Source organism: Scatophagus argus, chromosome 5, assembly GCF_020382885.2.
Source record: "Scatophagus argus isolate fScaArg1 chromosome 5, fScaArg1.pri, whole genome shotgun sequence".
NCBI lineage: Eukaryota > Metazoa > Chordata > Actinopteri > Scatophagidae > Scatophagus > Scatophagus argus.
Window position 1 is genome coordinate 22,944,857 of NC_058497.1, and position 288,358 is coordinate 23,233,214.

The 288,358-nt window shown below is 40.8% G+C and overlaps 1 protein-coding gene and 2 long non-coding RNA genes across 6 annotated transcripts in view; 1 reads left to right on the forward strand and 2 right to left on the reverse strand.

Annotated features, from left to right (window-relative positions):
• The first annotated feature begins 49,455 nt into the window (after positions 1 to 49,455).
• On the forward strand, positions 49,456 to 190,861 carry nectin1b (nectin cell adhesion molecule 1b). Of its 4 annotated transcripts, none has more exons than XM_046389754.1 (9): positions 49,456 to 50,702; positions 103,108 to 103,473; positions 105,023 to 105,322; positions 106,176 to 106,293; positions 111,290 to 111,441; positions 163,277 to 163,424; positions 170,738 to 170,831; positions 175,917 to 176,018; positions 189,999 to 190,861. In XM_046389754.1, exons 1-9 carry the CDS (start codon positions 50,651 to 50,653, stop codon positions 190,236 to 190,238), a joined length of 1,572 nt encoding a protein of 523 aa, XP_046245710.1. In that variant the 5' UTR covers positions 49,456 to 50,650; the 3' UTR covers positions 190,239 to 190,861. The 4 variants fall into 4 exon arrangements, with proteins under 4 accessions (XP_046245710.1, XP_046245712.1, XP_046245713.1 ...); XM_046389756.1 differs by lacking the exon at positions 189,999 to 190,861 and adding an exon at positions 179,977 to 180,283 and having other exon boundaries at positions 49,724 to 50,702; XM_046389757.1 differs by lacking the exons at positions 170,738 to 170,831; positions 175,917 to 176,018; positions 189,999 to 190,861 and adding an exon at positions 164,925 to 165,129 and having other exon boundaries at positions 49,733 to 50,702.
• Positions 190,862 to 223,187: 32,326 nt separating this feature from the next.
• LOC124059084 lies at positions 223,188 to 225,828 on the reverse strand. The gene is made up of 3 exons (XR_006843363.1): positions 225,738 to 225,828; positions 224,954 to 225,061; positions 223,188 to 224,542 (listed from the first exon to the last, which is right to left on the reverse strand). It is a non-coding gene; the product is annotated as an uncharacterized LOC124059084 (long non-coding RNA).
• Positions 225,829 to 282,231: 56,403 nt separating this feature from the next.
• LOC124059882 overlaps positions 282,232 to 288,358 on the reverse strand; it is an 18,024-nt gene continuing 11,897 nt past the window's right edge. The window contains exon 4 of the long non-coding RNA XR_006843462.1: positions 282,232 to 282,630. This is a non-coding gene — a long non-coding RNA (uncharacterized LOC124059882). The remainder of the gene's footprint in view (positions 282,631 to 288,358) is intronic.

Here is a 288,358-nt window from a genome sequence, read left to right on the forward strand (position 1 = left end):
TGAATATCCCTGGAGATCGTTTACCTGCATTGGATAGAAAATACGATTTTTATGGTGGAATAGACATTACATTGCAGCCACAAAGTAGAATGGATAGCCTTGGTCCAAAGCTTATTTAACACTTGATGTCATGCGGCTACATCATTTGTGCAGGCGGGATAACTCATTTGGAAAATGAAAAGTCCCTTGGAGTGATGTGTGAGATCTAATCGGCCACAATAGTGTATGGATCGTAGATTACTTCTCCTCAGCCACTTTGTCGGGTGCAACAGTGGTTGGTTAATGTACCAGGCTGGATTGTCTGAAGGACCGAGTATGGTTATATAAGAGTGTGAAATTTGTTTTGCATAAAGACACTTCTCATTACGAATACGTATTGTTCATTCTCCATCTGTGCAAGTGTCAGAAAGCTTACAGGAAATGTGATGTGCAGGAAAGAGAAGCGACCGCGATGACGATGATGTTATTCATTGCTAGTCGATACCACACAAAACACCAACAAGCATATTTTTTGTTGCAGTTTTGCATATTGACCAAAGGATGGAGCCCAAAGACAGAGCTTTCCAGGCCTGCTTCTGGTCACTTCAAGGCATTCAGGCTGTGAGGTTCATGCATGGAGACTGAATAAAACATGATGCTTCTCTTATGCCTACAGCAATATAACAACATCAAGACTTCATTTCATCGCTGTCTGCCCACAGTTGCATTTAATTATTTAACTTTTTTTTCTCTTTTAGTATTCGACTTTTTTCAAGGGCTTATCACTCAGAGCAAGGTCTTAGATTTTGTTATGAAAATGAATATGGATCAACAGTTTATTAATAGGATCAACAAGGGAGAAACCTTAATAGCATATTTGCTGGGGTCTTTCTTTGGGGACTCATCACATTTATATCCAGAGGCTGAAGTATTTTCTTCTGGCTCAGGTCTTTCTCGAGCTGTCCGCCCACTCAAAGCTCCCCATGTAAATACAGTTATTTGTTATGAGCTATAGTTCCAGCTGAAGGTTGGAGGCACTGACCTCAGTCCACTTACAATTAATCAACAGAGTGGTGTAACGTCCCACGCCATTAGCCTTACAGGAGTGGGAGGTTCATAAGTGACACAGTCCAGATCTACTAGATGAAGCCTGCTGATTTCATGAACTCAGTCTCTGCTGGTGTTTAACTGTTAGGTCAGACCAAATCTATGCAAATCACAAGAAAGAGCCAGCAATGCAGTCAGTCTTCAGCAGTCCACATCTCTGCACTGATTTTAAAATGTCAATAAGTATAAACTAGATCTTTGTTATGCTATTTGTTGATCTATGTACTGTGTTTCCAAATGTTTTCAGTGATGTTCAGACCCAGAGAAATACATGATTGTATTCAAGGTGTCACCTTTTCTTTGGCCGCCTGTTGTTATAACTTTTTTGAGAGAGGCAGGAAGTGATGGAGGGTTTGACAAACATGACTGCACATCACCTGAATAGAACTTTTTGAAACTGTGCCTTTTCCGTGAACTTTTCTGCCTGCATCACGCAGACAGAAATTCACCTGCTATGGCGGTTGTTTAACTCCATTAATCCATGTCACTTCACATCTTTTATTTTGTTTTGCTTCAATGATAATTGCCTTCGGATGATAATAATTCATGCCCGGAATCAAACGTCAGTCCAAGTCAATCTCCACTTTGACTCAAGTGTACTATAAGCCTATTTTCTGTTTACTGTGTATATCAGGAACATATATTTATCTATCTAGCTGTCTAAAAACAAATCATCCACAATAGATAAAAACAGCCAAGTGTCATCAGTTTTGAGATTAAGTCAACTGCACTTCCATAATTAAGTCAACATAAATATTCAGTGAAATCATTTTGTGCACATTTTCTTTCATTAAAAACGTCCGTCTTCCTAATTTTACAGTGTTAATAGCTGAACTTTCCTTCCAGGTTTTTCTTGTTTAATGGACTCCCTCTCAGTTCTTCTTCTCCTGTGCTGTTCATTTTATCAGCATGCTGCTCGGCCACACGCACCCCATGTCCTGACTGAACGCTGAGTTAATATGGACGTTCATGCAACCGATTGCATGTGATGACAGACTGAGATCAAACCATCAAGTTAAAAGCAAGCACTTTTGAGGAACTGTAGCTGCCCTGTGTTGATTTCTCTTTGATTTACTCATTTCATTTAGCATTTTTAACACTGGCCTGAGACTGCAGGCAAATCAGCTTGCCAGACCACTTGGAATTCTGCTGGTGCTCCTGGTCTGTAACCCGAGTAATTTGATATGTCTTTGTTTTACTGATTGAGGTGCCAGAGCCATTTTGGAACATCCAGATAAACTATTTTGTCAGACAACAAAAAATAATCAGCAAATATTTCAGTAGTTAGTTAATCATTTGAGTCATTTGACCCGCAAATATGAAGATTTTCTGCTTTAATTTGTTTGCTTTTTCAAGATATGACCTCGTACCTTTTACGTTTGATATATAAATGATTAATTAAGAAAATAATTGGCAGATGAATCTGTCGTGACAATAATCGTTAGCGGCTCACATTCAAACCTGTGAGCTGCCATTGAACAGCCAGCGCAGTTTGAAGGCTGTTGCCTTTTTCATCAGCACTTGGACAGCACGTATGGACAGTTTCTTATTCACTTTCCAATCTGCTTTTGAACTGATCAAATCATAGTCCTTCCGGTCACAAGTTTACTTTTCAAAGGTCAGAGAATCTCTGGGAGAAATAACCTTCTGTTTCTCAGTTGTCTTGTGTATTCTGTTTGGGAATGTAGAGAAAGAGAAAATGCAAGGTGCCAAGTGCCGAGCAGAGAAAGGTGTACTGTCAGTCTCAAAAAAACTGAGCTGAAAATCGATGTAGCATCAGCTCGTGCTCTTCTTCACTTTTTGATAGTGAGAAAACCCTTTTTTTCTCCCGTCTTTGGCAGTGCATGCTTATCTGTGGAGCATAGTCGTCACTGATTTAAATTTGCTTCATGGAAACACTGTTTATGTGTCAAAGAGTCGTATGCTGTATGCTGTTCATGAAAGTTTGTACAAGATGAGAAAACTCTGGGAGCAGATGGTTACTTTGACTGGAAATTCTCAGAAATAAATCTGGTGACAAATGTTAAACATAACGACTTTAAAGTGATGTAATGGGAACAGGGTAGCTTGATATTTTTGAATTTCAAGCCAGTGGTTTTTCTTCATTAACTTCCTGTCATTTAGGTTTTTATCCGTGATTGAAGTCAATGCTTGTGAGGCAGACCTGATTCAACTTTGATTTCCAACATTGAAAATCCATCATCTTACTCACAGTGTTTTATGGTGGTGTAAAGGAGCTTAAATCTACTCCACTCAACCACTCACCATGGCTGAACATAGAGAAAATTAGATTCTACCCCCAAGATTGGAAGAAGGTTCTGTGTGTGTCATGACGTGATCTGACTGACAGTTAAACAGAGTGATTTCACTGTTCAGGTTGTCATATAAGGTGATCAGGGCCTGTAGGTCACTATTCGTGTTGGAAAATATGTCAGTGAGGCTTAACTTTAGCCGGAAAGCTACCTGATTAAGTCCACCGCCCAAGAGAAGTAGCCCCTGGCAGGTTGATATGAGGCATTGAATTAGCATGCATTTTTCTCCCCATCTCATTTTGAAAATCGTGGGTCATGGTGCATCTTTATGAAGTCACATAATCTCGACATACTGACTGGTAATTAATGCCCTCAGGCTAATAGTACATTCCGACTGCATTGGACGTGATGTTGTCCCATTCTCACAGCTTGTCCCAGCGTCTTGGTGATGTTGAAGGAGAGATGAGATGGTCTCCTGTCCTGCTGAGTGGCAGGTTTCATCTGCAGGAGACGTCACATAATGTGACAGCAGCTAACACCCTGGAACTAATTTATTCTGTTCTTAAGGGGAAATTGCGTTTCTTGTCTGCCTGTTGCACACTCAATAGCACATATCATGTAGTTAACAAATTATAGAGACGTCTCATTGGCTGACCAGTGTGAGAAATGAAGAGTTGCTCCGTATTGAATCTGCCTCGGTAGTGTAGCAATTATTTAAGTGTAACAAAAAATCTTAAAGTGATAGCTTGAATGAAATATGAGTTTGTAAGCTCGTTCTCTTAGCGACTGCAAGGCGCTGATGGCAGAACAGGTGAGCACGTGAATAAATGAATGCCACTTTAATAAATGTATCAGACTGCGAAATCAATTATAATTGATCCCACATTTATGAAACTTGGCAGGGACATTTATTAAGCCTCTGACGGCTTGGAGTTTGATTAAATGGGCTGAGCGGCTGGGTCTGGTTGTTTTCATGTCAAAACAACACTTAGTTTTGTTGAGTGCTTTAATAGTGTGTCACAGAAACATTTATTTTCTGCTTGTGTCTTGTCAGTTTGTGGACAGGTGTTGTCTCCAGACAGGGTGGAAGGCAGTGTTGGCGTTCTCCGCCATTTGAGGTATGTTCCTGCTGTGCTAAAACATGGTTTTAGCTAATCGTGGAAAAAAAATGTGCAAGTGCAAATTGATGACTTATTAAATGTATGTCACATAAGCACTCACGTGATGCACATGTGCGATGTTTGAAGTAGCTGTAACCTCTCGTTGTTTGTTCAGACATCACTGTCTGAAGCTATTTTGCATCACTAGTTCTGTGTTTCTGCAGCTATGCCACTGTGGCGTGTTCCTGCCACGTTTGTGGCATTTTGGATATGCAAGTCAACAGCCTGTAGTCGGCTCAGCCAATCAGAAGTAACTTATTAACACAACAAACAAGGCAAGATGGTAGCAGCCAGACATGGGCAAGTAGGTTATTTTGTTGAAAGTGTTATTTATTGGAGACGAAAGTAAAGGATCAAATGTATTTTCCATATTTTAACTTAAAAAATTACAGTCAAGATAAGCAACAAATTGGCTTTTAGAGGCATTAGATTTGCATTAGTGTATTAGATTGCATTTGGGTCTCCCTTCCTTCCTCTCTCTCTCTCTCTCTCTCACACACACACACACACACAAACACACACACTGCCTACAATTCAATTTTGGTAATCAGATTTATTTTGACCATAGACAATGCTGTATCCGCCAGAAGCCAATGTTGGAACCTTATATCAACAACCTGACACAATCACAAGTCAGATGTCTAATTTACATTTGGCCACATGCCACTTAGCTAATTAAAGATTTAGATTCGTTTGGATGGCGACCACAAATCAATAGTTCTTCTCTTTGGACACTTTAGTGGAGTCATCAGTTGGAAAGTTTTGCGTGCACGTTACAAGGCCTGAAATCAACGGTAACTTTAGGTCTCTGCATTTGAATATCACTCCACCTTTCTCTGTGATTTGCCCGTTATGCACTCTAACTGCATGACGCAATAGAAATGATGAGAAGGGTAATTTATTTCCACTCTCTTTCACATTAATCGTCGGCGAATGTGCCGTAATGACAACATCTCTGTAATTATGGCATCACTGGCTGTGATATGAAAAATGTCAGATGCACACTCACAAATTAAAGTAATGAATTTAAGTGGCTGTGTTCTTTCATTAATTTATTCATCACTCATCCATTCACACTGCATCTTTCTGTTTCAACTCCAGTTTCAATTGATGACATTTTAATTGTTGGCAAAAAGTAAAAGTGATACCGATAAGAGAAGCTGGAAATATCCATAGGCAGAAATGTTGTGATCAGGATCGTTTGGAGGTTGTAGAGGTTTAGGACTTCACAAGCAAGCGCCTTGAGGAACATACAGGCGGTAAAATTCCATGCTTACACAGAGTAAAAATGTTAAAATATGGTTAAGGAATTTGTTTTTGGCCTTCAGTGCCTTAATGTAAAGTCCTCAATTCAGCACTGCAGATCTTTGTTTTGCCAGCGTTTCACGTCAACTGTGTGTTCGGCAGTTAGTACGAAAGCTAATGGATTTCATATTGTGGCTCTCTCACCTGGGAATCGTGTCTCTTCAGCTGGACTCTTTGATATTGCTTTAGTTTCAGCCGTTTGCCCTTTTAGACTCCCAGAGCAGACTGGCCTTTTTATTTGAGCTCTGCACTGCATGTTGAACAGTGACAATGCGAGTGGGATTGGTGCGATGGCAGCGGCAGCACTTATTGCATTGATTTGGATCATGTTATAGTTGTGCCTTGTACAACGTTGGAGTGGTGCAATATACTTCAACAGAGATAGTAGAAAATTGTAGTGCTTGAATACAAATGGAAGTAGGAAAGGTAGGCAAAACTTGAAGAAGCAAAGTGAACAGTGTTAGCTTATAAGATGTCAACATATTGTGTTGCTCAGTTTTCAGAATGGAAAGCGTGATAGTTTTGTTCATCCTGTTTACCTGCTCTGGATTTTATCCCAGTGGAAAACGTTCACGTATGAATACAAAGCTGCTCAATGCCGATTCATTCGCTGACGCCATCCGATGATGCTGGAAAGCTTGCGGACAAATGTGGTTTTAACTTTGGAGGAGAACAAAAAGCAAGACTGTTTTCACTTCACCATTTCTCACTTTGTGAGAGCACACATCTCGAAAAGTAAATTTCAGTCATTGTGAGACTCTGCAAACCAAAAAATGACAATAAAAAAACCCCATCTAACTTTGTGTTCATCGTGTACATGATCTCATAATATAGTTTCGGGGTTCTTTGTAGTTGATTTTCAGAGTTTTATTGTATCATATAAATACTCCCTTATCCCCCTGTTGTCCTCAGTATTCTCACTGTCACTTTAAATTTTCTCTCTAATGAGCAGCTCTGCTTTTTAAGTCCGCTGGCATCACAGGTTTGAGTCACACAGAAGTTCTCTGGTTTCCTGTTTTGGGAGACAGTTCTTCATGATTGCAATTAATCTCTGGACTGAATGACAGGAAGATTAAGAAACTGACTCGAGTTCCCCTCCACTGGCTGCAGAGACTTTATTCAAAATAAACTTTGTGAGATGACGGCACTGTGTAAATAACCATTGAATCAGTGCGGATGAAAAGAGCAACATATTTAAGCTGACTGTCAGGACTTTAACCTCTGCTTCACTTTATCAGTTGGAATCCAAAGAGATAAGAGAGCAGAGCAAAAAAAGTATATAAAATGTGTCATAGCTGAACTACTTTTTAAGTTCACATCAGTGGCTTTATGTCATTTGGACTTTACCCTCTAAAAGTTTTACAGACAAAATGGCAAAAGAGTAATTATAGAGCTCATGCCAACCACAGAACTATTACTTGTGATAAATGACATTCATATCCCTTACAGCCTGTAGCTCACCCAAGATAACACACACTGTTTAAAGCTTTGAAGAAAGTAGCTTATTAAAATATCTCTCACTGGCATTTCAGAGGTCCTCATACTTTTTTTTGTCCAAATACGTCCAAGTTAGATTAATTAGATTAATGTTCTTTCTCGTTGGAAGAACCAACCAAAGTCACGGCAAACACCTAAATGAACAAAGGTGAGCTTTTATCTGTTGATTTCAGTCATCTGGTTTCAGCAGGTCCACCTTCCCTACAAAATATGCCCCCCTTATTTGAGACACAGCACCACACTCAGGTTTTAGATGAGATAATCAAACTCGAATTCAAACTTGTCCACAGTGAGGCAAACCAATTGGCAGGTCTCAACTACCAATTACACTATTTGCCAATTTTCTGTCAGTCGACTTATCATTTAATTGTCTTGTCATTCCAGTAGGCCACTCGAGTCTTGTTAGGGAAATGTGACTCCAAAACTCACAAAAACGTCTCACAATACTTTACATTCTTTACAACATATTTGTCATGCCTGGTTTTTGATTATGCTTTGTCTTTTGATTTCAGTCCATGTGCCATGTTTCATGTTTGTCTTGTCATGTGTTATGTTCAAGGTTTTTGTCATGTCCTGTTTTATTTTTCCCTTCCCCTGTGTGTCCTGTTTTCTTGTAGCTTTGCTTTTAGTTTTCCTGATTGCTTTCTCCCTCCTGATGTGTGTCACCTGTGTCTCGTTGTCTTGTCTATTTAGTCCTTGTCTTCCCAGTCACCATTGTCAGAGCGTCTGCGTTTTACCCATGTCATGCCAGGACCTTTTGCTTAGATTTGACCTTGCCATGCCGTGCCTTGTTTTTGCCACAGTTATTCAAAGATCCTAGGACACAGTAAGTGTGTGTTTTTGAGTTGGTTTTTTGTTATCATTAAATAAAGACTATTGTTTTTTGGACCTCCACCTTGCCTACCAGCCTTTTTGACTCTGCATCGGGGTTCAGTATTTTCCTGCGTCAGCGACGCCGACCAATCTTGACAATATTAGACTCTCAATTCACAAAAAATATACTTAAGTATATTTGAAGGTCGGGTTACCTCTACATTGTTTCATCAAATACCAGACTCACTGAAACTTTAACCTGGATATTGCAAAATGATGGTAATCATGCACATGGGAAAATTAAAGGAGAAAAACTTTTGCAAATTGACTGTGCGAAGCTCCCTCAGCGCCATGGTGGACTGTCTCCTCCATCCAGGACTCCACAACAAACCTTCCATTGACATTGTTTGCCTTTTTCTACCTCATTATTGTAATTGGAGCATACAGAAATGCGCTCATCTCATTTTCACAACATTTGCATCTCTGAAAAGGACACCCTGACCCAGGCAGGGACATTGCAGGATCCTGCAGAAGATCAGGTGTGTTGTTATCTGAGACCCCTGTAACACTCACAACCAAACATGGTTATTTGAGCTGGAATAGAATAAAATCAGCTTTCATAATAATTTCAAAATATATTACTCTGGGTCAGAATATACCCAAACTTCCATTCATTCACAGTAAAACTGCCCAGTTTCTGAATACTCCTTGATGTTTCTGTATTTTTTTTATCCTTGGCAGCATATTATTGATTTAGCATCACAAACAAAGGGAAGCTGGGGCATGTGGAGTAAAATGTTACCTTGTAGTTCTGCTTAGAAACAATCAAATCCTTTTAGAGTCTAGACAAAAAAACACAGCTTTTATTTAATCACCAGGACTATGTGAGGCTCTTCATGGCACACTTACTAAATGTAGCATTTTATTAGGGCTCACATGTGACATTCTCATCTGTGGCTTCCTGCAGGGTTATATAACTCAAACATCCCTGCAGCCAGTGAGACAGAAAATGTCGTCTTCAGTTCAGTGAGGCATACCAGCCCCTGACAACCATTACTGTGGCCCCGTGCTTCCTCTACATTGTGAGCATGAATACATTTCAATGACTCCCACACGCTCAATCTTTCATGACAGGGATGTGTGTGAAATCTTAAGCCAGCCTCCCTACCTATAGTGTAGTGCCAGGTGCACAGCTAGCAGCGGTATCAGCATGCTAAGCTGACTGGCAGAGGAAGAGGCATTTCATTTTTACACACTGTCACAGTTTCCCTCTCTTACATCCTGCAAGACTGTTTAAAAGGAATAACTCGTCTTTTATGAGGAATTGTCATAAACAAGCACACGATAAAACTCTCGCAATGAGAAAATCGAGAGTGGGGGATAGACAAGATCTTTTCAATGATAATTGATTTTTCTTAGCATTGTAATAGATAAGAGAGAGAGAAGAGTGAAAATTCACTGTAGCACACCGAGCACTAATCATTGCACTGTGCAGAATCAGTTGTAATGCTGTCTGTTGCCACATGGATGGTGCTAGTGCTAAATATGCAAGAAAGAGCGGAGGCTAATGATGCTTGCCAATGGGGGCTTGAGTTGATATTATAACAGATTGCACTTCAGTCAGGGTGTAGCCAGTGGGAGAAAGGAGCAGCTTCTTTATTCATGTAGAAAATTGCGAGCACAAAGAGGAGAGGTAAACGTCATAGATGGGAGAGAGTTGTTTACACTCTAAGGGAAATTTTACACTTCAAAGGATTGGCTGTGTCTCGGTTTTGACAGTGAAAGATAAAGGTTATTTGAAATACATTTTTCCCTTTATAGTCTCCAATCCAAGAAGCCATTATTGGTCCCATCGTATCACTATATATACATATACATATACATATATATATATATATGTTATATATATATGTTATGAATTTGCAAATTTGAACAACAGGGTGACCACATATGTGAGCGTTAACTTTCACTTTCAGTCCGTCCATCCTGTATATACTGTGTGGTTGTGTGTCAAACAAACAACGTGGGTGTCTGATTCTTATTAAAAGGAATGACAAATGTGGAGGAAAGATTAAGTTCTGGAATATACAGTTGCTGACAAAAACAAATGAAAGGATCTAGATTTACTAGCAGATTGATACATAAATATCATAAATTTCTGTAAGAGGCAAAGTGTATGAAAAGATGCAGCACACAATTCCTGTGATGCAAGAGAGTGTCACCTGTAACTTTGGCCTGAGACGTCTCACCTCTCAGCCCATTTATTTCAAATGCAGGACTGGAAATTCATCAAAATATTGCACAAATCAAAAAAGTTTAAGGAGACCCTGCTATCACTTGTCACAGAGATGAATTTGCCTCAAACAGATGATATCTACCAGCTACAGCGCTCCAGTCACTCAGCCCACAGACAAAATGCACTCTTTGAATAATTATGTCTCGAGCCTGAAAGTGCGTGTGCTTTGTATGCGAGCCACTTTCTCTCAGAAACACGGGTGCAAGCTGTTACCTGGATGATTTGTCAAATAAGTTGCCGTTTCCCTTCTTTTGATGTGCAGTGTTTTGTCGTCTCACTGTGAGAGCCCTTCTCAGATCTCGCTTTCAAAAATTTCCATCTCAGCTAATAAGATGAAAAGTGGTTGGAGGCATAGCTAGCATAAACATCCTTTTTACTGAGATTAAAGCGGCATTTTTATGATGAAAGCGCACACTTAGATGTTTTGCTAATTTTCATCTATTTCATTCTCAGCACTGTCAGTTTCCATTGTGGGGATTGTGTCATTGTGGCAAATCTGAACGTCTGCACCAGTAAAGTGTGGTGAAAAATGCACAGCAGATAGCTCTGCATATATTGAAATGCTTTAAAAGTTAAATAACGGCAACACTGCATGATTTAGTGCATTGTGCTAATTAAGTTGTGTGGCTTACTGCTTCAGGTGTGTGTTGGTGAGTGCTGCTTTCATGTTCCAGAGGTGCTAATCTAGCATCACTCCTCATTTTCCTGATTAAAGCTTCATAAGAAAGCAATTGCTAAAGCACTCTCCTTCCCCACAGGCATCTGTCAAGTTCAGACCTCTTTGTGTGTTTGACCACTCACAGTGATTTCCAAAGTGTTCTGTGTACATGTCTAAATTACCCCCAGCGCCCCAAGTGCTTTTTTTTTCTTGTATCATTTTGTGCTTCTATATGGCATTAGCAAATTGAAGAAGAGGGCAATGAGCATGTTACGGCTTAATGTTTCGAGGGCGTCCACAAGATCTTTTATATATATATAAATATATATATATCTCTGGCACTGTTTTTATTCTGTCCTTGAGCAATATCAGTATGAGACAATAAAACATGGGTACACCTGAGAGAAGTGAAAAGAAGAACAGAAATTGCCTTGTGCTCAGCGGGCCTGAGACAGGGGAGGGAACAGAAGCACATCACTGCTGCCTCTTCGTACCTTTAATGTGTGTTCACACATATGCCCTCTCATCTCAACAACTCAAAAACACATAAATGACCTCTCACTGCACAGTCTTCTGCATGCTGTTATACCCTGCCATTCAATGCAACTACACATTAAATAGATTTCTTGACCTGGCAAACAAATCTTTAGATTCAGTGGCACGTCTCCATTTCTGTAGATTCATAGTTGAAAAAATGACAATAATGTGCTTTGTTTTTGTGATCATGAAACAATCTCAATTGTTATTCTTGCAATTATTAAAACATATGAAATCTTGGTTGCTTGCCACAGAGCTACAACTGGATGTAAAATCTGCAGTACTGCATTAAGGACTGCTAGTGTGTCTGTTGGAATGAATTTACAGTACAGAGACATGGTATTTGACATGTATGTATTATAAGGAAAGAAAGCTGACAATACTTACATCTATCATTCCCTTAAACAATACAGTTTTCATGTACACTGAAACATTACACTGACAGATACATGATGAAGATGGAGTTACTATCAGATGGAGTTACTTTCCAAGCAAGGTAAACAATATTCCCATAAATCTGTTTGTTCTCAGGAAACCAGTGTCACTAATGACTCATCTATTTCATTATCATCACATCTAATCAGTCAAGAGTGCATGAAATTAGATTGTAATTAGGTCACTATTTTTGTGGCCCCTAATATGTCAGTGATATCAGAGAACATGCCGAGGGTTTGTAAAGGTGATGTGAAAATAGAGTGAACATGCTGAGGTGTGCGTCACACAGAGATACCCAGGACACTTGCACTCGCCTGTAGACCAGCAATTATATACAGTAAGCTTGGAGCCGGAGCTGGAGTGGAGCTGCCCACGCTTGGTCAAACAAAGGGAGAAGAAAGAGAAAAAATGAAAAAAACAACATCCATGGAGCATATCTTTCAAAGTGACTTCAATATGGAGTGTGTAAAAAAAAACAAAAAAAAACAGCTGCAGTCTGGAATGTTTTGCCGAGCGCAAGAGAGGAAAGCTGGAAAGCACACAGAGAGGCCTCGACTCTGCCAGGGCACACAAACCTCCAGACTGGTTATTTTAATATTTGAAAATGTCTGGAATCTGCCCCTTTTTCTGCATCAAATACAAATAGTGTTAGTCATGCAGATTGCATGACTATGTGCCGCTTGACTTCACCACGTTGCTGGAGCGGCAACGAGAGGTGAAATGAGATTAAGTTTTGCAGAGTTGATCAGGTACATCAAAATCCGGTCAATGTGTTATGGCAGTCTGTGTCAAACTGTTTTTACTATCATGCAGAATTTGTAGGAGGAGAGAGGGAAGAAAAATAAAATGCACACAATTACCTGTAGGCCATTTTATCCATCTAGACTATTCTAGTGTGAGTTGCTGACTTTTGGAGATATCAGCTGCAGAGATCTCTGGCTTCTCTCAAATGTAATGGAACTAGATGCTCAAGATAATCTACAGACCTCCTTATGAGCAGTTTCATGAAGGAACTACTGTCTTTCTGTTGTATCACTGCACAGAAGGAAACATCTCGTCACCACACTTGCACGTCTCCAACTAACCAAAACAACATGCTTAACGACAAGCTTCTCCAGCACTGTTTCTAACTTAGGTTGATAAATCTTTATTGCTAATTGTTAGTGTCTGGGAGGCATACAGGTCCTGCAGGGAGGTCAGATTGCAGCCAATCACCCTCTCAACAGTGTGAACAACATGCTGCAGTCAGCTTTTGTACTTAGCAGTAGGTCCTTGTTTGTTAGAGGACTGGGATGAGAGTGGAGGTCTTGAAGCAGGCTGACACGTGGCATGTGTTAAAGATATCCGTGAACACTGGAGACAGCAGATACTCTACTTCAAGATGGATGGAGAGACGGAGTCCGGCCCAGGTGCTTTGCTGGGGTTCCGTCTCTTAAAAAGTCTGTTGACGTCTCTTTCCAGGATGCTGAGACTGTGTGGTGGAGAGGGAGGGTGTCTGTGGAGTGGGCAGCTGTGGCGAGTCACTGGTGGGGCAGGTGAAGGTGGTGGGCTGGAGCCGTTGTTGGAAGGTGTCATGGGGGATGTGTGCAGGACTGTCCCATTGTCTTTCAGATCTGCAGCAGAACTCAGGCTATTGGCAATGCGGAGGTTGCTGGAGGAGTGTGGGGCTTTGGGCTCCTGGTTTGTTTATCTGTCTGAGTCCTTTTCAGACAGACGCAGAGTCATTGGCTGAGAACTGTTGTTGGAGTATCTCAGAGTACAGATGTTTAGCTTCCCTCAACGCCTGGCCTAGTCTTCACTCATTGTGGTGTAAGGTGGAACATGGGCATAGACGGACGAATGAGCTCACTTTGCCTTTGTAGAATCCAATCGATTAACCGTTATTTGTTGACCCCTGAAGCTTATGTATGACAAGACAAGACAACTTTATTTGTATAGTTCATTTTTACAAGCGGTTTGTCTCGAAGGGCTTTACATAACATCATAGCATGAAGCATATGCTCCTCATTTGGCAATTGAAACATGTTCCACTCAGAGGGATAGCTAGCCAGGCAGTTGCCAGGCTACCAGAGTTCACTTGTAATGCCAAGCAGAAATGTAAAGCTAGCAACATTCCATTATGCAAGGGTTCAATGGCACATGGGTCATTGAAAGAGTTTAAACAGAATATAGTTGATGTTGCTGTTGTGTTGATATTGTTTTGACTTAACTTTGGTAAACAAGCTACGTTCTGCAGTCTGCATGTGTGTCTTCCACATTTATGTGCCCTCACGGTAGCAGCACCATTGAGAAGTGTGACATATTCTAGCTCCTCGCCCTTTTGTTGTCACTGAGCTTCTGTAAGGCCCAATGCTGCTCTTTTTTCAAATTCTGGGCTGTAACAGTAATTAACCTTGGTTCAAATAATACCATATTTTATCCTTGAATGTGAAACTGTGCAATATCACGATTTCCTGTATGCAATGATGTGAATTCAACCACTGTCTGTTTTACTTATTCATATTTTCTTTTCTTGCTTTTTTGCTGATGCGTCTCACTATTGTGTTACCCCCTTTTCTGTTTAACACTGCAAATTTCTCCACTGTGGGATTAGTAGGTTATCTTATCTTTTCTCTTATTATACTAATATTATTTACAAAGTTGATTAATTCAGTTCAGTTGAATGTATTTATGTAGCGCCAAATCACAACAAAAGTTGTCTCATGACACTTTCCAATTAGAGCAGGTCTCTCTCAGGTCTTAATTATTTAAAAGAAAATCGTTGGTGTGTGGACTACTTTGTGGAATTTTCTCCTATACATTATTGCACCATTCAAAGATGTGAACTTGTACAGTGTGCAGGGCTCTTGTGGAGATGACATTGAGAGGGTGATGTACATGTGTTGTTTACAACAGTATATCATGTATGTCATGTTAGTGTGTGTGTGTCAGAGTGCGAGAGTGAAGAATTAAAAATGTAATATTCCAGTGGAGTCATGTCAATAAGAAGAAGAAGAATCACTTCATTGACATATTTTTACATACACACACTGAATTTGTCTTGTGCATTTAACCCATCCTTAGTTGATCACACATGCAACACCCAATAGCTACATAATGATATACTTATATAATAACATACTAATTAACAACAACTACTAATGTTTTTTGACACCAGTATTCATTATTAATATGAAAAATAAACAACAGTTTATTTCAATGATCAGGACATGTTCTTTTAAATAAGGTGCATTAAAAAAGCATCAAAACAGAGTCTGTTTATCAACATACATAAATAAATTTCTGGGCTCCTCCCTACAGAGCTTCATTTCCACATATCTCTGTGTACATTTGTGAGTCATCTGGAACTCCATTCATTCCCATGGGAACCTCTGTCATCTCCAGCGTGTGGAATATGCCTCGAGTTGAAAATTTTAACTTTAACCCTTTGACAGCGATGCAAAACAACCCTGTGGAAATGAGGCATTCGCCCAGTGTCCTCAAATCCTAGAAATACCCCTGATGTTTTACACATGAGCTTACTGCTATGAATGAATGGAGCACAACAGGAAAAAGTCCCAGCCTGGTCAGCTGAAGGCTAGTATTGCCACAGTGGTCCGTTAGTTCTGTTAGCTTGTCTTTGATTCAAGGCTTAATTTTCATTTCACACATGTAAAAACATGAGGTGGAACAAAATTAGTTTCCCTGGTCCCGGTATAAGCCCAATAACCGACAAATACGTAAAATAACTATAAATATAAAAACAACAATATAAATATAAAAACAACCAGAATAAAAAATATAAACAGCGAACAGAGGTGACAACAATATGTTCAGCGGTAGTGTGCAAACGAAAAAGAGTAGTGTGCAAATGAGAGAGTAGTGCAAAGTTTCTGTGCGAGATGGCTGCATTGTGCAGTGGTCTGTGGGTGTTTGTCAGGGAAGGGAGAGGGAGGGTGATGTGTGTGTGTGTGTGTGTGTGTGTGTGTGTGTGTGTGTGGTGGGGTGGGGATGGGTTAGCAGCAGAGGCTGCAGTGGTCCTCCAGAGTTCAACAGTCTCACAGCTTCTGGGAAGAAGCTGTTCCTCAGTCTGGTGGTCCTGCTCTTAATGCTCCGCCGCTTCCTGCCTGAACTGAGAGGGGCAAACAGTTGGTATGAGGGGTGGGTGGGGTCCTTCATGATGCAGGAGGCCATTTTCCTGCATCTGAAGGTGCAAATGTCCGTGGTTGTGGATAGACTGCGCCCCACAGTTTTCTGTGCAGCTTTCACCACCCTCTGCAGAGTCTTCTTCTCTGCCGCAGAGCAGCTGCCGTGCCACACAGTGATGCAGGAGCACAGGACGCTCTCCACCACACATCTGTAAAAAGATGTCAGGGCTGAGCTCCCCAGCCTCCTGAGGAAGTAAAGGCGCTGGTGTGCCTTCCTGATCAGGCAGGAAGTGTTGTTGCTCCAGGTGAGGTCGTCCATTATGTGGATCTGAGACCACTTCCACCGCTGTCCCTCTGATGAGATATCATGTTAACCAATGAAATGCACCTCTGGGGTATTAATAATTTGGCTGAACATTTTGTAGGCCTGCCAGAAAGGCACAAATACGTTGTTCATTATTGCTACTGTCTGTTGTTATGAAAGGTTTATTTCATTTTTGAGATTCAGCATGCAGCGAATAGATTTTTGGGAGGGAATAATAATATCTAAGGTCATTTGTAACCAGAAAGCAAGAGCTGCCCATCAGCATTTTGGAAATTATATAAACTTCCACGAGAACATGAAGAGGAGCTGCTCACGGTCTGTATACCACTCTCTAAAGCTTGAGACATGTGAGGTGACGCTTTGATTCCTTCATCATTTTCCCTTCTTCTTTACCGAGCTGACCGCAGAACATTTCAAAGGTGCAGGGAAAACACTTTCACCATCCTTCCTGCAAGCTCCTCCAGACTAGTTTAAGTTGCTAGTTCAGTTTTGCTCTGCTCCATCATGTAAACGGAACACAACACTAATTTTCACACTGCATTTGCCATTGTGTGTGTAATTTCAGTAAATTGCCAAATTTGTTTTCAAATAGTGAAGAATTGTGGTTATGTTAAATAGAATCTGTGTTGAACAAAACCTCAAAAACTCGATGGACTGTATATACTTGCTATTATACATATATGTTTAATAGCAAACTGCAGTTATATAAGGACACTTCCTGCCCAGTTGTGGCTCTTGCCAGTTCCCACAGCGGTGCAGTCTTTGTATTGTGCCAAGGAACTAGTTTAACATTTGAATTGACATTGTGAACCAACAAAGTTGCTCATACAATCAACAAATTTAACATGCAGTGTTGCTCAGATGTCAGCATTTACCTGAGTTTACCGAATTCAATCAGAGTGCATTGTGTGGTTATTGAGTGGAGGAATAATTTATGTCTGCCTTCTCATTCTGTCGCCTTTGTTGAAGTTTTGCACCCCAGTACAAATGGCTTAAGTCTCAGCTTTATGGAGCTTTAAAAGTTTATGCATTCGATGTACATATCAGGTAGATTTAATTCTTAAAATATCACAATGAAGAAAGAAAGTTTTGCATACAGAGCACCTTGTTAATGAAAAACAACAGCATACTGTACAACGGCTGTAGGAAATTTAGACGTAATTTTTGAATTTCAACTTTTTTTTCTAATGTGCAGCACTTCAGGCTGCAGTCTCCTGCACCATACAGCTGTGCCATAATGGATGTTGCTTTCCATGCCATCCCCTGTACATTGCTTATCCACAGGAAGCCACTCGTAGTCTGAATAGCATTGACCCGTGATACCAGAACCTCTCATCATGAAATTTCTTTATGAATCTTTCTCTGGGATGAAAAGATATTTCAATGTCACACCATGAAGTTTGTTGGTGAGAAGAAAATGGAAATGTCTAAAAGAACAGTTATTATAAAACCTCAGCAACAAAAAAAAATCGATGTATTGTAGGGCGTACGCACCACAGGGGCGAAGTGTTTTCTTTTGACAAACTCTGCGTGGACTGGCACATGTCTATTTTCACCACATAAACACTGTTTTTTTCTTGCCACTATTATTGTTATTACTCAGATAGTCCTCTGTGAGTATCCAAGGGTATTTTACTCTGTTTCTAGGCTTCACTTCTTTGTCTTCATAGTGTTTGTAGTCATTTTTACAGGATTTGTCTGTAAGATTTACACTCTCCCAAAGTACAAAGGACATTTACAGTAGTTTAACCAGAAAACAGTATAACAAGAATGCTTGATGACCACATTTCTATATAAATAATCTATTAAGGCTTTTCAAGCATCTTTGCTTCATGGCCCCCATATGCACTCCAGCTGCATACTGAGACGTATAATATTTCTTGGAGGTTTAAACCATAGTAAAATCATTAAGCCTTAACTTATTTTTGCATTCCTGAAAGCTCCTTAAAGACTCACTGAACATAAGAAGCAGATTCATTTTGCTGCACTTCCTTGAAATTGTCCTCAGTATGTAATGCATGCAAACTATCTGCAAAGACAGCAGTGTGTGTCTGTAATAGGTATGACACTGAGAAAACATACATCACAAAATCTCAGTAACTACTGAGCCAACCTGCAAAAAGCAGCACAGAAGCGTAACTGATAGTAAACTTTTCCTACAGATCTAATTAGCTCAGTCAGCGCTCAGCTGGGTCTCTTGTGTTTTAGATACACATTTGCCTTGTACCTTAATCCCTCCTTCACATAGAACACTGAAATTGGACCACAGAACGTTTTTTTTAGGTATTTCTGCTACAGTATTATGTCTGAACACCTTCATTGCAGTTAAAACAGCACACAAGGAATTAAATTTCCAGTGTAAATGCCTCTGGCACATTAATTGGAAAACAGTATAATTGAATCTGCAGTACTTTAATGTGACATGATGTATGCTGCTCTGCAAGTTGGACTACACAAAATCACAAAAATAATCTTTTTATATCAGAAATATGAAAATCTGATTATTACAGAAAGTCAAAGCTACCGCAGAATGAAAATATGAAAGATATTTGTCCTTTATTGGTACAAAAACTTTTCTCTTATCCATTTATGTAGTTGTTTGTCCTGCACTGGAGAAGAACCAGAGGTCACATTAGGTGGAGAAGGTGCAGTCTGGCAATACCACTCTTTTCTTAATGATTAAAGACGTTTGCAGGGTGAATCTCGCTTGCTGAGTTGTGCGGAGACTCAAAATTGAACATTCATTCCAATTATTCAGAAACCAATTACACAATTGAATTCATTACTTTGATGTTTTTATGACTCAACAGTTTATAACCTAATATGATATCTTAGACGTTATTACTGTGTAGGTGTGAGAACAATGGAAGTGCTAGACACATAAATGACTTAAGTCAAGGTCAGACTCAGTGTATAGGCCATGATTTACATATATACAAATCAGTTTTCTAACTGTATACTTCCAGGGTTCAGAAAGTGCATCGTAGCTCATAAAACCTGACTGATGCAGCACAGTGCAGCACATAAAGCTGCACTCTGCAGCAGATATACTTTATATTTACACCTGCTGTGGGGGCCTAAATCACAAAATTGAGCTACAACGGTGAAAAATGTGCCACCTCTCTTAATTCAGACCCTTCCGATTTCCCCACATGAAATGCGTGGTATGCACTCTTCTCCACAAACAGGACAAAAAACTATTTAAACTAAAAAGTGAAATCCAAATATGCTGCCTAGAGCGATTACTCTGGGCTCTGTAATGTCAGTTCTCCTGCCTCTTGACTCTGTTTGGTATCTTTTGGCATAAAGTGATCACAGACCAGCCAGGTTGGTAAACAAGAGCCTGCTGCGTGCTGTTTACTGTTGGGGTTTTTGGATGTTCAAGTTCAGTTTATTCAAATATGCATTTCCTGTTGCCACTCAGAGCCTGAAAAGTTGTCTAGTGGATGTCAAATTCTAAATTGGCCCCTTAAGGAAAGAATGAAAGGGACTGTGCTCAAATAAGCTAGGCTATTAAACAAATGCACATGTGAAAATATGAAATGGCATTTTCAAATCCGTATGCCTCATTCTGAGTGGGGAACGCACTCTGCAAAGACCATTTGGCCCACGGGCACAGGTGGCAGAACCTCCATTACACCTTAATTTGTGTTTTTATTCAGCTTTCCAGATGCATCAAAAACCGGGAGATGTAAAACAAAACAAAGAGAGATGAGAAAAACCAGTGTATGCTGTCATTAGGTGATTTCATTTTCACATCATAAATACTCAAACCCATTAAATATTCAGACATATTAAAAGGGATGACTGTAGTTAACAGCCTATCAATGGCACATCTAGTCTGTTTCTGACAGTTCTCTGCTGAGGTTGTGCATCATGTCAAATTTGTACATGACTGACTGTCTTGAGGTAAAGGCCCAACAAGCTTAAATCACAGTTGCAAACTTCACTGGACAGTAATTGCAACAGCTTATCTAATTAGCGGGATGCAGAAAATATTTCCAGTTGGTTCTGCCTCATCACATTCATCTCTCTCATTGTTGTGGAGGCAAACTCGAGACACAACCCGATTACAGCGTTCTGTGATGAATGCAGAGGAGATACCACCTCACAGGTAACACTTTACACAGAATTACAAATATGGCAAGACAGCTTGCGACAGGGCAACAGTGTGGCTAGCGGTGTGCACCCAAGTGAGACAAAATACAGTGAGATAGTAAATCATTGGCTGTGGCTCCTGGGCTGAGAGCACCAGTGGCAGTCACACTGTTGAGCTGCATCGGGGATAAGGCACTGTACTGGCAGTGAGCTGAGGTTGTGTTTGAAGTGATGAATAGTGGAACCCAAACAGTCAACATATCTGGGCACATCCTGTCTCGCTTAGTATACAGCCAGGGTTTGCTTTGCTGGATAAAACAGATTCATCTTCTCAGCCCGGAAGCAAAGCACTTCTGTTTTCTTCACGTCTGGTGTTTCTGCTCAAATGCAGAAACTGTCTACACCTTTTCAGATTTCAAAATCTTGTGTGCCGTGAATCCTGTGTAAAAATACAGTGCTTCAGAATGTGACACTTAGAATGATTCTTGAGTGATGCACTGTGCCCACTTTGCAGTTTGGAATACGTCTGCAATTCTTGGCAGAATCCATTTTCGTAATTTGCATTTGGTATAACACAAAACAATCAAGAGGCAAAACAAGTCTTCCTCTGCCAAAGCATTCTCCTCATTCTGATTTACTGTCTCAGTGCAGAACAGTCATGTGCAGAACTGACTTTGGTGATTGGATCTTACTAAAAACCTAATGACGTTCACTTATCACCCTCACTGCTGGCACAGATTCTGGTGAGTTAAGCCATCAACTGTATGTTGTATCAGCCTTCAAGAGCATCGAATTATATGCAAGTACTGTGCATTGCTGTGGATATGTTAGTTTTGTACCTTTTGTCTGTATCACAGCAGCATTTATACAATACATACTATATCACGTTCTAAATACATATGAGTTGAATTTTTGAGTCATGAGCTGGAGGGGTTGGCCATGGAGTGACCCTCTGGCATGACAACTGGCCAGCAAGAGACTACTGTTTGAGACCACCTCAAACAACCATCAAACCGGCTCATTTTAGCGACTATTTTGAAAAGCATAGGAGAAAACACTAAAGCGGAGATTTTCAGCAATACACCAAAAGAGAGAGTTTCCAGTTGTTTTCTGGGTGACAGAACCAGGCATTTTAAGTTAAAACATGATCTTATTTTTGGTTCCTGAAATGAACCAAACCTTAAGCGCGGACTTGTCACAATATGAAAGTAAAAATTAAAATGCGAAATTTCAATGTAAGCTCTGCTTCGCAAAAACACATCCTGCCAACATTTGTTCTGACAATCGAGTTGGAAAGAGTGCTCAATCAGATTCTTCCTTACAGTTTATCATCCTTGCTGGTAAAGCAGTATCTTCATTCTTGCTTTGTGTAATGAATTAGACAGAACTCCCCTCTCTTTTGGCTCCACTCGCCATTTATTAGCAGGTATACAACACTGGAGAACCAATAAAGAATATCTCAAGCTAACAAGATGCTATGCATGAGCTCCACTGATGAACTACAACAAGTGAGTATAAAATAAAATTGCCACCAAAGTGACATTGAGAGATTATGCTATTTTCAGTACTTTTCAAAATGCCATAGGTAAATATTATACTTTCATGGACAAAAATCAAAACCATTTAATATACTTTAGCAGAGCTTATCAATATGTGACCTACTGTGGGGACAGCATGCAGCAGACTGTGATAAGGTTTTTCCACCATAGTTTGCACGGGCCCAGTAGAGGGCGCACCATCACACAGACCCCCATGCGAAGCCAAAACAATGGCAATTACTTTAATTGACAATTATTGCTCTGCTACACTGGCTCTTGCTAGCACTGTCTGGACAGCCCTGCTGTGGTCATCATTGCAGAGGGACATTTAAAACGGGCACACAGCCAAAGGAACGTGAACAACAACTGTGTCAGCCTTTGCGAAGGCCTGCCCGACAAAGCCCAAAAGACAAAAATTTTCTTGAAGGTCTAAATTGTGACATTAAAAAAAGAAAAACAAACTTCAAATTCAAGTTCGAGTCTTTCAGTCTCTTAGCTGCACTGCAGGAGAGGAATACTGTAGCTATGTAAGTAAAAGAAAAGGCCCACATCTAATGTCAGTACATGAGAGTGTGTGCTCCTTGCTCCAGCTGTGTGCTTCTTTGAAGAAATAAGAGGGAAAGTAAAAAAACACATTTTGCAGGCCTTGTCACAGGGGATTAAAGAGTATTGGAACACGATACACAAATATGACAAATTTGTGATAACAGTGACAGAATGGAATTGGAAATGTTGTACCCAGTTTAGGAAATTCCTTTTATATCGCACCAATACCCACCCTGCTGTCAATGTGATATTTTCAGTTCTTGGCTCAGTTAGGGAATATTAGAAAAGAGCTCTAATTGCTTTTAGAAAGTGAAGTATTGTTCTAATTTCTGTCTCCTGGCAGCCCAGTGTTATGACTCTTCACCTCATGTTGCCCTAAACGATCGATAATAATCTGCACCATTTTTCTACGGACATGCCCCTAAACTGTCATAAGAATACTATTTAAATGTCCATTCTCAAAACTTTTCTTTCATAAAATTTGTGACTTCGCTGGCTCAGTGTTTTCTTGACAAAAATATTCTAATTTTAATGACGTTAAAAGGTTAACATCAGCATAAGAAAACACAAAAACAAAGATGACCTAGCTCTTGACATGCTGAGTTGATTAACATAATTAAAAAAAAAATAAAAAATACAGAAAAAAACAGCTTTGTTTTGTCAGTCCTGAATTGCTCACTTTTAATGGGATGATGAATTGTAAACTGGGTTGTGTTTTTAACAGCCATATGGCTGTCACTCAGGAATTAATTAATTTCATTTATATCTTTGGAAAGGTTTGCTTACTCTAAATGACATTAAAATACAGCATACACAGAGCTTTTAGATTCCCCTGCTGTTCTCTTCCTGTGCTACTCCAGCTTCTATCTGTGTAAACACATTTACATATATTTTTTAAGGTTACACACAATCACTGTTCCAGCCTTGCTTATAGTGATACATGATTCCCTCCACTGCACTATATCCCTGGGGGGTTAGGAAGAGCACATTTTCTTATCCTTTTCACTCAGATATGTTGTTTATGTTTGGTGCAAGGTTATAAATTGGAATAATCCAAGCTACATTTCACGGATACCAGTGTTAGCAATCAGTGAATACAAATAGTAAACTCAATTTCTTTCTTCATTATTCCCAATTCAGAAAAAAGCTAACTCAAAAACTTAAAAAAAATAAAAACTTTAAAACAAAAACATAAAAAAAAGAAAAACAAAAGCCAAACACTCCCCACATGGGGCGTGTGTGAAGGATGTACATTATCTCACGACTCTGCAGTGTGCTCTCTTGGCTGCCTCATCAAACAATGCCATTATCCCAGATCAGCATGTGCTACATGGGTAGATAAGAACTAGTAAATTATACAGCAGTTCTATATTGCAAGAGGCAGACAGTAAATTCTCCCCAGCAGCTACATTAAATCAGCTCCTCTCAACAGAAAAGTGTCTCCTTTGGTTTGAACTCATGTATAAGTCTTTGCAGTGTGGTGCCTCATCTCCCTTTTAAAACACCTCTCACTCGTCCTCTGCGGAGGTTTCCGATGTCCTGCAGCACATATTGCGAAACACTGGAGTGCATGGATGGACTCTTTAGGAGATCCAAATTCTAATTATGTAAATGAGCAAGACTTTATTTTAAGATTGAATGCTGATGGTGAACTTCCTATTTTTTGGTAAAATTTGATTCTGCCCGCCTGGAAGGTCAGCCTCCTTTTTTTTCATTAAATGTCCGGCCTTCAGGTATTGCAGACAAGGTATAATCACTATTCTGCATTAATATGCTGATCAAATGCCGGGTTGCAGGCTAAGACGTGGCTTTTCATCCTAGCCATCATGGCCCCACGTTTCCCATCAAATATTTAACATCAAATTTTCACAAGCATCATCAGTGCAGTTTTGGGCACCCTGTACCTGCTACAGAGTTACTCCCCGACATCACATGAAGCATCGTGCATCCTGACTGCCCATTTAAGATTGAAGGGATGGTTCTCACAGCCACGCCTGGCTGCAGACATCATCATCTATCTGTTTGGCTCAGGGTTTTATGCCTTGTGAATGTGCGTGTGCAAAGACAAATTAGCTCCCGATGAAGAGTGCTTATTTATTTTTCCCTGCAACAACATGAAAATTCTATATAATGTCCTTCCACTTGAAACAAAGAAGGCATAGCTCTCTGCAGCAGGGAGCACCACACGGTCATTCAGCTATAGCTCAGGATATTATTGCAAAGGTCTGGTGGTAGGTTTCCCTTTGTACAGTTTCTTTTTTTTGTCTCACTTCATTTTACTGAAGTAGGACTGAAAAGGCATCTGCAAGCCACCAGAAAAATGATGTCTTTGTGGACATCCTGTAGTGATGCTGATACTGTCAGAACAGGTACATCGTACCTCGCAGCATCACCGTCATACCTGCAATCACAGTAAAGAATTTTTTCTCTGGAATTGTTTGGAGAAAAGCTTGCCAACCTGCTAAATGCGAAAACAGTTGTACATATAACCTCCACCGCAGCACAAAGAGCAGTTACTGTTCATCTGTGTTTGAAAAACATATGCTGATGCTGGAATAAAAATATAACAAAATCCCTATAGTATAGGTGGACAAGCTGAGAACCTTGGCTAGCAAAGAAAAAAAAGACCTGACAAAGACTTTAAGAATTACTGCCAGTGGTCATTTTCCTAATTCAGATTTTCAGCCAAACCACCAGGTTTGAGTCAACTGATATAATATTGAACACAAGCTACAAGTTACAAGCTTCAGTAAACCCCACAGTGTCGCAAGATTTGTACTTCACAAACTCACAGTACACACAAATCTCTGAGCAGTGATAACTGTCATCCTGAAGGTCAAGATTTTCAATAGTCTGTCTTCAGAATTTGAGATAGCCAAGGTATGAAGAGATGGAGATAGAATAAGAAAAAATGATTAGAGTGGAATCTGGCATTTTCTGGATGAATGCACTTTGGCGCCCAGAGACTGATTGTGAGTGACACTCTATGACCAGCCCAGCCTTTCTGAGCATCTGTGCTGTCAGAGACAGAGAGGGGTGGTGGTGGTGGTGGGGTGTATGTTGTGTTATCATGTGGCTGTTATTCTCTAGCTGAATAACTTACAGCTAAAAGATTATATTCGACAACAGCGTACAGTGAGAATAAAGCAATGTTGGCATTTCTTCCTTTTCCAGCAGAGGTCTGTCAGGTGATTTAACACACCCCTGGCAGCCATGTTGGAGGTCCTCAGCGCTCAGTCTCAATGGTTTGTAACAGCTGATTGAGTTTTCTAAACAAAGCCGCAACTTTGTTATCTCAGCTGAATTTATTAGGCGTGGGAAACTGATTTTGCTGAAATAAATTTGATTGATTTTGTTGTTGGGATGTCAGCTTGTTTGCTTGTAAACCACAGCATTGTCTGCTGACATTACTGGCTTAGTCCTAACATGTCTGATTTTCTCACCAGGTAATTAGGACTGCCAACAGCATGGGAACCTGACTCAGTGTCCCGGGAAGGAAAAAACACAATCCTTTCATGGTTGATATTTGGAAATGTAAAGCTTCATACTGATGAAACAGCTGTGGAGAATTTTTGGGGCTGAAAAACCTGTGGAAGTTGAATTCAGTGGCTGCAGTGATGAAAAGAATAGTGCAAATATACTCCTCATTATTCTGTGTGTTTCTCGCTGAAAAGCAAGACAGAAAAGGAAGTTTATTTCATTCATTTTGCCTCATTTATGATATGATAAAAGAAAAAATAAATAAATAAGAATCTGTATGGTAGGACTGTTATAAATATTTCAAGGTTTACCATAATAACACAAAGCTCACGTACTGAGCTGTGACACAACATGTTGGCCGCTTTTTATGTTTTGTCCACTGGCTGTAAATATTTATAGAAAAAAAAATAAGATAAAAAAAATAAGAATTAAGCTTCAGTTTCTGAGAAGGTAAGCAAATGCAGAAAACTGCGTTCTTTCTAATGGCCAGCAGGGGGCGACTCCACTGGTTTCAGAAAGTCAAATTATATGAGAGTTTACAAAACAGGACCCTACTTCTAACTTGATTTATTACCTCAGTAAAGAACTCCTTCAGCTGTAAAGCCCACAAACACTTGGTTGTGTCAAACATAACTTACATACAGCTACATTTTAATTTTTGAAAAGCTGACAAATGAAACTCTGCTGCACATGCAGATTCACTACAACTACAGCTCCCATGAGCCTTGTGCATAATAACGCAGTGTTGTTTACCTTCTCATGGCACTTGCTGTCTGTCATCTCTCAGGAGCGAATACAAGATATTCTACATGACAGCCCTGTTTTTCAGCTAGTTTTGTCTGATCTGGCTGTTTGGACAGTTTTTCAGCGCACTTCCATGACGCTGTCAGCCGAGGCTATCTGGAGACTGATGATGCAATTGCACAACCTCTACAAAAATGATGAGCTCCAAACACTGAAGACATAATTTAACTTAAATTTCTGCAACAGTTTTGTTCCAAAAAGAAAAAGCAATTGTGTATATATCACCAATTTATCTCATCAAAATATATCAGAGGCCTCTGCTGCTTTTCTGTGGTCAGGGGAGATAACATATTTGAAATCGTTATCTGATTGAAGTGCACATGAGCTGCAGTTGCATCCTGCTGTATGAAACAAAGGTTTTGTGTGGCTCAGGGAGGCAGTTAGGCTGCTTTTGTTCTCTCTGCAAAGCTCCTGTTGGCTTGACCTAAGTCAGGATGACATGTTCACCTCCCATCGTCAGTACCTATTTCTGGATGACTGTAACTTACTCTGACATTGCTAGGGGCAGCACTTCCTCTGTATTGCTCACAATATAAAATCTCACTAATGTATTTTGGCTTTTATTTATCTCAGAGGGGGGAAAAAAGCCATTTATGAAGAGCAAAAAGGAATAAAATGTGTTTTGGGCCATTGTAGCTGCTGTTATAATGTGCATAAAAATTTTGTCTGCATTTTTTTTTTTTGAAAGCTTTAAACAGGAATCAGGTTAGACATTAATTCATTTTGTTCACATTCAGCGCCAGTTGGACTGAATTAAAGCACATGAGCGCAGCAACGAAGCCAACACTCTTAAATATGTAACAAAATCAGCTGGATATTTCAGGTTAAGATTCAATACCTGGGGAAACAAAATCCATCACAGAAGAGTAAATGTTGTTTCATAGACACAAATGAACAATAAAAATAGATGAGATTTGCCTTCTAACCAACCACATGAAATACACCTCAGGCCACTAAAGCACTGAAGGGGAGCCAGGATTTGTTTGCAACATACATACAAGTCGTTTGCCCACACACAGGGGATCTTTGCTTTGTCTTCAAACGTGCAGATGATCTCTATCAAACATGGATGTGTTCACTTAAACAAAATGAATACTGCCGGTCTGTTGTTTTCACAGGATTACAAGCTTTTGCTCTCTCAGTCTACTTAAGCATTTCATATTTGTGATATTAAAAGACTGTATGGCAGCCAGCCCTAGAGAAAGCGCTGCTTCTGCAGTTCATGTCATGTATATGAGTGAATAATCTGGAAATATAAAGTGTGTCCTTGCTACTCCCCCAAGTCTAAGAAGGCCTTGGGGCCATATGTGGTCAGGAAAAGGAAGGTTAGAAAGAAGGAACCAGAGTCAACTCAAAACTCATTTTAATCGACCTTTTCTCACCACACATAATAGGCTACACTCTGATATCAAGTCCATCAGGATAATCACCTTTGGTTTCTCATGGTGCAATCTGTTTGACTCTGTATCAAAATTTAAATCGCAGAACGAGCCACAAAGAAGTCTTTCAGAGGTCTGATAGAGAAAGACGGTCCTGGCGACAAGGCCATTTTTAATAAAATGTGACTGAAGATTAAAACCAGCTTGTGCCATTTAAAGGGGAAACAGGAATGAATTTCGATAATCAAAGGTGCTCTTATGAATAGCAGCATGGTTTGCTTTGGATTTAATCTTTTGCCTTTTTCAGCAGAGGAAAATTAGAGAGATGCAGATAACTTGCATCAAAGGCAGTCACTTACACTCAAGGCTGTGATTTTGTAGTGCTGCCCGCGACAGGTTCCAAGTTGATTTTATTTTTTAATGCTCTCTATCTCGTCATTGTGAGCAACAGAACAACAGAAAATATTCCCAATTGAGGTGGCTAAAACTCTGCGTCTATAAATCTGCCTTTAAGTCTGAGCACACGTGATTTCAGCTTGTTGACTAATACTGACTCAGCTACGGGAATGTGGGGATGACAACCAAATTGTTAAATTGAGTGTAATTTCCCCTGCAATCGAGACTTAAAATGAACAAAACTCATCTCATCTCAGCTCTTTTTTGAAGCCATGTTTCTGTGCTCAGAGTGCTGCTGCATTTCAGAGCTCAAACCTGGAGCGACTGGCGAGATGCAGTCAGATCCCGAGTGCGGCCGAGAGCTCTGTTCTATTTATAATGCACAGTGCACTCGCCTGTCCTCATGAATAAACCTTACTGGGATGAACGCTTCCCACTGGGACTGCAATATGGGAGTGCACGGAAGGGTAATGTCCGTACTTCCATCACACCGAGACAGAATACATCAACAACTTCCGCAAGGAGGAAATTAATAGATCCAATCAAAAGCAGCTCCCGTCAGGTGTTGAACTATACTGTTGAGCTAAATCTCAAAACGATAATTTTTCCAAACCCTGCGGCACAAGTCTTATCTATACAAATCCATAACCATAACAGTACAGCAGCAGCATCAACACCAGCTATGCACTTAGTGTTGAATCATCTTGTGTGTCTGGCTTTTGGTCTTTGAGTTTGACTCTTTGTGATGATGTGAACTGAGAGAAGGTTATCTATTGTTTGCGATATGTAACAACCTTACTGGCATCTTGGCTGCGTTGTAACAGAAAAGTGATGACTCAAGCATGCAAGTAAGATTATTCAGGAGAATACTGTGACTGTGAGCCACTTTGTGATAAGTTGCAAAGTCACAGCTAGTGTCCTGCTTAAACTGGCAAATGTGAGTGAAAATACTCTTCAGTGGGTCACCACAAAGCCTACCGGAGAAAGTCTCCAGATTCTTTCAAAACAACAAAACGTCCAACGAAACTGATTGATAACAATTCAGTTCTGCTTGTTGTTCGGGCCAAGAAAATGCCAGTCAAATTTCACAGACCCGTCACCTCCTCTTCATATTTAATACCACGACAGAAGCCCCAATTTACTTTTTAATTCCCATCTCCAACAAAGCACATAACAGGCGGCTGAATTTGTAAACAACTGTCTCTGTTTTTTCCAACTCAGTGCTTTGATGTGACCCTAAGGTGATGCCAGTGGGATTGACAACACGCTCCTGCAGGGCTTTTGGATGTGGAATAAATCACCGTGATAGGCCCTACCCTCTCGGCGCTGTGCTCCTGGACACTAATATATCTCCCATATAGCTCAGTGCCCCAGTCACTCCGTTCAGATGAGAAAAACGACAAGGTGCCTTGGGGGAAATGAATTGCATGCCTGCAATTTACTAATACACCGGAGAAATAACACCTCATAAATGTCGATAGGTAAGGGGAAGACTGTGTAGATTTGACAGAGATTAATTTATTCCCAACAACTCTCAGCTTGTAACGCAGAATGAAGATGTGAAATATCTCGAGTTTAAATCAAAGTATATCATGTCATAAATGCAAGCACAACAAAAAAGGGAAAACGTCTTATACATGCATATAATGGAATTATACGAGCTCAAAAGACCATGTAAATACACATAATAAGGTCAATGAGAGGTGAAAATGAGGGCCAACTCATTTGTATACAATTAATATGCAACACTAAATACATGTAGAAATGAAACCTAATGCCAACCAGTGACATTTCCTCTTAACATCACGTATTTTATTTGTTTTCAGGAACATTTAACCGAAAACACAATCTTTCTCTTAACTTAACCAGACCTAAACCTAAAAGCGGAGTATGGACTCAGACCCTGGTTTCTAGGGTCACAGCCACCCCCCGTCCACCACAAACACCTCCTCAGGGCTCCAGCACTGCACATAAATGTAAAGTTTCACTCAGTCAAATAAACGCTACCTTTGGACATTATCCAGGCAGTGACGATTTCCCTTATGAACGGATTTGCTGTTGCAAATTGGATGTATATAAAGGTAATTTAGGGTTGAACTCTCATGTTTTATGTTATTTTAAATGTGACTCTACTGCTCTTTAAACAATGGCATAATTCAGCAGCTTGGAATTCAAACGGCAGCGCTTACAGTTCACATTTAGAGCTGTTCTTCAGCTAAGGTGTCTCTGAAGTCTGTTGTCGTTTCACTTGTCATGCATAAATAAATGAACTCTTAATATGTTTTTGTGTTACGTTTGATTAGGTTTTGCCAGAAACGGTCACAGCAGGGGATTGCATATTGCATTACAGCCAGATTAATGCAAAACCGGTTGGCAGATTATCCTATGGCTGCATCACATCTTATTTCACGGGTAAATAAAGGATCAAGAACACATTAGAGACTACTCTCGTATTTAATCAAGTTACAGCTGAACATTATTTGCAGACATGACATAATAAAATGTTTCATTTCAAGTGGTTGTTAAGTATTTATGCCACAAATCACATGACCTCTCAAAATATCTCTGCCTTTTTCATATTTTATGCCTCCTGCCTAATTTAAAGGAAAGAATTAGAGCATAAAATTACTTAGCTCTTACTTAGCTGGGGGAGGAGCAGCGGACACACACATGACATTAAACGCTATCCTCTTCCTCACCCCGAGCCGATGCCAACAAAAGAGATATTTCCCTTTATTGCAGAATATGAAAATGTTCAATTTAAAGCTGTCACAGAATTCCATTTTTTTTCCTCGGACAGATGTGGCAGCTCACTTTCATGTATTGGGCCATTCACAAGCCACAGATACAACGCAGCATGCCGAGCGGGAGGGTGGAGGATTGCGTGTTGCAGAGTTACAACAACCTGATTAATCATTCAGTTCATCATTCAGGTCATTTTAAATGCAGAAATGGAATTTTTAATTACACCACTTAGAATACAAATCACACTGTTCATGCTACACTTTGTAATAAATTGTCATAAGTCGTCCATCATATCTCAAATTAAACTGGCAACTAGTTGACCCGAAAGTGACAGAAATCAAATTATATGGCGACTTTGACTTGTCTGCTGCATTATGTATATCAATTTAAACAAGCTGCATTGCCTAAAACCAGATTAGCTGCATTTGTGAGTCATTTTTAATTTGGATTATGTTCAGTCTTACACACACACACACACACACACATACACACAGAGAGAAAGAGAGAGAGAGAAAACAATCGTCTGAGACCGGCCATCAAGAAATCTGCTTCCTTTAATATTTAATGTCACTGGTACAACTGCAACAATGGCTGTTTTGTGTTGAAATGCCGTGTGTACGTTACACTGCACCACAACAGCAGAAAGCAAGAGCAAAGCCTTCTGGTGACCACACGGACTGGAGATAACACAAACCACAGTGAGCGCGCACCAGGGATAAGTAGCTCGGGGGATCTTGAGAAGCATTAGTGAAGGCAGTCCTGACGTGGCATCTTTATAAAAACAAGTCTGTGGCACACAGCCTGCATTTGGTTCAGAACTGCAGCTAAAACAAGCTGCACTGTGCTGCATCATTACATTCACTACGGATATAAACACAATGCAACATGTTTTCCAGCGAGGCTTCACAATGTGCTCAGAATAAAGGTCACAGTAGGGGATGCCTTTCCATCAGCTGTTCCAGTGGTTCATTTCCTAAAGAGATGATCAAACTTTAATGCTGTGGTGTTTTTGTAACCTTTATTTAACCAGCCCAGTTAAATGAGGTCCCCTCCCTCTTCGGCACAATGGCCTGTCGGGACAGTAGCTGACGGGAGAAACATTTGCACAGAAAGACCCACTGACCTGCACACACAAGCACAACTCCAAAAGAGATGGGAAGCTGCGTAACACATAACTGAAATCATGACACTGTCACCTGTTACCCATGAAGCTGTTTGTATGTTCCAAACTGGTGTTTCTGAGCAGTATGCAACTTTCCTACTTTTTTGTTGTCTCTGTACCAACTCGTTCGAACTGCGTCACTGGCATCAAAGTCAGAATGAGCATATATTTACAGGAATGAATGAAGGTGTTAGGGTAAACACTAAATATGTTGTTTTTGTCCTGTTTGAAATTGAATATATGTTAAAAAAGAAAGTGGAAATTGGAAAGGAAACATTCAAATTATTACATTATGTTTTATTTATGTTTTACACAGCGTCCCATCTGTTTAGGAATCGGGGTTGTAAGCCACACACACACACACACACACATGCAGTGTGATCAGCACAGTACAATGACAGCATTACAATATATTCCAAATGACATATGATACGTTTGCTGCCTGATATGCTGCAGCGCTGTAATCCTAATCTTACTCTTTCAGGCTTCTTTCATGTCAAGACACGAGACAAGGCTGCAACACAGCGCAGAGCGCACAAGAAAAGAGGCCTTTGCTATGGATACAAGAAGAAAATGCTACCTCATTTCCAACCTCTTTTTTCCACCCTTTCTTTCAATGAAAACCAAAGATTCAGGATTTCGAAAACGATGAAGCTCCAGCGTTCAAAAGAGCTGAGTCGAGCGTATCTTTTTCTTTCTCTTGGTAAATTTTGAATGTAAAAGCTACTGACTCTACGTTCACACCCACTGACACACACTCACACACATACACACATCCAAAGGCAAATTATTTTCTACACTGTGCCATTTATGTTAAAATATGGAGCTAAGGCGTTGACGAGGAGTCACAGTCTCCAGAGGTTGTTTGGCCCGATCTCATAGTAGCATGACAGGATGTAAAACATGCATGAGTAGCTTGTAGCATCATGGGGAGTATTAGCTAAGCCAGCCTTGACATCTCTTATATAATGCTAATGGGAGTGCAGCATCGGGATCCAAGCAGTGATTCCTCTGCAGCTATTTCAACAAAGAATATTCCATTTCGGCTCCTTTGTAATTCTGCCTCGTCTGCACTCCTTTTATTATTCTTTTCTTTTTTTCTTTTCATAAATAAAATGAACGACCTGTGCACCTCAAATGGACTTAAATGCACCGCCTTGCTCACACCAGATGCACATAGTGCTCATTGCTCAGTCAGTCATTTCAAATGTAGGAAATTCATTACACATGCATCATTGATTTTAAGCTGCATTTGCATTGTGTGGAGCCTTAGGTGTTGACTGTGTTGGAAAAAAGAAGTGGCAAACAAAACTCCAGCTAAAGCAGACACTAAGCATTTTGTTTTCCAGCTTACTTTGAGGGTTTCATTACAATGTCTTTCATGAGTTAATAAAGGTAGGAGCTGATGAAAAAAGACATTTCCCACTATAGAGGCTTTGATTTTGTCAGACTAGCACACGGAGGATTATTTGCTTCACTTTCAGAGCTGGAACATTTCTGGCACAGTGATCACATTTTCTTTAATTTTCATGAAACAAAGCAAATTTTGTCAGTTTTTCAAATCCGGTCTTATACAGGCTGTTTCTGTTAAGCACTGCGGTTTGTGTGGGGTGCATGCACTGCTGGATCAACGCAGTGTCAGGTTGTGGGATGTAATGCATTCATTTTGAAGTCAAATGTTGCACAGCCTACAGCAGCACTTCTCAACTTGTCTGGCTTGAATCCACCAAAATCAAAGAGACAAGCAGCACTTTCCTGCTATGGAATGATTTAATTTTCTCCAGCCAAGCTACTTTATTTTGGAGAAACTCAGAAAAAAAATATTTGGCCTTAGTTTATTTGATAAAACATAACTTTGATCACAAAGAGGTGAGCTTTAAGTCTGTAACCTGTGGTGCTGCTGGCTTTGCGCAGTGTTTGTTGCTCAGTGTTGTTGTTGAGCTCTTATCAGGAGTCCCAGACTTCAGAACAGTGTTTGTGACATTACGTTACCTGGAAATTCATTTAAAAATCTAAAACTTGAAATCCCAAGCTTGTTAAAGCCTCTGCACTCTGATCAACATAAAACAAGAAAGAGGGAAATCTTGGCCGTCGTGTTATTATGTTGCTGATTGACCCTCGGTTGTGTTTCATTCTTCCATCAGGACGACTCTCATTTTCCTGATTGCATCCACATAAGATTTATTTGCATTTTGTTTACAGGCAGCCAGTGATGATGTGACTCCAGTGACCGTGGCATCGCCTCTCAGCAAACTGGCTTAGTTAGCAGTAAGTTGGGAGATGATTCCTGAAATAGGTTCAAGCCCCTGTGACAGCATGCAGGCAAGCTACTGAAGTGCCCTTGAACCAGACACTGCAGCAGCTCGCGGCATGCTGTCCCTGGAACAACACCGTGACCTCTGTGGAAAGACAATTTCCCGTGTAGGAAACTGCAGCCTTTCATGCATAAATAAAATTCAAACTGTCACATCTTTCCTCTGATTACAGAATAAAATACAAAATACACTGAGATGTTTGTGACAGAGCTCCGTTCACTGGAGATAATCTTTCTCAGATAAGAAAGGCTTCGGTAAAAATGTAGAAATTGCACTCATCTGTTGCAATAATTAGTATAAGTGCTAATCAATGTCAGCCACAATTACTGAACGCTGCAATGTCTGTTGCTCTGTGGCTTGATAAACTATTTTTCTATCTCTCCTCACACCCATCACATTTCATTTTGTCTGTGGCATAGAAGAATGTAGGAAAATAACAAAACAAAACAAAAAAAGGGGGGGGGGGGGGGCTGGTCCCAAGCAGAGGGAGAGGACGGTCTCCAGGGAACGTTGGCAACAGACGTGATTATCATCCATCTGTTCAATTAACTGTCAGCTTTCTCAGAAATGAATGAAAAGAGCGCAAAAATAAAGTACATTGATAAAGTCAGAAGGCAAATTGAAACAGTGGCCTCATGCATTTAAAACCATGAAATTCGAAAATGGACACAGAAATGCAAACTGACGGAAAAAAACTGAAGGATTTAGCTAATTTCCGACAAAATATGCATAATATCGATATCTTGCCTCTCTGACAAGTGATAAGGATAATGAGCTTTTCTTCTTCCTCTGCTGAATTTGAGGAAATCACATTCTCTATGTTACAGATGTAAGTCTCATTATCTGACCTGAGTTTCTTCACTTCAATTCCCACAGTCTTTGCTCACTAAGCGCATCAGCCTGATTAAAGAACTTTTCTAGGAGACTAAGCCTGTTTTATGCGTGGGTCCCGTGTTATCGCACCACAAGCACAGCCCTGTGCTCTGGCGGCCAAACAGATAGTCAGGCCTACACATCCCAAACCTGGCTTTAAGTCAGACAGTGGCTCATCACCTTCCTCAGGTTCAAACAGCATCACACACACACACACGACTGTTCACCCATCAAAGCGTCCATGCAGTGAGTGCTGCAAAGCTACACCATAAACAATCACTCAGAACTTTACATTCACATATTTAAGTATGTCAGAAGGGCTCCGGTAAGAAACACTGTGATTCATAAAAAAAGATTTTTACTGATTCAAGTTTCACAAATATGAGGATTTGCTGCTTTTAAGACTTTAATATTAGAGTAAATTGATTATTTCTTGTTTTTGGATATTTGGTCAAAAACTTTTTTTTTTGCGTAACTCAAAAATTTATTTACACAGGAAATAAAATTCAGTGTTAACAAGCATCTCTAATGTTTAACTTTGTATTCATATCTGGTAACGATTTTCATAGGATTTCATCTCATAATCCCGATTGCAAAAAAGTTGGGATGCTACTTTTTGACAAATGTTTTAAACATTTCTAAACAGGGGCAGCAAAAGACTGGGAAGGTTGTGGATTTCTCAGAAAACACCTGTTTGGACCAGTGCACAGGTTAACAGGTGAACTGGTAACAGGTGATACTGTCATGATTGGGTATGAAAGGTGCATCCTTGAATCAATCAATCATTTTCAAGCACAGACTGTACAAGGTTCACCACTTCGTGAAACATTTAATGGATGTTACTACACCCTTTGTAAAACTGTCATTAGTAAACACGGTCCATTTGCAAATGATTGCATTCTGTGTTTATCCATGTTTTACACAGCATCTCATCTGTTTTTGGAAGCAGGGTTGTATGGTGCTGAACTCTACGATGAGGTTAATGCACCTTACTGTAGTCCAAAAAGTCACCCAGGCCCACGTGTCCTGAAGTGGTCCCTCTGGCTGGAAAGGTCATCGCAGCTGGTTGTCGACCTTTCCAAACTGGGTAAAATAATGTTTGAGATCCAATTTGAGCGAGCCAAGGTGTGATGGCTTCTCCCTGCTTTACGGGGACAGCAAAAATATTCAGCTCATATCAGCTCATCCTCAAAACGTTTCCATCAGGCCGGCTATTGTTTAAAGTTTCATATAACATGACATGACATACATACATACCGCATGCTGCAACTCTAGCTGTCTGGGCTTTTGAGAAAGCAATGGAAGAGAGTCAAGGTAGAAAATACGCCCTTCTGCATAATGAGTTCTTTAACTTTTGGTACAGTAAGTACAGTTTGATACTAATGTATTTGTACTTTTAAGTAGGTAAAAAAATTCTAAATGTATAGTGTAGTACTTTTTACACTCTCTCATTGCCACTTTTACCTTGTACCTGATTAGAGTACTTCTTGCACCAGTGGCAGGAAGTAATTTTTAGGAAACACGTTGATATAAAGCTCATTAGCTCGGCCACTTTCAAGAGCTGAGAGTTGACTGCACTGAAATGACGCCTCCAAAAGTGAAATTCACTCTTTGGAAATCACTTTTGTCTGGTAAATCACATCACAACTATTCCCATACTTATCATTGTGTTTTAAAAGGATGACACAGTTTTTTCAGATTTCCAGGTTGACTTTAATTCCATCAGGGGATGCACTCATGCAACAAACAGACCCCAAGTCCTTTTGTCTTCCCAATACCAGCCGTTCAGTGCACATTTAGTTTTAACAAGTTGGAAAAACAGCATGATGCTTTGTACATTATTCAATCGATGATCGCTGCGGTGGTGGCAGGATGTCTGTATTGATCACACAGGCCCAGAAACATTGCTCAGCCCTACCAATAGAGTGCATACTGCCCTACTTTAAAAGGGTTGTCAGCCTCTCTGAGGACTTTAGCGGTTTTAGTCTGAATCTGTATTTACTGAAATTTGCTTATCAAGATAATTAAAACACCTGTATAGGCCTGTGCACATATAACAGACACTTCCTCAGTAGGAATAAGAGAATTGTTTGATAGAAACAAGTAGTTAAATTCAGAGTAAGACTGTTAAAAAGTAAAGTAGTTAAATTCATTCTTTTTTCTCCTTTATTAAAAATTAGCTATAATCATTCATATTCTCTAAAATGAAACATTTCATCATCTACACCTATCACTTTACTGGTTGGGAGGAAACCTAGTGAAAAGGTACCAGTCGTGCCTGAAACGATGAGACCGGTTGGGGTTGAGTCGCTCTCTCTGTGGAAGAAGAGTGGGCTGAAGTGCTAAACTAGCATACTTTTTAAAGAAAATATCTCAAAGGAAGTTAAAAAACAACATTTTGGGTTATTTCAACCTGTCATATTTTTCATGAGTGTGACTGTTGTGATGCTTGCCAGCTGAACCAACCACCCGCCATGTTGATCCACTTATGTTTCCACTGCATTTATACCATCTTCCAAGAAACTCCCATGGATTATCCCGTGGAATAAGGACGATCACAAGTCATTTTCAAGTCATCACACACCTATGCACACCTATGCACTACATGCACTTTAGCAACCATGCCTGTCTTCTCTGTCGTGTGCTTAGCTGCTGGATATATTGTGAATATCTGTGCATATTTTTTTTGTTATATATTTCGATTTTTATTCTTTATTTTTGTATTTTTTGTATTTTACTTCGGTGTTGTCTGGCACCAGGTAGTGTCCTGGAGGAACACTGTTTCATTGCTCTACGTTCTACACATACATAGCTATAATGACAAATAAAGCTCCTTCATTCCTTGAATCCTTGAATCACACTGATGACTGACTGTATTCCAAGGGTGGGCTGCTGTTATGTAGGCCTTGGGTCACCCTGTTCAGAGATGCAGGACTTAACCGGTGGAGGCTGCAGGCAGCATGTTTGGACTGGCTGCCAGATCTCGTCACCCTCCGGGAAGAACAGCGCCTGCATCCTGATCATCACCAACTTGTACACTCCTCCAAGAGGTTAGAAGCCGGGGGGATGCAGGGAGCAGCAGGGGGGACATATCTCACCCCTCTTCATACAAGTCAGACACAGGCAAGGAGAGAAATACAGTGCTGAGATAACACCCTCTGCCTTCCTCGTCCTGCTCCCGACCTGTAGAGCCCTTTAGTGGGCTCCTTTCGTGATCATGGAACTTGAGTTACAATGTGTAACTATCTTTGCAGCAAAGACATAAAAAAAGTGGCCCTTGAACTAAGCTATTTGGCTCTCACTAATACAGGATGTTATAAGTCAAAATCCATTCCCTTCTTTTGTATTATTTGGTAGATTTTGGTTAGATCAGCAAAATCCACATGCACAGGAAAACAGACTGCAATCAATTTTACCATCCTGAAGTCTTATCAACTGTGGTAGATCCTCTTTTTCTTTTCTATATTTATTTCTGCTATCTCCGTATTCTCAAGTGTGACTACCTCAGCTAAAATAAATAGATAAATAAATAAAAAAATGCTTTTTTGCAACAACTTTATAAGACAGGATGTTACCAGGAGGTGAGAGCTGATAACCCCCTGGCATGCTCAGAAGGTATTATTCAAACTCATGCAGGCAAAAAAAGGCATCAGAGAGATAGGCTGGCTGACTGTTGGGGTTTCAAACGGGAACACGAGACCAACATGACAGGATCACTTTTTTTCTCATTGAGGGTGTGGATTTATTAATCTGTGGCTTTTGACTGGGTTTTATTTTCTGTCAGACAACTGCTATTCCTGCAACATGCTTGATCTCTTCAAATCAGATTGCACCTTATCAGAAGAAACAGACTGCGCGGAGCTATCTTAAGATACTACAGCAGGCTGAGCTCTCGATCCACATGTCGTTCGATAGGCACATTAACCACATGATTATTGCAGGCCCAGCAACACTGCTGCTACTTTGAGCTAACCCCCTGTTGTAAATATCTAATTGAAAAGCAGTTGTTTTTCTCACATAAGCATTAAAGAGGATTGATCTTGAGCTGATTCTGTCCCTCCATCCCACTGTGATAATATGAAAATAAACAAGATGCTTAGGAGTACTCCAGCTTTCCATCTCTCTGTCAGACAGTGAGATGTGTTTTTCCTGATCTTTTACAAAACCAGAAATGTTACACCCAAATGTGTTGCGCCATTCAGTTTCTACAGGCTTTTCCCACAGATGAGCAATGATAATCTTATTCAGAGTCTGATTTTACTGATGTTTTAGTCATAATGGAGCATATGACGGAACTGGATGTTGCCCACAGCTAGAATTTATTCAGACAGACAGAGTAATTTTGTCCTGTGTGCACCTCCAGAATGGTCCCTGTGATGAGTCCTGTGTCACTGCCCACCCATTTGCTGATAGCCCACTGGTCACTCACCAACTCTCTCATTTTCCTTCTGCAGGCCTTTGAAGCCCAAGACTGAAATTAAAGATCTCCAGATATAATCCTTTCCTTGCAGCACTTGGGTCTTCTTTCTGCCTTTTGCTCAGCATTTTAACTCCCACAGACTTTGCTGCACACATAGCTCTTTGTACAGCGCTGTAACCTGTTCTTTATTTTGTGTTATGCATTTAGATACGTAATTCATCAGTCTACCACTACCCAAGATGATTCTTTTTGGGACATTTGATTTACCTTTTCTTGAACAGCTAAACAGCCTAACATTTCTCAGAGCTAATGATGTTACAGTAATTATGGACTTGCAATTTAAATTTTGTATATATGTATATAAATAATGAATTGTAAGCATGTTCCAAATGACCACATGGTATGCTGGCATGATGCATTTTTATCAAAAATATATATTGAAATATTTTGTCCAGCATAAGCTAATTCTTTATGTTTTTTGAGCTTAAAAGTCTTGGCCAGCTGAACAAAAAGCAACTCTTTGCTAAAACTCTTTTATGTGCTGAGTTTGTGACCAGCAGCTACAGATAATAATCTCACTCAAATGACAGAATAAAATATACCATCTGCCTGCAGTGCATTTCCTGAAAGCTTAACATAAGAGCTATTGATTGAATTTGGATGCACATCTGATGGCTTTCATAATTGTGAATATTGATGGCAGTGTAGAATATTACATTGAAATTTGCAAGAACACAAGCAGTGAAATTACTTTCTGTCTGCGGCCATGCTGTTAAAAGCATTAAAGTGTATTTATGGAGTGCAGGGATTGTCTGTCTTCCTTATTATGCGTATGAATCAGCAGACAGTCTCCTCCAAAAAGTCAAATCACGTCTCTTCCTTATATCCTACACTGACTGATTAAGGAGATTAAAGCGGCTACACCAGTCCTTTCCTTCTTTGATTATCTTGTTGAAAATAAGAAAAAATGAAGGAGATTTTACTTTCAGTAATGTCGTTCTGCTAGGATCTGAAAACATGTTTAAGTGCAACCACACACACTTAGAATGAAAATATGTAAATCAACCCAATAAACAAACTGTAATAAACGGTCTATATGGAAGTTCAGACTCCCATTTGTTTCTTATGGCACACATACACAGAACATATAAGTACAGTGTGTGGTCACGAACAAGCACAAAAGAAGAGTAGACAGTAAAACCATTCACAATAATTATATACTTTATAACACAACATGGTTTGTGTACAGATGGTCTCTTAAAGCTGTTCAGTCTTCAGCCAAATGAGTAAATGTGATGAGTGGTGCAGTCAAAAACAAGGACTGAAAATTACTACTCTTAGAGTAGTGGTGGTTAGGCCAAAAAACCACCGTTTTCCTCCAACTGTCAGAGGAGTAACAAATTTTCTCTCCTCCAAAGCTGTAGCGGTGAGTATATTGATGATACGCCTGTGGTTTCGGGAATATAAGATGATGTCGTTATATTCAGTGACAGTTATCATATCAAAGACAGAACATTTCAAATCCAGTTACAGCAAGTGCTGTTTTACAGGGTTTGCTGCAGGTACAGCTGGAGAAAACTGGAAAAAACATCTTGTGAGAAAATCAAAATGATGGTTTAAATACAACAAGTCCCATCCATTGTCCCACTGGCAACATCCTGTCCCTGACCAACCAGCATTTTGCTTTTGGCTGAAATAAAGAAGTTCCATGATACTGATGAAGACGATAACTCTTTATGAATGTATTATCACACTAACATGCAGTGACATCAAAACATTTTGATTTGATTGGTCTCGTCAGAACAGTTCCATAACAGTGAGTTTGTGTAGCTGCAGACAGACAGGAAGCACATTGTGATTGTGTCATTTTTATGTATATAGTATATAACTTCTGCCACCGGGGATGTCTCGATCAGAACAGATGTAGCTTGATGATGTAGTGAAACAGATGATGGGATTGCTGTGTTTACTGTTGGACAATCACGATTACTCAGACATTTCATTCATGAATGAGGCAGCAATTTTAAAGTTTGACGTTACGCTATGTTATGTTACGTTATGTTACGGCATGTAACTTTACGTACATGACAGTAAATGAAACACTGTTGAATAAAATGACATTGTCGGAAACATTTGTGATGATGTAGCAAAACAAACAGAAAACACTAAATCATTTTTAGCATTTTAATGCAGAAATGTTACATATTATTGAATTTCCCTCGGGATCAATAAAGTATCTATCTATCTATCTATTGTAATCTATCTTTAAAACTGTATTTTCATATTCCGCTCCTTTTTCAAATTCCCAGCTTATTTAAGTGTTTTCTGATCAGTGCGAAACCTGGAGTGGCCTTTTGTCTCACTCCTACCTGATAGATTTATGCAAATAAGTTGCTGGTAAATAAATCATGAAATATAAATAGAAGTTAATAGGCACCAACAGAAAGCATGTGTCTCTCTGCAAACATTTCTAATGATGTATTCCTTTGAAATAAAGAAATGAAATCACCCGCCTCAGGCAATAGTCTGGAATAGCCTCAGCACGACGCAGTCAGCATTTCAAAATGTCCAATCGGGTCTTGTACATTGACTTTGCTTTAGTTTACATAGTCCAAGGAAAACAACATTTCTTATAAGTCCTTTTCTTTTTCTGTCATTGCTCAATTTTTTTTTCTTTTTTGTCGGTTTATCACATCTGTTTGCATATACGTATATGTGAGCACTTCAATCTGTCGTGAATATGAGAGGAATTGAAATAACTGATATTTGTTGTTTACAAACACCACATCGGGTGTGCAGTCTTCTGGAAACTTAATGACCACATTGTAGATGACATAGTGGATGATAGACTATATAATTACATAAACAAGTAATTTGGTTAACATAATGCTGACTCATCAAGCATCTCTACGAGAGGATTGAGACTCTGATTGTAACAGAGTGTCAGAGCAGCTGCGTCACCTTCGGGTGTCCTCCTCTGAGTCTGACAGACAGAAAAAGGTTTGGGTTTTTTCCATTTTTACTTTGCAAAGTTGCTGATGTAGCCCCTATATTGATAACACTGTGGAAGTTTTTTTTTTTTTTACACATTACTTTTTGACCTTGGAGATATTTGCATCGCCTTTTTGTTCTCTAGATATTCAGCCTAGAGGTGTGGCTTGTGGGCGTAGCTGATTTTAAATTATCCTCAAATATTCCGGTGGTGTCCTGAGGCCAAGGTAATGGAGAGTCTTTATTTTCTACAAGGAGTCTTGCAGCAGCACTGGGCTTGTTTTCCTACATGGTAAATCCTTGTTGTATGGCACCAGGAAAGATGTCAATTACATAAGGCATTTCATCAGACAGGACATTTTCTGCAAATTTGTGGTGCACATGTGCTAAACCGTGGCTTTCAATGGTGGCACAAAAGCTCAACTGAGTTCATTCTCCATTCAGCAATCAATTCGGCAAAGTGATTATTTTTTCAATATTCAAAATATTGTAAAGCTTTTAGCATGAAAAGGTTGTCATAACGAACCAGAAAGTATCAGAATGAATTCCTGACTATTAGCAAATGTGGCAGCTTCTATTTATAATAACGATTATTACCGTATAAATATTTTCAAGTTGTTTGGACTGAAAGCAAATCAAGCCCTTCTGGCACACACTGACATCGGTGTCAGTAACCTGCCTTTCCCCTGCAGTGATACTATACCTCATCTATTTTTAGCACTAATGAGTGAAATAAATGTGGCTTATTGCCACCAGGAAGGTACTGAGATTAAGAAGCCATGAGTGATTTAGAGATGGCTGATAGCACCCTCAGAATGATAATTTATTTTTCATATGGGAGTAAGTCTGGTCGCGTCTGCATGAGAGCAGAAACATCTACATTCTAACAAGGCAGCCAGTCAGCGTGGAGACAGCCTGGCCAGGCTTTAGGAGGCTGAAGTGGCTTGAAAATGAGCCCGTTGATAGATAGTTAAAACCATGTAACTTAGCAAGTGCTGCCATGCATGTGATCCATCTCATTATCGTCAGAGCAGAGATTTCATCCTGCTGCCACTGCAAAAGTGCCTCCGTGCTGAGATGCGCCTATCGGATCCGCAGTTTGCAAAGATAATGTGACCGCAACACTTCTGCACAGTTTTAACCAGAGCTGAGAGCCACAAAAATCAAGGACGAATGGATTAGTACAGCTCTGAAGATGGTGTAACATAAACAATGGAAAATGTGAGGGAGTGAATTCGCACTTGAGAAACTGACGGGGCAGATTCTGATGGCTGGAACGTTTGACGAATTCACATTTTTAAGTGAGTAATAGTCAGGTTTTAGATACTGAAGAGGACGTTCTGAATTCAGAAACTCAATTAGAGAATAACCATTTTCGTTCCCACTTTATTTCCTGCATGTGATGCTATGTCAAGATGTTGAGCCAGTAAAACAGCACTTTTTGTCAGCTCAGCTTTCTGCCACAATGAGTTCTTTCTCAGTTTAACATTAACTAAAGCGAATGCTCGTGTATGACTTGCTTGTAGACAGAGGTCAATTGTATCCCTGCAGATATAAGCGTGTGCCAGTGCACTGCACTGTGGGTTGTTATTCACTCATTTGTCAGCTACCTAGTTTACTCATCTACCGTAGGAGGTGAGTAACAAGATGTGACTTTAGCTACTTTATTAGAGATCGATTTACAATTTCGGTTGGAAACGGTAGCATTTTCCTAAATGTTCCCCGAAGGAAAAAAATATCCAAAGTCTCTCTCTCACAATCACGTACACATATTAGCTACACACACACACACACACACACACATACATTATCTTTTCTCGTCTAGTAACTGGAATTCATCAGGATTCACAAATGAAAGAGTGAATACCTGCCCAGTGCTCCCAGTCTGAAGTGCTGTCGACTACAGTAAGTCATGTGTATTTCTTTGGTCAGAAATCTTTTTTTGTCTGTGTTTTGGCTTAGTTTTAAAATAAAAATAATAGTAATGATAAAAAAAACCCAACCTTGAACTATGAATGAACTATTGCATTCGGTTTGACAGAGAAAAATCACCATGTTTTCTCACAGTGGCAATGTATTTTGTTATGATTAGGAGTTATTTTGTTTTTATTACAAAATCAGTTTCCATTCTTATGATAAAGGATGTAGTGCTGTCAAGGGGTTTTTCCTCATTAATAAGCACCTACTTGGATCCTTGACTTGTCCTGTAAAACACATCTCATCTTTAATTGCATAAATCAATAATGATCAGATCAATGAAATGATCAGTTTTAAGTAAAAGTTTGCATTGCTTCATGGGTAATTGATCCCTGGTTTGCTTGTACAGACTGATACACATTTTGCCCTCCTTAAATTGATTTTAAACATTCACATTCCACTGTATTCACACAAAAACTGGACGGTTGTGCAGATATGTGATTTCGAACGTAATTGGTGTGATACAATCAGAAAATAAGTTTTACTTCTCTGATTCACTGCTTTGTTGAAGGTAACTGCTGCTCCTCTGTCTCCTCATCGTCGAGCCGTGGACGAGTGGCCACCACACAGCAGCCAAAATATTTCACAGAGTATGTATTTAAATTATGCTATAACGTCAAGAATCAACGTCGAGCACGACAGATGTCTTATACATGCATGCTGAGTCCAATCAGCTTCATTTAAATATTCATGTTTTCTGTCTCAAAGCAGGCACCAGAATGGAACTCCTAGCAAGCACACAGAGCCCTGTTAAAGGTTAAATTTACTTCACTTCATTTCACTTTATTACAGCATTATTTATCCTCTTTAGGATAGTTCAAGAGAGTCCATTTGCATATTTGTCCTATTGAAGTGCAGCATGCAGGCAGAAGTAGAGTGTCAACTGCATAAAGATGTATATTCAAAATTCCTTACGGTTGTCCATTATTAGAAACCTCATAAACCATCGTATTAAAATTCCCATCCTTGCCCAGTATGGTATTTGGTCCTCAGTTTGTCCATCACTGAGATACCAGAGGTGAGAGGACCATGAATGTACTTCATCTACTATATTGAGAGTCAGTATTTGAAGAGTAAGACCAAATAGTGTCAATAAAAACATTGTTGAAGTTTGATAAAACCTTTTGGATCACTGTGAAGGAGATTAGCTCTAATGGTTCAGTGTGTGTATGTTTGGAAATATGACTTTGTTCATTTGTTTCCTTTGTGGTCTAGCATGGTTGGGAACTGCTCGGTGCTCATTATTGGTCCTGTTACAGTGCATATGTCTACAAATGATCTATAATCTGTGTCCCAGTCAACATCTGAGAGAACGAACAAATTAGCATTCAGTAATTCAAGTGTTTGCTTTCACAGCCTTCTCTATAAGACTGAAGACATTACCAGAATAAGTCTGCTGGGTAAAATAATTACTATCCACTGTATCAAGTCATTACTTTAAAATGGTCAGTAATTTGTTCGCAGTAATATAATTGCACTGTATTAAATGTTGAGTGGAATCAGTTAACAGCAGCCTGGCAGGGGTGTTTGTTATTCCCAGATGCGCTGCATTCAGAAGTCCGCTCCCTGTCTGAGCGTCTTATTTTGTGAGATTTTCATATGTTAATAGATCAGTGGAAATATAATTGAACACCGTAGATCTGTCTTTGTTCAGAGCAAACGCAGAGAGACTGGAGACTGCAGAGAGCTGCTTTTATAGGACATAGATTTCTCTATCACATGTTTTCAGGCCAGGAAAACTAACAGTTTTGGATCAAAAGACATGTCTGCTCTCCAGGGAGGCAGGCTTGGGTCAGGCCCAATGCAGATTTCATGCTATTCTGGACAGCTGAAAACCTGGATTCTGTTTCGCTTCTCAGCACTTTGCCAAAGTTCTGCCGTAATTTTTGTGCTCACAATTGCAAGTTTGTGACAGCTTACATTAACTCACCAATGTGACCGATGTCATGTTTTATAAATCTGTGTTTGCATCACTGACTGAGGTGATGACAGAATTTGGGACTGAAGAAGATTAGACTCACACCTTATGTCACAGTTATTGATATATGACATAATGTAAGTGGATGAGGTTGTTTTTCTACATTAGTAAGCATTTGCCCATTTCGTTTTTGAAGGTTGCAATGAATTAGATTTTCTTCTTTTTCTTCAAAATAAGAGCAAATCAAAAGTAACAAAGTAAGGTCACAAAGTCACCAAATTAGATCAAATGATGATACGTGATATTTATGACGTCTGATTCAACATGATGAACTTTGTGTATTTGTTGTGGAATCTAAATTCCTACATTGCTGCTTGAACTCAATACCTCTGTGTTTTTAAACTCAGTGGTTCTGTCATCAGCAAAATATCAGTTACTACCTCTCTGCAGTGAAATGCATCATCACCGTTCATTTGACACTGACGTATTAATCATAAAACCCCCTCATCTGTTAAATTTATTGGGCCTACCCTGTAATTTAGCCATTGCTACTTTTTCTGATCCATCTCCTAACACTCATTACTGCAAAACAGCTCCTAAATCTCCACAGAAGCTCAGGCATCGCCTTGAGCTCGGGCTCAAGCTGCAGCTCACAATGAGTGTATTAAATTTCATCAGCTCACCTGTAAATCAATCATAATCTTGGCTTGATGAAGAGAGTGAGTAAATGCTCCAAAGGCAAGAGGCAAATCTTGTAGTTTTTCTTAGATATTATCTGTCACGGGAAGTTTGTTTGAGCATTTCTTTCTGAGATTTTGCTTCACGGCCTCACTGTGAGTGGAACCAATAAGCAACTGGAACACTTATTAGTTAATTGCTTCGCTCAAGGACACATTTAAGAAACTTGTCCTTGACGGGGAGGATTTTATTTCCCGCCCTGATGTCCAAATTTTCCAACTTTATCAAATTTAGACTACATCTCTCAAAACCCCCAGGCTGCTGCTGCGCTGACCTTTCAAGGTTTATGAAGTAAAGTGATTATCTTCTGAACGGTAAAACGTGGTGTAAAATTGACATTGTTAATTCATACTGTAGATTTTGTTCTGAGCTCTGGAAATACTCCATCTATCTGCTGTGTCGTGATATAACTGATAGACAGTCGATAAACAGCAACGCATTTTGGCTTCAAGCTTATTTGACATGATTACACTCTGGTTAGAGCATAACTCTGAAATTTCAAGCTGCAAGCCTTTCATTTTTCTTTGCAGCAGTTTGTTTCTCCCGTTTGTTAACCACACATCCTCCACTTGGAAAGGGTAGTGCGTGGTTTGCCACTTTACACAGTTTGATTCATGCCCCCAACACTACACTGATATAATAACCAAATTGGCTCGGTGATGTTTTGTCATACCAGGCGAATCCTCTTGCTGTTCAGCAGATAATCCTGTGGTGCCAACAGTAAATCATCACCAAAGATGGAGGGTTTGACCACATGCAAACCTGCGAACTCCAAACAGCAAAATCGACCCTGAAATGTAAAGTGCATTGGTCCTGGTTTATTGTAATTATCCGAGGAACTAGTGTCCACAAGAGGGAAGTGTTATCACATTCATCCTCCCATTCATTTACCGGCAGGGGCTACCTTCACCGGCTTCCTTCTGGAGAAAAGGATGACTTAGCTGAAGTGTGAGAAGGAAAGAAGGAAGGACGGAAGGAAGGAAGGAGGGAAGGAGGGAAGGAAGGAAGGAAGGAAGGAAGGGAAAGGTGGGCTGAGTTTGATCAGTCAGCTCTCACAGCTGAGTCATGAGGTAAGCTAGACTCCCTCCCCCCTTTATTTCTCCCCATGCACAAGCACACACTCATATGGTCAAAGATGTGAGGAAAATGAAAGTCATTTTTTCCCTCTAAGATCATCGTAAAAACATTTCCTCCTGTGTCACTTCCCTCTGCAGGAAGGATGACTGTGAGGATGACTGTTTTAATCATATTTTAGCTTCCACTGCCCCACCCTGACTTATTTATTAGACTCATGGTTCACTTTATGTCTGAGGTGCTGCATGGTGGCCTCAGTGCAGAAACTACTGCAAATTCTCACTTATTTTAACTTATTTGAAACTAATGGTGTGAGACGTGGTGCTCTTTTGGTCTGTAAACATAAATGAGACTAGTTTCATTTTATTATTACTGGATTTGAATGATCTCATCGTATTTTCAGTTTTTCTGTTTGGGAGAAATCTACCAAAACAAAAGCACACATTTTGTCCTTCATTTCGCTGACTGTCAAAGCAGGCATGTGACGGAGGTTTATATGGGCCAAACCATTTGTTGTATTCAGCTAAATGTCAGTTTTAGTTGTGATTCTCACTTCCTTTGAGTGTCGGTTTCGGTGGACCTGTGGGAGATTTCGACTTAGAAGAGTTTCATTTCGGCGTGACTGGACATGTTGTGTTCTTGTCCTTTTATCACCTCCCCCCCCGGTCGCTTCGATCTGTCTCGGTCATCCTGCAATAAAAATTAAAAATGTCTGTCACCAAATGAGTCATTTCAAAGTTTCAACGGCCCTGGACGCGCAAGGTAAAGTTTAAGTCACTTCCTAGGGGGGCTACGGGCTGCTGTGCTTCATCCAGGCGATGCGTTTGCGTTTTGGAGGACAATCCAGGCTCCTCCCTTGCACAACGTCACCCGATCCCGATCTCTCTCCCAAAGCGTCAGCGATAGTCAGAAACATTCTGTGGCGGTAGATCAGCGGGGCGGTGCGCATTGCTGGATAAAGCTTCACTGTATTTCATCCTAAACGACTGAGAAAAGGGGGGGCTCATCCCACCATTTCTACAGTTACAACTTCACCGGCCTGGTGTGCTGATCTCTCCGGCTGGCCGTGGCTGCAGGCGGGGAGAACCGGGAACTTAAGGAACTAAAACAGGGACGGTGCCAGCAGATTATCACTTAGGTGCTGTGTCAGTGTTGCAGACGGAAGAGCAAGGCGACGTTTCCCCGGAGGAACTCTCCAAGTGTTGGAAACTTCCCAGCACAGCATCGATCGAGGACCTCCCGCCCACTTTACTGCTCCACAATCCTGGAAAGGGGGGGGAGAGAGAGTCCTGCAGCCGCTGCGGTGGATGGAGCAACAAAGGCTGGATGGTTAAACTAGAAGAGCTGCTTTGATAAGAACTCCCCTTTGTCTCCTCGCCTGCTGTTTCCTAAAATACTCCATCACCTACAAGGCAAATCTGCAGCCGCCTGGATCGCATTTCGGGGAGCCGGCCAGGTTCTACTTAGTGCAAACTCTCCGCCAGCAAGGGAACCGCCGCAGACGTGAAATTGATGCTTTGCCACGGAGACGCGCGCCACCGATTCTCTAGTTTTGCGAAAGTCTCCAACTGCTCAGCGAGGGAGCTAGACTAGTTCGGGACGAAGTGGGATTTGCAGAAGTTACATGCTTGGTCTTTGTCATCTCGATTGAGCCCCGTTCACCCACTCTCAGGTTATCAGAGAAGATCCGGATAGTTGCGGAGCCATGGCGATGTGTGTGGGGATATGGATACTCCTGTTAGCGCTGCACGTCCAAGGTAAGCCACAGCAATCCGACTTGAGCAGGGAATCATGACATCTGCCTTAATTTATCACCACCTCCCTGCTCCACAGTGTGTGTGTTTGTGTGCGTGTGCGCGCCGCGTGATGTTTTGCAATAACACAGTCTTGATTAACGCACGAATGGGTGGATCGATATGCGATTGCCTCGCTTGTATTTTGCAACAAGACGTGCAAACGAGAGAAGTATTTTCAGTCTTTGAATCCAACCCTCTCAAACGGCTGCAGAATACTTATTTGACTGTAAAATAATGAATTTACCCGCGCAGCAGGCAGATGGCGATATGCGCGAACCGTGCAGGCCAGCAGTCTCCCAAGTTTTCCAATATCTCATTGTAATGGCAACTCGGAGCCTCCGAGTGCTCCTTAATCATAATGTGGTCTGTTTTCCTCAGCTGCTGCGTGTTAGCTGAATATTGTAAATAATTATAATATTAAGCAGTCGTTATGTCCAGATCCTCCGTTTTAATCTGTAAACGGACGGTCCACAGGCCTTTTGCGGTTTTCATAGTCAGACATGATATTTTCTGAGGAAGAGTGACTCAGGATGTGGTGACATTTGTCTTTGGCCCCAGTCATACTCTGAGAAACTGTCCTAAATACATAACAGGGTTTAGTAGAGAGAGAGAGAGACACACACACACACACACACAGAGAGAGAGAGAGAGAGGTGGTGTGGTGTGTGTACGTGTGTTTTGGCCAGGGGATGAGGTGTTGAGGGAAACACTGGTGGCTGACAAACGTAGTGATAATTTGACATTGATCACCTGACATTAAAGCTTCCCAAAGTGGGCCCATTTAAACACATGTTTAATAAGTGTGTTTGACTCGTATCGGAAGGAGCATCATTATTCTGGTTATATTGACAGCCCTCTAATTGGGAAAACTAAACAAGCCAGCAACAAAACACCATGCATATATGGCCCCGTGTGTGTGTGTGTGTGTGTGTGTGTGTGTGTGTGATCCGTTATGCAGAAGGGGGCTTTTAAGGCATAGCTGAAAGTTTACTGGTTTGTTTACATCTTGGACAAGTAAATTCTGCCTGGCGCCCCTGTTGCAGGAAAGGATTGGAAGAGGGTCAAGTGTGGTGAAGAAATGTCATGTTTTGAACGACACTGATCTCATTCTCATTTTCTGTGACGGACTGCAGCGTGTACGTGCTCATTTGTGTTCTGGTGATGTCGCTCTGGTGATCCTTTTCCAGGCTATTAAGTGTAAAAAGTGTCTTCCAGGCAGAGCGTTTTGTCTTTATCTGGGCTGTTTCTTTCTCGCCTCCCTGGAGCTCGAGAACAAGCAGGATGTTGACCTTGTTCGCTGTGAGGCTCCTTATGGCATCATGTGTTTAAGACTGATTGAATACTTTGATCAAAAGCCCTGTCTGATTTACATTGAGATGATCCCTTTGCTTGTGGAGAAGATCAGGATTAGCTGGTTCCCTTGGGATTCACGGTGGAAATCTTTTGAAGCTGTTCACTCAAGGGAGTGGAAAATGTCTCAAAAATTGCACTTAAAGCGTCCTGGAAATGTCTCACTTGAGTAAAGCAGGAGTTGTATTTTAAATCTAATTAGGCGTCATATGAATGCACTTATTTCTTGTTTTCTTTTTTTTTTTTAAACTGCTGTAATTCATTTAAAAGCAAAATGAGGGCATCATTCAAGCCATCAGACATTTCCATGAAGGGGAGGGCTTGGAAATGTTTTATTTCAGCTGTTGTTTGGACTCATTTCTTTTGACATGCAAAAACAAGAATTTGGTCTTTCACCCTGAGGTTAAAGGGCGTTGCCATAAATGCCCACTGTCTTTGATGGCCCTAATTGATATACAACATGTTCCAGACTCTTCCCTCATTAGCCAGGCACAAACAAGTGTGGGAATGGCCCTCACAGATGCAAGTAGAAGCAAACCCTGTTGCAGTCAGCCATTAGGGAAAAGCCATTTGTGCTTGTCGTTGTAATAACCGTTTGTAGAAAACACAAGGGTGCCAAATTCATAAACAGAAAATATTCCAGCCTGCTCGCCAAATCGATTATCAAAAAGGAACACTGAGAATAATGGATCTGTGAATAATAATGGCAGCTCTGTTCCTGCTTTCTTACATTAGTACTTGCTCTCTCCAGTACTCCAGACTGATATTTAATTGGGTGTGAATTGAGTGAGCAACCAGGTGGTTGTTTATGGCTTGGCTCCATCCTCGGGTCCTGGTGCTCCACGAGCCCATATAGATATCACTCTCAGTGGTGGGATAAGGAGATTTTCCAGCTCTAATTCCTCATCTTAGTTGGATTAAACATTTGGGAAATTAATGCTGAATGGTGGACACGCATCAACTTTGAATGTACTATTATTCAGGAAGGGAATTTGTGTAGCTGTGAATTATAATCTTTGTAATAACTTGGCAGTGCGCACGCCAAAAGCTTTCTGCTGGGGACCCATGTTGTTGGGTTCTGCCAGTCAATTCATGCAGTCTCATATGAGTTTTTCTTGAATGCTTGGTAGTAAGTTTCTTTACTGCAACACAGCTGCATTAGTTTGTTTGTCACTGCCCTTTAACTGTGTTAATTTGTTGGTTGATTGTCATGTGCCGTCCTCTGACACGCAAACCACGGGTGATATTTCCTGTTTTGTTGTGATGGACAGCTTTATTGTTTCGACTCTCTAGGGTTAATTGTGCAGCTAAATGCCTGATTTCTATGCACCAGCTTGTCACCGAAGCCACCGAAGCCTGACGCGCAGCAGTTCGTTTTGACTCATGGCAGATGGTCACGTGCTGCACTGCTCCAGCGTGTGTTTCTTTTTCAGACTCATTCGAAGTCTGCTTTTGTGTTTCAAATGCCCCGTACTTTGGCTGGAGCGATTGATTGATTGATTGGTTGAACAGTTGGGGGGTTTGAGGACAATTGCAGGCATGTTCATAGTGTTGAAACAGGTGTTTGATGTTGGAACAGGCAGGAAAATGTTTCCTCAGATGGGTCATGGAACAAATACTGCGGTCCCTTTGGAATATGGTAATTAGCGTTTTGACTGTGCTGATTTCTTCTCTCTTTTGAAGGCAACTGTAATTGCTGGTCTGTGGCATTTTGCATGTCTTTTGGATGACAGTTGTGATATAGTGAAGTGCAGAGAGTCACCATGAGATTGTTTGGGCCTCGATGGTTTGAGTGTAAATGCAAATTGCTCTGATCCCCATTCCTTCGGGGAGTCTCCCTTTGGTCCCCGCTGAGGTGATGGATGGCAGAGAGAGCTCCGAGTCCTGGGAGACTAGCTTGAGGGGAGCTGACAGGAGATTAAGCTTCACTTTTGCCGTAGGAACTAATGGAGGCCACTCGAACTTCATCTCTTTGAGCATTTAGCTCATTGTGGTTCTGCTGTCAGCTCTTCAGTAAGTCCTTTTCACAACACGCCATGAAATGTCTTTTTTTGGTCTGCTATGATTCTAGAAATGGAGTGGCCATTCATTAATTTCAGGAGCTGCTCTCGATTTTTCTTTTCTTTGGCAAAATATGTGAATTAGCTAAGTTTATTTCCATACGCCGTAGCTCCAAGATCCAAGAGGGACATTTTCGCTTCTCTTTGTGAGTTCCTGATGCGTGTTTTCAGCCCCCGTGGTCTCTGCATAAAGGCTGTGTATCACAAAATTGATGAATAAAACATGACAATAAGCAGTGAACCTAAATAATGGAAAGGTTATGGCAAAAGGAGTGTTGTCTGCATGCAGAAGACTTCACAAATAGTATTAAAGACAAAATGAATGTTAAATGAAGTTTGCCTGTTCTGTCATTTGAATTCTGCAGTTCATCTGCACGATTTTAAGGAACAAATGGAGGTCACATGACCTTTAGTGTGCAGCTTGCAGCTATGTCTTAATGATTTCAGAAAACAATCTAATTACATTGTTTCGGACCGATATTGCGATTCAGTAGCCTGTGCAATTTTCTTTAAAGTATTTCATCTTCTTGATTATTTATTTATATATACAATCAGTAAAACATATTGTATACTGTCCTATAGTATGACCAACACAGCATGGGATGCAGCATACAAACTGCTCTTTCATACAGTCCAGGCCTTCGTGTTATGATGAAATGAGATGAATGATGCATGAATTGATATGAATTATGTATCTTTTATTTAGCTACTGAGTAAAAACTTTCCTCACAGTAGAATCTTGATAACATTAAGCCTTGAACACATGTAAAACAATCACTGTGACTAACTATTTAACATAATCTTATTAGAAAAATAAAAAAATAAATAAAAAGAACCACAAAGCGCTGCAGAACAACTGCTGATCTGTTGCGAACATTATCACATATTACTGATCTCCAGTCAGTTACAGTAACAGTTCACACAAAGCAAAGTGCAGAAACATAAAAAATAACCCTGCCACTCTAAGCATTAATATTCTGATAACTTGAAGCCCACCGGTAACATGTGAACATGATTTAACTTAAAAAAAAATAAGAGCAAGTGCTTCTCCTCTAACGCGCTAGGCCCTGCGTGAACATTATTTAAATATATATATAAAAAAATAAACATGAAGTACGAATTAAGGGACCACACTGACGATGGCTCCACCACACTAAAATATTCAGGTCCTTGTTGTAAGCCGTTTTGAGTCTCGCTCATAAGGAGTTATGCTCCCGAACATTTCGATCTGTGATCCCTGCGGGGTGGTAGTCGGCCCACTTAACACACACTGTCATACACAGCCTTGTGATGCTTTTTTAAAATGCAGGCTTACGTGTTGCCTCGGTTGGTAGCTATGGTGGTATATCACCTGATTCTGTCAAGCATCTTGTCTAAACCCGAAATGCGTCCAAACAGCTGACATACTCTTCCTCTTTGACACCAAAGTCATCTCTTTCCTTTCAGTCTTCTTTCACACAGCCGTCCTTATGCATGGCACTTCATCAGGTTGTGTTCTTTGTCACCTTTGCCCTCAGTCGCATGTGAGCATAAGGCAACGTGTGCGCGTGTGAGGACCACATTGTGTCTGACTCTCTGGTGTAGCGTTGAACTTTTCTTTTAATTGGAGCTTTTGTAATTTCAAAATTGCACTCCATTACACTGTGTTGTTGGTTTTATTTGGATTAGTCGTGCAGCTCCCCTGCATGTCTCTAATGACTGGGTCCCACATGACTGAATGAAATGATTTCCAGGGAAGTTTAGTCAAATATCACAAGTAATGTTTGCCCCAGACACTGAATGTCTAAAGTTACCAGCTTGATTTGTCAGGACATGCAGTTCAGTATCATATGCAGTGTTCTCATTGGGTCGTTATCTTGGCGTGTATAGTGTCTGTTAGGTGTCCTCCCCTGCAGTCACCGTGTTGAATCAGGATGGAAAACATGTTGTTTCATGTTTCATCTCAGATCACAAAATCAGCAAAGTAATGAAAAAGGTAATCGATAAAAGGGGCTAAAATCTCGCCCTGAGCTTTTCTGATTTGGCGTTAATCTGTCAAGCCATTTTCTTTCTATTTAGCTGATCCTTGTCAAGAGATTAAATAGTTAAATTGCTCTCCACTATGAGAATGGCACTGACTGACTACGCTTGTTCCATATTTTCCTTGCCATTTGTAAGATAGCTGTTCCAGCATCTGTGGATAGGTTTATTATAGTTCCTCGGTTGATGTAAATCCCTGAAGAAAAAGTAAATAATTTCACAAATTGGACGGATTCTGACCATCTGCACTGCTTTTATGTCACACAGTCTTGGCTTGCCCATAGTTTGTAGAGTTTCTTTGCACTATTTTTTCCCTTAATGCTCAGTTACTCTGGTTGCTACCTGTAATCAGTCATTTCAGTATAAGGCAAATCATATTTATTTCAGAGGAATTACATCAATTTTTGTGTTTTTCCCAGCCGGCTGTGTGAAGGGAATGCAGCCTTTTAATGCATCATTTAATTTTTTTATGCAGTCGTCTTGTATTTTCTGCTTCGCCTGTTTTAGAAAAGAAACCGTGTGGGAATAGCATTCTTTGCTTGTTGTGTCTGGGTTTACAACTGGGGCATTTAGTCACGGGCTGATCTGGGATTGAGAGAGTGGATAATTCCTGGTCTTCCCATTTAGACCATATGCCTTTAAAGTAAGGTAGATCTGATCAGCCCAACCCCCCCGTGCTACTGCATGAACAAGTCAATTTACAACAGGCAGCTGGGCTGATGTGCCTCCATTAAGGTGCAAAGAAGTCCTGATAACCAGTCAGTGAACAACCTGCCGAGTCTGAGGGTAAAGAGGAAAATGAATCCTGTAAGGTGGAAATAGGAAATCTGTTATGGCAGTTGAATTCTGACCTGATACCAGTGCTGCAGAAAAACCATCAAGCGGTGTCAGAGAAAAAAAAAATACTGTGCATTTTCTGTTGCCCGACTGGCTTGATTCGCTTTGAGGTTTTATTCCGTTGGCCGTGTGCTCGTCTTGGTCCGCTCTCCAAGCCAAACACTTGTGTCTGTGTTTCACTCACGGCTCCACTTTGTGAACTAGTTGAGGTGGACTGGGATTCATTTTAAAACTTGATGGACTAGTTGAAGCTGTTGCCATGTTTTTGCTGTTTGGCTCAGTTGAATTTTGTGCTGACTCGTGCAGTCTGTTGACAAGAACTGGCCTGCAGCTCTGCCTCTTGCTGTCGTGGGTCAGACCAATATATCAGTTGGCTGATGTACCGGGCCAGTATAGGCTTTAAATTAAATATTTAATGGCGGTTTCTCCCTGACAGCAATGTTGTTGTGCTGATGATATAATCCCAGTGTTAAGAAGTAACATTTAACTGTTTCTTTCTTCTTGCTGTAAGCATTTAAAGGAGCCATTTGGCTCTGGTTTCATTGTACATTTCAGGTCTTTTTGACATTCAACTGCTGAACAAGTGTCTTTTTTTTATCCTGGTATGTTTCTAAATTTGTGAACTCAAACGGGTCAACTCAGAAGACATTGAATATTTGCACAAACTGTTTCCAGCTTCTCACTGAAAACATCCATACTGCCTTCAAAAACCATATCTGTCAATTCCATTACAGGCCTTCCAGCTCAAGCACTGCACATGCCATCCACTGATAAATACCCTCCAGGGGTGAAGCTGAAATGGAATATTAGCTTGCAAAACACATTCAAATGAAAATATCTAACATTTCTAAAATTTAGCAGTGGTTTCTGTCTCTACTTACGGAAATATTTGGAATCAAAGTAGTATTGAAATTTCTGTCACTGTGGCACAGCATCCAGGGTTTCACAAGGCTCAGAGCTGATCTCCTGCCAGAACTTTACAGTTTTTGTCCTTCACTTTCTGCAGACTTGGGTGTACCCACCCCCCATCTCTCTTCTCCCCTTTCCTTCCTCTCCTGTCTCCTCGCTCTGCCTTTGAGGATGGTGCTTGTTGAGAGTCGGCTTGGTTAGCACTTGATACAAAAGGGGGTTTGTTTCATGAAATGTTTCCCTTTTTAATGAGTGATGGTGTTCGCTCATTTAATATTCCACACTGATATCTCTCTGGGAGCTGACTATGCTTCAAAGCAACAGCGTGGTTGTAAATGGGAGTTGGGGGGGTGGGGGGGAATAGCAGTGATGGTGGTATAGGGGGAGGGTGGGGACTGCTTCGAAAACACAAACACAGGTTTATTTATTCTCCCTGACATATAGCTAAGCTTCCAGTGTGCTGCAGCTTTGTGCAAAGCTCCTTAGTGCCCTCGTCCTGTGCAGACAGGCGAGCAAAATATGACTGATAACAGGTCAGCTCTGTCTGTCATATTTCTGTCAGTGTGCGACTGTCGTTCCTGTTTGCAACTGATCGACTGTAAAGGTAATTAAAAATTCATTTCAAAGGGATTTCATTCGTTTAAATGTGAATATTTCCAAGAATGTTTCACTTAGAGTTTCTTTACTCCACCTACGTCACAGCTGACATGATACGTTTCCCCCAGCTTGTCGTTATACTGAGATTGAGGTCAACCTACATGAGTGGCAGAAATTCTTCATTTTGCCTCTTTTTTTGTGCACATGGTGAAAGAGATGAAGATAAACACAGAGATGGCCTGCAGTTTGGCATTGATCCTTCCATTTTGTTAGCAGGGTCTATGCCAAAGCAACTAATGTAGTCTACTATCGATTCCCCAGTTTCAAGCCTGGCTGAATTTCACTTCAATGTTGCATTGTTTTGAGAAAGTCAGGTGTGCCAAATGGCCTTTGCCTCCTTCCTGTATGCCCTCTCCTTTTTTTAACTGACATTGCAACTATCAGTAGATTTTATGTTTAAATGTGTGTGTGAAAAAGAGGTGGGTGGGTGGTTGAGTAATCTAACCACTGGCCCCACCTCACAGTGAGGAAAGGGGTGCTGGTTATCCCTTCAAGTCTGCGTCAGCGCTGCACTTGACTTGTATAAAAGTAAAGCTTTAGGGTACGTCTCTGCTGTGCTGAAACTATATTTACTCTGCTAAATACAGTGCATTATATCACACATAAAGGAAGAAAATGAGGAGACCATGCAGTCTATTGAGTATTTTTTATTCCTGGGATTTACAGGAGACGTGTACTCTATGGACAAGGGACCAAAGGGACCTATACTCATAAATAGAAGATGGGCATGCACCCTCCACACTTCAGGTCTCCATCACAAAAAGTGCACACAGGGCTGCTGCAGTATCCCTAATGCATTGTGTCAGTGACATGGCTGGAAAGCAGGTCTCATAAGGACCTGGCAGTGTACCTGTCTGTCTCTTGTATCTTTGAGAGCCTCCAGTGTATGTGTGAGGTTGATATCTATGCGTGAAAATGTATGATAAAATTTTTACACATAGTACAGCTGATATTTATTGCTTTTACATGAACAAGGATACTTTAAATTGTTTTTTAATTGCAATAAAGATTATGACATGGCAGGACATTTTACAGTTGAAGAATAAACACCATTAAGAAAGAGGACAGAAAGTATCAGACGATTGTAGATTTTGATCACTAAAAAAATTAAAACATTATGCACAATAAACTTCAGTCAACAAACATGAAGGCCAAATGTTGCAACTTAATGTGTCAGTTTCTTTTTGTCTATCAGCCAACACACATGGTGACACCAGTACTTCTGTGCTATAGTCAACAGTGTTATTAAAAGTCTCAGAATGATCACTTTTCCAGATTTGTAAACTTTTGCTGCAAAATATTGCTGTTTTGGAGCACATGGCATTAGGAGAAGGCTGTCATGGCAACTGAAGTAAGGCTGACGTATTGGTAAGTTTAGAATACAGGAGGTCTTTGTTTAAGGTTACAGAACAATCCGGATCTCGTTGACTTCAGTCCGACTTTTGGTTTGTCTGGGTTACGTTTTAATATTTCCCCTGAAGGCAATCATTTCTAATGCATAATAGTTGCATATGAAATGCCTGTTGTTTCCCCGCCACCCACCTCTTTACTCCTCCTCCTTCTCCTCCTCCTCCTCACTTCTTCTTGCCTCTTCCAGCTGAATAACTTTGCCAGGGGTTTCCACATGGGAGCTTCCACTCTGGCAACACACGTCTTGCTTGGCTACGGGTTTGCAAGTGGAATTAACCAGTCAGGAATCTGGAGAGGGCTTTGATACCGGTAAAGGAATTGCGCAGGGCCATTTTGTACTTCACAACAATTGTCAGCTGAGCCATGAAGATGCCAAATGTCATGTCAGGCCAGAGAAACAGAAGGTCTGTTCGCCCTCGTGCTGAACATATGAGTTACAACATTTATATGACAATAAGTGATGCAGATACGAGTGGCCACAAGAACACCCACTCACTGACCTCGCATCCCCTTAGCTCACAGTCGCACATATGTGTGAGAATGAACAGTTCATTTTCCTGCCTTTATTGATGTATGAGATTTGAATTTCTTCCCCCCACTTTGACCATATGTTCTGTTCACTTAGAGCACAAACATCATAAATATTTATTTGGGATGCAGGGCTTGCAGTTGTTCTCGGCACTGTGTACCTCCTTTGTCAGCATTATGAAACTGAAAATAGAAGCTAAAGAGGAACAAATGTTGAAATGAGAAACTTGATAGGGTGGCTGTTTAATACCGCAGCAAAACCCTTAAAATACCTTCCCTCTTACGGCCTGCAGACTCATACCCTTCAGGATGCCAAGTTTCAAATTGTCCTGCAGAATGGGTTTAAGGATTTCACCTTCCGTTCTGATTGTAGGAAAAAAAATTTATGTGAAAAGGAGAATTGGAGATTTTCATGTAGACACTGTGGTGGATGGGAGTTTGTTGAGGGCCATGCTGTTCCTGAATGAGGCCATGTTCCAGGGGTGATTCTACTTTGTCTTGAAGTAGTGTTCTTGGCTAAAGTTTTTTTAGGCACATTGGGGCTGCTCGCTGCAAGAAAAGACTTGTGCAAATAAAAGTTCATTCAATTGTTTCCAGCTCATTAGGCCTTTTTTTCTGTTTCTGTGTGGGATGTCTGTGGACCCCCCAAACCAACTCATGTTCTCCACAAAGGCTAACCTCAAACAAGCATGTTGGCTGTTGCATAGCTGTAAGAACATTATGACACATAAAACATTCAATTAAATTAAAGCTTTGTAATGTGCTAAAGATCAGATTGTCAGTTAAATTAGTTTAATTAAAGCCTTTCTTAATTGGAGTAATGAATGATTCAGAAGCTCACTCAGAGCTTTTATAGCAATTGGGTCCAAGTCAAGGGGTTGTAGGGCCTTTTAAGAACAAAGAAGTTAATAACATGACAGAAAACAATTTCCTAGCTTAGGGAAATAAGCAAACAAAAACACACTAAGGTTCATACTTATGAACATTTGTATGAACACACTTAGGTTCATACAGAGACAATAAATAATAAATATATAAGTAAACACATCAGACAGTGTACATACTTGGACCTGCAGTACCATATCTGTCAAATATGTAGCTTATTTTGAGGCAATTTAATCATTCGGATGTATTTAAAAAACTGACCCCAAATGTCATCAGATTTGATTGGTAAATAAACAGTTGTTTTTTTTAATCTGTTAAAATATAGAGCATCTTTCTCCAACTAGTATAAGAAAGAGATAAAGGTTTTTTTTTCAGAAAGCCTTGCCAAGAGAGTCCTTTTTGAGTCTGTGGATGGAAGATAATGAAGGGATAATGCCAAATAAGGTGCCAAAAGCACTGGGTTCAATTCTCTCCCCGATAACATCAAACAGAGTATCAAAAGAGTATCAGAAATTTCTGACCACACCAAGAAGGCACTGTGCATTAGGTACTAACAATCAGTGGAGCATAGACAGATAAAGATTGGAGGCCAAAATGTACTGAACCCAGCTCTTGCATGAGTAACCAGCACGTTCTTGGAAGAGGGAGGAATAAGTGAGTGAATAGGAGCGTATATTAGATCTCTCAGTGAGACAAGATTGGTGGGATTGGCCTCTAGTGCCTGCCACATAGAAGGGGAATGAAAGGTCTCATATTCAAGCCAGTATTTTACAATCCTGATATTGCCAGCTTAATTATAAAACCTAAAGTTTGGCAAAGTCATTCCTCTCTAGGTCTCTCCAAATATAATTTACGCTGTCTGGAAACCTTCTTGCTCTGCATAAACTCTGAAATCAATTCATTCGTTTTCAGTGAAGTAATTTGTATAGTTAGAGATACATTAAGCACAGACCGTGATTCACAGTTTTATTGGAATGAGTTGAAAGGACGTATGTGTATTCTTGCATCTAGCACATAGGCAATGGTAAACTCAGTTTGTTGACCAACCTGAGTAAGCCCACAAGTTATTGGCCTTTAAACTTGGTGGGACAGGGTCATTGAGTGCCCCTCCATGTCCTTGCATTTTTTTAAGAAGAAGTCAGCTTGAGTGGTCAGTATAGCAGCCTTCACCAGGAGAGCGACTAACTGGTTAGTATGGTCATTAGCCGAGCATTCAAGGTCCGCAACAGTCGTGCCCTAGGCACATGGTACACTTTCACTTCACAGTGAAGTGAAACAGTGAAACATGTCTCATGATGTTGCATAACAGCAATTAATGTTCAGATACCTGGAAAATGCCTAACAAACTGTGATGAAACAATGGACTCTAGCACAGAGGAAGACAGGGAGACAGAAAAATGTTAAAAAGAAGAAAGCATGAGAAGATTAGATACAAAGTTTTTCAGTAAGGGATGAGTGGCTATGAGATATAAATATCGTACTGTTCTGATATGTTCAGTTTCTTTGCAAATTAACTGTCAAATACCAGCCAGGGATACGACACTCTCCCCTGGCAGATAACCTCTCTCTCAATGATCTCTGAAATAACGGAGTTTAATTTAGTGATTAGTGCATCTCGTCCATTATCTTTCTCATATTTGCCAACGGGGTCTTGTTAGCATCTGATGACAGTATACAGCCTTGGTCAGGAGACACTGAGGCTAGCCATGGCCTACTTTAGCCATCTGGGGTTGCGCTCGCCCCACCACCCTTGTGTTAGCACTAAGTTGGTAAAAAGTGACTAAAGGTTAATGCAAGCCGTTATGGAGCCTAAAGCTATGAAATATTGCAATACCTTGCAAAAGGATATATTAAAAAGTCACAGAAGCTCAAATGAAACATGTCCTACATCCTCTTTGCTCCCCCAAGTCAAGATTAAATGGAAGCCCCATGTTTCAATGGGCTGCTCAACATGCGATGAAAGTAGTTGGGATGAGACTAATTGGATTCACCCCACAAGGGTGTGTTTCATCCCTGCTGATCGTGAAATTTTGGTCAAGTTGAAAAAAGAAGAAGTTCCAGCTCGAGTGAGTGGTGCCTGAAAGAAAGTAATCCAAATAACAGGGGCATTCTGTATGCAGTCAGGTGGGGTTGAAAGAGTTAATCCTATTGATGGGTTTTGTTATTCTAGTGGGAGGTCCTCTGACTTCTCACCGCTGGAGAGATTGGGGTGAGTGAGTGAGTTTTGGGGGCAGTTTGTTGTACGCCGCACTTCCCCTGTCACCCTAAACCCTCTTTTCATTCTCACACTGCTGACGCTTTGTGACTGGCGTGAGGTGGGTCTTTGTTTTTGCAGGGAAGACCCAGGAAGGAGTGCACCGAAGCATGAACACGTGTGCATCGCTGAGTGCGCAGGTCCATACGCCAGTGCGCAGGCCCAAAGGCAGAGGCAGCTTCATGTTGCCGTCCTTTCTCCCCCCGATCCTGACCCACTTTCTTTTCCCCGCTAGTCGCTTCCTCTTTAATTGCCGCGCGGCACACTGAGGCCATCTGCTCAACTGAGGCCCGTCGCCATGGAGATGCTGGGAGGCTTTTCGGATTTGCTGTGGACTGACCAACAGGGAAATAGAGGTCAGGGAATGGGGGTAGGGTGTTGGACAGTCAGAGGGGCACCACAACTGTGTTATGAGATACTTGCTGGTAATAGTACACCTGTATGATACACCTGAAACAGACTCAGTCAGTTCCTCTCAGTGTGTTTTTTTAAAACAAGACGTACTTTATGTAAACATCAACACATCTTGCTACAAAATCAGCTTTTCAGGATGTGTGACAGATTCAGTTGGCCCTGAAAGGTTAAAACTGAGGGGCAGAAAACATGTTAATCCCCCAATTTATGAAATGTAAAAATAATGACTGTCCCAAACCAAATGTAAGTTTATACAAAACTTTTTCCACATACTGTTGTATTTGTTATGAGTCCAGAGGAGAAAAAGGTTTTGAGTATTACAAATGACACATCTCATTTTTACTGCAAGGGCACTTTTAGACAAGGCTCTATTTGTTTTGTATTAAATCGTTTTTTGACCTAATTATTTTGTACTGAAATTAATTAAACATTCGAGTCTGTCGACTCTGACAGCGTTTTGCATCACGTGCATCTGCGCCCTTTATTTCCGAAAAATAACAATAACAATAATAATAATAATAATAATAATAACTGACATTTCGCTCTGCGCATGTCCACGCAGAGATTGAGCACCTGCAGTTATGAAACGATCATTAGACTAAAACATTGAAATATACCAGTTCTGTTCATTATACTCAAAACGGACGGAGCAACCTAACGCAGACAAGTTAACTTACCGTTTTTACGTGATATGTTTGTAGTCGGGCTGTGATCTGCAAACTGCTGCTTGCAAATATTACATTCAACTTTTTTCCATTATCTGTTTTTATAAAATACTGCCACACTGCCAATGTCTTTGACATGGTAGAGGAGGACTGACTGTAAATGAAACGCTCAAAATTAAATAAATATTCTTCAAACCAAAGGACCGAGGTCTCCTACTACGTTCTTCAATCTGTCTGTCTCTAGTGGGTTGGACTAATCCAAAATAGTGAAAACAAGGGCGGTGTTCTGAAGACAGACTGTTACCTGTGAAACCGGGGTGCTGTGAACACACCCGCATTAGCACTTGGTACTTTCCTCCTGATTAAATTAACACGGCAAAAACAATCGACCAATCGGAATTTTGGTCGAGCCAATAAATCGACCAGTCGACCGGGGGATTACAGCCCTACCTTTAGACAAAAGGCTGTTTGTCTGAGTTAAGGTTGCTCTGTTGCCTCAGTCAGATATGATACTTAGTGTCATCTCATCTGCCTGCTCTGATCATATTGAGCCGTGTTCCTTCATCCTCATGAGTGTCTTTGTGTGTTTTGCTGCTGCTGCTTATTTCCCTTCCAATGACACGCCTCAGTGAGGGAGCGGTTGTGCTGTGTTTCCAATTAACACTCGGACGTATTTCAGAGCCGTGGTCTGTGCTGCTAGGTTGCCTCTTGCTCCACTGCCTGTCATCTGCACTTGCCTCAAGCCTGCCCTGCGTGTTGTTTAAACATTCAGATATTCCATGCTTCTTCCACAGAATCGTTTGGCCAAATAGCTAAATGTGCCATTTTATTCCAGGAGAATGTTTTACTTAAATGGCTCTAATGGAGTCTTGGTATTGACCTCTGGCCCGCACACAGAGCTGAGCTTTGGGAGACACTCTTTATATTTACTCCTCTTTTAAAGGTCAATATTGGTAGCTGTCATTTCTGAAGTGCCATTTATAGGTCAATACCTCATTAGTAATCTGGTGGAGTTTGGATCAAATGCAGCTGCTGTCTTGTCTGTGTCAATGAGCTGCAACCATTTCTGCTTTCAAGTTCAGAGCCACTGGATTCTGTTCCACTGATGCTGACATGTTTAATATCATTTAGTTAATGAATCTGGGCCTATTTTACCCCTGAGCTGTAAATAGTGATTACTTTCATTACTAGTTAATATGTTCTTCTTCTTTTATGTTCTTTTTTTTTAAAATTGTTGGATCTATAAAATGTAAGAAAAACGCTGAGAAATATCGTATAAGTTGGGGCGACTGGACTTTGGTTTAAAAGCAAAGACGCTTCACCTGTCATCCAAAAGGCTTCTTCAGTTCTGATTAACTGTAACCAGTTAGGTTGCTGGCACCCAGTTAATGCACTGGGTACATTAATACCTGAAACTCCTGACCAGTTAATTAGAGCTGAAGAAGCCTCTTGGATGAGAGGTGAAACGTCTTTGCTTTTAAACCGAAGTCTAGTTGCCCCAACGTAAGCTCTTCTACGCATGATGACCCGTATGACCGAGTATCTACACGGACATAATGAGAAATGTCCATCACAGTTTGCAAGAGTCCAGAGTGACGTCTTTAAGTTCCTCGTTTTGTTCTGCCAGCAGTCCAAAGCCCAGCAAATCCTGACATTTGACAGGCTGGAAACAGAGGATGTTTGATATTTTTTGCTTGATGAATGACTTAAATGATTAATAAATTATCCAAACAGTTGTCAATTAATTTTCAGCAATCAGAATCAATTAATCGGCACATTGTTCCAACTGTGTGCCTGTGTAGTCGACATGTCATGGCAGACAGACTAAACAGTGGAGGCAGCTGTGCACCTCTTCCTTTCTACTAGGTTGCTTAACAAGAGTCAGACCTCCTACGAAGGCTGTCAGAATGTGCCGACTTTGATGCCATCACTATCTGCATAGATGACTCAGACAGCTTATTTTGCTCCTCCATCACCCGCCAGTGACAGAGTAACACAGGAGGCTGTGACAGCAGAAAAGGTAGCCCTGTCAATTTAAACTCCAGCAAGCACTTGATCTCGGAGCTGCCCAAATGTACAGTCGGAGCTGAAAGTTAACAAGACAATGTGCCCGGTGCCTGTAATTGGACCGAGCCCCTTTTCAGCAGTGTGAAAAGATAGAGAGGCCGTCTGTCAGCCTGCTCTCTGGTCAAGGTCGTGATGTCGAGTGCTAGATGTGTTGTATTTGCTACCGTGCCCTTCGTCCTATTACAGCTTATCCAGCTGCTGCTGTGCAGAGGTGGGGTGAGAAATGCTGCGCTCTCTGGGCAACGCACTAGATTATGTGCTCGGAGAGATTAATCAAATTGCATGACGTTATGCTGTGAAGGTTTCATCCTGCCAGTCTTGCCGGCATGTGCCCCTTAAGCTGTATTGAATGTTGTTTTGTGTTTCCTTCCTGGCATTGCCAAAGGGACAGTATATTTATAGCTTGATATGAACTGCTGTAGTGATGAGAAATAAACTGTCTCTTCAAAGGATTATTCCATTGTGGAGCACAGTGGATGGACCTAGTTAGCTGAAGTGATTTTCATAGGCCTTGTTGTGCCAAACTCCTGATTGCAGTTTGAATGGAGGCCACGCTAAAGGAGAACTCTAATTACCCCTCCTCAAGTGCCCATGCTGACTATGCCGTGGTTCCTTTTTTGATTGTTTAACAAGGGACGTCTGCCTCTGCTCTTCATTTCTGAACAGAGCTTTATTGCTACTTTTAGTATCGTCCAACTCTGGACCGTGTCCATGGCTGTTTATGCTCAGGAGCCTGTAAATAAAAAAAAAAGAAAAGAAAAAAAAGATCATTTTTTATGGACAGCTTGGGGAAGAAAGGTTATTCTCTATTCAACACAACACAATCCACTCCACTCCACTGCTCAGCAGAATATTTATTTATTTATCCTCCCAGTGCCATTTTGGTCTGCACAATCCCGGGAGAAGAAAATGCATTAAGCCACTCACTGTATTTACTTGTGTTGGATTGATGCTGATGTGTGAGGGCAGGCTACATGATGGAGGATGGGAAATTGATCATCGGTGAATGAGTGTCAGGGGAATCTTGATATCCACAACTGCTTTTCCTGCTTTGAGCTTGAAGAATCCATCAAGCAGAAACTCACTGCCATCTGAGAATACAACTACTTACCACATAGATTAAGACGTTGCTGTTTCTTCAGGCATACACACTTCAGCGTTGTGCTTTATTTGACTGTATAGGAGAATTGAATGGGCTTGTTTGTACCCTCTAGGTTATTATAATGGGCAGAAAACGCCAAACATGCACACTTGTCAGGGCTGACGTGTGTCCTCTCGCGTGTGAATAGTGACGACATACTCAAGCACTGTGAAAATGAGGCCGTTCCCTAAGTTACACTTGCTCAAGAAGTATGTATTTGTAAAATAATTGGATCTGTTGCAGACTTACATTCCCTCTAGGAGTTTATGGCACTGCTTTCCAAATACAAACAAAAACAAAACAAAAGGAAAAAACATCCCACCTGTAAAATCAGCAATATTTACACCCTAATGCTTTGCAGCAGTAGCATTTGTCACTTTCATATTTCCTCTGCAGTGCAACTCCAAATCAACAAAACATTCCCCTTTGACTCGAAATCACTTTCCAGCCATTGCACTTTTGCCAAAGATAAACATAGGAAATGTAAGATTTCTTATGCTTCAGAAAAACCTGGAGCACAATTAAGCATCTTCAATCACAATCACTGCAGGATCAAAATAAATAATCATAACAATCCCAGCAGGAGGACCTGGCTGAGTACAGCTGGCTGTGAAGATGGCCATGGTTGTGTCATGTTTGGGCTGTTAGAAAGTGAAGGCAAGTGGTATTATTCTGGATAAAACGGAAAAGCGATGGGTGGATTAGCAGTTTTTCGCACTCAAAGAGAGCTGTAGAAAATATTCTGTCATTTGTTTGATAGTGTAAGAGTGTAGGCTTCTTGTGGAGAATCTCTCTATTGAGCAGGGGAATGACAGTTATGCGTTTTCAAGATAATCCCTGGAGCAAAGGTCTGGTTTATTTAACATTTACACAAAGAGTGTCTCCAAATCTAAGCACCGCTAAGAGTCTCTATTCTCCAAATACAGTCTGAATAATGAATGATATCCTTTTAAAATTCCCTGTGAGATAAACAAAAGCCAGGAATGAAGGGCTTATCTTGCGTGCCTTTGAGGTTTACCTTCCCACACACCTTGAACAGAGTTCTCATCTGACAAATCTGTTTTTTTTTTTTAATTTAAAAGGCCTGCAGAAATTTAAGAGGGAAACCAATGAAAACTACAATTAAAGGATGTTTTATATTTTGAATTAAAGACATTTCAAGGATAGGCATCAGGATCTTCCAGGCATGAATAAGCCCTTTGTGCTGTAGACTCATTTGTTTAGCTCGTCTAGATGTAAAGTGCTGATTTTCCTGTGCTGGATATGTAGACTTTGTGAATAACGGGAGGATTACGGGCATTACTGTTTCATGATAATGCTAGTTTGTTTGAATCCACATAATTGTCGATTATTTCTCAAGGAGTCTAACTTGCTCCCACAGGTTTGACGCCTGAATATGCAGGCTGCATTTGCCTTCACAAAATTGCCAGCTCATTATCGTAAATCAGATTTTGTTCTCAGCTGATTTCTCCAGTTGAACAAAGGTTTAATTAAAAATTAAAAGCCGCGCAATGAATTCACGTACATATTTTGATGCAGTTACTTTCAGACAACTTAAAAGTTAAGCGTGTCCCTCATGCCCCTCTTTCAGTCGCATAATGTCGCCATGGGTGGCTGAACTGCCTCCCTGTACCAGTTTGCTCAGAGGATTACTTAAATGTAGTTAATTAATATTCTTGACTGGTTATGTCTTTCAGATTATTCAGCACCATGACTTGAACCTTAGATTTATGATTAATATTTATAGAAGACTGTCAGGAGCTGTCAGCCTCTGTGAATCAACATGGCTTCAAAACTGAAGAGCCAGTTGATGTGCTATAAATCAAAGGATGAGCAGGGTAAAATCCCACCAAAATGGATAAAAAGCATCAATTTAGAAACGTGTAACCTTTCTGCAGGGAGACTTACTCTGTGATTTATTACTGCAAAGCTCTTTGCTCCTCCCCCTTCCATTATTTGCTTTAACTATTGGAGGGAATGAATATGTCCAAGAGACTGAATGAGCTCAGGCAGCATCGCCGCAACTCATGCATCACAGGGGAGTGTGTGTGTGTGTGTGCAGACTTCTCTGTTATGCAAAGTCATCTCACACACACACACACACACACACAGAACGGTAAGGTACTACTATACTAGCCATTCTCCCAGAGCGTGCTTGCATGCGTGCAAGTATTTTTAGTAACACACATGCACACATTGTGGTTTGTGTTTCCAACACGATGTGTCAGGACAGCATCATGTTAAGGATTCAGTCAGATGGTCCTTAATGCTTCGCCCAGAGCCCTGCAGAAGGGATGTGTTTGTACCCAGCACTGGAGGGGGGGGTCACGTGCTGACCTCATTGTGTGCACGAGTAAATGCACTCTGCGGCATCAGTGCGCAGCTCCCCTCCACATAATGAGAAAGCGCCTTATCTCAGCCCTTATAGCTAATAAATTGATTTCCCTGGCACAAATATCCTAGACAGAAACATTTTTTTTATCCTCTGTCAGAGAAGCACAGGAAGCAGTGAAAAATGAAAATGGACCCCTTCTCTGAAAACGGAAAGATTTAATGTTTTTATCCCAAAAAAGGAACTGACACGCTTTATTACTCTTTGCCTCACCACCCCCGCCCGTCGCTCTTAGGGTGCTGTGTGCTACAGTAGAAGGGAAAAGCACGTTGCAAAGAAAAAAAAATCATTGCTCCTTCGTAAACACAGAGGTTAATGTCTTATTTACAAGCTGCAGCCCCCACAGCTGACATGTTGGCACAAATGTCTGGCTGTCTTTCGGAAACAGCAAAGGCAAAGGTGATCCAAGACAGACAGATCCATCTTCCGCTGTCTTCCTCCCAGTGTCTTAGCCTCATGGAATTCCCATACCCCCACCCCTGGACCTTCAAAGACTGCAGCTGGCCGGCTTTTTTCACCGGTACATTAACTCCTGCAGCCTGCCCTGCTTCACTAGAGCAGATGCAGCCAGAAGAAAACAAAGCTAGCAGGCCAGGGGGTTAATCACACTCATCTAGAGGTCTGTCGCGCTGTTGCCAGGTGTGTCACACTCAAAGTACACATGGCTTCCTTTTGTTGCTGCTCTTTGACCTCTGCCTTTCACACCAAGTGCAGTATGTGTTTGTGAGCACGTAAAAAACAGGATCTGTGGCAGATCCTGAGCCCGATGGATTTTCTTACAGCCTATATGTCAAGTGCACATGCGAGTCGTGCGGGATGGGCAGGAAGTGAGTTTAGTGAGGATGCTGAAAGTTTTCAGTGGTGTTGTGTTTTAGTGCCCGCTAAAAACTTTTATAATGTAATTCTTATATTTGTTTTGCAAAATACCACTGTAGCCACAGAGGGATTACAAAACACCCTGAATTTGCTTTATGTGTTATGGCTTACTTGAAGTTGGTTTTCTTTTGTTCTAACTTTATGACATTTGATTTCACACAGTGGGTCAGCATGTGTTCATGCAATTCACTTTTTGTAGATTGTTATACAATACAATATTGCCTACAAACATTTTTCCAAGAAAACAAATAGTTATTCCTTCTCCTCCACTGATTTGTAACATTCACATTGTAGCTCAGGTGGAATTGCTCATGACAGATTGTGTTTGAGTAAGGCCAGACTGGTACAGCAATATGCCTGTGAGATTTTGTATTATCTTGGCTCCTGGCAGCATACTGACTTTGTTTGCGTTTGTAACCAGCAGGGAAAAGAACTTGTTTCTTTAAATAGGAACTGTAAACGACTAGTTCTGGCATATTTAATTCATCTGAGTGTGAGGTTGATACCTAGTAAAGAACATCAAGGTTGTCTCTTGGCCTTCTATTGTCACAGAACACAATGTGGAATTTTCCTAGCCAGTGTTGTCACAGTTGAATTCTTGTTAAGTCTGTTGCATGCTTATCGTCTCTCTCAGTTCCCAGTGATGTATTTGTGTGGTAAAATGCCAATTCCCTCTTTTCAGAGTGTCTCCTAAGACACAGCTGCCTACTTAGATAGCTAATGGCTGTGTTTTTCTGCAGCGCTGTGAGCCGAGTGTGGCGTGATGGCATTTGTTCTGTCTGCCCAAAGCCTAGTCTGTCATTGTGTATCAGGCCGGCCAGTGGCCATGACTCACATATGAACCCTGTGGGTGCTGAAGCTCACAGAGAAGACACAGGAGTTTAATGTTCAGTGCCCAGAAATACATATGTCGGCTGGTGGGGGTGGTGGGCAGCGCTAATGAGAAGGTGTTATCGAACAGTGCTAAAAGTGCCCTCTTTTCTCTCCATCTTGATCTCTGCAAATCATCTGGAGTTTGCACTGCATTTGCCGCAGTTCCCTCAGCAAGCAAACAGCCTGTCCATGTCTGTGGCATCTGCTTCTTTGGATTTTCTCTTGGTTTTGTTGATCTGTTTGGGCACTGGCCTTTTCTTCGTCTGCTTAGTCACAGTGCTGCTCATGCTAACCCCTCGGTTATTTCCAACCAACTATTGCGGATTTGCTTTTGCAAACTCAAGCTGCATCACTCCAAAGGCCACAGGAGATTTTCCCAGAATTTGGGCTGGATTGCTTTTGCATTTTATGAATTAATGATAAAGAACGGCAAAACAAACATTTACATAAATGAAAGTGTCACGGATAATTACTTGAACCTTGATCTCTGAGCTGTTTGCTGATATTGTCATGTTCATGTTTTCATTCCTTTTGCCTGCCGCTCTGCTACTTCTGATGGCTTCATCTCACTTGCTGACAAATTTTCAGAATCATATCCATCAATACATGTCAGGGAGAGCCCACCCCCTCTGTTGCCTGACAAAAACAGTGGCCGTTGCATAACATCATCTATCATCCTGGGGCCTTTGTTCAGCATCCTGTCCCATACAGGAGCTAGCAGCCAGTGTGAGGGTGGCATTCTGTTTGACATGCCAATGCAGATGCTAAATGACAGTGACACAAAGAGGGGGCCCGCCACGCATGTCCTGACAGGGCTGTTTTCTATACAAGAGAGGCTTGACTTGACTTAAAGGCCCAACCCCAAATCAGATTGCAGCACCGCTCTTGACAGCTCTTTGGCCCGGTTTTGATGTTTAAAATTTCCCTCAGCAGGAAGCACTTTTATTCCTCTTAAAAGATGTGATTGCCAAATGCTGATTGAAAAGTTTTTGAAGCTCTCAGTGGCTTCTTTGCTTTTGTGTTGCCTGAAATGTATATTCATCAAGTGTTCTTTGTGTACCTAAAATCAAAATGGGTTTTGGTTTGGGTTTGTTTTGAAGTTTGGAGTTGAAACATTAACTCGATATTATTCTTCTACGACTTATCCAACAAGTAACATCAACTGTGTGCCCTTTTGATGTGTCCTAGAGCTAGAAGCTGAACCATGGTCTCTTCTCTTATTGTAGTCACCCTGGATTAGAGTGTTTGCCAAATGCCTCGAGAGTAAATGTACTGATAATATTCATGACAGTGTTTCAGTTTACCTTGTATCCATTCTCTCTGATGCCTCGGAGGAGAACTGCTGTTCTGAACACCTTTCTTAAAATGCTGAATATAAAGCACGTCCCTGTCTGCAGGATACCTGCTGGAATATGGATACTTACACACTGTAGTCGGATTACACAGTCTTGCCATTTGCAAAGTTGTCTTTCTTGCTTAGGTGTGTCAAGGCTGGTTTTTGATTTACATCGGTTGTGTTTGTGCTTGTGCATTTACTGTATCAGCTGAGGGATGTAATCTTTTACAAGAGACTAATTTTAGGATTAGTCTCTTGTAACAGATTTATTGTCTCCTGTAATGTAATTTTTTTAGTTTTCATATCACACTGACTCCCATGTCTACAAAATGTATTCCGAAACACCCAAAAATCTTTGGACAAGTTTGCTCTTAGGACATGAATAGATGACCAAAATGTGCAAATTTACCACCACAATGTGTTGCAATTATGTGTCCACGGAAAAGAGAAGAATTGCATTAATGGCCTCATTTCAAAGCTCTTTCTATGCAGCTTTGATGTGTCCAGTCAGCCTCATTGTGTAGGATCCATTAGTGAGAAGGAAAGCTTGCCTTGATTTGCCTCTAGTGGAATAAATGAAAAATAAATTCAGGGTATATTTAGATCTGAGGTGGCTCTGTGAGGATGTGCCTCTTTGACCTACCAGTGATGAAAACACAGATAAAAGCAAAGGCCGTGCTGCATCACACTCACAGGTGACTGATTGTCCATCTGGAACCAACATGTTGACACACGTGTAAGACTCATGGCTGTTAGTCATGTTTGGGCTCTGTGGCAGTTTGTCAGCAGGATATCAAAAAAAGTCAGATGTTACAGATTTCGACTTTAGCTTCAGGTTTGCATTCAGGGATTTTATAACATATCACTTTTTTTTTTCACATTTTTGCCATTATCTCCCTTTGAATGAAAATAAACGGACTGTGCAGCCTCGGTGGAGTTATGTGCTCACTGAATGCTCTCTGGGTGAAGGAAAATTAGGTCATTTGTGGTCTTAATTTATTTAAATCACCTTGAGATAGACATAAATTCCCACCTCTATACAAGACCTCGTGTCTGTGGAACATCCCCATTTTACTTCCACATCTCCTTTACATTTTTACTGAAACGAAAATCAACAATAGTCACACATTTAAATTGAAGAACTGCAAATGAAACACCTTAGAAGGAACTGCAATTAAAAGACATGTGAAAAACATTTTACTTTGTTACCTTAATTAAAAGTGATTGAATTGCTAATTGAATTGAAAATTGGTCTTGCTTTGGATGAAAGGGGGATGAAATGATTAAAATGAAAGGTTCACTTGTCTACTGCTGTAGTCTGAGTGCCCACTTTTATTGTTCATGGTATCAAAACCATTTTTAAAGCAGTGACACTGAGCTTTTCACACTGCAGTCTCGAATAGACAAGGCAGAGACACTGATGGCTGATAAAGCTGTCATTATCTCAAGGGTTAAAGGGACTCCATGCGGATGGGGGGGGAGGGGTCTGCATTCACTAAACAGGTTGTTTCAGCTCAGCGCAGATAGAAGGACTCCTTTTATTTGGTTTTGAATGGGTTTCATTAGTGCGTTGATAGGGCATCAGATGACTTTGTCTCTTTTCAGTTTAAACTGCTTTCTGCTCTTTTAACAGCACTTTTCAGGCACCATCTTTGGGTCTGACACAGCCACATTTGTGTTAAAAAGGGTACTTCACGCTTGCCATTAAGAAAGATATGGATTTAGTGTGCAGCCCAGTGAGCCACTACCTAGGAAAAAGCCTCAGTATTTCCAGAGAAAGGGCAGGAATTCTAAGTGTCAGTTTTAGCTTTTAAATGCCTGACTTGCTTCAGCATCAGCCACTTCTGTGTAACTTCACACTACTGGGATGATGCACTGGAGAATTGGATCCTACAGGTCTTGCCATTATGTGAACTTGCTATAGAACTGTTGGGAAACTAAACTAAATGGCATTCATATCACATCTCACCACAGGGAAGGCTGACTCATCACAAGAGGGCTCAAGTTCCTCCTTGGGGTTGAAGTTAACAATTTTGTTCGTTTGGCTTTCTGTCGTTTATTTATAGTAGTATCCTGGGGAGACTTTGTAGTCCAGTCTTTTGTCAGTCTGCATCACCTGATCCTTGAACAGTAACAGCATCCCTCCCTGCACTTTGCAATTCTGGGCTGCAGAACTGAAATTCCACCCCGCGTTCCCTCTGAGAGCGCTCTGCCATGATCATTTCTTCATATGCCACTGCACACTTCCTCATTTACATAAAAAAGACACTGAGTGAGCATTAAATTTTGTTATAAGAACAAAACTATTGGTGATTACACAGACACGCTTTTGTAAAATGCTAACAAGCTAGTTTTTTTTTTTTATTTGTTTCAGGAAATCAGGATTTTGTAAATTCCCGTCATGACGTTCTAATAGGCGACAGGTGAAATGCGTCTGAAAAGCCTGCTGCCGAACGCAAGCTGTTTCCTGTGACAGCTTCATCTGTGAAACCATATTCTCCAAGGGCTCAAAGCCTGCCCAGGGATCACTGAGACCGTTTAAGATTACATGTCTGCTGGCAGGGAGCAGCAGATAGGTGAAAATAATTGGCTTCGTCACCATCCACCCCTCCAACCCCACCCCCTCCCCTTTTACTCCTTGCGGTGACGACAAACGGAATGACACGGCGAGGTAAGAGGAGCCCAACCTCCCAACACCCACCTGAGCTGCTCGTCTACTCTACACTGATGCTGTTACCCTGCTCCTGTGGCATATAATCAAGAGAGGGAACCCTTCTGCCCCCCACTGATTGGGTGTAAAAGAGGTTGCAGACCTAGTTTCATGCAATTAGTGGAGGAATGCCAGACGCTAATGGAACACAGAAGTGTTGGCAAAGCATTATGATGAGATTGTTGGGGCCACGGGAAGTAAAAAAAAAGAGGACATTTGCCCAGAGGAAGAGTAGCACTGTACAGTTTATGAAACAATAAAGTGGAATGGACGTGGGGGAAATTATCCACACACAGCAGGCTTTTGGGTCCGAGGCTTATTAAGGAGGGGCTTTGTGGGAAAGTGAGGCCACTCAGCATAACATGATAAATATTACTGAAGTAATGCAGATGGTTAGGCGCAGGGGAGCACTCAGGAGGCAAACAATAGTGAATGGGTATTTCTGTAGTAATTAAGCTCTAATCTGTGTTGACGGCGGATGCGGTGTTGATTCTTTTGCCAGACTCTCGGCCAAACCTGATTGGTGACAGCCGAGAGGAGGAGACCTTTTGTGTTGACACAAAGCAGGACATCTGAACTTGGGGATTTATTGTTGGTACTTTAAATGTCACATTTTGAATATATGGACTGAACATTGCAAAAATAGTGACACTTTGGATGGGCTGTACCTCAGACTGTAGAGGAGTCTTAATAAGAGCTGCCAGGTTTCCGGATTGTGTAAAATTAGTGCAGCAACACTCATGTGCAAGTAATTGGTCTTGTTCATGTACTTTAGCATGAACAAGGCACCCTGGTGAGTCTGTTGTGAAACTTTGTTATTGCAGAGGATGAAAAGGTCTGCGCCAGTTTGTATTACTGATGAGTTTGTTAGCACCTTTTGCATGTCAAACATATCAAAAAGGTCTCATACCCAAGACATCATCCTAAAAAGTGCTTGTAAAGTCCAAAACCCAAAGATTGAGAAGCTACAGCCAGCAAATGTTTGTCATTTTTGCTTGATAATATTTTTTTGCTTGATAAATGGCTTAAGTTGTTGACTATTCTGTCATCCAGCTTCAGCACAAATACACACCTCAAGATACAAGAAGCAGTCAAGCGTCATCTCTACTCATGTGAAACCATATTTCAGCTTGGTTGTGAAGTGTGTTACTCGTGTGTAATAAGGCCGACACATGCTTAAATCTCCAGTGTTTTATTCATGTGACGTGTATCAAGATGGGAGTCATGCAGTGAGCATGCGTTGCAGAAATACGCACGCACTACGGGACAGTGAAGTGGAACACTGCTAGTTCAGCAGTAGTTGGGTTGAGGAATACGTATTCGTTGGCTTGGCGGCATCCCTGTTAGCCAACCAATTAGACGGCACAAGCCATCAGGGATCACATGAAAGCAGCACGGATAAATTGGTAGATTTCTGTAATTGTAGCAGATACACTGAGTTAGAGGGGACTCTGCTGTCGCCACCTCTGAGTGAATTTGCAGCTATAGGGAGATCTGAAAAATATCTCCAGCAGTCTCTCGGGCATTCTTCTCCTTTTTTTTTCTTTGTTTGCCCTACCCCCTCAAGAATGCTGCGCTGCCAAAGTGTCACTGGGGGTTTTAAATAAATAATCACAATATGCACTTATCAGATGACAGCTCTGCATTCTCTGCACCCTCCCGCACTCTTCTCCTGGAAGTTCAGGTTTGCACTTTGACAGGAAGGACAAGTCTCTGCCTGCAACTACAACGCCAAACCAACTGTCTCTTAGCCACTGTTGAAACAATTACTCATAATACCAGGGGCTCAGCCCACTGAATAGAGCTGTTGTTCAGCTGTTGCCATGTGAATAATGCTCGCATGAATCATTCTCGATATTCCTGAACCTGTATAGTTTTCACAGGCCTCGGCTTTGGCTCACTGTCAGATCACAGATATTGAAGGAAGTAGGTGGGACTCAAACAAAACTGTCACCTTGTGGAGGCACTAAGAAAAACATACAATAAAGCCGTTTGTTTGGAATAAAAAGGGCCAAACAGATGGGGGAGAAAGGGAGGAGCGAGGCTCTATTATTGCCTGCGCTGTTTTGCTCCAGAGGCACAGTGTCCTTGGTACAGATGTTCAGATTTCATGTGTGGTTAGAGCATTTTCATACCCTCTCAGACACACTGTTCCTTATGGATAATGGCAGGGGATGGGCACTGAGTGGCTGTCAAACCTTGAAGCTTGTTTGCACAAAGCAGAGGCTGAGGCATGTTTGGCTGGCAGCAGAGCTCACTGGGGTTTCAAGCGTCTCATATTGGCCATGTCGTGGTTAGTGAAATGTGTAGAAATTATATGTGACTCTGGCCAGAGAGTAAGCTGCGGCAGAGGTGGCCACACCCGACCCGCCCACACGTCTGCGACAAAAAAAAAAAAAAAAAAAAGAAAAAGAAAAATGAAGGAAGCAGGATGGGTGACATCAGCTGTGGATCGAGCTGTTGAACCGGTCTGTGGATGGGAGTTATAATCTAGAAAAGCCGTTAAACTCACCCTCAGGTGGTTTGGACTGGTGTGTGTGTGCATGTGAGTGTGCACATTTGTGAAAGAGGGAGTGTTTGTATAGTGTGTATTTCCATTAGGGATTTGTGTTTGACTTTAGGAGAAGCATGTTATTTAGACACTGCTAAGGCTGGGGATTAGTATGGTCGAGTTTGCACAAGTGGACCCTGCCATCACTAAACAGGGTCACAAGTGTTGTATTATGGAGGAGTAGTGATACATCTGTTTTTTTTTTTTTTCTGATTTGCGGTCATGTACGGCCTATTGTACGTCCTTAAACTCAACCCCAGTGGATAGTGTTTAAGAGAGCAAAAACAAGGATATTATGGAAGGCAAATAGTCATTGACTGATATGAGTTGTTCAGTGGCTGATGCTGATATTCGTGGTCGCTGGCGTCAGACAGACAATGCAAAATGATCGGCCTGATTAATCTGCTGACCGATTAAGCACGAATTTGAAAAGAGGAGGACACATGCAATATATTTCAGTGTCTACATTTACTTATCACCAAAACTTTGCCTACTTTGTATGTTCCATCGTGGTTTTTCTGTGTTTGTTTCGCCAGTTTACAAGATTGTGCTTCACAGCTGGGATTTTAAGAAAAGAAACTATTTAAGACATAAAAATAATTTCATATGTATTACATTCCTTACATGCAACAAAGAACAATGAAATGATTTTTTCCCACTTTTGCAGGACAGCATCAATGCCAGACTGCCTGCTGTGAACAAACACATGTTAGTATGGGAGCAGGAGGATCAGGGACGAACGACAGCATTTTATTAGAGCTAAGAGCAGCGTGATCACATGTATTCTCTTCATTATATCCAGTCATACTGCTGACTTATTTACCTGAAACATTTATTTGAACCGTACGATAAGAAAACACAATGAGTGTCCTTCATGTTTGAAGGGATGAAGAAGAAATTTTGTTGAATGTTTTCACTGACATGTTTTCATGTCAGGGTTGAATACATATTTTATTAAAACCTAATATAATAGTGCCATTATTACTTTTTCTTAGACACTCAGGAATTATACTTTAAACATGAAAGATGTGACTTTCTTATTCACAGATGTTCAAGATGAAACTTGTGCCTCTTAAACCTTTCAATTTTGTGCTTAATGGCAATTTCTCTCTGAAAACTGTGGCTTTTGAGAGTGGGATCACTTCTGCCACCATTACCTTACCATTCTGAAATATCTGTCACATTTCAGAGTACAGACCGTAAAACAGCCTTATCACGCCATCCAGCCTTCTCTGCCTACTGCTGTTGCACTGCTTTCTGCTCTCCCACTCACAGTCCAACTATTTCCTTTGCTTCAAATTTGTTGAAGCTATTTACATTTGAAGTATCGTATCATCTGTACTGTATGTTCTGAGCTCGATAGCATCCTCTGTCAAGAAGCCCTCAGTGTATTGCTTTATTGACCAGAGGCTGCATCATCTCCCACTTACTGAGCGAGAAGAGAAGAGAAAGAGCGCACATGCTTCCTTGTTGTTGCGCGGCTTGTTCACACGTTTTATTGGGCAAAATTATTAAGCAGCCTGCCTACAATTTAATAAACTCGTTTTATGACGGTAAATATTGTAATCCAGTGGGCTGTTTACTCATTCTTTTTTACATCCACATTACAGAGCGCCATTTCTTCTCAATGGCACATCTGCTAAGTGCATCTGTGAAGCGAGTGCCAAGGCTGGAACCCAGGTGTGCTGCTGAGCGAGACCCGAGTATTACACAGAGACGCCTCATTTTTCAGGCAGAGCTTTCGTCCCTCCCTCGCCGATGACTGTAGAATCAGTAAGAAATGGAAAGGCTCTGTAAGGTTAACTTGATGACTTCGAAAAGGACTCTGATGCCTGTATTCAGTCAGATCTACCGTCAAGTTTCAACAATGCTGTCTTTGTCAGAGTTTCAAAAGACAGCCTGGTCAAAGAAGGTTGACAAAAGCTCGTCGAGCGGTTTAGCCTCCTTCCTGTTTACTTTGCGTCTTTTTTCGTACCTTTCAGCAGATTTATGTTTTCTCAAAGTTGCTCAGAAAACCTCCCCAGCATGTAACATTTCTGCAACATTTTCTGCATTCAGCAGTCAGGCACTGCCAGGAAAAGCACGATAACAATGTCTTTGGTAGATTTCAGTCCAAAGAGATACTTCTGTGAGCTATGCAGTTATAGTTCAATACAAAGTTTGCTATGTTGTAGTAGACTCGTACATCGTAAAGAATGTGCGTGCACGGTTTTGTGTGCCGGTTGTCCGCTTCCATAACAGCGTCCCATGTGTGAAAACTGAAAGCTTTTATTTTCACACATAGCAGATGAATGCACTTACAGATAGAAATGTGTCTTCACCATATTTTTCTCTCGTGAACATTGAACACTGTATATATATTTTTCTTCTGAACAAACCTGGGACCACACATACACGGCTGTGAATACAGGCCTTGTTTACAATCAACAGCACTCCCAGTCCTGACATGCTGGTTTGTGCATTTTGGCAGTGATCTCTATGGAGGCAAATTCAGCTCATGTTTACGCAATATAAGTGTAAGTATAAAACAACATGGACTGGAATATGGCTCTCACTGAAAGCTGTGCTTAAACCGGTGAGAATGTTGATTTTTTTTTTTCCCTTTGCTCATTATATGTGCATGGAAATGAATGAAATGTAGATATAGACTGGAATATAATGCGGCACATTCTAGAACAATTCCACACATATTACAATATAAATACATATTTTGCTTGATGGCCCTCCTCTGTCCTTTAATTAGCTTAATTAAGTCATTCAGCTGCATTCTCATCGTGGTCTATAAATAAGCCACATTTTTATTCAGCTGTTCCTCAAGGATATTTTCTGCTGCTTTGGTTCTGTAATGCATTTCTAAGCTGTGCACTGATGCTCATATGAAAATTTGATGCACTCGACGCCTGGTTCTCCCCCCACTGCTGCGCCGAGGCAAAACAAGCCTCTCGCCCTCACGTTCACATTTGATGCGGTACCCCAGCTGTTTCACTGCTCTCTGTCCTCATCCATCCAACTCCTGCTTCTCCTCTCTCTTTCTCCTTTTTTCATTTTCCTCATCTCTTCAAATGTGCAGAAATCAAAAATTACAGGCTTATGTGCGCCTCTGGAACGTCATTGTGGTACCTCCAGAAAAAAAGGAGCCAGTCTCCTCTTCATGAAAAATTCACCCTTGGCTGACCTTTTAGGTGTCAGGAGAAGCGCTGGAACATGGTTTCTGGGTGCTTTTAAGAAACTACCTGGGGAAAACTGCAGCACTGTCCTAAAATGCACTTAGTGTGGGCCTTTGGTCACTTTCTTCCCTTTAACTTGGCTGATTATTGGTCTCACTCAGTGTCCTGCTCACAACGCTATCTGATTGGATGCACGTCACAAGTAATAGCCTATCAATACTGAATAATCAGAATCTTTAAAAAAAAAAGTTATCAAATGTAGTGGAGTGAAAAGTGTGAAATGAGTTTAGAATAGCAGAAAATTGAAATACCAAGGAACAAGTACTTCAAAATTGTACTTACTTGAGTAAATAGCACATTCTTTAATTTGTATGTAATTTGTATATACAAATTACATTTACATTATAATTGTATATAGTGTATTGTTATAATAAAAATTATATTGTGTATAATACATAATGTATATTCACTGCAAAATTGAAATCAAGAATGGCCGAAATACATAAAAATGCTGTAAAACACACTCTTAATTTCCCTGGTAAACTGTTGCTGAACGGCTTTGTCTCTCGCACTCTCCACCATCAGGAACTTTACTGTTTACAGTGTGGGCGTCGCACAGTCACAAGGTAGAGTGGAGTATTTTGCTAAACACATAAAAGGAGACACAGGAGATGCAGCAAATAGAAGCACAGTTTGATAAAAAGAATAAAGAAATGGTCTCTGATGAATGAGAGGGCTCATCTTTGTCTTTCTCATCCCACTGTTTGTCTATTTTTGTGCCTCTCCCTGCCTTTCTGATAAAACTCCCCCACCTCCTCTCATTGCACTGTCATAGTGGCAGGTTTTGACAGTGACAGTGTTTTGGAAGTGTGAATGAAAATTAAAACACACACACACACACACACACACATTTTTCTCAAGTCAGTGTGAAGGAAAACAGGAGGGTTTTCACATGTGGACAAGGCTTCTGTGTTTGTCTGTGTTTTCTCTTGTTTCTGTGCTCACTGGTTTTCCTGTCGGTGCCCCCTCAGAGGATCTGCTGCATGACTCTGTGAACCATACAGAGCAGGACATACACTCAGTGTAAACATGTCAGAGCCAAATCTCAGGGTGATAGCCTTAGCAAGGTCAGTCAAGGACAGTGTGGTCTCCGCGAGAGGACACACACACACACACACACGCTACACAATAATGCTGAACTGTTAGTTTATTCATGCTCTCACCGTGTTGAACTTATTGAATATTTAGACCAGATGAAATTTAAATGTATCCCTGCTGTTGTTTTTATTCATTACCGGCTCAAGGTTCAGAAGCAGGCCGTGTCAGGTCAGTGAATTCCAAATAGACTAGAACCTTATTTTTTCCAGCTTTAATCCTATCTGTAGGTGTTTGAATCTAAATGACTCTTTCACTGAATCATGAACTGCATGCAAAAATATTCAACTAATTTCAGAATTAAGTGCACTCAATCTGCAGCAGCACTGAGGGTATTTCTGTAATCTGAACCCTCTCTGTTCTTGAGAAGTCTGGATGAATGTGGTGTTATTTTAGATACCAGCTTGTTCAAGGGCATCTCTGTTGGATCATCAAAGACAAATTGCAACCGCTCTCCAGGAAAGAATAGAAATAATTATCAGTTCTCAGTTCACGGTATACTGCTATGATAAGGAGGAAATATGGGCAAGAGTTAAAGTGTCGAGCAAGTGCTCGACAGCAACTCCTCTGATTGCTTTAACCGGCTAAAATAGAAATGTCAGCTCAGTCTGTGTCAAATTGTTGCCTCAGATGCAGGGTGAACGCCAAACGCTGCAGTTTTATATAATTCATGGCACACTTTTAGAATTGTTATTACTTACAGTGACATGTATTGAGCTAAACTGAGCTCAGTGCTGTGCTGCATTTCCCGCACTTCACTTGCTAAACTTCTCACCCTCAAAAACTCTTCAGAATGGCTCACTGCTGAGGACTCGCAGCACTTAGGGACAGAACAAGGCCCAGTTGATTAAAATGCCATAATTATTTTGGCACTGCAATCTTCTGTAGAGCATTTACTAACAGAAGGTTTTCATACTTTATGATTTAGAAATTATATTCTTGTGATTTCATCAATCTATATGGAATCTGTAGTACATTTAGATCTACCCCTCAAATGGTTGAAATAGGTGTCTTTTCAAAATAAATGCATCAAATGCCATATGTGCTGATGCAGTCAAGCCTTTAGGAGGTGATGCACCTTTCTAATGGCAGCAACATATTTCTTCTATTTGTTGCTTGCACACATCTGATCACACTGCAGACATCTGCTTTCAAACATTACTGACTTTCGCCAGCCGTTCTTAAACGAAGAAAAGAGGACACTTGCGTTTTCCAGAAGAATGCAACTCACAGCAGCTGAGATTTACAAGGCAAAGCTGCATGGAACGTGAAATATTTTAAGGTTGTAGCTACTTTAAAATTGCAGCTATTTTGACAGAAACAGTTTTAGTGGATATGATTTTTCTTGGGGTCTGAACTAACCAAGCCTGTTCCCTTACATCCAGAGAATATCATTTGCAGGCCATGGTGTCTGTGCGGTGCCACAGTGCTTCATTTTTAATGGTATGTTGTGACACATTTTACTTTTATCTAAAACTTGCAGCTCCTGTAGTTTGGATTGCACTTGGCCAGTATAATGAATTCTTAGCATCCTTCCCTTAAGTCAAAAAATGAACTTTATTTCATCATTTCACAGACGATTACTCAAATTTACAACCTCCTTGCCGTCATCAGACAGTAGCATGATCACACAAATGCATAGTGTCCTTTTTGTACACAGATTGCAGTCAACCCTCTGTTATCCAATCCAATTATACTGCCATCCACCCCAAGGCTAATCAAACTTTTAATTCTCTCATGGTGCCTCATTCTGTAATTGGTTTATGTAGTGAAACCAACAAACAGTGCACATCTAGATTGGTAATCCCCTGACAGCCACACATGCTGAATCTGCTAAATTAGCTCTTAACAAATAAGGAAAAAAAAAATTCAGAAAACTTTAAGGAAATCCAACCCTTGTTAGTTTGACATCGAAGGCCAGTAGAGACCTGTCAGAGAGTATTTGGAGAAGGGTTAACAGTAACTCTGAGGGATGAAGCACTAAGCTGGAAGAACTATTACACAGTAAAATGGTAGATTGCAACGCAATTGCTTTTGCTTTGCTCTCTAGCCTAGTTTGAGTTTAACAACCTACCATCACAGAGAAATTTGTAATTGTCTTTGTTTTGAAGGGAAGGAATGATGATCTCACCTTTCTCTCACTCTCCCAACTTGAATGCCTGTCTCTTATAATCACTTGGTTTAACTGAAGTTGTAGCCTGAACTCAAATGAACTTGAACAAACAGCTTGCCTCCAGCTAAGTCTCCATGGACATCGGCTACTTAAAGATTGGGAATGGATGCTGTTCTGAGACAGTCCCAGTGGATGGCTTTTTGCAGTTGTTGTGTTAGATTGCAGTAATAACACAGTGGGTGTGAACAAGGTCTTGGATGTAGCTATGTGTGTTACCTGTGAAGAGTGAAGGCAAAAACAACAAAGCACGTAGTTTGCATTTACTTTCCAAGAGGCAGCTCTTCAAAAACAAAAAAAATGTTCCACACAGACCGAAATATGTTCCCCGTGCCTTAACATGAACAAGTATTCATCTTGTGGGAATTCATCATACCGTTTTGAGAGGGCTCTTTGTGTAATAAGCATGCAGAGGTTTTGGCAGCATCTCCCACTGTGGGATTTTCGAGCTTCCTGTAAAAATGTACAATGTCCTCGCTGATTGCTTTTGTAGCAGCCCCTCTGTGACCCCAGCATGATGGGCATTTATGCTGCATTTGGACGCTATTTCAGCAAATGTGAAGGAGGATCTTGAAGTACAGTGACATGAGCTACTGAGAGTTTCTGACTTGCAGAGAGTTGAAAGAGGAGCACTAAATAAGTACCTACCCAGCACACAGGGCCCTTTGTAATAAATTATCACAGAACTACCAATGGAAAGCACTACGACGTCTTTGAGAATGGTTAATGGTAGTTATAGGCTCTATCTCAGGTAGAAATGGTTGATAGAAATGGTTTGAGCCTGATTTGAATAATGATTTTAAAAGATTAGTAATCCCTCTCTACACACATTCACTTGAAGACCTTTGTTTAGATTGCCTTGAGACAAGATCGAAGCTGTCTGGAGTCTGAGTGTTCCGATGACGGGACTGACTCATTTTGAGTTGTGCAAGGTAAATCATGTCTGCGCAGGTTTGTGTCGTTGTTTGTGTCCTTCTTCTTGCATTGAAACATAAGCAGCTGGCTGTACGGACTGCTACTCTTACATCCTGACAGTGGGGATTCTTCAGGTGTTCACTGGAGTGTGTCACGGGTGCAGCCGAGCCAGCTGATATGAAGGTTGAGAGCCATCAGCCGAGTTCAACAGTGTTTCACACTCTTGCTCTGACTGGCTTGCCTGGTGGAAGAAAAAAAAAAAAAAGAAAAGGCGGCACAAACAACCTTGGAGTTGTGTCCTGTCACAGTTCATCAGCCAAGCAAAGTCAAGCTGGTGAAGCTGTGGGAAAGAAGGGAGCGTCACCTCAGCCTGTCCAGGCCTGCTCACCCTTCAGGGGAGTGGCAGCACATTAACAAAGCACGGCCGCCTCAGCCTCAGCCTCAGCCTCAGCCTGCAGCACAGAGGCGGAGCAGCCGGGGTCTGTCCTTCACCCACCTAATCAGCCAAGGAGGACGAAGACCTAACTGCCCCGTGTCCTGCTAACAAACTGTCGATAAGGGCCGCTGTGCAAAATATCATGCTCGATGTGGCCGTTTCTGCTTGGCTGGTCTCACGGATAGAGGGCGGGCGCGGCTCCGTCATGTGGCATTCTTCTAACTAGGTCACAACAAGTTTCATTTTAGTGCAACCGAGCGAGATCTGCTCGTAGCTAGAAAATGGATGTATAAATATTAAACAGTTTATTTTCCCCCTCTCCCCACAACAACAGGATTAAAAAAGAGAGACATTTGTATTCATAAAGTAAATTGCATTTCAAAACTATAGTTAAATTATGGTGAGTATGATAATTGCTAAATAACTAACTGTTTGGGGAATAGGAATACAATACACTGTTAATTGCTGCACACCATCTTTGTTCCCACCTCCCAGGAAACTAATGTCTTTGATCATTGCTGGAATAAAAAATGTGCAGTTAAATCTAAATGCATCTGCTATTAGTGCTTGTTTGTTGCTTCATCCACTTTTATTAGGAACAATAAGATGACATATTAATAAGCTACTCTCGTTCTGAAGACTCTCAGTGGCTCAAGTATGAAGTCACGGTTTCTGCATTTTAAAGATGATCTTTTTCTGCTGAGATGTACACACAAGTTCAAATGTTTGGTTTTCTCAGCAGTTTGTTTAATAAAGTATACTTACGCCGCAACTAAATTCACATTCAAAAAAGACAGAATTTAAATCAGTCGGAAAGTCATTAGCAGTCATTCTCTTCCTAATGTTAGCCGATGCAAAATGGTGTCACGGAAGGCAATTAGCATGATAAATGTATTAGTATAAAGCATTCAAGCCTGGTTAAAACAGGCACAAATGTCCCTCATTGTCCCTGCCCTGCACTATGCCTTAGCTTCTAGTATCTGCAACTCCATGGACACCAACACATCTATTATGTATGAAGGGTTGGCCATGTCAGTGTACAGCATGTGAGCATACATTTCAGCCAAGCTGGAACACATAAAAACATCTTTGAGAGCCCGGTCTCTGTAGAAATCTTTCAGCCCACCACTGGCTTTCATCGGTCAGTCACGTCTTAGATTTTATTCCAACTGGGAGCCAGTGTGTGACAAGTTAGCACGTATTATTTTCAGACTGTGCAAGGGTTTTTTTATTACAATCCTTGGTGTAAAATGTGGTTCTGTTGGTATGAACAGTGTAGAGGGATACACGCCATAGACTGAATGTGTGCTGTTAGCTTTCCCTGCTTGTTCTACTTGGATGAGCAAAGCTCACTCCTGTTGCCCTCTTGTCTCATTGTAGCCTTTTATAGCTGTTTCTTGTATCTCCATAGCTGTCACAAACAGCTCAAGTCCACCCAAAGATAAAATGATTAATGAGATTAGTTGTCCTGTTTTCTTTTCCAATCCTAAACATATCCATCATTCTGAAATTAATAGAAGCTGTAATTACCATATTGATATGCATGACAGATTCATGCACAACACAGTCTAAAATTATAAATAACTTAAAACAAGATTAAACACAAGATTATGCCCACGAGGAATACATCTGTCACAGCTCACTGCCCTTTATTTTACTCTGCCCTGCACTGGCCCATATGTCGAGCCTTATTTCAGCATCCATTCAAAATACTTATGTGTGAACTGCAGTATGAGCCTCTCAAACTTTGCACAGTTTTGTCAGTTGTCAAGACACCAGCCCTTATTTCTGCTCAAGCATCTTGTGGCGGCCCTGCGAGGCTGGAATTGCAGGTGAGTGAGTGTGGGGCCACAGGTTACATTTGCAATCAGTGAAGGGCACAGAGAAGATGAGAAAATTTTCACCCACGCTCCTGTCGTTTGTAGGCAACAGATATGTGCACTTTCTAATGCACTATGACTGAAAACAAAGGCATTTATAATTCTGGTGGCAGTAAGTGTCCCCCAGGTGGCTATAAAAATATCCAGGCCGAGGGCGAATATGTGATCTTTAACTACTGACACCTCACTGTTCTAATTGTCACTGGTGGTCAATAATTACACTGAATGCTACAGGTAATTGTAATGATAAGATATCTTCTGGTTTTATTTACACTTAGACACTTACACACGTGATGTGCTTTTTTTCAAGGATTCAAGGAGCTTTATTGTCATTTCACACATGTAAAAACATGAGGTGGAATGAAATTAGTTTCCTTGGTCCCGGTATAAGCCCAGTAACCTACGAATACATAAAATAACTGTGGTGTTCCTTTGTAACAGTTAAACTGTCTGTTAAAGTTACAGAACAGAACAGAAAATTGCTCTATTTTGAGAGCAGAATGATGAAAAATTGTGCTTAAATGTTCTTAAACGTAAGACTGGGTATGATTTAAAAACTTCAGATATCAGTGTGATATCTGAGTACTTATATATAACATCCAGGGAAATAATGTTTCTGTTCAAAAGCCTTTCATTTGTCAAAAATCAAAACTGACAAAATTCTGATTTAAATCAACAAGACTAAAAATCCAAGCAAGCATTCAATTTGCACTAATTAATTCCACGGATTTTGTTGCCATAATTCTGCTTGTCTCTAACACACATTTCCCACAGAGTCTATCCATGCTTTATTTTCCAATGTAGCATTAGGACATTGCATCACGTCTTCCTCATGTCCATCTGACCTCACTTTGAAAACCGACTCTTAAAAAGAAAAAGAAAAAACACATATGCGAGGAAGGGCCAGAGAGCAGCTGCAGAGGGAGATGCGACCTAACACTTCACCAACACCTTCACCCTTTCCTCCTGCAAACCCGGTTTCACGCCTGCTTCAAAACACCGCTAGAGAAGTGTGAATTTGCTTCTCTCTCCTGACCGTTGGGATTCATCTTCATCAAATATCTAAATGTGGAAACACAAAGTGATGAAGTACTTCTGTGGTTCTCCACAGAGAAGCAGTGTAATTGGTTATTTGTTGTAACAAGTCATTAACCATTATACCCACATAAGGTAAGCAAGGTGTCTTCATAGTCTTCTTATCAGCTCAACAGTTTATCAGCCCTTTGTGCTCATTAATGAATCGATGAAGACATAAGAGACGATTCCCTTCAGTGGGACAGATAAAAAATGTGAAAATAAGGAAGTATGACACTTAGCAAATGCTTGTTTGTTTTCAGTGTCTTTGAATTATCTCTTTGTTACCTAAGTCAATTCAGTCACTGTTTATTTCCTCACAGCAACAGAAACAAGATTACAAGCCATATTAATGTGATAAAAACTGCAGCACAATGTGCCACTGTGCTCAGCCACTGAATCATATCGAGACAGACTGGCTAGGTGACTGTGGGGGAGGGATCCAGAAAGCTGTGAAAATGGAAGTACTCTGCAGATGAAAGTAGTGATGAGTGGTGTGAGGGACTCGGTTTGAGATATCTTTTGGTGAAAGTCACCCATCCCTTGAAGTCTTATCCCCATGGCTAAAGCTATAGTATTAGGTTTTATTTTATAGATCATTGTGAGATACGATGTCAGAAGACGAACATTTTCTCTTATGTGAAGCTATGAGAGGTAAGCCGAGCAGAAGGGATGAAATGGGGAAGGTATCCACAGCAGCAGGTATCTTAATTCACTATCATCCAAACTCAGGCCGGAGTAAATTGAAATGTCCATTTCTGGATTATGACTCCAGAAAGCATGACCAGCTCTTGCAGTTTGAGAGACGCTCATTTTGTTTTGTTTTTTTTGTTTTTTTGGAAAAAAAAAACATGTGGCCAAGACACCATAAAATATGTGATTCGGGTAACTTATTTGGAGAGGCTTCAAGTGAACTTCAAACATCTCTTTAATGATCTGTAATCCTTTGGCAAATCTTCAGCGGGCAGCTGGGCTTTCAGAGTTATTTTTACCAGGATGTGGAAGTGCATGATGAAATTAAATCTGAAGCTAGAAAAAATAAATACATGTGACGCATGTGCTTGTGGATGTACATTTTATTGTAGATGTGTTTTGTTTTGTTTTTTTAGCTAAAGCAAAGACTCGCTGATGTCCTTAGTTGTACAAAAAATGGTCATCAGCTACTGAGAACAACACTTTCCCTTGTTGATATGACTGCAAGAGAAGCACAGGGAAGTAAAAAGAGGAAGAGCCAGGTGAAAGGTTTTTTGCAAGCCAAAGCAGCACTGTCAGAAAGAAAGGAGACCACATTGGGTCTTAATGGAGCCATTGATCCAGTGCCAGTGCAGGACACACCCAGTAGGGGACTGCCTCACAGCGAGGAGACAGGTGTTCGCTCGATATCTGTCCCACTTCTCTGACCTTAAAGCTTTTAATCAGCTCTGCCAGGGAGCTTGTCAATCCTGTCAAACAATGAGCAGCCCACAGTATAGACACAGTAAGGGAGGGCAATGCGAGGGTAAGAGCTCCAAATAATACTCCTGCAGCCCTGAGGAAAAAGCCAGTACATGCAGTGTACAGCTATTTCGCCCGGGCTCCCACTGGACAGACTCCGGTGTCTTTGAGCCGGCTACAGCGGTAGTCTAAACCGTCAGCAGATTTCAAAGGCTATTAATGTCAAAGTGTAGGCGTTCACGTGAGTGATTTCGCCTGGGATAAAGTTTGTTTGTAGCTACAAAAAGCTTTGGGTTGACTTCCTTACAAGCTAGACAAAAAAAAACAAAAACAAAAAACCCACTAACACCCGCTAACGTCTCGCCTTTATCGTCAGTGAGTGTTTACTATCAGCATTCTTTATTGGTCAAATGTATCTGCAGTAGACACAGGTATGTATCGGCTCCAGGTACAATCAGCTGTGACACTCGAGTAGACGCCCCCCCCCCCCGACAAAGCAATGCCCTGACAGGTGTGGATAAAAAAATATCTCTAATTTCTAATGTTATTGATGAAACACTTTTTAAAAACAAGTTTTTAACATTTTGTGGATGCAGTCTGATGATGTGTGTGTGATCTGCTGTTTTCTCCTGTTTCTTGTTTTCCGGTGCATGAGTGACATCAAACGTGACACACGGGGACACAACAGAGATGCAAACTTTGTCCACTGACAGTTGGACAGCCTGTGTTTTGTATAGATGTTAATGGAAAATCTGGTTATGAAAGTTGCTCAGTGGTGCATGAACTTTCCCCATAGAAAATTCCCCACATCTGTTGCATGTGTTGCCCATAGAGCACACGCATTGGAGACCTTCAGTTTAGCCCCCCCCCCCCAACTTGAACGTGGATAGAACGACTTAATCTTGCGGCTTGCAACATGTTATTGGACCAATGGGACCAAACTTTGAGTCATTTCTTGGGTGTTGTGATGTTCAGAAAAATGTGTCTGCTGTTTATTCTTTCACAACATAAGCTTATGGGAAAAAGTCTTTTTGGGCTCTTGTACATCATGTGATATTGTAATTCCACAGTTTGGCCACTAAGTCAGATTGGGTTCATAGCCATTGTTCCTGAGGCAGCAGGATGAACCCATCCTTAAAAAGGTGCATACAGGGGCTAATTTTGGTATAAGGTGGTAGATGTAGATAGACCCTTGCATCATGGCAGATGGTTTTCTGGCCCATCCATGCCTAGCATGCTAATCAAACTTTTTTTTACCTTCCCAAAAAACATTATGTCTCTCTGTTGGCTGAGTGAGTGACAGGGATTTCGATATGGCCTAATTGAGTTGTTGAAACTCCCTGTGACTGCCTCTTTCACTTTCCTTGCTTCTGATCAATAGTAATACACTATCAGGATTTGTCAGCTATACTTTTTTTCTTTGTTTCATCAAAGCCCAGTGAGCCAGAACCCGCTCCATTCTTACAGGCTCATTTCACTGTGCATACTTCTGCATTTCGAGCCCAAATTGGCACGCTGTGAAGTTAAACTACAGAATATCTTTTAACACACAGGGTAATTACAGTGCTTTTTGATTGCAGTTAATAGCACAAGCTGTCAGTGGAGCAGTCACACAGCAGTCACACAGTTACAATTTGGCCGCACTGAAATTGCATTGAACCACACAATTATCTCCAGTCACTGGCAGCTCTCTCCACCATTGTTCATCTTATCTGCATGCCACTTTTTTTTTCTTGATGCTACTAAGTATTAATGTTTAAACTTAAATGTTGAGATTTGTATCAAGTGATTCTTGATCCCACTGCTTGTAATCTAGGTTCAGTTTTATTTAAAACTGTGTGCTGACAACAGCAGCTAAACTTAGGGGTGGGGAAAACAGCTCTGAGCTCATTTCCTGATTTTTTTTTTTTTTATCCCACAAGCCCACAGCCCACCCACTGCAGGGTTTTCAGATGGAACCCCATTTTTTTTTCCTTTTTCTTGATTCCTACGATTGATTACTGCTCCCATTCTTTCTCTTTCCAGTCACATTTTAGGAGTGCCTGCCCTGCTTCGCTCGCGCTCCACATCTTTGCGAATGCACCGAAAGCTTTTGGTGTCCTGGGTCTCTGTGTCAATACGCATTGTTCAACATCTAACAACCAGTGGAGACTGGAGTAACTCATACCACCCGACTCAGCTTTCAGGCTGTTCCTTTCCCCTTGCTGTGGCTTTGTGGTTCCGTACTTATGTCTCCATGTCAGTTGCTTTTCTTTTGAAAGGCCAGTTGCAAACAGTGCAGACATTTAAGTGCTGTTATTTCATGTGTTCTATTAAAGCTTTCCATCAAAAACAAAATCCGTATGAAGAATGAAAGGCGTCTGAACAATAACAAACCAGAAAATTGCTTCTCCTGATATTACAAAGTATTTATAAGCTGAAGGAAAAAAAGTAGCTCAGTTTACCTAATATTGTTTTTTTTTTCTTTGCTGTCAAGTAGGCATATTAAAGTCATTGAAGAGAAATGGATGTAGTGTCAGAATGATATATAAGCAGAGATCATCCCTATTTCTCACTGTCCCACACAGTGACTGTGGGATAGTACTGTCAGTCGTGCTTGACGTACTGAAAGACGCTTTAAGGAAATATACTGTGAGAAAGTGCTGTATATGAAGCTCTGCGGCTGATGGGAAAGACAATACTCGATCACAGCTGGAAAGCACATGCAGCAGAATATGAACATGGTCCTGAGATGTGGTGAGCATTCCAAGGGTTATATGTATGTGGAACATGGAGCCTTACTCGCCTTGGAAAGATAGGCTGTGGTCGTGGTTTAGGAAATGGTTCAGCCCTGGTCTCGGAGTTCTGCCGAGAACCGCTGGATTTCATAGAGGTTTATGATCAAAACACACATGAAAAAAGGATAATTTGGCAAAGACCAGAATCGAAAATTTATGCTGAAATTCTGCATGTTCCCATGTAGCATCTCTGCCACATGTTAGCATTAGTCTTTGTTTTTGCTCACATTGTCATACTTGATGTTTCTACTTTAACTCCTGTGATTTCTGTGTCTGTGTCTTTTCAAGAAGTTACTTCAGAAAGGGCAGAATGATCTAACAAAAACAATGAGACTTAACACCTTCTGGTGACTGTGCAGTTAATGTCAGTTTAACTGCAGCAGGGAATGCCTGTGTACATGCGTTACCAATGTGGAAAAAAATATTTAAATAACAAGATAAGATAACATGTTCAGGGATAAAATGAGTGTAGCATATCTAATTTTATCAGCTTAAGTAACTGTGCACAGCATTCCTCCCATGGTGAAAACAGGATACTAATCCATGCCTAAATGATGTGACTGCAGGGCAAAATTCATAATCGTGTTTATTTGTACTTAATTCCTTGTACACGTGCGCAGAGATGACTGCTTCGTTACAGCATTAGATTGATGCTAGTTTTAATGTTCATTTTGCTGCGATACGGAGACCATCGGATGTGACGTGCGAGCTGGTAAAGCAGCTAAAGATTTGCTATTGTGACAACACTTGTTTTGAGCAAATGCACAGCATTTGTCAGAGTCCCATGGTGATCATGACTCAGACACATACTAAGTGTGCTTGTTAATTGATAGCAGACTGGGGCTTCAGCCCACTGCCCACTCCAGCTGGAGTGTGAATTCCCTCTCCTATATGTTAATGGATCTGCTGTATAAATGGCCCGCGCCAGCAGTGCCGGAGAAAAATAGCTCAGCGCAACGCACCAACAAGCTGAGCAGTGTGCACATTGCCCCTGCTGTCCTGTTTATGTCCCAACTACAATTAGAGATGCACTTTGATGACAGCCAGTTCTTCTATTTTTTTTTTCCACACATCTTTAAAAATTTATGATATCCACAACATTAATTTCTTTCAAGTAATCTGTGGAGGCCGTTCCGATATAATGCAGAGTGGAAATGTCTGAAAAATCAAGTGACTCTAATCAAATATTGATTACATGTTCCCTTTTCTTGGTTTAATAAGCCACTGGTCATGCAACAGTGCTTCTAACTATGCTTATACTGGACCTATTTACCCCCTCAAAGGCTTCTTCCCTTCTGTACGCCTGTAAGATATCAACTGGCCTTTGTCAAAAAATGTAGAAAAAACTCTCCCAGTAAAGGTCAGCACAGGTCGGACGCCAAAAACGATATTCTGTGCTCTCACTGAGTAATTCTAAAGGTCACCTTGCATGGTGTGTATGGATTTACACCCATCTGATGTGTTTTCACTGAGCAAACAGAAGGTCTCCGCTTCACATGTCCATTTCCTTTCTTGCGTGAAGCCAGTAATTGATCATTCAGTTTCAGCTGAGTAGTTGTTTGATTTTTTTAAATCTTAATGTTTTATAATGTATCCAACAACAGTGCTTGGCGTGATCACATGGAAGTATTCAGTGTTTGTACTCTATGCAAGACTTATCTTTACTTGTGGACAATGGAACAGATGGTGTGAGAGAAGGATTTGCCATGCATGGTTGTCCAGGGCCAGACTCTTTCTCAGCACTTTTTGGCAGGACTTTATATGCATTTCATGCTGTATTTGCCAAGTGCTTAACAGAGGTATAGGGTACTGCTGTGGTGCCTGCTCAGACTCATCCTGCTCACCCACATCCTTTACGTCCCACTCCAAGACCATTCTTATGGATAATATAGTGTAATGCTTATTCTCTGAAGATGTTTGTTGCTTGATAACTTGAATAACACAGCGTTAATACTGACTCATGCAAACAAAGTGAGCAAGCCAGCAGTGATTAAGGCTGCAACAAATATTTTTTTTTTTTTTGCAACCAATTGTTCTCTTGATTGTTTTTCAGATGAATTTTTTGTTCAGTGTCAGAAAAGGTTGACAAACGACCATGACAAGTTCCCAAGACCCACGGTGATGTATTCATAATGCATTCTGTATCCAGTGAACAGTCCAAAACCAAAAGATATCAAATGACATAAAACATGGTCAACCAACAAACCCTCAATAGGGAGGTGGAACGGCAAACCTGGCATTATTGCTTCAGGAGTGTCTCACAGACATTCGAATTTGTTTTGCTGATTGGCTGTTTCAGTATGATTTAAGATTCACACAGCCTTTCATGGACCCTCAATAAGCAAAGGCTTGACAAGTGAAGTGAGCAGATGTTAACCAGGACCAAGGTTTACTTGTGCATACACACGTCTTGTCATCGTTTGAGGTGACATGTCAGGTAATCTCAAGGGAACCTTAGACAACCTTGGCTAATTGCCAAATTAATGTAGATCTAAATTAATTTTCCTCGTACTATTCCATTAAGAAGAACTTTAGCTTGAAACTCTCTAACCTTGCCCACCAGGGCTAACCTGAAGGCACGAGGAGTAACATGCCCCCTGCAGCATTTGTGTTATTGTACAGTGGTGTTGACTGTGTCAAAAGAAATGTGGACATGGCCTCTGTGTCACCCTGCGCTAATACTGAGATTTCCACGGGAGGTGTGTTGCCTGCAGCATCGTCTCTCCTCCACTTTAATATCCTGAGTGCTGTAATCTGCTCACCGCGTCTGACCCACTACGTGTCACTCTCACTGCTTACCCTCCCCCGTAACTCCCCAAAATCCTCTACATCACATTTACGTAACCCCTCCCCACCCCTTAACTTCTCCGTGCTCCGAGTCTGTACCTGCAGCCGCCGGCGCTCGGCCGTTCTGAGACCATAATGCATCACTTTGAAGCGTGCCTTTGGCCCCCTCTTTTATTTATTGATAAGCTCTTTCCTATTAAGACGTTCAACAGCTGCCCTTGTTTGAAAGCACAAGCTAACCTTTGCATTATTAAAAAATAACCAGCGTGCATCATCGTGCACGCTGAGCCCATTCTGGAGATGAGGCACTTTGTTGACTAATTGTCTGGCCCGTGTAAGAGCTCCCATGTGCCTTGGCTGGCTGAATGATAAAGCATATTATTATCTACTTGTTTTTGCCCTAACACCACAGCATTTCATTTCTGATACCACACATTGACACTAGCGATACTTGGATCTGGTCCCTTGTTTTTTGTTTGTTTTTTACACTGAGTTTCAGTCAAAGAAGCACAAATGTTACTCATTCATTTACCGGGGGGGTGGGGTGGGGGACTCGCCCTCCCCTTCACTTGTAACTGACCTTTCGTTTACTGACAGTTGCTTGCTATCTGCTCTCAGCAGGTGATGTCATCTCGCCATTTGGTCAGGTAACGTCAGTGCTGTTTATTTTGTGTTGTAGAACCGAAACTGTGATGGCCTTGTTTAGTTAAGCTGCAGGGGGGGAGGAGGAGGGTCAGAGCTCTCTGATACTGTGTTTACACTCGATGTATGCTATACACTCTCTCATGCTGTCCCACTCTCTCTCTGTCTCTCTCTCTCTGCCTCTCTCTCTCTGTCTCTCTCTCTCTGCCTCTCTCTCTCTCTCTAGGGCAAAAGCCTTATTTTTGGCCCAGCTTTATTTGCCTTTGCCGCGGTCAAAGACAACTAAAATCCCAGATTACTTCGAGCATATTAGACCAGAATAAAAAAGCATTAATTACAGGATATCCACAGGCTCTCTTACCCTCTGTATATTTTAAATCCAAAGATGATAATAAGAGGCTCCCCCCAAAAAGGGCATAATATACTTCATGGTGTCATGCATGTGTGGTTCTTTGAAATCATATGATAGCAAAATGGAGTGGCTGCGTTTTCCAGTGTTTGATTCAAGCATGAATCATTATCCTGCTGAAATAAGATGAGAAGCTCCGTTTCAGGCAAACTGATGCATCCCCTTGACATTTGAATTGCCTTAAAGCTGCTCGAGGGGCGTGTGTGTGGGCTTGCGCTCTGAACCTCATGTTGCCTCAGAAATGACGGATGCAGCTACACTAGGTGAGTGCTAGCTGCTTCGCACTGCCAGCCTGGAAGTTGTAATTTTAAAACCTCTGTGGAAAACACAGGACTACTGTGCTAAGGCACTCGGTCATTACGCTTTTTTCTCCCCCAAATATTGTGCTACTGGGAATAGTTAAAATGAAATGCACAGCGCCTTTCATGGAGCAATCCCAGATTGGGAAGTTGCCTAACATAATAAATATTCCCGATAATCATTAACATTTACAGCGCAGCAGATGTTACATTGTCCTCACTGAACAAGTGTGTTGTACAAAAGACTATTTCGAATTTGAACCAGATAGTGGAAAATTAGGAACAGGTCTACTAACCATCTGTTCCAGCAAGGTTTCGCTTGCCTCTGCAGTTGAATGTTTGCTTGGGGAGAAGGCGGGTAAAGAGAGCTGTGTTGGCAGGTACACCATTGTTTACCCAAGGGACCTGGCTGAAGGACCATCAAATACTGTCTGAGTGTAGAATAAAACAAATTCTCCGACACATACTGCTCCATCTGAAAAGGCTTAATGGCCATGGTCAACAAAATGCCACATTAAACATAGACTATGGCTGCTCCTGCTAAATGAATTGCCCTGTCTGGATATATGAAAGGCTTGGCACAGTGAGATAGCTCCCAGTTATCCCTAAAGAGTACTGCCATCATTTACTTTTTAAAGCAATTTGAAAAGTACTTCTGTCTGTTGATAACACAAGCAATATGCTGACTGAGGAAAAAAAAAGAATAAAAATGTTCCACCAGGGGAATAAACAAGCAACTAATGGGTGGGTTTTGTGTGTGTGTGTGTATGAAACAGAAGATTTGGACTCCCCCTAAACACCCCATGTGTGGTCATGAATAGGGGAGCACAGAGGCCTGTGCCATTGCTGTGGGAACTAGGACAACATTAAACAGTCATTATCCCAAGTGGCTCAAGCCATGTTTTATCTATCAGCATCCCACTTAAGTAACAATGGAGCAAGTGAAGCATCTCAGGCTAAAGGAGATGATGTGTCTTCGTGAGATGAGCATTAAAGCCGCATTTGGCAAGAAGTTTATACCGAAATGCGCTTGATTTACTTGCTTGAATCTCAGAGCGATTTCTGCAAACTGAGATGTCGTAAGTTTGACCTATTTGTCTGTATTAAATGTCTGCGTAGCAGGTACTCCTCCCTATCTATACAGGAAGTGACAAGTGAGTGCTCAGTCCAGTGAAAACGGAAGCGGTTCAGTCTCTCCACCCCTAAAAGACACAAAAAGACACAGACATTTATGTCTCAAGAAGAGTGCAGTTCAGTGACATCGCATTACTTTCTGGGTTTTTAAGTTTTCAGACTTCAAACATCGACGTCTTGCTGCCATTTGGGACTGACAGTGTGTCTAGTTGCCTGGTGCAGCTTTAAATAGACGACATTAATGAGTGCCTCCTCTAAAATATGCATCGAGTCCCATTTTATCTTTGCCTTCTTCACATTGCGGCAGCTAGAGGTGAATTATTCTGAACTTTATTTGACTCGGGCAGAAATGGATTTCTCTTGGATGAGCATGGCCTAAGTAATGGTAAATGAGCCAATAGCTGTCTTTTGAAATATTGTTGATTGTTGGCCAGTTCATCTAAGAAGGAAAAGACAGCAGTGTTACATATCCATTGTGAGAGGAGCAGCCAAATAGCAGTTGATTTATGGAAAAGAAGCTTCCTAGGATTTTGGGGATGATGCCCTGGTTTTCAATTTAAGGGTGTTGTGGTTTTGTTATTGTTTTATTTATAGAACAAAGTCTGGTTTTACATGGTACTGAAGAATATGTGGAAACAAACAGCTATGAATGTCGTAGCAACATTAATTTGCTTCCTTTTCTCTGCAACAAAGACAAAGTATGAAATGTTAATGTCATGTTCCTCATTCATTTTAGATTGGTTACAGAAAGGAATCAAACTTGTTTTTCATATTTGTCTTCCTACATTGGTAGTAAAATCTCTGACTGATTTAAACATGTTCACTCTACAGCATCTCTGATCCAAATTTTTTGCAGTGAATATTGTCCTGCAGATCTGTATTTTCCTGCATATTGTGCACAATGGAAGGCTATTTGACTGAAGGCTGTTATTTGGTGCAGCACGCCTCACACATTGTCCAACACACCATATGCAAACAACACAAAGCACATGCTTTTCCTTGCTGCCTGACAGGCCGGATCTTATTACAGTCCAATGTTTGGGCACAGCTCTGTGTCGAGGCCTTGCAAGTCTCTATCAGCGCAGGGCCAGACGGTACAGCAGCTGTTTTAATAGTACCCCTTATGTCCCCTTTCATCCAAGTCAGCTCACCTGGTGTGAATCAAGCCACTCTTTTTTATATATATATATATATATATATATATATATATGTCTATATATATATATATATATTCGGCCGGCTTGGGCATACTTTCTGCATTGTTTCTTTGTCCTGTTGCTTTTTTTTCCAGAAATAGGACTCCCCTCTTTACTGGCATCTCTCAAGGTAGTGTCTAGCCGCAGGTGTATTAGAGCTGCCCCCCCCCAGTCACCTTCTTGTCAGTGCGAGAACAAAGCAACAGCAGCACAAGCGACATCGCTGGCCAGCCTCAAACCAGCAGCACACCTACAAATCTCCCTAAAGCTCCACCTCCCTCTTTGTGTCCCTCTCCCCCTCAACAGTTCCACACCTCCACTACTTTGCCTATCTTTTTTTTCTTCTCCTGTTTTGCTCCTCTGTTTCTGCATCACTGGTTCGCATAACCCCCCCCCAAAAAAAATCTACTTTCTTAGTGCCTCTTGCATGTATGTGGCTCTGCTCTTCCATGGCTTTGCCACTCTGTGGTGTAGTCTGTAATTACAGCTCTACTGTGTGCTCAGCCAAGGACTCCTCCAGTCCTTGAGTGAAAGGGGTCCCCGTGGGCGCCCCTGGTCCTTCACGGAGGGGATTTGGGCTCTGTGGCTATGTAATTATGCCTATTCCTCTGGTTTCCATTTGCGTGAGCTGCTGTTTATTTGGTTCAATCTGAGTGGGGAGCATCACACTCAAAGGAGGAACAGCAGAGTGAGAGAGGGAGGGGCTGCAGCTTTTCACACAGCCAGTCTCTGCCAGTATTGTTCTAGCATTCAAGTGGGTGAGGTCTGGCCAAATACACATTTATGAGTTTTTACAACCCCCCCCCCAACCCCAACCCCACCGCACACACAGATAAGATTAAACTTTAACTAGTGTTGTCGCACAGTAAATTGTGTTTGCTATTTCAAAAAATATCATACTATAGCTGCCACAACTGGTAATCTAAGCTGTGATAAAATGGAGTTAAGCATTGCCCTGAGGTGCACAAGGACACAGGTGTTTCTCAAGGTACAGATGACAAGGTTGCCAGTCCTCCCTGTCAAACTGTATTAGTAAATCAATCTGTCATTGTCAAATCCCCCAAGTTTAAATCTCTATAGAGTGAGTGTTGCTGATGTGGCCAGGAGGAAATGAAAGATGATGTGCACTCAGTAACTTCAAAAGGTTGTCACTTTGTTTTTTTTTTTTGGTTTTTTGGTTTTTTTTTTATATGATTTGATGTAGGCAGCGAGGGCTGTACTTGTGTGAGGAAAAAATATAACAATGGATAGAAATTGCCTTTCTCTCAAAATGCGCTGCTTTCCAGCCTGAGCCATTCAACCTGAGAATTGTGCGCCTGCCATGAAAGATGGAAAGAAGTACATTGTTCATCTTAATTTCCTTCTAACCAAAGTCAGTACCAACTACTTCCTCTGTTCATGCATGCTCTGCTTTTTAAGCCTGTATAGTTGAAGATAGACTACATCAGATACTGTATTCAGTGGGTGTATACATAAATGAATCTCTCTCACGTATTCTTACACATTTTAAAGCCCCCTGTGGAAACTTTATCTCCAAACACAGCCATTATCCATCATTGTGATGCAGTTACTCGATGTTAAAGAGCTGCTCTGTTTGCGGCCCATGTGTCTCTGCTCAGTCCTCCACTTGAAGCCACAACATATTTCCTCTCTGTTTATGATTTGATTCACTGGTGGCTTTATGAGTCTAGTGTGATTAACGGGGGAATTTCAGTCTTTCTTCCTGTGGGTCTTCCATAGGAGATAATTATAGCTGTGGCTGGTTGTAAATACAAGCTCAGCCAGAGGTTGTCAGACCAGGAAATGGGACATCATCAGACTTCACCTGAAAAGGATCATAAATCAGAACCTGAGATAACAAAGATGTGTCAAAGACAACAGGATGCAGGGGTCCTGCAGCAGTTCGGTGACACATCTGTTCAGACTGCAATCACTTCAGACTCAGATCAGGTGCAAATGTTTTTCTACACTTACGACTCAAACTGAACGAACAAAGGAGGCTGAGTGTTGTCAATAAGAGAAAAGAAGAGCCTCAAGAAGTATTTTCAATACTGATTAAATGCATCTTCAAATTATTTACGCTGTCTGACCAACTGACCTAAGCCTAAAGAGATGTGGTTCACAATGACACCAAACTGCAGCAAATTCTCTCTTTTGAGAAGCTGGATCAATTGAATCTTGGGCATATTTGTATAATAAATTACTTAAATGATAAATTGATTTTATTTATCCAATGACTTTCTGACAAACAGTTAATAGTTCCAGTGCTAGATAAAGGCAGGCAGGCTGAAAGAGGTAGTCAATATCAGGATGTTGACACCACCGTAGGCGCGTTTTTACTAATTGACCTTTTTTTTTCACTATCACAGGCTCAGATAGTAGGGGAGAGAGGGACATAATTGCTGTTTTCTTTTTTATAGAGCTAATGTGTGTGTTCTCATTGTTTTGAGTGCTTACACCGGACTCAACATTGTTTCTTTTAATAAGAGCTCCAGGCGGTCATTGAAGTATTTGTGAGTAAAAAGTAATTAAAATTACAATGAACTAAGCAGTGTGTTACTGGGTAGTTGGAGGGGAGAACAGCAGACGATGACTTGGCTCCGACTCACTGCCCCTGTACTCATTCATTAGTGATGCATTGGTTCTCTTGCTCGGCCCTTCCATCTCATCAGAAACAGTACCCTCGTGGACAAAGACAGGGTTGTATAGATGTGCCCATTATGTTAATAACTCCCTTAGCTTTTACACACAACCACCACCAACTCTGATGTGTGGATTGCCTCCGTAGCATAGGTGGAGTGCGTGGTTGAATCCATGAGTTTGACTGCGAGGCTGAATTGACTCCTTGACTTTCAGTGCATGTACTTGCTATTGACTGGGTTGCTTTGCTTGGCCTTGGAAACTTGTTAATCGTAATTAAATGTCCCCCCCCCCTCCTCTGTGTTTGTACCTTTTAGGTGGCGATGGACAGATGGTACAGATGGACTCCAGTAAGTCTGGCTTTGTGGGTTCACAAGTGGAACTGCGCTGCATTTTCATCAACAGTAACCCACCAGTCAAGATCTCTCAAGTCACCTGGCAGAAGCTCCTCAATGGCACCAAACAGAATGTGGCCATAGCCAACCCGGCCCTTGGCGTGTCCGTTCTGCCGCCTTTCAAGGAGCGGGTCAGCTTCAAGCAGGTTCTTCAGCGTACGCCCTCGCTGGAGGACACCACCATCGTGTTCTCCAATCTGCAGCTGTCTGATGAAGCTGCCTACATCTGCGAATATACCACATTTCCTGCGGGCAACCGAGAGAATATGGTCAACCTTACTGTATTTGGTAAGAACTTGTGCAGAAATGTAACGGCTATAAGATTATCTGTTGCTTCAGTTCTGTCTGGTAAAACCAAAACAAAGGCATGATAAGTACTAGAAATAGAAATAAGTAGGATTGCTATATGAAATTTACAAAAAGCAACAAAAAAACATCTACTGAGGTTTCCAGATGCCTCAGCAAAACCAGTCATTTTCAAGCTTCCACATGTTGTAGAATAGAGATTGCCTAATAGTTGCAGTGAATCAATTAAATGTAGAGCCAAAAAACAGACAAAAAATCAGGCTCTGTAGCTCAACATCAGTTAAGGAGTTATTCCCCCAAACATGTTATTGCTGGCCTAACGAGTTGTCAGAGGGATGTGAAATCCATCTACTAAATTTTGTTCTGAAAGAGGGCATTTTTCTGAATCAGATAACACAAGGTCAACCTGACATTTTTCTTTTTAGTGAAAGGTTACAGCTCTGCTCTACGTTACATTGCCACAGGCTTTGTTGTAAAGTGGGCTCAATTCTTTCGGAGCACCTCAAACCAGATGCTCTTTCTCTGTTTGCCATATCCGGGTCTCAGACCACTTTGTCTAAACTCCCAGTCTGTGCCATTCACCAGTCCGCAAGGCTGTCACTCCATGGAGCACCTTGTCATTTAAAACTCAGCACTGAATTGAAAACCATTTTGACCAATTCATGATGTGATGAATGGGGTGACGTGCCTTTTGACACCAATCCCAGATTAGCCCTAATGGCCTTTATGAAAGGAAACTACAGCAGAGAGCAGTCAATAAAAGTGGCAGATGACACAGAGGTCAATAAAGATACTTTGGAGTGTGTAATTTGGCTTGAATAATCTCATTTTGTGGGGAAAAAAGAAGTGCCTGAGTTATAGTTTATCTTGGAAAGAGGGAGCTTTGAAAAGGTTGTGTGGTGACTTTGATTAAAGATCTAATTAGAAATTAAGTGTTGGTGTGTTTTCCATTAAGCCTCACTAGAAGAAAAAGCAATTGGCTTAAGTAGTTCTTGTTGCCGGAGCTTCTTGTCAGCTCAGAGTCCCCATTTTGTGCCACTGAGCCTCCAAGGTCTTTTTAGGCTTCCGCGGCTCAGTGAACGTCGGGAACCTGTGTGCAGATAACCAAGTGTTCAAAGAGGACTCTTCATGGCCTGTCTCTCCCAGTTGTGCATTCGCTCAAGCTCAAGTCTGCCTTTTGATGTACTATGAGGAGATTGCTAATTGGCAACTCACAAAGGATTCAAATTGGATGACGGTGCATTTGGGTAGGCAAGTGGGTTCTACATCTGTGAGAGCTTTGACAACTGCTTTGGCTTTGAGGAGGGAAAGAAGCAAAACTTCGCCTGATTTGAGTTACAACACCGTTTTCATCTCTTATCCTCTTAGTTTAATTTACTTCAAAGACAATTTTAGGTGAAGTAGAAAAATTGACAGTAAAATGAGATGGAAACTGAAAGAAAAAAACCACAAAATCTCTGTTTAGGAATCTTGTATTATTTACATTTCAGTGATTTTTTTTTTTTTTTGCTTCCTCCTTTCTCCTTTGCAGCTCGACCTATGACACGTATGACCTTGACAACGCCCACGATCGTGGCCAGGGCCCAGAAACGCAAGATGACTGTTGCCACTTGTGTATCAGCCAACGGGAAGCCCCCGAGTGTGATCAAATGGGACACCAGGTTGAAGGGTGAAGCCACTTTCCAGGAGACTCGGAACCAAAACGGGACGGTGACAGTACGGAGCAACTACGTGGTGGTACCGAGCCGCGAGACCCACAAACAGAAGCTTACGTGTATCGTGACGTACCGAAATGAGAAGATTACAGACAGCGTGGTGCTCAATGTGCAGTGTAAGAATCTGCTTTCTTAAAGATCCCATATTAAGGCTCTCTGTTTGATTTTTAGCATTTTTTTTTTCAATGGGAAAACCTATTTAAACCTGTTTTAACTTGGATATCATGTTCTCATTCACCCAAAAGTAGTTGTTGTTTCCTGGTGCAAGAGTAAACCAGTCCTCACAGTTTACAGTAAACAAGGTGTTACTACAAACGCAGCTCAGAAGTAATTCCAGTTGTACTAAGATGAGAGAAAAAAAGCAAATGGGCTGCTGAATATGTGCCAGCCTTTCCCTAAGAGAAATCGAATTTTCTTAACTACATTTTTTTCAGATTTTTTTTTTTTTTTCATTTAATAATTCAAAACAAACATCACTGAATCCTAAAAGATTTATTTAGAAAATGCAGTCTTGAAACCTTTTGTTCAGAGGACAAGTAGGAATTAACTGTTGTTAGATTTCATCCTCCCATACACCTTTATCATAGCTGTGTGCTGGACTATTATATTTATTTAACCCTAACTACAGTAGTGTAAAAAAAGGATAATCTGAAACAACTGAGTGTGTGTAGCAACAGTTTGGAAGGACTGAACAATAAATCAAAGCATATTTAAAACATGTCCAATTGAAATGACCACATTGTAGGAGGTAAAATGTGTCACAACCAGCTAAAATCACATTGTTGTTATTTTCATTTTTCATTTTCATGAAATAAAATTGTGATTCACATTGCAATATCTGTCAAAATAATCACTTTTTTTTGCATGTTGTTGTTAGCAAAAGTTGCTTCAACAAGGGTGCAGTGAGAGAACAGGAATTATGGAATATGTTGTGGATGGATGAAATGACTGCGGTATGTCATCTTGCAGATGAGCCTGAGGTGAAGATCGAGGGCTTTGATGGAAACTGGTACCTGAACCGTCAGAATGTTCAGCTGACCTGCAGGGCTGATGCTAACCCCCCTGTCACGATCTACCAGTGGAAACTGTGAGTCTGACTAAACCCTAACAAAACCCTTAAGGCTGGGAACACAAGACAGTGTGGCTGTGTGTTGTTTCTCTCATGTTAGGTTTTTGTGGAGGGCTTGCTAAAGCACAGGAAGGCAGTTTTATAGCACGGCCTCATCGAATGGAGTCTGCTCTTTTCCAACATTAGTTTCAAGACATATATGTACAAGAAATAAATCTTCAAAGATAAAAACACACCGACTTCCTCCACCCTCTCCAGAAATGCGTCTCCGTTTATTTGTTTGTTTATAAAATGTATAATGAAGATAAGACATGGACCCGCGGCACAGCACAATGGGCCTATTACGGCAGCAACACACACACCCCTATCTGCCTGATGGTCACAGATACTGTGAGATAAATGCAAACACAACAGGGTTTGCTTTGCTTTGGGGGTTTCGCTTTGAAGTCTGGGGACCAGCATGCAGGTAGAGGGGTAAGAAAGCGTCATTGTTAGTGCTGTTGTGTTCTCAGGAGGGCACAGAAGGCAGCGGTTTGTCCCTGACACGCAGAGGAGGGGGCTGAAACTGAAAGCTGGAGTAGGAGCTGCGGATTAGGAGACGGGCATACCGCAGGGCTGACATGAGTGTTTTTGCCTCAGAGAGGATCACTGCAAAATACATGAGCAAGGAGAGATAGAAATGTCGCCACATAACCCCGGGTTTGATCTGCTTTGAGTGATGACATTAAAGTTGATTGTGCAGCAGTGATTTAGCTTAAGTATAAGACCGGAGACGTGGAAGGACAACAACTAGAATGCTGAATTGTTTGCTGTAATTTGCGCTGATCGAACTGCTTACCGCATTCCGATGTCGATGCAAAGTTTAAGAAAACAAAAAAGCGGGTTCAGCTCTGCGAATGAAAAGCAACTTTTTCCGAGACTATCACGGTTCTAAATTAAAGTATTATACGGTAAAATTGAGAGATAAATGTAGCAATTTGTCCTGTAATTGCTCGGTGAAGGCTGAGTTGGGAAATCTGTCACTGGACTTGAGTGGATGTGGATTAATAGACCATTGTGGCCCTCATTGTATCTACTCTACGGGCCACTGTTGGATTTTAATGAGGCATGGGGATTTTTTCCCCCTTTTTTCTTAGATTGCATAGATTTAGCTCTCGGGGTAGAAACACTGATATACACACAGCAGCAAAAGAAGACGAAGAGATAGGGATGATTTGACCTGTTTGGGTTTCTCTTTCTTTTTTTTTCTTTCTTTTTTTTAGCAGAGGCAAAGAGAGATTTAGAGAGATAGGGGAAGATAGGGAGAGAAGAGGAGAAGGGTGAGGAGATGTGATCTCGAAAGACGAGGGCACCGTGCTGACAGATAGGAGGGGACGGCCATTGCTGCACTGAAAATGAGATGCCAAATCTGTTGTGAAGGTTCCCCAGGGCTTCACTGTGGAGGTCAGCACAAGGCTGTGACGGAAGGATCCGGAACAGGCCGGCAGGATTGCGTCACACTTGACCACAAACACACACACGCACACACGAGAGGTGTAGCCAAATCCAATAAAAATGATTTTGATACAGATCTGCATTATTTCCTGAGACAATCAGTTGCTAACAGTATCTTATTCAATGAGATAAAGTTGGTTCGTTTTGGCAGCTGTAAATTCAAAACATCTTTATTTTTATCATGTGCATTTAGTTTTCCTTTGTGCCTCAGCATTGTGTGGAGGATGCAGGAGGCCTTGGTGTATGTACAGTCCTTGAAGAAAGCATTCAAGCATCTTTGATTTTTTTTCCTTTATTTATTTATTTCCTCAGAGCACAATTGGACAGCTATTACTCAAAATGGGTTAATGGGGAGCTGAAATAGACGCGGCTAAAAAAAAAAGGACGTACCCCATTTGAACTTTATTTGTTTTTGAGATGTTTGGTTGTAAAACATTCTCAAATCTCCATGCTCATTTGTTGAGTCTTTTTTTAAGTGTATGAATGAGAAAGTAATGGAAGGGAGGGATGGAGATTTGTTCATTATCACAAATAACTCAATTACTCGAGTGCTAAGGTTTCAGGCTTAATATTTTCTCTCTTTTTTTGTTTCTTTCCCTCAAAAAGCATTTTTTTCTAGCACACACCTCATGCCTCTGCAGAGGATTTTTAGTTACTGAAAGATATGAAATTCTGTAAATAAAAAAAACCAACATTATTCATGTTGTATTTTGCAGTGTGATTACCTCAAGCTGCATTCTAATTAGCCAGCTTAATCATATATAGTGTGAAAACATGATTCTGTTATTCATGTTGATTAAAGGCCAGCGTAAGTGAACTGTTGGTTTAGTAGCTGTGGATGAAACTCACAGATTTCCAAATGTCCTTTTTTAAAATTAGATTTAAGTCAGATTTAATCTGAGCGTCATTATTAGATGATGTAATGCAGCCAGTCCTGCTGCCACAGAGGCTGTTAATGCCCCTTTTTATTTAACATAAGCAGTTACTATTTATTGCTAACGATGTCTGCAGCTCCTCAAAGAGAATGAAACCCCACATTAAACATTAAACATAAATGCAAGAAGATTTTCAGGCCAAGTAAACAGATGGATGTTTGATTAAAGACACCTTTCTTTATTGGTTAGTTTGCAGTCCAGAAAGCAGTCTTAACTTCTTCTTTTAATGAATATTATAATCTCTTTGAATCAGCTGCCAGTCTCCTCTGTGAATTGCCTTATTGTTAGCCCTGATTGTACCCAACAATAAAATAACAATAAAACGTCCAGTGTTTCCCTGCATTCAAGTTTAAAACCGCCTCCATATGCAGATTATTGCGCCTTGGTGTATAGCTCTCCTCATGGAACGTGACACACACACACACACCAGCATCTATACACACATCACATGCACACATGCACGTGAGCAGACCAAAGTCACCGAAGAATCTGCATCACTCTCAAGCTGTTTGTTAGCCTTTCATTTTGCTGCCCCTCAGGCTCCACACACACACACACACACACGCACACACACACACACACGCACACAGACACACACAAATTCAGATGTCTCATACAAATGCAGACATCACAGCAGAATGTGTGGTGAATCGCAGTTTGCCAGCCTTTCATTTCTGCAGCAAATCAATTGGGCTTTGCAGAACTCAGCATTTGATAGAGGCTCGCAAGGTAACTGATTATTGAGTCGTGACATACTGTATTGAGGGTTGTTTGCAGCTCCGTTGCAAACGTGTCACCATAGTGGCATATGAAAAACAACTGGACCGTAGCTCTTTGTATTACTTTTGTTCTGACCTGTGGACACTGCATTTTTTTATACTGACTTGTCCAGAAAATCTGCTCCGTCAAATATGGATCAGCCACTTGTAACTGATGTTTTATGATGGATGAATTAACAAAGCTCATCGCTGTGTCTTTCTGAGCCTTGAGTGAAAGCCTGTTTAGTACAGCTCAAGTGCTTGATGCGTGGCCATTGTTAGCGTGATCCCTAATTTTGTTGCCTCTCTGTAATGTCATTTTGTTTTACTCTTGCTGTAATAAATGGAGCATCACATTGTTTTTGATGTTCTCACACAACAGCGGATCACAAAGTGTCTAAGAGGCAGAGAGCAAGCCCTTTTTGTTTAAACGGGGTGTAATATGCTTTCCCTTATTTCCTGTCATCAGGTTACAATGTTGGATTTTCATAATAAAACATGGAGATTCAAATAATGAAATAAATATATCTAAAATGGATCCATCTGAGCAAAAAGATGCTTCAGACTACTCTGAATGCTAAATTTGCAATGGTTTTTTTTTCTAGTTTTGCAGAGAGCTGATGACAACTCATTGACTGCTCGTTTTCTGGTTCCTCTAATGTCCTCAGGCTGCTCTTCCTGATCTTCCTGAAGTGATTTATATGGTTTCCTGACAGAATGATTGCTGTCATTGTCACTAGGGATGGGCTATTTGGCCAAAAAAAACAAATATCATGATCTGGTTAATTGCAGTTAACTTCCACACAGAGCACAGGTTTTAAATTAGTGGAATTCTCCTTTACGGAGACAGGACCTAGAAATGGCTTGCGGTCAGAGGCTGAACTTAGGGGCTGCTTGAAATGACAGTATAAGATAAATAAAGACCTTTTTTAAAACTGTGAATCATACAAGGCTACTCAACTCGTCCCAGAAACAAATGAAATGTGCATAGTAGGCTCCCTTTAAAGACACACAAACTCCTACCAACACCCAGCAGCTCAACACCAGATTGTAATGTAGTCGTGTTTTTAGTTTTACTTCAGCCAGATCCATTCAAATTCAGATGAAGCTGATCAACCGGGAGACAACAGGAAACAGATAATTGTCATGAAATTTGATAGCTTTTTAAGCCTCCAGGCTCCGTAAAAAGGGTCCGGATAATAGAATGCGGGGTTGGTGCACTCCTGATCCGTGACCTCAAAGCGTGCTGACCTGATCAAAGGACATGAGCGAGTCTGAACGCAGTAGAGATAGTGAACCATGAAGACAAACACCTCAGGCAGGAGAAAAGGGCTCCAGTTCGTATTGACAGCCCAGCATTTGGTAGAGTCTGCATTTATCGCTTGATCAGCTGCCTCTCTTGACAGCTCCCAAGAGTTTTGAGTTCAGCCATGTGAGCTGTACCATAGTTGAGGAAAGCAGCCCCCTCCTCACCACCCTCAGCCCTCCGCCTACCACTGCCTGTTTTGTATTCCACATGGCGAAAAAGCTTGTGTCCTAAGGCATCAGCTATGTCTTACCTGTTTGGACCTGCTGGGATTCCCTGTCCTCATAATTTTGTTTGGACTTGATGGATGATGGCTGAAATATATTGCTGTCAAATATTCCTGGTATTTATCTCACCCCGACACACACATCCAGGTTTGTTTGGCACTAGAGACTGTATTTTTCATGCGCTTTGAATTGCTTTGCTGCCCCTGGGAGATTTTATTTTTTTTCTGCTGTGGTCTGCTGTGTGTAATTCTGCCTTTTTACGGTGTCTGTATTATTGCCTCTCTCTCACCACAGCCTGAACGGCTCCCTGCCCAGTAATGTGGAAATCAAGAACAACACCCTGTTCTTCAAGGGGCCGGTGACCTACGACCTGGCCGGCACGTACGTCTGTGACGCCACCAATGGCATCGGGACTCGCACTGGCATCGTGGACGTCAACATCACGGGTAGGTTGATAAAACCCGTTGCTTCCCTTCTCTGTCTCTTCGGCAACTTTGGCATGTCTTGCATCAATGCAGTACCCCGCTAAAGATTTTCTCAGGGACCATCAGACCCCCGTGTGAACAAATAAACGCAGATATCCATGCACACGCACATACAAGCTGATTGTAGCAGATTGCCTGTGTGTTCCTGATGCGGCTCCCACCTGCCCCGGCTGTGCAGCTCCCTGCTGCACCGTGTGCAAGGTTATATAAGGGGAAAAAAGCCCTCTGTGTTTGTGTATCCGAGCTCCACGCGCACCGTGAGAACACAGCAACCCCCCCCAACTGTGCCCTGTTTCGCATCCTATGTGTGGGAGCGATATAAAGCAGGTCTATTATCACCACCTAAAATAACATCAATGAAAATGGGGTTTTGAGGTGAAGGTACTGTATTGATCATAGTTTGCTCGCATCACGCTCACTTTTCTCCGAACAGTCTGCGCCTGTTTTGTTGTTGAGCTCTGCGCTCGTTTCTTTTGTCTCTTCTGTCTGCTGCCGGGAAAAGAAACAAAATGCTGAACAAAACTGATTCAGTTCCCTTGCTTTCCACGTAATTGTTGGCACACACGCATCGTGGTTCCTCTGGGTTCTTATCCATAGGAGACAGTATTTTGCACCCTAAGCTTTTGCTACAATCTATACCAGATCCGACCTCGCTATACGTTCTATAAATGTGGGAAGTGTCTATTCGTACCAGCTGTGTGTTTGGTATTGGGATACTGTGACAGTTTTGCTCTGGTCGGACTGGAAAGACTTTTTCCCTTTGCTCTTTGTGCTGCTTGGTTTCGGGGAAGCGGGGGTGTTCTAACTCGCATTGCTTTGCATGTTGACTCATGTTGTGTCTCTGGGAATGCTGTGCTTGGTGTGAAGTGAACAGCTGTGCCTTACAGTATCATTGCATACCCCCCCCTCCCCCTCCCCCCAGTTTCCTCTCTTTCAATGCATTTTTCTCAGCTGGTACAAACAAAGCTAGGACAGAACAGCTTTGTAGGATGTGATGTCATTACTCTCATTGTGAGAAGTTGCCCATTCGAAGTAGGAGGGGTGGTAGTGTGATGATAGAAATCTTCAAGGAGCATGAACTGCCTTTACTTGTCAGGCAGGAAAGTGAGGAAGTAATCTGCTATCAGGAAATCACCTTGCACCAGCCAGTTGTATTCCAAAGAGATTGTACTGTTTGGCGCAAAGCACTACATGATATTCATTTTCTATTTCTGCTTTTTCATTGATTGCTTAAATTACCAAACCATGTTGTTATTGTCCCTCTGTATAGACTCTCTGTTTATTCTCATACAGTGACTGAGATGAATAAATGTTCACATACATAATGTGAGCACATTCATTTTCAATTTGCCAGTACACAAACTTTTAATTCACGCATTTCTGAGGTTGTTTCTGTGCTTTGAGCATTTAGAGCCAAGTGAAGGTTTGCAGAGGGTTCAGCAGCAGGTTGAAGGAGCTGAGGAGACAGTAGTTTTTACATCATAAATCACTGCATGTTTACAGACATGAATTCACTTAGTTATTACAGACCATTAAAAGCGATGCCTCTGTGCCAGTGACAGCCACAGCTGAAGCCGTTGAATTGTACATAAGGCTTCCTGTCGGTCCCATTCTCCGGGACATAATAATTCAGGAACGTCTTCAAATTCGAGGATGAACTGATTGAAATTTGGTGGTCAAATGTCAAAGATGGCTGTGACCTCGCAAAACGCATTTCTGGCAAAATTTTACCCAAACGTCTAACAGTAGAAAATCATGCAGTGATGACTTTTTACATCTTAAAGGTCAGCTTCACAATGACATCATAATATTGTGGAGAAATGCATTTTTAAATTCAAGACCACGAACTCAGGAAGAGAAGGGCCATGCTAAATTGTTGGTACCAATCTTGGGTGCCCACGTAGCCTCTTTGTGTTCTGCCAGAATCAGCTTTAGTGCCTGAGCATGTGGGCACACATGGAATCTGACTCTGTTTACACACTCGGCAGCTCACTGGTTTTGCTTATTTTGGGGCTTCAGATGATTGATGTTGCACCACGTGATGAAGTGATGCTCCCCGTCAGTCCTCTGCACTCCGCTGAGGTGAAGACAACATGTTTTTCACAGGAGCTTTTTCTCTACCATGTCAGTTATGTCAGTGTCTTGTCAATATATTAATTTCTGTATCAGTCTTCATTACATATATTACATATATTATATAAGTCTGGTCACACATGGATGTGAGCTGTAACTTGACTGGTGTGCGAAGGAATATGACTGCAAGGCGGTAGTTCTAGTTTCCCTGACAACTTTATTGTCACTTTTCATTTAACTGAAAGAACTCCACCCTTGATATTTGGAGTTATACAAGGCACCGCCATACAAAGACATATCCTGAATATTAAATGTCACAAGCCACTTGGTTGTCTGTGTATTCTCTCTAGTAATAAGCTTGCTAGTTGCTAGCTGCAAAGTGTTGTTCTATACTGTTAGATGGCAGAAGTCCTGATTTTGCTGTTTAGGATACATTCCCAAAGGGTCCCGTGCAAGCCTTATAAGCATGCTGCCAGTTCCCATAGAAACAGTGACAAGTTAAAGGGAGAGGAGCCAGCCTCGCCTCCTAAAGCGCAGTTCAGAGCCTCATCTCCATCATGGCGCCCAGTCAAACTGCAGAAGCTCACAAACAGCTCTAGTTGACTGTCAAACACTAGTATGATTTGGTGCTTTAGAGAGGGTTTCAGCACAGTGTACAGACAGGGACAGAGCTGTCCTGCCCTTGTGTCTCATGCAGGTGCAACATGGATATGTTACAGCAGGATCATACCATGCCCTTTGCTGATGCTGTGAAATGCTAGCATATTCCTGTCTTAATGTGGCCGTGTCAGCGTAATGTTGTGCGCTACCCTGGAACACCATTAAGCTTTGAGAATATGTTTTAAAGGCAATCTTTCTATCTTTCTGTTCAGAGGACGTTTCTGTGAGTGCAGATCAGCTCGTGGTAGAGCTTGTGTCAAGTTGTGATGACATTAGTAAAACAACGTCAGAGGTGAACGTGAGGGTGTGCACGGCATTCGCCTCTAATTCTTTGAACTGCTTTGTGCAGCCTTGACATTGGCTGTGCATAATGACCCGGCAGTGGATAGAAAGAAGTATGCTGATGCTTGATTAACTTCAAAGAGCGTCTTTGTGCCTTCCAACAGCCTCAGACAGGCCTAACTGAGGCATGGCAGGTGAGAGAGCCCACTGCTGGCAGCTGTTCAAGACTGCAGCACTGGGCCTCGCTCGCGTTAGCTGGCGATTTCTGCAAAAAAAAAAAGGAAGGTGACCAAGCCGATAGCTGCAGCACATTTGTTCACCATCTGACAGAGCTACCAGAGCTGACTCTGATTAACATAATGATTTTTTTTTCTTTCATAAGAGCAAATTTTAATGATCTTGGATTTAGATGCGCTCTACAGTGTTACAATCTGTGTTTACAGAGTCAGTAACTCAGTTCTTTTCTAGTCTGCAGTAAATTGTATCACAGCACTGACTAATGTAACACTTAAACAATCCATCCGGCACTTCATACCACCATTTTACCTTGGTCTGCCACTATCAAGACCTAGATTTTTCCAAACGCACTACTACTAGCTGCATTATGCATGGGATTGGCAGTAGCGCTTTTTGTTTTCATTTTGAAGTTGATTTTTAGATTGACACAGTAATATACACATGCCAGTGAGAAAAGCCTGCCTCCAGTGTCAGAAAGATAAAATGTCGTGACAACTTGTTTGTATCACAGAAAAGCTATTTTCTCACACTGGCAAACAACACTGATGGAGCACTTAAAGAAGGCGCATTTTAATCAAGTTCCTCAGTTTTCATAGACGGATTTGTGGGAGCTGCATAACTGTCACCTCGGCAGATAGCAGGGCCACAGAGCACCTTGTTTCAATTAGTTTGGGGATAGTGCTTTCTGTGGAGATGGCATCGACCACGGTAAGTCACATGGGATACAATGGCTTTCTCCAAGGACATGTGTTCTGCAGATATAGTGTCGCCTGTCAGAATCTAATGAACCACTCTCCTGTTTTAATCAATCCTCGCTCTCAGAAAAAAAAAGAGGCAAAGGAGGAAGTCTGAGGGAAAAAGAAGAGAGGGAGGGGAGAGAATCTGTGGCAAAAGAAATGAGCTTCATGTAATGGGCCTCTATTTAGCAAATACCTCTCTCATTCACATTCAGTTCAGAAATCTCCTGAGGGAAAGTTGACAAGTCGTCAGATCTGATTAATCAGCTAATTACTAACAGGCATCAGAGGCCATGTTAAAAAATAGAGACAATTAAACAGCCTCGCAATCAGAGTTATTTTTGACGATTCATTCTCTGCAGCTTTTAACCGTCTAATGGGAATGCCAGTCAAGCAGTGACTCTTGTAAAATATTGCAGATGACAATGGAAAGGAAGCCTGAATAATGTGGTTAAACCTCAAAGATCCTGCCCAACTTAAGAGAACAAAATCAGTCTTTCATTAAGATAATCGGCTTTTCCACCATCACACTCTGTTTTTGTGCTCAAAACAAATCGATGCTGCCATCTCAAATTTCTTCCCAGCGCTTAATAAGACGTGATGAATGGCCGTTTTGTCAGGATGGCCTTACAATTATGTCATTATCACCTCTGAGAGAAGAGGTGTGGTTTTTTTCACAGCAGTACGCCACTATGTGACGTGTGGGAAAATTTCCTCCAGTGAAGCGGCGCTCTCACAACACAATCGATTTGTTTACTCTCTTGAATAATCATTTAAACTTGATTAGATATTTTTTAACCTTGACTCTCCCACACAGCAGCGCTAATCTTTGTGAGATGGGGGCTGGAGTGAGTCAAAGACAATGCATAATTCCCGCCACATTAGCAGGATCAGGTGTGAAGGATAATATCAGATCAGCTTTGTGTCACCCAGCATGCGAGCCTTTCGGCGCTTCCGCTCACGGCCCAGCGGCGCCAACTTTCATCCACCTTTATCAGAGCTGCAGCACGGAGCCGCTTTAAAGAGCAGAGGTGAAGTCAGCTTTGCCTTTACCGCCTGGGTTAAACTGGATGGAGTGAGAGCGTTCTTTTCGATTTGCAGAGAAAGCGTGAGGATGGATCCTTCTGTAAGCACAGCCAACCACTGCCGACATCTGTTCACGCTCGCCTGAACAAGCAATAGTTCTCTCCCTTGTGAGAAAATGAAGTTGGAAGAGAAAAAAAACCTTAACCACATGGTGAAAATGAGATGAATAAAATATAAACGGTCCAATGAAAATATAAATAAATAAAGGTATCCATGTGACTGCAGAATATGCTTCGGTGGTTCTGAATTTTGGGAATTTAGCAGAAGAGGCAAAGTGGATTCCAGAAATGGGCTGCCAGGCAAATAGAAACTGGGAGCTGTGCAGCGGCAGAGGTGGGAGAGAGGGCAGGATGCTGTTTACATGACTTTATGTAACAGCCTGTGTCAACTCCTGGTGCTCACTGCTTGTCACCTTCTCTATCCTCTAAGTCCTGCAGTGCAAAGATGAGCTAAGACAGTGAGTCATGGCGGCAGTGAGAGGGCCTGACATCCAAAAGTACCTACGTGGACTTTTACAGTGTTTATTCACCAATCTCACCCTTTTTTTTTTCTTTCTTTTTGGCTCCTCATTTCCAATGCAAAGCAAATAAGGCCATCGCTGGGAACATTAGCTATGTCTATATAATGACTCCAAATGCCTGCCATCAGGTTGGCAGGAACGCAGCAGCAAAATGTTGGCACTGGCAAAAGGAGATTTCTCAGCATAAATTTAAATTACTGAGCAGGAGATGTTACTCTGAGCTGACATTAGATGCTCTAAAATCTTATTGCCCCTTTAAGTGGCTGTACATTTATTAGTCATGTACCCTTTATTAGATGGGTAGTGGCATCACTAGTCTACATTTTACAGCATATTTTTTTCTAAAAATCACTCAGTGGTTCCCTCTCCTTTCCAAAGAAATGAACAGCTGATATGGATGGTTTCAAGATCCCAGGAAATGGACTCTTAATCGTCTTGGAAAACATGAAATTCAGCAGTCACGCCTCTCTACCCAGTCTATCAAATTAAGCTTCCTCTTTCTCTGTGACTGAGCCCATTGGTTTACACTTATGATTGAACAATAAATACATCACGTTTTTCACTCTTTCATGAGGTTTGAAAGGGAGACACTTCAACTGTTGTATACAGGAGCTCCCAAACCCCAAAACAATCCCAAGCTGTTTGTTGTGGCCTTAAAAAGAATTTAATCTGCACAAACGCTCCAAACTCTTGACTTTCTGCTGTGTGCTCTCTTTTGGAAAAGCACTTCCTGTCCCTCCTGGCTGCACAAGCAAACTGTAAATAGCAGTAGGTGTTGATGGCGTGGTTCATTTTTATCAGCTGAGAAACAGGCGCGTCTCTTTCTTCATCACTGCGAGGTCTGTCGGTTTTCTCAACGCTGATCACTTCTCCGAGTGATAAAACTCGGGTTGGCGGCGAGAACACCCTTGAATAAAATGCGTATCGCGACATATATTACTGACATCTAACAGCAGAGCCGCTCTACGCAGCCATTTGTCTCTTTCTTTTCTCTGACAGAGACAAGAGACATTATGATGTCGGCTTTCCAGAGACTCCCCCAGCAATGTGAAATTTGTTTGTCTTCGCCTGTCATGGTGGAATCGGACTCAATCTGTGCCATAGCATATTGCACTGTCGCCTCTCACATCGCCGTCTGCATTATTCATAGATCCAAAGGCCATGTGTGTATATCTTGTATATCATTACACCCTTGCTTCAAGTAGACACATGCTGTCAGGCAGGTTTGAGGAGCGTACTCTGTGTCTTGGTCTCCTGCTCTCCCTGCCAGCTTCTCATCACCCTTGAACTTTCTGATCAGGCATCTCCAAACCTAGAAGGAGGCTGATAGAGCGACTTTCTATCTCCCACATCCTCACGACAGGAGGGGATGCTCGCTGCTCAGATCCTGCCAAGAATACACCTCATTATCCAAATGAGACATTAGCATGAGACGCTCCCTTGCTCGCACACCATAGGCTGCCCCATAAAGCCTCTGCTGTGTTGTGCTACGCTGAGGGGGAACACTCTGTGGCTGCAGCTCATTTTGCATAAAATGGAGTAGGGCGGCGCTCGGTGTGTAAAGGGGTCTGTTTTATTTGGAGAAGAAGAGCTCGCCCGGCTGTGGGAGTGAAATGAAAATGTCACCAGGGGAGAGCATGTGAGAGCAGAGCAGCTGAGATTGTAGTGATTTATCTTAACATTTGTTTCTGCATGGCTTGCTGTTTCGGCTCTCCGGAGGATATGCAGAGGAGAAGGATGTGGCAGACAGATGGAGCAGAGGGATTGGCTGAGCCCCTTTAGCCCAGCTCTGCTCCTCCATCCTCCTCCTCCTCCTCACCGTCCACCCGTGTGGTGTTGGATCTGTCACGCCTCCCTGAGAGCCTGATGAAGTAGGTCAGAGACTGTCCCAGGGTCTGACCACTGGCTCCAGAGCCGCCGCTGCTGCTGCTGCTGCTGCTGATGATGATGGTGGTGGTGATGCTGTGTGGTGATTCAGTCATTACACACACAGCTCCAAAATAACAACAAGCAGACAACGAGACAAAAACAACAAGAAAAAAGCCAGCAGAAGAGATGCTGAGGGTAGGATGCTGTGGTAAACAAACAGTGTCCCGACCTCTCCTGGCTTAACGCGTGCTAACATGCAGATTTGTTTGCTGCATGTCTGCTGACCTAATAATTCATCTTACCAGCACTTAGCAGTACAGCCGCATGCAGGCGAGCGGCGAAATGCATTTATAATGGCACCTTACGAGCAAACATGATTTTTTAAACGAACATTGGTGTTTAGATGCCGGTGTAAATATTCATTGCTCATTAAAGATGCATTAAGAATGATTATTACAAGCCCTTTAGCACAAAATGACCGTGTCACATCTACAAGGGCACAAAACGTGCGTTCTTTGGCAACAGAAGTATTTTCCGGCACTTTCAGTCACAATATTGATATGGGATCTCTGCTTTCATTTGTATTCTCGTCGTGCTCATTGCTGATATGACCTAATCATTTGCTTGAACTACAAACTACCATAAATGTAGCTCAGAGACTGTCAGTGTTGTCGTATTTGTGTCCTTGGTCACCAGGAGAGGCGAAAACAAAAAAGAAAGTGAGAGATTACAGGCTGCATGTGCTGTCGAGAGTTGCAGTATGTCTCAGTGTGACAGGAGCATCCTGCAAGCCTCTGCATGTTCACAACACGCCACACGTGATGTCACCAGTGTTTTGATGACAGCGTTATCTCCTCCAGCACATCCTGTGTCTCTTATCTGTTGGCTTTTTACAGGGAGCTGATTTTGAATCACTTGTATGGAGTTTTTAATGGCCTAAGCGTCATTTACCTGCATATGAGACTATCGTATGCCTCTGTAAAGTCGGTGATAGCGCGCTGACAAATAGGAAGGAATGGTAAATATTGGAAGGGACTGTGCGTTAGGAGCTTTGCCTCAGTGTCGCGTGCTAAATTCCTGTCAGTGAAAAGCTTTTATTCGTTGTGGCACCATTGCATTTCCATGACTTCACAACCACTGGCAAATTCAGACAGGAGCATAACGAGGGTTGTTGGAATCACTGAATTAATGGGTCTTCCCCGATCGTCCCATTCTCACTCACACATTTTGCCATTCTTTATTTGCCGTTGTCGCTCCGCAACCTCTCAAAGGCACTCGCTCCGTCTCGTGTTTTTTTTACCCCCTTGTTGCCACTCCTCAAACTCTCACAGTAGCCCTCTTTCATCTTCTGTTGTCGGCTGCTTGTTCCTCATTTAGTCATATTAGAAGACCACTCCCTGCACCACTCTTTGAAATCCTCTCTCATTTTTCCAGCCTCTGTCATAACACCCCGTCCAAGTGATTGCGCTATAAGACTCAGGAATGTCTGTGCCTGCCTTTCTCCTTCCTTTTCATGTGCAGACATGACTGGAGCACACCTAGAAACAGTACATGCAGGACAGAGTTGTGATACAGTTTGTCTCACTTTAAAGCTCCCTCTGCTTCAGACACTCCTCTCCCCTCGGTGTCTTTGAACATTTGCTTCTGCTCCTGCTTGTTTCGCAGTGCAGCTTACACTGAAATACAAAACTCTTCTCCAATTGTATGTTGTTTTCTGAAACCACAAATCTGGCATGGACCCAATGTGTCATTTCCACAACAAGATGCTGGGCTTTTTTTTTAAATATTATTTTGCTTTTTTTTTTTTTGTTTTTTTGTTTTACTGTAGTGCCATGTTTGTTTACTGTTTGTTTCTTCTGAAGGCTCACTTCTGTCTCACACAAATGACTCAGATGGAGAACACTAATCGAGTCGTGAAGAGATAGAGAACAGATTTTGTTACTAAAACGTTCGGAGGCAGTAAATCACCCACTTGATCAAGTCAGATGTGACTGTTCAGAATTCAGTATGATTAATGCAATACAAAATGCTGTGGTTGCAGCATTCAAGTTGCTGCATTATTTCATGTTATTCTTTACCTGTAAAAATGTATCATGTCTCTGGATTGAATTATAGCCTTTCATAGCTCATCTTGGCACCTATTAATCTCACTAGTACATTTGAGTCATTGCAACTCAAGGTTACCCCACTATCTGCATATTTCCAGAGTGGTGTTAATAGACACAGCTTTTTGTTGCCTGGAACAGTATCAGGGCTGTTGTTGTTCTGCTTTGAGGTCCTTTTTATCTATCTGTTGGCAGGTATTGCCGGTAGCGATGGCGTGCTGGTGGATCGCCTCCTCCCTCCTCCGTGCTGTCAAACACCCCTACGTACCACAACCATTTCAAATGTGTTTTATTATTAGTGTTTCTGTAATGTGATTAGTTTGCACCATAGCCACTAGAATTTCACATGCTAACATTCATGGGATGCACGGGCTAGACAAAGAGAAAGACATTGAGAAATGGAGAAATCTTTTGCCATTTTGTTATCTTCATGTGAGCACAAGGCCAGTGTGCTGAATGGGAGATGTTGTTGTTGTGGCGTGACCTTGCAGAGGGATAAGTGCAGAGCAGAAATGTACTGGATAAAGTCCGTGAGAACGGGCAGTCCGCTCTGCCAACACGCCTCTTTGAGTTGCAAAACAAAAGCAGCGTGTTCCTGAACTGTACTGAGGTGAGCTGAGAAGCTTTTCCTGGACTTTCATAGCTTCTGTTTCTTCTTTTAGAGAGCCGCCATTAGAGACGTAGAGCTATCTGAACGCTCCAGTTCCACTCCCCCCCCGAGTAAAACATCTTAATAACTCCTTTAGACTCCTTTCTCTTGTTTCATGTACGACGAGATCCAAGGCTTTCTTGGTGGTGGATGTGCCAGCCAAAAAGCCATAAAAATACCTTGTTTACAACTGCTTTCATGTCTATGGTTTCTATAGACAATAACACATTCTTCAGTCTTAAGTGCTGACATTCTTTAAATACTGGTGCTAAGAGGTGGTGTCACTTGATCCTTTATGGAAATGGAGGTGATGGTGAGCGCGTCTGAACTCTCGCTGCATCATCTTTTATTGCTCCTATTCTGTAGTTTTAATGGAGTCTTGCAATGTGTGTTTCACCTCTCTAAGTGATAAATATCAAGTTTCGGCTACGACCTAATTAAGATTGAATAAAGGCACTGATGAGAGCAAAGACAGGTCATAGCAGAGGAAAGCAGCGAATGGTAAAGGAGAGGATTACAGGAGAACCATCTTCCCTTGTTCCTCTCTCTCTCTCTCTCTCTCTCTCTCTCTCTCTCTCTCTCTCTGTCTCTCTCTCTATTCCCTCAATCCTCTGGATTTTCACCCCTCTTTGGAGTTGGTGGGAGGATGTGTTCTCAAGCAGGGGTGACCTGGCTCTGCTCTCTCATTCATGTGTGTAATGAAGGCCTGTGTCTGAATAATCCCATTAGGTGGTCAGATTAAAACCTGAGCTGATATTTGAGACTGTGCCCAGCACCGCTTTAGAAATTGGAGAGCTTTGCAGTCGGCCCTGGGAGAAAGAGTGCAGTGGAAGAGCATCTGAGGAGAGTGACTGTGTTTGGGAGGTCTCTACTTTGGACTGATAAAGTGCCATTGTAATTAAAGAAGAGATGAAGGCTTCAGCAGCTTCTTAGCTTTGCCCAGTACCATCCCTTTGCACCACAGCTACGCAGAGGCTTATCCTTTTCGCTAAAGAGCAGTTCTAATCGAGTAAAATGGTTTTGATTCAACAGTTTAAGGCAAATGAAAAAATGAGAAAATGAATTTTTTCCTCATGTGGCAAATTTGTCCGGTTGCTTTGATGACATGGCAGAGGCTGTCCGATTTGTTGGTTTTTTTGCAGTGATCTGACTCCATTTGACTTTTTGCACAGAGAATTTAATACCTCTAAGGAACTTTTCAGGATTGCTTAGCGTAGACCTTCATTTTGGCTCTATTATGATCCAGTGCTTTGTTAATGACTTTATCAAGTCCAGAAAGACAATTTTCCCGTTAGAATAGAATAAGCTTTATTGTCATTGTTCATGGTACAGTCATTGATTAACCATGATTGTTTATCTTAAATAGGACAATAATGTTATCTGCCTGTTGCTGCCTTTTTGTTGTAACAACCCTTAATGCTGACACATTTAATTTTACCATTTTATTTATGTAGCGCCTAATCATAACAAAAGTTAGCTCATGACACTTTCCAATTAGAGAAGGTCTTGACCAAACGCTTTAATTTAGTTTTTGGTACCGAGAGACTCAACAAGACCCCCCATGAGCAAGCGCTTGGTGACGGTGGCGAGGAAAAGCTTCCTATGAGCACATGATAGTGTTGGTTAATGTAAATTTCTGTAAAAGTACATCAAAAAAGAGCACCATAGATGAGTCATTTTCTTGAGAAAAAGCCTTAGAAACAGTGTAAAGATCTCTAATTATGTGTAATATTAATGTGCAATGATAGGGTTGTGATAATCAGTACGACAGTAGGCAGAAATGGTATCAAAAGCACTAAATCTTTTCTGTGTAGAACGGCTTTCCTTGTTGTTTACTGTACATGTAGTTTGCCTTGCGTGAACATGATGCTCCCTCCTTTCTTCCCCACCGTTTCCTTCTCCTCTTTCGGTTCTCTCGCACACCATTTGTTTAGTAGATGGTGGAGCTCTTTGTTGTTGTTTCCTCCGCTCCTCCACCTTTCTGTTGAGGATTCAGCATTTGTCATTGAAGTTAAATGTGCCTCTGCTCTGCAGGTTTAGACAAGCACTACCTGTGCGCCTCCAGGCTTTGATCACGTTCCAGATGAAAGTCTCTCCCATTGCTGTGCTCGGAGGAGCTTTGCACGTTTTTTTGGTTTCAAGCGAAGATGTTTATGTAAGGGACATGGTTTTCAACACTTTGTTTTACTGTAAGCAACAACTGTGTTAGTCACGAGCGTTGTTTATCTTCCTGTGGGTAGGCTACATGCACTCTAAAATGGTGGAACAATTGCGATGGCTCAGTTCAGTTTCAGATATGGTTGTAGACTGTTTTGAATTTGAAATAACATATCAAATTTGGGTTTGCGAGGCAGACTTTGTTATTCTAGTTATTGTTTGTCCCTAGCAGGACATTAGTCATTGTCACTCTGTTCTGGAGTAGAGCACATCTCTGACTCATTTGATAATTTTCTCTCTTTTCTCCTCTTGTTTTTCGGAGTACTAAATATGTTTTTCTCTGGAAGCATATTCCATGTTTTGCTGCCGACTCTGCTGCCTGAACAGAAAAGCTTCATGTTTATCAGCTCTCTTGATGCATTGTGGCTGTGTATGCTTGGCTGCTGATAATCATCTCTGGCATTGCTCCTTCATATCATTAACGCTACGCCGATGATGGATTGGGGTGCATATATTATGGTGGACTGTACTACTGTATATCATTCAAGATGTTAGATTTGGCTTGTGTGAAACCTGCGAAGTTGAATGTATTCATGAAGGCGAAGTGAATTCATTCTTCCACAGTTTGTTTATTAAATTGTTTTATTTTTGTTCCAAACAGACACGAAATGATGGTTAACGCATGCTGACAAAGCTTCATTTACTTTAATCTCTTCGGAGATTTTACTCTTTAATGGTGTCATGTGTGTGTTGAACTGGCTGTTTCTTTAATGTCTGATACTGCATGTGATGACCGAGCCTTGTGACACTGTCAGTAAGGACACCTTTGAGTTGGGGTGGGGGTTTGTTGTGGGGCCGGGGGTCCTTCCTTTTCCCTTTGCTTTTCCGTCCTTGTCTCCCTTCATCTTTCCAAAAAAAAAAAAAAACTGCACCTGCACAAACTGCACCTCCTCCCACCAGAGCACTGACACACTCCCTTCCATCTGTCTTTTCCTACCCAGAATTCCCTAACAACCCGCCACTTGGGGGCCATGAGATCCCGCAGGAGCAGAACAATGCAGGTACCGTCATCGCGGCCATTGTGGGGGGAGCCGTCGTGTTGTGTGTGGTTGCCATTCTGCTCTTCATATTCCTGCGCCGCCGCCAGCGCACCTTCAAAGGTGACTACAGCACCAAGAAACATGTGTTTGGAAACGGGTACAGTAAGGCCGGTGGTCTGCCCGCCCACCCTCCCATCCCAAAGAACCTGCAGTACCCGGATGATTCAGACGACGAGAAGAAACCCGCCCAGATTGGCGGCCCTGGAGGGTTTGAGGCGAGCGAGCGCGATTTTGACGCCGAGCAAGAGGACCTGAAGAGGCCCTATTTCACTGTGGACGAAGGAGAGAGCCGAGATTATGACGAGCGGACTCTGGCTTTCCAGTATGACCCTGAACCTGAGATAGCTGATGATATGATCTCTCAAACCGACGGCTCTGTCATTTCTAAGAAAGAGTGGTATGTGTAGTGGCATGCAACAACCAAACCAAACAACCCTCTGTCCCCCACCTGCATTCCACTGCACCCTTCACCTCCATCACGACCCTGCCCTCCCATTTGTCATACTGCACCCTTCACAGTCCCATTCCTCTTTTGGTCGACCTAGTAACCCCGTCCCCCTGACTCCCCCCACATCAGACCCCATTCAACTAATCTCATTTAGAAAAACAAGCGTCTATTTAAAGTGCTAGCAGCATCAACTTCTCAAAGTGACAGCATTGGTATCAGTTCCATCAGGTGAATGGGCAAACAGTACAAACTAAGATATGTTAAAGGCCTCGATGTCACTGACCTACGAGGCCGGTGAGGTGATTGGTTGATTAATACTGGTGTAATATTCTTTTCTGTGTATTTTTTCATGTTCTAAATGTATTAAATGTATGAAAAGAGACTGCAGGTGGAGGTTTTGCTGAGCACATTTGTGAAAGTCCTACACTGGATGTGCAATTTGTTTTGTTTTGTTTTTGGGTTTTTTTTCCATTACCATTGCCATTTTGTTACTTTTATAATGTCTTTTTGTATGATTTTTAAGTGACCAGAGAATTGAGAGTGTCTTGCATAATTACAGGTGGAGTTTTAAGTGTTTGTAATTTTGTGGTCAAATGTTTCAGAGAAAGAAAAAAAAAAACATACAGAACCTTTATCACTTTTCCCGTTTCTCACTGGGGCTTGGCGTTCATGACATGACTCATTTTTGTATATTGACAGCATTAAAAGCAGATGTGTTAATACTGTTTTCCAAAGACATGCTTAGTATTCCTTGACCCCTTTGTGTTTGTATGCTTGGTTAGTTTCTTCACAGAGAGGGACTCAGTCTACTGAGCCATTTGGACATAGCAGTAACAAATAAACAGCAAGTGTTTTCAGTTTTTCTCTCATCAAATCAGTGAATGAGTATAGCATGGGAGAGAAGGGCTGCAATCGTTTCATACACAGCAATCACGATCACATCCAGAAAAGGTTTGCTGAGTCTCTGTGTCCACAGAAACCTTCAATGATGCTCTGAAACGTCACAATTGTCACTTGACTTGAACGGGTTGACCTGTGTACACGAGCTCTCTATCTTACCACTATGATGAAATTCTGATTTTTGTGTTGACTTGTCATAATTCTGTTTTGTTCTAACTCTCATTTTAACAAATGGATGTCAGAGGAAAACCTGTTGGAGGTGATTTCCCAGTGATGACTCTGTCTCTCCTCACAAGTGTGTGACAATGTACTGATGATTTTGGCTTAATCTCCCCCTCCCCTCGCCATCCATGGACACAAAGGACACGGATAGGAGGAAAATGTCAGCTGATGCTTTTATTTACATATGCAGAGAAAACATTTTAACATGTAAAGGGAATCATGGTGGTGGCCATGCCAGAGTTTATTAAGTCACCTGCTGCTTTCATGATGTTTTTTTTTTTCATCTCTTTTGTTTTCTTTCTAAAATAAATTTCAGTAGCTGTTTGGGGGACTTTAAAGGAATGAATAGTTGTCCTTCCCCTGGTGTTGGCATCTGAATCTGCCAAGAGGGATACAGTGCTCCTGTCTGAAGGCATTATATTTATCTGGCTTTTTAAATCACTGTTAACAAGTGCCAGTGGATGCTACTGTAGCATAGCAAATGAATCGTTTCTCTCCTCAGCAGTGAGGTCCATTACCCAATCAGAAAAATGCAATCGCTTCAAAAAAGAAAAATATTTAAAAACTCAACATGGGATTAAACACAAGCAAAGAGACTAAATGACATATCTGACTGGCTCTGAACAATATAAATACTATATTAATCCTTATTTTATGCATGTTTTTTTGTGTTGGAGTGCGTATGTTGCTGTTTTTTCTGTATTAATTCCAGTGTGTTTGTTCTCATTTGCAGCTCAAAAGACGACACTTTGTCTGTGTTGTCAGTATTGACAGAGGTTTGAGTATATGGGCACACAGTACCCAGCAACAATATTGCAGTTAATACGCAAAACGTATATAAATATTTATATAAATAAATACAAAAAAAATAACATCTCTGAGAGCGGATCTCTCTGCCAGCTGGAGATGTGAATGCGTTACAGTTCATGCTTGTCTACTGTGTGTTTTTAGATGAGCATGTTAATCATGAGCGCTGATTTATAATGTATTTCAAACACAAACACAAAAAATACAAAATGGTCGTCTTCTTTCAGTTTAGTGTCATTTTTGCTGGGTTTCAGTTTTGTTCTTGTCTACACACTTAGGTCTGATTTTTGCTCTGTGTATCCACTTCAGTTTGAGACCCGAGATGACAGAAAGTTTCGGAGCAGGTAAATTAACTGACTGTAGCTACTTTCAAAGTGCGAAAGCAAATTACAGTTTATTCTTCGCCTGCTGATGAGCTGCTTTGCTGTAGCTTTTCAGTTGTTATAGCAGTTTGCATCACAGCATTGTAGAGACAAATAAAGCATGTTTTTATCTTCTTGTATTCAGTGCCTATAAACGCCAGGAGAGATGAGGTCTGAACAGTTGCTGCTCCATCATTTAAGTGACTCATGCCATAGAATAACATAATAATTACTATTGAAATATGACATCGACTGCAAGCCTCTTCAAGTCAGACGGATGGTGGTTCTTTACTTGCAGTGAATTTTAGTTGGTATCGTGGTGTTCCCAGCACTAGCACAAAACTAACGATTTTCTCAACCTGATATTTGAATCACATGATCTCTTAAAAGCTGCATTCAGTACCATTTTTAAAGTTTAATGATGGCTAAATGGTGACACAGCACTTTTTGCCTTTCAAAACTGGACGGTGCAAGTCCAAAAGAGATCAGACTTTTGCAACTTGGTCACGCACCGGTGACTTTTCTAAGCACAACAATTGAAACTAATCCGTTAAAAAAAGAGAGAGAGAGAGATTTAACTTGTTAATTTAAATTAAAAAAAAAAACTTGGCCCAAAGCATAGACTAACTCCGCCCCCTTTTAAAGCACAACTTCAAGGTTTCATTTCACTTTTTTCTCTGCATCCATTCAAAGACCACTGCCACACTTGCTTCTCAGAACATGTTGGACAAAAAAAAAAAAACCTTTCAGATCTGAGCTGACATTCTGTATTCTGCTAGATGTAAACATTGTCGTCATGTTGTCCGGGTGTTTTGAGTTTCTATTTTGTAATACTGACTGTAACTTCATTCCATCCTAATCTACTTTTTGTATTCAGTAAGTTCAACATTCCACTGTAAATACTGTACATAGGGTTGAGATTATAGTCGGGATTTATTTAGGGACAACTGCGTAGGGACTCTGTTCATGTAAAGTCTACCTATTTTGACTGCAAACATAGAGACTCGGTGATGGATAGATGAAGTCGATGCATAGCTTATTTCCAAAGTCCCACCTAAAAATGCTCCTCCGGTACGTTTTTAACATGCCACTAGCGGCTTCACTGTCATACAAAGGGGTGATGCATACAGTTTGTCGATTTAATGTTACTGAGAGAAAATCAAAAGAGAGAAAATTGTCTGTATGCAGCCATGTGAATGTATATTTCTGAGGGTGTTACAAATATGAAAAAAAAAAAATCTCTTGTTCAATTGTGATGACCCAGTGAAGTAACTTGTATTTGTTTTAAGCATTAAATGAGTTCAGTAGTCAACAATGTTCTGTCCCAGTTCACTGATTGGATATATGTGTGTTATCAGATTGAATATTGTTCATGACTGCAACACATTTCTTACCGCTGTGTATTGATTTTTGGTAATTGCAGCTCTCTCCCAATTGCTTTGATCAGTAATGTATTCGGTCGCCTCATGCAGGTGCATATCTGGATTTATTTTTCAGCTTTATCGCTTACTGTGAGCCTGTAAGACATTTTTTTTTCTGAAAATAAACTTTCTTCAGTTTTAACAATTATAGACCTTGTAAGGAGAATATTTAAATCCAGATGTTGCTCTTTCTAACTCTCAAATCTTCAAATCACAAACAGTGTTTGGGCGTCCAGCCACAGACAGACAGAGCCACAGTTTTGCATTGCAGCATCCAAAATTCAGGTCGTCATCGCCGTTCCAGTTTTGAGAATTAAAAGGCTACTGAGAGGCGGCTGCAGTCCTAATGCAGAATGATTCTCTTTGGATGCAGCCGTGGTTCCCTCCATTGTTTGCTGTCATTTTCACACCTGAGCATGAGACGAATCTGATGATAAAAACTGAAGCAAAACAATCAAACATGATTAGGAGATATCGGTTCAGATGGTGTGGAAGGTTTCACCACCCTCACAGCATTTTCTGTTGCCAAAACAGCTTCCATCACTGACAAAAGGTAAATTAAAAAAGCAGAAAAAGTCATGGTGTACTTGTATCCTGATAATAAGACGGATAAAGGCATACTAACAGTATATCACAAGGGTCCATGTACTGCAGTTTTCAGTGGGGTTTTCCTTAAATTGGAGAGCAAAAACCGTCAGGCAGATGTTGATATTGAGTTCAGTGCTTAATGAAGCTGCAGTGATATGATGAGAGAGGCTCAGTATAGAGCCAGACAGATCTGTCTCAGACTGTGGGACTCAAGTGCAGACATCTGCACTGTGCACATTAAGAACAGCCCAGAGTTTGCAGCTGTTGCCATCCATTTGCTAAAAGAGGCCTTTGTAGCCCAAGGGGCTTTGATGGCACATAGGCTTTTAACATGCATGGCCATCTAGTTTTTTCCCCCTCCTTCCAGAGCTGCAAGTAGTATTCTACAACATTTCCTCTATCAAAGTGCTCTCAGGATGAAATATGGCTGGATTTTTGTTTTAAAATATATTCCTCGCAGACCATAAATTCAAAAGTGGATTTTGTCAAAGCACCTCGTGTGATGTCATTTCATTGAACACAGAGGAAAATCAGAGAAGGAGAAACTACATTCACTGTAGAGATAAGTGAAAACGATGTATATATATATAGATAGATATAGATATAGATATAATTAATAATATAAATAATAATAATATTTCTCTATGCGACCCGGTGAGTTTCTTTTGGCTTCTTGTAAATCACATTCACAAAACAAGTTTCTTTAAGCAGCCAGTTTGACTCTGGACTCTTAAATATGTGAGGTAAATTAAAAGAAAGTCTGCTACTGTGAATTTTGTGAGCTGTTGATTAATGAGCATCCTTCAGATGCATGAGTGAGGTCACATTTGTACACAGATCAACATCCTGAGGTAAAAGAAGGAAAATATCGGATTTCTTCAAATGCCCAGGATTTCAGTTTAAGATCTGTGCTCTCCCGTGTAAGTTACATTATGAAATGTTCCCTCAGTAAGTGTTGTCGCTGTTATCAGAAAACCCCATCCGTTTGTTTATGGTTTAGAGAAATATGTTTTTATTGTTCTTGTTTTACATGGGGTCGTCCAGAATGAAAATGTGCTAACCATAGATGATTCTCTTCCTGTAGTTAAACAATTTTCAGTTGGGACTTCAGGTGTAGGCTACAACCCACACACTACAATCCTCAGCCTTCAGCCTTACATCATCAGTTCAGATGATTAACAAAATCAGAAAGAGTTTTAGAGGTCTGTCATTGCTTCTTTAAAAAGTGATCTCAGAAGTTAATTTACTGTCAATCCTTTGAAAGAACAAGACTAAGAATCTGCAGCTAGCAGCTCTGTGAGGTTGTGTTTAGGCAAAGCAGGTGCTTTTAGCTAAATGCTAACATGCGCCAAATGACAGGAATGGTTTTGCACGTATTTGCACATAAGCAACTGAACAAAGCAAAGTGTTCACCTTGTGATGGCATCGGATGAAAAGACAACCATTCATCCAGAGAGGAACATGAATATCTGAACCAAATTTCATGGCCATCAGACTGACACCTCTGTGGCGACGCGATCCACTGGCTGAAATGCCACCCTAAAGCCGCACCACTAGTGAGTAAATACCGAGCAGGCATGAAGTCTGTCATTTTCTTTATAACAACCACTCAGAGTGTATTATCGCCCGCGGTCAATGGCCGCAGTGTGCATGTGCTCAAATCATCCTCCATTGTTAGAAACTTGGTTGTAGTCAGAAGTGTGGCTTGTTCATGTTGTTTCTCACCAGTGGGAACCAGCTGGTAACATTTCACAAAGCAGGAGTGTTGTTGTCATGGTTACCTGCACTTTAATCTACCTGCGACCCGAATTACACCAAACGGCTTCATCTGAGGTGGCCTCTTTTACCGTCATAATGGATACCAGCAAGAAATCGAAATGAAGTGTTTTCTGCATTTACGGTGCAAGGTTGCTTGAGCTGCTGCACCACGTCACGCAGTAACATATTACATGAGCATGTGATATCTCATTATGCTGTAAAATTAATGCTCAAGTAATATTGATGACATTAAACATAAAGTGGAAGAAGAAGAAATACTAAGAAAATACGAGACAAGTTACAGGAGTGTAAAAAAGTTTTCTTATTGTGAGGTTTTCAGCCACTTCAGTGTTTGTGGCCTGTCAGAGTCTTGCACATGAACAGTTTCTCCATTTAATTGGCTATGTGACACACATTATCGTCCTCTCAGTTATACATTTTAATGTCAGTCAATTGTCCAAGCTGCTGCTTTGTCCTGAGTCTTGATGTTGCTCTATCGAACTGGAGCTCCATGATAATAATTAGGAAAGGGGATGCTTACTTTTGCTGCCCATATTTTCACTGTCACTGCAGTCATCTGATCGAAGATGTCCTGAAGTGACTTCATCTCTATCTCTTGTTATTTTGACTCTCAGTATGTTTTCTGTATCTCGTCAGATTTTCTGTCAGGCGGAACCGCATGACTAAAGTTGACATGTTTCACTCTGAGCTTCATCCAAAAAGCAGGGCACATAATTTGGACAAATATTCCAATGCCGTGACCAAACCAGTGAAATGAACTAAGGAAAAGGCACATTCACATCTCAGACTGAGATCACACTGTTCATTTCATCTCCCTCTAACTGCTGTGAACAGTGAGCTGCTTTTTGCTGCACAATGCAGCAGCTGACTGAACAGTCATGCTGAAACAAACACCTTTTGTAAATAGATCAGAATTGTTGTTTCTAAAACACTTACACTGACACCTGGCTGGGTGTTTTTGCTATGTTTAGAGCTGATTAGATGTTTGCCATCCATCTGGCCTTTTTCACTTGCTGTGTATGTGCTTTACATAAAATAACTACAATTTATGAATACAGCTGTGTTCTCCTGACACACAGACTCCATAGACTGCACAGAAAAAATAATGCAATGATACACACAAGACATGTCACATTTATAACACACTTTTCTTCTCCAGTTTTCTCCCTTCCTTGTGTGTGCCGCTGCCATTGCCAACTCTCTGTCGACCTTGTGAAGGCCACCACATGCCCCATGATGATAAACTCTTTAGCTGCTTACAGAGTCTTTTCACAGGAGATTCATATGGAAGTTCATGCTGTCCAGACTGACCCACCATCCTTGGTCAGCAACGAGGACATATTTCTGCTGCCCGCCTTCCCCTCCTTCTCCCAGCTGCTCGGACTCAACCCAGGTGCCAGGTCCCAGGTGTGTTTACCCACTGTGGTCTGTGCTGTGATGCACCATCACTGGGAACATAAAGAGTGCAATCGGCTTTTAAATCACTCCAGACTTGGCGCAGACACATAATCAGAGGCTGTTGGAAGAAAGATTTTCAGCGTTTCAATGATAATCCATTGGGCATAACTTTTCCCTTTTTGGAGCTGTAGCCGGTTACCAACAACAATATCATAATAGTAACCAGCCTGGTACAAATCTGAGACTGATTCCAAAACCATGCACAGCTCATTACTGCTTTTGGTATAAACAAATACATTTTGCGTTCTGTGTGAATGCAGTGCTATAGAAGCAAATTATAAAATCGAGTCTGACTATTTTTTTTCTTGCTGGAGTTTCCAATAAAAAAATACCCTGAAATACTAGCTGATTTTTCATTGCAAATCATTTAGAACACATGTGTCAAACCGGTCCACAGGAGGGCCGGTGTGGCTGCAGGTTTTTGTGCCAACCAACCAAGAGCACACCGTTTGACCAATCAACTGTCTGAAGACAGAGATCAGTTGATTAAATGAGTCAAGTCTGGTGTGCTGCTACTTGGTTGGAAAGAAAACCTGCAGCCACACCGGCCCTCCTGTGGACCAGTTTGACATGCCTGATTTAGAACATGCTATATAAATGAGAGCAAAACAATATCCAAGACAAACATATATTTGCAATTTTTGAATAAAAGCAGTGTTTGTTGAGTATCAAGTAACATAAACATGAAAGAACTGCTTTTCTTTAAGGTGAATCTGTCACAACTAAGTGCATCCTAATTTCTTTCATGTGTGGTCCAGAAAATACTAAAATCAATCACAAAGCCCAAATCTAAAACTCACCAGACTCCACTGATCATCTACAAACTGAAAGAAGTTTGTTTTTAAAGAAGATTGTTTTTATGAAAAAGCAACAAACCCAAAAATAATTTGTTCCCAGATGAAGCTTTTACGCTGTATGTCGACTTATCCTGTCACGCTGTTATTTATACCATTTTAATTCTTCAGAGGCGTCTGAGTGTGTCACAATAATCCATGAAGTAGTAAAATCAGATCATCAGCTATTGTCTTACAACAGTTTAGACTCTGGGGGCAACACCTGCCGGTTGGCCAGCAGGTACCTGTTGTGCTACAACTACCTGCGCCAAAACTTACTTGACCTGGTCTGGGAGTGACAGTAGGCTGGCTTGAGACACGTGAATGAAGTTGGAGATGAGAGACAGCTTTAAATTTATCTTTATATGAATGCAGCTCATGAAAGGCTAAATAGCTGTCGTAGGATAACCTGTGGGTTTTGAGATTGCTGTTCCACCTCTGACCAATCACACTCAAATGTGATTGGTCAATAGTACTCGGACTACAAACGGAGACCTGAATGCTTCTGAGCCTACTACATTTGTATGCAAGTATCTGTTAATAGAGATTAGTTAGGTAGTTACCTGTTTTCCAATTTGTTTTTCATTGTGCAGAATATTTTCTGACACTGCTTGCACAGTTTTGCTTTTGTCTGATAAAACATGTTTTGCACATAACCTGATCGATTGGGCATGCAGTTTACGCCCCGCTGATAGACAGAACAAGTCAATTCTATTTCCAGAAAATGTGAAATTATAATGAATTGGCAATTATTTGGATTAACCCAGGATCAATCTGCTGAAATTATTATTGCCTATTATTTTGTAAATGAGACAGCTCATAAACAAACTGCTCGGATCCCATGAATAAATTTGGTGGCATCTTGAGGGATGCCTGCCGTAGCTGCTGCAGACACACACACACACACACGCACACACACCAGCCCTGCTTTCATGCCCTCCCATTTTCAGAGCCAGTCATGGCATGAGCGGCTCTGCTATCCAGCTGCGCATTAGCGTTCTCCAATTAAACTCAGCCATCCCAGAGCAGAACGAAAGGCCTAAACCCTCTGGTGAGAAAAGTGCTGACAACCCTCATCTACAAAGTCCTGCTGGGAATACTCTGTCCCTGTGACCATTTACCCAGCGTCAAAGAAGTTGTGTGTGTGTGTGTCTGTGTGGGTTTAAGAGGGGCAGAGAGGGAGTTCTTGTGCATACTCTTCATCCCTTTGTTGACCGATGCTTTTTCTGCACTGAGCCTGGGTGACCTCAGAGAGACAGTAACTCTTGAATTACAGTATGACCACCCATTTCGATGTCAGTGAGTAAATTTGTGAAGGAGTCTGTGGTATATGCCAGGCAAAATTATGATAAAAGGCTGCCAGAAATTGTTTGTCGAAGGCCAAGTTGCAAAGATCAGCGTGTTGGCATTTTCTTTGATTTAGTGCATCATACACAAGTCCTGCCTTTTCATGGACTAAAAGCAAAATATCTTTGAATATTAATTCTCGAAGGAGCATGATGATAAAAGAGATTGTGACTGACAGTCTCCCTGAAATCCTCAATTACACAGAGACTGGGCATGGCTGCAGGAATGGAAATAGAGCTTTCAAGGACACAATTTAACCCTCTAAATTTAGCACACATGATTTAAATGCATATAGGCCCAATATACATCCTGGGCCCAGCTTTAATCATGATTTTTGGTGAAAATTCAGAACTTAGATGTCCAGATGTTAATAAACATAACCAAATTTATTATATAATAAATATGTGTAATGTAATAAATATATCAATTTATTACATTTAGATTTATTTCATTAGTGATAAACAGACTTTCACATATGTTCACAGCTAATTGTTTCCAACATGACGCAAACTGAAAATATGATATTATGGAGTAACTGTTTTTCATTGAAGTATCTTATAAAATGGGCTGCCCCCTCTGTGACACGACCAGCGCAGTCCTCCAACATATCATGTCATTGTGGGCTGACCCATGTGGTGATTTGACCAATTTCTGAAGAACCTGGTGGACACTGAAAATCCACAGGGACTACAACCACCCCACAGCTGATAAACACCTCATCCAGTTCATCAGGCCTGGAGAGAGCACCAGTTTTCAAGGCTTATCAAGACCTCTTGCTGCAGGCAAGGATTGGAACATGAGGGTCAATCTCGATTCCCTTCAGAGATTACCACCACATCGACTGGATGCGTACAAGACTGCCAAGACCAATATGCTCGTCAAGCTCACCTTCCCTTGGGAGGAGGGAGTGCAGGTTAGACCATCGTCATCATCATCAATGTCTTCTCATGAAAATTGACTGTGGGGGCATCATCACTGCATCAGCACATCAGCACATCAGCACAGCTACTTCAAGACATAGGAGTGACTGGGCCAGAGCAATCGAAGGCCTCCCATAGGAAGCAGCAAAGGGCCACAGTTGAAGAGGAAGGATAGGAGTTAGGGTCCATCAAACAAGAAGGGTAGCTGTGGGTGGTTAGGGCGAACCAGTGCTCCACCACCAGGAGATTTGCTGGGGTTAAAGGAGTGAAACATCAAAGAGTGGTGGTCTCGGACTGATGACCTCATAGCTGACCCCGCCAAGAGGCAAAAAATGTTCAGCAGGTAGTAATTCCACCTGTACAGTCTACTATTTTTTTTCTTTCTCCAACAGAACCACCAATTAGGTCTCTGCACAGCTTGTGTTGACTTGTATCTATGAATACTGCCCTCAGGCTAAACCCACTACTCAGCCACTGTCCTTGATGATCAACATGCATGAATCTGCTGCTCTAGCTGGGGGAGACTATGCAATACAGAGTGAGTCAAATCTCACTCAGCATCATTATGTCAGTTGAAATTAAAATTTCCCTGGCCTCCAGATGTTAAGCATGCCATGAAATAAACCTTCACCTGTTAAGAATGACTGAATCTGCTGACTGCAGTGAGAGCTCTCCAGTCCACATTCAGAATGATTCATCAACCCAGTTACCACCGAGTTCCAGCGCCTGACAAATGGGACAAATGGGGTAAATTAAGAATCCAGTGTCTCCCACCCCCACACTCTCTTCCCTGACTATTGACTCTCACAGCTTTATCAGTGTACATTAGTGTCAGTGCCAGTCTACATTTAGACTAACTGTGCCAGAGGAGGCAGCCCATCAGCACATACAGGCATGTCTGTCGTCATGCAGAGCCAACGACCCTTTGTCAGAAACAATCCTCATCAGCAGAGCCACCGTGCCGAGGCTGCACTGTCCGATGGTTACAGCATCAGCTCAAGACAGTTAAAGCAAGAGAGTCATGTACATCTTTATGTTTGAACAGTCAGTCCGATCCACGGAAAGTGTCCTGTCCCAGATATTGAGATGTCACAGAACTGACTCCAAATTACATTGAACAAATACTGACCAATAACACACATAGGTTAATCAAAAAGAAAGAGTCTAAACTAACGAATACCAGTGAACTGCAGGTTAAACCACCAAAAATGTGAAATGTTCCAATTAAAATTTAAAGATGATTATTTGCTAAAAGAAAAGGATTTTTTTTTTTTTTCATTTTTATTTCCACAGTTGGAAATGAGACAGCCAGTGGAGGAAAAAGAGGCAGTAGGATCTGATTATATGCCAGAAGAGAGACACACAAAGGTAGCTGCTGCGGCAGCCAACTTAACCACTCAATTATCTTTGGGCAACGGGAGTCTTCAGAGAATATTTAATTATGTCCAAAGTTCTACATCTTGCACTTCTTTATGTCTAAGGAAGTCTGTAGCTTTGGACTTGTGCACTTTGACCTCCAAACTCTGGTCTTTGAAGGTTCAGAATTGCTGCTAACAAAATAAATCTCCTGATTGGCTACAAATGCATATGCAGAGCCAGTCATTGATTAGATTACACTGCTATTTGCAACTCCATCTTTGAAAAGCTGATTCATGCAAAAATGCAAACAAACTAAGTGATCCTCAGAACACAGGCAGTCGGGACTAATTTCCCTGAAGTCTCATGGCCGGTTGCCATGACAAGTCACAACCAATTAGTTGCCTCGGGAGGATTGACTTTCTCCAGCAGCAGGTTTCAATACCCAAACCTGAGGTCAGTCACTGAGCCCACATCAGCACAGCCAATATTGCTTTGTTCTGTGAATGTGTCAGTGGTTTTTAATTCTTCATCTGAGAAAGTAGGCCTGCATCTCTTTTAGATGTTGGAAACGTAAAAAGAACAACAACAACAACAATAATAATAATAAGAGTAATAATGATGATAGTAATTGACATGTCATTGCTCACCTATTTTGACACTATTTATCCAAATTGATCTATACCACTTTGTGTGTGTGAGAGAGAGAGAGAGACACAACTTTGTACACAAAAAAGGCCAAGACAACTGGGACAGAACTTGTCCTAAGGTCAAACTGCATATAAAATACAATTTAGCTGCAAGCTAACCAACAAGTGAGGCAGTGGATTTCAGCCTCAAAGCAAGACTCTTTCCTGGTATGGTTTATATGGGGTGTGTGGGGTCTGTGTCGGGTTAGCTTACATCATGACTGTGTCTATAGACGGCAGGTCACAGTAAACAAGTGTATTGTTCAGTGATTTGGTCACACAGCATCCCCTGTAATGGAACAGGAAGACCAGTACAGTCTTTGGGAATATTGGATTTATGAGCAGAATCTGTGAGATAATAAAATTACCACTGCAGGATAGCAAGGGAAAATAATAATGTTTACATCACAGAGAAATATACAGTCCTGTCTCAGAAGGAGCTAACCCTGTGCATGTGGCTATTGACTTTTTTGTAACCTCGCCAGCAGCTTTTGCTGAACTTCATCATCATGTGTTTCAGGAGTTTCTCTTGCTGTCTCAGAAACCAGCTTGGCTTAAGGAAGAAATAATTTCAGAAAGCATGAATAATTATCAGGCACATGCTGTACTTAAGTAAATTTATGTTTTCTGGTTGGTGTGCCATGAGATTTTAAGATATATTTCCGATTTCATTTGCTAATCAAAGGCTGAAATGTATTAGCATAATTTACCGCTCACTATGAACTGATGACATGTTTATTTATATCTGTCTCTCCCTGAAGATGATGAAGGCATACGAGCTGATAATCACCCTGGCCTTTTTCTAAAGAGCTTTGTCATCTTATTTTGCTGAGAAGTTGGCAGAGAACATGGCCTTTGGAGGCATTTGATTACTTCTTCTTTTTTTTCCCCCACTTGGAGATCATGTGCATGTGGAATGTGAATACTGGGGTGTTTGCTTTGAATTAAGCCACTCTCTGTGCACTCAGCAATTAAATCACTTTTACTGCTGCTGTGCTTTGCTATGACATGAAAAGTTTTGGATCACGAATTTGTCAGCATACAGCAGACTCATTCTGATAGTTTATCACTTTCTGCGAAATTGATCTTAAACACTTCTGATTGTTACTTTTGTGAGACGACATAGAAAATATTCACCATCTTGTGCGACTACAGCAGTACATACAATAATTTGTCACTGGAATAATGTTTGGACATATTTTTTTCTTTTCACATCCGTCTTGGGGCCCTGATGACTACCTCTCAGAGCTGGACAGAAAGTAAAGAATGACACTCTTTACTTGCACAGGTACTGACGGAGGGACTTCCTGCCATGGAGCATTTGGTCAGAGGGAAACGTGATACACTTGTGTTGTTTTAGCAGGCTTCCCTTCTTCTAATGAATAGCCTTGTGGGGTAAAACATCCTGTTTGAATAGAAGGTGTTCAGCAGCAGCAAATGCATGCTTCATGGTTAACCTGGAACAGTGTGGCTCCTGAAAAGAATAATACAAAAGAATTCAAAACTCCACTTTAAACCCAAATTAGCAGCACAACAAAGCTGAACAAACGTCCAGAGGATCTGGACACTGTTGACAACTGTGTCCTTTTTGTAGTCTTGCTTCCTCCGGCTCTGATAATTAAGTTGATATTTTTAAAAAGAAAAAAGGTTCTCAGCTCATATCCTGTGTAAAGATATTCATATGTCTATATCTAAGTATTGGGGCCTTGAGTTATTCACAAAGATATTTTGCACTGCCATGTGCTGGTTCTACCAGTTTAATGGCAGGGCTAAAGGATGCTCTGAGTGACCCTGGGGCCTCAAACTGCAGTATGACACGTGCCCATGCCACTGGAAAAAAAAATAACTAAAAAAATTTAAAATGCGCCACTAACAAGACACATCTATCAGCTGACTGCAGCAAATGAGAAGTATCTTGAATTACAATTCATCTGGACTAATTTTTATGTCAGAATTAATGTTGAATATTGACCACCACCCACAGAGAGCTGTCGTCAGAGGACATCTTTATGAGCACAGTGTTTTATCTGGATAGACTAAGTGCTATTACGCATAATGGATGGTGTGCTATTGGAATCTGTGTGCCATCACAGTGTTTGGATAAAACATGAGCAGAAACTGTGGAAGAAAAATTGCAGTTAAATTAAAATTATTGTCCCCATCAGTGAAAGCTTACTGTTAACTCAATAAATCTTCATATATAAGAAGAATTTTAATTTCTGATTCTGTGTAAAATCAACAACAGTTTTTTTTCCTTCTGACATGTAGTGCTGGAACTGTTATCTTTCCATATCACCGTGCAAAAGGAATCGTACGTTTCCTCACCGACGAGAGGTTAGCTACCTAAATTAAACATTAGAGAGCAAGTTCACTTAACCACACAGACATGAGAGTCGTGTCAATACTCTCATCTAACGCTCAACAAGAAAGCAAATTTACTGTGTATTTACTTCATTGCTGTCAGATATGTCAGATATGCTCAAGATTCCACAGGCATAGATAAACAGTGTGATGTGGTTGACACTGAAATCCCCATCAATGCAAAGAAAACAGTTGAGTTCCATAAACTTTATTCATCCCCGAACACGTGCTACAATATACAGTGCTGCATCAGCTGTACACACTATTCACAGATACTGTTGCATAAACACTATAGCCTCCAGTGCAGCAGTAAACATGAGCTGTGAGACATGAACAAATGGAGTTCAGCCTCAGCATCTGGGAGTGATGTTGCAATGCAATACATGAGGCAAGATCAGCTTTTTAGTGTTGGTTATATTGCTAAGTCTGATTAAATGATCCTGTTCTGTAAGTTGTAGAGCAGAGAAACACAGGAACTGGTATTGATTTTCCACCAATAAATTTTGACTGCGTGCATTGCATTCTTTAAGACGATGTCCAGATAATCACAAACAGGCCTGCTAGTCTTACCGTGAAATTCCTGCTGGACTGACACATCGTCATCATCACTTATAAATCATGACTGACAGAAGTCAAACAGGTTCTTATACCTGCATACTTAGCCTTGTTTACCAAAAACAAGCTTTTAACTGGTTCAGAGGTTAAACAATTCAACCAAGTGGCTTCCCTGTGGAGCGTCTTGCCTTTGAGCACCAACAGCTCAACTGGCAAAAGCAAGACCAGTTTATTTGTTACTCTTTGTCAGCTGTAACATTTGACCCCTTGCCAGACCTCTCTAAATGAATTTCGAGCAGCTAATTTGGTCTTGAATACTTGTTTCCAACAAAAGCTTGTGAAATGCATTTGCTTAAGGTTGGACGACATGCTTTAATTAAAATAAAAATCATTCTGCTTTATTTGGCTTAGAAAATAATGACTATGCAAACTACATTGACAGCTCGTGAACAGAGCTGCAGGGCAGGCTGAAAATACCTGCAGGGCTCACACAAAGAAGCTCCACATGAGAGATGAACAAACGGTTAAAGAAAGAGAGAAAGGAAGAACATTCGCACATCTAGATATGATTTCAGTGGCAAATGTCCTATCTGATTTGGTAGACTATTCCATTTCTTTAATATACGATTCCAATTTTGTGCTTGTGAATTCAGTTCTTGCCTTGGCATCCTGTCAGGAGAGTGACAGGAGTTTCAGAAGTGGTTGTCCCAGCTGTTAATGTGACCGCTGGATGTGAACAGAACGTGGGACACTGGAAAAAGCAGTGGAGGGGGGGGTTTCCAACTGGCAGATGTGTTTAATATTAAAACCCTGTCACAAAGCGTTAGAATGCTGTGAAACAACACTTTTTTTGCCTTTGTTTTTCAGGCAAAAAGAAATAATTTCTGATTAAATTTGTCAGCTGCTGATGCCAAAACTTCAAACTTCATTTCTCAGTATATTTTTACGTACACCGAAATTCTTCTTTGCATTTAACCCATCACTGACTGAACACACACATGCAACATGAAGTGAAACACACAGGAAGAAAACATAGTGATTTCACAAGACGGTTGATTAAAACAAACTTGATTTTGAAGAAAATGAATAAATAATACATGCCATTAAGGTGAGATAAAGTATCCTAATACAGTAGGACCAGTCGCAACAGAAATGACCCTGATGAGCTTCATATACTCTCAGTAGTATTGTTTACAGCTCTATTGTATTAGTTTGTGTAATTTTTTTGCATTTGTTCATGTTATTGTCTTCACCCTCTGTAATCATATGCTATTATTTATCTGCCTGAGAAGGTCTCATACCAGAGCGGATGGGCCAATTTAAGTGACGACAGCTCTCAGAATGTCTCTGAGCTTCATTGTAGAGGAGCTTGTAGAGGAGCTTGATATGATTTTGCGCACCTCATAATTAAGTGCCTGCTCATCCATCAGGTGGTGCTTTTATTTTTGCGGGGCTGTGTTGCCGCTCGCGTTGTGGCAGTCCTCTCCTGTCATCTATTTTCAGGCCAGAATGAATCAGCTTCTCCTTTCTTTTTTGTTCATTTTGACACCCGACAAAACTCATCGCCTCTAAGGGAATTGGAGTAGAGGGTCTTGTTTTGTTCTGGCAGTTCTTTCAGGAATGGCCATCAATCAGGTGATCTATTGTGTTAGAGAGGGGCCTTTCTCTATTGAATTCATGACTTGCTGCGAAAAGCAGATGCTACAAAGGTATTGAAAGTTTGCAGGGTACATTATAATCTGACGTGAAAGGGGCCACAGTGAAAGGCAAGGGGCAGTGCCTCATAATGATTTCACTGCCAGTTTATATGCCAGGATGAGGTGACCCCATTGGACGGTGGCTCGGCTTTGACAGAATTTGTATTATATCGATATTCTCTCTCATGATTATTCTCCATGGACCATGTTCTGGTACAATGATTCCCACAAAACAAAAGGAGCAGCTCAGATTATTTGGCATTTTCCAGTAACTGAAAATAAAGCCGAGATTTTGATGAAGCACTGCAATAAAAAAAATAAATAAATAAAGTAAAAAAATCAACTTCACCTCTTTTTATAATTGGCTTTTTTCATTAAAACACAGTAATAATCTTTTGATTGCAGTTGTTTCATCAGCGTGACATTGAGGTTTCTGTTTGCTTCATGACAGAGTGCTAAAAAAATGAGCAAAATTTTTCCATGCAGGAACCAAATGTTGAGGAGGTTTTGGCAAGGACTTAGTCTGGATTTATGCAGTTCTCCTGACGCTCCAGCTGATCGATGAGAGGGTCTGTGGTGAGCTATCCCCAACACATTTACTCGTGTTTCAAGTAGCAGTTTGTAAGTCTTAAATTGCTGGCATTGTCAGTCAGTGTTCCTCAGGCTGGAACTGCCACAGCGAAGCATAAACAAAGCACAGGCTCTGTTTGGAGAGCTGTGGACGGAGGAGAACCAGAAACAGGATCTGGATGAAATTCTGTGTGAAGACTGCGTGCACCGGCTCTGCAGATGAGTTTGGGAACAATGCATGTTTGTTTTGAGTCAAGAAAAAAAAAAGAGATTATTCTGAGAAGCCTCAAGGTTAGTGATCCCACAAACATTTCTCTGAATGCCACACTGATGTCAGAATTTGTTTCTCAGCACTTGCAACACCATTTCAGAACCCAGCAGAGCAGATATTCTCTGTTCAAAAGCTCATATAAAGTAAAACGTATAAACACACAAATGCCTACAGCTACTATTTTTTAATTATATATACACACACTATAGAGACAAAAGTATTGGGACAGAGTGAAGGGTACAGTTGGTGCCCCCTTTGCACCTATCAGAGCTTCCACTCTTTGTTTCTGTGGGAATGTTTGCCCATTCATGCAGTAGGGCATTTGTGATGTGAGGCACTGATGATCCAGCTCATCCCAAAGGTGTTGGATGCTGCTGAGGTCAGGAACCAGTCAAGTTCTTCCACACCAAACTCATCCAACCATGTTTTTATGGAGCTTTGCTTTGTGCACTGGGACACAGTCATGCTGGAATAGTAAAGGGCCTTCAACAAACTGTTGCCACAAAGTTGGAAGCATAGCATTGTCCAAAATGTCTTGGTGTGCTGAAGCATTAAGATTTCCCTTCACTGGAAGTCAGGGGCCGAGCCCGACCCTTGAAGAACAGCCCCGCACCACACCTGAAATCAATAATAGAGTTGTGTCTGAATACTTTCTTCCACATAATGCATAAATCAATTGCTTTAGAAAATCTGTTTTTGTTGTAACTTTCCATGCAATCCTGTGGTACTGTGTTCTGCAGGTACAATAGTATCATTGTTTGTTCATACTCAACGAAAACTACTAGTAGCACTAATATTAGCTTCACAATATCCTTATTTGCAATGTGCCTTTAAAAGAAATGTCTCTGTATTATGGGGCCTTTTTAATGCAAATCACAAACACTCAAAGTAGCACTTTACAGAATACATTGTAAACACTGCTCATGCTCTGTGAATTAATCATATTCTTACATGAAGTTATTGATTCTTCGCTCTGCATTTTTTTTCCTTTCAGACGTTTGTTTGATCAACCACATGCTTATCTCGTTCTCAGGTTTTCTCTCTATTGAAATTCTGTTGGAGTTCTCTGTCTCATGGCTTTCACACTGCACTGTAATTATCCAGAGCCCTCAAAATGACGGCAGCCAGTGTCTCGGGTGCCATGGTGCTTGTTAGGCTGACATTAAAATACGGCTCAGGCTCAGTGTTTCTCATACTTCGACATGGCTTTCAATTGTTGCTGAAAGTTAAAAAATAAAAAAATAACGTAACGTGTTCCCACCCACTGCCAGCCCAGGCCAACATGGCTCCCAGTGGCTGTTCTGAGGTCTCCTGTGGAACGGTTTTGTCAGCTGTGTGGTGCAGGAGTGGGTAATGATATGCTTTCTACTGATTACTCTAATGAGTCATGACAGGCAAACACTGGAACCCAGCAGTGGTTTTTCAGTTTGACCGGACAAGTCATGATTTGAATGGTTGTATGACTCGGATGACATGGTGAACTCGCTTTGAATACTTAAAATAGGAAAGAATGTTGGTTGTAACTGCAGACTGATCACTGTTACATCACGTTATATAACAAACCTGCTTTCATCCCTGCTTGTCCAATACGGCTGCTTTGTCACAGGCCTCTCACGTCTCATCCACACGCCTTCCTGCTACAAAGACTTGGTTAACGCGAAACTTTGGGCAAGTTAAGGCACAAAACTACTTGATTGGGATTAGGAAAATATTATGGAGGAGGTCAATACCACTCTCATATCTGTCCAGGCTATAGACAGCAGCTGGTTTGTTTAGCTTAGCACAGGAGCTAGAAACATGGCAAAGAGCACCTCGCTAATCAACACACTCATATCTCGTTCATTTAATCCATTCAGTGACCAACTGGCAACAAGTCAAGACTCTGGGAAGTTAATGGTCCCAGCCAAGAAAGAATACTGAACTGAAACCTGAGCTCAAACCAAAGAGTCATGTGAAAGAACTCATTTCTGTTCCACAAAAATGTGACCTTTTTCTCAAAATTCAGGGCACATCCATTTTTGACACAAGAAGTTAGTTAGTGTGAGCAGTGTATTCCCCTTGTAAATTAGACACAGATACTAAAGCTTGAATAGAAATATGCTTTGGGACATGTTCACAGACTGACAGGTGTCTCAGCCAATCAGCTGCTTGCTTTCCTCACCTCAGTTCAACTTGCTCTTCCCGTCCACTTACTAAAAGTAGATTTTTCAGTTTCTTCAGCCGTTGCCAAGATGTCAATGAAGAGTAAAATTGAAACTTCAAAATATTTCAGTTTGCGGTTGACGTCAGAGACAGAGCTAAAGAGAGGAAGATTGGTGGCCATCATTATAATGCCCTTTTCTGTGAGTCCAGAGTGAGATTAAGGGAAAGGTTCTCCTTTGAGACTTGTCAGATACAGAGTTTTTTTACTCCCGATGCCCTCGAGAGACTCTGCAGAAATGATTAGGTTCATGTGCCACTCAATTATCTGTTCCCTTAAAGCTTTCTGTTTGAGGATGCAATTATACAGGAGAATGTTGGACACTGTGATGTGGGGCTGGCCACTGGCGGAGCTTTAAATCTGGTCGGCTTAATAGATCACACATGTCTTGGCAATGTTTGTATTTACATTCACTAGACAAGAGTCATATTCTTTTATGGAAAAAAATGAGGGGACAGCATGCAGAGAGGATGACGTTTCTCTTTTCCATTTGCTCAATTAATTTACCATGAAAAGTGCTCCTGATTCTTCCCTAAACTTCCTGTGTTTTCCTGCCACTTCGTTCTGATAGGATGTCACTGACCAAGAACAAGTCGAACCCTGTTTTTTATTCCTGGTAGAACTATCACGATGGTGTTGTTATGGCAGTGCTCCTGGGTTTTTATGGAGAGGTTTAACTGTACGCTGCCTGCCTCGCCAGATCAGGTTTCTACTGTTCCCCCCACTGAATCTCCCTCAGGCCCAGCTGCCTGGCAAAGCATTCATGATTAAATGTGAGACACGAGCCATCCTGCCAAGAGAAAGCTGGAGGAGGGGTAGCTGGCTTAGGACGACCACAGTTTGGAATTTCTTCGCTGTTTGTCATATACACAGAGAAAAATGAAAGCAGATGTAGGAGCAGGGGGGGAGAGGGGAGAGGAAGGGAGAGAAGCAATCATCAAAAACAAGAGGTCTCTCGGGCAATAGATACTGTAGGAATACATCTAAAGCAATATTTGTAAAGCAATATGTGCTGTATACAGAACAACTAGGCAAGTGTGGTTTTGATGATACATTTCTCACAAGGCACAAACAATCTTACTGGCTGGGCTAAACCACAGTGGGTGGAGCCATAGAACCACTGTTTTTTCTGGCTAACATGCTAAGTCACATTAAAGCTTCACTAATGTTATAATTATATGGGGAGAGGAGGAACCAATATTTTTTATATTAGCAATGAATGAAATGACTAATGTGTTAAGGGTCGCTCGCATTGTGATCCCACGGAGAATTAGCTCTGTGCTACAGCTCCGTGGAACGTTTCAGCCTCTTTTAGCTCACTAGTCTTATTTTACAGCCTTCAAACTTCCTGCCTGGTTCAGTCTCGCTGCTCTCACAGAACCCCACCTCTGGATACACCACCATAGCAACACCTGACAGCAGGAGGGCAACACTGCTCGAAGGTAGCTTATGAAGAAGGTTGAGCATCTGTCGTCTAGAGAAGCATATATTTATTTATGCTAACTTATTCATCAAGGGAATTCTTGGTTTTATCACCCCAAACACGGCTGGAAACCATCCTGACAACTTGTTGAAAACATTCCCTGTTGCCACCAGACACACAGTTGGAAAATCTTGCATTGTGTGATTTAAAATGTACACTGTTGTTGCCACAAAGACCACAACAAAACGAATCAATGGTCGCTAAAAGGAGCTGGTTTTAATGGTTAGTTGAAGTGGTCCTGAGCAGCAGTTTCCTGTTTGGCAGCTATTGTGCTAAGGAGTCACAACGGGGCCAACACATCACATCCTGATGAGAAATTCAGCTCATATACGTGTAATCAAAACAAGATATAAAATAACATAGTGGAGCAGAAATGTTGCTATGATACGCAAACCTCAGGGCTTTGTTGAAACTAACAGATTTAACATTTCATTGTGGCAACTGGGCTGTTACTTGAGTTTTTCCGTTTTATACTTTCATATTTCTACTTCGCTACATTTCAGAATTGAACATTATACTTTTTACTTGACTCATTTTCCATGCAAAAACATTTCCTGCTTCTTGCTTCACAAAAGTGAGGTTTGGCCAAAATGATCCTTGTGAAGGTGACACTTTGGGCTCTGGGCAGCTGTGATGGCACACACCATCGCTCACACTCATCATTTTTGGAGTGGAAATTTTGGAGGGTGGAGTTGACGGTTGTTAAGGAAAATCTGGCTTCCCACTACATTATTTAAACTAGTGTCACTCTGTCTTTCTCCCTTGGCTTTCACTGTTTGTTTGGTTACATTTGGTTTCTTTTCCTGCAAATGCAGCAATCACAGCGTCAACTGTATTCACCGAGTACTCACTCATTTCTATTTCTCGTCACACTATCACAAGAAAACATGGTTAGAATATGTTTAGTTCACTCAAGCTTTGTCCCAATTAGCATAAATCAGTTGCAGATGCTTTGGCTCATTCACTGTGTGCAAATGGTTTCAGCAGTATGAAGTCAAATGTAAATGGACTCACCAGGTTGGTCACATAAAAACTGGGGGGAGCAGAGGAGTGTGAAGATGAAGGCTGGGGACGTTGTGGAGAGGAAACACTGATGTTAAAGGAATGTCCATGATTAATGTTCCCGCTTTTAATGTAATTGAAGGTATGTTAGATCGAGAATACTAACATATCTGTCACGTCGAGGTCACGGTAACTGGTTAGATTAGTCACTCGTTGTGTTTTTACATGAAATGTTGAATTGGGAGGCCTGGGCTGATGCAATGGGCTGCAGACTTGTTTGAATATTTTAAGTCTTGTGTCCCTTCTAAATGACTGCAGGTGTGAAAATGATGGTCTGTCTTTGAAATAAAAAGCTAAAAGATTTTTTTTGTCTTTTTGTTACAATGTTGTGTTTTGTTAGATTTCTTTGAGAGTTCTGAAAGCATAATTAGTCGTTCTGAATAAAATTGTCAGCTGTTTTCAATACATGCAGGCAAACTACTGTCTGAGTAAATGCTTCAGAACAGGGAGAAAAACCGTAATGATTTTTGTTTTATTTATTTGTTTATTTATTTATTTGACATTGTACCTGCAGTGGTGTTATAAACATTACTGTCAATCTATCTGTGTGTTATGTGAGCTGTAATGTGGTCTTAAAAAATCTGATGTCACTGTTGTCCAGACTCGGTGGTAGAGTGAGAGGAGAGAGAGAATTGTCTGAGAGACAAAGAGACAGAAGAAGGGAATAAGCAGTGGTGTCTGATTGAGGCGTTTGATCCAGGTCGTGCTGCGGGTTTAATCATTGTAGCTGTGGATTCTCACTGTTGGTGGGTTGTTTTATAAAGAAGAGATGGCTGTGCAGGCCTTCCTTCTAGAACCTAATTCAATTGAAGAATAAATGAGTTCTGTGGGTAATTTGGAGATAACCTGTGCAGTGGCCGAGCTGAACAGAAGATAAGGAACGACACAGAAATGAAGACAAGAAAACGAGACAATTTTTCACCATGGCTTTGCTAAATTAAACTTTACCCAGTTCTCACCGAACTTTAATTAAAACACACACTTGCATGCACATCGAGCACACGGGTTCACGCATTTGTGCACATGCGTTTGCGCATCCGCCAGATAATCCAAGAGGAGCAATCAAGTTGTTTAAAAGAGCTCAGTAGACTGTGAGCGGTGAGCCTAAAGGCAACATACCATAGCTTCCCTATCTGTGTCTCTGTTAAGATTAATCATCGAGCTACACTCTGAAAGTCAATGATTCTTTGAGTCAAAAAAAAAACACAGAAGTTTAGAGAAGGATTTTAAAGGGTCAGTTCACCCAAAGCACAGTTTCTCAGCTGGGATTTTCAGTTTTGTTGTAGTGTTGGTTTTGTCTGTGCAGGTCAGGTTCTGAAGTATCATTTTGAGATTTGTGCTGCTAACTCAATGCAATATAAGTCATTGGAGGCCTTGAAGGTTCAGTTGCTGTTCAGTTAGTAATTTTTTGACCCTGTAAACCAAATATCTAAGTGCATGAGTAGATAGCTCGAGGCTTAAGTAAGAGGGTAAAGGTGAAGGTGTGTTCAGCTTAATATGAAGCACTGTCAGAGACAGTACAACAGAAGATGGCCCAAGACTGAGACCCATTCTTCTGACTGAAAAAGTTTAGAAGTGGGAGCTTATCCTGATGCTGTTTGACTCCACTTCATGACAGACTGAAACCAGAGGGCACAGAGGAGACACTGGACGTAAACAACAGAAAGAACTGCAGTTCATTGTGAGTTTTGAGGTCAATTTGAGCACATGCATGGATTTCTGTGCAAAATACAAGCTAAGTAACATTTGGTACGCTGCTTTTGGAGGGGGACAGGGTGGCTCACAGCCAGGGAAAAAACGGTGGTCTTCAAAGAGGCACAAATAATGTGAGGCAAACATTTGTAATCTCCTTTCACCTTGAGAAAATATGTTTTTTTTCCAAGAGAAGGAACACATTTGAGATGTTTTTCACACTTGGACTTGTTTAGCCAATAACTCAAGAAGCTCTCAAATGTGACTGAGTGGCACAACAGATCAACGCTGAACAAACAGCAACAATCAACAATCCAAACAAGCTATTGCCAATAACACACACCCACACATAGTAGAAGTTAATGTTGTAACAGAAGTGAGATGGCCATGAGCAAAGTTTAGTGTGTTTAGCAATAGTAGTCTTACAGCCAATAGTATTTTCAAGAACAAATTTAGAACCTCAACTTCACAAAACCAAATATTCAACGAGACCGATTGACTCGTCTGTGCATCTGGTTTTGGAAACAAGCTGCCCACCGGGGTCCTCGCTTCCAATCCTCCTTGAAATTACACTGTTGAAGCTCCACTGAAACTGAACAAAGAAACATTTGGTTGTAAATGGCACCGCTAACCTCCACATGGTAGCACTTTGTGGATGGGACTATTTAGCGACTTGTCTCCAAAAGAAGTTCCCCCGATTCCGACACGAGTACCAGTCAAAGAACCACTTTGCAGTTGTGTTTATCATCTTCTCACGCAGCGTTGATGGTTGGTGGCACCGCTCTAATCTGTAATTAATGCAGTGTCGAGGCATAACAAGTTGTGAGACATGTACAAGGCCAGACTGTAGGAACCAGCACACAAAGAAGTGCTCTTCACTCTGTCAGCTTTGAGTTCAGCTTTTGTCTTCTGTCTCGGAGGTGTTTGGCTGCATTTTAGTCAATAATTTATACAGTTTTCAAATAAGATTAGCTATTGTTTTCAGATGCCTCACACTCCGACCGCGGTGAGATTTGAAGCACAGCATGAATTTCAAATGCAGTCACATTGCACAGAGCATCATCAAACTTTCTCATTCAAGTGGCACGTTTTTCAGTTTGCACAAGCGGTATGAAAATAATTAATGTAAAAACAAAGCAAAGCATGAAGCTGTCATGTGAGGACATCTCCATCTCTGTTCAGTCTTGAAGGGCTTAAACGAATTGTTTCCCTGCTGTCAAGGTAGGGTTAAGGTTAGATGTGTTTGCTTTGGATTCTGGAAGCGTGTGTGTGTGTGTGTGTGTGTGTGTGTGTGTTTCCTTGGCTCTTGTGGAATAATAAAGTATGTTTTTACTGCGTTGTATTGACATTTTTTTCTTCTTTCTTTTTCTTTTGCCACAACTGAGCGGTTTCCAAAAGTAACAAACTGAATCCAAAGAAGGCAAATGTGTAAAAGTTTAACCCGAGTAGCTTTTGCTGTCCTGCCTTCAATCCTATGCAATGGGAGAGATTATTTTTTAACACTCTGTGTGCTTGTGCGCATTTTTAAAAGTTAGCTCCATCTGTATCAAAACAAATACAAAACCATCCCATAACTCCACACTCAGATCTCACAGCTAGAGCTAACTGCAACTGTGATGTGCAACAAATGCATTTTTTTTTTTTTTTTTGACTACACTGATTCTGTTTCCAAGGACTTGCACAACTTTAATTTCTTTGGAGGTTTTTTTTTCTCTTCTTCTTCTGTCAGGGCTCTTTTCCCTCACAGATTTCCCACCACAGATAATTTTCAGTGACCACAGCAGAGTCTTGAGATTCCCCAGCAGTATTTAGCGGTGGAAGTAAGTAGCCTCAGCAGCTCAATGAAATGCCTTTGAAACTCTGGTGTCTGTCTAAGCAGTGTGTGCTCGGAGCAGAGCTGCACTTGGCTGGGGTGAGGGGGGCGATGGTATGCGTGCAGAATCACAATAGTCACCCCTGTTACGTGGTCTGAAGCGGATCTGAGTTCAGGCAGCTTCTGTGAGTGAGGACGGAGATTCTTCTCTCGTCTGTCGTCTTAAAGACACTCTTCCTTCTTTTGACTTTACACCCACAACCAGACTTCAGAGGGCAGGTCAGATTTATTATTTATTTATTATTATTTATTTATTAGCTGTCTGCCCTTAGGAAAAAATAGTCAATGGAAAAGGTGCATGCAAACTAGCATGCCAGTGCTTAATAGTGCATCAGAGTGAAAAAAAATATTCTGTGCACTCTCTCTTTTAAATAGCATCTCAGTTTCAATACGAACACTGGGAGGCTCACAACGAGACTGCTCAGTGATTTTGTTGGCTGACCCTCATGACAGAAATCTCAAATAGCTCTCCTCCTCATTGACTGTAATCGCCATAAAATTTGTGGTTTGTGGTGATGGGTCCTATATGTCCCAGTGGTCATTCTGAGCTGCATCAGCATAGTTTTAAATATGCTTGCCTATCATGCTTTTTCTCATATCAAAGTACAGATTTCAGCTTCACGTGGGGATATGACTTTTGAGACATTAACAGATTGGCAACAGCAATATATTTTCTTAACAGTGGAGGTGGGGATTGTTGGGATCCACAGAATCCCCTGTGTGAAATTTAAGGGGTTTATTTCCACTTGGAAAATTCAGTGTGCACCCACACTGTGTTATTCTCTTTAGCTTCCCCTTTGGTGGGAGCAAGGAATCCAGGATGAAAGCATTTCATCCATCCATCGATTGCTGCCTCCACCATGAGTGCTGCATCATGTTTTCACTGAAGTGTTTGCCTGAAATCTCAAACAGTGTGGAAACAACCAACTGTGGAGTCCTCATAGCAACCTGGCTTTCCATAAACCACAATGAAGTGCACATTAGTGCCAGTCTGTGGAATATGCATTCTGGTCAAGCAGCAGGGAGACTGTGCCTACCAGTGTAATTGTTCTGGCTCACTTACAGCCATCATATCCACTGCATATTGATTGCTATATCCACAAAAGGGTCTATATGAACAGGGAGCGGAGGTCTCACTTTTCTTTCAAAATCACCGGTTGAGAAGTCTTGTTTTCCCCGCATTCAGTCTGATCAATGAGTGTGAGAACGAGCTCGTCTCCCCTACAGGCAGAAACAGGAAGCTCTGACGCATTAAGTTATCGAACAGTCTCTCAGTGATTCTTTTACGTTTTCTGTTAATTATGTTGTGCTACTGTGATCAGCGAACAGTCCTCTGATTAAGTCTCTTCTTCTTGTAATTTATTTTTAGCTTGAAAACAACATGACTTATATGAGGGCCGTAAAATGTCTATCAGGCTAACAAACCTGCAGTTTTTTCTGTGAGTCATGATGGACCATTTTCATCTGTGAATTCATTGTTATGAAAGCATACTGCTTTTATGATGCCTTCTCCCAATAAACACTATTTCACTGAGTAGTCTTTTTCTTATACTGATATGACACAGTAACTGGACTGTGGGTGGCATTCTAACCATGACCCCAAAGCAGTACAACTCTGTCACCTACAGGATGATTAACCTTCAGTGAAACAACAATTCTACATATACTTTGCTACTGCATGTACTATAGCCACGACAAATGGAAGTATGTATGTGCTACCTGTGCAAATGGTTACTTAAATGAATATTTGAATTCCCCTGTTTTTGAGCATCATTTTGTCCTCTGAAAGACCTGCTGCACTACATTTGAATCTGCACTGAAACAAGCTTATGAACAGAGAACAGATGGTGAAAAATTCTAAAAATACAGAGTTGAGGTAAGAGTTTGTCTAGTATGTTAGATAGTCGACAAAGAATCATTTCCAAAGCCTATTGCGAAGACGTTACTTTTGTTCCTGAAGTGGGAATGAGACATCAGTTTGGCTTGGGGTAGACGGCACCTCAGAAAACAAGAACACGCTTCACGGATACATTTTGAATGTATTCATGTCAGCAGAGTTTCATATTTCAAGAATTTTTTGCAACCTTCAAACCTAACTATCATCAAACAGGTCTCGCCATGCGGGAGGACATGTTTGTTTACGTTTGTCTCCACTCTAAGCTGATCAAGACAGACAAGATGGTTATCTCTCAGATGGTCATCTCTTAAGTCTTTCTTCAAGGAGCTTTGTCCAAACAAACAGGAAGATGCCATGGCCTTAGGACAGGTTGCAGGTTGTTTTGCATTAGTCAGTCCACTTTGTTTTGAAGTAAAGAAACATTTCTCCGTTGGGGCTTGTATCTGGAACACCATTGCTGGCTACTTTTTCCAGCTGACTGACTGCTGCATCTGATTGTGTAAGCCCCGAATTACATATGACGTACACAGTATTGTAGATGGAACGGCACAGAAAATAAGACCAGTAATTAACAGGTTTGAAAGGTGAAGAAATTCAAATCTTTCTGACAGACTTTCTGCTTTAGGCATGTGACGAACCTAAAAATACCAAACAAAGCACAGATGTGCAAACAGCTCCTGTTGTTCATGAATTAAAATGGAATGGAAAAAGTTACACCCAGAATCATTTGAACATTTTATGTGATACGATTCTGTGTGATCAGTCACGACAGTTAGGTGTTTTCTAATGAAGACTTGGGTGATGATTCTGTTTGGTGAAGGTAATGACTTTATGTGTCTGTGTGGGTGACAGTAACCCCGTCAACAATTCATCTACCAGTTTGTACTGTGTCACAGTAATGACAAAGTACTGAACTTAATCACCAGATGTTATAAGGATATAATCCTCATCAAGAGAGGTCATTTTTTTGTCTCTTTACATCACATCTCAGATTTGCACAGTATACACAAGTGGTAGGGTAATGTGATGGGTACATCCACAAAAACTGCATACTATAATAAGCAAATAACAACCTATTGAAAGGCTGTTAAACCTCTACGCCATTTAAAAAGAAAACTTGTTTGTCCCCTCTTGTATATTCAACAAATGCAAAACATTTAGTTTTCTTTTGTTTGCATAAAGGCCATCATGTCAGTTTGTCTCATTGTGTTTTAAGTACTGGCATGTTTGCTACTCTGTGACGATAAATTATATGCCTTGTTAACGGCAGATCAGCTGCACAGAGGAGTGCAGCTGATCTGCCGTTCACACCGTGGTTCACACCGTGGCTCACACTGTCGCACACACCGTCGCACACACAGTTATTTCTTGTGCACATCCCACCCACTTCGCTTTCATTTTCCGTGCTAGCTAAAAACACATTTCTGCATCACCATTTTACAAAACGTTTCTGCATAATATTTCCATGGCCTTGTGATAATTACAGTGATACTTAACTAAAAAAGGTCAAACTACAGCAGTCTGATGGCAGTAGGCCAAACCTCTAAAGTCACTGCTCCTCCTCATGGGTAAGTCCAGCATTGCAACTAGTTTCCACACATGGTGTCTGGGGGTGTTAGGAGTCGGGGCTGCACTCGGGGACTATGTCATTGAGGGAGTATCTCATTACAGCCAAGGACCCAGCTGGGACCCAGTGGGGTATCTGCTGTGGACCGGTGTGGGCCCTGTCACGGACCAGCCGGCCATTCTGGGTGGCTGTATCTGTAAACAGTGCAGCTGATGATAGATGTGTTGAGACAAACGCTCAGTGGAGGGGAAATACAAAATCAAAATGTCAGAGAAGAGCGAGCTGCTTCACAAAAATTGAATATTGAATGAGTGAATTCATATGTCTGCATTTAAATCCAGCGATCTGCCAGCAGATATACAAAAATCAGTGGTAATTTTCCAGAGTGAACACAAACAGTCCAATCCAGTAATATAAATATATTGTATTTCAGATCTAGTACTCTACCCCATAGAGGTTATTTGGATACATCTGAGTTTGTATGCTACCTGATGACACACACGCTTAGCAGCAGGGGGGAGGCAGTAAAAGTGTCTGGCCTCTTGGATGGGATCTGCAGACTCACCAGCCAAGTTTTCCTAAATTGAAAACCTCCTCTCGAACATATCCACACTGACTGGGTCTGTTACTCTGTCAGCTTTTAACCAGGCAAAGGAAATTACAGCCGTGACCTCACGCCGCTTGCCGGTGAGAGACACTGAGAAGTAATTTTGCTTACGTGGAGAAGAAGGTAGGAGAGGGAGGACAAGGTGGAGGCGAGGGTACAGATCTGTATTAGCACTGCGGTTCCTCCAGTTTGGAGCTGGGAGCAGCCGTTGAATTAACATTCAGCACACAGAGGAGTTCAGCTGGGGCATGAAAGAGCTCGAGAGCAAAGGAGCGGGAGCCCTATCACCAACACTGCATGGCCAGCTCTTTTTTGTGGAACCAAAGCTAGTTTTGAGATTAGTGATGATGTACAGCTGAGGAAAGTTACCCAGCACCTCAAATTCCCCCTTCATTAAACAGAAAAACAGCATATGTAATACTGGTATAGGTTTATATTTTTGCTAATTAAAGTGCTGGAGTGAATGGGCCAGTGGGCAGAATGGATGGAAAGTTATGTAGCTTTCAGCTATCACATCTTGACAGCAGCTACCGGCTTCCTGAAGTTAATAAATGAGTGCAATTCACTTCCTGGAGCGATGTTGCGGTTTATTCCCCCATTAGGAGGCAGTGGTCCACTCATTCCAATCATTCTTTAATTAGAACTGTTGTTATTTAGGCTGCCATGGGAGGTAATACCTCATGACAGCATCGGCATCAGCTTGGCAGCCTGCAATCTCATATTCATTGACAGGGGCTTTGGTGCTGCTTGTCGTCGCTTCATCCACCCTGCTGGACTCAGCGGTGCACCAGACGCTTCCAGCTGATGTGTGCGTGGTTACATGGAGATCTGTTCTCCGTTCTGATGCTGAGTGTCATCTGTTTAAGCAAGGGAAAAAAAAGCTAAGTGGGGGTTTTTTTGTTTGTTTGTTTGTTTTTTTTTATTACTGAAGACTTGTGATTACTCCCCCAGATTGTCTTAACGTACCACTGAGTCGCAAAATGTTTACACAAGAATGGAATAGGCTATAAAATAAAACAGAATGGCTCAGCAGGCATGTATTCATCCGTGCAGTGACATCCATCCATTTGTCAGATTTGGTACAAGTGGCTGTTTAAAAAAAATATGCAAATAACATAGAATAACATGTAAGATGGGAAAAAAAATCCTATAATGTTATTATGTTATACTCTGGGTTCAGGTGTTTTTCATGGTGGCCCAGCAGGTCCAAGACAGTTAAGTTCTTAATGGGTTTGGTTTCATCTTAATAAACACATCCCATGTGTTAACAATTTGCGTTTAATGAAGTGCTGCCCTCTGTGGAGTGATGTAGTACAGCAATCACAGACCATCACAATCCCCCATGCCCCCATCGCCTACGGCTCCTATCTCCGGTTTGACACATCAGGTCTTAAAGGTGGTGCAGAAACATACCATCGGTGTGGATCTAGGTGAAATTGGATGCAGACCTCTCCAGAGGGTAAACTACTGTGGAAAAAGGGATGACATCAGGAACCCTAGCTCCCAAAGGAGACAGCTCTGGAAACACTGAACTTTAACAAGATTACCAACTCGGGAAGGGGTGGGAGAAAGACGAAACAGCATGTGCTGCCGGGACTTGGCAGAATGAAATACAGATTTATGAACTCCATTAAACCACATTTCTTTCTCTTTATTGGGGCTTGCAGCATTTACCCAGTTTGGAAAAGGGGTAGAACAAAAAATCTCCTCCAGATAAATTACCAACAGCCTGGGCATTTACTTCCACATAAGGTAGCCGTGCAACTCATGAACGGAGAGATAAAAGCAACTAGACACCTTGACTGTTTCACTCTGCCGGTCGCCTGCAAGCCAAGGTAGAAAACCAGTCACTGTGCTATTTGGAACAGGTGGCCATCTCAGACTGGCATTGGTGGTGTGGCGCTGGCGTGGGTTAGTGGCCAGACTCTCAATCTGTCCACTTGAAAACTCCCCAGTATTGCTGGAAAGTATTACAGCCCCTGTGGAGGAGATAGCAATTACGTTTTCTGATGGGAGAGGGGGAGACTGCCAGGAGCCACATCCATTCTTGGAATGTGATCAAACTTACGACTGGGACATTTTTACAAAGTGTCACTACACAATGTCCCCTTAATGCCATCAGCGTGATTCCTCATAGTTTCAGGTTTTCCAGACACTTCTTTTTGTCGGAGTTCCGTGGGTGACTGTACATTTAAAGACATCATTAAGATGTAAATTGTCCTCCTTATGCCAGTGTTTGATGAACCACACCGGGCCTCAGCAGGTGCGTGGCAACGATCTGCTGAGAAAAACCTGCTTCCGTTTAAATCCTGCATTGCTGCATTGTGTGACAGATTGGATTTGGAGTGGGCAAGTCCGCTCCAGCTGGAGACTGCTCACCCTTTGGCCTCTTACCTGAACTCGTTCTGCCCTGGTATGTGTGACTAACATGTTCTATGGGAGGCTGGTAACACTAGAGCCCACATGTTTTGGCTATTGAGTACAGCTGGTGTTTGAGATTACCATGTTTTCATACATTTGGATGGTCCAGACGCCGAATTGCTGTTTCACTATGCATGTAGTTCGCATTTATTCAAAAAAGAGCCACGAGCAGCTGTGAGGAAGTAATCAATTTTCAGGCTTCAGCTGATCATTTGCTTTTGGCCCATAAAATGTTGCCAAATCTTCTCTATAGTAACCACCCCCTGTTACGAGAATGCAAATAAAGCTGTAGGCTCTGCCTGAGGAATGAATAAGTAATAATCATGCAAAAGTACTTATTCACTGTGTCCCCCACATCCCATGAGACCTTTGACTGGCTGCATGTCTCAACTCTGCAGCAAACAGAGCAACCTGGTGGGTAGAAGTTGCACTCAGCCAATGATGCCTTCCTGATGGATTGTCAGGGAAATTTGATTCTCGGTGGGTCACCAGCTGACATAAACGTAATGCCACAAAGCCCATCAAAGCTGACGAAGGACTGTGAGCAGTTCTGTGACTGTACTGTGTTCGGATGTACTGCACAGCACAGAAAAACAACAACAGCTCATACATCTGATGCAGCTCAATGAACACTGGGGAGTAGATGTGACAAGAATGAAGATTGCCGCCACCTCAGAGGGAGCGACGCCTACAAAAAGCCAAGGTCAAGTCTGTCAGCTCAAATGTGCCACAGTGGTGGACTGACAGCACAGAGAGGGCGGCTGCATGGATGGGTGCATTACACTTATTGAAAATCAATAGCAATCTTTCAGTGGCAGCTACAAGACATATTTGAACAACAGCCTTTACTCAATAGAGTTCGGTCAAATTTTATGCAGGTTTTCCGTGTGTGAGAAGTCAAAGGAGGTCTAAAGGTTATTTGATTTTACAATAAAATCTGTATTTTATTGGGTTCTTGTGTTTTTTGATGTCGGTGACATATTTACGATAAGAGTTTGTGTTTTGCTTAAAATTCTAGTCCGACATGACCTAGTGGAGTAATCTAATGCTCTCTGTGCCCTTTTAACTTTAAAGAACCGTGCAGATCCTTTACTTTCACAATCAGTGTCTTTCAATATTAATAGAGTAATATTTTTTTTTTTGTTTTTGTTTGTTGTTGTTTTTTGTTTGTTTTTATCACCCTTATATTTGCTATACAGTAGGGTCTGGTGGGTCTGGTCAGCTTTGGTAGACCAAAGTTTCCAGAAATAAATTATGATAAAGAGATAAAATGTGACAAAAAATGGGGAATGAAAAATGGGGCCTTTTGTCACAAGGTGGTTTTTATGTTTCTGTTTCTGTGCCCACAAGTGGTCAAAATGGATAAATATGGCTTTCAAAAATAATAACACAATATTACACTTTATTACAGGAGAAAGTCATACATTCAAATACTTTCTCATAAGTAAAACACATAAAAAGAAGGCTATTCACAACAAAAGGTAAAGAAAAATTATCAAAATTAAAGTGCTGAGTTTTGCATTATTCCCCCTGAAATGTAGAATGTGCTGTAAAAGTAAGTATAGTGTGGTCAAATGCAAAATTGTATTAAACTGAACTAAACAGCAAACAAAAGCATAATTTCCACTTACTTCTAACAATTAGTTCTATAAAATCAACAGACTGAGTAGAGAGGGTTTTTCATTATATGACAGTGTTTTTACCACTCTATATATTTCACACCTTGCTGTGCGGTGAGATGAGAGACAGATTATGTTCTTCCTGATGACAGCATGGACTTCATTTTTCTTCTCAATGTTTTTATGATGACACCGATGGTGAAGGTGGTAATGATGGTGCTGGTGGTGGCCTACTGCACTGCTGCTGGCGGTGAAAGCATGAAGCAGAAAACGGCTGCAAGCCATTGCTCAGTCCCCATTCATAATACTGTTGGCAATCGATGGCTTATTCTACAAAAATGACAAAGCCCTCTTTGTGGAGTGATATCTAATGTGTGCAGCACAGGGGTCAGGGTTGACTTTCACAATAGCTTGAAGTCACGGGCATAACAGCAACACAACAGAAACACAGGTCTCTGCTGAGGATCAGAGCCACAGTAGAGAGCCCGAGCACAATCGAAGGTCAGGGATGAATAGTTGCCAGTGACTCATTTGCCCGTCATGCTTTCCAAATTGCTTAATGTTTCCTCAACTTTTGTGACATTTGGACACCTGAACTCCTAATTCTATGCTTGTCCTCACGTTCATCCTCACTCCTGTACTTGAGTGATTTCGGCAGGAGCTCGGGTTCACTCCATTGAAGAACTGCTTTTTAAAAATTGTTTCCTTTTCACTGACTTATTTATGCCATCCACAATCCGTGTGATGTGGGTTGGAAGGCGGTGATCTTGTGAACTTGTACTTAAGAGAATTCACATCTGTAGTCCTATTGCCACGTTTCCAAATTCTCAACAACGTGTGTCCTTGGAAAACACCTTAATTGAATCATCAGGCACTGACTATCTGGTACAGTTATACTATCTTACTTGAACTAATTGAATTTGAAGGTGTATTGTTGGCTTCACATATTGCAGAAGGCCTTGACTTCTGTAGAGGGTAGCTCTAACTTTTGTGATAACATTATCCCAGCTCAGCGTTATCAGACACAGTAAAGGAGTAACTGTGCATGCTTGCAAATTGTTTTGCTTCACCTAACGCTATTCGCTGCTGTCCACACGAGCGAGAGTAACGTTTTGCACCATCACTTCGGCAAAACAGTGCACACGCGTGAAGATTGTGATTATTAGGATGTTTTAATGTGAAACTCATGTACTCAAAATAAATGCTTAAATTTTTGATGATCATACAGCTAAATAAGAAGCAGACAAAGTGCTTAGACTGTGTTGACAGATGGCTCACCCTACCTTTATGTGTTAGGAGGTGACACAGTCTAAATCCTGTGTGCCTAAGGCTCCACAACAGGGAAATTGCATTCTGATCCAGTCCACTCCTCTGAGTGTTAGTGTTATACAACAGACTATTGTGTCTGGCATTTGCATTAGGGCCATGAAATTCAGCCCACTGGCTTTCACTGTGTAGCGCGATGAGACAACAGTCGGACTTCTAGCTTATCTGTTGCCATGCTACAGCACATTCATGCTCGGTCTTCAAAGCTACTCCGCTGCCTTTTTTATTGAAATGCATCACGAGCAGGGAGTGTGTGCGGTCACAAGCAAATATATTTACTTTCCTCAGGTCTGTAAATTTGAGATGATGTGGCTTTTAAGTACCAGACAACAGAAAATTAGAGCAGCAGCAACGGTCACAGTGTGAAATGACAATCTGATGGACTTTAAGGCAGCGTGTGTTGGATACAAGGTGGTTTAACGTGCCTTCTATTGTGTGGCCTTATGTGAAGTAGTCCTCTGTGTATCCATCATTATGGGCACTGAATCAAGCAGGCAGGCAGGGGCTTTTGAGAAAAGGCCCCCTGGGAGCGAGGCCTTGTCCTGTCACCACCGGGAGGGACGGCCAGATAATAATGGAGACATCATGAGGGCAGGAGATAGGCTTTCCTTTTCAAAGTGGAAGATGGTGAGAATTTGCAGTATCCCATCACAACAGGCTCACAGCCATTTATTGGTCCCTGGCCTGTCTTAAAAAGGACAGCTTGAACTGCTCTTGTCGAGGAAAACAGATGCCCGTGCTGTTTGCCTTCAGTAACAAAATCTCCATTGTAAGAGATGACTGTCCTATTTTAGTAATACCTGATATCAGTAGGGACAAGTGAAAGAGGTTCATATGGGACCTGCAGCATCCTGTATTCTGATCCCTTACAGATGATTCATCGTTGATATCAGATGTAAAAGCATAAAATTGCAAAAAAAAGCCGACGATTTGAAAGCACGTCCCATTTCTTGCACTGTGTGTTGAGCTAAAACAGTTATATGAGGGTATCTAAAAGTATTTATTTTCTAATATATCTTCCAGCTTCAGATGTTCTCTGGTCATAGATTGCTTTTGACAGTCACTTCAAAAACTCTCAAAGACAAATCCAGAGATTGGTTCTGAGAGACACTTAGAAAAATTAAGTTTAGGATATGATTGTAGCCTGGTGCAGCTCTCAGGGTTTTCAATTTTAGTTTTCCTCTGCAATTGCTGTGCCTTTTAAAAGTTAAGAGCCTCAGATTTATCAGCAGAAGAGAGTGCTGAATACAAAGCAGAAAGGGTAACATCAACAGTCTGCAATATTTACTGACTTACACCATCGCGTCAGATAAGAGTCACTTGTAGACTAACTTTTCCATGTTTTACGCTCAACAGATTTAGGTAATTTCTTTTGCTGTGGAAACTGCACTCACTCTTTCTCGGAAATGCTGTGAATGTATTTTTGCAGGCATTACCCCCTGCTGGAAACGACTGAAATATAATAGCTTTGTCGTGCTCTTAAGAGTGCACATGGGTTCACTGTCAAATCCAAGCCAATTTAGGCTTCTTCTGAGCAGTTGATGGAATATGCATTAGAAATGCAGCTGCTGAGTGACCACAGCAGTGTGCTATTCATGCAGTGCCAGAGGGAGCAGGACAATGGTCTCATCTTGAAATATGTCTTTGAAAATGGTGTTTGGGTGCTGTTTTATGATAGGAAAGCCTCAAGCCTGGCAAATGTCAAATGGTTTGTAAAGATTTTCTTTTTACAATAGTCTATTGTCTTTTGTCTTATTTTTGGATGAAGTGCTGCTTTCATTTTGAAATATTTTTAACCGGTTGCTGAAGTATGTCCAAGATTATTGTGAATTACTGCAAAACGTTTTCCTGCCACGGATGTAGAAAACCTCAGTGAGATGTAACGTTAGTGTTTCTTTGTCCTCACTGCTGTTTTTCAAGTCCAGCCCAGCAGCATCAATTACTCAAAGAGCACCTGCCCTGACACCGCTATTTCTCCCCCTGTCCACAGAGAAGCCACTGCCGCAGGGTCCCCCAGGTGGTGTTATCGGGATCCTTGGAGGTGTTGTTGCCATTGGACTCATCATCGGCGTGGCGGTTACTGTTTTCATGGTCCATCGGCGGCAGCAGAAGACCCGAACTGAGACAGATAATGACCTGTGAGTACTGAGCCTCTGCCAGAGAATATTGCAGGGGGCTGGACAGGTGGTAAGATTAGGTGTGCACTCTTGTCAGTCCACAAGAGAGAAACACTTTGACAAGGAAAAAACACTTTTTGGGGGGAGGGCAGTTAATGTGTTCAGGGACAGAAGAACACACACCGCAAACACGTCCATGCCTCCTTGTCATTCATCCGGAAAGCTGGTCAGGTCCGCTTTATGAAAAACTAATCTAATTGTGCTCGGACTTAAGAAAGCAGTTTATCTTTTTCTACCACTGCAGACAGAGTCAATGATTATCATCAGAGCGGACACTAATACGGTGTTGCTTGATTGTAATGTAGGCTGCAGTGAGCCCATTTCCTTTTAAATCACTATTCTTCAAGAGTGACTCTGGGAGTACGTGCTGAGGTCTCTCCTCAGAAAAGTTACCCCACTTCTATCAAATCTGACGCTGATGGGGAAGTTCAAGTCCGAAACTTGGAAAAGTACTGCTGTTAGATCATTTATACTGAAAAATTACAGTTCAGAATGTGTTTTAGAATAAATAACACTTCTTCCTTTGCATATATTAAAAAAAAAAACTCAGACTGCTGTTAAAGATAGATTTACAAATCTGACTTAATTTACTTATGCTCCCCTCCTATGGCCAACCAGGTAATTTTGTTCTGCTTGCAAACCAGAGGCCATGACAATTTTGCACATTGCCAGCTGCTGCCCGTACACAGAGGGGAAAACAGAAGTTGCTGAGGATGCAGCTGAGGGAGCCACAATTAACAGAGCTGTGAAAATCCAAAATATATTCTTGTGTTATTCTGGAGGTGATAAAAGTCTTTGCCATCTGTTTAGGAAGAATTGTAAGAATTCTGTTTTCCATGAAGAAGGAAACAAGCATTCAAGTTGAATCCCATTAATTGCCTTTGTCTAAAACACCTGGCCACGACAGATAGCTCAGCGGTTGCCAGGGTTTCCATGATGCTCTTGGCTATATTGGATATACAAGATGTGCACCACATCCCCATGGGAATGATGCTGCTGTGTGTAGGGTTTGGCTATCTTCCTCCCTGGGAATATTACCAAAACAGCCGAGGTTGGGGGTGTGCAGAATCTGGCTGAGGGTGCACATGAGCCTTTAATCAACTCACATGATGAGATTACAATGCTTATTTTAGAGGTCCCCCTCCAGAATCATGTAATTGATTTGATATTCAAAGCAGTGATGCTAACGTCAAGCATCGACTAGACGCCGTGCCAGGTTTTTGGCCTCCGAGACCCCGGCTGCGGCTCGTCCCGGTGCTCTGCGGGTCCGCCGCTCAGCCCGCAGAGACCCCGAAACCACACTGCTTCTACCTCTCAGAAATGCTTTTAAAGACAAATGAAGCACACAGACTCTTACCTCTCCCATTGCTTTCTGTCTCTTTCTCCCTCTCTGCTAATCTATCTTTCTTTCTCACTCTGATGCCAAGTAACTGCTCTCTGTTTCCCACTCCCCTCCCTCAGCATTGCTGTTGCGGCTGTTGCTGATAGTTGTGTGACACAGGCTCCAGAGAAGCCAGAGTCCCCCACAAGGAAAGTAGAGGCACCTGACCCCAGTCTGTCCCCCGCTGAACCCTGTCCTCCTGGATCCTCTATTCTGTTGCCTGCATGTAATGGTGGCCTGCAAGTGACATACTTGAGCACACCATTGTGAGCTCTGAAAGCAGCAAACGTTCATCGACATGATCATTGACCAGACATTCATACTGGACTTGACGTCTGAAAAACGTTGAATTTAAGGGATTTCTATTTTTCCTTTGAAGACACTCGACAAACTGAGATGTTTGAAGTGAAATTCAAACATCTCTATTTGGTGCATGGCAAAAAAAAAAAAAAAAAAATAAAACATCCAGCTCCATCAAATAATGGCAATGCAGTTTGATAAACAACTATGAATGAAAATTAAGCTCGCTGAAAACAGTGCCAAGACAAATCAAAGTTAATTAAAAGTCTTACGATAAAATATCCAGCTCCACTTAGAGTTTATCAGATCTGGGGAGCTTGGACACAACAGAGCACTTTGTGACGAGACTGAGCACGCATATCAAATTGTTAATCGGAGGGAAATTTGTAAGCTTACAGAGGCTTTGTTTTACATAAGCTAAAACTCACTGATAATGTCTTTGTTGGTAGACCCCATTGTACAGCCTCCCTCATCCACCTCTTGCTCTTTCCCTCACTTTTATGTGCATGATTGTCGTCAAATGTGCATGACAAGAGTTACAGTCATGTCAGTGCTGTGTTACTGCTGTTATTGTTTCCAACTTGTAGCTCGGCATGTATTGCTTAATGTAGTCAAATGTGATTCAGAGATTTTAACTGTCCAGATGAATATTTGTGTCCATTTTCCTGTGGCGTGTCATCAAACATGTTCAGTGTCTTTGGTGGAAACTGTTTGCTTTCTTTGAAATGTCCAAATATGTGAATGCAGAGGATGTGTGGGATTTTAGTTTGATGTAGAGAAGCACAAGGAGAGATTCGTAGTTTTATCTGGGTGTCTGATGTCAGGGTAAAGGGGAACCATTTAGCCAGACTGTTTAATTCTGCATGTTGATAAGCTGTTAATCAAGCCTGGGCATTTGATAACATGCCTGACTGCACCGCCAGTCACGCCTCTGTTTGCCCTCACAAAGCAGCACATGATGTGACTCAAAATTGGTCAATCCTAATAAATCACTGGCCCTTTAGAGGGTGCACTGGCACAATAGTCAACTGATTATCAAAATAGATGGGCATTGTCAAAAGCGATGTTTTCAGAATAATGTGTTCATCGCTCTGTCTTTTGCCCGAGCGTGATGAATGACCTCCAAAATGCTGAAAAGCACTGCCAATCGTGGCGCCGTTCCCCTCGCAAAATGAATTCAGTCTGTAGCGCTCCTGACGTGCAGCTGGTGTGGACGCAGTTGCAAATACTCGCTGGTATAAATCACTTTGATGCCAACTTCCTGGTCATTTTTACAACAATATCTGAGAAGAATCACATGCAGAATGTAAAACAATGATGAATTAGGAGCTGGATGTCGGCAAACAGCTTCAACACTTTTTATTTCTCAAGCGTAGATGAAAAGCCTTCCACCCAAGGGGCTGGAAATGTAGCACCGTTGTGATTTTAAATATTTTTTCAAATTCTACTGTAAAGTCAAAGTGAAAGAATGGGATGTTGCTGTTATGAAAGGAGTTGTCTTCTTCAGGAGCGCAAAAAGAGATGACATTGGGAGAAGTGAATCGCAGAGCTGTGATTTGTTCTTGTGTACCCTTTGATTTATAAACCGGTCACCAGTGCTTCTCACTGCTGCTGTGCGGAGCCCTTTAAAATGTGATCACTCAGTGTTGGACACCTTCTAGCTTCAAGCTGTAACCAAACTAGGATTGTCTTTCTTATCTTTCTGAGTCGTTCAGCATGGACTGTGACTGTACTGGGTGTCAATTCAAATCATTCACTGTTGTTGTTTTTGAGTTAAAACGGTGCTTGGTTTCTCTGTACAGAATGTTATACATGCAGTACACCTGTCTTTGATGATCACTTTTATTTTCAGGGGTTTTGTTTGTATTGCAGTGTATGTAATCTAATATCTATGCGTAAGGTGTTGAAAAAGGTTCGATAACTGACCGTGTGTGTGTGTGTGTGTGTGGGTGTGTGTGTGTGTAAGTTAAATGTTCTAGAAGGCAAAAACCTTCCTGCAGCAACAGAAATAATTTTTGATAAACTTGTCAGAGAACAAAAACAGAAGTCATTTTGTTTCTTTCGTGTTTTGTTCTTTCTTCTCTTGTGATAAAAAAAAAAAGTAAAAGTAACAGCTGAACTCTGCAGAGTAATTGTTGTCCGCCTTTTGAAAAGATCGGAGCGAGACAAAGCATGAAAGTAATTGCCTCCTAAAGATCAAATCACATTTATCCCGTCTTGCAATTAAAAGTATCATTAGCATTTAAATTGCTAAATAAGATTGTGATCAACAGAAATCAATGAGAGCACCAAGGATCAGCTCAAACACTTCACGCTGTTTTCCGCACACGGGGCTGCGGTCATACGGCTGCTCTTTAATCCAAACGCTTCTGGGGGTGCGACACTTCACTTCCTCACATGTAGCAGACACAAAGAGCCGTCACACTGAGGGGCGTCTCAACTCTGATTATCTGCAGCTCATAAACTGTCCTGTGGTTGCAAAAAAGTTCTAATAGTAAGGTCACTTTTTTGGTGAGCGCATTGTAAAAGTCATTTTCTCTGCTGTAAATCTTCCCTCACAGATTACTCTTCTCAGTTTAAGGATTAGTTATGTTTTCTCCTCGCTATCCCCCTTAAATCTCCCTTTAAGCTGCCCTGAGCCTTTTGTAGCTAACAGAGCGAGGAGCAGCGAGGTCTTCAAGGTGGATGTAGGAGTAGGAAACAACGCAAACTTGAATATAGCTCATGGTTCTCTCTGCCCGGTGCTTTCTGCTCCCCACAGGCTTGTGGTGCTTGTCAGCTTTCATTAGTGTCTGCGTCTCACAAAGCCAACGCCCACATGCTGCCTGCATCACTCTCAGCTCTGAGGAAGACTCTGTGCAGCCACACAGCAGCGACGCACACAAGGTGGTCGAGCTCAGAGGAACATCATCGTGCTGCACCCCGCTAATGATGGATTGAGCGAACAACAGAGTTAGTTAGACTGTAATGCATTGGGGGAGTAAATATGGAATATTAATGAATATTTTACTCACCATATGGAAAAGTATACATCATTGCAGGAAACAACTTCAATAAATATTTGATGTTCTGCTGCCTATCAACCCCCGTTTTAACTCTTACTGACTCTCTGTCTGGGGTGAGACCGCCTTGTATACTTAACATCTTTTTACCTTCTGTGACCATATTTTTTGAGTGAAAAGATTAAATCTCCACAGCATGGAAGGCTAAACCTGTTTAGCTTGAAAGCAGAGCTCGAATGGGTAAAAAGTCATTTAGCTTTAGCTGTTTTGAAGTGTCATCATTGTTAACACTGAGTCTTGTTTGCTGTTGGTGCATTTTTCTCAGTTCCTGCCTGTGCAAGACAGTAACATCGATTACTGTCCTGTACACTGTATGCAAAAACAGTATATTAGAAAGAGCAGTACTGAGCAGTATTAGGTTTGTAGGATGGGACTGGGACACGGCCCGAGTGACTGAGCACACTCATAGCACCCTTACCATATGTTTGTCTTGATACATGCATGTCTGGGCACGCAGCCACACTGTATATTTGTGTGATCTGCTTCGTCAAACACTGATACTTCTTTTTGCCCTGTCGTCCTGCTATTGTGTCAACCAGTAGTGACAGTCTGTACACTGACTGTCTCCTGAGGCTGCTGCTCGCGCGTAACGTGATTACAAACGGAGCTGAATTCAATCAAGGAAGGGAGTTATGACAGGGAGAAAGTGGTTACTGTGGGGTGGGAGTCATGAGACGGGGAGGTTTCTTCATGTTTGGTCAGATTTAATAAACCCACTCTGCATATGGGGCCCCAACACAGTACCTATTTGAACAGCCTCCTTCACATAATGTGCAATGAAATGCAATCACCAGGGGTCCTATAGGATCAAATGTAAGTTGAAAACTGCAGTAGGATCGGAATGCAAATGCCGTGTCATACATAAACATAGTATGTTTTCATCCTGCTGCTTGAATCCCTTTTGAACATGAAGGTGTTGATGAAAGCACAGTAAATATTGTAGAAAAATGGCTGTTGCCGTTTTTCTTTTCAGAAAATGTCTATTAGGTCAGTGCATGAGGTATTCAACAGCTCTTTGTTTCAGCAAATTGCAGAAATGTCATGAATGGTGTCTTGCAGGGCAGACAAAGGCAGAAAATTACATTCTGTCTCATACGTTTCATGAAAGCAAATGATCATGTCGGCAGTCACAGCTTTTTCTCTTTTAAAGTTCTCACCTGTATCACAATCCAGTCAGTCATAAGCAACGGATTACAATACTTTATAATGAGCACGCTGCTGTACCTGTGGAAACCGCATTTCCACGAGACTCATAATTATCTGTCTCAGAGAAAATGGATGCTTCTCTTCTGAAGGCTCTGTGATGGAAGAGGTTATTGTAGACGAAGGAGTGTGCTGCACACTGCCTCTCTGTGTGTCTGCTGTGCCTCTGTGCTGCAGGGAGGCTGAAGAGGGTGCCACATGAATCTGGCAGTGGCACGGCAGCCCTGTCTGGAGACAAGGTGATACGGACTGGAAATAATGAGCGTGAAAGAAAGAGTTAAGAGGTGCACTCATGCACAAATTTTCTGCACATTAAAACGCCTGCTTGGCCTTGCGGAAAGGTCATGTTATTCAATAAGGACGTGAACCAGTGCGAATGGGAGGCAGGAGGAGCTGGAGATAATGCATGTAGGTACACAGCTCAGTGTCTGTGCTCCACTTCATTATCTTTGATCACTCCTGATAGCATGTCAGAATACGGCAGATGACATCTGACTGCCAGCATGTTTGAGGGAAAGGGGTTTTCTTTGTAGCGATTTTGTAGCAACAACCCTTCTGCTTCCTTGTCTGAAATAATTATCTGGATGCACTTCAAACGATTTCAACATCAAGCTTTCAATTACTGCTGTCTTTGCTGCTCACAATTTAATTTTCCATTTTATTATCGTATCAACAACTGGGTGCCGGAGTGGCCTTTATTGCTGGTGAAAATTTCATTGTTGATTCGAAGAAAATAGTTGTTTGCTGTTCTGCTAATTGCGGCATGTGAATGAGCACAGGTGTTCGGTCGCTGAAGCTTTGTTCTTTCCCAGGTGTGTCAGCAGAGGGGCGGGGTGAGTGCCCGGGGATTAGGGGATGTAAGTACCACGGATGGGGGAAAAGGTGGAGAGCAGAAGCTGCCTGCTGAGCTCTCTGAGTCACAGCTCAGGACAACATGTCAAACAAACAGTCGCTGCACAGTAGGCAGGGTGTTTGTCCGCGTGGCACTCTGGATGAGGCTCAATCCACCCTGAGGACTTGACTCACGCATGCCCTTCTCCCTGCCCCCTATACTCCCTCCATCCCCATCTCCTCACCTCAGTGTCCAATTACAGCCCACTCTCATTAGTACAGTGTCTCTCCAGCGAGAGCCTTTGAAAGGGCAGGGGGAATGGCTGCCGCCGCAACAAAGCCACCAACACGAGATCTATCAAAATCCAAGGAAAGAGTGAAAAAGGCAAGTGCAGGCAGGACTTCTCATTATAGAGTGCTGTAGAAGGTGAGGGACGTGAAGAGTGGCGATCCCTTACTGTGCTGAGTGTCATGTTATCTTTTCACTCTTTTAACAGGACCGACCTCCCACCCGCCCACAAGCCGGCCCCTCCCCCACCCAAAAAGAAGAACAGTGACATGAAGGGACACTTGACATCCGATGACATCCAGGTAAAATCCTCCTCCTCATCCTCCTTCTCTTCTTTCGTAGATACATTACTGAACGTTCATGATGTTGCCGTAAGAGCCATTCAACACTAATGTGGCTGAGCTTTATACTTCATAGTTTTCTCGAAGCCATTTCACTCCCAGTTGAACTTTGGGGTTGGGGTTTGAATGGTTTTCATTGGAATACAGTGAAATTCCATGTCAGGAGGCTCGTTACAGTATTTCTTTCCTTACAGTACTATATGAGTGTTTTTCATCCTCTGCTATGGCCTGGTGCTTATGACACAGTTCGTTCAACAATCCAGTTACTGGACAATTAGCTGACAGCGCTCAAATATCTAAATATAGACTTTTCTCATTCTCCAAGCGAGGCCACTAACATGCAATAATTACCAGTCTGACGCTAATTAATTTCCCACTTAATAAGTAAAGTAATGGTAAGTGGGTCATTTTGGACACGTAAATGCTGACCTCACACTGCAGCATATATATTACAAAGTAACTTGTTTGTACTGGGAAGCAGTTCTTATCTCTGGACTGAATAGTACTATATTATTGTTCTATATTCAGTTAATTGTACCATATTTGGACCTTATTAAATGAGCGTTACAGATGATAAAAGCTACTTGTTTTCTGCCAGGCAGCTGCATTTCACAGGAGTGTTTCTTTTTTTAACTCCAATGAGCAGTTTTCTTATTAATCAGAGACAAACTGAAATGTCAACATCGAGTGGATTAGGGAGGAGAATCAGATCACTGGTCTGGGGCGAAGAGGCAAAACGCTGCCTACACCAACAAGACTCGTGCTCAATCCTTGGCAGTGGCATCGCTTTGATGTACAAACAAGCAGAGGTTGGGGCGGTTGCAGGAGCACCACGCGTGTTACGCCCTCCCTGGTAAAGTTCCCTCCTGGCAAGTGAAAAGAAGCAGGCAACACGATTGGCATGTGCCAAACTCCACGCTGCACACTCATTCTCAGAGGGTTTAAGTATGTAGTGTGAAAAAGTGACAGAGAAGATGCAAGACAGAGTAAATATAGTTGTATTTTTCAGCATAGTCACAGCTGGTAAAAATTAAAATTACTGTGGTTAGTGCTGAAGCAGCTCTGAGAACACCTACCAAAAAAAGCTGCATTTTTGCATGGTGTTTATATTACATCATTACACCTTTTCTTGTTGGTATAATACAGACAAGTGTGTCGATTTCTGTACTGCAAACAGATACTATAAAGAGTAGTATACAGCCAAAGGTTGAGATTTCATTTGTAGCGCAGACCCGCACGTGGACTCAAGGCAACTGCATTGCTTTTTCCTAACTTTGCATGCCGCCACAATTACATAGTTGAACTTTAATCCAAACCTGAACCATGTTTCTCTCAAAGTTCTGAAACATCACTTTGCATGCTTGCACCAACATTGCACAGACCCTTTGATAGGCTCACTGTCTGCTTGACCAACTGTTTTAATCACAGTAAAGTATTCTGTTGCTTGACAACAGAATATTTATATCGTGTTGGGCTTTTTTAAAAGCACGATTTTTGTTTGCTGTAGATTTGTCCATAACATTAACAAGTGCAGCGGAATGTGCACATCAAAGGTTGGGTCGAGCAGAGTCTGCAGAGAGCCCAGTGAGCTTCAGCTTTCTGTCTCAGGCGTTAGTGTTGTCAGGGCTGCAGTACAAAATAATTGCTTGTTCCAAATTGGGGAGATAAAGTGTAAAAAAGAATTATTAGAATCTGAATAATTGAAGATTCACCTTAACGGCAAGTTGGCTCCACTGTATCATCACTGCTGAGATTTTAACTCCAACTTTACGATATGTCTTTATAGCTCCAAGGTCAAACTTCTGGACATCTGGGCAGAGAAAATAATGGAGGGAAGGGAATGTAATGTGCTCTCTTCCCTACACAACTAATGCAGAGGACTACTTGGGCAAGGCACCCAGTGCTGGACTCATTAGTGATCAGTTGAAAAATGAGGCTGTAATAGACACTTAACAGGATTTAATGTGTTCGATTTTATGGCTGTAGTTGGTTTAACAGAGGCTGCACACTCAGCAAGCTTGCATCTGCAAAAATAAAAGTAAGTAAAAGAAAAAAATATCACAGCAGGTTCATGACATAATGGGTAAAGTACGCATGACTGAACAATAATCACTGATACATAAACAAAAAGCATCACTGTTATACAAGCAGGCGTGTACTAAATGAAATATATGTGCTAACAGACAGACAAAACAGAAATGTTTGTAAGGTTTGAGATTTCAAGTTTGTTCTTGTTTTTGTCTGTAATTCATTCTGCACAGCGAGTCACGAGGTAACAATGGCCTCACCTTCACCCTTCAATCATCATCTGTTTCAATGGCAGATTAGCTTCCACAGTACAAATCAGCAATGTTGAGGGATCTGAGCTCCAACTTGATATCATAATCCAGAAACCAGTGTGTTCAGTTTCACCATCCTTCCCTCAGCTCAGCTGGACAAGTTCCTGCCCCAAACCTGTCAATCAACTTGATGAGCTGTTTGTTTAAATGACAGTGAGATAATCAGCATCTGTCCAGCTGTCAGGCAGTTTGTAATAGCAACACAGATCTATTTATTGTTCAGCGTATCTGTGAACAGCTGCAGGTTTAGCTTTGCTGGACTTGCTACTTTTGAAGACAAAGAGGGTGCACATTCTCATACTGTGAGAGAGTAACTGTTGGCTTATGTGGTCATAGTGATGAATAATTTAGAATAAATATACACAAAGATAATTCATTCACTTTTTCTGATAAGTTTATTGTTGCTGGGGCTGCTAAACCCTCAACAACAGTGAAAACCCAATTTTGGAGGCAAGGTTGGATATAACAAACAAAAGCCCACAATGACAGGAAATGCAGTAAATTCCTCAACTTCAACTTCCAGGATAGGTTGCTAGGTGCCTCTGCTGGCCTGAAGGAACTGGCAGCATCGTGGTTTTATTATTGCCCAATGCACAGAGCAAAACTGACAACACAGCCAAAGAATAAACATCTGCGTTCAGAGTTTGTTGCTGTGAGATGGACTCAGAGAGCCAAACAGACCTTCCAGCAGGTGAGGGGGGGGGCAGATGTCTTTACACCCCCCTGCAAGCATTTCGTCCAGCTAATTGCATATGAAGGCTGGTATAGCTCACCATTCGACCACTCACCTTCTTTTGATGTAATATGAACGGAAAAAACTCTCACCAACCAAGGGCATACTGAGTGGCAGGCAGCAGTTAATTTTAAGTGTAAAGAAAATGGGGATCAAAGACAATTTGGCAGCGTTTTGAGTCCTCCAGTCCAACAACGCAAAGGTGTGAAGAGGGAACACAATGTTCAACATGTACTGCATGAATCGCACATTTATTATTTGATAACTTCATTGTTCCGAGTGACTTTGATTTCTTTCGTTCGCTTTTATTTCCTTTCTTTGTCCAATGCTCAGACCTGACAAATGTTTAATGAAGGCTTTGTGAGCGTTCAAGTGCAATTAGCAAACTGATTAATTATTTCAAGTGAAACGTCTCTGGAGCCTCTTTTGAATATCCCACCATAAAAACCCCTTGAAAGGTACTAATGTCAGAGGCATCAAACTTTGCATTGTGATGCAGTTTGACAGATCAATTAGGAGCACGCTGTGCAGAAAGTTTGGTGGCTTGAAGGAAAACTGGAAAGGAACCCCCTCACCTCACCCTCCTCTTCTCATACACTGCAGAAATAGCTGCACCTTGAATTTTAGAGTGAGAAGCTTGGAGATACGACTTTGCCCACAACCAGTCTGCTGAATGGTGGTGGTGGGGATAAAAGTGAGACAGCTGTCATGATGTTGCCATCTCCTTTATTTTCATTGTTTCTTTCAAAAAAAGAGCCTTGGGTCGCAAAAATGTTCTACAGTGCTTTCATGGTGCGACTTTTGAGATGTACTGTATATATATATATATCTAAAGTGAAATAGGATTGGTTCCATCATCTTCACCATTCATTTCTTTTCCAATGTTCCCCGCTCTCTTCTGACATGAAAGAGTAATTTTCTGCTGAATTTCCTTAAATTGCCACTCTAGAATTAACATCTTTATTTGTAGCTGCGTTTGTACAAAATAAAATACAATAAACTCTTCATCATAAAATTCAAGTTACCGATCCAATAACTGGTTTCAGTACAATAACGTGTCAATATTATTATATTATTTTACATATTTTTTACTATATTGTATAACTCACAATTTTTTCTAAATAAAAAGTTTAGACTTCCTTTTTGTTATAATGTTCAACACATTTTTTACAGACAGTAAGTAAACACTTTTTTTGGCTTTTGAAATACATAATTTCTACATCTCTACTCCAGTCCGGTTTCAAATCCCCCCACACTGAGTAGATATTCCTCTGGAATGCAACAAAGCTGAGGCATGTGTGCAGAACGTCTTCATTCAAAGGCGTCTTTGCTGGTGGATGAGTCCAAATTTCAGCACAGAAACATCAAACCAGTGAAAGAAACCTGCCAAAGTAAACACCAAACTGGGATTTCAAGACACTGAAGGCAGTCTGTGATGCTGTTGGAGATAATTTCTATTTTCACCTTTTATCTTAAAATAGAGGAGGCAACATATTATTTGATATTAATATATAAAGGTGGTTTCAAGGAGCTTCACCCATAAACTGACAACCTGCATTTGCTGAGCTGTAATTAATCTGCGGCGTATCTGTTTTGTAATCGCATGTCACCTTCATGTATTCACAGCTTCCTCCTTCAGCTTTAGCATTTCTGCTCTGCTATTTCAGAAGTTTGCATCATTACCTTTGTGTGATGTGGAAGCAACTGATTTGACAAAATAACTTGGATGCACATATAGAGTTCAGCAGAGCGGCTGAAGTTCAAACTGCTGTCAAACTGTGTTTTTCAGATTTCAGACCCTGTTTCTGCTCATTACCAGTGAAAAATAAACAAATAAAGCTTTCATTACATACAACACGGCGTCACTGATGGGTTAATTGCAAAGTTAACCTTGATGAAGAGGATAAACCTGCCTGGTTTGTGCAGTTATGGAGCTCATTACGAGTGTTGCTGAGCTCTCGGTGTTTCCTGTAGGTGGTTCATCTCGACAAGGAGGAGGAAATGCAGAAGCTTCCTCTCCAGCCTCCTTATTACGACATGGCGCCCTCTGAGTCAACCCCCTTCACTGATAAGCCGGTGAGTAGTGATGCCATGAGCGGGTTCAACCAAGATTCTTTATGAAGGGGTCATCCACAGCCGCTGCCTTCGGCCAATAGTAATTGCTGGTGAAAGGGCGAGCTTTCTGGGCTATTATGCTTGGAAGTATTTGAGAATTGATTTACAAATGAAATGCAGCGCTGAGGTTCTTCCTGAGTGCCACTGAGGATCTTTAACGTAGCTGCTTCTGTCTTTGCTTGCCTGGTATTAAAAGTGGACGGCAGCCCTTCTAACAAGCCGGCCAGTAAATCCACTGGGTGCTTTGACTAAGCTCCTTATCTCATCATTTACATCAGCACCGCTCACCTTCTATCTAAACCCGGGCAGGCTGACAGCCTCTGTGTGTGTGTATGTGTGTGTGTGTGTGTGTGTGCGGACTCTTACACATTATGACCCCAACTCTCACCACCCGCTCTGCCCCTTGCCTCACATCCCCGCCTCCTCCTCTAATCTGCTGTATTGACTTGTGTGTTTGCATGGCAACTGTGTGCAGATAAATTGCAGTGTGATGCTCTTCAGTACATCTTTGTCCCTGAGTGTTAACTGTTGACTACGATGTGTTGCCTTGTTCTATCTGGTGCCTTTGCTAACTGTGGTGAGTGTTTTTGGGGGACTTTGTTTGCTTTGGCTGGAGTCTCAGCTATGAGTTAAAGAAAATAAAAGTCTTTTGGACTTTTAGACTGCGTGTGCGCGTGTGCAAACCTGTTTGTGTTGTGTGCATGAGCAGAAAATTCATCCTATGAAGTGGTAAGAGTGAACACTAGCTGTTGCAGCTATACTGTGCAGTAGCAAATCTGCTTTAAATTCGTATTATTGTTGCTCCCTGCAGTGCTGAGCGAGGTAAGTGCCATGTTGTCTGTAACAAACACATGCTGTTGGTGTAAACACGTTGGTGCAACTTGCAGAAAGAGAGACGACAGCTAAACGTGGGTGCTTATCTTAATTCCAACACGTTGTATCTCCATACTCCTGTAAAATCTCCTGATCAGTTTAGTGCAATCAACTTATCTTGTATTAGTCAGTCAGTGTAAATTTGACACATTTGTTTAATATCAAATTGTCAAAATAAATGACACACCCCAGACCATCAAAATCACAGGAGACTTGCAGGATGAATAAAATGTGGAAATATTTTTCTCCTACTGTCAAAGACCGAAACCACCAATGACTTTATTTATATTATTATTCAAGTGTGTCATAGAGCTTCATTAATGTCCAAAAACTATTAAAAACACATCAGTGAGCTGCACTGTCACTCTGCTAATGTTCCCTCATTACCATGAACATGATTGAGTCACTCCCACACACACCATCCTGATTCTGCAAGTGCTCACGGTGTGTATTCATCAGATGGAGCCACAGAGTTGGGAAGTTGGCGAGTGTTGAGAGATGCTGTAACACATTGCTGCTTTTGGTCTTTTTAATGCAATTTGTTGGCAGTAAGAAAAATACTGAATGTCACCAGTCTTGTCCTTTATCTGACTTTTCTTCATCTTAAGCAAATGTTACAGTAGTGTAAGCTATCAAAAGATTGAACCGACTAATTAATTTCATTGGCCACAGTGTCTAGATTAGACTTGAGAATATATTTTATGTTTCTGTTGAATAACCTGAACTGGCTTATCAATAATTAGTGTATTATGTGTTTAGTGATAGCTCCGGTTAAACGTCCTTAAATATCACCTGAAATGGAAAACTACATTCCATGTTTTGCTTTGGAAATGACTTTTATTTTTTTTTAACCAAAACTTGCAGCAATGACCCAGTTACTTCTGTTGTTTTCCCTGGATTGATTCATCAGATTTACTGTGTAGCCATCCAGCAGTTTAAACTATCGTATTCAGTTCCGTGCTGAAAGGAAGCAGATGTTTAAGTCTGATAATCTTGGACACAGAGGGTAGATTTTTCTGAGATTTATTTCTTATCTCTGATAACATTCAACTTAAGTTGAAGTTTAGGGCTGCTCTCAAAATGAATCGGATATCAGCGAGGTTTTCAAAACGCTATTTGTGAGAGACATGCATTGAGTGCTGAGCGTCGAGTGTTACTAATGATGATTCTCTGGGGGCAAAACACTATCTGCCAATTCTGAATGCGATGTGGCTGTAATTTTCCCCCTGATTGCACTCTGGTCATGACAAATATTCCAGATATTTAAATATCCAGCGAGTGCAGGGTGTGAGTGGAGGGGAAATGTGCAGTGGTGGAGAGATTGCACAGTAGATTTAAATTATTAATGTGGAAATCCTGTAAAAGATTCAGTCATTTCTATGTAATCCTTTCTCAGCTGGAAATAAGGTACACTCAAGTAATGGGAGGGGGACAACAGGTATCATTGCATTGCATTTTCTGTCACGCCCCCCTCACTGTCCATCCTGAGCAGCCATTTAGGGAGATCGCCGACATCTCTGCTTTGCATTTACTTTGTCATGACTCCCCCGCTTTTATTCCATTTTCATCACCAGGAACAAGCAGACACTAAAAGGAGGATTTGATCCAATCACTGACTTTCTCATGCAGTCATTTTTGCTCTCAAGATAGAAAAATAATACTCTGCAGCAAAGCACATTGTGGGGTTTTTACACATCAAATCGTAGCAGAGGGGGAGATTAGTCCATTATCCTTTGATTCTTGTCATCATTCACCTGTAATTTTAGTTTACAAACTGATTGCCATTCGTCCTTTTCTGTGCCGAAAACCTTGTTGCTCCATCAGCATGTTAACATCCATCTTTTGTCACTTTATTCAAAACACATATGTAAACAGGATTAACTGTTTTTCAGTTCTGGGACTAGAATTAAAAATCAATGATGATCACCTTTGAAAGGGCAAACAGAAGAAATCAAAACCTCATTTGCTTTAATGTTGTCCTGTTCTCTTTTTGTCTCTTTAATAATTTTTCTTTTAAGCCCCTGTCTTCATTAGTGTTTCCCAAACTCATAATTTCTCAGATTATTACTGACCCAAGTATTTCTGAATTGGAGAATCAGCGCAGAAAGCTTCCATGGTCATTCATTGATTACCTCATTAAGGTCATTTACTGAGTCATCCACTCAGCCAATTGCTCATCAAGTCAATCAGTCAGTCAGCCACTGGACTTTGTGTTTGTGCACGCTGGTCAGATGCTGGTTAAATGAAGGTCTTTGTCTGTGTTTACATGCACGCCGATATTCCAGCATTAAAGCAATCACTGAATGTGCTTACGGGTTGTCTAAACATGGCCATGTGCTGAACAGTGGTTCCAGACACAATCAGCGAATTCATACAGCAATCAGAACACATAAATTACTGCCGTCGTAGTTTTAGTGATTTGACATACCGTGTGGACATGCATTTAGCATAATCCAGGCGTTACAGCACTGCCCAGTATGTGTTTGGTTTGTTTAGTTCCAGTGACTGTTTTTGTTTAAATCCAGTTTTCATGCCCATCAACTCATAACGTTGCATAATTTCTGAGAAACGCAACACAATCATGCAAACAACTCGAACCGAATAAAAGTGTCTTTCTGTTTCAAATGGAAATAGCCTCTGAATAAAAAACAATAGAGAGTATTGTCATTATGTGCATGTAAACAAATAAACAAACAAAACAAAGTCAGTCTCCATCTCTAAGCTTTTATTTATGGTCTTTTATTCGTTTCTATCTGACTGCTGTTTTCTGTGTAACATCTCCATCTTTGTCACACTCGAACCTGATCTGGCATTTTATTAACAAGTTCCATGCTTTCACATTTTTCTTTGCGTCCCTCTGTAACACTGCTGCTCACAAAGTCAGAATGTCCCCGTGACCATCAGATCATCAATCAATATTTTTTCTCATCTCTCTCTGTCTCACTCAGTCTGTCAATCTGTCTTTCTCTCTCTCTCTCTCTCTCTCCCTCTCTCATATTTTTGGCTGCCTCACTCCTCACACACATTTCGCCTCTCTTGTCTCCAGAACTCTGGCCACAAGGACTGTGATGTCCAGTATGCGGAGCTGGATACTGCAGCTTTGGCCTCCTCTCCCAGCCCACGAAGCTCTGCTCACACTGGCCCTGGGGATCTTGTCGAGTATGCAACCATCCAGCCTAGCTCACACTAGCGCATGCCATTATAGGCCTTTTCCCTCAGACTTTGGCCTCAAGGTACACAGACTGATGCACTGCTTTCCCTCATTCATCCCCCTTTCACATGCACAGACCTCCCTCTATATGATCCACACGGTTCCCTTGTCTGCCTTCCTCTTTAGTCTTGGCCGTCTTTTGATTTCGCCCTCGCTGCTCTGCAGAAAGTTGAATTGAGGCAGAGATATTTCAGGCTTTTATTTCCGCACGATGTAGCACTGGTTGCAGAGACGTGCAGCTCTTTGGCACAACAGCGATACAATTGAACCTAAATAAAACCTGCACATCGTTGAGAGCAATCATAAAATCAGCCATATACTGTCATTGCTCTGTTATTTCAGAAAATGGCAAAGAAAAAAAAACGCTTTCAAACTGTTGGGATTTCTTTGGTTTCTTCTTCTTCTTCTCATCTTTCGGTCTTTGCATGAATCCTGATTGTAGAGAAGTCTTTGGAGATAGCGTCTGCCATGTAAACATGTAACCTTTTCTACTAATGTCAACAGATTTAGCTGCATGAGTCTTTGCATGAACATCTAAGAGGAATCGCTTTCAGTGCAAATGCATCTAGAGATCAAAAAAGTTGCTGTGGATTAAGCATGTTTTCTCAGCAGCAGTGTGCAATACTGAAGATATCTCATGTAAAACACATCATATGAACAGTCACAAACAAAATGCGCTTCTCAAGTGATTATGCCACTCTTGACAACCTTGATTGGTAGCAGGGAAAAACAAGCTCTCATCTCTAAGATGCTGCTCTAATATCTCATCTGAACCCCACAGGAAAGAACCAGGAGAAATCCTTCCATCACCAACAAATGCTGTCCTCTGCACCACTTGAAATCATAACTATACAGATACAGAAAATTGGGATATAAAGGGGTACAAATCACAGTGTTGCTAGACTGGAGAGACTGGTTTCTACGTTCCTATAAGGCAGGTAATTCTGCAGGCAATTCGGGAGGCTTTCTTGAGGCAATTGTTGAGACAAGCTGAGACGCACGACAAAAAGCATGTTATTGAAATACAGCAGCAATTCTTCTCTCATTTAGAGACAATTTCAACCCTGGGAAGTAAATGTAGGTGTAAAATACATTATTGCAACTAAGGCCTCAGAAAAATAACCAGAAACCAGAATGGGCTGTTTGTATTTTTGAACATCTGTGAGTGCTGTATGCACTGTTATATACAGGAGCAGCTTTAACTGACAGGCAGAAGAACACATTATTACATTTTGTCATCTTAAACTGCTGAGATGATTTGCAGGTTTAAAACCACCAGGCAGCAAGAATTAGGTATTCACTCACTGACAGCCACAGATGATACTGATGATACGGCGGGAGATACTCTTTGAATTTTGACCAGCAAGGTAGCCAGAAATCATGAGACCTCAGTTTTCCCATTTATATTGTGGGAATAAACCAACAAACAAACAAAAAAAAAACTCGCACTAGTCCATGTCCAAGTCCAAGCCGTGGGGAGGTAGTCTGCATGGATAGCGGGTGTTTGGTTAAGGTGAGAGGAAGATTATGTTTTTGGTTAAATGTTAATGAAGTAAACATGTCAGCTCGCTGATGTTTCCAATATTTAACCGAAACCGCAGTCTTTCCCTTAAGTACTGCTAGTGCCTGTGCCTAACTGTTACATCAATAAAACGTCGTCAGTGGACATCTTACAGACAGACATTCTGTAACTAGACAAATATGTTCATTGACAACACATCCTCATTGTGTTACTAAAAAACCTGATCATGTCTCCCTCAAAACATTTTATAAATAAACATTAGAAATTCCTAGGACACGTGGTTGCTCCTTACACGCATTCACCCAGCAAAGCGCAGATTGGGGAGTGACAACAATAAACTGTGAAGTCAGAGCCTACAGGTTGATGGTTTGTGGCATTTTCACAGATTAGCAGATGATCAGTTTAGCATCTGCATCAGTACACCACCTTAATTATTGGTGCTCTGAACATATTGTGCAGCAAGGAGTAGTGTCTCATGTATGTCAATGAAGCGAATGTTTTGCACAAACATTATTTTACAAGTCAAACTGTGCATTCAGATTGATTATTGAGACAAATGCTCAAAATTAGGACAGTCCAGATTTCATGGAGACATTAATCTGTCCACTTTGAAGGGAGGACATTCCACAATATGACCAAATATACATTACGTCATTTCTACTGCCTCCCTCACTGAATTAGTCTGAGGAAATGATCAGATTTTAATATTCTTTAATAAAGATTTAATACATTCATTCATGCATACAGTCCTTTGTAACGTCCCAGACTTATCACTGGTATTAAATCTTTGTTAGCTGCATGAGGAAGGAAGATCCTGAAAGTCTTCCAAAAATATCCATAGTAAAACATAATTTATTCTGGCTTTGGGTCTTAAAAATCTTCATTACGTTATCTTAATTTTTCATGAAATAAGGGTAGAAGTGAATAATAATCATTAGTGGAGTGAAGAGGAGCCCCATCTTGATGTTTTAAGACTACACTGAAACAAGTAAAAATTAAACAGAAAAGGAGATTTTACCTGCTTTTGTTGGCAGCTTTAAACACCTTTAAGGACATTAAACCTTTTTGGTAGTGAAATAGTAAAATAATGACGTCTTTCGACAGGTGTGCAAGACATTTACTTATGTAACATTAAAAGCATTTGTATAATAAATGCTTCTTAAAGATCTGTAAACTATAAATATTTTTCCCCAGTTTGTTGGAAATGTGATATCCAAAGTGAAAACATGTTCAGCCATTCGATTCCACAGTTCTGAGACAGAGCAGGCAAATTAATGAATATTGATTCAGTTCTTATGTCAGCTTTCACAAGGTGTTCACTCAGCAGCTCCGTAATTGATTGGATACTGTAGCAGCAGAAGAGTTTCAACATGGAAGTCCTCCTGGGGATTGCCTGTTGCCGTTGCCTGTTGGTAATATGGCATTAAGCCTCATCTGAACTGGCTCCTGACACGAGTTTCCACCATTCAATAAAATCTTTGTTTGCTGAGCCAAAGACTGGACTATTAGCTCATATTCAGGGCAACCAAAATCCTCACTTTATACTTATACTCTATTACTTTATACTCTACACTGAAAAGAATAAAGGTTTTTAAGCTCACCTAACTTAAAAGCAATCAGCGACATAAACTGGAGTCCATTTGCTTTGAGAGAGATATTACATTATCAGATGTGAAAACCTATTTGGACGATAACTCTTATGGCCCAATACAATAGTGCTCAAAAATGACTTCAAGGTGAGCCATGATTTCATTTAGATTAACCCTAAGATTTAAATTTATGCATTTGAGAACATCCTTCTTATACTCTTTAACATTTGTTTAAAGTTGGAAAGATATCGCAAAGCTTTTATTTAAGTGAGACTGAAGAAGTCTGATACAGCAGCACAACAGACCTACAATCAGCTTTAAAAAAAGGCTTGAAACTTCACTGTCACCTTGACCTGATATTTCTTTTCTTATATTTTCACCTTGACTACCCACAATTCAGCAACATCAAAGACGAGCTACAAGTAGCCTACACAAAACAAAGCACCTGTAGCCTTCTGTTGCATTTGCTTTTTGATTAACCGTGGAAAAGAATTTACGACTGGTCTTCACAGAAAAATTTGGAAGCTGCCGTCTTCTCTGTTCTCGCTGTAAGCTGGGAAAGCTGAATGGACGTCCTGAAACATGTTTTGCCTCATGTTCGATTCTTGATGCGTGCTGACTGTTTGGCAGAATAAACACCACGACTGAGGACAGTCAGTCAGTTAAATGATGTCAAAATCTTTTGCATGTTGTTCATTTTCTGCTACAGCTTTTGTTTTCTAGGAAGAAACAACCTTGGATGGAATACAAGATGCTTTCCTCTTCTATTTTTTTAAGACTTTTTTGTTGTTTTTGAGCAGACAGAGACGTGAGCATAAGAGGGAAAATGACAAAAGGAGGCAGGCTGTGATATCCATTCATTTGCATAACATTATGCTTTGCTCCCCAATGGAAATAAATGGAAATAAATTCATATTACTGAAAATAGGATCGTGTTATAACCAAATGGAGTTTTTTATAATTCAGTTTACTTTTAGACATATCTTTTGATGACAGATTTTTGGGTGGATGTGGCAGCTGACACAGAACATCACATGAAGAAATCACACCAACAGAGTGTCAATGAGTCCAATTACTGTTCAACTAAATGAGGGTATTGCACGCCATTTAAGAAACATTGGATCAATGTTGAGCGAGCCATATACAGCAGACTCAGAAACAAAACATTTTTCATTTATAACAGCTTCCCTAAGCAAATAAGCAAGACGCATCCTCACAGTCAGAATATTCATCAAGCTGAAAGGCAGCCTATGCATAAAAGGATATAATCACAATAGATACTGCAGAAAAAAAAATAGATTTGAGCGATGACATGCATTGCCTTATCCAAAGACTGTTGGTTTCCTCTGTGATCCACTGATGGAAGGATGAGAATTAGAAACAGAATAACAACTGAGTAAATCTGTCAGCAACACAGGGTCCTCTATAGGAATAAATCTGTTTTATTACACAATAATGATGAAATGCAATAATGAATGTTGCCCACACCTCATGCTGACCAAGATTCAATAAAATACACAATTAGCTTATTTAATGAACTTAAAATTAATTATGACAAAAAAAAGCAGGAGGTGGTGCTCTCCCTGGAGGCCACCTAACACGAACACCAGGACACGATCTCGGTTCGTGTAAGTGGAAAGCTAAATTTTTGTTCCATATGTCATGGAGCATTGTGTCTCAGTAGATGTCACATCTGTTTCTGTCTAGTGTTAAACAACAGGAATAAACAGAGTGCAGAGTTAACAGTGAGTGTTTTCAATCAACTCCTGTCATCTCTTTTCACTTTATAGTCACTGTCAGAGTTTGAACCAGGCAGTGGAAGTCAGTGCGTGAGGGGCATCTGGTGAGAAACAGCTAGTGAGCAAGCGAGGGCTCGATCGCTTGTTATTTAGACATAAGGGAGAAATCCAGAGGGACGGGACCTTCCTCGCTTACAGCATTAACTTTAAATGTATATGTCTTCAAATAGGCCGCTATCCTAAATAACCTAAAAACAATTTGATGTTGAAATTCTAAAAAATGCTCCAAAACAGAAACAGGCACATTCAGCTTGACTTTCTTCCCTGATGAGCAGCCTACACTGATGCAGACTACAGCCATGAAAAATTTATTGATTAGCAAAAGTTAGAGGTCAAACTCGAACAGTCGCCAGTCGGCACACAGGCATGTAGGGGCATCAGATTTTAGTGAAATTTATGTATGAAAACAGGTTTTAAAATTCCTTTGGTGTAAAAAGCCAAAATAAAAATCTAAAAGGCTGAACTTTTCTAAAAGTTTGGGAGACAGACATGGTTGGTGAAATTTTAAGCACCAACGTAACTTGTAGAGGTCAAACTTTGATTCCCTGAGTTGTAGGATAAACACTTTGGCTAAAAGCAATGCAGAAGTAGTTTTTCATCTGACAGCAGGTCGTTTTGCAAATATAGTTTATTGTGGGAACTTTTTGTTGAGCTGTTCTCAAATGAATGTAAACTATAATGTGTAGCTGACTACTTTGCTTATGGCAGGTATTAAAACATATGATTTTCTGCATCTTGGACTGCATTGTGGGGCCTCCAGGGACTGTTTTTGACCTTTTCTACTTTTTCTGCTCTGACGCAAGGAACCTACCTGATAAGCCTAAATGCCTCCCACACCACCATTAGACCTGTATCCACACATGGGTGACACATAGCATTCATCAGTATTCAATAATAAATAAGGCACTCACATCATATTTGGTGTAACCTTATAAATTAATCATCAAAATAGCTAACTGTGTGTATCCATCTCCTGCTAACGGCAATATTTATTCAAGTGCCCTAAAACTCATGTTTCTGCAATAAAGCCACAAAAGCCTCGTATTACCTTTGAACACATGCACTTTTGTTGAGCATTAGTTCTTATTTGTCTGGTACATGTATAGCCACATTTAGAAGCAGACAGTTAGCTAAGTGGTTGGTTAGCTTAGCCTAGCATAAGATTTTAAACAGGGAAGACAATTAGCTTGTGCTGCCCAACCAAACAAAGGAGATGTTAGGCCTAATGTGAGGGATACTATTGAGGTTTAAAGGTCCCGACAGGAAGATTTGGATGCTGTTAGAAGAACTGGACCAGCAGTTTGCTGTTTCTAGTCTTTTTTGTTTTTGCTAAATGACTGCTTCAGTTCCACATGTCAAAAGCAGATGGTCTCTGCAATACAGAACATAACCATATTTTTAAAAATGTCAACACCATTGCTTTAAATCAATGACTATATAAAGATGGACAACATGAAAGCTCTCCAAAAGTGGAGCCAGAACATCTTGATTGCCCCCTGGTGGCTGGCTGCGGTACAGGTCGTAGCCACCTCCCCCTGCATGTTAGCAGAGTGGACATGGGCCAAATTAAAAACTTAATATTTCAAACAGATTTTTCCTAAAGATGGTTTCTGTCATTTTAGGTAGTTCTTGTCACACCAATATATGTTCAAGTGTTCATTTTTCTGATAAGTTTAGTTTTAATTACCTATTTGATGCTATGAAACTGCCTGCACAGACTCTGGTTTCAAATGATGTCATCAGCAGAAGATCGTAGCACCCATATCTGGAATATTGTGGCTTCACTTTAGTATAGCATGAGGAAGTGGAGACACATTGTCCACCTTTATTTGTGTCAATGCCTTAAACTCATACTTTTAACTGATTTGGAGTTAATGATCAAATGGTGAGTATAAGTTCCACTGTTGTGAGAGCGGCTTAATGTGGGAATGACAGGATTTTTCCTCAAAGTGACACTGTATTTCTAACATGGAGTCAGACTATCCACAGCAGTTCACTTAAGATTCAGGTCTGAATCCCAAATGTCTTGAGACAAACCTGTAAGCTGGTAAAACTGCTCCTCAGACTGTTGGTTTTAATTTTGCTTGAAATCACCATAAATCTTCCCAGAAAGCAAAGACATTAATAACCTAACAAAGTAGACCGTTTTCTTCAGCTGCTTGACGGTCCTTGATTCTGACCTTAAGCGAATACGTTTTTTTAGGAGCTTCTGTCAGTGTTTCCAGCATGTGTGTCGGGAGAGGTTTACTCGCATGTCTTCTGCTGTGAAAACAACAATTCACCTTCACACAAGATCACCGCTCACCCTTTCTCCACCTGAGATCCTCTGTGCTTATCTTACCCTTCATCCCTCCCAATGTCATTTCAAATTAGAGTCTTTTTTGGGTGTCTTTTTTTTTTTCAATCTTTATTGCTCAAATTGCATGTTACTCAGGATGGTTAATTTAAAAGAACTTTAAAAGAACTTAACTTTTAAGTAGATTTCAGTTGAGGCAAAATAATTAGAAATTAGTTACAAACAATCAAGTTGAATTTCAGAAGATAAACTGCAGTCTTCAAAAGTTACATATTTATGGGCTGCTTATTAAAATCCCTTGTTTTACTTTGCATGTTTTACATATGTACTTGTGCAATGACAAATTTATTATATTTTGCTTGACACATGCAACAATTTGTAGGCAGATTTAAGTCTGTTTGTGGTTTTTGTTGCCCCACCAAAACATTTTCAGAGCTGGGATCATCGTTTTCGTAGATGTAGAGATGCTTGAGGAATATTCGTAAGTTCCATTTTCACTTTCATCCATTTTTCTTTTCATGCATGTCATTACTGTCATCTCATAATCACGTTTCAGTTATAATCCTTGTCCTTTGAAAGAGTCAAACACAAAAAGAATTCCTTAAAGTGAATCGTTTGGTTTAAAGCCTAATATCCTAATGTGTGTGATGTTTTGAAAAAGCTAGAATCTTAAATTCTTCCATAAAGCCAAAAAGTCAGCATTTGAAACAGCTTAGAGCTGAAGGCACTATATTCATGATTGTGCAGATCAAGACCACTGGCACAAAGGTAATTTAGTTTCTGTCCTGCATATAACAAAAATATCACTGCTGGAGTGAGCAGGAAGCCCTCTGGATAACAGTGTCAATACAAATCCAATGGCAAAATGCAATTGCTGTGTTTATAACTTCACTCTTGTCCACTCAAAACACATTGGTGCATCATTTTAATTTACTAAGGCATTAATGTCAGTAAAGCAGAGTATTCATCAAGTAAATCTAACCAGTGCATGTCATCCACAAGTGGGATGTATGACTGCCTCCTCTTTCAGTCCATTAAATCTATGTGGCTAAGTGTGATGTGCACTCACAAAGCACAGCGCACTTTTGCATTCCTCATCCAGTGCCAGTACTTTGATTAAACTAGCATGATGAAACATAAATAAACCTCTGCACTTCTCTACAAACTTGATGACTCCAACTCAGAACTCCAAGTTACAGCAATGTAACCAAGTTTACACAGCATGATGGGTGACAGCTGGAGGGCACAGTGTAGACAGTTCCATTAAAGATCTTGAAGCCATTAAAACTTTCAAGTAGCACTAGCAGCACTGTGTTCAGAATTCTAATAGACAAACAAGCATACTTCAGACAACATGATGTAACGCATACACAGCACAGAATAATCGCTGTTATTTTGGTTCATTTTCATGGTGGTAGGAAAGAGAACAAGTGCAACAAAATACAAGTCTGCTTCTCACAGTTCTGTCTGGATACCTGATATTTAGGACAGGAAATCAAACAGCACAAACGGGTATTTCACCTATTTTACACACAGAATTTTCATAAAAAGTTTTACCTCAGCCTGTGAAGACGAAGAAAAAATGACTCTGGAGTGAGTTTTCTACAGTCTGACAAAATGACTTTCATGATGTCATCAGGGATTGAGACCCACAATTGGAAGAAAGAATGTGCTGCAAACTGGGACTGTGGGGTTTGAGAGATGTGGACATTTAACACTCAGGGAGTGTAAAACAAAATATGTTACAGAGTTCCATTATGGGAATCCAGTGGTTTTGGAGTCTGATTGGACTGATGGACTAAAAGTCAGGGTATCTCGACCTCTGCTGCCATTGATTTGGACCATTCTTGGAGTGCCCAATTTATTGAAGTAAATGCTAAACTGCAGCAGTGCCCCTTTCAATAAAAACTATTTTACTCCCAGTACTGATAGCTGGAATCATGGATGTGTAATTAATGATTGAAATAGTTACAAACTAAACGAAATTGATAAAAGTGCTTTGTTTTTTGCTAAAAGTTGTGATATCCACATCCAAAAGCAGGCTGAGAGGCTTAATTTGATTCATGAATACTGACACCCAAGTCCCAAACCAAACAGCTCCATTATTTTCTGTATCCAACCCATCACAACTGCAGATCCACATTACCAGAACTCCAGCTGGCTTAAACCAGTTTGCACCACCATCTGTGTCCACCACCATCATTCTGATTCATGGGAACGGCCCCCTGTAAAAAAGTTAATGGCTAGTTATGCTCTTAAGGCGTATTTAATGCCACATCTGGTGCTGCAATTAATTTTTCCTTACTGTAAACATGAAAGAAAGTTTTATAAATCCTACATTTTTTTTAACAAACTGACAAGCTAATGTGGATGTAATGACTAGAACAGATAATATTATTTGAAGAGTTCAAGTATAAAAAAAATACATAGATACAGCAGATATTTGTTAATCCAACCCTTCTGGCATCACAGTGTGTTCCATTTCCAAATACTGTTTATAATGTCTTTTTAGTAAACCACTTAATATTCTGTTATGCACAATAATGAATTGATCTGATGGTTTCTGGTTCAGTCAGCCTTCCTCAGACAAAAGAAACCCTGTGACCCTGCAGTATTGTGGTCTTTCTTCCTCTTTTGTCTCCTCCTCGCAGGACTCTGGGAGGCGTCCAGAAGAGCTGTTGAACCCTGCTGAATATATGAGCTACCAGCGCGTCTGCAACATGGAACACTTCCCCGAGTCTCAGCCCGCTCCAGCCTATCCCCCTGTTACGTTCTTGCCTCAGCACCCCTACCAGCAGCAACCACCCAGTGAGCCCATGTACTCCAACACGAGCTTCCCTGCCCCCGGCCCTCGGGCTCCATTCACGTTCCCCAAGGAGCAATCCGTGTGACATGCCACATAACTTTTTAGCTCTGCAAGAGGCCACATGATAGTGCCACAAACACTTCATGGAAAACAAAGCTCTGCTGAACGGATGTGCATCCATTCCCACCCCTGCCTCTGTTTATTTTATAAGCCTAAAACACGTTCATCTCATCTGACATGATGAAAATGTCTGTAATTTGTGAGTCGCCTGTGTATTGTGCTCTGCTTGTTCCACTGAGGCTGTCTGTAGGATCCAACTCACCTTGTGATGTTAGTGTAGCCGACACCAACTTTCGTGCTCCACCACTCGACCTTCCATCCCTCATATGCCCAAGCGTCCTGTTTGTTTTTGATTGCTTCCTCACCTTTGAATATTTTGCTTCTTTGCCAACCGTCTGAACCTTGTACAGTATTGTATAACTCAAGATGTCATTTTTTTTGTTCTTTTTTTTATTTATTTATTTTCTTTTTTTACATTTCCCACAGTGGTAGTGACCTTTCGTAGCTATGTGCTTTCTTTTGTTTGTTTCCTGTTTGTCTGTTAATCATATGCTTGCTTCTTTGAAAGTCATATACTATACTGTATCGAGTGTGTTCTGGTGAAAAAAAAATGCCATTTGATTTGTAAAGCTAGTTATAAAACTATAATGACATGGACTACCCCTTTGTGGTATATGACAGTTAATGACAGTTAATGACAGGGTTGTTATTTGAAGATGTGAATTGGCAGTCTCTCAACTGATTCCTTCATTACTCTTCATAATAGCTTTGCTGTTATGGAGTTTGACTGGATATTTCGGACTATTAGAAGCGAATGTTATCCTCATTAGCTACGAAGAGAAACAAAGGGCTTGAGATCCGACAGCATCTGCTTTCTTCTACTTCTCCATGTTATTATCCATCCATCCAGGTCATATTATTATTATTATTATTATTATTATTATTATCTACCAGTAGCTGCCAAAGACATAATTTCATTTGTCCATTCGCTTTCATGCCAGCGTTTACATGAAAACTGCTTTGTTTGATGGGAATTAACATAGCTGATTGGCAATGTGCTAAACTTTTCCAGTTTACATTATCATTTGCCATATGCTGGACTTTCCATATCTGTATGTGAAAACTTGCGTTCCTCATGGAGGCTGGTTTGAGGCTCCTTTGCATTGCGGGTCCTTTGTGTTAGTGCAGAGTTATCAACCAACAGGAGTTGTTCTTTATGCAGGTACAATAGGTGAAGACAATCACATACCTGGGTTGTCCTGGGAAAGATGGAAAACTGTTCAAATAGTTTTTCAGTTGCTCTGCTCAGACCTAAAGGGAAAGGCTTTTTCAAGGACAGCCCACACATTTAACATATTTAAATATTTTTTGAATATGATTTGTACTAATATAGCCTAAATCAGTCTAAGAAACACTGAAGAGAAAAAGCTTGTTACTGTATTTTTTTAGAGAATGCTTAGTTATATACGATAGCACTACACTTATTTTCAGAGTCCATTTTACACTGTGACTGTTAATTTCAGACCATACATAAGCTAATGTGCTTGACGAGCCAATTTCAGGATACTGCCTCCTACACGCAAGCCCTGTAGACACAGATAATTTGCATAAACTGAAAGTTCACATTTTTTGCCATGTCAGATGTATATTTGGGGAAAAAATATAAAGAAAAGAAAATACTTGTGTTTGTGCTCAATGTGAAAAAAAAAATCCTTTGAGGTGTTGAAGGTAATTTTGGTGTTTACTCTTTAATGGTGGTGGTTAATGGGATAGAGTAAAACTTGTGAGACTTTCTCCTGTGCTCACCTTGTTGTCTTGCAATGGCTCGATTTGTGTGCTAGCATTTAGTTTAAGCAGTGGTCTTGAACCGCTGAAGGAGTTTGATATTGCTGTATCTGCTGTGCGAAAAACACTGAAACACTACTTTGTCCTTTTGTGACACATTTATTCATGATCCTTCCTTTACATAATAATAATTATTATTATTATTATTATAATTATGTGCAAGTGCAACAACTTTTATGACAAAAAAGTATGCTTGAAATGGCGTTCACATGTATTCATTTTTACTGTTCATGTTTTCAGTCACATTTTATTATTTCAAATGTCCTGAAGATAATTGCCATGTTTGTTTTCACCCTCAACCTTGTTGTTTTGTGTTTTGTAACATTTAGTCTTTATTTTTTTAAGTACATACATATATAGACCTACAGCACATTGCTTTTGACATTTATTGTACATTTGTGGAAGGATGATACCCGACTAAATATTAGGGTTATGAGCTCTTTTTGTTGCCCAGGTTGAAATAATGAAATAATGTGAAACAATTTAACCTTTTTTTTTAATTATTATTATTTTTAGTTCTGTTTGATGTAAATATTAACATGTATCTGATGTGTGAAAAGAAACAAGTCATGCAGTTTAACATTAAACTTCACAAATTACCCATGAGAGAGTTATGATTTTATTGTCATGGATGCATTACTTAAAAGGTGCATTAACTGATTTCTTTAATAGCCACTTGGAAGCAAAAGAACAATCTTAAAGGCCAGTGTATTAGCAAACAGTTGCCTACATCCAGCTGGCACACAGAAACATTAGCTTTCATCTGTCCAACATTCACACCCGTTTATGCTTTGTTTTGGTCTCCACCAGCTAAATTCATCTCTCTGTTCACAAGCTAATCGCTAACTTCATCAGTGATTGTGTGGTTTCGTCGAGCTTTTCTCTTCAAACCAGCTGCCTGCTGCTGGAAATGAGAGTGGAGTCAGTGGGATGGTAAAGCAAAGAGCAGAATAAGTGATAATTCATTATGGGCTCACTTTAATGACCAATCGCTTTCATCGTACTCAGAGATGTTTCATTCATTGCTAATATGAAATATCGATTAGTGCAGCTGTAAAGCAATAATACAAATGTCTCAAATGTAATGTGGATTTAACCTCTGTTAGCTTTTATTGTCCCATTGTTCTGCTTGCTAATTAATCGTTCATCAGTACCAGCATATCAGCTTGTAAAGCTGATATGGCTGCTGGCTGTTTACACATCCAGCAGACACTGGGCAACATTAACATTAATTTGGACTGTTTCCAATGTTCCATGTATTTCAAAATGTAACAGTGTAATATGGAACCGAATCACATTAATCTATACTACATTTTTACACCATACACCAACACCATAAAACCTTCTAGCACCACTGAACCTGCTAGACTTAGCTTCTAGCCACATTCGTTACATTACAAATAAGGTTTGCTAATGAGCTATTGTATCTTTCTGTTAGCTTGCTAATTAATCACACATCAGCTCTGGCAGGCCTGATGTGTCTAGTCGACAATCACTGACATGTATGGTTTTTGACAAGGCATGTGGTGCTTTTGGACCTAACAGTTCAAATTGTGATAATTCAGTGTAGCATCTGAATGTGTGTGACACAGTTTTCCAGCCATTTCTGTAGCATGTAAGGAAAAAAGTCTTTGGGTGTGACATGACCTCCACTTGGAGTTGTGGCCCACACAGTGCTGTTTGTGAGCATGGAGGATTGGCCTGCAAGTCTGCAAATCATTGAACTGAGTAGGCTAAATTATTGTAATGTTGATAGCTGTAAGCAGCATGCCACTCAGTACGCATTTTATTATGACTAAATATAATGGTCTTGCTGGCCATAGATTTTAAAAATATATATCTATGTTTTTGTTGCTGTAATAGCTTTGACCTTTTTATGGACTGAGCCTAAATACTTTCCATTATTTCATTATACCTTGTTAGACATAAGTGTGTTTATATCAAATCATTTAGAACTATTTTGTGCATAAATGATATGACATTTGGTAGATGTTTATTGGCAACAAGTCTCAGTGACCGCCAATAAATGTTTTTATGACCATTTTACATTTTTTGAAAGTTGCAAAGTTGAAACAGCTTGTTGTATAAGGCCATACCATGGTTTTAGGAAATGTATTCAATAATAGTAATCTACCCCTGTGGAATAGGGGTAGATTGTAGATATAGTAGGTGATATAGTAGAGTATAGTGTAAAGTCAGGAGTTGTGAGTGCTGAGGCACTTTGATCTGAAGTGAATTCACTCAGTAGGAATTCAGAGAGTCAGTATTTCAGCTGCAGTCAGTAACACCTACACAGTGTTTGAGGCAGGTGATCATAAATCAAAAGCCCTGAAGTATCACCGAATACCGAATCAGTGGGTTACATCTGACAATAAGTGTTTCTGTTCAGTCTATGTCCCAACCAAAATTGCCCTACATGGTAAATATTTATTGTTATTATTTCACTTATTCACGTAATTGAAACAGCCAAAGTGCCATTTTCAGTGCAGCTACGGTTTAAAGTCTGTGTGAGCAGTAAAAATCTCATAATATCATACTTGTAACAAATAAAGTTCATATCCTCATTACTGAAGGACAGGACAAATTGAACACTTTCTCCTGAGAGATGCAAGAATTGCTTGAGAACTCATCCAGAAAAGCCCACTTGATTGGATTGGGTGAAGTCTCCTGGAACAAATCCTCTGTGTCACTTTTATGTAACACGTCGCTCTGCTCCTCTTTTGCTCTTCTCTAATTTGCTTTGTCTTTCTAATATCTAGGTAACAGGCATCTCGGTTACACAGACCTCAGTAATACCAATTATAAAATGGCATGGGAACAGAGGAGGTTTTGTGGGTAGATTAGCTGTTGTATGTTACAAAATGATGAGGCTTTGATAAAGATTTCTAATCCCAAGTTCACCAGTGTTTTGAGGTGTAACCACTGCAGGTGGCTTGTTTAAAAAATGCCTTCAAAGCAATAATTGGACACAGACACAGGAACACATATATAATATTATGCAGTCTGATACAACACTACAAACTGCAGCCTCAGAAATTACTGTAGAGTAGATTCATCACCTTTTACACATGGCTCACCTCACAGAGGCCTACCAAAAATCAATGTAGCTCAACCACCTTTTTCCTTAATTCCTTGCATTCTTTTTATTCTTATTATTTCTTATTTATTTTATTCTTTTTGTTAAAACCTGGCACCTACATAACCCACAAAGCAACCTAACCGCCAGCAGTTAAGTTGGACCTTCCTGTGGATTATGCTGGTATGAGTTTCCTCCCGCTGGTAGTCTCAAGCAGAGATGAGCAGTGGGGCTACAGATGTCTGGTGAGCTCATTTCCTTCTTACTTAGTCTTCAGACCAAACTGACATTTATCAGACATTTATCATTTTTCAATTTATCAGACTTTGCACAGCTCCCTCTGGAGCCACAAAAGGCTTGAAGACTAAAACGACTTTCTTTCACATATGCAGCAGCCCTCCCAAGATCTGTAAACAGACTTTGATGTATAAAATCAGCACACGTCCCCTTTCAGGTTAGGCCAGATGTGAGCTGGGATGCGAACAACGGTCTCCAGTAGCCAAGTCTGATCCATTCCACCCACTATTGACCTCCACTCAAAATTGCAACACACACCACCCACTTTGCAGTGAGAAGTTTGCTCAAACAGCAGATGCAGACAAAAGCAGTCGGCCACCCAAGTATCAAATGTGATAAATTATATGCCATATCTCTAAAAAAGAAAAAAGGTACCACTCTGCAGGGACAGAAATTAAATGTAAAACCGCAGGTGTGGATGTTTTGACACGTGTCATAAACATACACAAGTGTGTGCTGGCCTTCAGAATATATACACTACTGACAATGGATGGCGTTGTTAGTGAAACCACAAGAGGCTGGATTTCAGGAAAACATAGTTAATTTTATTGATTTGAACCAATGATGTTTTCTTTTCTCTGACAAGCACAGTTTCTGTATACTGTAATGCAACCGGATAAAACAATAACTCAGACTCACCTGCTGCAGAGTTGATTCACACCACTGTGACACATAACAAGCTTCTCAAGGACTGGATATTGCAGACCTTTTGTATTAGACTGGATTGCATATCATTGAACAAACTTCTGCTATTTTGTCCACCTCCCATACGCTGGAGAATTGATAAAATGCTAACAAGTTCCCTGGTTACCACATAAGGTGGCATAGCAATGAGGAAAGCTAAGCTCTAGCATGCAGTGTCAGGGAATTACCAGGACACCTGAAACATGTCTGTGACCAATTACACCTGGGCTTCAGGCACCGGCTGTGTATACAGGCTTTAAAGAGATCTGTGTCACACCCAGAATGAAAGACAGGAGTGACCTGGAGCATATTAAAGGAACCTGAAGTGATTTCTCATTTTCTGTTATGTATTAGAGTAACCAGGAAAAACAGCATCAGTTGTGACAAGTGTTTAGTGGATGCATAAACAATTTCATCTCATTACATTCACCAATAAGTTGGCTGAGGCAATTTCCTTTGAACACTTGACCTTTCAGACAAGCATATTAAATGCATCGGTTTTGCTGTGTGCGTACGCGCATGTGTGTGTGTGTGTGTGTGTGCGTACTGCTAATGCATCATACTGTAGATGTGTTTCTGCTCATGACGCTTGCAGTCACAATCGATGCAGTCCACTCGTGGGTGCAGGAGACAGAGGCAGACAGTGGAAGCAGCAGCTCAGATGGGCACCACCCTCGTTTTTTCTCATCAGCTCTCTGCCATATTTTAATATTGCGTTAAGCTCATTGGGATGCATAGAAGAGAAAAGGGAACGAGAGATGGAACTGACTGATTCGCTGCCTTGCACAAATGGAAACAAATTCCATGTGACGCTTCTCAGCAGAGGGAAATGGGCCCTTTCCTCACAGTGGCCACAACCAATCAGCATTATTCCTCCTGCTATACATCGTACCCAACACGTATAGAAAAACCTTTTTCCTTTTGGAGTCACATAATGTTAGGAGGGCAGTTCCGGTAACGTCACATTGATACTGTTGCTCAAGCTTTGCAAACTGACTCGTATTTTTTTGGAAGTGGTTCTCTTGTCTGTTAATTCATATGATGTGACAAGTCAAATGAAGAATACGAGATAACGTTTTGGCCTGGAGGGAGGAAGCAAGGAAGCGCAACAGTTATATATCCAGTCTCTTTTTCACATCGGTGCAGCAGGGGCTCATCAACAAGAAATGAACTTTACTCCCTAGGACTGCACAACCACCAATAAAACGCAAAGACACACAATGCTTTTCCCTCACACAGCCGCAGACAGCAGTGGATTTGAATCTCGTCTTTCACACGGCTCACTGACATTTAGCAATGCTTAAAGCTAACCATGTCCTCCAAACCCACCATGGACAGCACATGTAGCAAAATAACTCCTGTCAACCGACTGAGTTTTTTTGATTAAAAAATGCGTCTTACAAAACTCAACTTGCAATGTGATTTATCTACAGGGTTTCTGTATTAAATTAAGGAAAAATATTATATTGTCATCAATACCAGTGCCAATACAAATACATATTCATGTAAATATATTCATGTAGAGAGCAGCAGCGGGGCGTGCAGTGATTGTATCACTGATGGGACACTTTTTTAAAAATGTATTATTATTATTATCATTGTTGTTGTCTTTGATGTTGTTAACACATAGGTGCAGTGCAAATTTATTGAAAACACTTGGGGAAAAGAGTTATAGAGTCAATATGCTTCAGTAGCTAGTGGAGTACAGTGGAGAGTAAAGTGACCTCACTTGCTGACGATGTTTGGAATCCTACACTAATTCAGGTTTTATCAAACTGATGTCAAACTAAAACCCAGGAATTCTGAACTTTATTTTCCTGATGACATTCAGGTAAATGGCAGGTTTGTTTGAGATTCAAAATTCATTTCTTCAGTGATCTCTAAAGATTTCAAACAGTCGTGGGACAGCGATAAAGGTCTATTAATCTGCTGTCACTTCATTAGAGGTAACACTGAAATTAAGACTGGAAGGATGGAAATTAAATGGGGACCCTTTCTTTCTTCTTTCGTGTTACAAAATATTGTAGCTTTGTTTTGTTTTTTATTACCGAGGACATGTTTTCAGTTTGCTTTGTTTGTCCGTTTGTCAGCAGAATTATGGGAAAACAACTGGCCTGATTTTCAGGAAACTTGAATGCACTGGCCAAAAAATTAACCTGTTAAATTTTGGAGCTGATCCGAATCACGGAGCGGGTACACAAGTTACTTTTCACTTTGGCAGAATGAGCAGGACTCAATTGCAGGTTGGTCCTCCCTCCCAGGCTCGAGAGAGCAGCGGTCGACGAGTTGGCTGGACAGTGAGTCATGAGAGGGAGTGGCCTTAGCGACAACAGAGCAGTTCATTTAGAGCGATGAAATGTTATTCACTGATTGTTTCATGGCTGTTACGCTCTAAAGCACAAATAAACACAACCTTGCAGGACGGCATCACGTTGCTGGTTTTTGTGTGAATTCAGACAAAGCTCTCGTCAGACCTTCATACATCCATTACACAGACACAGCGGAGGTGGAGCAACGTGACCTGATCACCACGTTTGAAACCTCGAGTCTGACCTCACACCGTGTGCTCTGTTATTGGCTGGAGGCTGCAAGCCCACTACCCAGAGGCTGATGCCCAGAAATGCACCAAAATACAGATAATTAGATGAAGAAAAAAATACGGACACCTGCAGGGTCTCAGCAGATACTGCCACACTTCTGTCTCACAAGTGATGGATGCTGTGTAGCTGACACTTCACCTGTATGCCATCATATACTGACATGACTCTGATTCTTTCAGAAATCATGTAGAAGGGTGGACTGTTGGTGCTGACAGAGATATGTGCTTGTTAGTGTTTGTATTTAATTTATTTAACTTCATTTCATTGTTATTAAAATTGCATTCTAAAATGTGTTTTATTATTAATATTTATGTCAAATATCACAATGTATTCTTTGTAAGTGTTGGCTTGTAATTTGTGTTGCAGATGTTTATTTGCATATATATATTTTTTCTTTTTTAGATTTTAGATTTATTTGATTTAGTTTGAATCTGTCAAATTAATCAGAAAATAAGAAACAAAAACAAATAAATAAATAAGTAATTTTTAATTGTGACCTTGTGACTGCAGCTCTGTTGAGAGATTAGTGCATTAATTGCATTTCCCTCCACTGTTATTTCATGACATATTTTATCTCATAAATTATCCCACTTAAGATCGTCACTTAAGGTCGCAGCCGCAGACATGAGGGCAGCAGAAGTGACACTCCCATAAGTTTCTGATCATACCCATCGCCACTGGGATTTTCCGTGACAGGGGCGGGGATGAAAATTGCTTTAACAGAAAAGCCAGAAACTAATTTACACGAGATCAAAAGCATGAAAGAGCACTTCTGTGGAGAGATGATAAGCCTTCAAGGCCACTGCCAGAGCCCCAGGACAGTGCTCTGGTCTCAGCCATGTGGACACTTTCTCTGACCACCTGTGTCCATCATTGTCCAAGAGACAAGCCACAGGGATGCTTTAACAGGAATGCCAGAGCAGCTGATAAATGGAGAGCAACGGTGAAGAGGCGGATAAACAAAACACAGTCAGAGATAAGGGGTGTGGGGAGGGTGCTATGTGCTATCGTGTAGAAAGTAATTTTCATACATTACACTTCAAAAGGTTGAAGCGATGTGTGTGAGTCAGTGAGTGTGTGTGTGTGTGTGAGAAAGTGGAACAACAAACAAGAGAGACTCTTCACGACCATTCTTCAGGCACAGTAATATTCTGTTAGCTCTATCATTATGGCAGTGTCACTCTGACCTTTGACCCTCCTTATTCTTAGCTGCTTGTGACGGTTAGCATTTTGAGTCAATTTAACTCTTTAACTCATCACACTGCAAATCACTCTGAATAATAGAGTCAGCTAAAAGCCTATGATGTTAATGTGAATTTAAACAAGCATCTCATTATCATCTTTTAGCACTTTAGTTTCTTTTCTTGCACGAGTCACACAGTATTACCATTTTTTTTTTTTAATAGTGCAGCTGTTGTTGCAGCTGTTTTTTCCAGTCATGGCATATTTTTTCTTAGTCTGCCAACTTTTCTATAACTATACTGCCAACTTTTTCCCCCCTTAATTCTTATGGTGGTTGATTTGTACAATTTTATAAAAATGTCATGTTGAGTCACGCAGAGGCAATTTGAGTGTTTTTGTGAAAAAATTTTCATCATATTTTCCACTGTGGCATTTCTGCTGACAGTGAGTGATTGGCAGCCTTTCATGTACTACATGTGGCAGAGTCTGCAGGGAGCCCATATGAGGAAACACGTGTCCATGTCGGAAAAATGCGTCGTTTTTTCTTTTTGAGATTTTCTTTGCTTCCATCCATTTTGCAGTCCTGCACCTGAAAAGACACAGAGAGCAGCTGTACAAAAAAGAAATTTAGAAACCACACACAGATCAGGAGGAGCTGTAACCTTAACTCCTTGTGTCGCTCATCTTTTTTCCTCAGCACTCTGAAGTCCAACCTCAGCCAGGTTGTATAAACTCTGCAGGAGCTCTGCCTCCAGCTGACACTTCCACAAAAGACTTTCATCAAAGTTAAATCCTGATGACTCTACTTGAAGGTGACATTAAAATAAGGATTCATCCAAATATGCAAAAATATGAAAATCAGGTACAGCAGGAAAAAAAAAGAGGCCCTTGTACTCCAGATATCTCTGAGGATCGTAGCAGATTTCACAGCATTTATGTGAAGTATCTATCTATCTGGGACAGCCAGATCTTGATCAAGATATTTGACTCGGTTGATTAAATCTCTTGAGGGTATTTATCATCTTAAACAGAGTGATACTGAAACAAAAGATTTAATAATGCACGTTTCACAACAGTTTGTCTATGAAGGCTCCCAGAAGCCAACAGGAAGAAGCACATTTATTAATGCACTTGTCACCAGTCATTCACTGTAACCTTAAATTTTCTATCATGAAAAAAAAAACCCACAGTGCAGTTTATCACCCTTTACACGACCTTTTTATAAACCTGTCGTAATTTACAAATGTCTAAGAAAGCTTATTTTTCAATTCTGAGAGCTGCTATCACCACAGCACTATATTTCAATTAACTTATCTAAGACCCAGTGAAAACGCGCTAATAAAAGGGAGGACTGTATCATTAAAATGAATAAAAGTACTATTATCCAACTGCAGATAATAACCATTACCAAAGCCCTGTCACGGTGCAATTCTTTCTACATCTTATTTAGTTATGTAACGTTATTTAATTTAATTTAATGGTCATTTGACTTTGGATTGTACTTTTTTTTTAATTCAAATGTTCCTGAAATATGCTTTTGAACTATTTAAGGTGGGATCCCTCGCGGTGAGGATGGTGGTACATTAGCAGATCCTGGTGAGAGAGTTTGACTTGACTTCTGACTGCAAGTTTGACTTCTGACATTCAAGACAGAAAATCCATGTGTGGGATGAAAAATGTTGATCTCTCTCATCGTAGCGCTTACCACCAAGGTACCCTGCAGCAAAGCACCAGTCTTTAAGTTGCATGCGCAGAGCTCAGCAGGAGAAAACATGCAGAAAGGCTACATGGCTGCCAGTGATGAAAAACAGCATATAAGAAGAGTTTGACATTTTTTTGGGAAAAAAAAAAGGTCCTTTACGGTGCAGAGTGAGATGAGAAGTGTGACGCCACATTAATGTCTGTCTTTCAAATATAATGACTCAGCCCAAACGTGATTAGCTTAGCATAAAGGCTAGAAATGTTGGGAAACAGATAACCTTAAATAAACATGACATGATGATAAAGTTTAAATCAGTGAGTGCTGGTGGGCAGATTCTGTCACCTTCATTTCACCTTGTTTGTCACAACTTATGCTAAGCTATGCTAACCAGAAGCTAAGCTAACCATTTCTAACATATGTTATATTGATGAGATACAATGTATAATTTAATAATCTAATGTATCCACATTTGTAACATACACAAACTATAAAGAGATGCTGAGAAAAGCAAATTCATCCACAGCATCTGTGAGAAGACAACAAACCAATTTACAGCTTGAATGGATTGCTGTTTAAGCAAGAGAGGCTGTGGTGAAACTAATGGATGAGGGGTCAGCCAGCTCAGTCGAGCTGGTTAGAGGACACGCTCCGGGTCGGTGGGAGGTGGTGACGCGGGTCAGCAGCTGGTCACACTGTGGCTTCATTGTGTGACCAGCTCAGGAAGGTCACATGATTTAATCGACAGGCTGACTGGAGCTCCTGTATCCGATTAATAACCAGTGTCATCAAATCGGCTGCATCACCTCCGGCTCACAAAACAACATGAAACAATTCGAAAGTGGAAATGCTGTCTTCACTGGGATGTTGTTGCACTGCATTGGGAACAGGAAAAATCAATGTTGTTATTTGTCATAACAAAGACTCCTCACCTTGTTCTGAGGAATATACTGTTGTTTTTTGTTTGTTTGGTTTTTTTTAACTTTACCTCCTGATTACAGCTGGTCTTTCTCTGGCTGGGAACATCCTGGAAGTCAGTCAGTCGCAGGGCCTTATGATGATTTCATTTTTTTCAAACATGATGGTGGCAAACTACCAGAACAGTGTGTTTGTAGAACTTTATGATGGCACAGTGAAGTTAATTATGGTTAATTATATGTTGACAATTCACCATTTTATGCTTCTAAACTTTTGTATGAGATTTTTTCATTATTAGCATATGGCCAAAAACATGTTTTGTGAGGTCATAGTGACCTTGAACTTTGATCTTTGACCACCAAACTCTAATAATTCTTCAGTCCAAGCTTGTACCAGATGTAATGAAATCCCCTCCGGGCACGCGTGAGATATTACATTCACAAAAATGGGACAGACGGACAACCTGAAAACATGATGCTGTTAGCCATGACTGTTGCTGGTAGAGGGGGAAGGTGGAGGGGTTGGGTGCACAAACAACTCAGCTCCCTACAGTGGGAAGAAGCAGTCGAGCTTGCAACAAATGTGTTCAGGGCTATTAGAGAGAGCAGCCTCATGTAGGCAGCTCAGCGTGAGGAAATCAGCTTTTTATAGGCACTAATATTTTACCGATACAGCATAAGGTGTTGGATAATGTCACAAGCAGCCACGACAGCTGTAGCTGTTAACTGGAATTGCCAGGAAATTTGAACGACTCCTTTCAAACATGGAAGCCATCATGCAGGCAATAAAATGACAGACTCTGTGCCTGCACATTTTCATTAAAAAAAAAGGATTATTTTAAAACAAGCTTTCTTAGAAAGGATTTGAACATCTTTGTTGGTGGGTGACTATGATGAACACTAATTGTGCAAGAATATTACATTGTAAAGCATAATATTATTTTAATCAGAACAATATCATCACTTTTGAAATTTTGAAATTACAGCTCTGTTTAAAAGCAACTGTCATCTTCAATACATGAAATCTACAGCAAAAACTGTTTAAAAATGTATTTATAATATGCAATGTTGTTATTCATCTTTTTATTTATTAGACATTTTTATACATTGAAAGCATAAGTCTAAATTAATATAACTACGTAGTGGAATGATAAGCTGGCAGCTAAATGAGCACCTTCACAAAGACTCTGAAGCATGTGGAACCTTGTTATGGGTTCCTTGGGTGACATTTTGACACAGGCTCCCCTTTGACAGCCTCTGCATTAAGTTGGACCACCTGTCAGTCGCCTTTTGGAAACTTAATTCATCACAAGCTCGATTAATCAGGTTAATAAATTGAGCCAATTATCTCAGTGCTGGCCCATTACTAACTTATGTTGGCTGACAGTTAACTTCAGAGTGATGGACACGGAGCTACAAGGAGCTGTTACAGCTCCACTGATGTGGTGATTCACTGCTGAAGTTTCTCCAACCTTCCCAGTGCAGCATCATTAGGGAAGAGTACAGTGAAAAGGAAGAAGCTTTCAAGTATTCTAACAGTTTCAGTACAGAACAGAAATATAATCTAACACAATGTAGCATAAATACAGCGTGTAGCGTTCTGTATTGCAATCAGTGGCTCTGCTGTTAGTGTTGACCTAACGATTTTGATGAACTGAGTGAATAAATTAGTGGAAAATATCTTGAATATTGAATTGTTATGTCCTCTTAACATCTCATACATACTAATGTTCTCATTGATGCAGTTTAACTCTTCAGATTATTTACCTGTTGTAGTTTAGCCTGAATATTTCTCCTCTGTTCCAGGTTTCTTTCAGCCACTTCTCAGCCCTGAAAACTATGACAGCCCAGTTAACAAATGTCAGTTAACTCACCTCCTGTGCTGACAACTTTCTCATTATTCTTGATTTGTGCCTCTGACTCTGTCTCCTCCTGGCCACAGACAAAAATGCCTTCAACATCTTTTCACTCTTGGTCATATACACCCATAGGTTTGGAGTTCAGCCTCTCAATGCCAGAGTCATTGGCAAGCATTTACAGCAGATAACTCAGAGGGAAAAACAGGAGCTTAAAGCCCCATCATTGTTTTATTTCAAGGAAGGTAGACTCGCGCACCTCAAAAAAACACCAGAAGTCATAACATGATACCGTGATACCATTTTTACATCAAGGAGAAGTGGCTTGTGACCGGAGGGTCACGGGTTTGATTCCCCTCCGGACTGGCAGGAAAGAAATTTGGGTGTGGTGGAGTGATGAATCGAGGCCGTGAGTCATCAAATTTGTGAATTGAGTCTGAATCAAGAGCAAGTGAGCCCACATCTCTGGTAACAAAGCAGAAACGAATGCTACAGGAGTGTTTATCTCTGCAGATATGTTATTAATGTTTTATTACTGACAATATGCCACACTGAGTGTCTAACTGTGGAATAAATTTTATTTTTTGGCATTGTTTTCACTGCTTTGCTGAATATGTAGCAAACCCTGGCACCGAAAACGAGTCACATACAAAACCACGGATTTTGTGTACTGTTACACACCTCAGATACTCCATCACTTACAGACTTATGGCTGGAATACGCGTGGTGTGACACATCTGTCACAGCGTGCTCACAGCAGAGCATATTTATTATTATCAACTAAAGCTGCTGTCCCAACCACAGAAGCTGCGTGGACATCGCAGTGATCATCTTTATTTTTATGGCCTATTATTTTCTTTTCACACAGCTACACGGCCTTCTAAATAGGACTGTGTGGGAAAAAAAAAACAAAAACCCGAATACAATCTGTTTAAAAACGATTAAGCTAAACACCTCATTGTAACAAAGGCAATGGGACGCAGCAGAGCAATCAAGTGGGTGTAAAATTCCATATTAAAATAAATCAATCAAATCAATGTGTATTCATGTTCCTGCAGTTAAAACAATCTAGGTAATAAATTTAGTACTAGTTAATATAGCCTGTGCTTCCAAACCCTGCAGCGTCACCTGCATTATTACCTGGCAAAACTCAAAGTGTGTGCACAGCGAAGTCAGTCATCTATGTGCAAAAAATCCTGGACAGCCAGCAGCAGGGATGCAAAGTGAGAGGTCATTTTCTCAAGTATTTATGTTAAATCTGAGGAAACATGGCTGGTTTGCAAGCACATGCTAAAAGACTGAGTTTGTTAGCCAAGCCGAGCACCGACTAACCAACACACGCTGCAGTACGTTACAAAACCAACTCCGGTGGGGTGAAGAAAATAACTCAGTCCGTAGTCTATCTCATTTCAAAAATGCTGTGAGTGTGTAATATTTTGAAGAAAAAAAAAGACCTTCTGCAAGACCAGTTAGCTTGATTTGCGGTTATGTTTCATTTGCAGCTGAGTAGGGAGGAAAGACAAGAGTTTTGAATGGAGAACAGATTCTGAATCCAACTGTGACCCCAAGAACTGGAATGAAATCGATTTGTGAGATTGCCAAAGATTCCCACCCTATTAACTTGATGTCTTTGCATTTCTACTTAATTAGCTCACTCGGCTCTTGTTAAAATGTCTATTTAATTGCAGGTTAGCACGAGCTGTGATGTGAAACGATCTCAGTTCTTTCATTTCCATTTCAGGCTGACGTCACTGAATGAAGGCTTTTACATTACAAGTTACCGTGAATGTAGGGTTCGTCATTCCGCCACAATACACAGTATGATGTCACCTTGTTGAGTAAACTGACCATGAGAAGGGAGTGAAGCTGCTCTCCCGTCACATACACTGACAGAATATGGGCATAAATTTGTTTACAGATCTCAAAAAGTAGGGTTGACGAAGACGAAGAGCTTGTGTCAGTCAGAGGTCAGTGATTGCTGCGGAGAATTTCAGCATTCGTCATGCGCCATTGATATTACATCTGCCATCCTCCATTAATGTGCTCACAAATAGGTTTCTTCTAGTTTGTTGATTAAGTCGATGAATACATAAGTTTAAGTGTTATTAGTGTTATTTTCTTGAATGGTATTAAATGGTATTTTATTTGATTTTAAAACTACTATCTTCGTGAACGAAATGACAAATAATGAAAATTCATTTCAAGATTTCAGCTGTAATAGCAGTCTGGATCGAGAGGCAGCAGTGGAGGTGGATCGACCACTTTGACTGAAATACTCAACAGCAAAAGGCTTTATTGTCATAAAATTTGGTACAGACATTCAAGGTCTCCAGAGGATTGTAGCACACTGTTTTTCATACACTACATAACTATCATAAAAGCATGATAACTTTAAAAACGACTGTCGCGCTCTGGCCGTGAGAGTCGCTCAACTGGCACTTTTTACAAGCTCTCCCACACACACATTTGTTTTCTCACGCAGAGAAAAACACATTTATTACTGATAATGTCATGCCGCGACGAGGACACTGACAGCGCACAGACAGACGAGACAAAACAGCACGGCCCAACATGCAGCAGCGAGTTATTCCGACCAGGGGGAAAGTGAGAAACATCCACAATCCTGTAATGTAGAAATTTATTCACATGCATGCTGTAATCTCAGCCAGCATCTCCTGTGGTAGCAGCACAGCATCTCTCCGTCTCCTCTCTTTCCCTCTGCGTGCACACAGACACCAGTAAGTTCGTTACTATGGTTACAGGGACGCTTGGTGTCTCTGTCTCTTTGAAATCCTCTGTCACACACTGTTTGTGTTTCCCAGTAATAGGTTTTATTATGTTCAAACACAATCATGAATCTAATCTCAGTATTGAAATCTAGTCTTATATATTGTTAGGTATGTTTGTCTGGCAGTGTCTGTAACATGGCTGTCCCCGTGAGGACCACTTCTCTCTGAAAAGACAACTTTTCATGAGCTCAGAAAAACAGTTTTCAGCTTTGTGACAATGCATTTTCAAGCCAGTCAAGGAGGGTTTTTTAAACAGTCAAGTCATAAAGGAGTACCTAACACTTCAGTTGAACTGAAAAATTAAACTGGACGGGGAAATAATTGGATGAAATTTGTAATCTCAAAAGCAACCAGTGACTGAAGCTGTTAGATAAGTGTAGTCGAGTGTAAAGCATCAAGTTGCATAAAAATTGGAATATTCAAGTGAAGTACAAACACCTCTGTCAGAGGCTATCCTTGCTAGCTACTACAGTCAAAGCCATAATCCTAATTGGTAAGTGTGTTTAAAGTCAGTAAACAAGTGAATAAAACAAACAAAATGGAGGAGGAGTCCCTATCTTGGAGAAATCACAGACTATTCCTTTAAATGTAAATCCAAATAGTCAAAGTAGTCTTTAACCCTCAACCCTCCTGTTATGTTATGGGTCAATGGTAGTTAAAACTACGCTATACTTGTGTGGATTTCCATATATAAATATTACAGAATTGTGGCAAATGCACTTGCTGGGGGAGTGCTGTACACTGTAGTGCCGCCCTCTCCTGGCACACACTGTCTCTTCCTAGTGGTGTCTGTATTTCTAAACCTTGGGATTTGAGTTTAGGTTTCTTGATCCTTTGAGGTCTGGTATTAGCACGCTAGCAGATTGAGCTGAAGTCAGCAACCATCAGGTCGCTTCCACACAGCTCAGAAAATATGTGCCTGTGAACATGCTAACAGACAAAATGCTAGTTATTTAGACATCTAACATTAAAACCACTAACATGAAGTCAATAAAATTAAACATATTTTTTCAATGCAATGTTCTGTGGTGGGAATCCTTTGGTTCTGGCAATCATGTGGATGTTGTTTGACAGGCAACACCTACCTAAACATGGCAGACCAACTACCTCCCACCTGGAGGCCCCATCTGACCTGTCAGGGGACCCAGGACCTCTGGGGGAATTGTGTGGTCACTGGCATCAGAATGTTGGATCCTTTGGGTCCTGTGCATTGAGGATGGGGCCTCCAGGTGGGAATCAGTTCAGGAATCTGAATAAAAGAACCCAGTTAATTCATTAAGTCAGTGTATTTTTCCCCACTCCTTTACAATTGCAGTATTTGCAAAGTAAATAAATAAAGACAACAAGATTGACAGCTTATGTTGTTTCCCCAGTGACGTGATAGAAAACAGTTGGCACCGGTTCATTTTGAAAGGGCAATGGCTAATGGGCAACTACTGACATCAACAACATGGTGGGGGAGCAGTAGCACCATCTGTTGGACCGGTGTCTGCAGCCCAGCCAACAGAGACAGGTCTAGAGGGTCTAGAGGGTCATCATCATCATCATCATCGTCGTCGTCATCATCACAATACTAAGGCAAGCTGAAATTTCAGGCAATGCTGACTTGCCTCATGTGCTTGTGTTATTCTGCAGACATGCTAATAATAGATTTCATTTAAGAAGAGCAAGAGACATGCAGAGGTTTGCTAATCAGCACCAAGGACTCAACTTTTACTTTGCCAAATGCTGGTATTGCTTGCTTAGCCACTTTTGTACATCAGTAAGTTAAAATCTTACTTAATGCACTTCTACTACATCCTGTGACACAAACATCAGAGATTTTTTTTCTGGCCAATTCCAGAGCTGACAGATCTCACTGTTAGTCTAAACCTAAATGCCATTCTCAGTTCCACAGACAGTCGGTGACATGGAATCATCTTAAATGTACAGCTGGATAAATGCATTTTAAAGCCGTCTCAAAAAGCTGGACACACAATAGCTCATTTTGACGCCGCAGTCTGTGGACACATCAGCTGTGTCGGTCAAACAAATGTGTTCCAGAGAAAATTCAGGGTTTTTTATTTTCTCCTTCTTCCTCTTCTTTATGTCAGTTGTATCAACAATGTTGAACAAACCTTTTCATCTTTTCTATCCTTGAAGAAGATACTGCAATGCATCTGTGTATTCCAGCCACCAAGTCATCGCACACTCTTTTCCTTAATAACATGCTTGTCAAGTGTGTCATCTCCCTCCCTCCCCCTTCCTCCCTCTCTTTTTCCCCATGGTGGCTCATAAGCAAACAAAACAATGCCGTGAATGGATGCTCAGTGCTCCAGGTTAATGTACTTCATTAGAGGTTCAGTTTTGCATGTCTGGCTTAATTTAACGGGCTGGAAAGCCTTGGGACAATTCTTCTGACATTTCAAGAATGCCAGGCCCAGCGTAGGAGACTTATGTTTATGTGAAACCATGGAGAGAAAGAGAGAAGGGCTGCAGCTTATTCTGCCTGTTAATGATGCTTTGGAGCCTAAGGAGACAGGATGCAGACAGACCAAGGGAGCACACAGCTGGAGTTGGGGGGGGGATTGCAAGGTAAAGCTCTGTCAGGGGGGAGGACAGGGGGGGGTTACATTGCCTCCATTCATGACAGCAGCAGTCATTCATCCATTTTAGTTTTGTAGTTTACACTAAATCCTTCCCCATTTCCACAAAGACACTAGCTTAAAGATAAACACACATGGAAATGGATAATATATGAAAAACATCATACTATTATTTACACACTGCATGCTCTGCATATGTATGGCCAGGCCAAGTACAAAGCAACATGAATATTATATTGCTTGAGTGTATTTTCTGACATATTTTTATGGGACACATTTGGCACTATCTGCTGCACAGTGTGAAAATATGCATATTCTCTTCTCTCCCCAGGAAAAGCAGGCATGAACTAAGATAAAGAGCTGAGATATTTGTATATGAAAAGCCTCACTGATCATTTCTGCCTATTTTGGGATTAATCATCTGACTAACTGTAAAATCTGGATCCTGAAAAACACTGACATGTTTTCTATCATATCAGCCCAGTGTATTACACAGGTTGTGTCCTGGGAATTTTTCATGATTAATACAAATGAACCAGGCTCACCGTTGCTGTGAAGTCACTGGGAATGCTTACAATAGCTGCTGTTGCTGTTCATTAAGCTTTTCAAAAACAAGCTGGATACCTTCAGTCCAGTCGTGTAGCTTTGGGACAAAGGCCTTCCTCAGCGGTGACTGACAAGGACAAACGTGATCCAGCTTTGGAAAACACATGCAAATAGCCAGAACACAAGCAGAAAGACAATAATATTCATGCAGTAACACAGGCACAGCATCGCAGAGTTGTGGCGTTCACTGCAGTTCCCAGCGTGGGGCCTCACCACTTCTCCTGAAGGTTTAAACCTCATGTCCACTGGGAATATTTTTAACTTCTCTTCAGCGCTTTTCTGTTGGCAGCTAATTTCTGCTTCTGCTGCCTGCATGTTCCTTCCTCGATCGTGCTAGCGTTCTCCGTGTTTGCATTGCAAATTGTTTTCCTGTAGAGGTTGAGCTTTTGCTTGTTCTTTGGTGCAGTACAATATTTTCATGCCGTTTGCTTGTTTGTACAATGGTGGAATATGGACAATCATAGTTATGATATTATGGGTTAAATTTGTTTTGCAGCATTTTGCTTTCTGGGATGTTCTGTAGCTCAGTGTAAACAGGTTATATATTGTTTTGTTAAGATATCAACATACAGCCAATTCACAAGCCAGTAATTTCGCTGCAATATGCTGGCTTTATGAAAAACTTAAGCTGGCTCTGTCACACACACGATTGGGAGTCAGATTAATGCGCACATGTCTCATTTAGTTGTGCATTAAAGAAGCATTTCAACTCAAAGCACTTGGGTTTATGTGACAGCTCGCTTTGAATTTCCTCACATCATAATTACATCTGAACTGCTTAGCTCCTGTTCTGCTGCTTCTTAACTCAGCTGCTCTCATTGCCAACCTGAAGATATGCTGATAGTCATCTGCTTGTTGAAGATATTCTCTGCTGCACACCATGAATTCTGCTCATGCCTTGAACTGTTTGATTTTTAATGTGTGCAACTCTCTGCTGCATAGCTGACATGCCTTAACCTGCTGCTGCATAGCAGGTGCATTGCTGACTTTAGATTTATACATCTCTTTGCACTGGATGGTAAATTTTCTGGAACGGTCAGGGGTGAATTACCGAGAAGCAGTCACATAGAGGCTGGTGCTTCTTGCCAACACGTAGTCTAGTGCTTTGACTCTGTTTAACAGTTGGCATCCTGCTCTGTATATAATTTGGTTATGGGGGTTTAGTATATGTTCATGACTCCTCACTCTCTGCTGTGCTGAGATTTGTTAATGTTTTGTTGAGAGTGACAATTTCAGACCTTACTGTCCAATGTCAACTCTACAATACTCTGTATCGCATAATATATCAATTTTACGTGGACTGGCTGAGTGAAACATTACATAGTAAAATGACTGCTACGTGACAGATAACGTGGGTTTTTTTCTTGCTTTTTTCTTGAACTAAAATCTCACATTTTAACTTCTTATTGGTGTGCTTTGGCTTCATGTGGGTGGTGGCGTGCGTCTGTAAAGACAAAGCTGAGAGAATTAAAGCAGTTGTGCCTCAGTGGAGGATTTTCAGCCTCCTGTTTAATATTGGCTCTGATTACAGAGCATTTTGACAGCATTTTTAATCACATTAAGACACGCTGGACACACAAAAATTGGATTTTATTGGTATTGGTGTTTGGATTGCGTTTAAACCCGTTTTGGCAACGGCTGGGCTTCCATTGTGATGGGCACACAATGCTCACACATCTTTAAATAGAATCAAAGAGCAAAAAGGATGTTGAATGTGTAAAGCTGTCATGAAATTCTGATCTTTGAGCCATTGGCAGCCATTGCTTTGACACAGAGGTTGCCACATCGAATTGTCCAGTGTGTTTCTTAATAACCATAAAAAAGCCATAGCAAAAATTTTAAGGGGCAATTTATGATAAATTGTATATTCTGACAGTCACATTCACTCAGACTGAACAATTACAGCTTCCAGTCTTTCAGTATGCACATACAGATGTCTCACCAGCGCAACGGCTTCCTAACTTTGTCTTGTTTTTATAACAGCTCCGCTGAATCGCTTGTTGAGTCTCCTCAGGAACCTGATAAAGGAGAGTGTTTACTCTGTATTCCTGCTGCACAGCCGTATTTGAGCAACAAGGTCATCCTCATTTCCATTTTGCCTCCCACAATGTAGTTCATTAATATTGTTCTAGTCGCCCACTAAATGTAGTAGGTGTGGGTGTTGCACTGCATTTCTTATTAACTGTATGATATCTGATACATTTCTAATTTTAAGTGAATTTTTTATCCAAAGTTGTCAAGCAGCGGTGATTATAATGATCGTAGATGTTCTAGGTTAATTAGGCTAGGTTACTTAGCTACCCTCAGTGATTTACATACACTTTCATTTTAATTACTTGTGGTTTTATCCTGCCAAAACCATCAAATAGGTTTTAAGTATAGCAGTGAAATAAGGAGAGATTAATCTTTCAATGTTACAGCCCACTCTGGGTTCTCACCAATGTTATATTTTAGCAATGGGGGTACAGACAGATCCCAAATAAATATTTTACACCTATAAATAATTCTATTTGTTTCCTTTGCCTGTGAGGAGCTGATGCTACCTGCTTTGCAAGCTCTGCAGGCCTCTGTCACACATTCTGAACAGTATGTGCGACACCTCAGACTGCATCTCCAGTTTAGAGTGCAAAGTCAACAACGAGAAAACAGACGGCTTATTCTGCAGTAACACAATGGAATATGTATTACCCAGAGGGCGTTCTCTGTTGTTTATTTTGCTTCAGTTTCCATAATGTGCCCATTACAGTAGTTCGTCATTATGAATAGTAACTTAAAAGGCAAGAAAGTTACCTCCATAATGCTGGAAATAATGCATGGAAATCATATTTTCCACGCTATTCCTGAATTAATTAGGAAAGGTAATGCATTGTTGGGGAATGCAGCACAAGGTTAGCATTAGGGTTTTGTTTTATATTCTGTTCACCGGTTCAACTTTTGTTTTCTCCTGCCTCATGTTTAAACTTTTCGTGTGAGCAATGTCAGCAATGTTTTTGGTATGCCTCAGGAAGTCACTTTGGTCCCGCTCTCCCTCTGTGGCTGATGATACTAATGAGGCAGTTTGTGAGGTTTAAGACCATTGTTCACTCATGTTGTGGTGCACAGAATGTTTTCCAATTACTGCATCTTACCTCTAGCTAGATCAAAGTTAAATGCTGTACTTACTTTTCTCACAGGAGTGAAAGACAAAGGGGAAAACAATGTCCCAGTTGTTTGTTTAAATTAAATTGTCTGAAATGGTGAGAATTTAAAAGCAGAAATTCTCAACTCAGCAAATAATAAGCATGAAATTATACTTTTGTCTCACAACAAGAACACTGACTGACCAACACCAGTAGTAACAGTCATAAAAATGATGACGACACTTAGGATGATGACCACAACAACAATAATTACAACACATGGGAGCACACAGCAATGCCTCTCCTGATGAGTTTAGCCTGTGTATCAGTGGATTAAAGGATGCAAGATTTGAAGTCGTGGTGTGATGGATGGGAGGGGAGGCTGAGAGGGCCTGGGGTGGTGGTCACGGGGACCTTCCCTGCAGTGTCAGTGATGCTGAAGCTGTGGCTTTTACTGTCACGGCAGAGTGTGCTCAGACACATTTGTGCATTCATATCCTGTCAATCAATGATCAGATGGATGTCAAAGATTCAAAGGCCTGTTCGGAAGCTGCCATCGCTCATGTTCTTTTAGACTTTTAGTCCTGCCACAGGTGACAGAGACCCATCTGAGCAGCACATATGTTGTGACCACTGTTAAAAGCTCATGGCTGAAGCATCTGGAGAAAGGCAGCCACTGTGATCTGGACCTCCACCATCTCCTCTGTGAGGTGGTCCAGCAAAGCCACCAGGAAGGCCAGGATGTTGGCCAGTGCAACCACCTTAGTGGCACTGATGTAACAATAAACATGCCAGCCTTCATCCTTTCTCTTTGGAACAGGAGCAAGGCTGACCTCCAGATCAATGAGAAGCAGACAAAGGCCGACCAAATACTCACTTCAGACAAAACTGCAAGCGGTTTGGCCACCAGTGGGATATTCCACTCCTGTTTGTCACAGAGGAAGATTAGTGGCATGGAGGTGCAGTTGGATGGCAAGACTACAGGGAAGGTCTTTCACTTGGTTTCTGGATTTTGGGTGGCAAGGCTTGGGGAAGAGGGGAATCCATGTGATTGGTGGCTGAAAAGGCCAGGCAAGTCACTGAGTGGTTAGTGCTGTTTTGGTGACTTGTCCTTGTGGTCTTCTCATTTATAGTAAATCATCCTCCTCATCATATTTGTTCCAAGGCCTGGAGCTTTGGACTGACTGAGCAGCAGTGGACTGACTCAGTGAACTGCTGTTAATTTTTCACAAGTCTCAGCCTGGTACCACCAGCCAGAGCAGCAGAAGCTGGTGTCTTGAACATCTGAGGCCGCTCGCCATTGACTCCAGCAAAGAACAATTGGCACAAAGCTTGCTGGTGTTTCCAGACTTTACTTGACCACGTAAGTGTAGGTCCATGCTCTAAGGTAGCTCAGTGATAAAAGGAGATGAACGGTGGATCCTCTGGTGCTTTGAAATGTGTGGTTGATACATCCTGGTTAGACAGCGAATTCAAAGGCCCGTCTCACGCTACTGAGGTGGAGCCACACTGAGGCAAATCAATAGAAAACAAATGGAACAATGACAACAAAACAGCAAACATCATACAAATAATTTGCCTTACATAGTCTAACGATCACTGATGTACCACGCCTTCTAAACTCAGCAATAGAAAAGTACAAAATACTCAAGCAGAGACTGATCGTATTTTGAGACTCACAGCTGAAAAACCACACCAGATATTCCAGTGAGATCTTAACAAGACTTTAAAAGTTCTGAGACGTTTGACAGCACAAACATCATCAGTCACATCTATTTTATTCATGAATCTTGACTCTTACACTGTGCTATTAAACTGGTTCAAAAATTAGGACATATTTCAGTCATTTTCTTGTATCTTCTAAAGAAAAAAGAAATAAAAAAGAAGTTTCAAATAATTTCCTTAAAGTCATCTTGTGAATGGATTATCAGTTACATTTCTCTCCTACATTGCTAATGATACAATATCTGTGTGTATTGAGCCTTGTAGAATTATATAATTCAGTGTCTCACTACGCCAGAAGTACTCTTGCGACAATGTTTTGTTGTTTGTAAGACGCTGTAAACTTCATAGAAATGTCGGTGGTACAAACGCGCTGCCATCGTTCTCTTCTGTCCTCAGAGATGTGTCGTGGGAAAAAGCAGCACAGTCCTCTTGTTTTTTATTTTAGCTTTGATTTCAGTTCCACTAAAGGTTCTCCATGTGCAGAATTTCTTGGCCTATAGGGCATCCAAGAGATGAAAGAGAATATAGCTTTGTAATGCATCTGAAGTGGATTACAGAATGTACTGGAAAGTAGTCTCCTCTGAATGAAGAAGGTTAATCTGCAACAGAACAGATGATATCTCACTTATCATCCCTCTGATCAAATAGCTTTCTGCAGATTTGAGAGGGGATCCAAGTCATTTCATTCTCAGCATCACTTAAAAAAAGGATCGCTCATTTACAGATGGCACAGCTGATAGTGCCAACCTCCAAACAGCGAGATAAGCTTTAACGCTGCAACATCTAACCGCCAGGTGCTGGATTTTTGACCTTTCTCTTTAATTCTGCACTAATTGAAGTTCAGAATGGAGTCTGCGTACCAGCAAATAACAGCAGGCGTGAAAGAAAACAGGAATAAAATGCTAGCAGGCCCTCCAAAAATAACTGCCATTGTCTAGCTAATTACAATGGTTGTGGCACAACCTTCAGAACAAAACATATATATTTAACTTAGTCAATGCCTCCATTAGAGCAGGGAAGAATAAGCTGTACTGGAATAGATGTCTCACCCATACAGACAGTAAATGCCTCTTGTCAACACTTGTGAATATGTCTGACACAGTGGATTGTGGAGCATAATACCTTCAAGTTTAATTTCACCGGCGACTAATCCCCAAAGCTGTAAGATCTGTTGCTAATGTACAGCAGCAAAATGGCAAATTGCATGGACATCCGATGGCTGTTGCCTTGTCGGTCTCGCTCGCTCATGACTTTTATTACACAGGTGCTCCACACAGGAGATCTTAATCACACTTTTATATTAAACTGAATGCATCTTTGTCATTTACACAAGACAACTAAGTTAAATAAAAAAAAATATCTTTATATCTTTAACATTTTATTTTTCAATTCTGCATGACTTCTACCACAGCAACAAGTTAAATTTCGAGTTGCTTGGACTTCAGTCTGCAGTTTTGCATCAAGCAGAGTTTGCGTGAGGTCTGTGAATAAGATTTAGTGGAGAATACAACCCCTGTGGAAAAATCAAAGCTGCAGTAGAAGAAAGATTGGAAATATATCAAAATTCTTATCCATGTTTTAGGCCACGGTTTCTGGGGTTGTGTAACAAGAAGTGTAGTTACGCACTACATTGACAGCTGAGGGTCAAAACGAACTGTATGAGCTCTGACAGCCATCATGGGAAATGAGCAATGAACCTGGAGAGGAAATTAAAAATTAAGTGGGTCCTATATGCTGTGCCAAAACTCCAGCTTCACAAAGTGCAAAGCTGATTTTCAAGGTGATTATATCACGGCTGAATAGAGTGGAAATGTGAACGTTAATCACACAAATCTCCTGACATAAATCATTTCCCAGAGGCAGTGTTGAGGTAATCACACGTATATTTGTACTCCTAAATCTACTGCATGTCCCTTGTCGAGGTGTGCCGACGCAGTACTTAAAGAGCTGTCCTTGGTGCTGAAATCCTGCATTGAAGCTCCTGGCATTGCTGTCATACAAATATCTTAATTAACCATCGAAATGGAAAATGCTGATTTGAAATGCTTGAGTGAAGAAGGTCTTTATAAAAACCTTTCTTTCAAATACTGAAGTTAAAAGCTGTCTGCATGGATACAGAAAATATGTTGTGTTTTATGTTCTGGCTGTATTAAAACATAATTTCTTATATCTTTTTATATTTGTGTTAATAAAAGGTTTAAAAAAAACTTTTAATATGTCTGATGGAAAATTGAGCTCTTAAGAAACTATACTGTTTAGTGTGCAAAATAGCTTAAATGTTGATCCAATATTCAGTTAAATATCAGTCCAAACTGGAACTGAAATGTCTGCTTAAGCAAACGCACTAATTCCAGTTTTTAAATTTGAGAATTTATGACATTCCTGACTTTTATTTCAAAACTAGTAACAGATGAATAAAATAATTATTGGTTTCAGTTAAAATCCAAAGTAAAAGATAAATTACTAAAATCCTGTCATAACTGCTCTCTAGCAAATTCCAAAATTGCCCTGTCACTTTTTCTAGTAGAAATGTTTGTTTTATTAAAACACATTTGAGACTTGTTAATTATTTCAGTGTCACAGCAGAAGCCAGAAATGAGCCCGTCAGACAGCTCGTCATCACTTTTGTTATGTGACCTCAAATATTTGACATCTCTAAGGCAAAATTTAAACAATGTCAGGCTCAGTTGTCATCATTAGACCTCACAGGCAAACGTGACGTGTCTCATCAGCCACATAATGAAAAGAAAAAGTGTGTGAACATTAAGAAATGAATGTCTATAACAAGACAGAGAGGAAGCAGAGGAGCAGATCGCAGGGCACAAAACGCCTTTCGTGTCTACAAAGGAACTTCACACACAAAGCTTTTATTCTTCTGTTATGTAACACAAGAATAAAAGTGCAGCAGCTGCATCGCGCTGATAGTGAAGGTATATGTTCAAATGTTCAGAGCTCGTGTGGTCTGTATTTTGTTGAATCAGAATATTTTATATGTCGCTGCCTGCTGCACGTCTGGGTACTGCATGTGTTTGGTATCAATCAAAGTATGTACGAAAAGTTAAGATTTTTCATCAGAACTGATCAGGACTGTATTTTATTTAGGCAAACTTAGTTGAGTTTAGGCAATAATTGAAAATTATTTAACAGTGCAAGAAAAAAAATGTGATGAAGTCCATCATTACTTACTGCCTTTCAGTCTCCACCTTCCCCTGAAGGAAGTACCTGTCACACCGTGTCCACCTGCCAGTGACCAACTTTGTCTTGTTCTTTGGTGCTGAGCAGGTGGTGTACAGCAGGAATTTTACTGCTCTATTTTAATTATTTTATTTATTTATTTTTTTTTACTGAAAACAGCTGACCACTACAGCTGAAAACAAAGCTATGAGGGCAGAGGGAGTCAAACACAACAGTGAAGTTGCTGCTGTACAATCAAAACAATGAGCTGAATGACACTGAGGGAAACTGCACTCGGCTGCTGTCGCCGTGAGCAGCACATTTAACATTACATGTTAGTCATAACGCGTTGCTAATATGAAATACTGCCTGAAATGAAATGACAAGTCATGTATTCCTTCTATAAACGTGCCGAAAAGGTTTTGTTTGTGTTGGATTTAGGAAACCTTTTATCTGCTCTCTAAAGCAAAAAGCAAAGAAGGAAGACATAAAGGTGGTTATTTAACTAAACAGAACACGTGTACCTTCTCTGGGAAACCTTGTGTTTTAGCTCTTAAATATCATATTATTCATAACGGATTCGTGTTCCTAATTGTAAAATTAAACTTGTTGGAAACTTAAAATAAATTCCTTCAGAAAGGATTCAGATTTGATGAAATGAAAGCTCAGATGTTACTACAAACATGAAATGCTGTACATTATGTGTACTACAACACATCAGTGATGTACCACGCCTTGTAAACTCAGCAATAGAAAAGTACAAAATACTCAAGCAGAGACTGATCATATTTTGAGACTCACAGCTGAAAAACCACACCAGATATTCCAGTGAGATCTTAACAAGACTTTAAAAGTTCTGAGACGTTTGACAGCACAAACATCATCAGTCACATCTATTTTATTCATGAATCTTGACTCTTACACTGTGCTATTAAACTGGTTCAAAAATTAGTTGTCATTCGGTAGCTGCTGTCCCCCTGATCCTGTTGAAATCCTACATGAGGATCGTCCACGTGACAGTTTTTGTCTCTGCTTGCCGGAGCCACTGTTATAACTGTTGATAATGGCTTTACTGTCTGCTTGGCTGGATGCTATGATTAGTAGACTCATTATATTGTCATGCTCTGATGCTCTTTTGCTCTCCATCTGCTGGAGCACACAACTACTTTACTGACAGAAACACTCAAACTTCACAGGCTTCCTTGTTGGCCATCTCAAATGTTGCCAAGATGTTAAAATGTTAAAATAAAATGACAGCGAAAAGGGAATCACATTTAAGGATTTCTGGGTTTTCATCAGAGGAAATCTCCCTACAAACCAGGGGAAAAAGCTGTCGCTGTGTTCATCTAGATAAAGAGTTCATGGCCATCATCCTCCAATCATAGAGTATAAACAAACCAATGGAACAAAATTAAGAAAAAGCAAAAATTATAGGCAGCCCACACTTATACGAGCTGTTATGTTTGTGAATTTGACGTGACGAGGCCTTCGTTCTCCATTGCACCCCGTGGATCATTTGCCGTCTCTTCAAAACCCTTACAGTAGCTGTTGTTCACACCCACCTCCACTCCCACTCCCTTCTTTTCCCCTCTCACTCTCTGCTCGTATCCGGCTGTTTGAAGCTCATCTTGTGTTTTCAGGATGCTTTCCTGGCAAGCGCAAATCCAATTTCTGGTGACTAATCTGCATTTTTTTTTCTTCTGCCTCCTCTTTCCGAGTACTTCTCACTATTTGCTGGACAGAGATGGAAATAGCTCAGGCAGGGGGCACAGCTGCGAGTGTTTAACCCTGCTCATATGTCCAATTGTTATGCTTAGAGTTTTACTACTGTATTGTGAAGTGAGTATACAGTAAGTCTTGAATATATGCAACGTGTGCCTGCTGTAGTTACATGGTTTAATTTGCACAGCTCTGCATTTTGAGTGCGGAAAGAAATATCTTTGAATAAACCACAAATTTCATTGTGGTGAAAACATTGTTTAAACAATGCATCAAACACTTACTACAACTGCCTCTTTAAACCTGAATTCATAGAGACCTCATGATGATAAAATAAGAAAAATAGGGGAAAAAAAATAGAAATGAGTTTATATTTGGTAGAAAAAACAACTCTGTTGCATCGGCACTGGACAGGACCGTAATGGTAAGCTGAGCTGCTTTTCCTCCATGGTGCTGGTGCCATGATAACATATGCACAGCGAGAGAAATCCAATTGTTGAGAATCATGTCAGCTGTGTTGGGGGCCTCAGCTTTTGCTCATGATTTATTACCGAAGCGTTGCCACATTTGCCAATAGGAAAACACTTTCAGTAGAGTCATGGGGATATACGCTGATGGATGAGAATAAAAATTGAATAATATTTCTTCTGCGCTTACCTCACACGCTCTCCAGTCTTGTACTATTTGTGACGAGGAAAATCAAAGTCGAGGTGCACGAGTTTTAATGAAGATAATTTGGCCTTGTTGTTGCATTTCACTATCTTTTCTTTTTCATTCTGCTTTATTGCTCTTTTTCTTTTCGTTTTTTACCCTTTTGGAAGATTTCCTGTGTTGCTGGCTACTGCTGTCATATCAGAGCTGTAGCTGCAGCCAGCACTCTGGTTCAGATACTGGAGTATCACTTCCTTTGCCTCTCTGAAAGGAAATGCAGTTCCTCTGTTGTCTAAAGTGACTGTTCCTTTTCCCTGTGTTTTATCACCACCCCAAAAGTCTGCTTGTTACATCTGTCAGGCCCTGTATCATAATTCCCCTTGTGTGGCTGTGTGTGTGGCTGTGTGTGTGTGTGTGTGTGTGACTGTGTGTGACATTGGGTCATTTCTTGCGCTGTAGCCACCCTTCCCTACATATAAAAATCTATCACAAGCCACCAGACTCCATCCAGACAAAACGAGTTTCTACAGTGTTGTTGCTCTTGTTCTCTTAACCCATGAAATTAAAAATGTTATAAAATGACCCGACCTGATTGGAAGGTGGTGGGTCTTCTCTCTCTTTTTCCCTGTAAAGGTCTACGCAAGGCTGCTTAAATGCATTGTGCAAATCCACAGCCTGTTCGGCCAGCATGAGTCAGTGTCAGCTACTATTAATGCACAGATTAATAATCCTTTGTTGTGAGCAGCTTCACGTAGGAACTATTTTCTTTCTGCCAAACTACAATGTATTACTGCCCGGAAGGTAATGTGTATCTACTCATGGATGACAGGCCCTCATACATACTCATACTTCCTCCTGTGCAGCAAAGAAAATAGTTCCTACGTGAAGCTGCTTGCAACAGTCTCTGTGGATTATCTTGAGAAACCGCGTCATGATTTCCGGAAAGAGACATTGCTGCTGAGTTCTTCAAATGTATTTTTTTGGCAGGTGGACGACGTCCATGTCAGTTTCAAATGCTGCTGCAGTATTTGATTTACTAGTTAGTTTGCCACAAAAACACAGCAGCAACAATTTTAATAATCAGGATAACATTTCAATAATTCAAAAAAATCCAACTTTGTTGTTTGAGGTTTTTAGAAATTACTGTATATGAATGCATACAATTCTGTGTATGTGTGAACATCCTGATTCGAAGGTGATGGGAGGTTGGCCTCCCACTCTGGCGTTCTTTTTTTCCACTTTTTATTATTGATTGGATGAATGTCAGTAGAAAAATATATTTGAGAGCTACTGAATATGCTGCAGCCTACTGATGCAAACTACCTGTTTGTCCTTTTGTGTGCATGGAGTCGTGCATCTTGTAACCAGCAGGCTGTCTGTAACAACACAAAGGACACAGTGACAGTCAAAATGATTGCAAAACAAGAAACTCAAACTTCATATGCAAGAACAAAGGCGGATCGATGAGACCTCGCTGTTGAACTGCGCTCAGATTATCACTGAGGCTTGTCACTTCAGCAGTATGATTTTCCCCAGCGGCTGAAATCATCTTGTTATATAAATATATAGATTGGCCTCTTCAAAAGGGACAACAGACTCCTTCATTTCCTCATTCTAATTAATTTTAGATTTTGTCACTCTCGTCAGAGCAACATCTAATGATAAACTGCTTCGTGCTGAATTCTAAGTTGAGTGCTGTCATCTTCTTTATGGGTCAGAGGTTCACATTGTTGTCCACAAACTCATTCTTTGTTGCTAAAGGTGTAGATTTCGTTATCTTTATTGTATGTAAGAGTTATGCTTTAGGAATAGGAAACGAGTGCTTGTTGTTGCCTTTGCTTTCAATTTAAGAACAGCTGAAGTGCTGGCTGAACAGTGTTGATGTTGAACACAAGTCATTCAGGTGTCTGTATGGACTGCCTCAGCGACTCTCTGCTGGCCTGCTAACTCTCCACTATTCAGAGTGGCAGCACTCCTATGGAAATGTGACATTTGCTTTGTTTCCCACCATCTAATGAGCCAGTTAACATTCAGTTGTTCACCCTAATTGGCTCTTACGCTTACCGGATGGAGGCACAGGACTCCAAATAATTACTCTCTTTATGAGCCAATGTCTAATGAATTTAAGTGCCATATTTACCAGTCGGCTGACTCTGGGTCGAAGTGATGGAATAAAAAGATGTCCGCATTCAACTTAGTAAAAGACGCATAATGTGTTCTCGTATACTGCAGACTTTAGACATTTCGAAGGGCAAGGCAGCCGTTAAAGCTCTACAGTATCACTGATATTCAGCCATTCCTCGACATCAATAAAAAATAAAATTCTTCAGTTGTCCTGATGATTATTAATGAAATATGATTGGCATGAAATCATTGCAGAAATGTTTTCAAGGCTGCATTTGTCAAGTAGAAAAAGTATACAAATAAGAAAGCTGTGGAGTAGCCAACAACCTCACAGAATGAAGTTTTCACGTCTTTGATTTATTGATTTTCATTTCAACCTCTGGAAAGTGGCTTTGAGTTTCAAAATTTGCACTGAATTATGTCTATAGTTTTGGCTTTTCTGCCCCCTGGTTGTCAAACATCTTGACAGTATGCATAAAGGGGCTAAGAGAATTAAGAAACGCAAGCAAATCTCCTCATCTTTGATATCATCTGCACAGCAACTTTGCAGTTACAGAAACAAATCAGCTTTTTTTATTCATTAATTTAATGTCCTTCTACTTTCTTATATTTCTCATTAAATACAGTGTGTTGCGAGTATTTGTACAGTGCATCAATCAGTCCATATGTTTTTAGAAACAGCTTCAACATGTGTCCTATAAAAGGACAGTTTTATCAAAAAACTTCCTAAAGGTTTACAGTACCACATGGTGGTCGTGGTGATTATTCACTGACAGTCCCTGAGGAAATACAATTCTAGATGAATAGACTTGACGTTGTTTTCAGTGGATGAAGTTATCAAACCCAATGAAGACTTTCGAGTCCACACAGACTGATAAGGGAAATTTATAATTATTCTCTCAGCAAATAGGATATAACAGCAAAGCCTGCAGTGTGTCTGCCTGCCACTAATTACTGGACTGTCTTCTATCCAATTCATCTCCTGGAGTTGCTGTACACCTGGAAAGAAACTATGATTATGTGGGTGTTAAGCTGCAGCATACATTTTCACACCCTCCTCGGTTCATGCTCGGAAGTTCAGAAGTCTCTCTTCTCCTGGTTTCCATTTACAGCTTTGCCTTTGCTCTCAACACAGCCATTAGCATGTGAATCCCCTGACTTAAATAGGATGGCTCCACGGAGATTCATTCCCATCCTCAGGTAATAAAAGAAAGGCTACTCAGACCGAGATCTGATTTACAGTAGTGCGAATGCAGCCTGTATGTTAAGTCAGGAATTAATAACTCGGAGCTACAACATGAGCAGCTCCATCAGTTTTGCTGAGCATATGGATGTAATTTCCTGAATGTCAACACAGTGGATTTCTTTCCTTTTTTTTCATTTAAACTACATGAACTAATTGTCTGCTGGTTCATCACTACAAACAACACCTTTCACACAGCCTCAGTGTTTTCACGTGTCTTGTCCTTTGACACATTACGATAAAGATAAAGGTCCACACGGCCCCTCCTGGAGCCAGACCTCTGAAAGAGCTCAAGTCAGCTACGAAAGCAAATGTCTTGTTCTGCTGGAGTGTCCCTGAGCAAGACAGAGATTGTCTGTCAGGCTCAGGGACACTGATATGGCTGGTGAAAAGATGAATCGCCCTTCCACAGGATTTCAGTGGGGAAAAAACACCTTTCTGAAAGGGAAAAGGAGAACATTCAGAATGTCAGCAGATTTCTCTCCGTGCAGTAGAAAGGCACATTTATAAATGGAGAACTGAAATGCATTCTTAGTAAGCTCTTGGTGTTTATATGAAAGCAGAAGGGAAGTTCATCTGAATTACTTTAAGACCTTCGGTTGACCTAACTGTGCCAAGATGGCTGACTCAAAGTGCAAAATACACTCAGTCTCTCTGAACTTTTCACTTAATTTTCTTTTTCATCTAAAACCACTTTACTAATTACATCTTTTCCCAAAACTTAAAAAGTAGGGAAAACTATATTCTGGCTTTGATCTGTGGAACTAAAAATAATAAACTTTACAATAAAATGTAAAATTCCCCTCTAGTAGACATAATTAAAACATTACTTGAGTAAAAGCTGCTTACTTTCCCCCCGGTCAGCCCACACAGGTGAAGCAGGCATCAGACACGTCCGATGATTTCACGAGTATCTGGTCTGGGGCATCGTAGGACAGACTTGCACTCTTGGCATTGCTGAGGTTGTAAAATTTCGGATTAGCTGCTTAAAGCATATCAGAGCATCCTATAAAGGCTCAGCAGAATGTTGAACATCAGGATTCTCAGCCTCCACTTGCACGGCCGACACGCACAACCCAAAGCAGATTATTATCTGCTCTGAGGTCTCTGCATGCTAATGACTCCATCAGTCCCTCGTCAGGACAACTTTCACCCTGAATGTTTCATCATTTAAAGGTTAATGCTGCACAGTTTAGGGGTTCATATACAAAACAAGCAAGAAAGCTATACTGAAAATGATGTCACGTGTGAAATAGATTTAAACACAGAAAGCACCGACTGAAGATCCAGTAACATGATTTAGCAAGTAGCAAGTATTTACTTGTCACCGCACTTTAAACGAAGCTTATAATCTAAGCAGGACTGCTGTTTTCTACTGAAAGTAAAGATACATTACACAATGACCTCCACCTAGACAAGTTTCTGGCCTCCTTTTCTTCTGTAATAACTTGGGAGCCCGCTAGCATCTGCTAATTAGCACCAACAGCAAAGTACAGCTGAACAAGCAGCACGTCTGTAGTAAATGTGGAGTCATGATATGGATCTGTTCACACTGATGTCAGATGCAGGTTACACGCACCGACTAGCCACAACATTAACACCGCAGACAGATGAAGTGAGTAACATTAATCACCTGTTTCCACCTTCCCACCAGGTGGAGTCTCCCTACTGTTACTCAATGCACAGGACCCAAAGGATCCTACGTTTAGATGCCCCCTGAGAGCTGTTTGGACAGCACAGAGGGGACTTAAAAAATATCAAGCAGGTGGTATTAATGTTGTGGCTGATCGGTGAATAAAGACGAATGTGAACAGTCAGGGCAAAAAAAAAAAAAAACACATTTGAGAAAAAAATCTAAACTGGATCACTTCCGACCACAGTGTGAACGTAGCCAGAGCTAATCCAGTTGCAGTGCGGATCCAAGATAAGCGTCTAAGTCTAAATATCAGGGTAACATCGCCACGCTAAACGCTGTAATAATAATAATAATAATAATAAGGTGTTGGGTGTGAGGAGCTCTACCAGCCTAAAAGATAAATCTGTGTTCTCTCTTTGTCGGCACACCACAGAGGTAACCCTGACGCTGAAGTCGTGTGCTGACAAAAAAAGCAGCAAGCTTAGCACTTGGGTTTTATGTTACAGCTTACACTGCAAGTGAGGGTCCTTGCATCAAGGTGCTCTGTGAACTCATCAACTCAAATGCCCTAATGCTGCTGTTTCCTACAGGCCCATCAGCTACTGCTCTGACACTTAACCTGATTATTAATCAACTCAAGCTAATACAAGTAGCTTGCTTTCTGTATTGATATATCACATATTATAACACATTCACATGGAGCTATTATTGAACTTGCTGAATCGGGGAGCAGCACCGTCTTGAGAGGGAGTCAGAGACGTGAACAGCTGGGATTGGTGTTGTGGTCCTGGGGGCAGGTGGGGACCAGGCAGAATCATGAAATGCCCATGGGCAAGACATTTTTCTTGCCAAACAGACTGGTCCAGAGAGTCAACGCCACAAAGGTCAGCACCTTGTGAAGTAATCGTGGAGGCGCTGGTATTTATCAACAACTCTATCAACTCCCTCCAGATATATTATGGCCATTTTGTGCCACGGAGCAATAAAAACCTCCCTTATTGCCCCTGTAAGGCAGACTGATAGTGAAATCCGGTGGCATTCAGCGATGGAGGCTAACGGTCTAAGGCAGCAGGCTTCCTCCCTCACCTAATTACTCAGAGAACCTGTCCAGGACTCCGTGTCAGCACTGACCTCACACTGATCCAATTTGACCCTTGGCCCACACAAGGCGGTCTCTGGTGTCACTGCCAGTCAAGAGGAGGTCAATGAGTCCCACCTTAATAGTCATCAGTTCAGACCGTCTCCAAGGGACCATGAATAATCCCCATCATTCATCTCCGAGACAGGCTATACCACAGCACAGAGGATCCTAAAGCCTTATTTTGCTATAAAGCTCTTTGTGAACCATCCCGACTGTACTCACTTTAATGTTTCTTTGCTTGTTCCTAACAGTCATTTTGAGCACTAAAAATGTGCTTATGGGTACAACTAATGATTATCATCATTATTGATTAATGCATCAATTATAATTGCCCAGTTGTTCCCAAAGTGGTCACTGTTGCACCCTGGGATGATGTTCGCTTGGGTCAAAAAATGTGTTCATTTTCACTGATTTTACTGTAAGCAAATAAAATATTTACATCAACTGCAATTTCTCTTTTAAAACACATCAAAGGGGAGGAAATGAGCGCTGAACAATAAAAATAGCATGACACAGATCCTGCTAAGTTTGAAGTTATATGTTGCAGGTGTGACTGGTGACATGACAGCTCAGATTTGTCTCTTCTTACAGTAAAACAATACAAGTTTTCTAGCTCACTGGTTGCCTACCAGGAATACCTGTCCCCCAGAGGGCACCTCTGCTGTAGCCGGAATTGAAATACTGCAATTAAGAGTGTGTGAGAACTAGTAAGCAAGTGAGCAGAGGAGATAAAATATTTAGTTAAAAGTATAAATAATAAAAAACTGAAATAATTAGCTAAAAGAAAAACCTGTGGAAACAGAGCACTAAAAGTAATGGATAAACAGTTTGAAAGTCTGAAGTTTTTGCCAGTGTGTGTGTGTTTGTTGGAATGCAATCTTGACCATGTATGAGCCTCATTTTCATATTGTTAAATACGTATACTTTATATGGTTATATCCAGTTTGAAATGAATTCAAATGGACACTTTTGGAGCACAAATGGAGGTGCTGATGATGGGGTGCTTGAGTTCATGTGATGCACTGTGGGAGTGTGTCTTATGAACCACTGCTGTACATGCATTCAGAAATAACACCACTGTGGGAGCAAGCAATGAAAAGATGTTTCACTAAAAATACAGCTCGAAGGAATGCTGATACATCTCAGCACTCAGCACAATGTGAGAGGACCAAACACGAGGTGGCCAAAATAACTAAAATCAGGCTGTGCAGTGAAAGCTTCTTGGCTTGTGGCTTAGTGGAAGCTGGCTGTTCCACGCCACGAAACCTCATCTTCAGCCAAGCAGACGCCTTATTTAAATGACCTGCGTGATGACTTCTTTTATTCTCATGACACCAAGGTTCCATGTGTGTGTTTTTCATGTGGGTCGGGGGTGGGAGTGGGCATGTGGGGCTGCCATGAAAACAAATGTCTTCGCAGTGAACACAGAACAAAAGTCTGGAAACCACTGTTGGGAACTGAAAATACTGAAACATGATCATTACAATTTATGAGAGCTCAAACTTTGTTCAAACAATTTGTTTTTGTCCAACAAACCCTTAAAAACCCAAATACGTGCAATTAAATGGATATCAACCAGAAATTTGAGACCATGGAAATCGGAAATCCAGGGATTTTTGCTTGATAAATGATGTAATAATTGACTAATAGACTAAATGTTTAAAAATTATTTCAGTTTTTTGGTACTTTATTCCCCAAGGCTGAGTTTGTTAATTTTCTCTGTATTAAAGTTGAAGAAATACTGTGTGTTTTCGCTGCGTAATCTCAGGAGTGGACTTGCTTTTGGGAACTGTGCATTGGGACTAATGTTAGATGTTAAGCTTCTGAATCCCAGACGCTTTGAAAATCTCTGAAGTACATTTATGTACACACACACAATAGCTGGATAAAACAAACATCAAAATGAAGTGTAAGAAGCAATCTGTTTTGTTTTTTTTTTTTGGTCAGTTTTTTCTTTGAGTCAAAGGACTTTGAAGGACCAGGGGCATAAACAACATTCAAGGATGTTTTAAATAGCAATTCAACCTCAGAGACTTTCTGATTAATGGGCTAAACTATACACTGGCCTCTCAAGTACAGCTTTGACTGCCTGCTGGATCTGATGAGCATGAAAGAGAATAGATGTGAACCTTTTTGTGTGCCCTGTCCTTGCTGTTGGTGAGCCTCCGCCGCTTCAGGACCTACCAACAGATTTCCGGTGAAAGATTAGACAATACATTACATGGATCTTTCTGTCATGTAACAATACACGGGTAGAATGGATAGTCAAGGACTGCAGAGTGATGTTCACACTGTGGAGCCACCTCACACGTTCAGTGTTAAACTTAATGCAAAGGACATCCATAAGGACTTGATCGTCATCGCTTGCCACCTGCTTCACCTTCTTCCATAGCAAAGCTGCTTCAGTCTCTGACAAACTTAAATGCAGACGCATGTATTTCTCTACCTGATCTACATAATGTTACTTCTGGGTCTTTGTTTCTGGAGTGGAGCATGTAAGAGAATAATGGCTCTATTTCAGACTGTTACTGTTGCATAGGATCTGTGTAAGGACTGAGGCATCACAGATGAGTGTGGACTTGCAGACTGAACGTTTGCTCAGATGCATGTGGTAAACTGAGTGTTGCAAAAGATCCATTTCTAAACACAGTCAGGGCAGCTGTCCTTGACTTTAGTTTGGAGTCTTACCAGTTTACTGTGGGCTGTCAGAAAGAAATTTCCTTTAGGTTTACAGTGTACCAGGTTAATATCAACACTGACAATATTAAATAACCGATTTTAGGTGATTGAAAAATACTTAACCAAAGCTTTTGTGCACATTTTTTGAGGGGGAAATGCAGAAACCAAGAAAAAAAATGACTGGCAAATGTCTGGCAAAAAAGTTAGTGCATTGGTAAAAGCAAAATGCAAATAAAGTGAATAAATAAATGATGTATGTGAAGTTTGTGATTCAAACGTCCACTGAAGAGATAAGTAATAGCAGAAGGAGAAGATCAGATCTGTGTGGAACAATGAGATGACTGCAAACAGCCTCTCATCAATACACGAAACAAAAACAAATACCATATTTCCACAGTGGTTCCCAAGTTGTTTAGAGGTTTGACTAATCGCCCCGTCTCGTTGCACCTTCCTGAAGTGATGTCACTCCATCAGACATGCAGCAGCTGTTCACCTGTCCACGCACATTTAAAATGGAGGACCTCACAGAGCTTCGTGGAAATGTTGGTTTGCTGTAAAGAGAAAATCACACTCCATGTGACCATTGCTGCAGAAAACATAACTTAAGCATGAGATTAAGAGTCTAGAGCTGTGTTAATTTTAAACTTAGCAGTAAATGGTCCTGCCTGCTTCTCTTTGTTGTTGTAACACTTAACACAAGGTCAGTGATGTTATTAAAGAACCAGGCGATGAAGGATTTCCTCCTGCTGACAGCGGGTTTATGTTCACTTACAGGCTGCAGTGATTACAGTGTGGTTTGACCGAACAGTAATACAAAGTTTAACACTGACAAATGTCATGTAAGGATAAAGCTAATTAAAGGTTATCACAGGAGTCTTCACATACTGAAGACGAGTATCAGTGGCTGTTCAGAAGGTGTGAATGTAGAAGTACATTAATTAAAGGTAATTCACATCAATGTTTCACGTTAATTAGTGCTAAAATGATTGTTAAATGAATCAGTTAGTCAGCTGAAACTTCAATGACAAGATTTTTATACAATTTCTACTTTTTTATGTTTTCTATTTTTTTAAATAAAAGTCTTCAGGTTCATTGGATTGACATTTTTTTACATTTTACAAATTAGAAAAACAGTTGAATGTGAATACATATCTTTGTCGCTTGTTTCACCTCAGATGAAATATGCTGGATAAATAAGGTTGCCTTGAACCTAATTGATAATAATAAAGTATATTCTAATACATGACACGTATATTAAACATCAATACATTCTAATGGCTGTCTGCAGCTCATCAGGACGTCTATTTCTCTCCGTCTTATTTGTCAGTGTGTGTCTCAGTCCAGTTCTCTTCAGTACATCCAGACTTCACTTCCTCCCTCCCTACCTCCCTGACTGCTCTGTGTGCTGCAGGCACCCAATGATTCTTATCAACTGCGACAACACTTTGTGATTTGGCTATTGTGTGTGGCACTTAAATGCGATCCTATGAGACCCCTGTGAATGTGATTAGCGGTGATAGAACCGAGCTGTGTGACCAACGGATTCATTGTTCAAGCTTTTGGAGGTTCCTGCAGGTACAGCAGTGGTGCATGCCGAGCTAAAGCTGCACTGCGGTGCTCAAACCAGCCTCATTGAGGAGTTCGGATGAGCCCGGCATGACGCATCACCGGTTTCCAAAGAACATATGTGTGTTTATATCTGTGGCGTTTCAAACGTGTTTGTCTTCACAGCCTTCTTTGAATTTTTGTCCTTCTTTTCAGATCAAATTCTTTAAGTATTTTTCCCTTTTTATTTTGTTGCAGTCTTGCTGTTATGTTAAATATAAATATATTACATCTATAAATATGAGGTATTCAGTGTAAATAATGACTGTTCGATAGATTCTTCTGTTAGATTTATCAGGTTTTGTAAGTATTGGTAAATCCAGTTGAGGTTTATTTTATATGTTTTACAGGCTCATAAAAGGAACAAACTACAAAAGGAACAAACTACAAAAGGTTTGATTCTCACTCGTGTTAGTCAGGAAGAAAAAAGTCAGAAAAAACAGTTTTTATTCCATTGCGACTGCTTTAATATCCAACTGAACAGACAATCAACCTTTTTCTCCTGCTCCAGATCTTATGTTTGGAGCAAAGGGAGAGAAATTTTATTTGCCAGCACAACAGATCCATACTGTATGATTTTCTTCAATCAGGGAACAGTACAAAGCTTACCCCTGGTGGGTAGGCACAAAACCTTCAGTTCCTGTTTCTGAGCCAAGTGCATTCACTCCTTGTGCTGAGTGCTCCCCAACCAGCATCTGCCACTCGCTGCTGATGTTCATTACACTTAGTATGTAGGGTTCACTTGCTCTCACGGTTTGTCCCTGTTTTTCAACTCCTTTCAGTTATACTCTCACTGCCGAGCCAGAGGTTGTTTGGTCAAAACTAATTGGACAGTAAAATCCAATCCATTCAAATGCGAGGCTAAAGATTAGGGAAATTCCATTAGCATATGGTTAGGGGTGACTGCATTTCAGTCCTGTTTGAACTTCAAATGTCATCTCTCTACCAATTACATTCTAAATTGCAATTTACCTCAGTTAATTACCTTAATTAATATTCAATGGAACACCAAAAAGACTCCTACTTGATTAGTTCCAGTTTTAATTTAACATATCACGGCTCATAATCTGGCCATATACGATATGCATCTTCTTCACTGGGCTTGTCCACTTGAGCCACCATCCATTAACATGCACTGAGTGTGAGTCAGACTTTGACAAAAGAAGATAAAGCACTCAAACTTTTGTTTTATGCATGTAGCTGAGTTACCCAGAGTGACTTGCAGTGATAACAAGATCAAAGATAGACAAAAGGAAGCTTTGTGCTCACAAGTGATCTTATTAAGAGCTTCTAATGATGGCTTTGCACGCAGTCTGTCATAGCGCCTTAATGGGTTTCGCTATTTTACCAATCTGAATCTGATAGCATCAGGGTTAGCGAAAATCTTTTGGCAAATTATAACTAGCAATTTAAAGCTGAAATTAATGTTTAAGAAAGCTGAGAAAAACAACTGCACATGCAAAAAAAAAAATGCAGGGAACAATATACTGCAGTGGCGTCTGTAAAATGGGTGCTGCCAGAGCAGTCGAGAGTTCGACGCAGGCTTTTAACAGGTGATATCAGCAGTCAGCTGAAATCTCTGGCACTTTGAGAACAGTCGTTCTCTCCTGAAATTAGTTCAAATGAGAAGAACTTCCATTTCATGCTCCCCACTCGCTGCCTCTGTCAGCTCTCCAGACACCAGGGCATTTTCTCCTTTCACTAAGCCGACACTCCTGCAGGTCAAACCACTGACCTTCACATTACTCGCACTTGTCTCGCCCTGTGAAAAGACCACGGCCATTATTTCTGCCTATAATGTTGCTGCACAGGCTTTTAAAATCAGCAGATTCTATGCTGTATGTGAAAGCTCAAAAGGTAACTCAACCAGCACAATATGTCAGTAGCTGGATAATAAGTATCATGCTGCACTATGTAACCCAAGGCTCAAGCTGTAAAGAGGCTGCCACTGTCTCCGAGCCCTGTAAATCCCAACAACAAAAGCCACAGATGGCAAAATTCCAATTTTGGAGGTTTGGAATTAAACGTTCTTTGATTAAAAATACAAAATACATTTCAGTGGTGTTAAAACACATTTAGTGATTTGGGTGCACTTAAGGCTTTTGGAATGAGCTACTTTTTATCTTAATGGACCATGTTGTAATCTATAACAAATTTGGGGATTATATCACACTTTATATAACGTTGTGATTTAGTAGTGCTGTAATGGTGACTGAATGCTTACACCAAGTCTCATGAGCACTTTTCTTTTGCCAAGGTAATCCAGCCACCTGACAGATGTGGCATATCAAGAAGCTGATCAAACCGCATGATTAATACACACGTGTGTTTGGACTGGTCACAGGACGGAAAGTTCTGATAGCGCTAGCGTGCAATTGACATGCTGGCTGCTGGGTTGTCCACCAGAGCCGTGAACTGAATGTTCACAAGCCACATCCAGCGTTGTTTTAGAGGGTCAAATCTGGACCTCCACATCCAGATCAAATACCAGCCACCCAGTCAGCTGATGCAACAGTTGGTTTGCAAATCAAAAGAATTTCGTCTTCACCAGGGTGTCTATCTGAAGTTCTGTCGTCCTCATCTGTCCTGAGTTCATCCTTCATTTTCTGTCTGTTAAATCAATAGACAAGGATTTTATATTTGCACTCTTTCCCTGCCTTCATAAAACCAAGGCCATAGATTCATTATGCTTTCCCCTTAAAGTCACTCATGCACTTCCCCAAAAGGCTCAGAGTATGTGAGGCCTCCATCTCTTGCAGGAAGTAATACAGCAGTAAAGGCATCTGAGGTCAATCGGTGATGAAGTACAACATGACAGGCTGTTGATTGAACTTTAACCTGTCAAGAACAACTGTGCATGCAGGACAAAGCTGTTGTAAATCAGGAGGTCCTCTGGTTGACAAGACAGCCATAAACAGAGCGTTCCAGCACCACGGACACATCCTCAGACAGCAGGTTCTACTCGTGAGTGCCGAGATGGCAGCCACAAGCTGAGATGTTCTGAACAGTAAAGCGTTCTGGTTTTGTGTGATGTTTCATGAATCTGAACAGGAAGGAAACAGGAAGCAGCGTTCACTAGACTGAAAGAGTCCGACACATAGAAAAACTTAAAAAGTTCCCACTTCACCTCACAACAACCGACAACTTTATTCTCAATCAGATAAATGGTAATGAGGTTTGGCACTAAGCCTATGATTCGAGTGATGTCTACACCACAGCTACTGTTTGGTTAATTATCGTTTTGAAAAGATTCTCTGTCAAAAGTTGAACCCAAGGTTGGGATCATTTTAACCAGTGAGTTAACTGGTCGGATGGGGAAGCTGTTGACGTGAAGTGTCCCAATAAAATTTTTAAATACCCGCCAGCAGCTGAGGACCTATAATTCTATAACTACTGTCCCTTCTTGTCAGATTAACAGGTGTTGGAACAGTAAAGGTCTTACCTGGAGCCCCTCCCTCCAAGTTTAATCTTTCTGCTGTGGCCTCAACATAATATATATATATATATATATATATATATATATATATATATATCTATGTCCTCTTTTACTTCTATGTCCTCTTTTACTTCCCATTTAATCATTGCAATTCACAATAATATCTCCTCACAGGCTGTGTGAAAAATCAATAACACAGAGTTTGGCTCATATGAGATTTTGATTTGTTTCTGAGAAATTTTTTACAGCGCTTTTCTTTTTTTGTCCTTCATTTTCAGGGGAACTGGCTCAAATGACGAGCTGTACTATGCTGCAATATAGAATCAGTATTCAATAGCTCCAGTATGAAAACAAACCCACCATTAGGTTAGATAAATAAAAATTATTATTTATCTAACCTAATGGTGGGTTTGGATGAGCCAATAAGCTTACACTTAAGTTACAGGGCAGTTTTCTAGATTCCAGCCTGTCCTCCTTTGGAAAAAAAAAAAAATAGAAAAATTGCAGGGTTTTTGATAAACACACTGGCCGGACTGCCAATCACCCAAACTCTCACTTTTTGAACTTAGAATTTGGTTTCCTCGAATTACCAAGGCAATTTTATCCGTGTTTTTTGCCCCTGGCTTCACATGATACGGACATCCAAGCCTGGCATTTTGTTGATCTTCTGCAACAGACAGAAGCCAGCAGCAGCGTGAGGAAGGCTGGACAGTCGCCCTCCATCAAAAGCACAATGATCAGTGTCAGGTATGCTGATTTAACCATGTCACCGTGTCCAGTATGTGATAGGAACAGGGAGAGAGAGCCGCGATGGGAAACGTGACGCTGGCATCCTTTGGCTCAGAAACTGCTGGTAAATAGCGGAAGTGACAGACGAGAGGGACACGCTCCAGCAGGCAAGACGAAATTGAATCCCGTCTCGCTTAATGCCTCTGAAATGATGCGTCTCTTACACTTCTGTGTGGACCTGTTTATTCTCCCACCCTGCCTGCCTTTCATTTATTGTGTAGAAGCATTAACATTTCCAGGTTGTCAGGCAGACTAGGCGGCTGAGTGAAACTTCGACAGACCATCTTGTGAGTAAATTTCTTAACATACCATCTTTTCTGTGGATCTTGCAGTTGTTTCAGACTGCACTCAGTCAGTCTTAAATTTATTCTATGCCACATACTGCATACAAACAAGGACTGGTGCTTATCCAGCCCATCACTTACATGCATGCTAATCATTTTTGATCAATAGTGGAAGTGCGTTGTTTAATTTTGTGCTTTTGTGGCGATCAGGTTCATTTCAAGTTCAGCCATCAAGATAAAACCAAACAGCCTGACTAATGTTCAAGAAATAAATGTTTGGATTATGAAGAGGTTGATAATCTCTAAAGTATTGTTTCTCTGTTTAATTCGATTTATTTATATGGTGTCGAATCACAACTAAAGTTATCTTATGACAGTTTTCACATGGAGCACGTCTACACTCTTTAATTTAGTCTTTAGTAGTAAATCTATTATTATTCAAAGGCAACTTATATTAATTTTATGGCTTTATACTTTCAAATACAGTATACAGTAAACAACACATAAACAAAAGTACCATTTACAGTTACTTCTTAGTAGGCGCTGCTCTTGTCTACACTCCATCTAATTTTTATGCAGAATAACTTGATGCCTGAATATTTATAGCAGTATATTATTTATAGCAGCCTTATATTTATAGCAGTAGAACAAGTGCCATATTGATGTGTTTCTCCAACTTCTTTCACATTTAATTTATCTCTCCTAACTTTGATCAGAAACCGGTGTTGCCCTCCTTCACATCTGATATATGAAGAAAGATGGCTCTCTATTGGGAATGATTCTGTGTGGACGCCCGTTTCATGAAAACCTTATCATCACAATGCAGCTGTCACCCGCCTTCCAAATAACCTGCCATCTCCCAAACAAAGTAAACACGGGTTTTTAACTGACACGGCCCCCATTGGAAAGACTCTCTCCAACTCGTGTGACTAAAGTATTATTGCCACGCGGCGAGGACGCTGATCTGTTCCAGCCACAGAGATGATTGAGGAATCATTGTCCACCTGAGTATTCAGACTCGCAGTTGATGCCGTCACTCACCGCCTGTCGCTGTCGATTACACATGGGTGTCGAGAAGTGTTAAAATCCAGCTGTCCCACCTGGCCCTCGCCTGCTTCTGGGCGTCCTTGGCCAAAGTCAAGCAAGTAGCTGTCCTCTCCGATGAGACGGACGATAACTCCGCACCCTCATCATACTTTAGCTGTGTAAAAACATGTGGACTCGGAACACGTGCACTAAACAGATTTTAATGAAGCCATAGGGGCCCCCTGCAAGTGAAGCTGAATATTTTTAGGAAGTGCACATTGACATCTCACATGTCTAATGTTTTGTCATTTGTCTTTGTTACACCTGCTGTTGCTAGCAGGCACCGAGGCAGAGAGAATAATGAGTAAAGAGAGCAAATACTATTTCATCTTGACACAATTTAGATGATGCTTCCCAACACACACTATGTATATTTTTCAGAGAATTAGTTTTCATTGTTCGATTTTTTTTTAATGTTTTGGATTAACAGGACTAAGAGGGATTTCGGTCTCCATTATTCTCTGTCGATTCAGTGAATCCACCGCTGCTGGTCTTCTGAGATATTGTGTAGGAGCTCAGAGGAAACGAGGCACACCCACAGGGCCCACATTACTATTAAAGACGGTGTTAGAAAGACGGACCAGTTTTGTGTTTGTTTCTCCCAGGGCTAACAGAATCTTCCTGCAGAACTACACAGGTCAGCAGGGGCTAAAGCCAGCTTTGCATTGAGAAAAAAAAAAACGCCTGAGGGAAGACGGGAAGTGGGGATATGTTGACACACATTTCAGTTCACAAATGGAAGTATTCCATGTGGTGAATACAGAAATGCCAACACAGCAAACAATAAGAGCTGCTCCTCTTTTGCTATTCATGCACATATCGCCAACACAAGGACGCAAAGGAGTGCAATTTCAATCTGATAGGTGTTTGACTAGGAAGCCTTTCAGAGACGTATTTAATTGATCTAGACACTCAACGGGAAACTGTAAGCAGTGAAAGTGTGAATCAGATTCTGAATGTATCGCATGCTGTCCAGTTTCAGGGGGAAATGGCTCCGTTTTTTGGGGGGGTTTTTTTTGAGAGTCTTGAGCGTCAAACAAATGATAGCAATTAGTGAAAAGGCTTTAAAACACAGATGTTTCCCTTTCAGCAAGGTTGTACCCCTGCGGTTGTAGCATTAAACATAACAAAAAGCCAGTGCTGCTCTTGTAGTTTAGATGCAAATTTTGTGATCTCACACACCATATCTGAACGGAGGTTTGCAGCCCAGTCGACGGTAGTCTGCATGTTCGAGGCTGATGCAGGCTGTTGGGATGTAGTATACTGGACCACCACTAAATCAAATACACCTCCAAACCACAATCAAAAATATTAATCAGCATCATAATTTCTGTACATCTTGGTGGTCTGCTTTCTCGGCTCAAATTTATTTAGAATCGGGTTAGGAGAAATTAAACAAGCACAGCAGAATAGCTATTTTTTCCAAATTGAAAGACAAGAAACAACCCAAGAAATGATGTGATCAACCTGTCAGGTCCTGACAAAAATCTGATCTGCAGTTCACTTCTGACCCAGTGACCCTTCTGTCCCACAGTCAACAGAGCAAAAATCCAGAAGCCAGAGTCAATAATTGTAAACAATGATGGCAACACTGTTACAACATGCATCGTAAGAGGACTGCAAACCTGAGCGGAGAGGCTTGAAACGTGGGTCACATCCTCATCGATTAGCTGTTGGACATCTTCTGCTGGAGGAAGGAGTGACAGTATTGTCACAGTAGATCACAGTCATGGAGGACTATCACTGTTCTCCAGACTGAACCCGATAGCATCTGTGTTCGTCTCAGGCCTACTGCTGATCCTGACCTTCTATCAGATCCCCCTCCCCCTCCGCCTAATCATGCAGTCCTTCTGCCTTCAGTCCTCCAGCTCTGGGTCCCACGAGGGCACTTCCACCATGTTCAAGTGAAAACAGTTTGAAGTACTTTCCATTTGCTGCTCTATAGGGAGGAGGCGATTTGTCCTTGCGGAGGCCCTCTCAGTATAATGGTCAATAATATCTGCAGCTTGTGCTTCAGATAGTCAGTGTTTGTAGTCTTCAAAATAATCAGAGAGTTGGGAGCTGAATCTACAGAACCTTCACTGAAATGCTGGATTTCCTTCTTATCCCCAGTCCCCAAATCACCAAAGCAAGAAAAAAGCTGAGATTTCAAAGTTTCCAGTGTGATTCATGTGGCTGTTTTGATATCCCAATGAAGGCATGTCATTCTCACACTTAAGAATACCCAGAGTTCATTGTGTGAGAACAGCCTAAAGCTGTGAGTGGGAATGCGTCCCCGTGGCTCCGGCTCTATTCTCAAACATTCTGTTGATTTATTGGATTCTTATTGTCACATATTGGGTAAACCGATTCCTTTTTTTTGAAGACTATGCCAGTATTTATCCACAAAGGAAAGGTCTTTGGTCCATTACTGTTACTATGGCAGCAGAGCCTGTCAGAATCTGCAGTCTGTCCCTCAGCTCATCATCTCCTGCCTTCTTTACAGTCATAGTATCTGTGGTAATAGTAATGATATTACTAGCTTTCTAAACATTATCCACTGGTAAAAACTACACTAATCAGACTGCTCTTTTACTTGCGCTTGATACACACAGTATCTGCTGTAGATAATCGATGTGATTTATCTAATTAAGTGCTAATGGACAACTTCTTGAAAAATCTTTCACGCTTTTGAGTCTTTATAATTGCTAAAAACCCTTCTGGGGTGACAACTGCTGCATTGCTTGAGATTAAAAGTTTATACCTGACAGACTGAACAGTCGTTTGACCACTAAAATCTTACCTCAGGGTCCATTTGCTAGCTTGGAGCAGGAGCTTTCAACAACAGTTGACATCCTTGCACAGTAAAGTTTGGTCAGTGGTCATGGAGGTTAACTGACAAAACAAAAGAAAAAAAAACAATGTTAATTCATGTCCAACTTCTATTTTCTATATCTTTCAACAGTCCTAATTTGTTGTGTGGACAGCAACTTCTGTAAGGGAAGAACTCTGCTCGAGAACTCTGGAAACAAGAGTTTTAATATAATAACACAACATGTATATAAGTTAATAAAGCTTAATATATGCACACATTGTGTCTGAATCGCATACAGACTTTTATATTTTTATTTCACCGTCACCAGAGTGCTATTTTATCAACATGAATAGCTAAAACCAGGATCGGACCAACAGCAGAAAGAGAGACCAAGGCAATTGAAACCTTTCAGATCTAATTTAAATCACAGGTGGTGTGAGGTGTAACTCAAGTAGCATCTCTAAAAGGGCAGCTCTGACCACTCATGCCTCACTAAAACATCGAGGAAGAGAGCAGATGTCTGGGTAAATGAGCAATGTTTCACCTCCTCTCGCTGCAGTCTGACTGGGTAAGACCATCAGAGAGCAGCATTAGCAGCGGCGAAGCCCTTATGTTACCTTCCTATTGCAGCATCCAGAAAAGTCGCCGCTTTCTTCAGTAAAAGCACTCCTGCATCACGGATGACAATCAATGTTGTAATGACAGCAAATCATTAAGCTGTCCAATCCAGTCGGGGCACTCGTAAATTACAGTGGTGAGAGTCAGCCTTAAAGTTCAGGCAAGAATAGGAGAAAAAAAAACAACTTTTGATTCGGCTGTCTGAGCCAAGTGACAGGTGCAGCCGCGCTTTTTCTAATGGCTGCGAGATGCTGACTCCAAACTCTATTTGACGTCAAAAAAAAAAAAAGGAAAAATATCCACCATTTCCTCTCCTGCAATACAAAGTCACTATATTTATTTTCCCTCAACAAGTTTGAGTCTCAGTAGCTGTTTCCTCTAATGTTCTTTTGAGTGACACTCACATTTTCCACTATGAGGTTTAAGTCCAAATATGAGTTGGGATCCATTTGTTTTATGGACAGGTGTCAGCTCATCACAGTTCACTCCAGCCCGTCAATCAAATAATCTGGAGAGAGCAATAAGGCCGAAAACTGTTACAGTAATTCGACATTGTGTCGTCAGTATACTGAATGATTTTCTGTGTTTATGGGGTATGACGTATCCAGGAAAAACCTGACATGAAGGCTCCTCCAAAGATAAAACAGTCCTGATTCTTTTGCTTACAATGGCTTTAAACAACAAGAGATATTTAAGGGATTCAAATTACAGTAGTGTAAAACAGAGAAAAGCAGAAAAGAAGAAAATGTTTTGACAAAAAGATTCAGTGAACTGTCAGAAAACTGACCGAATATTAAAGTTAATCAACAAACCAGTTAAACTCTGGTTGGTATGTGGTGTAATATCATCCAAATCGGGACCAGATGGCTCCAGCGCCTTTTGTTTTTTGTTACAAATGCCATATTTTTGTAGGTCTGACCACAGCTACACAGTCATGTATAGAAATCACAAACAGCAATATTGATAACAGCTGCCTGATTATGCTGGATATCAGTTAATTAGACAGCTTGAGAGTGAAAATGATAAATGATCAATTTAGCTAACTGCAAAAAATCACGTTTTGCATTAATGCTCCTGCTGAAAATCACTCCTGCTGTTCGCCTCTGTTTTGTTTCACATTTGACCAGAGAAAAGGAAGAACTGTTGCACTATTTGAAAAAGTGGAACAGACACATTAATTATGACAATAATCAACTATGTGCAGAGGAGCACATGTTACCAAAGGGGATTCAGTGGACTGTAGAATTGTGTTTTCACACAAAAGCCTTGCATGATGTGCAGCACAAGGAGGGGAAAAAACGCACTGAAGTTCAAAGGGAGGATTTCAATGAGCCTGGACAGCATCTGTACAAAAGGGCTCTTCAGCTTGGTGGGCAGATCTACAACAGCAACTGAAACGGTTGTCAAAACAAAGTTTTCCTGAAGCCACTCGCTTGGGTGTAAGGATGTTAGAGGGGGGTAAACAGACAGAGAGAGGAGAGAGAACACACACACACACACACACACACACACATACACATCTGTACAATTACACACCTGATTAAATGAAGTGATGTTTCTCCACAAATTGGCTTTTCCTGACAGAACCCTGGGTTAGCGCTGACCTGTGCCGTTCCAAACAAACTAATATGAACACTGTGCTACGACACCAGCTTTATTTAATTCACCTATCCACTATGTCTCAAAGGCCCAATAGCACCCTTGGAGGCTGAAAAAAAGAGTTCTAAAATGCATCATAGAGACGCATCCATTTTAGAAAGCAATTTCCTCAACCTTAGTGGCACAATAGTTCAGAGTGGGGATACATCCCAAACAACCGAGCTCGCAGGGGCTGTAGGGGCTGTTTGAAATTTATATCCACTGTGCAGAATCCCAGGCTTTCTGTAAAAGTCCTGGCACTCCAAAAATCACAAATGCAATCACCGCAGGATGTTACAGCGTGGGTCCCTCCATAACACACAGCAGTGCACACAGAGGGAAGGTTACACACTGCAAAACCTGAAATCTGAGCAAGATGAAATTTCCTAAATCAAGGCAATGTACCTTAGCTTTGTCTTCTTCTTACCGGGATTTGTTTTGTTTTTTTATGATCGAACATCAGAATCAGGATTCCTTTATTTATCCCCGAAGGGAAATTCTTCTTGTTTCAAGCTGTTTTTTTCCTTTAATATCTTAATAAGGTGATGTAACTTTAAATGTTTTAGATTAACTTAACGAAACTAATTACCAGAATTTTAAAGCAAGCTGAACAACACAAACGAGTATAAAACTTCTTTGTCAAAGTCAGAATTTCTTATTTTAGGCTTCTTACCCTTTTCATCTCTTCATGTTGTTTTTACATCTTTTGTCCATATGGAGCCGTTTGGCTATTGAGTCCTCAATAAGTTAATAAAAAGAGAAATGCAATGACCTGAGATTAGTGTCTCTCTTTTGGCAAGCCAGTATCATTTCTAGTAGTTTGTACAAGTGCACGTATCTTATTTTGACTTATTTTAAACACCCTGTGCTATTTTGTAATAGCATAGTGCGCTTAAATTAAGTAACTACAGGGTAGACTAACTGCAATTTTCGTAGTTTCTTAGTCCACTTTTTTGGAACTTCACAGTACAAAATTTCCTAAAAACAACACTAGAAGTTGAGGACTTAAAAAAAATACATAAAGTAGCTCCACTTTAGGTTTTTAAAGTCCCCATCTTCTTCAGTTGTTTAGCAGAATGCTGCAAGGCTGTTTTGTTGTGAAACTCCAGAAACATTTTGAGGACTAAGAAACTTCGCCTGACTTTCTGGCGGCATGGGGGTGAGGAGATGATGACTGAATTTTCACTTAACTGCTCCTTGAGGTCATTCGTCAAGCTAAAATACCAAACATGTGGATTTCTGCTTTTCCTTTCTTTTCACTATTGTAGTGTATGTGCTATATTTGGATTTGTAACTGAACAAAACAAGCAAAATGAAGATGGTGGTGTTCACTATGTTTGGATATTTCATAAACTAAACAAATATAAAACATAATCCACCAAGGTGACATGAATAATGAATAATTGGGGGCAGCCGTGGCCTGAAGGTTGGAAAAGCGGCTTGTGATCGAAGGGTCGCCGGTTCGATTCCCCCACCGGATGGGCAGGACAAATTTGGGTGTGGTGGAGTGATTAATGCGAAAAAAACATATGATAAATGTGTTGAAGTGATGCTGAGCTGGCATTGTAAACAAGAGCTGGTCTCACACTTGGAGGAGTTGATCTTCGTCTGAGCTCTGTTGCACTGAACCTTGGCCAACCTTCTGGTGCACACAGGAGCTCGCTGTCCAGGCGAAACCAAATGGACAACATCATCCTGAAGTAGTAAGGAGGAAGCAGCTGCCTCAAGTGAAGAAAATCTCTGGGGCTTATTCACAAGTGATGATAAAAAGAACCATGAGATCGAGCAGCAAGTAGAGGCATCTGCTACAGCAATTATATCTAGTTGTAAAGACCGAACAAGCAAAACTCTCAATTTACTTGTCAGTCTGTAGTCCAACCATCATGAAATGCTTCAGAATACACTAGTCAAGTCAGAATAGGCCAACCAAAAAGCAAATATCTTCAAAAGTGTCAGTTCAGCTCCAACCTCCGTGTGGCCGATTTATTCAGTATGACGCAGAATGAGCGTAAAAATTCGCCTTTAGGTGAACCTGTAATCTTCTGGTTGTCGCTAGATGACATTCAAACAGCAGGAATGCTTGATGAATGCAATTTTTCAGGTAACAGACAACATAAATCCATACATAGCTGAGGCAAGAGGAGCAAAAGAGCCTCAGGCTACGAATCACAGCGTCTCACACAGAGGAGAAAATGATGTTGTGTTTTTGGATGCATTAAGCTTATCATGGTACCCAGAAGACTGCTGCCATTTTTACACAAACAACACTATAGAGCTGTATTGAGTAGCCAGTTAACCAATCGGATCTACACTACAAGTCAAGCTAGTTTGGACACACCTTCTCATTCAGTGTTTTTTCTTTATTTTTACTACCTTCTGTATTGTGGATACATACTGATATATTGTGGAATTTTGTAATAAATAAGTAAGTAATAAGTAAGTAATAATAATATTCAGCTGACAGCTCTATTCGACAACTGTTAGAATTCATATTACGGCAAGAACCAATCAGCTAAGTAAAGAGAAACGATAGTCCATCATTATTTTAAGAACTGAAGGCCAGTCAGTCCGCAAAATGCAACAAGCAGAAGAGATTTGTTTGGGCCAAAAAGCACAAGGAATGGACATTAGACCAGTGGAAATCTGTGCTTTGGTCCGATGAGTCCAAATTTGAGATCTTTGCAACGCAGAACAGGTGAACGGATGCTCTTGACATGCATGGTTCCCACCGTGAAGCATGGAGGAGGAGGCGTGATGGTGTGGGGGTGCTTTGCTGGTGACACTGTTGGGGATTTATTCAAAACTGAAGGCACACTGAACCAGCATGGCTACCACAGCATCCTGCAGCGACATGCCATCCCATCCGGTTTGCGTTTGGTTGGACCATCATTTATTTTTCAACACGACAACGACCCCAAACACACCTCCAGGCTGTGGAAGGGCTATTTGACCAAGAAGGAGAGTGATGGAGTGCTGCACCAGATGACCTGGCCTCCACAGTCACCTGGCCTAAACCCAGTCGAGATGGTTTGGAATGGGATGGACCGCAGAGTGAAGGCAAACGGACCAATAAGCGTTCAACATCTCTGGGAACTCCTTCAAGACTGTTGGAAAACCATTTCAGGTGACTACCTCATGAAGCTCATCGCGAGAACGCCAAGAGTGTGCAAAGCATTAATCAAAGCAAAGGGTGGCTATTTTGAAGAATGTAAAATATAAAACATTTCATACTTTTTTATTTACTGCATAATTCCATATGTGTGTTCATTCATAGCTCTGATGCCGTCAGTGAGTAACTAGTCATGAAAATAAAGAACCACTAAATGAGAAGGTGTGTCCAAACTTTTGACTGTTAGTGTATTAATTAATAGAAAATTTATCAGCAAGTATGGTAGACCAAATGCTTAATCTACAGATCCAAAATAATGATATGTGAAAGACATGCTTTAATTATTCAAATTCAATCTGAGTTTGTTAAAGCCTATAAACAGTTAATTAAAATAAGGAATGATCCATTAATATAATCAAAATTCATTTAGAGTTCAATCATGGCCAATAATTAACAATTAATTAAAATATATAAAATTCCCCAGTTCCAAATTTAAAGCCACAGAGTGTAAGACTACTATATTTTCACTAATTTTTCAGTTTTCCCTCAGATTGTTCATTTCAAAACAAATACAATCATCAATCACATTCACTTATAAAACCGACACACTGGAGCTTTAAAGGCACTTATAGAGGAGTGGATTCAGAGAATGTGATGGAGCATCTGTGGGACTGATTTTCTGTTCTGAACTCCCCAAACAAGTACACTTGTCTCTCAAGGAACTCATTTAGTGATTTTCTGTGAAGCTGAAGAGATCATTCCCTGTCTATCTGTCTATTGTGATATTTCTTAATAAATAGACACTTTGTTCCAATCTCTCACCAAAAATAACATAGAATTAGATGAGCACTTGGCAATGAATCTTGATTGTATACCACTTTAATCCTTTGCACTGTGCAGTTGTTATGAACCTCTTACCCGAAACTCCGCTTGGGAAAGTTTGCTCAAAACAAGTTTGTCGTATCATAAATAAATCATGCCTTTTTAAAGCTTTGGAAGAGATCAATTCTGACTGTATCTCTGCAGGTTAAAATGTGTGCCAGAAATACTGAGATGCCTCCGTGTTTATGTATCCTGGAGTGCCAGTGTTGAAAATAATACATTTGGCCCCCACTGTTTCAGCCGTAATTCAGGCCTGTCTTTACTCTTGCCAACAGCTTTACCACACGTCCAACTGTACTATAGAGATTCTGCTTGGAGGTCAGTCTGTAACGCAGGCTGACCAGCAGTGCTGTGAGGGGGTCCGGGTTTAGGAACAAACCATTTTGCCAGGGTCCCACAGGGTCAGCTCAAAAGAGAAGACACACAGACCTGGTAATCCTGGAGTGCTCCCACTGGCATCGAAGTGAACAATCGCAACACTCAGAGCCTTATCTCGCTGCAGGAGCGAATGGCCGAGATTGGGTCTGCTTCGGCCAGTGTTGCCTGTATTGCTCATTTGAAATGCAAACAACAAACAACAGCATCCACAAAGGAAGTTAAACACCATGCATGTCCATTACCTGTTCTCCTATACGTGTAATTGCTCTTGTCTTCCGAAGACTCTGAGTTTCTGATGAGATTTAGCTCCTCGTGTTGAGGCAGAGCCGGAGAACGCAACAGCTTTTCAGCGATTTACCATTTCCATCACATTTACCCACAATGAGGGTAATTTCTCCAACCTCGATGAATACGACAATGGAGAGATGCAAACATTGGAGAAAATGTGATAACGTTTTGCTCTAGATTGCATTCAACATTCAGAGTACAGAGTACACTGGTGACTTTCTGAGAATCAGCTGGGACTGGAGACACATACTGTCTATTAGAGATGCGATTTGAAGATCTCTGACATACAAAACGACAGCAGCTTGAAACGGGACGCATTGATCAAAATAAATAAATAAGAGGTGCACTCATAAATACTTAATCAAATGTGAAATGGTTTCTTTTCTTGTCAGTGAGCAGGGGCAACACTGTAGCTGCTGAGCTCTGTGACAGGTTTTCACAGACAGGTGTGTGTGTGGAGCGATCTCGCCGTCTCTGTGACAGGAAGGAGAATCCACACCAAAAACGCTCGAACAGATTTTATTTACAATGCACAGTGGATTGGCAACAGTCAGCCTGGAGGTAGTTATAGATGGAAATCAAATCCTTAACCCATCTGCTGTGCAGGAGTGTTAAGATTACTTGTAGGTGTGGAACATGATTCTGTCTGTTTCTGTTGTTAAATGTCTCATGCAAAAGTAAGTTAAATACATTGTATTAATTAGCAATGAATTCAACTAAGGATTCAATATCATTTAAAGCTTAGTCTATTCAAACTTACTGGTACATTTGCTACATGGGAATGTTGGGGTCTCTCTATTTACAATTTAATTAAAGAGTTTGGTCTAGACTTGCTCAAATTGGAAAGTGTCATGAGATAACTTTTGTTGTGAATTGGCGCTATATAAATAAACTGAATTGAATTGAATTGAATACATTTCAGGCCCTTTGAACTACTCAAAAAACATGCTTAACATTGTTTGATCAGATCCTTAGTACTTAGTCAACTACAGAGAAGACATCCATGTAAGACTATTTCCATTCTGTTACAACTTGTGTATTTTTGCTCTTAATAGTTTCCATACTTATTTTTATTTTACATACCTCTAAAAAACTTTGTGGGGATAAATATGTGCACTATAGCAACATGCTGCAGAGCGACTGTTATTTACAAAATGAATATGTATTTGTTCACAGCCAAAATAACATACAAAACACATTTCATTATTCACTGCAAAAACAATGCTTGATGGTCACGATTCCTTGAGAGGGTTTGTGTCAAAGAGCTGTAGTGCCACATCTTTGAGAAGGTATTGTTTGGTTTTGCATTATTATTATATTGTTATACACACAGCAGTGGGGCTTTTTGGAGCACACACAATGAGGTCAATAGTCAAAACATTTCCAAAGAGTAGGTGCTGTCAGATGATGTAATTGCGGGAGTGCCAGTCTATCCTCAACACAAACAAAAACCTCACTCTTCATCATCCTCATAGCATTACTGTAATAATTCTGCACAATGCACCGTAGATATAAGTAATTTAGGAGATTTCATCATTTTTGCTATCAGTTTGTTTACTGAAAACTTCAGAAACTTCATCAGTATTTTCCCGAATGTTATTATTCAGAGTTTTGTGAAGAAAGCAAACATAAAACAAAGTCTAAGTTTGTGAGTCTTGCCAAGCGGAATCCACTTCTGACACATGAGCAATAGCCGAACGATACAGCAGGAATAAAACATGCCAGCCGCTGTCGACAGGGTAAAAATATGAAATTGGCCTCGTCTTATCTCATACCAACAGCGTGAACACAAGGCTACATCTCACCTAACTCATACATTCCTGTGATTGTTGCAATATCGGCGAGTTTCTACCCCACCAATTCTGAGTGTCCTGCAACAGCTCGCTGTTATGTGCTGACTGAGTCATCTTGAAACAAATGCAGAAAAATAAGCTTCGCCTGAAGGACAGAAGAAATTGTTTATCCTCCAGGCATTCTTCCACTGAGATAACATGAGCTGAGTTTTGAGGATGCTGGAATATTTTACAGCAGGAATCCATTTAAGGTACGGACGTCTGTGGAGAAAACTGCGTGTGCTGCTCTGCTTAATCCTGAAGAGATAGCTTCATTAATTGTGTTCATCAACCCTCTATGTTGCGGCAGTAAAATGCAGGAGAGTTGAATAAGTAAGGGCGTTAAATGGCTGAGTGACAGGATTTTAACCTCACCTGGCTACATGCTGGCTGTGCAGAGAGGCCGCTGAATGCATCAGTCCCATCAATCAACAGTTCCACTACTGACAACAATTTTGCTCCACTCTAAATAGGAATTTGTCAAGACTGGGATTGCAGGCACTCTGGGGTCCAAGTATCTGTTGGAAAGGGGGGGGGGGGTATCATCAATACGACTAAAATGCAGTCCATGAATGCAGTTACAAATAGTAAAATCAAAGCATGTATAATATGATTTTGTGTACTTAAAGGTTAAGGATTGCTCATAAGTACAAAGTGCCAAACAGCAGCTCAGTGCATGTAAGCTGGCAAATGAGCTGAACAAACGTAGGTGTTTTTTCTTGAAAAAGCCATTAGAATATATTAGTTTTCAATAAAAGATTTGGAGTAGATGTTTGAAAGATGATTTATTTATTTATCTATTTTTGGTTGTATAACATCACTAGTGGGTGACCACAGAGAGCAAATACAAGTGGTGATAATCTTGTTAATTGCATTACATTTGTTATGCGTTGATTAGTGTAATTAGCCTTAAGCTGGTGTGGGTAACGTCAGTTTGTAGGCTAACATACGATAAAGCTAAGGAAATGACTATTAACCTTGATAATTTCATCATTCAGAGTTGTTTTCTTGTAACTTGTGTGAAACAATCACTTTGCCAGGAGGCAATTTAAAGCCTAAATTTCTCTAGAATTTTCTCAAGTCTCTTTGTGGTTTGTTACTGTGAAAGCTGGCAGTGTTGCCAGAGGCTGTGTGTCATGCCAAGTAGAGAAATCCTGCCAGTTCAGAAATCCAAGAAATCTCAGGTCTAAAGGTTAGAAATGTGGGCTTGTATTTGCTGCAAGCTGAGAAAGTGACTCAGTGAAATCCTTATTTACTTCTCAAAGTTCCACATAGGTGCCTGGCTCAAGGGCACCTCTGTGGAGCGAAAGGGAAAAAATCCACCTGAGAACCTTCTTTCAGTGTATTCAGGTATTTTGTGATGAAAAGCTGTCTTTTCCAGTTTGAAGTGCTAACTGACTTCCTGGTTATTGAAGTCATATGTTTCCCAGACCAGCTGCCGGCTGCTCTCAGAAAGTGAGTATTAATGAACGTGACCATGTAAGAAGGATCGATAGTTAAAAGCAGCTGTTTTTCGGAGAATAGGAGCAGACAGGTCACGCCTGTTCATTAATCAACACACAACATCTCATCCGGCTACATGGCATCGTGAACCGTTGAGGCTGCTGTCGAATGATGGATTTCTGCTTGCACCAAACATTGATTGTTTTTGACAAATCTGTGCAAAACTCCAAGTCTATAAAGAATCCTTTCCTTTTGAGCTCCGGAAGGGGAAAACCCAAACCTGATGCTTACTGTTGATGTGTCAATAACTGAACGGAAAACGTGAAAATCTGTAGCTGCTAATTATCACATTGTGTCATCTGTGTTTGGCAAATTACAGACAGCAATGGTATAGATCCAATGCAACATAAAGTGACAAAAAGTCAATACCAACATGAAGGGAAACCAAAATGGAGACAGAAAGAATTTCAATCCTAATCCTGTGACCACTAACGACTGTGCTGGTCTGAGATCAACGTCACCATACATCTAAATGAATTCAGAAATATAAATAAATAAATCAAATTAAGCCAGAGACAGATTTGGTGCATTTTGGTGAGAAACACTGCGTGTCAGCACAGCTGTTGTTTACAAGAAAACAATTATTTCTTAGTTTATCCTTTAAATGATAACAAATACTTCAGCTGTAAGGCTCAAATTTTTTGGAACAAGAGTGGAACGCAAATGAATTTGCAGATGAAGCTTGCAAATGTGCAGCGCTGTCTCCTTGAAAATACATTGATGTACAACTAATTAGCAAGAGCAAATACATTTAAAAGGTAAACATAATGCCAACCAATTAAGATTTCTCTTAACATAATGAGGAAATGTAATTAATTAACATATATGGAAAGTTGCAAAAAATGTTGATGTGGTCATAACATATCAGCCAGCTACTCACTGACACAAATTTCATTTGTCTTCTGGAGCCTTTAACCGAAGTCTGGACTCGAATTGTGGCGTTGTAACCTTTGGATGGCCGCCATCCTCCCCAAGCAACTCCACCATCAGATCCAGTGCAGCACATAGATGTAGAGTTTGAGTCAGTAAAATAAATCTGATCTCTAGTCAGTGATTATGGTTCCTGTATAAATGTATTTGCTGGTGGAAATTGGTCGTATATAAACATAACTGAAATCATTTCAGTGCACAGCACAGTGGAGCCACCTTGTCTTTATAGACTGATTAGCAGAAGTGTTTGAGCAGCTGTGAACTTTTAATCAAGGCATTATTTTTGATCAATATTCTATCTACTAGATTCTAACATGAGCCAACGTCTCGCATTCCATCTCAGATTATTGATATGGGCCCGAAGAAAAAGAAAATTCCCAAAGTGATGGAACGATGGTGGCAAAGCCCTTGGAGGTGCGTGAGAAAATGAATAAGACAGAAATAGAGACAAAAAGCCTGTTGAGGTCATCAATAACCCCGAGAGAGACAGCGGCGGCGCTGTCCGAATACTTCAGCCCACCTAAGATGTTATCTCCAGGCTGCAACATCTACTTGAAGATATGCTTCACCTCCCATCAAAGTCGATTAATATTGATTCTGCATTTGAGCAAGCGTGTGTGTCTCCTCAGGTAGAACCAAATTACTTTGAAACACCCCAGTTGGGCTGCACTTCTGGGAGAATGCTGAAAACCATTAGCTGACTGGCCTGGGAAAATAAAACTAAATTAAGGCAAACAAAACAAGAATAAAAAGCCTGTTGTTTCAGGCAGAGTAGGATCAGTCAAGAGTAGCCGAAAAAGACTGGAGTAATCTAACACCAGATGTTGGATTAGGCACTGCTGCTTCAGTTCAGAGACATGCGCACAGCCTATGGAAATGATGAAAGAGTCAGCATCTCATACACACATACACATATTTGTGAATATGTTAGCGTGTTTTACCCTGTGCTCGTAAGCCTCTTATCTTCTTGCTGAACCTGTGCATGTGCATCACTTTGAGTCTCTCTTCCCCGTCTCTGACTGTTGTCCTTTATATCCAAATAGTTACGGCTGATTATTATCAACTAAATTAGTTAGCAAGCAAAACATCAACAAGAAGTCAGCAGCTGCAGCTACACTTTCAGCTGGTTGCAGTATTTAGTAAAATCTTTGCCTCTCTGCTGTTTTCTTGTGGGGTGCAGTTAACATAATTTGCTCCTCAGTCTCTCAGTCAACACTGATAAATGAAAGGAAATGGATGATTATGAAGTGTATGGTGTTGTTTTAAATTTAAAAGGAAAAACCTTTGCTGAGAAATAGTTTTGTTGCCTAAATCTAACCAAACTTTCATAACTTTCAGGATTTGACATCCTGGGAATGAGAACGGATTGAAAAGCTCCATGTTTTCATTCCACTGTCAAATTAGCAATAATAAAGTCCAGTAAGACTTTCAAAATAAAACTTTCTGAGATTTCAGGTGATGGTTGCAGTTTGGATTAGGCTCAGGCACCAATTCTGATTACTTAGGTTTAGAAAAAGATCACAGTTTGGGCTAAAATCACCTTAAAACAATCAGCGTTGACAGGGGAAATTAACAGAAGTGTGAAAGTCTCTTGTTTGACTCACAGCAACCTCCTCCATACACATGCTTTTTTGCTCTTTTTACTACATTTGCCCACTGCGCCCATCATTATCGCCCCCTGCTGGTATAACACCAGCAGGCCATTTACTTTTCACACCTAAAGCAAAATGTGATGGCATCCATCAGTGGATCTGTGGTGGAAATTTTGCATGCTTTGCAGTAACAATGAGATAATATTACAGATTTACTTTATACTTGGTGTAATTAGTCTGTAGTAGTGACCAAACAATGAGCTGGTGAACCTGCTGCTATAGCCCCATCATAAATAACTTCCTGGGTAAAGCAGAGGGCAGGGTGACATCTTGTGTGTTGCCTCCTTTCTATATAGAGATTAAACATTTTGGTGCATGCTACCCTTCCAGTCTTGTTGTTTTTTCTTTTTTAACTCACCACAGGCAGACAAGAAATTGCAGGAACAGATCTATGTGGGTCTATAACACACATGTCGTGAGACTGGGCTGGCATACATATCCAGACCAAAACTTACTTTTTATAGTATCATTACACTCTAAGAAGGGTCTAATCTTCATGCAATGTGTCTTTTTGCTTTTAGCTCTACTGCTAATAAGTACATACTTCCAACACTCACTGTAGCTTTGAAAAGCTGGGCTGTTGAACATTTCCTCAAGGATGAAGAAAAGCACTTAAAATGAATTCATGTCACTTAAACTGGATTCTTACATGTCTTCAATGACTATTATCATCCTAAGAGAGGATTTTTACATTAAAACACTACATTATAATACCATTATTTTCATTTCCAGAAAACATAAAATAAAAACATCTGCTAGCTGTCCAGTCAAATCTCCCCTCCGCAGTTCTTGAGATGTCGCATGACATGATGATACATCTTTGGGTGCTGTTACAGTCCTCTTTCAAACACCTCTCACACCTCTGAATTGTTCTCTGTGTTTCATCAATCATGTTTTTCACCAGTTGTTTCCTGTGAGTGTCGTCATTAGCAGATCTGTTGCAGGTCTGACAGGAGTGGAGGTCAATTGACGAATCTGATCTGTGATTATCGCAGCGATTCGAGAAGTGCCAAAAGTGAATAATCCGGGTGAAATCTCATTCTCACTTCTCAGAAATTGACTGTCATCGAGTATGCATTAATGCCAGCCCACACGTATCAAATGGAACATCTTGAGGAAAGATCTGACCATTCATTTCGAGAGGCTGATTATCAGACAGAAATCTTCATGGCGGCAGAATCAAACGGTACACTAGAGATAAATCAGACACACTTTCTCATTTATCGTTAACGCAATCAAAAGGCCCTTTCTGAACAGACTCTTGAATCAACATTTGGTGAGAGCAAAGGAATCAAATGTGTCCTGGTTAAAGTGTTGCCAACCAAATGAGATGGTGTGCTGAGACAGGCAGAAAGAGAACTGAACTCTGAAAGCTTCCACTGATTGGTTATTTTAGCTGAACTCTGCAGCACGACAGGGAGATAATGAGCTCTCTTTGATCAGAGGAGAATTGTTGTATATGATCATCTGTGTGTGTGTGTGTGTGTGTGTGTGTGTGTGTGTGTGTGAGAGACAGAGAGAGAGAGAGAGAGAGAGCAACAGTGTCTGATGAATATTCAAGGAAGATTGTCTGCAGTAATATCCCAGAGGAGCAGCTGGCTTGTTGTTACACAGACGGGAGGCTTGCTGCACACCTTGTCACGATCACATGACTGTTTGATATACCAGTGTTGCTGTAGATCAGGAAAAGGCCTTTCATAGGTAAGACGGGGGTCATGAAGTATGAGGAAATAGAAACAGGGTAGGAAAAAGACATGGCAGCACAGCACAGAATCTCACAGATATTATAAAGATAATAATTTAGCATCAGTTTGATTTGTCTTGGCTGGCTGAAACAGAAAATGATGATTGCATGCTAATTACTTTGTAAAGTGTATCAATTAATCATTTAAACATAAACAGCAACACCAAAAACATTCATCACTCTCCAGTTGAGAAATTTGCAGGAGTAATTGTTCCTATTTGGTTTCGCTAATTAAAGCAAAAAATATGAGTTAAATTAGGTTTTGCTTGTTTTATTTACTTTACTGCTTTAGTGAACCATCCTAACCCCTTTTTCTTCCACACAAGACCCTCAGGGGGGCAACCGTTACAGTAGATTTATCTTCTGAATGCAGCTTTCTCCTCTTTTTTGGAGGCAATAATTAATCCTTCATTTATATATATATACATATATATAAAATGAAAAAGAATAAAATAAAGCTGCAGAGAGATAAGGGACTGTGGTCTGGGAGTTATTCCGAATAACCTCTGCATCACACAGCAAAAAGCCTATTTGTTGTGTCACATGCAGTTGTTCTCTCTCAAGCTGGCAGAGCAACACAGGACTGTCACAGCTTTATTTTTCCAGCACAATCACTCTCTAAAGAGGGTCTGCACACATTCTGGACCATCTTTTATCTGCTAAATCCACTCAAATCACATCCCACAGCTGTAAATATTCTATATCTCCATCACTGGCCACACAAGGGGCTTTATTTTTCTGTTTAAAAGTACTTTATGGTCAACATTTTAAAAACTGTTGTGGTACAGCTGAGTTCTCTCTCTCTCTCTCTCTGTGTGTGTGTGTGTGTGTGTGTGTGTGTGTGTGTCTCCTGTCAAAAGTCTTTCCAAAGCAGTGACTCCACTCGACCAAGACCATCCATCTCCACTTATAATGTGCATTTAATAAGAATTAAATTGGCGGGAGGATAGATGTGGTTTGAGCCGCGTGATAATGACAGTTTGACTTTTCATGGCTTTGATATGTGGACGACAGCCGCCTGTAAGGCCTAATGGAGCCGTTCCACCAGCATCTGTTAAGAATGCTTCATTGAGTTTACAATTAGTAAAGGCCACGGTTCACTGCCAGGCTGTGTGACCACTGAGAGTCTGATAAAAGTGATAAAGGCGGTTGGATTTACCCAGAATGGAAATAAGAGTTGGGATTCTGTTCTGTTAGCAGGAGACTCATTTGTAAAAAACTGATCCAACAGGTCTCATGAAAGTCACAGTGTATTATGATACGCTAAATTAATTAAAAAAGACTAAAATGAGCAATGTCTTTCAAAGATTTCACAATTTCTCCATCTTTAAGTAATGCATTATTTTGACTGTATTCAGTCATGGATTAATATATATTTGGTGCTCTCCAGTACAGCACAGTGGATTTGAACTTGTCCTGATAATTTCATGTATTTGAATTGTGAGTCACTTAGCTGCCTTAATGGCTTTTATCTGCTTGTGCTACATTTTAGCATGTCACAGATAAAATATTCATGGTTTTCTCTTAAGGGTTAAACAAGAAGCAAGCACTCTGCAAATAAATTTTAAGGACTTGGAGGATTTTTTTGTCTTGCTTTTGTTCAACTTGCTCTCAGTGCTGAGAGATGTTAAGTGAAAGTAGAGAAATGTATTGTGCAATTATTTCATAATTACTACAAAACCTTTTGCTGACCACAGGCTGTAGTTGTAGTTGTTGTTGTTCTAAAACAACAACAACAACAACAACAAAATAATCTGACTTCTTTTGAAATATCCCATCTGAAAAATTATTGTTTTATACCACTACAGTGGCTACAATATGACATTTGCAGATTTGGTCTAATTTGTATGGAGTTTCGGTGCTTGGACTCTGGGAGTAAACATGAGCAGCTGAAGAAATCGTGCATACAAAGAACTTCTGGCCATAATTGGATGTGCTAAACTGCCTGTTAGGTGTGAGCTTGGCTCTGCTTGCTTTTGTCTCTTTTTGTACTGTGACTGACCACCAACCTGTCCAACATGCCTGACGCACAGTGCATGCTGGGACAGGCTCCAGATCCCCGTGACCTCAAATGGATATACATTTAGAACACAGTTGGATGAATGGACACTTTTTCCATCCAACATTTAAGCTAGCAGCTGCTGTGGCTCCTCATTTATATTTATAGGAAGCTCCTTACGTTAATTACGGGATTAGATTTAAGTGTCCTTTTATCTCATATTATCAAATTGCCTTTTTTTCCAGGCCAGACAGTGGAAGTCAGGTAACAGCCCTACAGCTGTGTAGAAACAATACAAAGAAAGAATTTGTTCAGTATTTTTTTCTTTTGGCGAGTTTGTGATAAAAGCAGGAATTACAACAACAATCACTTTGCATATTGTTGTGCATGTAAATATCCTTTGTTTAATTAATTTGTGACTTTGTTTCATTCAGACTTGATTATTGTTGGTGCACTAGTCTTCAAATGGTTCAGAATGCCACAGCTAGTCTTTTTCATTTGATTATATTAAGGACTTCGCATTGCTTCAGATCACCCCGCTGAGCTTTATATGCCACCTCATGCTTTACCACCCATTATACAGGGCTCCTGTCCATCCACACAGTTAAAAAGAAGTCAGATAGCAGCAGGGCCCCCTTACTCTGTAACAACCTCCCTGCTCATATCAGACAGTCTGACTCCACTGAGGACTTTACATTCAAACTTATTTTTTTTAATCATTCTTTAATTAGCTCAGCCCTCACACCTGCTGCCATTAAATTTTCAGTGGGTCGTTCTCAGTCTCAATGAATCTCTTATGTCTTAGTTCCAGTACTTTGTAGTCCACATTTGTCAAGTTGATAAGAAACTAAAACAATGTATTCCTATAACTCCTGCTTTTTGTTTTTCTTTCCCTCAACCTCTCCCACCCCTCCCCAGTTTCCTCCTCCTCCTCCACCTCCTCCTCCTCTCTGCTGGGCCATCAACCTGATGGGAGTCTCTCTCACTCTGTCTCTCCTGTGCCGTTGCTGATCTGGATCGACCCCCATCTTACATAAAACCACATAAAATACTCACACTTCCAAAGTGTCTGTGAAGTATTTTTTTTGTACTGTCCCGTCTCCCTGCATTCTTCTATGATCCGAGTGCGTCAGGAGTTAGGACCAAATTCATAGTTCCCTCCTCCCTCCGATCCCAACAAGTGACCCTGTGGGCTGAGAGAAGTGCAGCATATGGAAGTCGCCGCCCCCTGCAGCCCCCCTGCCGACACCGAAAGCAGTCAAGTGAAACAAGGCTTCTCCATGGCGAAAGCAGAGAGCAAGCACTTCATCTCTCACCTCAAAATCATTATTACCTGATTAAGTGTGATTAAGAGAAGATCATTAGCAGCTGCATGTCCTGTCAGTAATGATTACTGTGATGGGTGCGTTATACCCTATGAGCTCATCTGCAGGCTTAGCCACTTTAATGATTAGGGAAGCATTGTTTAGCAGGGCTCTTGGATGAAAGGTTGACTCGCTACCATCTGAGCAAAAAGTCAAAGTGAGGTGAAACATCCCACAACTGCATTATAATGAACTAAATTGTTCTACAAGGGGGTTGACATTGAACAAACTCTAGCTCCAGTTCTTCTACATTGTACACTTGTGTTACTCATGTTCAGTCTATTAGTAATAATGTTAATTCTTTTGTATATTCACTGCTTTGGTACTAAAAATATAGCTTTCCAATTTGGATTAGGGGGCGGCACGGTGGTGAGAGAGACTAAAGAGACTAAAAATTAAGACATTTCACTACATATTACTTTTTCCAGAAAAATATGTTAAAAAGCTTTACATGTCTGGTCTAACACCTTTTATTGTCCTCAGCTCTACCTTTCTCAAAGTGTCTTATTCAGCAAATGTGAATTCTGTGGTTTGTGCAAAAGTTAATTTGCGGAGTCTAATAAATGACACAGTTTGATCACTGAAACAGGACCTGGAGTCTCTTAGAAAAAAAAATTGACTTTCATCTTCAGCTTCATCTTATATTAATTTTTCGAATTTGATTTCATGTTAGCTGAATTATGGAGGCAGAGTAAATAAATCCCCAGATGCACCTAAGTACATGTGCCTCAGGAATTTGACTGCATATAAAAAGGATTCAGTTCTCCGCACTATAAATATCTGGAATTAATTACCATCAGTGAGGAACTTTGCAATGTGGCGATAAATGCAAATTACCTTTCGCTTTTCATCTCAAGCTATCTCTTCATTAACTCCCCATTAAAAACACTGATGACAAGTATAAATAGTAGTATAAATATTTCCGTTTGCACGCGTTGAACTTGAGTAAAAGATGCAAAAGGTACAGTAGCTGACATACAGCAGCATAACGCACACCTTACGGACAGAAGTTGTCTTTAAAAGAAGCAGTGAGCTTCCACACTTTGCATCAAACCAACATTTCAGTTACAAAACTTCATTAAATGACAAGTAACACTGTATGTGTGTCATATTTCACATAACTACAGTGAAATATCAGGCAAAGCAGCATCAGTCACAGAAGTCCACAGAGCGCTGAACCAAGCAAAATGACTGACCTCAGTAACTTTGATAGCAACATTATGATGATGAAATAGTGATTCGGCCTCAGCATTTAACAGATAAACCAAACAGCCTACAACAACTGAGCTAATCAAATTGTTCAAAGGTGTACCTAACATACACAAGATAGACACAAGTATTGGGACAGATCTCTTTATTATTGAATTCAGTTGTGGTATGGGGCTGTTTTTCAGGGTTTGTTCTCAGCCCCTGACTTCCACTGAAGGGAAATCTTAATGCTTCAGCATACCAAGACATTTTGGACAATGCTATGCTTCCAACTTTGTGGTAACAGTTTGCTGAAGGCCCTTTTCTATTCCAGAAAAGCTCCATAAAGACATGGTTGGATGAGTTGGTGTGGAAGAACTTGACTGACCTGCAGAAAGCCCTGACCTCAACCCAATCGAACAACCCCAGGACCAGAGCGAAGAACACCAGTGCCTGACTGCACAAACGCTCCACTGCATGAATGGATGAAAAACCCCACAGAAGCACTCCAAAATCCCACAGAAAGTCTTAATGAATAAGGAGCCAAAGGAAATGAATAAAATATCACCAAAGTAAGCAGATCTCACCTGATCTGTGCTGTTAGATATCAGTTCTTCTGCAGTATTTAGCAAGTGAGATTAACTCCTTGATTGATAGTAAAGTGCATACATCCCACAGGAAAAGCAGACTGTTAATCCTTAATAGATTTGAAATTTGCACACCATAGGGTTTTCCCTGCAGGCCTGGTCACAAGATAAATGTGAAAGGATCAGAAGATAATTAATGGGACGACAGACCCATTTATTTCTGCAATACAAAATGAAACTTTATGTCAGACACTGAAATACATAGATGGAGAAATGTGGACAAGATTTTTGTTGCTTCCTCTTTTAAAACCTCGGCTGTGAAGTATAACAGCATCTAGAAATTTTCAATTTTCAGTTATGTTCCCTGTCTTTCTTCTCTGAGAGAAGAAATAAAAAGGAAACAACTGCTGCTATGTAGTTCGTATCCCATGACATTTTCAGATTACGCTGCAGTTTATAAAAGCACATGATGGTTTAATTCTCCTCTTTCTTCACCTTTGAGAAAGGTTTTTCTATTTACTCTTGTCTGCGCACAACAGACATGAGTCCATATGTCACAGTAACCAGAAAACCACTAACTGAGGCCAACTTTTTAAAATTACATTTTACAATCTATGAAGAATATCTCTAAAGGTTTTGGCGCAGTAAATCACAGACATGCAGGCTTTCTTGTCAAACAAGTCAAGTTATTTTTTGTTTATCTATTTATTTGTTAGAAATTATACTACTTTCTTTTGCAATTTGACAGTCACATCCCAGGGAGATTAAGCACCAAAACTACTTGGTTAGATTTCAGAAAAGACTATGGTTTGGCTTAAAAGAAGCTTGTTAGTTCTTCAGTTACGTACGTGACGTGGGGCAATCGGACCAAAGTGATATTACACGCTGGGACAGGACTGGGCTAGCTGGTTAGCATGCTAACTTCAGTAGGTATTTCTCAGTCCCTCCAGGAATTCATGATGTCGCGATCGCAACAGTTAACACAAATTCCTGCTCAGAAAGCTTGTAATTTGTCCAGTCACCACAACTTTTCCACAAATTGGACCAATCATCTGTGTTTTCCGCGATTTTCACAGATCATAGCAGTCCCCATGGAAACACATCATACATATGCCACCAGATTCTCTTCCTTGTTTTTGATGAGAAGATGCAGGCAGGTGCGACTCAAGCGTCTCACATTTACCGTCAAAAATTACCACTGAAGACCGTGCAAAACAATGTCCTGGTGTTCTTCATGAAAGAGGAGGTAAACTGTTTTGCACCCCGTGCAATACTGTTTATTTCTTTGTTTTTTTCTGAGAACTTTTATAATTTTGCCAAGGTTACTTGGAACAAAGCAGATTGCAGTTTTGTTCTCCCTGGATTTTTTTTTTGCAATTTTCACTGTTTCCCTCAATTTAATCACAACAAAAGTGCTTAAAACATTGCAACATGCACTGCAAAAATCCTGGAGGAACTGATTCCTGTAACAAAACACAATGACGTCTGTTGCTTCATCCCTGAGGAATCTGAACTGTTGAATAACATTGTAACTGAGTGTAACCAGTAAAAAGCTTTAAAATATAAACTCATCTGAACTATTGATCCCGAGTGTTGAACATTCAACAAAACAGTTATGATATATAATTAATGTTTAGCATCTCAACTTAATATTTAATGAAATTCCATCAATCCAATCAATGCTGTTGAAAGATTGATATAAAAAAGTATGAATATGTCAATTTTGACTTGTAGGCAGAATCAGAATTTCAGTCTTAATCATAATATATGTAATGTTCATAATGTAAATGACTTCCGTTTTATCTCAGGAAAAGCTCAGTCTGGCACATGTTATCACATTAGACTGTCTGGGTAGAATTAGAGTATAAAAACAAGGCCAAAACGGCATTAAATTCGCATCATCAGTTCTGAGTTAAAAATCATTGGAAAGTTCATTTACATGTAGTCAGAGAGAAAAATCAATTTCACATGCTGATTCTGTTGATCCCCTCTTTGTGGATACAAATAGCCATCAACAGAAAGGCAGGCAAATCACGCCCTCGAGACATGGCTGTGCTTAGCAAGCAGCTAGAAGTGCAGAAAGGTCTGCAGTAATAAAATAAAATAAAAAAAAAACACACAGTTTCTGTGAAAGAACACAGTATCGAACTCACTCCTTCATAGGTCTCAGTGTTTCTGCATTTTTGTTTTGCGCTAATTTAAAATGCATTCTCAGAGAACTTTACAGCAACAACAGCAATAAAAGTAAAACCACTGCAAAAAAAAAAATTGGGAAACTCAGATTTGTATTTTAATTGAGTAGTTTCTGGAGCATTTGCTTCCAGTTAATTGAATCGCCTTAATGTCTGAATTTCGAATATGAGCATTTCAAGTCCTCCATCCATCCAGTGTTTACAAACCACTGTCTTTAAAACTGAAACATTTAAAAATATTGATTTGAAAACTGCTGCTGTTACAGTTTTCTAGCTGTTTACAGATCTGTGGCAGATGTACAGCTTCAGCACAAATATTCATCGCAAGTGTGATCGGAGAGGAGGCTGCAGCTCAAAGAGAGAGCATCAGATAAAGATGCTTCCATTTAGGAATTGGATGGAATGCTTCCAAACAGACATTAAGATTGGTTTCCAATTCCTCCCATCAGACAAATTGAGCCCAGTGGCCAATTATTCCCATTGCCAATTAACCTTGCAACCAGCCCCCTCTGAGCCCCTGCATGAGTCAGCCTGCCAAATTTGCTTTTGCCTGTCACGTCAACACCACTGATGAAAACAGACAGGAAAATTCAGTGCTGCCGCATAGATTGAGACAAATATCACTGTGTAATCCATACCAGCTCCAATAGGGTTTAGTTCATACTGTCAAAGAGACACTTTGAATGTGTGGCCAAGATGTAATACTGACTCAGATCGAGGGCAACAGTGAAAAAAATCCATGGTTTTTAATATGAAACTTGTTTACTTTTATTCATGCAAGATTTGTCATTGAGTTCACCACTTGAGACAGAAACGTTTAAAACACGACATACAGCAGTGTTCTTTACATGCCTTCATGCACGTGTTGTGTCAGGCTGGAGGATTAGAAATTATTCATCGGTGGAACTGAAGGTTAACATTTTTAAATAAGAGGCAGAAAAAGAACAGCCTCAACAAGCGGTTGCCCTTTGTTACTTTTCATTCCATTAGACTCTGCTACCCCCACATCCTAATGCACTATCCCATGTGCTTCACTGAGTTTTGCACAATAAATACTGTTGATATGTGTTGGAGAAATGGTGGACAAAGTCATACTAATTGACATTTCTAGCAGTTTTTGGTCATTACATTGTGGATATGTTCAACACATCAGCAAATCGACAAACGTCCAGCAGATCCAAAGCAAGATGAGGTTATTAATTTGGATTTGTGGGTTTGGCCAGATGGTCAATACTTCCAAAACTCAACTGATGCTGGAAACGAGGTTGATGAGAGAGTTCAAAGAAATCCAAACTGCGAAGATGCAAATCACGTTCAACACATTTCACATTGTGCACATTTAAATACGTTTGGGCATAGCCATTGTTAATACAAAAGTACTCATTAGGTTCATCTTTGAGTATAGTTATGGAGTTATAGGAGCAGGACAGGAATCTCACCACGGCCACGGCTGTCAATGCTCGTCTCTCGAGCCTCGATGCCATTCTGAAAACTCTTTACCTGCCCTGCCTCTCCGTTTCCATCACGTCAAGTCTGCCCAGCAACAACTGGTCAACGATAACATATTTAGCACGTGTGTTACAACAAATGAAAATGCAAATGTGTAAGAGCTCTGGTTTTGAAGTTTCTGATTCGTACATGCAGCCTGATCTTTACTGTACACGCAGCTTTGAGCAAATTAACATGAAAGTAAATGAAAATGCTTAATTCTTTTATGTTTAATCATTACTCTTAACTTATTGTTTTATCTATTTATAACTCTTAATATTCCCACATTTATTTTTCTTATTGTTCTATAGATTTATTGTTTCTGACTCCACATGGAGGTGCATTATAAATAAGTGGGGGCAAGATTTTGTAACCGCAAAAGGCAGACAAGGAGAATGAGCATTTAGTATTCTAATTGCTTTTGGCAAAATGAATACTTTACAGTTAACACTGATTTTTGGCCAGCCATCATCTCCTCCATTTTATGAAGTTGTAAAGCAAGTCCTTACTGAACGCCTTTTCAGCACAAACCACTAATTTATCATGAACAGCACTTCTATCATCATTAAATCTCAGCTCACACCTTTACATTCCTTCTTCCACCTACACACCAGAGACTTTCTATTATTATGCCTCAGAACAGATCACCCACTCCTGCCCTTCTCAGATTTGCATGCAGCTTTATCCATTTAACTTATGCTTACTTACATTAAATGAGTAGGCAGGCCTTTGGTGTCTTGCTCAAGGGCATTTCAGTAGTCATTCGTGGTTGCTCATGGACCTGCTGGCGGCTGTGAGAGCTGACAAGAAAATAAGTGGATAAACAGAATAGGTGATGAGGTTTATTTTACCTTACACAACTATAATTACATCTTCTCATTCCAACTCCCTTTTCACACTTAAAGCTGTAGTCTGCACCTTCACAGAGCTGAGCTTCCCAAATTGTATTACAAAAGACCAAAATGAAAGGCTGTATTTCATGGATGACCAATCAGAATTCAGGCGACGGACTTGGTTACGCAGATGTCACACCCTGCTATTACCAACATTCATCTGCCCAGCGTATTCATCAGGCAACCTTTTAATCCACTCTGAGCAAGGCTGTTGGAGTTGTGGAGAGAGTTGGCAGGTGATCTGCATCTTTTCATTGCTTTACACGCATAGATTGTATATTGTTCAGAAAAAAAATGGATACAGTAGAAAGGCACAAACAAACATTCAATAATGTTCTAAAGATTTATCCACAAAGGAGCATTAATTCTACAAAGACTATTAGATTTTTCTTCTCAGGGGCCCAGCAGACGCAGCAACTAAACTTGATCTATGGATTTCATTTAACATTATCTAATAACGCACGGTGAATATCATTTGTTCAGGCACTGAACACTGAGGCTTATTACTGTGAAAGACAGTGTAATTGAACATGGAATATTTCTTCAGTGCAAACTTTGCATCATAAATTTTAGTTTATATTTTCCAACTTGTGAAGGCAGAGATTGCTGCAGAAGTTGGTGTGGAGGGGGGGAAGTGATGAACAGAGTATATTTAACACAGTAAAACCTTACATATGGTTGATATGGACGGTTCACTTCAAAGGCCGATCAGGCAGTCTCAGGGGCCCGAGGAGACAAGGGGCCTCTGCACCAGATTTCTTGTTGGAAAATCAATAAACAGCTACAAAGAGATGCAAAATGAGTACAAAGAGATGCAAAAGGTTGACTACAAAGATACACACAATGACCAAAAGAGACACAATACTACCAAAAAGATAAACATAATGGCCAATAGGGTTTAGTTCATACTGTCAAAATACAAAAAGAGATACAAAACTATGAAGATACAATACAGCAGCTACAAAGAGGGACAAAGTGATGGTAGATGCGAAAAAAGACTACTGAGAGCTGCAAAAATGAAAAAAAAAACACAAAACAATCACAAATAGCATGATGCAAAAGACTATTATTATTATTATTATTATTATTATTATTTTGTGTTCTCTTAGTTAATTTCTTGATCTGTGGGTGTTGCAGAGCAGCTGGGGTTGTCAGTGGTTGTCAACATACTTGCTTACGCAGTCAAATCGCATGCAGAAGAACTGACAAATTATCTAAATTAAGTATCAGCAGCAGCACATGTACTCAACTGGTTGACTTGTTCAGAACCTCTTTAACTCTGGTTTTGAATTGAAAGAGACAAGTGTTCATTACTGCTGTTAATTTGCTAAATCAACCGTTTTGGTCGGATATCGCCTACATCTACAGGCATTTTTTCCTGAGCAAAAGTAGTCCAAAGATAAAGCCTGTTAATTATAAATAACAGGTCATTTATAATTTAAGGCAATAAATTAAAAATCATCTAAGCGTGGGTTTCCGTGAACATGGCTCTTATACTATTCCGGCATATGGCTGACCTGTGTGAATGTGGAGTTCAAAAATGTGCAAATAACCTGCTGAGAGGGTTGGTTTTCTCAGCAGGAGGAGGCTTCACATTTTACACTGTTATAACAATACCATGTAGTTTCATCATCGCAGTATAACTGACAAGGACATCTACTAATTCTACTGGACAAAGCTGAGGAGGGGGATTGTTTGGGGTTCATGTAAATACAACATATACACATCTGGTGAATATACACACGAATAATGGATTTGATTTTGTTGAAAGGAGAACGACTTTCGTCTGGTTGCTGAAGGCTCCCCAGGAGACACAGCAATCATCCGAGGGTCACGAGATCTCCTCGCGTCTGTATTGTGGCTGACATAATTGTTCATAACCACTAAACGATGATGTCATGGTGCACACAAAGCCGCCGAATGCTCAGAGCAACACCGCTCTTTGTTCTCGTTTGGATCTGCTTTGTAAGAGCTTGGGTTTTAGAAAATCGTGCCAAATCTTGCCAAAGATTCTCTCCGTGCTGTTGGCAAGAACAATGTGGAATTCTTGCCATGGAATGAAAGCATGTTTCACACCCATACACACCTACACATCAAGTGGGGTAGATTGGAGACAAGAGGCTTAGGGCATAAAAAGCACAAATAAGATTTCTTGGAGCATTCCCATACTGTGCTCACAGCTCTCAGGTTCCTTTATTACCAGCCTCATACATGCAGTCTGCCTGCAGTCTTTGTCCGCTGTGCTTTCAGCTAGAACAAAGTGCAGCAGGCATTCACGATGGAAGAAGCATAGCATAAGCAGTGCTCAGATACATGAGGGAAGCCTTACAGTATCAACATGTTAATACAAGTTCTGTTGTTGACTGAAGGACGCTGGATAAATTCTTCAAGTGGATGAATGTTCAAGGTAGCTGACAACCTTTTCAAACATGAGCAGTGAGTTTGGTTCAAGACTCCTCCAAGTGTACAATCCATTATTACCTCGATGACTTCAATAAATCAAATGTAATAAAGCTAAAGGACAACAGAGTTACAGAGGTATTTTCCCTGCAGAGCCCTCACATCTTCTTAGCAGTACTTAAATAGTAATTAAATTATTTCTAGTAGGTCCTTGTGCAGTCCACTGTTCAAGATAAAAGGTAATTATCAAGTCCAAGAACAATGAGGTCGATATTCTTGTCCTTGCGGAGAACATGTCTCCTAAGTAAGTGAATAAACCTCTGAAGAAAGTTAAGAGAGAGAAGCGCCAGGTGTTGATTTTCAAACGTCTCAGTGATTACAGAAAGTGAATAACAGTAGTTTGAAGATTTCATGCGTTATTCCTAGTTAAAAACTAACATATCCACAAACTTCTTGGTTTTATATTTGTGTAAGCAACATGCCCTGGCGAGTAGATGTTGTGAAGATGTCACTGAGGGAACAAGACAGTCAGCTTTCAAAGGTACAACTTCTAAGGAAGCTACTTTTCATCAAAGGCTCAACTCCCAAAACATCTGCCAAGCACTGTGGAGGGCTGCAAGAAGCACAGTCAATGCTTTTCAGGAGAAACATTTAACATAAAGTCACGCTAATATGAACATCTCGCTGTTCCGTAAAATGTGCAATCTGAGATCACAATACGATCAGCCTCAGTGTAACTCCACAAGGAAGCCAAACATTATTTTCTTGCTTGTTGGAGATCAGTCATTAGTGTTTAGAAATGTTGTTGTGGCTTTTTGAGCTTGTGTGGATCTACAGTGGTTGCTAATTTGCAGTGATTTGACAGCATGCTGTGGCATGGACAAGAAGATTTTACCTTGGACTTTGTCTGAAATCAGTAGACAAGTTTAACTATCTCAGAATTTCTTCACAGCAGACTTGTGGTTATTATCAAACTATCTTCTGGGTCCACACGCAACCTTTTGGTTAGCATATTTCAGGAGTAGTTTGAAACTGATCAGCAACTCATCATGTGGGCTACAAGTAATAATTATTCATTAGTCTAGTCTAGTTCTATTTTCATTAATTATTGTTTTATTGAAGAAAGAAGGACATAGGAGCTCTGACTGTGATGTAACAACTGCTACAAAAAACAAGGTCACTCAGCGATGATGTGTTAAGTATTCATAACGGAGAGACTGGATCCCTTGTTTGGCCTTTTTAATTAATAACTGAAAACTATTCGTCTAACATTTTTGAGGATTAATTTTTGTCAGTTGACTAATTAATTATGTGAATACTTGCAGCACTTAACTGTAATGAAAGAGCTGATTCTGCCGAATCTCCTAAAACACTTTTAAACGTCTATTGAAACCTGATGAATCATGAGCATCATCTTGTGTGCGTCCGGAGAGATGAATAAATAAATAAGTAAAGCTCAGAGGACTGACTGGGCCCATCGCCTCAGTGGGGGGGGGCCTTCAAAGGGTTCGTGGGCGCAGTAAATCACTACACTCAGCATCACTGATGATCAAAGGCTCAACTTTCAGGTTGTTCCCCCTCTCTCTATCCGTGATCCAAAAACACCACTGGACCATATTAATTCACCCACATGGTTTGTTTTCAGAGCATAATCACAGGCCACGCAGTGAACTACTTTAACCATCTTAATGATTACCCCTGTGATTTACACAACTTGACACAAGGCAGCGTATGTTTTAGCTCAGCATGCAGTCACTGTTCCCTTCTTTTAGCATGGCCTCCCAAAATGTTGTGAGTGGGAAGTGTGAGGGAAAATACCTCTAACCACCTTGAAAGTGTTGGACACCACACCTGACTTGCAACAGGTCTCAGTCTGTGAAATAAGATGAAAGCAAAGCAGTCCCTCTCATCTGCAGACTATTAGTTTCCTAAACTCTAAAATGGATCAATTACGATTTTACTTTCCAAAACATGAGGGGGGAAAAAATATCAGGTAATAACAGGTGCAGTTAGTGGTTGATTATGAATTTCAGAGATTATGGAGATGATGAAACTTCATTCTAGATTTTTCTTAATGGAAACAAATACTGTAAATTGTCTCACACATAACCTACAGCGTCCTTGAACATGTAAACGTGTCTGCAGCGTCTTATCAATTCTCAACACATTTACCATAAATACAATTTTGTCTTCCAAATTGAACAATAGGATTTAATGTGGGAAAAAGGTCTAACACACATCAGATGATAAATTCAACCAGTCCAGGCTGCGTGGCTCACAGTGTATTTGGGATGTGTACCAGCACCCGACGAAGACCAGGATGGTCCATATGTTGATGTACTGGGATGTGTCCACATTCAATTATAGATCATTGTGGGGGTGGACAAAAGACTCATGCATATGCTCATTTGTTCACCATGCATGAGATGTATAATACAGAACACATTATACTGCAAAAAACTGCATACATGCATATTTCTCTTCTTCTTGAATCTTTACAGTTTTATGCTCCTGGCCCGCCTCTGTTTACCCATCATTTCCAGGAAGTATCTGGTGGTCACTGAAGGCTTAAATTAGCATTAGCCCAAGGTTAATTGTGTAGGAAATAAGGGGATACTTTAATATAAATCAGCATCTCTTGCATTGTGCTGTGATTGTCAAGGCCCTGCACTACAATTTATGAAAATCACCTGGAATCTACATAAAGTGGTGCTTGTTCCAGAGGAATTGTCAGGTTGTTAAAATATTATTGCAGGAGGGAAATTGAAGAAGAGGAGTAGTAAATATTTGGCATGCGGCGCACAAGCTAGCATCAAGACAGTGATGAGCCTTTCCAGCTCTGCTCAGACATTGTCAGACATTGGCGATAACAGCCGCGAATAACCGCTGAGCACATGACATTTCTGCGAGAGCTGTTTGAATGTTTGGTGTGAAAAGTTTTCCAACTATGTTTCTGCAATTTTGAATAAAATACTTCTTTAGTCATTGAATCAGCAATGCTGATAAGTGGTGGAGAACGCAGAAAATGGAAATGTTGATTTCATTTCTATCATGTTATTCTCTTTGGCGTCCAATTTAAGTTCTGTCAGGCAATAGATGAGATGAAATTGACATTCATTTTGAAGAACCGTGATATAGAGATAGCCAATCAAAAATGAATGTTGCGGGGTGTTTTTTCCTTTCCTTCTCATTTATACAGACTTAGCTTTTCAGAGCACTAGAGGACAAATTAGACTCAGACTCATCTCATTTCTTTAACCTGATGTGGACGTTTGGTACTTTTTGCACTTCGCTTTAACACCTAACAAATTATAATGTAAATCACGGTGACAACCAGCCTGTGTGCTATAACATGCTAAATATATCTGAGCTCACAAGCTTTCCCAAACCTAATAATTCAAGCGTCCATGCAAATCTGATGCCAGACGGGTACTTTGATGTGATCTGATTGTCCATCAGTGAGTAAACTGTCAAATCACCAGATTGGAATGAAACACGTTGATAAAATGTGCATATAGAAAGAGACCAGGTGTACAAGGCATGTGAAAATGTTAACAAGAGTCAATTAAGTGTGCCTCCCACCTGTGATGGAGAGCAGATTCATTTCTATTTAACAACAGAGGAAATGAAAGTTTATTTGGCAATATTGTTGTGAAGAGCAGCCAGATGGGACAGTCTTCAAAAATAGTAACACGGGAGGGGAAAAGAATCAACGGGGGGAAATTAGTCTATCACTCTGTGACAGTTTCACAGGACATTGTAAAATGGGAACGTCTCTCTAGTGAAAAGATAATAAGTTTGTTAGATTACTTTTGTTTAACCTTTCTTTAACCTTAATTTAGGAACGCAGCCCCATTAAAAGTTAAATTATCTTTGTGTTTCTCACAGAATTTTCATGAAATTGAATGTATGAAGACACAGTGTCAGAATTAAGTAGAATTTGCTGAATTTTAAGCCAGTTATTAAATTTGTTTGGAGATTTAAAGCAAAGTAATTTTTCATTACGGCTTGAACAAAGCAGGAGGATCTCGTTGGAACAGTGCAAGTTAAGTTTAAGAGAACAATACCGCTGTGTTAATGTAGAGGCATAAAACAACAAATTAACACACAAGAACTTCATTGTCGTTGGTGAAGCTAACATTTCCCTGATAATGGCTTAACTCATGTTTATTTCATTCCTTAAAAGGTAGTTTTGCACTCTCAAATTGCTTGAATGAGGTCTGTAAAGAATAGTGGTAGAATGGCTGTGACTGTAAATGTGAATTCAATTTTAAATATGTATTATAAAACGGATATATAACAAACTGGATTACCTGATAATGGCATTATGGTTATGGTTATTTAAATTATTTTGCTCCGAGTCAGAGACCAAACCGCATTCGAGGATGAAAATAAAGCAGTTTCAGAAACTCGGATGGCCAATGACACGAGCAGAGAAGGTGGAGCGCAGTAGTGGGCAGTTCATTCGTTACAAAGAGCACGTGATTACTGGTAATTACAGCCATAAATTTAAGATGGTGAGCAGGGACCTAAAACACTGCCATCATGGTCGTGTGTCAGTTTTGTTTTGAAAATCATTAGAAATTATTTGCTCTTCTCTGCATAATGAGCCGCAGTCTGCGCCTGGAGTGATCTAAAAAAGCAGCGGTGGCTTTCACTCCTTCCTGCTGTGAACAAACTGCAGCAATTAGGAAAGGCGAGATGCATCATGTACAATAGTCAATTATGATTGGATATATTTAGAGCAACAAAACCTCTTGCACAGAGATAAAGCTTATGATGTTTCTGCTGAGTTTGAAGTGCCAACATTTGAAACCAGAGTCACGTGTGATCTTGTAGCGTGAAGGTTTGTGTGAGGTTTTTGCTGAATTCAAAGGCAATTGAACAGTGAAAAAAATGTATTACTTATTTCACTTTTAGGTTTTAGCATGAACTAAGTTACTGTGTAGGAATAACCAGCCAAAAGAAACCAAGTATTTTTAAACCTGGGCCAAATTTTTCTATATTTCGGTCTGAAAATGATTCTTACTTTGGAATTGGCCCAGCAGATCTCAGCTGGCAGCTGTGACATGGCCACAATGTAATCCTATGGTGCAACTTTTGTCCACCAAAACTACTTTTTAGCCACTTACAGGCTGAGATTATTACTCTGAGCGCCTAACAGCGTTACAGAAGGCATCCCTACAGAGAGAGACCTTTTTGTTTAACCAGAAACACAAACCTCACTGAGGGAGAAGTTTCACTCTGAAATCTCACAAGAGATGCCTGGCGACAGTCAGCAACAAGAGGGCACATAAACTGACTGCCCGATAACCCGTCTCTTTGTTTTGAACCTCTGTAAGATGGATGTCCGTGCTCTGCTGCCTTTTGCCAACCTCTCACCTCCCACAGAGCTTTTGTTTCCACGTGAATTGTCAGATATCTCACATGATTATTGTATGGTGAACTGCCAATGAAACCAGCATGGCTCTCGAAAATGAAATTAATCAAAATCCTGGCGACACGTTGCATCGTGCACTATTTTTCAGCGTGGATTTCATGTGTGAATTCTGGATTTTGTATGGGTGATCACAGTGGGCACACTGTTTGAATTAGGCCAGAAATAAAAAAACAAAAAAAAAACCAAATTGCTCCCTGATGCACACCCTCTAACCTGTCTCATCAGGGTTACATTGTAGAGAGCCAACAGCCTTCTGCTGTTATAGAAAATGAATCGGGATGGCAGCGCAACCAGAGTGGGAAATCAGACGGACCCGGTGCATCTGACGGTTTGTAAAGGAGCAGCAAATCACAAAGATCTCTCTGCCTTGGAGCTCATGAGAGACAAGGCCAGGACATGTGATTGCAATCAGGGGGGAACAATGTTGGGTGTAATAACTGGTTGGATATCGGCTGTTCCTCACAATGTCTGTGAGATACTCCTGTCACTGACAGTACATTCACAGCAGAGCTTGATTAGGAGTGTCCAGGCGATGGGCACAGGAGGTGGGGAAACATCATTTCGCTCTAACTGCATCCTAAGCGGCAATGACTCACGACTGTTGGGCTGTCTTGTGTGTAAACAGACAAACTTGTGGAGATTGATGGTTGTTGCGGTGCTGGGTGGTGGTAATTGCAGGGCCTGTCCAGATTCTATTCAAACGGATCCCTCCCTCAGGCCTCCAGATAAAAATCCCATCATGGGCGAAGGTGAGGACTGATAGCAACAAAGCTCGAGCCCGAGTCTTCAGAAGGTCTCTCCGTCTGCTCCATGGGGGGTCTCTGTAACACAAACTCAGCTTTAAGTATCGCACACTTTGCATGTAGTGTAAGAGTCCATTATGTCATGGTTCAATTGATTTTGATGATAATGGCTTATATGTCATTTCTCTTGCATTCATCCCAGCATAATTAATGTGTGTAATTAAGATTTCCATTACAACAGAGCAGCTGTTGTTAGCTTCATGCTGATAATGGACTTAGATCGGACTAAGATAAATTTGCTTTGTTGATTAGGTTAGGAATTGCTCAGCTGTTTAGTTTTAACTTTGAGCTTCTTGTTTTATGTTATGTAAGCAACCCAGCGCCAAATGAGTGTTCTTGTCTTTTTACAAGTGCTTGACTGCTGCAGCTGAGATTACAAAGATGGAGAATGGATAAAATGTAATTCGTGCTGCAGCAAAATGATTAAATGCACGGTCAGTGATGTGCTACTTGTGTTGTTGAAGTGGGCTTTGGCTGCTGGAATGTCAGCTGTCACACTGTGAAATTGGGGCCTGAGTTGCTCGAGGTCACGCAAAGCGCTCAGCACCGCTCTGAGCTGACTGGCTCCTGTCATTACTGGAACTAAAATAATTACCCTGAGCTTTTGTGAGAACACCATCGAAAGGTTAAATAAACCGATTCAAAACATATTTGTTTTGGCCAAAATGCGACAAAATTGTCCAGAATTGTTGTAATTTACTGGGATGTTAAAGGTATTACTTTGTTTGTTGTTAAGTACAACTTCAGTTGCAATTAATCATTTCATCAAAAACAGAGCTAACAGAGCCAATGTATCAGCTGATGTTAGCTTATTGCTGATTTATCTGTATGATTATGCATATTTGCTGATAAGCGTCGAGAAACTGCAGCACAGAAATGCCAAAATACTTTTGAGGTCATTGAGAAACTGAGTCTCTGGACACATTTTGTCCACCACAGAACACTGACACGTTGATTGTTAAACTGTAAAACGTGGTAGTTAGGATTGAATAAATCCGATTATCTTCAGACGATCTAAATCAGAACAGGCAGTATTATTCAGGCTATAGTCAAGAACAATTCAGTGGAGAGAACCGGTGACTTACGGAACAGATATGAAGTACGCTGCAGCAGAAGAAAAAGAAACAAAAACATGCAATTTAATTTAAAGTCGACCTTAATCTCATGTAACACATGCTGTTTATACCTAAAAGCTTATGCATATGCATAGGAAATGAAAAACATATTGTGCTTTAATTATCCAAGTAAAAGCAGTAATCTCTGCACATACACAGATTACACTGTCCTAAATGCACACTGTAATGTGTTAGTGCAGCATGACAGTTTCCATGCACGACTTTTTATCTTTTAATGTAGACTGCATTAAGTCATCTTCCTCGTGTGGCCGTCTCAGCTTGTATGTCTGCTCCTGTATGTCCAACCCGTGTCTTCTTGCATGCATATGTGTGACATTATGCAGTGCTCTACTGATCTAGTTTCCATCACGAATCACATCAGGACAACACCGCCGCGGACACAAATTGTTTCCGAGGAGCCAAATCAGATTTATTTGACAATCTAAATGTGTGTATTCTCAAGCATCCTCGATGAGCTTGACTTTGATGGAAAAAAGAAAAGAAAAAAAAAATACGCTCATCATATCCAAAACATATTTCTGTCAGAATACGAGGCTTCACACCCTCAAATACACAGAAAACTTATGTTCAGCTGTCACATGCTGTCAGTCAGACTGTTGCGGGTTTTAGGAGTGTGCAAATACAAAGATAAATATGAAACTGTATGTGTGGGGTGAATAATGAAGGGTTTGCTGTAGCTGTCAGACTCTCCCAGATCACAGCATGCATACAGGAGATTATTCCCTGGGAAGTGACATACCGATGACATGTAAATCTGCACACAAATATTATTAGACAGACTTCAAGGGGACAGTGGGAGTCATAAATCTCCAAGAATACAGTCGCATTCGAGAAAACAGTCGACTGGTACTATGCTGTTCAACCTTTCAAATGTTTTATTCAAAGTTTAATTATTTCAGAATACAGACAGGAGCTGGTATAAGAAAGTAGACAAGTATTATTCTAATACTGCAACCGATAATACAAACTCCCATCTCAGCTGACATATTGTGACATAAGTGCATGAAGTGCACACCACAACCAGCATCACTTTGACAGTAAAAACCATCTGCGTTTTAAATACTTTGTGGGCTACCTTAACAGTAATATCACTGTACATTTGTGAACAATTGTTCTCCACCCTGCAATAACACCAGGTTCATATATTCAAGGTGACACAGGGGACAAAAAGCATTTCCCTTCATTTTCTTTGCCTGCAAAGCTTTCCAAAAGCAGAGCGCAACGGCTTCTAATAATAGTTTCAGACCCATCATTGTGAGATAATGATTTAATTAACTATCCCTAACCCTCAAGACCAAGACCATCATCTTATGATCTACTAAATTATCACATAATTGCAATTTTATGGTTAGGTCTATTTTCTTTATCTTTTTGCATTTTTTACATTTTTCCTTTCTGGGCTTTCTCTCAAGAATCAAAGTAAATTATGAGGTACAGAAACTTTCTTATTTAAATTAGGATCTTGAGAACATAACATTTATCTCACAGTGATGTATTTAACTTTTGTCTTGAGAGAACACACTCAAAAAAGTGTTTTTTCATGTGGAAGGTTACGTAACAGACCAACATGTTGTCACTCTCAGCTCGTCAAAAGCAGCAGCTTTGAACCATGCAGCCTGGTCTCAGCAGGTGGCGTCATGCCGATTCAACTAAGTCATTTCGAGTGTTATCCAAATGCATTTTTACTTCATATGTCTCATTTATTGCCGTCCACATTAATCATTTCTCATGTCACGGAGAAAGTTCTCACATGCAGAATGTTGGGGTGGTTGATGGGTCCGAAACGGACTCATTTCGGTGAGGTTTAGACACCACTTCCACTTTTAGTTACACATGTGACACGATCTTCACTCTCATGCCCTCACTTTGCCTTTACTCACTCTTTATATTATATTTATATTAAACCAGAGTGGCACCTCCAGAAATGTCACCTACAGCATCACAGTTTGAATTACTACTGTGTACTTTGATAAAAAGTTCAAACATTACATTAACATTAATATTAGAATTATCGACCAACCGTTAAAACCTTTCAGGGCTCTATGGTGCCATACATATGGATGTGCATTTTAACATATATACCACGACTTTCTGTCAAACTGAGCTGAGCTTTGAATGACATTATAAAGAACACTATAAAAAAGAGATGTTCTGCAGGGAAGCCTCTATGAATCTAGGATCCAAAAAAGGTCTGCGAGAGTTTTCAAAGCCTATTAAATTTTGTATACCGAATCTTTAAAGAACATGTCCAATCAAATATGCATCAAGTACCTGAACTAGGATGTCCTGTAAATACATATTTCCATATTTCCTCTGACAGTTACATGCATCTTTAAAGACCAGTTTATGTATGCAGATGTTTATCATGCCAAGGTAACCAGTTACATGTTACATTTACTCAGATTGACGCATTAGTGCTGAGGGATTATACAGACTTTACATTCTTCATGCAAACATAATCTATAAAATATGAGAGCCTGCTCAGAGATCCCTAAGTTGCTCCAGAAAAACTAGTTCTGTGTTCTCAGTTATGAAAAGTCAACACCTAAAAACTCTGCATGTAGTCAAGTCTACATGATGTTAACCTTCACCATCCACAACCACCTAGGGACTCAACTATCAACTATTAAAAAGGTGTAAAATGATGTAGAATTTATGTTATAATGTGGCTGAAAAGACGCGCTAACATCTTGGCACTAATAACATCGTCTTATCAAACAAACAAAAAAAAAGATAATTTGCACAGAAAATATTGTTACCAAATTTCTACAAACAAATTCAGGTACATCACCTGCTGTCAGATCATGTGTAGCACTAAACTCAACTCCAATCATGTGAGCCACAATGTGTCTTTGTGATTGGCACGAGTCATGGCAAATCCGGTTCTGTGTATGGAGTTGATTCCTTCCGGATCACTCAATATACTGAACCGAGTTACTTGAGTCCTTTGAGTCACTTGAGTCAGAATCACCAAGAACCTACTGGTGAAACCCAACTCCAAAGTCCTTGTGCAACTCCGAGTATGCACTGTTAGGGGAGCAGGCAATAATATTTTTGAAATAAAATTTTTGCTTCCACTTAACACCAAAAGATATTACTACACACATTATTGCTACACATTAGATTGCTTTGTGGTGTTATGTCTTTGGGATAAATAAAGTTAATGTAATGTAACATTACTGCTTTCAACCCATGTAAATTCAAACTTTAAATTGTTCCATTCGTTGTCCTTTAAACCCACCCCATTCGTTCTAAGAAACTGTTGCAAAAAATAGCATCGATTACATGGACTAGCAGTGGTTGCTACCATCAGGGGACTCAGGGAGCTGACGGAGTCAAGTTAGAAGGTTAGAGGTTCAGCTGGATCAGGCTGCAACCAACTGAACCGAGTGAATACACGGGACTCACAGCACCAAACAGCTCCGGATCCACAGGACTCGTGACTGTACCCGAGGTTTTACTGGCTCTCTGAGTCCCCTGATGATGAACAAGGTAGCAACCACTTCCAGTCCACGTAATATATGCTATTTGTTGCAAGAGTTTCTTGCTAACAACTGGTTAGAACGAATGGGGTAGGTTTAAAGGACAACGAATGGAACAATTTAAAGTTTACATGGCTTGTTAGTAGCAAGTGTAGCCAAGGAGTCAACAGATCTGGGTTAATAAAGAGGGGGATTCATGAATCCTGGTTATTTTTAGGTGCCAAGTGAATTATTAATTACTGACTCAGCACTCGTACCGATCTAATCGGCACAGCTGTTCAAAAAGTGAGGTGAACAAAGTCACCGATTGTCCTCGTATAGTAGCCTACCTGCCAACTCACATACATTCCTCTTTTCTCTTTGACATGTTGTCATCACGCGTGTGATCTTCTGCTTTGTGTTGGTCTGAGTAGCACAATAAGATTCAGCTCCTGTCATGTTGGCTATGAATTGCAAAACCTGCCTCTGTTTCTTCTTTCATGCTGACAAGTTTTGCTTTGCTCACAATATGTTTATTCTCACTTGGTCATACATTAATTTCAGCTTCAATATGAACTAGAAATAGTGAAAAATCATAGATATTTCAATTAGAAAGATAACTTATTGTGGCTCTAATGAGCATGAGGCTTAGCTATGCTGAATATACGCAGACAATTTTGCAGCTAGAATGGCTCCAAACAACCAAAGGGCGTTTTCTGTCTCTCATGAATTCAGGCCTCCTAGAGAAGAGCAACCATGTAACTCGCTGAGGATGCTACTTCCAATTCAGGTTACTCTGTCAAGCAGAATGCTACAGACTAATAAGCCAACACAATAATCAATATCATGGCAAACGTTAATGAACAGCCATCAACCAGCAAACATTATCAGACAGTGTGCTACACAAGAAACAGCTAACTAACAAGCATATATGTCAATCTTCAAGGACGTCAATACACCAGCAAACAAAAGGTGGTTCTACCGGCCAGCATGCTGCAGAGAAACAAACCGTTCAACCCTTCCAATACTCAGTGGACTCCGATGAGCCCACCAACTGGCTCCCACCGCTGCTTCAAACACTGCCTGATCCTCAGGTTCAGCCTTAAATGAAAACCATTTCCTAAATAATGACTGAGGTTTAACTGATCATTTTATGTTGCTTTCTAGAATCCAGATTCTCCCTACAATAACACAAAAAACCTTTCATTTTCAGAGTGCACCTGCTAGTAATCACCTGACATCGCTGCCATTCAGTTCTGGTCAGGAATTATTATTTCAGTGACATTTTGCACTTTTCATAAAGGTAAATAGTGAAGGAAATGGAGAGGAGAGAGTAAGTGCAAAATTGAGACATGCTTGAATGAAAACTGAATGAGACCTGAAACCGTGTTCTGGTGACCTTTTCTAATTGAGTGGTACGAAACTTTTGGGCAGGGTTATACTATAACGCTGTAGATGACATTTACATGAGCCATTAGATTAGTCATCGGATTTTAAATGGAATCTTTACTGTATTTAAAGTAGGTCAGAAGCTAAAGGAGCATATGGTTCTTGATACAAAAGCATGTGCTAAGGTGGAAATTCTAAATGATATTATGATTATGATATTGTGAAGTGCAACCGGCATTCTCGATGCTTGACTCATGTTATGCTCTTTAGTGCCTGTGACTTTTTGCATGAGTCATTTCAGGGTTTGAGCCCCGATGGGCCATTTTATCAACAATCACACTTTTCAACTCCAAAATAATCCGTCGCAACAACCTTCCTGTTGCCCCCACAAAATCAGTGACAGGATCAGTGCTGTTTGCTGGGTTTTCAATTTTAAGATTTTAGAAATGATTTTAAGCAGCGTCAACATTTATTTTGTGAGCTAGCAAAACTACAAAATGAAACTGTCAGCTGTTATCTGGTAAGTGTGCTTCCCAAAGCAGCAGAAGTTTTTCAAAGACTGACAGCACCACATATGTCATTATTTTTTTTTAAATGATAGCAAGGATTGTGTATTTTTGCGATTTAAAAAGACAACAGAATGATTAGTTTGTCAGTCAATTGGACTGTGCACATCATTCTCCAGCAGTCAAACAAAAACAAAAGCCTCAGTTGCTCTTTAAGTACATTACATTCATATTTTAATCACTTCATTCCGGATCTCCAGGCGTTCAGAACTGAGCAGCAGCTCGTTCTGCCAGTCTGTGAAACTATAAGCTAGTGTTAGCTCAGCAGCTAAAGTGGATTCTGAGAGATTTGTTTCAGTTAGCTGTCTGCAGTGATTGTGACTTACCAGCAGTTTGTCTTAAAACACAAGAGGAAAAAGCGACCCAAAACTAAAGCCACTTTTGAATGTGAAGATTAGAATAATAAGAAAGCAGCTCATTGTAGGTATCCCAGTGATGTTTATTATCACTGAATGTGGACTACAGTAAATTTTACACACATATGAGCTTCATTCTGACTCTAAAATCTTCTGTTCTGGCATATGTTACCCCCGAATTGTGCAGTGACGACCTCGAAAAGGAATTACTCAGAAACCCTGGCTCAAATATGCATATTTCATAATAATGATATATCAACTGCAGCAAAGACTGCAGGCTACTAATAACAAAATCCAGCTGATACGGTGATCCATGCAGGTGGCTTCATCAATAGCTGGTAAATATTACACCAGAATAAACACCAGAGACAAATAATAATTTAGATTTTAGATGTAATGAAATATAATGGTAACCAAAATGAAAAATAATTCACCTAACAGATTTTTTTATATTCAGTTTGTTTCATTCTAGGGAGAGCGCAGCTGTTTCAGTGTAGCCAGATTTAGGATGGGCTTTTAGTTGTTTGCATACATAATGACTTAAAATACTTTTTTTTTTTCCCCAGGATTGTCTTTGTATTTGCATGTTCTATCAACCCCCGTGAGGCAAAAAGAGGAAATGTTTTATTGTTGACTGAGCATCTGGTTTTAGTATTTAATGATATGGATACAATCAAAACCCCTCAGTAAAAATAACATTGCTTTATTTTAATCAGTGCAGAGGAAGATGTTTTAATTCCCTATTTGTTTTCACTCATTACCTCCCTCGTCCCTGCTTCAAATGCAGCGACCGGAGACACCCGCCTCCCTGCACTGTGGTTTTTTCATTTTCGCAAAGGGGACAAGATTACACGCACAAGCTGACACCTTAACCTTCAGTAATGTCACAAATTGAGAGCAGAGTGCCAGACCTGTTTAAATTTATCATCAAATCATTTCTCTGACGCAAACTGTTCCTGTAACTGTGTCTGTGGGTGTATATTTTGTTACTGAAAGGGATAAATGAGGCATATACAGTATTCACTATTGACTCTCCATGACCCTCGACTGCAGTGTGTCGCTTCAGTGCCTTTAGTTGACTGAAATGAATGTCTTCTCTGGTAAAAGTACAGAATCTGTTATGCTACCTTCAATGCCCAGAGAGGTAAAAGGAACTATTTGGTTTAAAGGATACTGAAAGAAATCACTCAGCTGCACTTTTCCCTAAATAGTAAACACTCAGTGTGGTTCTCTGAAAAAAGCAAACTGAGATAAATATAATTTTCATGTCAAAAGAGGAGGCGATTGCTTCATCTAAGTAAAAGTGGTGCACACACTATGGACACACTATGGACCATACCTTCAGAAGTCTTCAGAAGGCTTTTGACGTGCACTGCTGTTCACTTTCACCTAAACTTACTGTTATTGTTGTTGTTGTTCTGTTAGGTTATGTGCTACATGTGGGAGTCATGTCTGGAGCTGAGTGTACGACACCTCAGTGAGGGGTCTCCTTTGTGCTTTGGGTCACTTCAAAAGTAAAAACTTTAACTAAGAGGAGCGGCGTTGCTGGACGGAGGAGGAAAAATAGGTTTTGGGTGAACACTGCAGTTTTGTATTGGTGAAATGATTTGCAGACATTCTGATGTCTACAAATTGCTGCTTTTGTAGAACCAACAGTACAAAAATAATCAATTAAAGGTGGCATTAATCAGCCAAAGAAAAGAATTCAAACAGGATTTCAATCATGCGTCCTAAAAAAAAAATAAGTTTACATAAGCTGATATTGTCTTCCCATCCACTTTTGTAATACGCCATCTGTTTTTTTTTATTTTATTTTGTATTTTTTCCCAGCAGCAATTTTCCCTCACAAGATAATTGACAAGGTCGGATTTTTTTGTCTGAGAAAATCACTCAAACTGTTAAAATTTTTGTCAGTTTAATTATTTCAGTTGTCTAATTGATCAATCAACATTCTCACACTTACTACTGTAATGTCAACATTTTATTCAGTAAAGGTACTTGAAGTGTGGCCTGAAGCTGAACACATGAATTTCATGCCATTCCAGCCAGTCTTAGAGAAATGTTGGCAAAAGACAGCCAGATGGAGAGAGACGATGGATAAAGTGCTGCAGTTTGTATTTTTGGAAACAATATGACAGTCGGACACTTACAGGAAAGACGGACCTGCATGAGAGGAGACAGGAAGAGCAGCTGGACTGTGAAAAGGTACATCAGCAAACACCAGAGACAAACAAGTTCCTGTTGGCCCACAACTGATGCAGAGCGGCAATGGGACAAGAAACCAGTTACAATATACCACATCTATACCACCAGGTGGAGGAGAGAGAAGAGCCATTCAGCACCAGCAACAGACTCTGCAACGGTGCACTTTTTCAATAAGTGCAGTTTCAAATATGGCAGAAAAAATGAAGAAGACTTGTAGCTAAAACCTCATTGGTGGTGTCCCAGATAATCCATCGCAGTGAGTGACAGACATACGAGCAGCCGGTGCAGATTCATCTGTAGCTCTCGCCTAATTTTATCACGAGGGACAAAAAAAGACTGTGCTTTGGTGGTGCTACTGTGCTGCTGGCTGCTGTCTATCCATCATGGTCAGCACTGAACAGGAAACTAGAGCAGCAAAATGGCTGCCCCTCCTTGGGGGACTCACGACGGGTATTTTCTATTTACTGGAATCAGATGACAAAAAGTTTGTGGATGCCCGCGGTGGAAGACAATGACACTGGAGCGGATATATTATTAGCTTCCCACTGATCTCATTTACAAAGTGATTGGTTTTGTTTGATGCCTGCGTGTCCTGCTGAGATTCACAGACTGAGGCACACCCAGGAGTGACTTCATATCAAGGATTCAAACCGTGTTTCTCGCTAAAACAAAATATACTGAGGCCTTCAAAAGAGGCGTTAATTAATTTCATTCCTTCTAAAGCACTTACAAGGCTGGCACTGCGTATTTGAACACATATATTGTTCATCTGCATGAAGGTGAGCTTTGATTTATAGCTCAATACTGGATGTCACCTGTTCACAGGATGAGGCTGTTCCACGTCTTCATTATATCCCCCACAGTAACTAAGTGTACTGCGTTCCCATTTGGTGTGTCGTACAGATCGTCCGTGTTGAACTGGAGTTACATTCAGGTAACTTCTGCTTCACCTTGTCGAGTAGGAGACGTCTGCCACGCAGTCCCAGAGTTTCTCCTCCTTCGTTCCTTCGAGAGCAGCGGTTGTGTAGAGCTGAACTGAAAAAGAGAGAAGACGACTGATTCTTTCTTCATCTTCTTCACACCCCACCAACCACTGATTGCTAAAATAATGTGGTTTGCATCCAAACATTACAAATGCTGACAGGGCGTAATTTTTGGACAATTTTGAATCATTTTGTGATTTTCTTTTGTGCTTTTACCTGATTGAAAAATATCTGGCACATGTGCCTCATACTTGCCTACCGATGCAACATTTATTATGAAAGTCGCTCGTTGGGCGAGACGAGGCAAATCCATTTTATGAGCAAATTTCATTCCTCTCATGACTTTAGCTGCACAGTCCTAACTGTTACCTTCACTAATCTGAGATCCAGCAGCTCGTCTTATTTCCATTCCCATGTTAGTTTACCGTGATTATGTGTAATCCCCGTCCCTTTGCTAAAACAGTAGACATTTCAATCTGTCACTTTCTGTTAAACTGTAATGGCAGAAGTGGGAGAAACAGTACATGGTGTTCATTTGTATGTTTTGTTGTTTCATAGCTTGCTTGTTTATCACAGCGGTTTGGCTTTTTCTCTCACATCAATTTACAGAATAAAAGCTTTGAATCAGGGGTAGCAGCGCCGCGTTGCCATTCACTGTGTATCATCTGAGTGCCGGGTCTTATCTGTGACCTTTTCTCAAAGCCTGTGCTCTCAGATTCTATCTGCTTCATGAAAAAGGGACAAGTGGGCAGTTTAAATTTGAACTGAAATTGCCTTGATATTGTCTAGGATGGGTTATGCAGTCAGGGAGCGGAGTTGTTTTCTCTTTACCCATTGTGGGGTTTTATTTTGTAGGCAATTTTTCATTTTGCTATCACTGCTTCTGCATTTTTTTTCCTATGTTTTTTGAATGTCCTTGACTTTCTTTTGTAGTGTCTTTGTATTTCACCAGCCAATTTGTTGCAGGCTCACAGTAATCAGTGTTAAAGCAGAAAGAACACGTATTTGCAAAACTAATATTTAGTGCCAGTGTTCACTCAGTGGATCAGGTGTCATTTTTATGTGTTTACAAATCGCAAGTGTTTCATAATGTTCCTAAAAAAAAAAAAAGCAGAGCACAACAACAAATAGAGGAAATGTGAAGAAGAGATGGAAGAAGAGAGCTAAATGAGAGCAAGAGAAACAAAGGAAAGCTGAGGGATGAAGGACTGTGGAGAGTAAACAGGGAAATGGCAGATGAAAGCTTGAAGATGTTGAGGGATTTTCTGGAAGTGATTGGCTGTCTTTGTGGTCTCAGGTTTTTATAATCCCGTCCTGTGATGCTCTAATCTCCCCTTTCTTTTGTACGGAGTAAATACCCTGATTACATGGGGCAAAGCTGACGACTTGTTATAAAAATGGAAATGAAGATCCGACAGAAACCCTTTATTAAATACTCGCCTCCCTATACGTACCCTGTCAGGCCGGTGGCACCCACACGATTGCCATAAAAGATAATCTCAGCACAGCGCGTGGGACCTAAAGGCTCACTGGGGAACTTTGAGGCGCTTGTGAAGCACGACAGCAAACAATAGTGACTCTGGATTTTCTCAACCCGGCTTCTTGTCAAGATGTTTTTTTGTTGGCTATAATTAAATGAGAGAATTAACAGTAATTGTACATTTTATCCTCTCTAGAATCCAGGTCACTGGATTTTGTTGCCATCTGCTCCATTTTTTAAGTCGCTTAAGTCATTCACATGCTTTCTTCTTTTCTTTTTTTTTCCCCTCAGAGGAACTCGGCCAGTATAACCATTTCCTGATCAAAATTAAGCGAGATTGTGAGCGGCTTTGTGGGATGAAGGTCAGAAGACCTTGCTAAAGGGAAAACCAGGCTCATTTGCATGTTTCATCTCACATCTGTCAGCATATAACATGAATTGTGAGTGTTGAAGATCAGCACCTGTGGCCACAAACGCAGATAGGAGGCATATATTCTAACATTAGCATAATTACTGATTTTCTCTTTTTCCATTCATATTAGATGGTTGAACTGCAGCAAATCCATTGGAGGTCAGAGGATATGTGTTACGTGTGTATACATCCATATATATATATATGTGTGTGTGTGTGTGTGTGTCTTTTCACTCATCATTATGAAGCAGCTGAGAAATAAGTTGACTGAATATTAATACCAGAATGTATGATCAAGTATCTTCTGGAATTCGGTGGGTTTGGTGTCAGTATACACTCAGCTGCTCATATATTTGGTATACTGTATAGGCAAAAGTAATGGGACGCCTGACCATTACACCAACAGGGACTTTAGTGACATCACTTTCTAAATACACACACATACTTTTGTCTATATAGTGTACCTCGTGCAAAAACCTATGCAGTAAAATATTTAGATAAATAAATAAGCATCTAAATATCTAGAACCTCGTCCAAAAAATATTAATAAATAAATAAAACAGATAGATAGATAGATAGATAGATAGATAGATAGATAGATGACTTTATTCATCCCCGAGGGGAAATTAGGTTGTCATAGCAGTCCGGTATATTTGAATACCATAAAACACACTATGACACAAAATGCTAAGTATAAAATAAGAGGTAGATTTAGTCCAGAGGTAGACGAGTTGGAAAGTCATTATTGTATTTTACAGAACTTTATTGCTGCCAGCTTAGAAAGAAAAACTGTCTCGTGTAAAGCTTTGCTCTCAGTTTGATGATCCATGGATGCAGTTTTCAGAACCAAGGAAACTGTTTGTCTGTAATTGTGTTTCATGTCATTGAGTGTTTTTCAGTATTTACCACAATCACAAGCTTTACCTAACCTTAAAGTGACAATAATCAAGATTTTAAATGTCGCTGCAGTGATGTGCCACGTCTACTGAGCTAAACTACCAGTTACTTTACATTAGGCAGCATCGTGATGAAGCTAACCGCTCCCCAACACAGAAATGTAGCCAGCTAAAGCATCTGTAACATGGCTACACTGAAGCTACTTTTTTAATATATCAAGCCAACTTCATTCCAACTCACTGCTGTCTCAGTCATAATTAAAAAGCAAACCGACTGGCAGGTAAAAAATGTTCAGTTTAGTTTTTTATTAAACAACAAGCTGCGCTCTCGATTCTCACTGCTTCAAAACTAATTTGGCAAAAAATCCTCCACATAATAACTGCTAATAACAAGCTGTGTTTGGAGTGCGTGTGTGTACATGTGCCTGTGTTTACAGGTCTATGCACTCAGACTTGGACACTTGAAGGACAAAGAAGAATCAACTTTATTGGCAGTATATATATTTTTACATACACACACTGAATTCGTCTTCTGCATTTATCCCATCCTTAGTTGAACACACACATGCAACACCCGGCAAATTACATGCAGTGAAACACACACAGGAGCAGTGGGCAGCATCAGGCGCCCGGGGAGCATATTGGGGGGTTAAGTGCCTTGCTCAAGGGCACATCAGCCGGCTAATAGATGTGCCCTTGAGCAAGGCACTTAACCCCCCAATATGCTCCCCGGGCGCCTGATGCTGCCCACTGCTCCTGTGTGTGTTTCACTGCATGTAATTTGCCGGGTGCTGCATGTGTGTGTTCAACTAAGGATGGGATAAATGCAGAAGACGAATTCAGTGTGTGTATGTGAAAATATACAAATTGTAAGTTAACTCCAAATTATGACTCCGGAACAGAAACAAAAGAATAAAGATCCCGGTTCCCTCGGGGACCCTCTGCCGTATTTCCATCAAATAAACCCGAGCTCGCGTTTCTGTACTCCCTTGCAGAAGGGACGTGACGTGCATGCCAGCGTCAAACCAGTTCCTGTATGTCGGTAGCGTCACTTACTGATCTTTAGCACTTTTTATGTCAGACTGTCCAGAAAGTTCTGCTGTGTTTGAGGTTCAGAAATGCTTGGAAAAAAAAGGCAGCTTGTGTGGACGCTACTGCAATACTCATTCAATAAAAGCTAATAAAAAACTATTTGCTTCATAAAATAGCAACACTACCAACACGATACCTGCTCACAGTGATCTCAATGGACCCCAAGAGAAATATCACCTCAATGTGCAGCTTCTCTCATTTTTATGGAGCTTCATATCAAGTTTCAGTTTATTATTTAGTTGTTTGGCCCATAACTTCACTCACTGGTTTACCCTCACTGCTCTCGCATAACACAGTGCAGCATTTATCAGCTAGAGAGCCAAATAATCTGCTGGAGACCAAAAACAGAGCCAAAAGAAAGAGTAAATGCTGGACAGAAAGACAACTGAATGTTTATGAATGTTAATGTTGCTTCACAGCTGCTGGGTGTTCAAGTAAATGTTTGCTAAGAATTTAGCCATGATGTGATATCAGTTTTGCGTATGCAGATCATTTCTGCTTCCTCCCAAGTAGCAAAAAATTCAGTTAGGGCTGATTTTACAGCTCTATTATAGGCACTATATAGGCAATCTTAACCCTAGAACACTAACGTTAAAATTAGTAACACCATCACTAACGTTGGGTATATTTTACCCGATATAATATCTCGGATAAAATACAGTTTATCACACCAGCGTTCATCATGCCATATAGGACACACAGTGGCCACCTCTTGGTTTTTCTTTCACAGCTGTGCTGAGCACACATTTGGTCGAAAGTATCAACACATCCCTTCATTTGGTTGTAAAATTCGATCACTTCAAAATTGTGTGGGTGAAAATCACCCGACGTTAGTGTTCTAGGGTTAATAGGGAAATCTTAATGCTTCAGCATACCAAGACATTTTGGACAATGCTATGCTTCCAACTTTGTGGCAACAGTTTGTTGAAGGCCCTTTTCTATTCCAGCATGACTGTGCCCCAGTGCACAAAGCAAAGCTCCATAAAGACATGGCTGGATGAGTTTGGTGTGGAAGAACTTGACTGGCCCACAGGGAGCCCTGACCTCAACCCCATCCAACACCTTTGGGATGAACTGGAAAAAAGATTGTGAGCCAGGCCTTTTGGTCCAACATCAGTGTGTGACCTCACAAATGCTCTACTGCACGAATGGGCACAAATTCCCACAGAAACACTCCAACATGTTGTGGAAAGCCTTCACAGAAGAGTGGAAGCTGTTAGAGCTGCAAAGCTGTCTGTGTATTTAGAATGTGCAAAGTTATCAAAGTCCCTGTTGGTGTAATGGCCAGGCGTCCCAATACTTTCGTCTATATGGTGTACATTCACTATGAACATTCAAAACGTTCTTTCATCGTGTTGAGAGAAAAATACATTGCAGGTGACACCGCATTTCTATCAAAATCAAATTAGTCATATAAAACATAATTTTAATGACATAGGGTTGTTTGTTTAAAACAGTATATCACCATAATGTAAGAGAGGATTTTATCCATATTACCCATTTCTCTTATGAAATGTCTTTATTTTTTTTGTCTGACATATACATGTAATATGCAGCTGTGTTCTGAATGTGTCTGTGATTGCACTTCCTGAAACCTCTCAGCAACAACAGTCAGACGGTTCAGTATAAAGCTGTTCCATATTAGCTCTCTATATTCCCTCTATATTCATGATCTGAATGGCAAAATTTATTCATGGTGAAAGCGCTTCCCAAGAGAAAAAAGGTTTAAAAGGCTGCGATAGCTACTCTAGTCCATTACTGCGGCAGAAATGGAAGGGATGCTCACTGGCTCTTCCATGGGAGTTTTCATTTATTTGCGAGAGGTTTATTGATTCACAAAAACTCATCAAGTGGGTTTTGTCTTACACTGTTTATATGCACACAATCATTTGGGCCTCGT

Bases quoted from the DNA above. Each gene is read 5' to 3' on its own strand.
- nectin1b (XM_046389754.1), top strand. From the start codon at position 50,651: ATGGCGATGTGTGTGGGGATATGGATACTCCTGTTAGCGCTGCACGTC. The intron at 50,703-103,107 runs GTAAGCCACAGC...TGTACCTTTTAG, and splicing joins GTTAGCGCTGCACGTCCAAG to GTGGCGATGGACAGATGGTA. The intron at 105,323-106,175 runs GTAAGAATCTGC...GTCATCTTGCAG, and splicing joins CGTGGTGCTCAATGTGCAGT to ATGAGCCTGAGGTGAAGATC.